Source organism: Lygodium microphyllum, chromosome 23, assembly GCF_053477565.2.
Source record: "Lygodium microphyllum isolate KBCC chromosome 23, Lygodium_microphyllum_v1.1.10, whole genome shotgun sequence".
NCBI classification, from domain to species: Eukaryota; Viridiplantae; Streptophyta; class Polypodiopsida; order Schizaeales; family Lygodiaceae; genus Lygodium; species Lygodium microphyllum.
The window spans coordinates 101,054,715-101,343,072 of NC_141157.1; the positions used below are offsets into that span (position 1 = coordinate 101,054,715).

A 288,358-nucleotide genomic window follows, 5' to 3' on the forward strand; every position below is an offset into this window, starting at 1 on the left:
AGAATATGTCTCGCATGATTTTGAGCAGTTTTGTGATGACAGGGGTATTAAGCGTCAGTTGACCGCCCCTTACACCCCACCCCAGAATGGTTTGGCTGAGCACATGAACAGGACTATTCAGGAGCGTGTGCGCTCTATGCTTAGCCATGCAGGCCTACCCCAGAGTTTTTGGGCTGAGGCATTTAGTACGGCAGTGCATGTCATAAACTGATCGCCTTCTAGTGGATTGGATTTCCAGGTTGCAGAGCAAGTTTGGGCTAGTAAGCCACCCTCTTATGTGCATCTCTGTGTCTTTGGATGTGAGGCATTCTGCCATGTGCCCAAGGACAAGAGGAGTAAATTGGATCTAAAGAGCATTAAATGCATATTCCTTGGCTATGGTGAGTCAGGAGAGATGGGCTATCGCCTATGGGATCCGCAGGCGCGGAAAATAGTACGCAGCCATGATGTCGTCTTCCATGAAGACAAGATGCACAGGCAGCCTGAGAAGGTGGTTGAGATCCGTAGAGTGATCTTTCAAGAGGAGCCTAGATCTCCAGCACAGCCAGTAGTACAGCCTGCAGCAGTTCCTCCACAGGGCCAGGGTGTTGGACAGGCAGTTAGACAGGCAGCAGAGCCTGCGGTGAGACGGTCTGCTAGAGACAGACGTCCACCTGACAGATTTCAGCCCTCTATGCATTATGTTTTGGTTAGAGATGCAGGAGAGCCTTTCACTTATGATGAGGCTATGCGCAGAGGTGACAGTCACTCCTGGGAGAGGGCTATGCAGTCTGAGATAGACTCCCTGCATAAGAATGAGACTTGGGATTTGGTTGCCTTGCCTAAGGGCAAGAAGGCTTTGCCATGCAAGTGGGTGTACAAGCTGAAAAGTACCCCTGGACACCCCAAGCCGGCATACAAGGCTAGATTGGTAGCAAAGGGTTTTAAGCAGGAACATAGTGTGGACTGTGATGAGATCTTCTCTCCTGTGGTTAAGATGACCATCCTGCGCTTAGTCTTGGCTTTGGTTGCATAGCTTGACTTAGATCTATATCAGATGGATGTCAAGACGGCTTTTCTACATGGGGACTTGCATGATGAGATCTATATGGATCAGCCTAAGGGCTTTGCAGAACTTGACAGGGAGCACCTAGTGTGCAAGTTGAAGAAGAGCTTTTATGGCTTGAAGCAGGCACCTAGGGAATGGTATCATAAGTTTGATGCCTTTATGCAATCACAGGGCTACAGCAGGAGTGCTATGGATCCGTGTCTTTACAGAAGAAAGTCCATGATGGCAGTTTCCTTATCTTGGTACTCTATGTTGATGATATGCTGATAGCAGGGAAAGCTCATGATGAGCTAGATGCTCTTAAATCTCAGCTGAAGAAGAGCTTTGAGATGAAGGATTTGGGACAGGCCTCACATATACTTGGAATGCGCATTAAGCGCGATAGGCATCAGGGGCTTTTGTATCTCTCACAGCGGGAGTACATTCATAAAGTCCTTGAGCGCTTCCGCATGCAGGACGTAAAGCCTATTGGCTGTCCATTACCTTCTTATGTGAAGGTATCACAGGTCGATTGTCCGCAGACAGATGAGCAGAGGGCCGAGATGGCCAAGATCCCTTATGCTTCAGCCGTGGGCAGTTTGATGTATGCCATGATAGCCACTCGTCTAGATATTGCGCATGCAGTTGGTGTTGTGGCACGCTATATGGCTACACCTAGCAGCAAACATTGGAATGCCGTGAAGGGTATCATGAGGTACCTGAAGGGCACAACAGATATGTGTATTTGCTATGGCAGCCAGGATACAGGGGTCGTGGGGTACACTGACTCCGATTATGCAGGACATGCAGATAGTAGGAAGTCCACTTCTGGCTATGTATTCACCTATGCTGGAGGGGCTGTCTCTTGGATGTCCAGGGTTCAGAAGTGTACGGCTTTGTCTACCACTGAGGCCGAGTATGTTGCAGCCACTGAGGCTTGCAAGAAGGCCATATGGCTAGGCCGTCTAGTTGCTGACCTTGGGATTGATGCTGTACCTACACTGCATTCGGATTCTATGAGTGCCATTCAGTTGGCTAAGAATCCGGTCTTCCATGCGAAGACAAAACACATTGAGGTGAGGTATCACTTCATACGTGGTGTCGTGGAGGACAAGTCTGTTGACCTTGTCAAGATCTCCACTGACGAGAATCCTGCAGATCTGCTCACGAAAAGCCTCACTATTGAGCGCTTTGCCTTCCTCGGGAGATTGATGGGCGTTGGATGAGATATTGCCTTTCCTCATCCCCTGTACCTATGTACATTTGTACTGTCTTTTCTTTTTTTCTTTTCTCTCTCACTAGGACAGATTCGCCTTTAAGTGGGAGGTTGTTGGGGGTAAAGGCGCCTCCGCCGTGCCGCCCCGTGTATTACTATACTGACAGTACCCGCCACTGCACACTGCAGGTGGCAAGCGCCCGTCACGTCACTTTATTCTTTATTCTTTTAGTGACAGTTTGAATAAAGGAAGGCCGGTCACACATTGTGACCGTTGGAGTTCCCATTTCTTGTCTCTCTCTTTCTTGCTCTTGCTCTCCCGCCATAGCTCGCGTGCAAGCTTCGATCCTTCTCACCTTTCATATCTGTAAACAGGTTGCAGATTACATGTACTGTTGAGCAATCAGTGAAAAAGGTTGCTTGGTGTATTACTGTGCACGTGTTGTGGAAGATTGCAGAAGACTAGCTTGCTGTGTTATATCCTTGTTTGCGATAATGGCAGAGAACAGCGGAAATCCCATTATTGAGAAGCTCGACAAGAACAACTATCCTTCATGGAAGTTCCGTGTGACGAACTTCCTCATTGGAAAGGGCCTTTATGAGTTTGTCTCAGGTGAAGAAAAGAAGCCAGAGCTGGGTATCCCTCCGACTACTGCAGATGAGTTAAAAGCATGGAAAGAGTGGAATGCGAAAGACAAAAAGGTGATGTACTGGCTACCTGCAGTAATTGATAATACTATGCTAGGACATATCAGGAATGTAGAAACTTCACATGCAGCTTGGACAATTTTTTAGAGCATGTTTTCAGTAAATACAAAGGCACGAAAGATTCAACTCAAGCAAGAGTTGAATGCCTTGAAGAAAGGAAAAATATCTGTCAATGAGTATGTGTTGAAGGTGAGGAGCATTGCAAATGCTTTAGCAGCGATTGATGCAATGCCGGATGATGATGATTTGGTTTCATCCACTCTGAGTGGCCTTAATAATGAGAAGGCATGGAAATCATTTGTTACTTCAGTATATGTATGGAAGCCATTTCCAGATTTTGATGAGCTGATCTCTCTCATGATTACTGAAGAGATCAATATGCAGGGTGATTCAACTGAAAGAAATGGTGAACGGGTCCAAGCATTTTACTCGAGTTCACGAAGGGGACATAGTAGATCCTCTTCAAGAGGTCGTGGTATGGGATGTTCTGGCGATAACTAGCAAAACAAGTTCAATCAATAGTTTGGTGAAATGCAAGTTTCTGGAGGCAGAGGAAACTTTAGAGGCAGGGGGAGCTCTAGAGGAAGAGGTGGATGGCAGAATAGAGGTTCTGAAAATTCTGCTATTGTTTGCCATTATTGTGGCAAAATAGGTCATATTGTAGCCCAATGTTATGCTAAGAAAGATGATATTCGTAGTGGTAAGTTGCAGCAAGGAAACTATGCATCGTCTTCACGATAGAATGAAGACAAAAATGAATGTCTGTTTGTTATGCAACATATGCTGAATGCTGTTATAGGAAAGGGAACACATGATGATGTTTGGTATGTTGATTCAGGTGCATCCAATCATATGACTAGCCATGCAGAATGGTTTGGAGAGATACAGGATTCGCAAAATGCAAGTTATGTGCAGAGAGGTGATGATTCATGCCACCCAATTTCACACATTGGAAAAGTTCCCTTGTCCTTGCATGATGGTAAGACAAAGAGTCTTTTAGATGTATTACATGTGCCATCTATTACAAAGAACTTGGTGTCAGTCAGTCAGATGGTAGAGCAAGGGCTGCAAGTTAGATTTAATGCAAAGGGCTGCTTTGTAGAAGACTTCAATGACAAGTGCAAGTTGGTTGCAAAGGGATGTAGAGTTGGACGTATGTTTACTCTGGATGCTGGAATTCCTACTATGAATGCTGCTTTGTATGCTAAAGAAAAAGGTGTTGTTGCAGATATTGAAATTTGGCACAAATGCATTGGACATGCAAATGTACAAAGGCTGAAATTAATGCAGTCCAAAGGGTTGGTTACAGGTTTGCTTACATTTAGAGTTGCAAAATTTCATAAGGTATGCGAAGCATGTCAGTTTGGTAAGCAGGCAAGACAACCCTTTTCACATGATAGAGATGTAAGCAGAAATATCCTTGATAATGTTCATACAGATATTTGGGGGCCTACACAAAATGTATCTCTTAGAGGCAGTTCATACTTTGTCACATTCATTGATGATTGTTCTAGAAAGCTGTGGGTATATTTTATGAAGGAAAAGAGTGAAGCATTTGAGCACTTTAGAACTTTCAAGGCTACAGTTGAAAGAGAAACGGGCTTGAAAGTAAAGTGCTTGAGGTCAGATGGAGGGGGAGAGTACCTCTCAAATGAGTTCAGTGATTTTTTGAGGTCTCATGGGATAAAGAAACAATTCACATGCAGGTATACCCCATAGCAAAATGGGGTTGCAGAAAGGAAAAACAGGCATATTGTAGAAGTTGCACGCGCCTTGACTGAAAAGAATATGCCTAAGCATTTTTGGTCTGAGGCTACTCATACAGCTGTTTATATTATGAACAGAACTCCCACAACTACAGTTCATGGGATGACTCATGAAGAATGCTTTATTGGCAAGAAGCCTGATGTATCGCACTTGAAGGTATTTGGCTGTGTTGCATATGTTCATGTGCCAAATGAGCTACGGAAGAAGCTTGATCCAAAGGCAGAAAAATGTGTCTTTATTGGATACTCATTAGATCAGAAAGGGTATCACTGTTATAACCCTGTCACATGTAAGTTCAGAGTGAGCAGGGATGTCATCTGTGATGAAATGAGTAGTTGGTATGCATCTAGTGGTGATGCATTGAATGATGATGATGATCATGACACTCATGTGCAGGCTGAAAAGCAAGAATCGCGGACTCTTAGTGGACCAGAGACATCATCTAGTAGTCCTTGGTCTGTGAGACTAAGGAATAGCTCTACATCTTCAGGTGCATCTAGTAGCACTTCAGGTAAAGACAAAGGAAAGAATAAAGTGCCAGATGGCATTGATGCAGCTCTTGATGGAGACTCCAGTGGCTCAGAGAGCTTGGATGATGTGCTTGGTATTCCTTTTGTCAGGACATCAGATGTACAGAGAGCTCATAATAATGTAAAGGATCCATTGAGTGATCCGGTGGTACGCAAATCTAGCAGGGTTAGATACCCTGTTAAAAGATTTGGTTTTGAAGGTTATGCAGCTCACCGTTATGTTTATATGGTGAAACTAGTTGAGGATGTTGAGCCCACTTGTTTTGAGGATGCTGTTGGTCATACTCATTGGGATGCAGCAATGGATAAGGAGATAGCTGCATTAGAGGCCAATAAGACTTGGGATCTAGTATCATTGCCGAAGGGCAAGAAAGCTATTGGATGTAAGTGGGTTTATAAGATTAAGCATAATATAGATGGTTCTATTAGTAGGTACAAAGCTAGGCTGGTTGCAAAAGGCGATGCCCAGACATATGGCATAGATTATGAAGAAACCTTCAGTCCAGTTGCTAGGATGGCAACTGTCAGATGTGTGATTGCTTTGGCAATAGCCAAAGGTTGGAGGTTGTAGCAAATAGATGTGAAGAATGCCTTCTTGCATGGTGATTTGCAGGAAGAAGTGTATATGGATCAGCCAGTAGGTTATGAAGATTTAGAGCATCCCACATATGTGTGCAGGTTGAAGAAGGTACTCAATGGGCTCAAACAAGCACCTAGAGCATGGTCTGACAAGATCAGAGAGTATCTTGTCAATATTGGCTTTTATAGTTCTGATGCTAATCACTCGCTTTATGTGAGAAAGGGAGATGCAGGTTTGGTCATCATAGTCATCTATGTGGATGACTTGATTATTACAGGTGATAGTGATAGTGGGATTCCTGAAGTCAAGGACTTTTTGAAGAAGAAGTTTGAGATGAAGGATCTAGGTGAGCTAAGGTACTTCCTTGGCATTGAGGTGATCAGATGTGATGATGGTATATGGCTGTCCCAAAGACAGTATGGCTTGGATATGTTATCCAAGTATGGTATGACAGCATGCAAACCACTTTCAGTCCCGTTGGAGCAAAATGTAAAGTTGAGTGCTGATGTTGGGGATGAGATAGAAGACCCTACTATGTTCAGGAGGATAGTGGGGAGTTTGATCTACATGACCATTACAAGGCCAGACTTGAGCTACGCTGTTGGTCTTGTGAGTCAATTTATGCAAGTACGTAGAAAGCCACGTTTGGATGTAGTCATACGCATATTGAGATATGTGAAGTCCACATTACATTATGGACTTTTCTATGAGGCAGGTACAGATGTACAGGTGTTTGGATACACAGATGCAGATTGGGCTAGTAGTATGTCTGATAGAAGATCTACCAGTGGATACATGTTCTCTCTTAGTAGTGTAGCAATTACTTGGAGCAGCAAAAAGCAATCTACAGTTGCTTTGTCGAGTACAGAGGCTGAGTATAGAGGTGCTACTGTTGCAGCATGTGAGGTAGTATGGCTGCAAAAGTTATTGGTTGATTTAGATGTGCAGGTGGAAGGTCCAGTTGTCATTTATTGTGACAACATGAGCAGTATACAGTTGGCTAGGAACCCTGTATTCCATGCCAGGATAAAACATATTGAGGTACACTACCACTTTGTGAGAGAGAAGGTACTAGCAGGTGAGTTTGACTTGGTGTATGTCAGCACACAGGATTAGATAGCTGACATCTTCACAAAGGCATTGGGTACAGAGAAGCTTCAAAAGTTTCGAAGCTTACTTGGAGTTGCAGATATGCAGTTGAGCTTGAGGGGGAGTGTTGAGATGACAAGCTCAACACATGCGGACATTAATGATGGACTGCCTGGTTAGATGGGTCCACACTTCTACACTTAGCACATCGGTGGTCATTATGACTCTCACATGGCCACTGACTCATTACTTATTATATTCAGGTAGTCACACCTATTTACATCTGGCATAGTTATAGTGCCAGTCGACTAGTGTAGTCGATTATGCATTGTTTGACATAGTAGGCCACTTTCCTTTATGTTGTATCTTATCTATACTTTGTGTACATTGAAAAGTGGGTGGAAGAAGAAGAAGAAGCTAGCAAGATAATGTTTTGTTCTCCATCTCTCTTCTTGTCTCTTGAGTGAGCTTCTCCTTGTGCATTCTATGTGTGTTTGGCACCGTAGCTCAAGCAACTTCTAACTTGATATTTATATATATGAGTTGAAGTCTTATTAAAAGTCAAAATGTTCATGTACTTATTCTCTTTTTGCCATGTTTGTTTCAATATTGATAATGAATGTTAGCAACTTATGTTATGATGACCAACATTGGACATTTTTCTTAGAATAAGAAAAGCCATTATGATTTGTAATATTTCCATCAGTTGTTGTAACTTCAACTATACACATGTAAATTCAAGTCTTTATAAAAGATCAATGTGTCTCATCCATGTGTCAAGATCATATTGCTATGTTCTTTTTACTATTGACAACAAGTATTAGTGACTTGTGTTAACATTAATGAAGATTCCAACATCCAACATTCTATATTAGGTTCATATCCTAAGATGCTAAGTAAGTAGCACTTCTTTTTGTATGCCTTCCCCTTTTTATACATTAACAGAGTTGTATTACCTCTCCACCATACAACATTCTATCAATTATTTGAATTCCCTCATTATATTTTATATTGATATTATTCAAATCAATGCACTTCCAATCTAATGTTGCCAAATAAAGTAGCTGATATAACATAATAGCTTACCAAAAGATGCACAAGAAGTGATAAAAAACAAAGCAACTACACAACCTCCCTCCAAAAACAATTCCCTTCTAGAAACAACTGCTAACTCCACCACATTTTCCCAAACTAGTCCATCTACCTATGCTTAGTTTCTATGTGTGCTCATTTGTTGATTTTCTATAAAGATGTGCCTAGAAGAGGATGCAAATAAGGTAGGCAATATATGCTTTTGTTTTGTGTGTGTGCAACATGCACGCATGTGTGTAGATTTTCATTGTTAGCAGCAATCAAGTTGCTATTTGCATGAAAGAATCAACTAGAGATTAAATACATGCATATACATGTAAACATATGCATATATATGTATATGCGTAGATATGAGCGTTATTTACAAATGTATATATCTACATATACATACATGTGCATGTGCATACATACCTAGAGACACACATACACACAACCCCACACACACATGCATGTATGCATAGAAAAGTTTCCTTTTTGTGATACATATATAAGTTTCATTACCTCTATACATGATTAATATTAGACATATTTATATATAAAAGGAAAAACTTCAAACTACTTATTTAGTTGGGTGAGAGTCCATATCTCATTATGGTTTTAATGTTTTTGACATTGACCTATACGAGTTCTTTTGTGAGCTATATCAAATAACATTAATTATTAGTTAGTCGTTGCAACAGGTCTTAACGAATGGCCAAGAAAGGTCCCCAATCGCTATAAATACTAAAAGAAAATAATAAATCACCTATGTAGCAGAGCTATTGAATAAGATCATGCCAATAATATAGTGAGATAAATTAGTTTACTAGACATAATAACATTACTAACAGAAAATTCTATTCTTCTATACCCCCCGTCCCCCAAACCCCTCCACCTTCTCCCTTATTTTTAGGCTTAGGAAGGGAAATTAATGGGGGCCTACCCCTTATGTATAGGTTTATATAATTTTTTTGGAAAAAATGCCCCCTTGCACTTACATGATTCTGTAAGTTATCCATGGTGAGTCCCACCTCACCTTTGAATTTTTCCATGTATCCATGCAACCCACATCTTTTCAACAATTCATTTACTCCTAGATCTTTGGCTACTACTTTGGCAAGGTTTGAATTTGCTAATATCTCAAGTGGCAACACCACACAATCTCCATTTTCAAGTTGTATTTTGCCTAGTCCTCTTTTGTGGAGGATAGCTAGGACTTGTTGATTTTCTCCTACATAACTTTCTCTTCTTCTCCTGTAACTTTAAAAAACCTAAGCATAGCACATGAAGGTGAGATGATTTTATCAATCAATTTGCCCTTGAATCCTACTAAGTGTTAGTTTTTAGATTTGATGAATCTTTTTGTGTTCAATGAATTGATTTTGATTTTTTGGTTTGTGCATCTTATGCATGTGCTAATTTATGCCTAATTTTGTGCATGTGCCTAATGAGTCCCTCCTCATGCCTAAATGAATGCAATACTTCCCAATATTGTGAAGGGTGTCTTGTGGATGTGGTGATTCTAAGGTGTGTGGGTGTTTTAGCTATGATGTGCATGTGCACTTATTTATATGACAATGATATGGTACAACACTACCTAGCAATCAATTATAGAAGTGAGGTTTATACTCAAATGCTACATAATGATCTATATCGTGTGGATGCATGTCAACATGCATAATTTAGATTAGGGCACTGGTTAGGAAATCATCGAAACCTATATCTACTAGCAATGTGAAGTTCTTCCTCACTGAGAATCCAGTCTAGACATGGGTGGAGCATGATGTTCTCCTCTAATGGTCTATTCTACATCAAGGCGAGTACCCTAGATGATGTAGGAGTGACATAGGTTAGGTCATATTTGTTAGAATTGATGGCACAATGCTATTCACCATTGGTCATTATTTGAAAGCCGAACCTTTCTCATTGTGGGCGTAAGATGAACCAATTTGCAAGAAATTGGACTTGGATTTGCAAGTTGATCCAAATCCATGAGATCCTCTAGTGTTGTTTCTACATAACTACATTTTGAAGGAGGTTAAGAGGCAACTTGTGAGAGATTTCTCTTGCAATATTTGAGTAGCAATTAGCTCTTCGGAAAACTGAGGGATGGTTGGTGAATATGAACTCAAATTCCACCTAGAAGCAAGATTGTAACCTCATACCCTTGGCCATACTTTCATCTAGGAAATTTAGGTATAATCTTTCTTAGCTACATGCAAACAAGATGAAGGTGTTATTGAGTTGTCTAATGCATGTGAGGACATCTTCATGTCTATTAATGGCCATATCAATAGCTACTTCTAGAATGAATGATCTCTTATAAGAGGGTTTTAGGCCTGGAGGTGAATCTAGCTCATAGGACTGATTTAGTTTATACGATTAGCTAAGTTGGATGGGGCATTTGGGTAAGCTTCAATTTGTGTGTTTTTAGGATTAGATGTACTAGGTGATTGCAAGTGGTTTTTAGTGGTTATTGTTGGAAGAAACATTGTCCTTTGGCGATTGTGCCTTGTTTCCATTTTCTATTTGAGATACCAAAATCTCCAAGGAATTGGACATTGCAAGGCACCTTGAAGGCCCAAGGGGTGCATCATGTCTCTTCCTACAACTCACAACCTTGTTAGTTGTTTTCTACTAAAGCTCTAAGCTTGGGTCTATGGTTGACATGTTTAACTATATCCAGGGCAAAGAGTATAGGTGTTGTAGCACACATTTTTTTTTTCTGTATATCAACTTAGAGTTAGCGATCATATTTTGGTAGTGTGTCACTTCTTTCTCGGATGTTCTCATGGTTTTGGCAATGGTTGGCATTGCAATTGAGAGGAGTCAACTATTGGTGATAGTATTATTATAACCTTGGTGGGAACTGATGGTGATTGTGAAGGCTTTGATGACCCTATCCATGAATTGCATGCATAATATCCATGTGCTCCTAATAGTGATTTTAAGACCCACTTAGTTTTGGTATGACTATAGTGTTGGCACCTTGGTCTTGATCATTGTGAAGTAGATTTTCGCACTTGCTTAATGCAAGGGTTGACCTCTATGCTTTTGTGTTTAGTTTTTGAAATCCACTTTTGATGGGTCATATATGGTTTAATCGTCTTGCTCTTGGATTCTTGCTAGCTTTCTTATGCTTCTAGTAGCGCATTGAGCAAAGTGTTACCCCCTCCTTAGGGGTTATACTCAATGAGGTTGTGTTGTCCATGGCATCACCTACTTCAAACAAGTAAGGATGCCCCTGCTAAAATCCATGATGATTTTTAAATTGGATAGTGCTAGATGAATTTGTTGCATGTCATAATCAACCATGCAATTGGCCTATCATTTGAATGGTTGGCCCAATGAAGCCTCTTTCCCACTCTTTTTGTGTTAGGTAGCACATAAAAAATAGTAGGAAAACTTTCAATCTCGATTATCAAAATCACTTGGCATTTTTTCTGACATGAAGTAATGTGTGCCCACATATGGATTTTGACTTTATCCATGGTAGGGATTGGTTGAGGACTAGGCCAATCATCATTTTTCATAATTTTGTAACCAGCACCCTCGTCAATTAGAGCATCTATTGCATGTTCTTTCTTTGCGATGAGTTTCACCCTAACATAAGTCAATGGTATAGGTTCATCATCCTTGGGGTCAATCTCTATGTTTTTACAATGCATATAGTGATCAATGGTAGCATCATTAGAGGTTCATGCAGTGGTGTGCTAGAATAATATTTCTTGATCCATCTATCAGTGAAAGAGCCAATTCCTTCTCCTTCAAGAGTCTTAAGCTCTACATTACTACACGGAAAGAGATGAGACCTTTGAATTTCATTTTCTATTTTGTAGCCTCTAATGGAGTAGAGCAATACTAAGTCACCCTTCTCAGAGTCAGTCTACCTCTGATGCACTTGTCAAACCATGCTTTTCGTCTAGCCTTCTCACAGATTAAGGCATGTGTTGCTAGTAGTCTCACTTTTGATAAACTTTTGAGTTTCGCTACTTGCTTGGTCTAAGCATATCTGCCATCCCATCATTCTTTCATAGCCACTCTCAAGCTCGGAACTAAAAATTCAATTGGCATTATGGCATCAATTCCATACATCAACTTAAATGGGTTTTTTCTAGTCAACCATCTTATAGGCCATGTGATATGCCCCCAAGACTATTGCAAGCTTATTGTCACAATCACTATACGAAAGGCTAAAACTATTTTGGTTAGTACATTGATCAAGATTTTGTTCATGGCTTCTGCTTGACCAATTGCCTAAGGATAATGAAGAGATGACTTTTAGTGAATGACCGTGAATGTGGACAATATATGAGCGATCACTTCATTGATAAATTATGTGATCTGGTTACTCATGATCTCAAGGGGACATCCAAATCTAGAGACTTACTCCCACAAGAACTTTGGTGTCATCCAAGCATTGTTATTTTGAGTGGCCCTAGCCTCAACCCACTTTGTTAAGTAATCAATTGTGACAATTATATATTTAGCATGTTGAGTACTACGTTGTAGGGCTTATAGGTCTAACCAAATCAACGCACTTCTCAAAAAGTTGTGAGCTATAAGTGGCGTAAGTTCCATTTTATCTTTTCACACAATCATCTTTGTGCATTTGAGTTCATCGCAATGTTTTATGAATTTTGCTACATCATAAAAGAGGGTGGACCACCATAACTAAGACTATAGGATTTTTCCCTAAAGTCCACTTTGCATTATGGAATTTTCTGAGACAAGTAAGGTATAGGGGTTTGGATACACAAATGCAAATTGGAATGGTAGATAGAAGATCTACCAGTGGATTCATGTTTTCCCTTGGCAGTGCAGTACTCACATGGAGTAGCAAAAATCAACCTATAGTTGCTTTATCAAGTACAAAGGTGTTGCTATGGCAGCATGTGAGGTGGTATGGTTGCAAAAGTTATTGGGCGATTTAGATGTGTAGGGAGATGGTCCACTTGTCATTCACTGTGACAACATGAGCAACATACAATTCCATCTTGGCCTATTGAGTACAATTGCTTGATGATGAACCAATAGGGTTATGCTTTAAGAATTAGGAGATGAAGCTGTGCCTTCTAGGCTAGGTGATTAGGTATTCCCTTTTCTAGTATCTCTATGATATTGTAAACCCAATGTAGAGTAAGATCTGCTTTATATAGATCCTTCTCTCCAAAGATCTTAAATAGATGTGCATTAGGAAAGTTGTCCATGATATTGTTTTCTACTAGTTCTCCATTAAGTATACCTGATAGATTATTAGCCATGTGGTATTGTATTTCTTTCCTTACACCTACTAAAAAATCAAATTCAAGTTGAAGCAATAACCATCACGCTATGTGTCCCATTGCACAAGGTTTGTTTACTAAGTAAAGCAAAGGCTAATGATCAACAATAACGGTAAACAACGTTGTTAACAAATAGTGGCAAAACTTTTTCATGGCAAACACCATTGCTAAACCCTCTCTCTCAATAGTGGAGTAGTTCATTTCCATATCCATGAGTTGTGACTGGCGAAGCTTAGTGTAGAATCTAAGTTGTGCTTTTTAGGTTGGCACAATAATGCTCCCATGACAAATTTTGAAGCATCAATGTGCACATTGAAGGTTATATTATAGTCTAGGGCTTGTAGAATTGGAGCTATTACTAGGGCCTTTTTTAATACCTGATAAACACACTAGCACTCCTAAATCCACTCAAACACAAGTGACAACTTGTTTTTGAGAAGATGCTCTATGATCAAGGATAGCTGATAAATGCTTATTTTGATACTTTCTACATCATAAAAGATTAATCATTTGCGAATTGTTTCATGGGACATATTTGATTACTTGAAGCATGACACGCTTCATGCTAAGGGTGGGGCCTATTCTATTGAGAATACTAACAACTTTGAGACCAAGGGTGCAACGAGAAAGAAAGAGGGGGGCTTCTATATATGGACTAGTTTTGTGAGGTTAAAATTGCCTTTTATAGAGCTTACTTCCTAGAATGTAAGCTTTGGGTTCTTATGGTATTTACATGCTAAAAAATGGTTATATTTGTTCAAGATCGACGAAATTCTAGAGAAGGAATATGCAGAACTTTTCAAGTTGAATTAAACCAGGTCAAAGAGAAGGAAATTCTGTGATCTCTCACACCGTAGTGATCCTCATGGAGAGTTTGTTGGAAAAAATGTTCTATTTAGCACATAAGAGGGGATGGACTTTCAAGAAAGTTTAATAAGCATGTTGAAAATGTCTTCACATTCTTGGATATTGCCAAAAGAATTTGTTTTAAATATAGGAATAAGAGGCCTCATCCACATTTGGATGACAAGGTAGAGTTTTTTCTATCATTCTTGATTTATCACATCAAAATTTTCAATATTGAATAATGCATTTTCTGAAGCATCAAAAGCCATCATCATTGCCATATGTGCCAAACAACAAGCAATCAAGATATCATTAACTGCAAGACCAAGAAAATAAACATTACTACAACCTGAGTGGCATCACAATTGCCTAATAATGGCTAATTCCACCTCCAAGGGACCCAAATTTTATGCCAAAATTATATTTTGGACATTCCTCAATGCCCCCTCTCAAAAAGTTGCATAAAAACAACCCTTTATATCTTCCAATATAACCAAATTTACGATTGCAATGTGAATGCAGGACAACGGAACTAGTTCACTGAAGCAATTGTTTAGATCTTTAACACTATGAAAATAGCTCCTACAAATAGCTCACAAAGTAACTAGTTCTGATCCTTGCAGTGTGAAAGTGATTTCTTGCCAAGTGATTCAAATTGAAAGTGATTTCTTGCCAAGTGATTCAAATTGAACTAGTCCCAATGCATTCAATGTATAAAACTATCTTTCAAATATCCAATGCTTATCCCAAGATCGAATGCACTTTGAAAAATCCAATGCACGCTAGCTATCAATGTAAGCATAGATTTGGAAAACTAGAGAAGTTTTGAACCACTTTAGAAAAGGAGCAAGTGTAAAAAAAGGGTTTGATGTATTAAGCTTGAAAGTCTTAATTAGGATAAGGCTTTAATAAAAAACCTTTTTATGAAAGAAATAGGCCGTGAGCTACTTCAAGCGGCATCAATCTATTGAGGCAAAAAAGTATATTTTTATGACAATAATTTTGGCAAGGATATTCTTAAGTAGCATGCAATTGAATTTGGGACTCCAATAAGGCAGTCAATGATCCATGACAAAAAAAAATTGAATCTCGTTCTCTTTCTTTGTCTATACTCAAGTCCCCTACTTATTGGCACAAGAAGCCCCTATGCTTAAAATTTAAGCTACCCCCTTGCGTTTGGGCACAAGCAAGCCCTCTGTTTAAGCTAGGCCCTACTTAACCTAAGCAACCCCTATGCTTGCATGCATCAAGTACATGAACAAATGGAACTATCTTTAATCCATCCATTATTTGATGTCCAAATACTCTTGAACCAAGCTATGATAGGCCCTAAATTGAGCCTCAATGGCTCCCTTAAGTGGAGTACCTATTTGACTTAAATGGAGAGCGTAGTAGACAAATCCGTGCCTCTTTCAAATCCAAGTAGCAAGTAGTTCTTACAATGAAGCTCAAATCCTTGATCCCATAATGAAATGGTAGTTCTTTTGAATCTAGATACAAGCACAAATGTTATAATAAAGCTCGAATCCTTGAGCTCCTCACTCCAATCATAGGCTCCCACCACAAATGTTGTTGTGATACTAAATGTTGAGAGGACATAATGGTGGGATGTTGAGCCAATGCAAAGAGAGAGAGAGAGAGAGAGAGAGAGAGAGAGAGAGAGAGAGAGAGAGAGAGAGAGAGAGAGAGAGAGAGAGAGAGAGAGAGAGAGAGAGTGCGTGAGTGCATGAGTGTGTGTGTGTGAGTGAGTGCACAATAAGTCTTTGGTGGGTACTAAGATACCCTTGTTCTTCATTATCTTCACTTACATATGAATGTACAATGTGTACTAGTACAAGAGGTGCCCACATGACCTTTAGCCATTGGCCTTTAGCCTAATAATGTAGTCTCTCACATTATATTGGATCACTCATGAAAGCCTGCATAGCTCTTCTTTGCTCTGAAAGATTCATTAGTTGACTTCCAATTTTGACAACTAAAGCTTGAATGTATATCATTCCCTTTTGAATGGCTTCGTACTTCTACTTTGTATTCTAGTTTATGTATTTCCTCCATGTTCTATTATAGGGTAAAAATAAGGGGCGACTTTTAGCCCAATGGTTACCTTTTGGAGTTATTTTCGATGTTTGTAACTTAAAAAGTAAAAAAATTTACATACAAAAATTGGATATTTTGACTTGAAATTCATCCCAAAATACTCAAAAATAAGGTATTCTAGTGACATTATCTAAACTCTTGGCCTCTCATTAGCAAAAGATTCACCCACCTATTAACACTCAAGAAATCATGGGGATCCCTTATTTTTACCCTACTCTATTGGTAATGATCATGATAAAAATATCAACTCAAGTGAAGCCCCTCATATACATCCTAGAAAATATGTTGTGAGGATATATATGATCTTTAGGTAATGCTCACAAATGTGTTCTTGCTCTTCCCATATCAACGACCATTCTAAGAACAGTTGATATTTTGCTAGCAAGACATCCAAGATCGACATGAATAGGCATAGAAGCAAGCAATCTCATTTGATTAGCAAGTTTCTTGTGGCATTCAATTATTGGTTGGTTTATTTTTTATGTTATCTCTTCTTCCATCTCCATGATAGCTCTTTTGATTAGCTTAGGCTTTAAGTTGAGTGGAGATTATGGTCAAAAAGAGCATATTCTGAGTGGATGAGCTTATTATACTCTTTATTACAAATCTTGTTTCACCCTTTTGAGTTGGTGGTTTCTCAAATTAGCAATGGTTTCTCTTGTGGATTGGCAACTAAATGCATTTCAAGCTTTGATTCTTCTTTTGATAGGCAAAAATTTGCATATCAACCTCTAATTTGTCTATTTTTTACTTCACAATTGTTTGGGCTCCAGGTTTAGGTCAAAGCTAGCTTTCTTTTTCCTTAATCTAAATGAAACTTAGGCTATGATCAGTGGAGGTGGGTATGTAGTGGTTTGGACAACCAGATCCATCAATTTCCCACATACTACCCTTGAGCATGCAGTGATAGCTTTGATTTTCTTTATTGGACTAAGAGAATTTCTACTCAATGGTTCTCCTTTTTCCTTTTGGGTCTTAACTTTAACACATCCTTGTTGTGGTCATTGCTAGGGTTGTCTTTGACCTTGAGGATGAATTCTTACCTTTTCCTTCAAAATAGGCAAGATTAACCTTACTAAAAGCTATGATTACCTTGGCATCGAGTTAGCTGAAGTGCACATGTTATGTTTCATAGTCAACATTGCATTAGGCCACATGATTGAAAGTTCCTCCAAGTAGGACTTACTCTTCCACATTTCTCAATTTGGAATCACATGCAACATGATTGACATGGTTTCTATTTCTATGGTAATAAGAATTTGGTGTTTTCAGATAGGAGGGAACATGGGGATCCTTAGTAGTATTTGATAATTGCATTTGTTGGTATATATTTGGATTGTTTGATCTTAGTTCGTGCATCATAGGTCAAGATGTTATAATCCAAAACATTCTCAATGAGAGCATTTGTATATGTTGGCAATGAGTTTGATGAATGTGTCAACCCCAAGGGGACATTTAATGTTCCCACCATTGATTGGCCTTGGACTAGCCTTAATTACTCAATTAATACCTAGTCCCACACTATCACCACTAAACATTTAGTGGCCCAATTAATGGCACACATATCCAAACTAACACTGAGTACCCACACATACCTATCTAGCATAAGTTTGTATAACTTTTCCCAATGTCACCCACTATTTACTTGTGTTACTTAGGTCATCACTACAACTTACACACGTGCACCACATGTGCACATCATAATAATGTCAAAGCTAAGCATTAAAAATGCATGTCCTCTTGACTGAAGTCCCCTGTGAAATTCTTGTAATCATCCAATTTGCAATGTAATGTGACAAAAGCAAAGCAATACTAAACTAGAAAAAGCATAGGTATCGTAGTCAAAGAACATTGGCCACTACTAATTGTAATATGGTATCGCCAAACTTATGTTGAAATTTTTCAACCAACATAACTAAGTTAGAACTAACCAAAACTGAATCATAATTTCTACCATAACCACATGTGATGCACCCATGAACTCTAAACCAAAAGTGTTTTGGCCAAACAACCATAGTAACAAACATAAACCAAGGTTGAACTATCAATGACATTTAATAACACTCTATTGTCCATAAAAACCAGTTGAATGCCACTAATTATTACTAATGATCATCAATATTTGATGTTCGAATGCAAATGTATAGTTTTAAAGCCATGGTAAAAATTATATCCATATGCATGCTAATTGCAATGACTAGTACACTGAATAGTAGCCTTATAGCAAACATACTATCAATAAATAATACCTTGGATGTATGCCCAATACATTTGAGATCCACTATATACATGAGCTATCCATCGCTAGAGGAGTGAAATGCAACCCCCCCTTGAGCATCAGGTAGTGCTCATGACCTCTTGTTGTGCTCAACCTCAAGGAGCTCGATCTAAAGTCAACTCTAGCTAAAGGGCATTGAGATAAAGTTGCAACAACTGAAAGTGGTTTGCCAAGTCACTCTCTTCCATTCATTTAACATCCATTAGTGGAGTAATTATGAAGCTTTCCCAAGTGTCTATTGGAAACTTTACCTTTGATCTTTCTCTCTTTATGTACCGAAATCTAATGGGGTACCAATATCTCATCCAGCTCTTCAATATCTGGCTAAATTTCAACAAATATATCCTCTGACACATCACAATGAAAAGGCCTCAACCTTCACTCCTTTACCACCCTCATTGTAGTCTCTTGCTTGCCCTTTTGGAGTTAAATTTTCATAAACTTGGGATTGCAAAAAAAGGGTGCATTTTTTGTATTATGCATTACCATACATGCCATTTTGTGCCCTAGATATCATGCCCATACTACCATACATGGGGTTTTGCATTCCACTTGCCATACCTGGACACATTGGGCCTTGCATTCCATGCATTGATTGTTGCATACCTTAAGGTATTGTACCATATATTCCCATATGCAAACCTTGACAAGCCATAGCATGGAATATCATACCACCACCAAAGTACCTTGAATAACCCAGATTTGCATGCATGCCTTCTTACTTCATTGGATTAGCAATACTAATATTGCCTTGCATTTGTGTGTCTTGCCCCATTGACACTAGTTGTTTCTCTCATCACTAACTTTTGGTGTATCTTCAATCTATCCTGGCTCTTCTTTGGGAATGTCTCGCTATACTTGAGACTCTAGAGGATGACATCTTCTTGTTGTCCTTGTTTGGAGAGTTCAAGAATCACATAAATTGAGGATCTTTGTGAATTGGGCAAATATGTTTGTTGTGCCCTATATCGAGCCATCGTATTATTCATCTCCTTGCTAGTCATCAATATCTTCTAGCGTAGAGGGACCCACTTCTTGCTCAAAACCCACATTTTTTTCTTGTTGCCCATGCTGTGATCCTATTCAAAGATCAGGCATTGCATTTCCCCCATTGGTTTGTGTACCCTCTAACTTTGAGGCATCATAATGACTTGAACCATTGTATGATGGTATGCTTGTTGTAATGCACTCAGCTAATCACAAGTTCAGTAACATGAAACTTCACAAAACCTAGATTTTCTTCTTGTTGTACATGTTATGAACTTGTTCCAAGATTAGGCATTGTGTTTTCCCTGTTGCTTTGTGTATCCTCAGACTTTGAGGCATCATCAAAACTTAAACCACTATATAATGACACACTATAATTCACTCAACCAATTATAATTTCAACAATATGCATTACAAAGTGTCTTGGGCCCCCCTATTCGAGGGAGTTTATGTATCCTAGCAATGGAACCATGAAACTAGTCCTCTTTCTCTAAAAGGGTGGTGGTAGCTTGATTTGACTCAAATTATAGTGAGCACTAGATACACAATTTTGAAAATACATGCTTTATCTCTTAATCTTATATAGCTAACACCTGATTAGCCCCAACAATAGGCACCTCGTGTGGTATTTCTTTATATTATATTGCTATAAGGTTGAAGTACACTAAGATATAGATTGATATCCTTCAATCTTCAATACACATGGCTATCATAAATGACCAAGGCATGATTTATTCCTTGATTCTACAAACATATGGGCTTAGTTTGGGGTCTTTAATCTCTTGTATTTGAGCCACAATATTTTGGGAATGGACTACTCCTCAAATCAGTTGTAAATTAATGCCTTCGGTTGCTACATTTACTTGGATCTTCAATAATTAAGCAAAGATCCTAGGGCGGCCATGGAAACCCCTTTCTGCTCTGTAAATCAGGGTCTTAGTAGTAATTTCTGCAATTTCTCTTCACCCCAAGTTGAAAATGGCTAAGAACTATTAGGGGGTTGTTAGAGGATGAGAGAGAAAGCTATAGAGACAAAAATGTCTCGATCTATTGTGCACAAGTACCTAAACCAAATATGATGTCACATGTGCTACTTTGAAGCCCCATGATGCTATTGCTTGCCCTTGTAGACAACCATCCTACTTTAGAGAGGCCAATTAAGGCATCACCTAACTAATGTTCCTTAGTCTATTGATGCTTGTAGTACAATGGAATCTTTTTTGGACTACTTCGAAATGCCCTAAGACTCCTCGTCTCTACTGTAATAGCACTCTTCCTATCTCTATCGACCTCCACATAGCTTAGAATAGCTACAATGACCCACAACTAGCCAACTCTCATCCATTTTGCATGGGTAATTTTGACAAGCAGTATCCTATTTTGCCACTTCACAGCCTTTAAAACTTAATTTTTAGCATTTGTTAATTAACTTTTGAAAAGTAATTAAATATTATTTTGATCATTCCCAAGAATTGGGTAGTTCTCTTTCACAATTAATGTGCTAAACCCCATGGGACATTTAATGGTCCCAACATTAATTGGCCTTGGACTAGAATTAATTAACTAATTAAATAATGCTAAGTTCCACACTATCACACCACTCGATATTTAATGGCCTAGTCCCAAACTGACACTGAGTACCCACAAGTACTCGTTGTTGGGGTAAAGGCACCTCGGCCTAGCCGCCACCGCCACTGCACACTGCAGGTGGCGGGCGCCCGTCACCATCACTTTATTCTTTATTCTTTTAGTGACAGTTTGAATAAAGGAAGGCCCGGTCACACATTGTGACTGTTGGAGTTCCCATTTCTTGTCTCTCTCTTTCTTGCTCTTGCTCTCCCGCCATAGCTCTCGAGTGCAAGCTTCGATCCTTCTCACCTTTCAACTGGTATCGGCTTCCCGACTCTTGAGCTTGGTTCGTGGCATTCTCAGCTTCCCATTGACTCCCCACTCACATTAGGTCTCCTTCCCAGTAGCCATATTCGACTCCTTCGAGCTCCCGTCACTCCCCGGCTTCTCGAGCACCTTCCCGACCCCTTTGGACATCCTCAAGGCATTCACACAGAGGTATTGCTTCTCTTTACAAGGTTTACCTTAGTTTTCAGATCTGGAAGAACACAGGGCAGCCATTACACTCCTAGCTCTCGTTTCATATGTGGGCTGCTCTCCCCTTGTTGGAGCTTATTTGAGGCCTTCCTTGGCTTTAATCGGACCGCTCCGAAGCTTGGCCACCATTTTTTGCAGCCCCAAGACCAGCATTTAGAGTTGGCGTAGTCACGCAGCCCTCCCATATGTGTCTTGAGCATTGACAGTCACAACAGCAACTCTCCCTCTCCTTTGGCACTTGATTTTGGCTCCTTTGGAGCCCTCGGCACTTGGCATTGAGCATTGACACTTGCATTTGACTTGGGTGATGTTTTGGGTCTGATTTGCACAGTCCCAGGACTATTTACAATAGCTCACAGACATTACACAACAGTGTTACACTGACATTTGATGCTACAGCTTGTTTGGCATTGTCATTTGATGCTCAGTTGGTCCCGTTTGATGCCCGGATGTTAGGGAAATGTATGCCTATTGTTTGGCAATGCCTATGCTTTTCGAGCTATGCTTCGGGCATATATGGTGATGTATTGACACTTGGGGCTCGGCATAGAGCTTGGTTTTGATTTGGGATTGTTGGTTGAGCTTGAGATCGCTTTGCAAAGCATTTGGATCCTCTGTCTTGGATGTACTTATGGCATGTATGTTGCTTATGTTTGACCGGTCTTGACATACTTAGCCTATGTCATTACTACATGCTAGTTACATTGTTTGGAGCCTATTGCTACTGGAGCTCGGTCTTGGCTTGACCTTGGATTCTTGGAGCTTACTTGAGCTATTTATTGGCTTGCCAGAGTTGTATCTTGGGATGTACTTGATGTCTTACATGCTTATGGATGCTACATACATATGCTTTACTGCCTACATGTCCGGGATGTACCATTGATGCTTGATCTTAGACACTTGTCACTGGTGCTTGTACATGATTTATTCGAGCTTTGTTACTTGATATTTACGACTTTTGTGCCAATGGAAACGTCTTTGGATGCTTGACAGCCATTGAGCAGGCGGTCTATGCTCTTTGAGCTTTTGAGACTATTTGGGATCTTTTACCCTTCAGGATGATGCATGGTTCATATGTCTTGGTTCCTTTGATGCTTATGAGCTGACTCTTTGCTTTGGGTCCCTCTCTTTGTGAGCTGACACCTACTTGTGTCAAGTCTTAGTAGTGGCAGGAACACTTTGCCCCATTGATTGGGGGGTGTGCCTACTCATTGGGAGATGTTTGTATGATATGTTTGGGTGTTGGATTCATGCTTATCGACTATCATATCCCTATGTTATACCCGCATGATGCCGGCTTTGGTATTGGCAGTATCTGATTGACCTGGGATCCGATTTTGGCACTGTTAGCTCTCATTTACTCAAATCTGTAATTTATTACAGCAAGAATATATGTATGAACTGACATGGATTTTTCATGCTAAAATATTTTGAAATGATGTACTTTCACTAGTACTTGGTGGGTAGCAGCTTTGGTTACACTTTTCTCGCCATTTTCTCTCGATTTTGGTGATTTTTTGGTCATTTTCTACAGTAAACAGCAAGCAGTTTTGAACTATCTACACTCTTCCAGCCTGCATTATGGCGAGTTCATCCACTGATCATGCTATTTTCAACATCACTAAGCTTGATGGTATGAATTACTCTTATTGGAAGAGCCAGATTTGGCAAGTGTTGGTGTAGAAATCGCAGATCAAACCATTGAGGCGGGTATCCGCTTGCAACTATGCTAGATGAGGAATGGCTTGAGCTTGATGAGTTATGCAAGTCCACTACTGTATTATCTCTCACAGAATAGGTTCATTACAATGTATTTGAGGAAGAACAGAGTGCATGGCAGTTGTGGGATAAAATCAAGAATCTCTATGACAAGAAAAGTCCAGCGAGTTAGATGTATTGGCTGAAGCAGCTTATGGATCTACGCATGAAGGAGAGTGTGACTATGTCTGCTCACTTGATTTAGTTCCATGCTATACTCAAGAACTTGACTTCGCAGGACATCACTTTTGTAGAGGATGTCACTCCTCTTTTCTTTCTTAGTACTCTTAATGAGTCATGGGATGTATTCCGCACTGCATTATGTGCCTCTACTACTACCTTGAAATTATCTGATGTTGAGAGTGCTCTTCTGCAGGAAGAGGTTAACCGTAAGAATTTGGATGCCTCTCGTGTGTCGCATGCTATGACAGTTAGAGGCAGGAATGATGGATATGGAAAGCATGGCAGTGGCAGTGGCCGTGGACGGGATTCTTAGAAATCTCGGTCCAAGTCTCGTGGGAAGTCACGTAGCAAATCTCGTGGCAGGAATGCAAATGTTACTTGTCACCATTGTGGGAAAAACGGCCATATTAGGTCACAATGCTATGAACTGTGCAATGAAAGGCGCAAAGATAGGGGGAAAGACAAAGTGCAAGATAAGTCTTTTGATCGTAGCATAGTGCTTGCAAAGTCCAATGTTAAAATTGAAGAGATCAATGTTATGCAGCCTGAGGATGTTGATGATGATGATTATATCCTTGCAGCTTCTTCTAGTGCTTCGCAGATGACAGAGATACACTCTATGTATGCACAGTGTATGCAGATGACAGAGATACACTCTATGTATACACTCTATGTTGATGATGATGATTATATCCTTGCAGCTTCTTCTAGTGCTTCGAAGATGATAGAGATACACTCTATGTATGCACAGTGTTGGCTCTTAGACTCAGGTGCATCCTTTCATGTGACACCTTGCTGAGAGTGGTTTCATTCATACCATATTGTTTCGGGTTCTGTGTGCTTGGGTGATGATAGCTCTCTTGATATTATGGGCATTGGTGATGTTAGGCTGCAATTTCCTTCTGGCAGTAGTTTTGTTATGCAGGATGTACATCATGTACCTACTTTGACATGCAGTCTCCTGTCAGCTAGACAGCTTGATGACGCAGGTTATCATGTATCTTTTGGAGACTCTGCATGGAAGATCACTCATGGTAGACTTGTGATTGCTAGAGGTGCCAAGGCTGGCAGCCTCTATCCCTTGATTGTATCCACTTCTTCCCTTGATCATGTTTTGTCTATGGGTTCTATCCCACATGTATCTCTTTGGCATGCCCGTTTGGGCCATATGTCTTTGAAGGGAATGAAAATGCTTTCTCGTTTGTAGTACTTACCGCCCCTCGATTATGCATGTTTTGATTCATGTGAGCATTGCCTTTATGGCAAGTAGACTAGGTCTATGCATAAGAAGTCTGGTAGGCCACGCATGAGTGAGCCCTTGGCATTGGTACATTCGGATGTCTGTAGGCCCATGCCTTATCAGTCTATGGGTGGTGCAAAGTATATTGTTACGTTCATAGATGATTTTTCACGGAAAGTTTGGGCTTATCCCATTAAGATAAAATCCGATGTCTTGGCTGTGTTTCAGAGATGGCTTGCATTGGTTGAGAACCAGTCTGGGTATAGGCTAAAATGCCTAAGGACAGATAATGGGGGTGAGTATGTCTCACGTGCTTTTGAGCAGTTATGTGATGAGAGGGGTATTAAGCGTCAGTTGACCGCCCCCTACACCCCCCCCAGAATGGTTTGGCTGAGCGGATGAATAGAACCATCCAGGAGCGTGTACGTAGTATGCTTAGCCACACATGCCTACCACAGAGCTTTTGGGCTGAGGCAATCAGTATAGCTGTACATGTCATAAACAGATCACCTTCTAGTGGTTTGGATTTGAGGCATTTTGCCATGTGCCCAGGGACAAGAGAAGTAAGCTGGATCCTAACAGTATCAAATGCATTTTCCTTGGTTATGGAGATGCACGCGAGATGGGTTACCGTCTCTGGGATCTGCAGGCACGGAAAGTCATCCGTAGTCATGATGTAGTCTTCCATGAATACAAGATGCATCGGCAGCTTGAGAGAGTTGTTGAGATCCGCAGAGTCATATTTCAAGAGGAGCCGAGAGCTCCTGCACAGCCAATTGGACATCCTACAGCTGCAGTAGATGCTCATGGTCAGGGTGTTGGATAGGCAGCTGGGCAGGCAGCAGAGCCTGCCGTGAGACAATCTACTAGAGACAGATGTCCACCTAATAGATTTCAGCCCTCAATGCATTATGTCTTGGTTATAGATGCATGAGAGCCTTTCGCTTATGATGAGGCTATGAGCAGGGGTGACAGTCACTCTTGGGAGAGGGTTATGCAGCCTGAGATAGACTCAATGCATAAGAATGACACTTGGGACTTGGTTTCCTTGCCTACGGGCAAGAAGGCTTTGCCATGCAAGTGGTTGTACAAGTTGAAAAGTACCCCTGGACACCCCAAGCCGGCATACAAGGCTAGATTGGTAGCAAAGGGTTTTAAGCATGAGCATGGTGTGGACTTTGATGAGGTCTTTTCTCCCGTGGTTAAGATGACCACCCTGCGCTTAGTCTTGGCTTTGGTTGCTCAGCTTGACTTGGATTTATACCAGATGAATGTCAAGATGGCTTTCTTACATGGGGACTTGCATGATGAGATTTATATGGAGCAGCCTAAGGGCTTTGCAGAACCTGGCAAGGAGCACCTAGTGTGCAAATTGAAGAAAAGTCTTTATGGCTTGAAATAGGCACCTAGAGAGTGGTATCATAAGTTTGATGCCTTTATGCAGTCACATGGCTACAACAGGAGTGTTATGGATCCGTGTCTTTACACGAAGAAAGCCCGTGATGGTTCTTTATTAATTTTGGTCCTATATGTGGATGATATGCTGATAGTAGGGAAAGCTCATGATGAGCTAGATGCTCTTAAGGCTCAGCTCAAGAAGAGCTTTGAGATGAAAGATCTGGAACATGCTGCTCACATACTTGGTATGCGCATTAGACGTGACAGGCATCAAGGACTCCTCTACTTGTCACAGAGGGAGTACATTCATAAAGTCCTTGAGCACTTCCGCATGCAGGACGTAAAGCCTATTGGCTGTCCATTGCCTTATTATGTGAAGGTATCACAGGCTGATTGTCCGTAGACAGATGATCAGAGGGCCGAGATGGCCAAAATTCCCTATGCATCCGCAGTGGGCAGTCTTATGTATGCCATGATAGCCACTCGTCCAGATATTGCATTTGCAGTTGGTGTTGTGGCACGCTATATGGCTACACCTGGCAAGAAGCATTGGGATACCGTGAAGGGTATCATGAGGTACCTGAAGGACACTGCAGATATGTGTATATGCTATGGCAGCTAGGATACATGAGTCGTGGGGTACACTGACTCTGATTATACAGGACATGCAGATAGTTGGATGTCCACTTCTGACTATGTATTCACATATATTGGAGGTGCTGTTTCTTGGATGTCTAGGGTGCAGAAATGCACGACCCTTTCTACTATAGAGGCCGAGTATGCTGCAGCCACTGAGGCTTGCAAGGAGGCCATTTGGTTGGGTCGTTTGGTTGCTGACCTTGGTATTGATGCTCTCCCTACACTGCATTCGGATTCTATGAGTGCTATTTAGTTAGTCAAGAATCCCGATCTTCCATGCGAAGACGAAACACATTGAGGTGAGGTATCACTTCATACGTGGTGTTGTTGAGGACAAGTCTGTTGATCTTGTCAAGATCTCGACTGACCAGAATCCTGTAGATCTGCTCATGAAAAGCCTCTCTACAGAGCGCTTTGCCTTCCTCAGGAGGTGATGGGCGTGGGATGAGATGACGTCTTTCCTCATCCTACATATGTACATGTTGTACTATCTTTTTCTTTTTCTTTTCACTCCTCACTAGGGTAGATTCGCCTTTAAGTGGGAGGTTGTTGGGGATAAAGACGCCTCCGCCTAGCTGCCCGTGTATTACTATACTAACAGCCACCACCACTGTACACTGTAGGTGGCGGGGGCCCGTCACCATCACTTTATTCTTTATTCTTTTAGTGACAGTTTGATTAAGGAAGGCTCGGTCACACATTGTGACTGTTGAAGTTCCCTTTTCTTATCTCTCTCTTTCTTGCTCTTGCTCTCCCGCCATAGCTCTCGAGTGCAAGCTTCGATCCTTCTCACCTTTCACTCTTTTGACATAACTTTGTACAACTTTTGTTAATGTTATCCATTGTTTACTTACTTAGACCATCATTGTGACTAAATTGACTTGCATTGCACATGTGTACCTCACATGTGCACATCTTAATAATGGCAAAGCTAAGCATTAAAAATACATGTCCTTGTGACATTATACCTACTTTGTATGATAGTAAAGGATAATGGCCTTGCAATTCAAATTACTAAGGTAATTAACAAGGAGGTATCAACATGAGGTTTATCTCTTAGGGTAAATTCAGCCTAGAGCTCAAAATAGGATCAATAATAGTTGGAGAAGACATCAAAGACCCAAGAGATGGCAACACCATATATTTGGTAGTGTTGCTAGTAGTAATCCATGCCATTTTTTACAATAGGCTAGTCCTAGACTATGCCCAAAATTGGGTCTTAAAAAAACTAGTTTAGTAAGGTAATAAGCAGGCAAATGCCAACACGATTTTATTCCTTGGGTAATTTCGAATTGTAGCATGAAACTAGGACCACTAGTCATTGAAGACGATAGTAAAGTCATAGGTGCCAATGTAATCAAGCCATGTTGCTCCTAGGATATTGTAGGCTTTTCGATTGCAACATGAGCATTACAAGAAATAAAAGGCTGAAGGAATTAATCCCTAAAGCCATCTAACTTTGGAGGTTCATTGATATCATGAATATGTAGAAACAATAGGAAGTATCCTAGACTGCTTATTATCGGTGGTAGGGGAGAATATGTCTTTACTTATTTACATCCTCAACAAGTTGGAAATGTTCATTTGGGATTTTGAAAGTTTATGTAGATAAAGTTATGCATTGTCACTATTGTAACATGCAATGATTGTTTGTGTTAGTGGCACACTGGTTGTTTCCTTATCCATGATGCAAGTTAACATGTTTGCAGATGCATAATAGAAGATACCCTCATGCACAGTAAACATGTGTGTGTGCGCATGCATGTGCACATGTGCATGCATGCATATGTGAACCTTAGCATCCCTCCCCCTACCTTGCAAAGCCCCCTCTTGAACCCTTGGAAAGAAAACTTAAGTACCCTGTCTTCCTAGAATCTATCCTAACATGCTAGCTCCCTTTAACCCTCATCCCATTTTCACACATGTATTACACATCACATATATGTGTGCACCTAAGGGTCCACTCTAATGTTCTTAGCTAGGTGATGGTAAGCACATAGACTAAGGAATATGTATTTCTTATAAGACAAGACTCTTGCATTCTATTAGATGGGTTTTAGACATGTTTGCCCAATTAGAGAGCAAGGAGTATGCAAGGAAGCATTCAAAAAGAGTCCCTCACCAAAAAGATGTGGGTAGGCTATCCCCCTTGAACAATGAAAATCTCACAATTTAAGATTTCAGCCAATGCTCTTGTGATTATGCGTCACATTTCTCACCACCCGACCAATCATCGCATCAAGAATGCTTCATCAATATACTTTAATTTGGATATTTTTCTGTTGCTATGACAGCATCACATCCATGTTTGTAGGGAGAGAAAGCACCTATGCTAATAGTTCAGAGACCGCCCTCAGTTTCGTATCAATCTTCATTTTATGAATCACAATCGATCCTTCGAAAGACATGAAGAGCTCCTTAAACTATGGACATGGTATTAAGAGTCTTTGATTTGATGCAATAGGTATTGCTATTACAAGATGCTGTCAACATCACCCCTATTGCTATTTTGAGAGATGCAATACAGGACGCAAGGACCCAACAATCAATATTAGAGTGCTTTGGCTGCTGGCAACTTTTTGTAAACAAATAAGCCCTATGGTTGCTAGTTAGATGTACTAAACTATAAGAAAAGGGTTAACCTTCTTGGCAAAAAGCTATGTAAATACCCATCCTTTTTTTCTTTTAGTTTTAATACAAATTGCAGTTTCCGCCAAAAAGAAAATAGGGATTTTCTAAACCGTAGGCTGCCTTTACATTAGAGCGTCTTTCGATACGATGGGACAATGTACGACATCCGAATGCGATTCTAAAATGTCGTTATGAGACCTCACATTGGAAAACCAGAAGTGCTTCGGAAATCGGATGCTCTTAGACTTGCTTTAGGATGACATTGAAACATCAGATTTGATAAAGAAGAGATGGCGTGGCCTGGACAAATCCCACAAATTCAGTTACAACAGCTGCAGCAGCAACAGCAACAGCTGCAACACCAGCAACAGCAGCAGCAGCAGCACCTCCTTTTCCAGCAACAGCAGCAGCAGCTTCTCATCCATCACCACCAGCAGCAGAGACAGCAGCAGCAGCAACAATTACAGCAACAGCAGCTGCTACTGCAACAGCAGCAGCAGCAGCAACAGCATCAGCATCAGCAGCAGCAGCAGCAGCAGCAGCAGCAACAGCAACAGCAACAGCAGCAGCAGCAGCAGCAGCATCAACAGCAGCATCAACAGCACCAGCAGCAGCCGATCGCTGCCTACTTCCATCTTCTTCCTGTGAGTTCGAGAAATCTTTATTTGAACCTGGGATCGATTTCTAAATGAAATAACTGCTTTCAATCTAACGGATGCTTAGGAAAACTTTGCATTATTTATTGTATTTGTATCACCAATTAGAAAATGGGACAATATCAAAAGTTCAAGAAGCAGACAACCTGTATCGTTCTTTTTGATTGAAAGTCATTAAATCGTTGATAAGTACAGAATGGATACTCCTTCACTGATGTTGTAATGGATGTCAAACAATCCTCTATTTTTCATGCTCTTGCAGCTGATAAACGCTTTGGCAGATGCTATTGAGAGAGGGGTCCGTGACCAACAAGTAGAAGAACTGGTAAGTATGCAGTTCTAGGTGTGAATATGGTTTCCATGGTGTGTTGGTGTTTGTTGTAGTGATATAATTTCACTCCAGGGTTAGTCAATATCATTTTCTGTCTGACCACGAGTGGTTTGTGTCTATTCTGGTACCAGTGTACATTTCATGGGTGTTAATATTTTTTTAAAGGCTGTTATTTGGTTGATTTAATGGGTAAATGGGCAGCTGATTTAGGGCTGGCCTATTTGTCTAGGGTGTCGTCTTTACGGTTATATATACTCCACTCCTCCACCCATTGTAGGGCTCAGCCACTCTACAGATAGTGTCAAGTGTTTCAACATGGGTATCATCAACATCCAAGGAGGTAGAAGCAATATGCCTTGAACTACTTGCTTCTTTCCTCCCTCTTTTAGCTCGAGATGAGGCCCTTCAGATTAGGTTGTAAGCACATCATAACTATAAACCAGTGCATGAAATGAAGGAGAATTTGGATATCCATGAGAATTTCAACCTTTCATGACATCCATACTAAGACATACCTTAATGGTGCTTTTGTGGGTGATCTGTCTACATGCTGGGCAACCTGTTTTGCTGCTGGTCTGAGCTGCTGTAACCTGTGCTTTCTGCTGTTGGAGCTTCTTCTCCCTTGTGTTAACCTTTTTTCCTGCTGTAGTATGCAGCTGTACCTTGCATTTATGTTGTTGTGCCTTTTGTGAAGGGTTGGGACTGCTTTGCCAAGGCTAACTGTGCCTGCTATTATTTCCTTCACTTGCATTTGTGGCCTGATTGTTCTTGTATGCTGGTAGAGTTTGAGTCTTTTGCTGATCTAGACTTAGCATACTTGTGTTTTGCTTTTTAGATGAAGAGAGGGTCCTGTGTGTTGGTTGTTGTGATCTCTCACAACACTTTCCCTGTGTTTTTTTGACTAAATAGTTAGTTACTAGTGCACTCTTGTGTTGTTCTGGCTGATTGACAACAAGTGTCCTAGGTATCTCCATCTCTCTATGATCCATTATCATCTTATGATCACATTATCTATTGTGATTGTTCTATCTAATTAGTTTGAGATTCTCTCATCATGGCCTTACCCTATTTTGAGGCTTCCTTTTCGGTCATGGAGGCTGCTTCGATTTTGATTCACACCTGAAGGGTCTTTACCTTCTACTTTGATCGTGTTTAGAGTTCTTAGATGCAATCCACATCTATGGTGCTTCTAGAGGCTTCTTTGGAGGATGATAGCATTTGACGAGCGTCATCAAGTTTTCTTGGTGGCTGCTTTTCAATGGCATTGGTGGCTACATTTCTATGCTACATAGATGAGATGGTTGGTGGTCATGCAGACCGAGCTACGGTGGTGATCATTGTAGAGAGGGTCAGTAGGTTCTTTGGTGGTATGGCTAGTTTTGTCTAGTTGATGGATAGATAGTTGCTACATCAACTCTTGGCCCTGCAAAAAGACTTGGATGGCAGTTCTGTGTAAGAGAGGAGAGGTGACTTCTACAACACGTCTACGCTAGAGACCAGTGCGTGGCGGGTTTGCACGTGAGAGTTGTGGCATTTTTTGATTTTCTCTACAATAACACTTATTCTTCTTTGGTGCATGTTTTGGCATAGAGCGGGGATACCCTTGTCCTATAGTAGTGGAGTGGCACTCATTATGTATCCTCAAGCTATAGAGATGTGATCATGAGAGGGAAAAGCTAGGACTTATTGATGCTTGCCATACATTCATATGATGTGGTGAACCTTGAAAGAGGTTTTCTACATGCATTAGATTATTTTGGCGGCTCAAATCCTGGAGCTAGTGTGACTTCTAAGTTCATGATGGGATGGTTTGAGAGCGAGTGGGATATTGCTCCTACTTTGTTTCAACATTGGGGGACCTCTTTGGCGAATGGCTGAAGGCAAGAAATCCATGCTCATGACGTGCTTTCTGTAGAGTTGTTTGTGATAGACAACAAGATTTGGCTATTTTCACTTTTTAGGATTAGGGTTCAAGTATGATCGACATTGATATTGGTGCCTCTACCTAGGTGCATCTAGGTTTTGGCCAGTGCTGTTAGAGTATAGTGAATGCGGAAGCGTATGGACAAGACTAAAAGTCAATGAACATGAGATAAAGGGAGAGAGAAAAGAGACAGAAGAACAGAGAAATCTGTAGTCAATGAATGCTAAAATGAAGAGGGCAGATGTACAAGGGCTGTCGGTGTATCTCCTCAAGCTAGATCTCTCCCACCAACTTGAAACGAACAAGTGAATAGGGCAGGCTGAAATGGCCAATAAATAGCCATGAAAAAATGGGAGAAATATGGGAGGTTGGCCAGCCAAATCTGGCTGACCGCTGCCAGATTTGGCCAACCTGCAAGATTTGGATGAATACCACTAAATCTGGTTGCGTGCATAGCTGCAATAAATGCAATGTACCCAGTGTGCCTACATGGCAGTTCAAAAGAATACCCAAACAACTGAGAGGAAATGCGCAAGTCCCTCTAAGAGAACTGACTGCACCAATTGTATCATGAGAAATGCTAGTCCAAGGGATGAATAATCTCTAACACTCCCTCTTAGATCCTGGACGCAGCATAAAGCTTAGGGGTTTGGAGTGTTGTTGGAGAACAACTTGAAGAAGCGCATTCATAAACAAATGTGCGCTAGATTATCCTCTGTTGTGCAGCAAACCACATCAATGGTCTCATGATTCATCCAAGATCTTCTCTCAAATGAAATGGTATTGAATCTCAATGTGCTTCGATCTAGCATGAAACACTGGGTTTCGTGCCAAGGCAATGCAACTCTCATTGTTGCAATGAAGGGTTGTAGGACATGGTTGAGGGCAACCAAAAGCTTTCCCAGTAATCTCTAAACCCACACTGACTCACGTGGTAGAAGACGCCACTTGATACTTTGTCTCTATGGAAGAAAGGGCAACAGTGGGTGCTTCTTGCTACTATATGAGATAACACACGTACCCAAAGTAAAGCAATATCGTGTCGTTGACCGCTGTTGGTCAATATCTTCGGCCCAATTTGAATCCGTCCAATCTGTAAGAACTACATGCGAAGCTCTTGTACTTGCTGGATAATGAATGCCAAGATTGGAGTTCCCACTTAGGAACTGTACGAGCAGGCCCAAGGGCCTTTTACCCCAACAACCTCCCACTAAAAGGCCAATGGGCCAGGGAGTGAAAAAAGAAAAGAAAAGAGACAGGTTGAGGAATCATGACATCTTACCCAACGCTCAATCGGAAAGCGAGCTGTGCAATCAATGCCATATTGCTGACGAGATCCATAAGCTGGGAGAGATAGCACGACTCTCATAATCCATCTGCAAGCATCTAGGCCTGGTACTAGCAGAATCCATAAACGTGTCAAGCATAGTAACAACATCCTCAATCCGTACCAAAGGGTAAGCCCAAACACGGTGGGTAGCATAATCCATGGTCACAATTTACGATGCTCCACCAAGTGACTGGGAAGGCATAGGTCCATATATTGCAACATGGACTAGATCTAGAGGAGCATGCCTCACACGATCGCCATAAGCCAAAGAGGCTCTGCACGGACCATGAGTACAATGAGGGCAAGTAGCATGGGGAAGAGCAGGCAATAAGCCCATATCACATAAAGCATCCGTCTCAGTGTGTCGTACATGGCCTGGGCGACAATGCCATAACAATGCATGTGGTATTTGTGTAACTGCAACCATAGAATCTCCCACATGAGAGACATGCACTACATAATCACTGCCATATCTAGCACCTCTGGCCAATACCAAGCAACCACGATGGATTTTTCATGAAGTATCCCCAAGAGAGAGAAAATATCTTGCACCATGCAATTGACTGATAGAGATCAGGCTCTTACTGAGTATAGGTATATGCAAGACATCACGGAGGATAAGAGAAGATCCATTTGGCAAAGCCAAGTGTATAACCCCTGTACCAATAACGTGACAATTCTGCTCAAGGCCCAAAGAAATACATCCATCAACCTCCCTGTAAGAAGAGAACCAAGCTCTATGCGGAGTAACATGACAAGATGCCATACTGTCTAAAAGTTAATCAAAGGTATAGACCGTATCACTGAGCAAGTAATCTGCAGGGTAACACGATGCCAGGAGTCTAGGCTCAGCTGCATCATCATGGGTAACTACATGCACCATACCACTATCAATAGTGGCCTCACCTACTATATCACTAACTCTGCTCTCACGTCTAGTGCGGTGCAATCTTTTCTACTCTCTAATCCACTTGAAGCATCACATGCCCTGTCTTTCCACAATGAAAGCAAACAGAACCTGTAAAACCTATAGAAGAGGACAATTGCTCTGTAATAGCATGAGTAGGGCTGTCCAATATATCCAAGGAGCTCAAAGAATCAGGGGAACTCTCATCAGAGAGAACAGGCTCATCAAGAGGACTATTTGCATGACTAGAAGAGCTAGAAGTCGTCATAGCATACTGCAAAGGGTACTCATCCAAACCAGAAGGGGAGAACACAAAGGCATCAACCACGGATGCAAAAGCTTTGACACGGACAAGCCTAGTAGACAAAAGTATGACATATCCAATCACTGTAGCTCGCAGCCATAAAAGCATAAACATGCCTCAGAGCCATAAATGCATAAGCATCCCCGAAACATAGAAGTATACATAACTTTGTAGTGTCTCATACCATATACTGACATACATGTCCAGCCAAGAACGGCAGGTGGCAAATAAACCTGCAGCAATCAAGCCCTAATAAAAGCCCAAATATCTGTGTAAAACCATCCAGGTAAGAGGCTCTGTAAAATACATAGCAGCAAACCATGTGCATACACGGATGGCCATAAAGATCAATTGCTCCCTGACATACATGGGCAATAGCAGCCCAAATAGCATAGATGCTATATAACAGAGAAGCAAGACGGCCATAATTGTAAATCCCAAGCACTATCCAAGTCCATTGATCAGTAAGTATTCTGTATATCAAATGCAAACGAGCAATCACAGCTCAATAGGCAACTGCCAAAACAAGGGAGCAGTCACTGCTCAATACCTGTAAGTGCATCCAAGTAATAGCCAAGATCCATAATCGGAGCATCAAATCCCATATAGCATCCAAGGTCGTAACGGAAAAAGCCAAGTCGTAACGGAAAAAGCTGAGTCAATGTCCAACTGCTCAAGGGAATACTCAAATGAATATCGAGACGAGCTCAAACAACTGCCATCCACAGCCAAAGCATAAAGCATTCACCAAGACATCATAACCCGTACTGGGTAGCCTAGGCATAAACCATGTCATAGATGAAATGCCAGCTGCAAAGAAGTGAGAGTGAAACCAAATCGAGCTCTAATCTCAGCTCAAAAGCATTCCGAAGCATAAACAAGACATGTGGCATAGTCCAAATATATCATGACATCATACCGAGTAGCCGGAAGCACCCCGTGACTAATAGGCATAACCCAACTATAGCATAAATAGCTCCAGCCCAGAAGTTTCCAGTAGCATATAATCTTTGTAAATTGAGCAAATCAGTGCTCAATCCAAGCTCAAATCCATAGGCAAACCATAGGCATACATTCCCGTATGTATAGGCACCAACCGGGCATAATCGGGCATCAAATGCTAAGACCTGTAAGCATAAAATTGAAGTAATAGGTGGCTGCCCTGTTTGGACAGATCTGGGACTGTTCAAAACAGTCAATGGCTGAGCTAAATCAGCTCCAAATGCGTCTCACATAAGAGGCATAACATCCATAAGTGATCCGGTATCAATAGACATTAGTAGAAGCATCACATAAGCCATAGGCATATAAATACATGCTGTCTCAGATCTGAAATCTGTTGCAGAATATTCTGTCATCAGAATTTGGCAAATCCGACATCACCATCGCATTTGGAGCGTGCCAAAATCCCAACTTAGACTCTTACCTTGCCTGAATCGGGTTCCGAATGCTCGAGATATGACAAAAAGAGTGATTTTTGAGCCATTTTTGCAAACATGCGCAAATAAAACGTGAGCATGCTGCTGTACTTGAGGGGCCAAATCAGGGTGGGTAGGGGATAAGCAAGAGCCCAATGAAGGCCTACAATAGGCTTGCACAAGCCTAGGACAAGTCCAAGCAAGAGGTGAAGAGAATAAGCTTCAATGATGGAAGCTATGGCTGCCTCTTTATGAAACCCTGTTGTTCATGTCAAAGAATGGCTGAGAACTGAGTGAGAAGCAAGCTCTCATACCTTGTGTAGATGCCGGGGAAGGCCGGGAAGCGCTTGCGAAGGACCTGCTTTGATACCAGTTGAAAGGGATGCAGGAGACGCGAGAGAGGAGCATACACAATGTAGGTGTTGTCAACAATGTTATGACAGACTTATTGCACTTTCATATATATATAAATAAAGAATATGGGTGGTCATTGTACACGGGCAGGCCCAAGGGCCTTTTACCCCAACACTCCATTTGTTGAAGTCTCTGGAATATCCACTAGGACTGACTCAACAGGTGAATCTAGTGGTGAAGCAATCTCCTCCTCCACCGAGGGTGGAGCCTTAATAGGCAAAGGCCTCGAGGGTAGTGGAGCAGGTGCCCAATTGTCACCTAGATCTCCAAGAACGGGATGCTCAACACCCCTCTTTGCAGCTCTCCATGAACTGAACATCGTGACTTGTGTATACCTCCCAGGAAGTAGGATCAGAAAGCATGTATCCTTGGGATTGCGAGCTATATCCCACAAATACTTGTCTCTTGGAAGCCGGCTCAAACCCCTCTCTCGTCTTCTTTGAGATGTGAACATAGGCATCACAGCCGAGCACCCTGAAGTAAGAGACATCCGACTTTTGTCCAAAATAAGCCTGAAAAGGGGTCATAGCAACCATGACCAAAGTAGGGCATTAATTAAGAATGTGGACTACAGTGGCCATTGCTTCGGCCCAAAGACATTGGGATGTTTGTCAATGCTTCATCATAGTATGCCCCATCTCAATCACATTGCGATTCTTCTGCTTCAATATGCCATTCTCCTGAGGGGTATTCATGTTGGCAAACTCTTGGTGAATGCCACGGTTTGCACAAAAACGAGTTAGCTCGTGGGAGATAAACTCTTCTCCCTTATCGGAATGTGGGGTCTTGAGTTTCCTACTAGACATGTTCTCTTTAAAGATCAACCAATTCTTAAAATGCTTCGGACTTTAAGGCCAAGAAATATGATGTCATATTGTTAAAATTATTAACAATCAGCATAAAATACAAACTCCCCTTAAGGAACTTTGTCCACATAGGTCCACATAAGTCTGTTGAAACAAGCTCCAAGGGCTCCTTAGCTTGTTGTGAAGCCTTGCTGGGAATAGCATTCCTATGCGGCTTGCCACAAATACAAGATACACATGGCGGGTGGCTCACCCCAATCTTTGGCAATCCATGTATCAGCTGCCCATGAGCGGCCTTGCGAAAATACTCGTAGTGGAGGTGGCTAAATTGAGTATGCCAAAGCTTGGTCTAGGTCTGTGAAGACAGAAGAAGAAAAGAAAAGGTAGAAGAAGACCACATCTTGTAGACTCCATTCTCCTCATATCCTGCACAAAGAACTTGTTGAGAAACACCATCAAGAACTCGGAAGGAGCCCTTATCAAACTTGATTGTCAGACCAAGAGCACAGATCTTATGCATTGCTAGAAGATGATACCCTTGCCCAGCATATAGAGCACCTTTGATGTGTGGGCACCACCTTGCCCATCCAGAATCAACTACATATCACCCTTGCCTTTGATGGGAACTGAATAATAGTTACCTATAAGGATTTGTCCATGCATCAAATGCATATGGGCAATCCCTTCTGAAGAAGGAGTCCTGTGGCGGGAAGCGTCATTGTCCACAATCCACTCATGAGACTGAGGGGCCATCATCACTGTATTAGTGGCCATCGGAGGAACATCCTCTACCACCAAATGGAGGAAGGCGGCCGATGGAGTAGCCATTGCTCTTGAGTCCTTTGTAGTCTTCTCCTTCTTGGCATCCTTCTTGTCCTTGTTGAGGCAATCTTTCTTCCTATGACGTGTCTTGCTACATATGTGATAAGTAGACTCCTTGGCTTTGTTCTGTTTGGACTTGTCCTTCTTGTTGTTGTTGTTGTTCCCCTTTTATTGGGAAGATTGCCTGGTCAAAGCCTCCGACTTGGGAGCGTTTTGACCTTTGAGTTGTTTCTCTTGGTCCAAGACCATAGGAACCAACTCCTCCCACTTAAGGATCTTTGTCCACCTCGATCAAGGTGGAGTAGAATGTAGTGAATCGGGGTGGTAACTGAGAAAGAAGAGTTATTGCCATGTCCTTTGAGGTAATCTCCTTCCTTGTGTTCTGGACTTGCATTTGCAATTGCTGAAGCTTATTGACATGTCTCGTATAGAAGAAGACTTGTTAGGACTCAAACTCCTTATTTGACTCTCTAGAGGCACCTGCTTCATCATGGTCATCCGATTGTACATTTGTTCAAGCTCTAGCCATATCTCTTGAGCCACGGTCAAGTGCTCGATGTGAGCAACGATGGCTGGAGTGCAAGAGAGAAAGATGAAACGATGGATGTGGGCATTCAATTTGTCCCAATGTGCTTGTATCTTCATGAACTTGGCTTTCTCATCTGCAGAAACCTTGGAGGCATCATAAGTTGTAGGACGTTCTATAGCCTCGGTCATAAGCTCCACCAAATCACAAGACTCCAAGATGGCAAGCATCATTACGTGCCAAGTGTAGTAATTCTCCTCATCAAGCTTTTGATTTGAAGGAAGAGCCAGCAACATTGGGACCTTACAGTCTATAATAGCCTGAAACTCTGCATCGATTTTGGTCAACTTTCTAAATGGAATGACTTGCACAAAAACAAGGGCAGCCCTCTCTGACCCCGCGGACAGTGATGGTGCCGGGTAGGGCTTCCTGCACTCGTCCTCAAACAGTTTCCTCCCTTGGAGGCGATGAAAACTCAAATCTTCAGCAAAAGCTAAAAAGGCAGCCTTTCCTCCTTCACGGATAGCAAGGACCTGCAAAAAACAGCAACTTCATTCCTTCTCCGCGCACAACTTGTTCACCGCAGCCTCCAAAGATTGAAACCTCAAATTTTTGTTGCAAAGAATCCTCCTGATCAAGTCTGCCCACAATCAATTAGCCTTTCTACATTACTCTGATACCATGTCAAAGTGCAGCGAATGTGGAAGCATATGGACAAGATTGAAGACAATGAACACGAGAGAGAGGGAGAGAGAAAAGAGATAGAACATAGAAATCTGCAATCAATGAATGCTAAAATGAAGAGGGCAGATGTACAATTGCTGTAGCCTGTCAGTGTATCTCCTCAAGCCGGATCTCTCCCACCAACCTGTAATGAAGAGGGCAGACTGAAATGGCCAATAACTAGCCATGAAAAAATGGGAGAGATATGGGAGGTCGGCCAGCCAAATTTGGTGCTCTGCTGCCAGATTTGACCGACCTGCCAAATCTAGCCAAATACTACTAATCTGGCTGCTTGCATAGCTGCAAATAAATGCAATGTACCCAACTGCCTACGTGGCATTGAACTGCCCACAAAACCTGCCCAGACACTGGTGACTGCTGAAAAGAATGCCCAAACAAGTGACATGAAATGTGCAAGTCCCTCAGAGAGAATTGACTGCACCAACTATATCCCGAGAGATGCTAGTCCAGGGGATGACTAATCTCTAACAAGTGCTGCCAGCTGGAGTATCCATGGTGCTTGTGGTATCATTGTCGTATTTACTATGATGTTCTGAGTTCTTCTGACAAGTCACTACTACGGTATGGGACATGGTGGTGGTCCGTTGTTGAAGGGGTTCTGTGATAAGCCACAATCCGCCAGGGATCAGAGGGAATAAACAAGATGGAAGGAAGATTCAAGAGAACCAAAAAAACTGTGTTTTACTCAGACATTGTAAAAGACTTTAAACACTATAGACTTGAATTACAAACACTCTTCTGATAGAAGCAAGAAACCCTGTATCAAAGTCCTGAGGAGTGCAGTCCTGTTCTGAATTTCCTACAACTTGATTCTGCTCTAACTTTTGCATATGAACCCAAAATGTACTTGTTAGGGTACTCAAATTGACCCTGGTCTGCAAGTCAATGTTAGCAAAATTACGAATATCATCTCATAATAGTTGAACAGTCCATTTTTCATAAATGTGCTGCTTTACACATGACAGACATGTCAGAGCTCCTAATGTCCTCGTCTGACTCAGACTGAGGCTCACAGGTAGGAGATGACAAGGCATGACGAATATGACTGCTAACACCCCCTCTCAGATCCTCGATGTGGCTGAAGGCCGAAGAGGAAATAGATCCTGGGGTGGCAAGAGGAATGCCAATGTCGATGAAGTCCGTCGATGTAGACTGCCGCTGAAGGAGCTCCTCACGATCCTGGGAATCCCCCTCTAAAACACTAGGGGCCAAGGAATCCACAGCCGCATCACCGAGATCGTCCCCCTCTGAAAGGGATGGGGGGTACGAGGGAACCACCGGAGGAGAAGGTGGGGGATGGGAAGAAATCTGTGGAATAGAAGGTGCACAAGCGGGAACGGGTGTAGCAATAGACTGCCTCGGAGGACCCTGCATCAAAGAAGGGGAATGGAGCCTGTAAAGCCCGCTCTCCTGCCAACCTGTAGATAAGACAGCTCCTGTAAGAGAATCCTCAATAACAACGGCATGCTCAGTGAAGATCACTCGTGTGCCAAGCCTCGTAAGGCCATAAACTGAGAGGAGGGGAAGGCCCAAATCCGGAACATGTAGGGCCTGTGAAAAGGAGCTCGAAGGTCGGTCGGTAAACAAAGGCAATGTGCCAACACCACTAATAGGCACCGATAAAATGTCACCAACAGTGACAACCCTCTGATGGACGGAGATCCTGTAACAAATCACCTCGGGGAGTCATATGACTCGAAGCACCATTGTCCACTAACCAAGGCTGTGCAGAAGACACTGCAGCCACTGGAAGAAGGATCCTCCTCCAAAGCATGGATATGAAGGAACACTGACTCATGGGTAACAGCTGGTGTAGAGGTAGAAGAAGGCTCCGATGTAGATCCATCCGTCGCGCCTGGACGAAGGTGAGGGTACTTTTTCCAGCATTTCTCCTCGGGATGTGTCCCTTTCCCATAGTGTGGGCACTTCTGTCTCTCTGAATCTGTGTCAGAGCCTGAAGAACTGTCCTTCTGCTTAGCCTTTGACTTCGTCTTCTTCTTCTTCTTCTGTCCTCCCGAACTTGCAACAAAGGCTCTAGTGGAGTCGGATCCACTAGCACTGACCTCTCTGAGGCACTCGTCATGCTCCAAGACAAGCGGGGATAGCTCCTCCCATAGAAGCTTCTCACGGGTCCTCGATGTAAGAAGGCTGGTGTAGAAGACATCAAACCGAGGCGATGGCAGCTGAGTCAAAAGAATCATAGCCATGTCTTCAGAAGATATCGTCCTACCGAGGGATGCAAGCTCATCCCTCATATCCTGTAATCTGTTGATGTGGTCCTTCATGGAAGGACTATCATCAATAGCGAGCATCCACAACTTCTTTTCGAGAGATATCCGGTGGGCAAACGTCTTCTGTTGATAGAGAGACGCGAGCTTTCTCCACACGTCCGCTGCAGTCTTCAACCTGTGAACATGAACAAGGACAGAATCCTGCAAACTCAGAAAGAGGAAAGATCGGGCTCTAGAATTGAGCCGATCCCATAAGGCTGCACGATCCATAGATGTCCCATCTGCGGGATCCACCTGAGGCCGGGGAATAGGAACAGAAACAAGCTCCCAAAGATCGAAGGAGTCCAAGATACACTCCACCTTGCAGGACCATAGAGAAAAGTTGGAGCCATCCAACCGGTCCTCTTTGGGCAGCTGAGGAAGTACGGGTACCTGTACAGGGGGTACCAAAGGCTGCATCGTCGGCCCACTGGAAGGGGATCGCCGAGATACATGAATAGAAGGGGGACGGGAAAGAGGAATAGACTCCGGACGACGGTCCTCGTGATAGAAATCACGCCTCCGTTCAGATGAGTGTCGAGACAAAAGCTCGTCATCTAAGTCATCAAAGCCCGTAAACTGATGAGAAGACATCTTTGATATCTGCAAACACCAAAACACAACAAGGGAAGGTTGCCGGTGCCGAAACACAAACACCAGAAGCTCTTGAGCTGGTCGCCTTGCACAGAACGCAAGGATGATGTCAAACGCAAATGCTAACGATGCAGTCACCACAGAAAAACAGCCTCCTGCCTCAAAACGCCAGTAAGGAAGATGTCGCCCAGCTGTTGGGGAGGCCGCCTGGCTGAAAACGCAAGCAGGAAGAGGTTGTTGATGACGTGGCAGCCACTGGAGAAGGCGCCAGCAGCAAACGCAAATATTTGGGACCTCCTGGAAGGACCGCCTTGGCTGTTGGGGATGACGCCAGCAGCAAACGCAAATAGATGACACCAAAACAGGCCGCCTTGATCAAGAAGATGGTGTAGAAGGTGTCGCCTCAGCTGTTGGAGACGTCTTGACCAGCAAACGCAAAGTTGTGGGTGTTCTCCCGCGTAAAACTCAGCTCCGTGTACTCTCCTTCGGCTCTGATACCATGTGAGAGTGTGCTGCGGAAGAGGGAATACGAACACGGAGGGAGAGAGAGAGAGAAAGCAGAAAATAAGGAAGAGAAATCTGCACTGATTGAAATGAATGCTGAATACAAACGGGAAGGCGGAAGGAGACTGATCAGTCCCTGCACGCAGCCCACAGCGTCAGTGAGGGCACCAGATCAGGCTGATGATGATGGCAGCACCACCATGGGGGAGAAGGAGTGTCGGAATCTGCAAGAAGACAAGTGATCAAGTGGGGAGGGGGGCTGCCTATAAATAGGCAACGGACAAACCCTAACCCTAACCCTAAAATGGGCGCAAACCCTAAAATGGGCGCAAACCCTAAAAATGCCCTAAAATGGGCGCCCCACAACAGTGACCAAAAAGTGGCCGGGCAGCCTGTGGCTGCCCACTAAAAGAGGCCAAAAAGAAATACACAACCTAAGATAGCCAGTCGAGAGTGACTAGCCTCCCCCATCATAACACATGACAGACATGTCAGAGCTCCTAATGTCCTCGTCTGACTCAGACTGAGGCTCACAGGTAGGAGATGACAAGGCATGACAAACATGACTGCTAACAAAATGCAGTCAATGTACCATCTTTGGTAGCAATATGAAAGATCTAAGTATTTGTGTGATCTGAAGGGCAAAAGGGTCTATAACCTAGTGTAGGATTTTGGGTATGTTTAGTTAGGGGTATGTGCTTCTTGGTGAAGCTTGAATATTGTTTTACCTATGATAGATGCAAATGGATGGAGGAGGGCGATCTGCCAGATCATCCTTAGTGATGCACTTTATCTTGATGTATTTTAGTTAGAGCCAACTTTGGATTGGGCTCTTTTAGGCTTAGTAGAACATAGAAGGTCGAGATTTCTGTGTGATGCTCAAGGGGGAGGTTGCATCTCCACTCTCTTAGTGATGGATAGCTGAGTTATCTAGTGGATCTCAAATGTACTTTTTTTGCATCCAGGGTATTGTATGCTATCGGTATTAGTGTACTAGTCATTGTGAGTTGGTATGCAGATGTGTATAGTTTGCACCTAGGTTGTGAAATTATACATTTGCAAGATTGTTGACATGTATAGAATATATGGAGTGCACATTTGGATGTGATGTACATTTGCACGGCATATATGGGATACATAGGTTTTATGCAATGTACATTTGCAGGTGATGCAAGAGAAGTGGATTTGGCTAAGTTATATATGGTTTGCAGTTGATGTATGCTTTACATGAGTATCATGTGGTACATCATTGCTATGAGGCACTGGTCATGCTTAGTTTATGCATTACAATGCCTTGGTGGTTAGAGCAATGTTAGGATTTAGCATGCAGATGCATCCCTTATGGTTCTAACAATGGTTATGATTCATGTATGTGGATCATAATTGGTTAAAGTAATCAGAATTTCAAGCATGCAAAGGGCATGAGCATGGTTAAGCAATAGGTGCACATACTGTTTGACTATGATGTCGACATCTATTCCTAGTAGTGGCAATGAATGCTTTTGACAAATTGTAGTGCAATTGAGGGTGATTGCAAGGATTTCAAGGTGGAGATCTGCCATCAGGAGGTGAATTTTTGATGCTTTGCTCAACATTTGATTTAGTTGTTAATCCAATGTGTTGCAATTTTCCAGCAATTGGTGATCGGCCTAGCCATAAGAGGTTGTCAAAGAGCTGCTCCTGCTAAATAGGAGGCCATTGGAGCTAAGTGACAATCTTTGTAGGTTGTCTGTTGAGCTAAAAATGCATTAGCTTCACTTAAACAACCCCAAAACATACTTAATTAAGGAAGAAACCTTGTTTATTTAAAAAGAAATGCGTTCCTAGAGAGTGTCTGTATCCCATAAGCATAAACCCACTTGGGAGGGCCTAGACTTTCTATAAATAGGTATGATGCCCTCCATTCAGCCCTAATCTGGTTTTTGCAGGTTTCAGGTGTTTTCAGCTTGCTGCCCACATCCCGTTTGCAGAGGACATCGCAGTCCAAGCTGTCCATTGCAGTCTTCACTCATCTGGTGCTTGTTTTCAGCCCTCTGTCATCAGTTTGCTGTTGTTTCCAGTCAGATGACTGCTGCTGTCCGTCATCCAACTGTCGTACAGCCTACCACGTCAGCATACTGCTGCGTTTGCAGACATCAATTGCCACCTTGCTTGCTGATTTTCTCTCTCCTCTCAGTTGTCGTTGCAGATTTTCTCTCTCCTCAGCATGCGTTTGCTGTGTTCTCTCTCCTGTAGCCTTTGCTGTTTTCTCTCTCTTGTAGCTTGCGTTTGCTGTTTTCTCTCTCCTGCAGCCTGCGTCCACTATTTTCTCTCCTCACTTGCGGTTTTAGTCTTTCTCTCTTCTACACTGCTGTTTGCATTAGATGCGGTCTTCCTTGACTGCATTTGTTGGTGTTCGACATTCGGAGGCTGCCTTGTTGCGATTCGAGATCCGTTCGGAGTATGACACTCTCCTGCTCATTACCCCTGCCCTGATCCTTAAGATACAGGAGTTTGAGGTATAGTATTCATTCACTGCATAGTGTGTTTGTTGCATGAGCATTGTATATTCAATAATCATATCACTTCATTCATTCTTTGTGTTCATTGTTTTTGAGTTACCCTAACCCTAATTGTGTTCTTCTATCAGTCAGTGCTTTGTCATATGGTGTTATTTGTGTTTTTGTGTTCGGGTATTTTCTTCACATTGTCTATAGATAGGGATAGCAAGTTTGGGCCAGAAGGGTGGGCGACTACATGTGGGCTTCCTGTTGATGGTGGGGTATAGTCAATCAGCCATTCATAGTAGGGCAGCATTAAATTTCAGCCAATTTTGGCGATGAAACGCTATAATTTCTCTCTCTTCAGCTTCCTCTTCATTCTCTTAGCCAATTCACAGCTCTCCTTAAGAGATTTCAGCCCAATTCAGCCCCAAGAGGGTACAATTGAAGAATTTCTACTGCTAAACGCTAATTTACAGCAAAAATTAGGGTATGGCAGCCACCCTGGGAAGAATGCTCAGAAATTGGGGCCTAGTATTTGAAATTCAACAGCTAAAATTTGGGGATCGCAAATAATTTCAAAAGGCCAGCCAACTAACATTAAGTTTGGGACAGAATTTGTCTTCCAAGGAGCAAATTGTAGGTCAATCCCCAAGTAAACCAAAGGGCAGAGTGATTTGAAGGCTTGTTGGTAGCTATGGATAGCAAGATGTATTGAAGATTGAAGGAGATCAAGCTGGATCTGTGTACTTTAACCTTTAGTAGTACATGTTGAAAAAATGCTGCAAGCGGTGCGAGTTTTGGGGCCAATTGGTTGTTTAGTGCCCAAGATTAAGAGGTAACATTTGTATTTTTAGTTTTTATGAATTTTGTGCTTGCTGTAATTAGTGCTTAATTAGGTTATTCACCACCCTATTCGAGAAGGAAGGACGATTTCATTGGGCAGTCGGAATGGAGTGTTGGGTTTGACTCACGCCTACGCTCATAGAGGAGTGTCAATGATCCGTAGTAGGATACTGGGGCACTTTTTACTCTCCTTACGAGAGGTTTTTTCCCCTTGTTATATTATTTTCTATTTTGCGTGTTTTTGTTATGCAACACTACTTGCTCGTGCAGTGCCACCTGCCTTTTGGTTTGCGCCACCGCCACCGCCCCTGTCCACCAAGCCCACTAGCATTCTCACGCTCCTCCAGGCCATTAGCATCCGGCCGCCAACATTGGAGGTAAAAGAGACATTTAATTATTTTTTATTGAGAAATCTGAATCACAGAGAGGGGCTTTTGTTCGAGGAGTGTGTTTCTGCTCCTGGATGCGTTTTCAGGCACACACACATTGCAGAAATTTCTTGGGATTTGGGTAAGAAAATTCGGGGCTTTTGGATGTTTAGTAGACATTGGCACATGTAGTTGAGATTCAGTGTGAAATAGACTGAAATTGTGCATTTTGGATAGCAAAATTTTGGGGCTTTTGCATTTGTTGTGCTGTTGAGCATTGTTGGTACATTGGACAGCATGTACATTGTGTGAAGGAAACTGCTAGGGTTTGCACTGAGGACACACAGAGTGTACGACCACGATAGAAACACAAAGAGATAGACACAAACACAGAGGGAAAAACTCAAACCCTAAACGCAAAACTCAAAACTCAAACACAAACAGAAGAAGGGAAAAAGAGAACACAACTCTGAAGTGAATGAATGCTGTAAATGAATGTAAGTGTACAGTGTGCTCAAGGGCAGAGCAATGTCGGAGTGTGACGTCCACTGAAGACGGATCCCAAGTCTGTGACCACCAGTCGGAGTGTAGGAGTGCTGAATAGTGAATGGCAGCAGGCTGGTCACCAAAACGCAGCAGTTTGGAGGCTAGAAACTGATAAACGCAACAATGTACCACCGATCGGAGGCTGGAAACTGTGCACAGTCTGTTGTAAACAGCAGGCTGAAACAGCGTGTGAGAGTGTCAGGGCCTGCAATGCTGAAAACGCAGGCTAGTTGACCCTGGAGATGATGGATAGCAGGCTGAACAACAGTGTGGGACAGTTTGGAGCAGTTGCCAACAGCTGAGAGTTGTTACCTACAGCAATGGACAGGCTGAAGATAATGCGGTTGCAGTCGATGATGGCTGGACAACAAATGGAGGCAGGTTGCAGGTTGCAAACTGGGTGCCAACAGCAGCAGAGGGTGTGTGGGCTGGTATAACCCGCAAACAAGGATGATGGCTGAATGGGGGCAGCTTGTAGATGTGGAAGGGCACCCCAAAAATTAGGGTTTCCACTAAACTCTCTCGAACCGCTCCCCGTTTTAGGGTTTTCACTGAACTCTCTCGAACCGCTCCCCGTTTTAGGGTTTTACTCTAAAAGAGCATTTTTAGTGTGTTTTGGGGCTATTTAAGAGGCTAATCAGCAAGTAATGTATATTTTAGCTCAACACATTGGCATTTGTTATCAAGTGTGACACAATTTTTGCTGATTACAACTTCGTGTATGCTATAATTTTTGGAAATTTGTAGATTTCCAAGTTGTTCCAACTTTGGTTCTTGCTATTCTGTTTTTTTGAAACAATGACATTTATCATGGCCAATCAAGGACAGAGTGATGTATCACCTGTATATCCAAAGAGGATAGATTGGACAGCAATAACTATTCTCTATGGTCCTTCATGTTGAAGAATGTGTTGATTGCAAAAAATCTTTGGGAGTATGTTAGTGGTGAAGAAATCTGTCTTGGAGTTGTGGCTCTTGTAACACTTCCTCAAGGAGGACGTGGTCAAAGGCGAGCTCTAGCTTAGCCATTTTCCCAAAGATCAGTTGCATAAAAGGCTTGAGACACATGGGATACCCAAGCATTGTCACTGATTGCATCGGTAGTTCAACGGTCCATAATTATGCATATACAGTCTGTTGCTTCTTCGCGAGAAGCATGGCTTACACTTGAGCAAATGTTTGTTGGAAAAAATGAGACATCTTTGAAAAAGGAGCTCGAGAATGTGAAGATGGATGAAGGTGATGCCATGCAGGATCATCTTAACAAAATTCAAGACTTGCATGAGCAGTTAATGAATGCAGATGAGTATTATTCTGATGCATAGATGATCTCCACTACTTTGAATTCCTTGCCACCCTCTTATTTGACCTTTTACACGGCCTTGAATCTCACCATGAGAATTTCTCTACAGCCACTTAACTTTCTTCAGTTGGTTAGTTTACTCCTAGAAGAAGAGCAAACAAGAAAGAACAATGGGGTGGATGTTGTAGCCTTTGAATAGGCTTTTATGGCGAGACAGAAGGGCAGGGGGAGTCGGTTTAGAAATGCTTTGCAGAGTTCTAGAAGTTCGAGTACTCCATAGAGTAACAAGAAGCAGGGGGGCATGCAAGCCAAGAAGGGCAAGTGCCATTATTGTAAAAAGCTAGGTCACTACATCACAGAATGTAAGAAGCGCATTGCCAAGGAAAAGAAGGAGTCAGACATGTTTGTTTTTGATGCACCTTCTACTACTACAGAGTCCGCGTCTTTTGCTGTTGACCATGACAACTGTTTTTACACTTGGAGTTATGATTTTTCTTGGGCTGATAGAGTGTTCAGCTCTATTGAGGATGCGGACACTTGGTTCTTTGATAGTGGTGCTTCTAAGCACATTACATCCTGCAGGGATTCGTTTTTCTTTGTTATTGTAGCTCCTGTTGGCAAATCTGTGCAATGTGCCAACAATGCATCTTACCCTGTTAGAGGTGTTGGGGAGATTGTCTTGAAAGCCATTGATGGCTTTACTCTTTGTTTACAGGATGCATAATATGTGCCAGGGATAAAGAAGAATTTGTTGTCCATTTCTTCTTTAGTGAAGTGTGGTATGCAAGTCACATTTAATGATGACAAATGCATGGTCAAGGATAAGGAATTCTTGACTTTGGTATCGACTGGCACATTTTGTCATGGACTCTATGACCTAGATGCTTATTTGATTGATCAGTCGGTTTATTTGGCATCTACTATTACTCTTGCTATGTCATAGGTAGAGTTATGACATGCTCGCATGGGGCATGCCAACTATGGTAGTTTGATGCTTATGCAGTGTACTCAGATGCTAGATGGTTTACCTCTATTGGAGAGACCTCTTGAGTATATTCATGAGGGATGCATTTTGGAAAAACTGCATCGATTATCTTTTCCTCGTGATGTTGCTTTTGAGGCAACAACCAAGTTACATATTGTGCATTTGGATGTATGTGGACCTATGTAGACAAAGTCATTGGGTGGATGCTATTATTTCGTCATCTTCATTGATAACTTTACTGGTTTTTGTTGGGTCTACTCATCGGTGAAAAAGTCAAGAGGTGTATGATGCATTTTTGGCTTTTGTTTTGCACTTGTGGAAAATCAATCTGGTTGCAGGATTAAGACTCTCCGTTCGGACCGAGGGGGGGAATACATGTCTTCTTTGCTGAATAATTTTTGTCACTCATGGAGATGGCCTAATGTATGCTGAAAGCTAAGAATCTGCCACATGGCTTTTGGATGGAAGTAGTTATGTGTGCTTATCATGTTTTTGAACAGGTGCCCTACCAAGGCATTAAAAAATGTCACGCCTTTTGAGGCTTGGAATAGCCGGAAACCTTCAGTTGGCCACTTTCATACTTTTGGATGTCTTGCATATGCTCATATTTCCGAAGTACTAAGAAAGAAGCTGGACAACAAGGCTGTTAAATGCTTTTTTGTAGGGTACGACAGTGAGAGCAAAGGATACAGACTGTATGACCCTGTTTCCAAGAAAGACTTTGGCGGTAGGGATGTGATTTTTGATGAAAAATCAGAATTATCTCTTGTTGGTTTTGACACATATTAGGCTGCAAATGGTCTGTTTGAAGGGTTGCTGCCCATCTCTTCTGATATATCTGGAGTTTCAGTAAATGAACAAAATGTTTAGTCAGCTGCTCCATTAAGCAATGCAGAAATTCAGCCTATGGCTGATCTGAATATTTAGCAAGATGCTGAATTTGAGGTTCATTAGGAGCATGTGCACAATCGGGAAGCTAGGCAAATGCCTAGGTGGTACTTGCAGACTATGAAAGATAGTCATTTGGATACTCCTGTTGCTGGTCGTACTAGAAGACAAGCACGTCTACATGATCATGCTAATACAATGGAGTTTGTTATGGCAGCACACACACTTGATGATGAGGAGCTTGATTGTTTTGATGATGCAGAACAGGGTGTGCATTGGATGGCAGCAATGCAAGCTGAATTTGATTCTATCATGAAGAATCAAACATGGGATCTAGTGACATTGCTTGTTGGAAAGAAAGCCGTTGGTACTAAGTGGGTTTGTAAGCTGAAAAATAAGTGGATGGATCCATTGATAAGTCAAAGCCAAGCTTGTGGCAAAAGGCTATGTGCAAAAGAAGGGCATTGATTGTGAGGAGACCTTTGCTCCTACATCCGATATGACTATCATTCGGTGTATGGTTGCTTTGGCTGTCCATTATGGTTGGATTGTGCACCAGCTTGATATTAAAATTGCATTTTTACATAGGGAAATACAGGAGGAAGTGTATGTTCAGCAGCCCATTGGTTTTGTAGTCAAGGGATCCGAACACTTGGTATGCAAGCTGAAAAAGGCTTGTATGGTTTGAAGTAAGCTTCACGAGCTTGGTATGCAAAATTTGATGCCTTTTTACTCAGCCAACGGTTCATCAACAGCCCATCAGAGTCTACTCTTTACGTATGCAAAGAGGAGGGATCCTTGCTGGTCATTTGTCTTTATGTAGATGATCTTTTGCTCACAGGGACACATGTCGATCAGATTTCAGCATTCAAGAGAAATATGCAGCAACCTTTTGAAATGTTAGATTTGGGGCCTTTGCATTAATTCAATTTATCCATGATGCTAGAGGCATTGGATTGTCACAGTCCAGATATATTGGTAAACTCCTTGAGAGGTTTGGCTTCTAGGATTGCAAGCAAGTTACCATACGTATGGAGATTGGACTCAAGCTGTCTTTGCATGATAAGAGTGATCTCTACTCATACATACGCTCCAGCAATTGGATATTGGATGTCTCATTTATTTATGCAACACAAGGCCTGATTTTAAGTTTGTAGATTTAGCCCTGAGCAAATATATGCACAATCCATGCATGTCACATTGGTTAGCTGTGAAGCATGTTTTTCATTACTTTGCAGGGTACTAGGACTCTTGGACTGCTTTATGCCAAGGGAGGACCATTGCAATTACATGCTTACAATGATTCAAATTGGGCTGGTGATTTTGATTCATGTCACTCTACAAGTCGAAACTGTTTCTTTCTTGGCTCATCTTGCATCTGTTGGCTTAGCAAGAAACAATCCATTGTTGCCACATGTCTTGTGAAGCTAAATACAAGGTAGCTTTCACTACCACATTTGATTGTGTATGGCTGAGATGTTTATTGGCTGATCTCGATGTATCTATCATGGAGCATACTCCTCTGTTTATTGACAGTCAGAGTGCCATTGCAGTGGCATGGTGCCTAGTGTTTCATGCACGCACGAAACACACAGAGATCCACTATCACTTTGGCAGAGAGAGGCTATATGCAGGAGATATCAGCCTTGTCTATCGTCCTATCACTAGCAATGTGGTAGACATCTTCACCAAAGCTCTTTCTCGCGACAAATTTGAAGCATTGTGCAATGCTTTAAATTTGATATCCTTTGGTGGATGATGCTTGTATGCTGGTCACTTTTCACTCCAAGGCGGTTTGTTGGGCACGCCTACGCTCACAGAGGAGTGTCAGTGATCCGCAATAGGACACGGGGGCACTTTTTACTTTCCTTATGGGAGGTTTTTTCCTCCAGTGATATTATTTTCTATTTTGCGTATTTATGTTACATAGTTCTGTAACTTACCGTACTTTACACATTTTGGGTGTGAATGCATCTTAACAGCCCTAAGGTCTAAGGGTTGTACTTTGTACTTTCACTTACACACTTGGGAATTACATTGTGTATCGTGCTGCATCTTCACTTTCACTCACTCTATTGTCTATTGTGTACTCTCAATTGAGAGCTTCCATCTCCGATCTCACGAGGGAAAGTCACAGTCTCATTATAGAAATTATACGCCACGTTCTTAGTATGAACACAACTAAAGTTATAAGTTGTGTCACCACTCTTAGAGTTAGAGTCAGTTAACTCTAGTTGAGTTAGAGCTAGGTCTATCTTAGATCTATCTTGTATCTTTCATTCTCATTCTTTCAGTTTAGCAAGTACACTCCACTTTTTTGCTTTAGCACACTCTCATTGTCTCTCTTTTCTCTCCTCCATAGCTGGTTGTAATTTTTCAACATTTGGTATCAGAGTAGTCTCTACGTCCAGATTCAGTTCAGCCACCATCAGTCGGTGCTGCCCCGCCTAAGGTCCTGTCATTGTCAGCTTGCTCTCTGCCCGAGTAAGAGGAGCTGTTTTTAGCACCGCCCCTTATTTTCTCACCTCTACTCGCCATATTCTCAACCTTGCCTGCGATTTTCTGCAAACCCTAAAAAGTGCAAAAACCCTTACTTTCAGATTTGGGGTTTTTTCAAAATTTCTGCAATTGCCCATCCATTTTGGCCATCTCTTTTGAAATCTCAGCTCTTGTTGCCCAAAATTTGGGGCTTTTGTCAATTTTTGCTCCCAAAGTTCAAATTGACAACCATTTGGAAGAAATTTGACAATTTCTTTGATATTCTTGTCAAAAATTTTGGGGCTTTTGCCCGATTTGCAGTCCCATGTGCGAATTTTCATTGGAAACGCTGACATTGCACAATTTCATCGACATTTGTGCAAGAAATTTGGGGCTTTTTGTCCTAGAGGTTTTGGCATGCATCTCGAGGCAGATTCCAGCTATTGTTCGCTGTTGGCATGCTCCTTGAGGTGGCATCATTGCAGAAATTCAAGTTGTAGGTTACAAATTTCTTCAATTTCTTTGAAATTTTGAAAGAACTCTGAGGCTTTTGTCTGACACGCATTCCAAGGCAGCAAGCAAGCGGTACAATAGCATTTGTGTGATAGTTGGGTACTTGTTGCATAATCCCGAGAGGATTTTTGGTATTTTGAGGAGTACAATCTATACTTTAGCAGAGAAGTATTTGGCTGCAGATTTTATCCATTATTGACAGCATGGCATATTAGGGGACTAATGTTCAGAGCAACATCCTTGGTGTTCTCACTCAGGAGGACAAACTTGATGGATCAAACTACTTGTTGTGGAGTTTTATGGTCCACAACCTTCTTGTAGTGAAGGACTTGTGGGATTATGTTATACGTGATTTGCAACGACCAAGAGGTCTTGCACCTCAAACACCTAAACGTAATGCTAGAGGATAGGCTGTTGGTGCTGTTGCCCCTTGTCCCCCTCCTACCGAGGATCAGAGGAGATGGGACTCAAAAGATGCATAGGCACTTTCTTTGATTGCCTTGTTAGTGAAAAGATCGATCATTCCACACATCCAGCCTTGTAAGATCTCAAAATCAGCATGGGACGTACTTGAGCATATGTTTGCAGCATGTAACGAGGCTAGAATATCTTATCTTTGTAGAGAGTTGGCCAATGTGAACATGGATGGTGATAACATGACAGATCACCTTACATACAGGATTTGCGTGCGCAACTACTCAATGTGGATGAAATCATTCAAGATGTTGAATTGGCAAACATTACATTGAACTCTCTTCCAGAGTTGTATCTTGGTTTCCACACCTCTTTGATGTTGTCTTTGCAGGGGGGGTAGCAGCCCCTTACATTTGTGGAGTTAGAAGGCCTCTTGTTGTAAGAGAAATAGACTCGGATTGCGTCCAAGAGATCTGGCTATGCTTTTCAAGTTCAAAGGCAAAGGAAAAGTCCAGCAAAATGCGAAAATTCAGCAAAAGGCTGATGTTGGACAGCCATCGAATAAGACTGTCCAAGACATATAAAAGTCTAAAAGAAGGAAAAATGTTATTATTGCAAGAAGCCAAGTCACTATATTGATGAATGCTGTAAGAGATTAGCCAAAGAGAAGAAAAAGGTATGCATTTGTGACTTGCAGTTTTGATTCTTCAATGGCTGATTCAGCATTTAATGCTGCTGAAACGCAGCAAACATGGTATTTTCATAGTGAAGCTTCAAAGCACATCTCTTCTAGGAAGTGTTTGTTTTCCTCTTTGTATATTGAATCCCTGCTGGGAAGTGTGTTACATGTGCGAACAACAACAATTATGATATTTGTGGCTTTAAAGTAGTCACTAATATTGTTGCAGATGGTTCTGACTTCATGCTTCTAGATGTCTTATTTGTGCCTGGCATTACAAAGAACTTGTTGTCTATCTCTGCTTTTAACAAGCATGGCTTTTAGGTCATCTTTGAGGATGACAAATGCATTGTTAGAGATAGGGAGATGGTGTTATGGGAGCACTAGAATGTGCTCGAGAGACTAGACTAGATGCAAGATTTATTACAAGAATTCTGATTACAAGATAATCCCACATAGGGGCACAAGGTATAATGATAACTTAACAAGAGACGGAAAATCCCATAACCGGGGATCATAGGTATAGAAAATAAGACTTGATAGGATATGAAGGATCCCACAATCCGGGACCCTAGGTATAGATACAAGATATCGGAATTACAAGATCTCCCTCGATGGGGATGAACAAGATATAAGACAGTACTAGACAAGATCTTGTACTACGAGATTACAAGGTGACAAGATAACAAGAGTATAATGGAAGACAAGACAAAACTAGATACCATGACTAGACAAGAACTAGAACTGGGACTCCAAGTTACTTACTTGGAGGTCTCGACTCCTTGAGCTCCCAAGACTGGCATTGGTAAGGCTGAGGAGCTCTAGAAGGTTCTATGATGACATGGCAAGGGTGGGTTTGCATGGTTGGCTCGAGGATATCTTGTTAAGGATGACATGAACAAAAATTAATCCATACACTTGATCATGGCATATTTGTGACATCACCCCCTCCTCTAGCGACGAGTTCTATGAGGAGCGGCTTGGTGGTTTGGTCCAAGTTTCATTGGATTCCTCTTGTGAAATTCTTTAACTTTGAGAGATGCTCTTTGGAGATATTTTGTAGGTTCCCAAGTGCGATCATTGATGTCATATCCTTTCCAGTGAACAAGGTATTTCAATCGACCTTGGGAGATCCTCGAGTCCAAGACGTGTTCGTCGACCTTTCTTCATGATCTTCAATTTGGACAGGTGGTGGGGGATTAGATTTCTCCTTCCTTAGTGGTGAGCCATGGTATGGCTCAAGCAAGGAAACATGGAAGGTTGGGTGGATCTTCATGGTGTTGGAGAGTTGGAGTCGATAAGCAATTGGGTTAATCTGGGCTATGATAGTGAAGGGCCCAAATCTGTGGTGGTCTAGCTTGGTGGAGGCCTTGTTGTTTGGAGGTTATGCCTAAGTAACCATACTTTATTACCGACTTTGCATGTTGGATGTTGGAGACGATGCTGGTCCGCATAGTGCTTGTATTGATTCTAAGCCTTTTGGATTTGTTGCTTGAGTTCCTGGTGTATATTTGCTAGGTGTTGATCCATCCTTGGATGTTGGCCAAAGTTTGCAAAGAAAGGAGTTTGCTTGGTAGATATATTGATACTATTATTATAAGCAAACTCTTCAAAGGGCAAGAGCTCAAACCAATCATTCTGATGGTAGTTGATGGTGCAGCGGAGATATTGTTCCAAGACTTGATTTACCCGTTTTGTTTGACCATTAGTCTGTGGATGATTGGCTGTGGATAACTTACTTGGATTCCAAGGAGGTTGCAAAGGCTCTTCCAAAAACTAGATATGAATTGTGAGCCTTGATCGTGATGATGTCGTTTGGGAGTCCATGTAATCTGAAAATGTATTTGAGGAAGAGTCTAGCGGTAGCTGTGCGTGTGCTGGTCTTGGTGGTAGGGATAAAATGTGCCATTTTTGTGAACTTATCTACCAGAACAAGAATAGAGCTATATTTGTTTGATTTGGGAAGATTTATTATGAAATCCATGGACAGAGAAGACCAGGGTCACGCTCGAATGGGCAAGGGTTGCAGGAGGCCATGTGGTTTGTGACAAGGTACCTTGGCCTTGTTGCAGGTATCACATGATTTTATATATTCCTTAACTTCTTTCCGCATTTGGGGCCATCAAAAATCTATTGAAATAAGCTCTAAGATCTTATTAACTCTAAAGTGTCTTGTTGTTAGGGTGTCATGGCGTTGTTGGAGTACTTGGAGTCTTGGATTTTTTGGAGGGATGTAAAGTAGATCCTTTTAGTATAACAATCCATTAGTTTCTTGAAACTCACAAACTTCATTTCCTTTTCCCTCTTGATTTTTTCTCTTGACATTGTTGGCCAAATCATCATGCGGTAGGGCTTCATGGATTGATTGGCAAGGTAGGGTCATCTTGGTGACAATTGGAGATGGCTGCTAGCTGGAGGTGCTCTGGCTTGAGTAGTGTTGCTTGTTGTTGATTAAAATCTGTATAGACGATAACTTTATGGGCTGTACTTCGAGATGATAAGCCAAGTATCACAGGCATCTACAATGACAAGGAGTTCTTTGTGGTGGATCTCATAGTTTATCTTTGGAGGGGAGAACTTCCTTGACTGGAATGCCACTGGATGCATATGACCATCATCTCCATGTTGAGACAAGATGGCTCCTAAGGCATAGTTTGATGCATTGGTCTCCAAGAAAAATGGCTTGGTAGGATCTAGGTGAACTAGGATTAGGGCAGTGGTGAAAGCGGTCTTAAGGGTCTGGAAGGCCTTCTCGGCTTCTAGGGTCCATGAGAACTTCGACTTTCCTGTGAGTCTGGTGAGTGGTGTGACTATCTTTGAGTAATCCTTGATAAATATCATATAGAAGTTGGCAAAGCCAAGGAAACATTGGACATCACAAGATACATGTGGGTATCTGCCAGTTAAGAATAGTCTCAATCTTCTTGGGGTCCATGAAGATTTCTCTCTGGGAGACATTGTACCCCAAGAATTTCACTTTTGTTTTGTATATAGTCCTTTTTCTTTGAGCTTTTCCAAAACTGATTTTACATGGTGCTCATGCTCCTTTGGATCTTTTGAGAATATCAAAATATCATCCAAGTATATCAAGGTAGGTTCAGTATGTACGTACGGATCGTTACCGTACGGTATGTACTGATCATACGTTTTGTGTACGTATGGAACATAAAAAACGTGATCATTTTTTTCATGTAAAATTTGGGGCCCAAAACGTGATGTGCCTAACGATTTTTGCATCGCTTGGTTGTTTGTGGATTTTCCTAGGCAAATTGAGACAAAAGCCCCAAATGTGTTCACTGTTTCAATGTTTGCAGGTTACGTGAGCTACAGGAGGCGCCAGCGTGCACAAACCAGGTATGTCTCGTCTCTCTCTGTCTCTCTCTCTCTCTCTGCGCTCTCTCTCTCTCTCTCTCTGTGGGCTCACATTCATGCATGCTGGAGCCTCTCTCTCTCTCTCTCTCTCTCTCTCTGGTAATGGACTCTCTTCTCTCTTTTTTTTTTTTCCGTAAAAGGTAATTGTATTAATTACGAAAAAAATATAAGATTACTTGATTACAAGATACATGACGACAATCTAAGCCATCATGTGAAGAGGTTCTAAGTACTACAAGTTACAATGTCATGGCAAAGACGCGGAGGAAATTGCCATATGCCAGGGACGTAAGTCCTCCCTAGAGAGCAAATCAGAATGGTGGAGAAGAGCTAACTGCCAATACAAGAGGCCCTTAAGCCTCGCAATATGCCGCTGAACATTATAGGCGGAGTCAAAAAGAAAAGCATTCCGAATGGTCCAGTTATGCCAACACAGCCCCAATATCGAAGAAAGTGATACATGAGCTTCATATGTGGCTGTGCCGGAGTGGGGTATTTGGGCTGGCCAAAAACCCAATCAAAGGGGCGCAGGGTGAAACCAACCACCCCTTGCCAAATAGCCGACAAAAATAACCAGACTTTCTTAGCGATGGGGCAAGAAATGAATCGGTGGCGGGCGGATTCCACAGTAGTGGTGCAAAAGAAACAGATGCCATTGGAGATTCGTCGCTTGGAAAGAGCTGAAGCAAGCGGAAGACCACCAATCATCACTCTCCAAAGAAAGACTTTATATTTAAAGGGTGTCTTGTTCAACCAGCCCTCCATCACAGTTGCCCTCCACCATGACCGGGATTTACGCAATCCCCATAAAGCATTTGCTTTAGTAACTAGCCATTGATGATCATTAATCAGAAGATGATAGACTTGGTTAGCAAAAGCTTTGCTTAAATTCAGCCGGCCTTGTAGGTCCCAATCCTGCCAGGGATGATCCGAAGCAAGGGCAGGAAAGGGTTGCCGGCTCTGGAGCACCCTCAAAAGCTGTTCCCATAAAGGCCTATATCCACGAGGGATCCTGAAAAGCCTCCTAGCTGTACGAAACGATATAAGCACATTGCGACTGGCAAGGGTGGCATCCGCAACCGAAGACAAGCCCAAACGTGCCATCCGGTTGAATTGTGGTCTAAGCTCTTGTTTACCTTCCCACGAAAGTAAACGCGAGACTGCCAGTAATTCCAATTGAAAGGAGTTAGTAGCTAAGCGATCCTTCGTTGGATGCCACTGAGCCTTCTGGAGGACGTGTTTCCAGGAACATACCAAATGAGTAAGTAGCGATGAAGAAGAACTGGAGAACCGCGAATCAGCATTAAGAACATGCCACCAAGAACTCCGGATTTGGGTATTGCCATGTAGAAGCCCATGACCCTCAAGGAAATAACTGGCTATATCGACCCACGGATGATGATCCGAGCACATGGCGCGGAAAAGAGACCAACAGAGTGCCTGCATGTGAGTTTGGGCATCTAAAATAGCTCCGCCACCCATGCGTTTGGGGGTGCACGCATGCGACCACGAGATCCAGGAAATGCCTGCATGCAATGAGTCCTTCTTCCATAGTATGAAGCGAATAGACTGAGTAAGAGCATTCAGAGTCGTAGTAGTCCAGGGCAACAATGGTAAGAAATATGTGAGCATTGGCAACATAATTGTCTGGGCTACTTTGAGGCGAACATGGAAGGGCCAGGCCTGAGACTTCCAATACATAAACTTAGCCACCATTTTCTGAGAAATCCACTGCAGAAGCTGTTTTGGGGGAACATCAACACCCAAAGGGTACCCAAGATGCCTGACAATGGAGTCACGAGGAACAACCAGACCCTGCCAGTCCAAGGACTGCAAATCCGACTCCGTGCAGCTTAGAATGGCTGATTTGAGCGCATTGATACGAAGGCCGGACGCTTGACCAAAGAGACCCCAAACATCCAATGCTTTTCGAAGGTTATCCTTGTCCGCACGCAAAATCATAAAGGTATCATCCGCCAGGGATTGGCTAATGAAGTGCTGTCCTGTAGGAAGCGACAGTCCGGCCAACTGAGAAGAGGCTGCCATATGAGATAACATGGAAAGAACTGGATGTGTCGCAAGGGCAAAGAATAGAGGGCTCAAAGGGCACCCCTGTCTGACAGAACGGGCAAGGACAAATGGCTCAGTAACACCTCCGTTCAGCATGACTCGCGAAGACGCCGCAGCGCTAATGGTGTAGATTAGACGAGACATCCGAGGACCAAAGCCCATAGCAGACATAAGTTCAGCAACGAAAGACTAGTCCAGATAGTCAAAACCCTTTTCCAGGTCCAGTTGAATCAGTACTACCTCCTGATTAGAATGCCTTGCATAATCAATTGCCAGTTGAGCATTCAATACATTGTGCAGAATATTTCGGCCCTTAATGAAACCATACTGGAGAGGGTGCACAAGGGGAGGGAGATGCTTATGGAGCCGATTCGCCATTACTTTGGAAAAGATTTTGTACATTGAACCCATCAAAGAAATTGGACGCCACTGTGTCAACTTAGATGGCGAAGGAACTTTTGGAAGCAGTTTAATAAGTCCTTCTCTCCATGAGGAAGGCATGATCCCCGTTTCCCACACCTGCTGAAACAAAGCTGCAATGGTTTCGCCAGTTGGGTAGCAAAAGCTTCAAAGAACTCATTGGTGAGACCATCCCAACCCGGACTTTTATCCTTGGGCAAGTGTAACAAGACGTCCATAACCTCTGCCTCACAAATATCTGACTCCATAGTAGCTTGCATGTCCTGCGGAAGCTGATTGTGGACCAGGTCATAAAAAACCGAACGGGCCTGAGTAATTTGGGCTGAAGGTGGAGAAGTGGAACCGAGAAGGTCGCGGAAATAATTCCTGCACATATGCACAATAGTCTGTGGATCCAGGATAAGGTGGCCTTCTGCATCCTCGAGTCTGGTCATATTCTCTCGAGCAGGAGAGGCGTGGAGAGCTCGAAAGAACTTATGGGTCTGACATGCACTATCTTGCAAAGTCTCTGTCAGATGTTGCAATTTGGCCTGCTGATATGATTTCAACTGGAATTCTTTAATAAGATCAGCCACCCGCATGGCCAGTGCGAGCAGAAATGCATCATCCGGAGTGTCCACCAGCAGAGAACGAACCAAAACCAGCAGGTCCTCCGCTGCCTGTCGACGCCGCCGACAAAGAGAGGCATGATAGATCCCATACTGCCGAGCAACCCGCTGCACATTAGAGAGCAATCTTTCAAATGACGCAGTGCCCTGAGAGGAAAAGTCCAAGAAGAATCTGTCAATCAATTGCGGCATATAGCCCTGAAAGATTGCATGCTTCAAGTAAGACGAGTTGAAACGCAAAGGGAGTCTCTCCAGAAATTGCTTGAAAGGTGCAATGGGTTGTGCAAGCAACTCGAGCTGCAGAGGGAAATGGTCCGACAAGGCATATTGCTGCAACACTTTTATTTCGAGCATCTCAGGAAGAAAATCATCATTCTGCATGATATATATACGGTCCAACCGCGACCATGTTGTTGCATACTGGGCAGAATGGAAAGTAAACCCTGTAAAAGACGGGTGTAGCCAGGACCAGAGATCTTGCTTAAGAACAGCAAGAGCCAACTCATGCCACATACGACTTTCCGGCGCATCCATTACCGAATGCTCCGATGTGGACTGGGAAGAATCAACACACATATTGAAATCCCCCATGAAGAAGCCCCGTCTGCCAAGTGACAAGGAGGTCTGCAAAGTCTGCCAAAGCTCCTGGCGAGATAACGAATCATTCGGAGCATAGAGGCCAAGTAACCATAAGATTTCCCCTTCGAATAAAATTTCGATCACCAAAAAGCGGCCATGAACATCATTTTTAATAAGAACAGGCTGATATTTGTCATGTACAATCATGAGCACACCCGAATAATGCATGGCCTGTGTTCCTGCATAGAACAAACGAAAGCCATGGCAATCCACAACTTTTCCGGCTTCACCATGACTCTTGTGCTCAACAGCGCACAGGACATCCCACTGATTCTCATACAATGCAGTCCACATGGCATGTTGCTTGTGTCGAGAACAAATTCCTCGCACATTCCACGTGGCTATTTTCATGTGTATTCAAAACAAAATCAGGTACGAGGCACAGCTTGCCTCGATTTGACTTTGTCGGCGAGAATGTCCAGGACTCCCTCGTCCAAGAAATCCGCCAACACCGCAAAAGAGTTCTGAGGACCAGATTTGGAAGTAGATGGCATATCTGCTGGCTTGGGGTTGGAACGGGGATAACGACGGTCCCACGGGGTAATGACGTTGCCTCTGGTATCAAAAGCCAACTTAGCAGGTGGACCCTTTGGACGATCCGAATACATTTTCCTGGCGGGCTGAGGACGGGGGGCAGAGGAAACCATAGCAGGAGCAGAGCGCTCGGAAGACAACATTTCCTTCCTGCGCATATATGTACGCATGGAATCTTGTGAGGTAGTAGGCACAGTATCCTCCATGCCAGCAACAACCTTGTTGCCTTTTTTTGCACGTACTTCAACCCAATCAGTGGCACGGGAATCCAGACCCGAAACCTGTTGTTTACCTTTGGCTAGAACTTGGGGCGGGTGGATAGTATCCAGCGACGGAGTATCACACACCATATCTTCCATGGGCAGCGCAACATGGCCAACATCTGAAGTGTGTTGCTGCTCCGGGCATTCGGCCATAAAATGCCCTAACTGTCCACAGGAAAAGCAATGTCCTGCAAAATTGCCCCATTTCAAACGAAAGTGAAACGGATGCATGCCGGAGCAATTGAGGCGTAACCAGGCAGGCCTTTTCCTTGCAGTGTCCCATAACATACACAAGCGGTTGCGATTCACAGCCCTGAGATTGGGAGGGACCAGAACCGTGCCCACAGCGGCCATAGCATCCTTCAATAGTGGCCAATAAACAGCCGGACAATTTTCCACTTCTACCCACACAGGGCATTCACGTTGCAGCAGGCGCTGAAAATCTGCCATCGGGCGCCATGGAACCACATGAACCAACCGGCGATAAAAAAACAAAGGCAGTTTAGACAGGAGAGCAGCACGGTGCGTCTCAGATTTCAACAGGACCTCAAAAAAACCTCGGGACCCAACAAAAATCTCTTCAACACATTCCCCTTGTAGCAGACTCTGCAGCCATTGGCGAATACGGGAAAGCAGCGGGATTCGACCAGTGAAGAAGAGTATCACAGCGCGATCATAAAACACCGAAAAGGAGCGTAGGACAGTTTTTGGGTCCACGGTGGCTTCCAGAACATCGTCAGGTGCAGAGTCAGAAAAGACTTCCTGGTTATGTTGAACATAGTCGCCAAGCAAAGTGTTGGCAAATTCCAGCAAATGCTCCCAGTCAACATCCTGAGAGTCCACAGAATCCGAAGCAACCTGCGCATAGGAACGATCTTGATGAACACCTATCTCTTCCGAGGTATGCTTGGTACGTTTACCCGCAGGCTGGATGTTAGGACCCGGGGGCATCTCTTCGGTGCACGGAACCATATCCTCAGGTTCCTCAGCATCAGAATCCGGGCCAAGTGCTGCCACTGTTTGGTCTATGAAATCCAAATCCAAACCAGCCATCGTGTAGCACGATCTGATCTCGAAGGAGGACTGACGCACAGTGCAGATCGCTGTCGGCTGAGTTAGAAATCTGCACCCCTGTAAGCTGGTTTCTCACACGGCGGAGGACGACCCTCTACTGTATCACAGAATTCTTTCTGTTATGCCAGAAACCTAGAAGAGGTGAATTCTGCAGTGCAGCCGCCTGAGTGGTGGGGCAGAGGGCGCGCAGGATGAGTCTCTCTCTCTCTCTCTCTCTCTTTCTCTCTCTCTCTCTCTCTAGGCAATGAGCACTCTAACCTTTGCAGAGACGCAGACACGCCCTGGCCATAACATGACGCTTTCTGTCGTTGTAAAAACAGGCGAGATTAGGGTTCGCAGCGCCTGTGCAGATCAGGAGGAGCACGATCAGAAGGACCGCAGGCCAGCAGGGTGGACAAATCTGGTGAGCGTCTGCAATGTGGCGCGAAGTAACGGCACAAGCAACGCGGCGTGAAGTAACGTGGCTAACGCAATGAGTCGCAGGTCCGTTCCAGGAGGGCGTGCGCAGGTCCAGGCGACAGCAGAGACGCGCAGGTCCAGATGATGGCTGGCGGCGGCAGCGACGCGCAGGTCCGGTCTCTCTCTCTCTCTCTCTCTCTCCGCCTCTCTCTCTCTCACCTCTTCCTCTCTCTAGTTGCCTCTCTTCTCTCTTTCTCTCTCTCTCTCTCTCTCGCACGTGCACGCGCACGCTCGCTCGCGTTGATTCTTGTGTACACGCGCACACATATTTACTGATGTTTTTCTCTCTTATCTTGCTCCAGGAGCCATCATGCCGAAACCAATCAATCCCAATTGGAAGTAGTATACCAATATACTCCATATCGTCAACACTCCCGGGCAAGCTAGTTCAGGTAGTCGCAGGTGGTCATGCAAATTCTGCAATTTCACATTGACCAGTACAGTTACGCGTGTGGTGAAGCATTTGACGGGCATCAATTGCACAAACAACTGTAGCTCGTGCAAGAAGGTGCCAAAAGCTGTCCGAGAGAAGTTGATTGCTGAGAACTTCCCAGTAATGGGGGCAGCAGCAAAAGGCCAAGGATCCCAGAAAACATAAGACGCCTTGCACGATGCTTTTATTGGGGAGTTTGGTGATCCTCCTATACAGGTGGAGGAGAGTTTTGTGTCTCAGCCCGTTGCCTCAGAGCAGCCATCTGCTAGTAGGAAGAGGGCTCGTGTCATGCAGGAGGAGGAGGAGGAGGAAGGTTCTAATGATGTGCATGTGCCTAGGCAAACCACCTTGCCTTCACGTGTGCATTCTCAGTCTTGGGCGAGAGAGCGTCAGAAGGTGCTAAGATGGAGATTGCTCGCACTCTCATTGAGTGCAACATCAGTTTCGATGTCTTAAGGACTGAGCAGTGGAAGAGGATGGTTAGGGCCATTGCCCAAGTGGGTGCTAGTACTACAGATTCATGGTGTGGGCTGGATTACAAAAAAATGTGCACCGCTGCACTTGACGAGCAAAAGGCCTTAATAGATAAGGCATTGGTCCCAATGAAAGCTGGCTGGCAGCAGTTTGGATGCACCATCATCTCTGATGGATGGAGTGATATACGCAGGCGGCACATCATAAATATACTTGTCTCCTCTTGTCTTGGTACTTACTTCTTGTGCGCTGTAGATGCAGGGAAGGTAGGAGAGAAGATTACAGGTGAGTTTATCTATGGGCATATTCGTACAGTGATCATGGAGATTGGTAAAGAGAATGTGGTCCAAGTTGTTACAGACAATGCATCTAACTGCAAGGCAATGGGAAAAATGGTGAAGGTGGAGTTTCCACACATTGTGTGGACTCCACGTGCAGCCCATTGTCTAGACTTGCTTATGGAGGATATAGGCAAACTACCTTGGGTGCAGGTGCAGCCCACAGTTTCAGATACTACTAGGATGACCACATTCTTTTGAAAGAAGCATCAGGCTTTAGCCATCTTTCGTAGCCATAGTAATCTAGATATTGTGCGGCCCTCCAAGACCAGATTTGCATACATGTTTTTGGTGTTGCAAAGGCTCTTCAAGCTTAGGGATCCACTTTTGCAGATAGTTGTGGACCCAAAGTGGAGGGATATGTCTCATGCACAAAAAGAGGCGACCAAAGCCATTCAAAGGCGTATCCTAGATGAGTTTTTTTGGACAGAGGTGTAGGATTTGGCAGTGGCTTTGCAACCCATGTATGTGATGCTATGAGTCATGGACATGGAGGGCTCCACATTGGGTCTGGTTTATCACCTCTTCATGCAGATGAAGAGCCATATCACAGCATGCCAAGCCTTGTCCCAGCAGCGGTAAGTACTAGATTTTGTTCTTGTACTTCTTTATAGCTGCTTGCATATGCTATTTACTTATTATTAAATTTTAATGCATAGGCTATATAGTACAGCACATGCATTGGCCTTGCAATGTGTCTAAACTTTGATGTTGCTGATTTTTGCAGTCAAGATGATATCTTGACTCTTGTAGAGAGTCGGTGGAAGTTTATGAGTCGTCCCATTCATGGGATGGCTGCTTTACTCCATCCTTTCTACAAGACCCCAGGCTTGTTCCATGAGCAGCATCTCATGAAACTGAAAGACAAGTTCATCGCACGTATCTTTGATGAGGAGGAGCAGCTTCAAATAGATGCAGAGATGTGCAACTTCATGAATAACTTGGGACCATCATTTTCACGGGCGGTGGCATTGTGTTCGGAGGCTACTAGTCTTCCTCTCACATGGTGGCAGAGTTATGGTCGGTAAGGTCTTCCACGTCTGACTAATTTGGCTCTACGTATCCTGTCACAGGTAACTCACTCTCTGTGCTCTCTCTCTCTCTCTCTCTTTCACTCTCTTAAGTGTAGCAATGGTAATTATCAAGCCAATGACACCTGCAAATGCAGGATTGCTCAGCGGGTGCTTGTGAGCGCAATTGGAGTGCTTATTCTTTGATTCATACAAAGATCCGGAATTGCCTTAGCACTTCTCAATTGGAGAAGTTAGTGTATTGCAGGGCCAATATGAGGCTTGTGTGCGCCTACCATGCCTTGGGGACACCCAAGCAGGTTCGAACTAGTAGCTATTTACATGTTTGAAATATTATATCTCTATATTAGTATTTAAAATTTACATTATTGTTCAATGTTAACAAATGTATGCTATGTTGCCATCTTGAACAGGCTGATCCCTCAAGTATAAAGCTGGTGGTTGATCCGAATCATCCGATCACAGATGAGGACCAGCATATTAGGGACGAGCAGGAGGAGATTTTGCGTATACTTCATAGAGAGATGGAGGAGGTGGATAGGCGTGTGACGAGGTCACGCGCACGTGCTTATAGCATTCCACTACGTGAGCAAGCTGCAAATCCAGAGAGTGCTCGACGGAAAGGCATTCGCAGAGGGAAGCTACCCATTCGGACTTCTCAGCGACGTGCGAATGAGGCAGTTCGTCTCATTCACACCGAGGAGGAGGAGGATCTAGGTGATGCAGTCCAGGCTACAGGCCTTGTGATGGTAGAGCCAGAGTTTGACGACGATGGCAATGTCGTGGCGGATGGAGACATGCTCTCTTCAACCTCATTATCGTCCTCTTTTGATCATGAGTTTTGCTAGAGCCTAAGCAGTGGACTGTGGGCACTAGTGACTACAGTCAGATCTAAAAATTTTGAATTTTCATATATTTTAGTTGGGTGTTTTTATTTATGACATATGTATGCTCTATTAGGAGCCATCTTGACTTGACATTTGTCACCTTGGTGGATTGTTCCTAACTTCCTTGTTAGCAATTGTACGTTGTTTGATGCAGTGTACTGTGTTATGTTTTGGCTCTTTATCATGTAGACTTCCTCAATGTTAGTTTGATAGTCTCAAATTTTAGTTTTCACTATTCAGTGTTATCCACGTGTTAAATGTTTAATGCTTAAAGGTTTCAATTGTGATGTGACATGGTCATAAGTACTAAGTAGGGAATGTATATATCTTTATGCTTAATGTACAGTGGGAAACACCCTAAAATATCCTCTTGTTTATTATTTTTTTACAAAGGTATGTATGGAACCACCTTGAAGTATATAACTACAAAATCATCTAGATGCTCTTGGAAGATACCATTCATCATATGTTGAAACACTGTAGGAGCATTGGTGAGACCGAATGGCATTCCTTATTTACTTATATAAATATTTTATTTTTCTTTTCTTTAGTTACTGTTGCTTTTTACCCCCAAAGTTCTCTTGGATTAAACCGAGATCTTTGCATGGCCAGAAGAGGCAGCCATTGGGACAAATTGGACTAATGGTTTGTTTGAGCCTTGGGATCGGATTTAATGGGCGCTGAAGAATAGAATGCCAGTGGTTTGGGATTGTGTGCTTAGCCACTGGAGATGGTGCAGGACAATGAGCCTGGCTAAGACAGAAGATGCACATGTGAGAATGCTCATGGAATAAAAGTCACCGTAACTGAGCCACATTACACTTTTTGATGTGGTTGCAATGATAAAAGTTGCTTAGAACAACTTGAGGAATGCAGGGGTCACCATCCCTAAAATTTAGGAAGTTACTATTTTTGGATCCTAGAATCTGTTCGCGTATCTTCATTTTTGCACAAGGATTAATTCTTTGTCTGTGCTGAGGTCAAATTTTGTACCGATCATGGAGAATTTTAGACCGGAAGGTTTAAACGGGAAAATTGTTACATGTATGCCATGTGTCACAATTTGGGCACAATTTCCCAAAAGAGAGAGAGAGCATTTAAAAAAAAAAACGTAATAGGCAGGAGGGGCAGATCTGAGAGTGAAGTTTTCAGGGGTTGAGGGCAGATTACTGCAAGTACATGAGCTATGGAGAGTACTTCTTCATCTCTGACTCATGTACGGAGGTAGAGCTTGCTCCCTTTGGTCAACTCTCTCTCTATTCCGAGAGGAAATGCTTTGCATGATGTGCTGATTCCATCGAATTTCTGTGTTTTCTTTGCTCTTGTGTTGAGGCAAGAGCCTCACTGTTCTAGTTCAGGAGCAGCTGATTGCTTCTCCAATGCAAGAACTAAAGAAAGTGATGACCATGCCACACGGGAACTGGGTTTTCAGCTCTGATTTAGTGCTGTTTTATTGCTGGAATGATGCCAAGGTCAAAGGATTTGTAGTCCAACTGGTATGGAACAGATTTGGAATGGAATAAGGCTGAGAACATGTCAAGAAAGAGGTGAAAAACAGTAAATACAGAGTTTTGCAGATTGCAATTCTGCAATTGAATTATTGAGTTATGCTCATAGAAAGTGTTTTCCTACTTGGAATGTTGTTCTGGATATGTTGTATTGTCATTATGCTGTTGAAATTTACTCAGAAAGGGATGTTGTTCTGGATATGCTGGATTGTCCTTATGCAGCTGAAATTTACTCAGAAAAGATGAGAGCCAACAGTTCATTGGCTTTGTACTTTGGAACATTTCATTTTTTTTGTAACCTTCCATCTTTTAATTGATAAAGAATTACTGAGAGGGGCGTCGGTCTTCGGGGCCAATCTGGTGTTGAGCGAGGGAGTCAGGTCTTTGTTTGTGTGTGTATATGAAAGGAACAGATATTAATTGAAGGGACTACCGCTTTATGTGAGTCATAGACCGGTTACACCATACCTTGTGCGGAAGGTTGTCTTCCATTTGTCTCCTTTGATCCGTACGAGATTGTAAGCCCCTCATAGATCAATCTCTTCTTGTTGAGTCCTCGATAATCCACACACATTCGAAGTGACCCATCTTTCTTTTTCACAAACAGAATTGAGGCTCTAGCAAGAGACTTCGAGTGCCTAATGAACCCCTTGGCTAAGTTCTCATTAATGTTCTTGTGTAGTTCAGATAGTTCATCAGGGGATAGCTTGTAGATGGGTCCAAAAGTTGGTCAAGTCCTCTTATGGAGTTCTATTGCACAATCATATGCTCTGTGTTTGGGCAAGAGATCTGCATTCTTTTTTTCAAAGACATCTTGGAATTCTTGATACTAGCTTGGTAGCTTGACTGACTCATCCTTACTAGATTCTTGAGCTAGTATATGATATATCATGTAGGTCGATTCTTGCTTGTTGTGTGCATAAAGGCTTTGGCTCCTAGATATATCGACTTTCCTTGATTTTCACGACGTGTAATCTTTTGCTTAACCCAATCAATTTCTGGGTTGTGTTTCTTTAGCCAAGGCATCCCGAGGATGATTAGATTTGTGGGATTGGATATGACATTAAAGCATACACAAGGTTTATGATTGCCAAGAGTTACCATGAGTGGTCGGGTGTCCTTGGTAATATCTTTAGATGCTAGAGGTCTTCCATCCACGACTTTAACTGTTATAGGATTGGTCTTTTGGAGTATAGAAATCTAATATCTATTCACAAAGCCATCATCAATGAAACATGGGGAGGCCTTGGAGTCGACTAGGGCTTTGAGGGAAAGGTTCTTTCTTGGCAGGATCATTTGGACTGTGATAAGGAAAGTTTCCATGGGTGTGGCTGGAATCAAGAGACCTTTCTTATATCAAGGTTCAGTTGTACGGTCTCATTTACAACCGGACATCCTCAGTTTCTTGCTCGAGGATGGTTGTAGCAATTGTTTTTAGGGTGACGTGTCCAGGGTTTCCACAATATAGGCATAGATGATTCTCTCTTTGTCTTTGCTTTTCTTGTGGGATCAAGGGCTGGAATTTGTATCTATTTGCATCGGTTCGGGCTTGGTTTCTTCTTTGATTGGGTCTCTGATTGGGGCTGGTTTCCTTTGGCGAGGCCTTAATTTTTCTTGCTTTTCTGGCTTCCTCTCGAACAATGTATTATCACATTGGATGGCTTGCATGATATAATCGTTGAGTGCTTTTGCCTCAGGTATAGCAAGCATGAGGTCCTTGATGTCATTCGAAGATCCCATTTGAATTTGCTAATAAAATACTCCTCATGCCAAGTGAGGTCATAGATTAGTTGTCTAATTCAGATGCATAAGAAGAGGTAGGGCAGTTACCTTGTCATAGCTTCCAAAGTTTTGTTTCTGCTACTCGACTAGTGTTTGCATCTCCAAATGTGGAAGTGAGCTCGCAAAGAAATGCCTCATAGAATGCCTCATAGTTATGAAGTATTGACATATTCTTTTCCACGATTGGGGCAAACCATGATAAAGCTTGACCACAAAGCAAAGTCCCAATGAATCCCACCTTGGAAGCATCATCTAGATACCTATCTAGTTGCATGCGGATATAGAGCTTTACTTGTTGCAGGAATCCCCTAAACTTCAAATGGTCACCATTGAACTTCTTTGGCATGCTGATCTTGGGTTCTCTTGTTGGGGGTTGATAGACACACGGAATCATCTGATCACTTCCTTTGTTGTTCTGCAAGTCTCGGATTTGGTCTTGCATCTCTTAAAGCGCAGGGCCTAGATGCATAAGGTGTTCTATTTGAAGTTGCGCTTGTCGTTCATTCAAGTCTTGAATTTGTTGTTGGAGGATTTGAAGGGAGGCCATGATTCTTTCAAGGGTCACCTCCATGGTGCTTAGTAAGGCTAGCAAGTAGTCTTGCCAAATTGTTATGGGAGCATAGTCTATTCTCGAGAGACTAGACTAGATGCAAGATTTGTTACAAGAAATCTGATTACAAGATAATTCCACATAGGGGCACAAGGTACAATGATAACTTAACAAGGTACGGAAAATCCCACAATCTGAGACCATAGGTATAGAGAACAGGACTCTATAGGATATGAAGGATCCCACAATCCAGGACTATAGGTATGGATACAAGATATCAGAATTACAAGATCTCCCTCGACGGGGATAAACAAGATACAAGACAATACTATACAAGATCTCGTATTGCGAGATTACAAGGTGACAAGACAACAGGAGTATAATGGAAGACAAGACAAGACTCGATACCATGACTAGGCAAGAACTAGAACTAGAACTTGAAGTTACTTATTTAGAGTGTTGGAAATAAAGGCTCACTGTTCCTTTTATGGTGTTCGGCTGTGAACGCACCCTTACACTCTTGTACTTTATATATTATCTAAACCTAAAGTGGTACACCTGTCATTGTACCAAATACTGATTGTGTCGTCTTTTCACTCCTGTTGCTCACTTTTTTCTACTCTTCTTTCTGCACTCTGTCTGCATAGCACTTAGTTTCGATCCTAGCTAGGCTATCAAATTGGTATCAGAGTAGGGTGTAGGCGAGCAGGTGACGGGTTGTGGGAGTAGATAGGTGAGTAGTTGACGAGTAGACACGCAACGTGTAGGACCGGTGGGAAACAAAGTGTGGTTGGGCATAGGTGGTAGGTCACAAGTAGACACACAATGCAGGTTCGTCGGGCAGAGACATGTAGCGCAGGTTCGTTGGGCATGTCGCAGGCAGCAGGTTCGTCGGGCATAGGCAGTGCAGGAGTCGGACCTGGTCGGTTGATCAGGCAGTGCAAGGTGGGCGACATGGAAGTAGGTTTGACTAGTGGGAGATAGGTCAATGCCAAGAGAGGCTTGCTTTCCTCTTCCTCAATTTTCTTTAATTTTTGCCATTTTTCATTCGCCCCTTGTCGTGCACAAGCACACCGTGAAATTTTGACCAAGAAAATTGGGGCTTTTTCCGTGGGGACTTCAATGCAGGACAAGACAATCTGACTCAAAATTGGCCGAGAAATTTTGGGGCTTTTCACATTTTGGTGGAATTTCTTCAATTTCATTGAAATTTGTGCACTGTAGACTCAAGAAAATTGGGGCTTTTGCAAAATCCCTTCAATTTGTGCAACAACTGTTTGGTATATGCACTTGGGTACATGGATTGATGCAATTTGGACGGATTTTCTTCTGAAAATTTGGGGCTTTTGATAAAAATTGTCAATTTCTGCCCGAGAATGCTTTTGGAGCAGAAATTGCAGTGAAATTTTGGGGATTTCACATGTAATTGGTGCCTTGGTCTCTAAATGTGTTAGTAATTGCTTGAGGAGTGCAGCAACAGACACTCTCTAATTCTGAAAATCTATTTGCAGATCTGAAATTTCTGCAATCTCGGAATTTTCATTGCTGGTTGGTACTTGCAGTGTATTGTGGTCACTTGTGTGACATTTTGGGCTTGCATTTGGTGACTTTTAAGTCAATTCAGTGCCGCAAATTATGGCTTGAAACAGTGATAGCAGCAATCTTTTGCACATCAAGAAGCTTGAGGGTGCACATAATTTTGCACTATGGCAAAAATAGTGCTACAATGTCTTGGTGCAGAGGAAACACGTGAAGCCCATCAAAACAAAGGGAATAAAACCAACAGACATGGAACAAGACGAATGGGATGACTTGGATGAACTTGCCCGCTCTACCATTGAGCTCTCAGTGTTAGACAACTTGCTCTTTAACATTGAGAAGTTGAATTCAGCATATGCAATGTGGCAAAGGCTTGAAGAATTGTATGCTCAGAAAAGTGCAGCCAACAAGGTTTATCGACTGAAAAACTTAATGGACTTTCGCATGAAAGAAGGTACAGCCATGTCGGTACATTTGAATGAGTTCAACTCAATTTTCAATCAGCTGATTGCGTTGGATTTCCATATTGACGATGAGTTCAAGTCTACTTTCTTGCTATGCACTTTAGCTGAAAGTTGAGATACTTTCAGGACAGCTTTGAGTAACTCAAATGCTCAGCTGTTATATTCTGATGTGAAGAGTTCTTTGTTGATGGAAAAACTCAACAGGCAAAATAATTCAGCAAACAAGTCTTCTAATGCATTGCACATGTAACCAGCCTTCCTTCCATGGATGGGTGGTAAATCATTGATTACAACTTAATTGGAGCAGCAAATAATTAATCCAAATCTGAAAATACAAATTTACCTAATTGATCTTGGAGAATGCACACCCAATTGGCCCCAAAATTGGTGCTCCTTTCGGTATTTCTTTAGCTTTATTGAAGAAGAAGTTGATTTACAATGGGATTCTCCCGATTCCCTTCGCAATCCAAACTCGCCTTGCTGTCCAAAGTGACCAGCAAGTCTGCAATCTATTTTGCCCCTTGATTCGGGCACTTAATTGGCCTACACCCACTTCATAGATGATGGAAATGCCCCAAATTCAATGGTTGGCTAGTCCTCCATCTGAATTTAGCTGAAATTCACATTCAGTCCTTTTGAATCCAAGTCTTGGAGCTTCCAATTTTTGGCACGCTTCTCGAGGCTGTTGCTAAACCCTAATTTTTGTTGCAAATTAGGATTTATAGCAGAGAAATCTGAGATTTCTCAGCCCCTAGTGATCTCAATGCTGTAATCTTTTGAGCAAGGCTATAGAAAGATTAAGAGATGAGAGAGAATGATGCGGAGAGAGAAAATTCAGACTTTCTTCGCGCAGAGCTGAAGAAAATCAGTCATTTATTGCTGTTGCCTTGTCTCAATAGCCTGTAGATGTTGTCACCTGTTGTTGATTGGTCTTCTCCTGCCCTTGGTTGCCTTAGAAGGTCCTCCAGATGCTGCAAATTAGACCAGCAGCATATTCTCTCTCTCTCTCTCTTACAAGCTGAATACACTAAAATTGCCTCTCTCCAGCCTCTAAAGACGTTTTTTAGTCTTGCATAGGCATTTTTGACAAGTGGCAGCCTTCCCAAATGGTTTTTCCAGCATTATCCATAATTAAATATTACTTTTCAGTCTTTAAATGTTGAAAATTAATCTAATAATTATTTCGGTGCCTTGAAAAATAATCTGATTGGCCAATAATTAAATTGGCTAGGAAACTTCAATTTTCGAGTTTCTTTGCGTCATCTTTGACCATCAGATTGGCGTTAGGTACCATTAAACGCTACTTCTCTAGTGTCACCAATAACTGACACTTATGGCCAAATAAATGAGCTAGGCCAACAATCGGCACCAAATACCACCACGTACCTATGTGGCATAACTTATAGCAACTTTTGCCCTTGACATCCCGTGATTTCCTCAGGTCTCGGGCTCGTAAATTTACTCTAACCCCAATTATACCTCACATGCGCAACATTTACTTAACCATGCAATTAAAAATTAATCCAAATGTTAAGTGAGGTTTCAAAAATACATGTCCTCATAACAGCCCTTCCCCTTGAAATCCTTGCAATTGTCCTTGATTGCACTACCAAATGTATCAAAAGCAAAGTACTACACTAGAATTTCCATAGGGCATCCTAGTCAATACAACATTGTGCACCGTTGTTCAACTATCCCATATGCCCAACATATGCTGAAATTTACCAGCCAATATAACATAACATAAGACTCACAAAGAATCTCAAAAACTTTGCTAGATTATCATGTGACATGTCCATTTCTCATGAGCTCAACTCATCTGGCAAAACCAAACCATAGCATACCATAACCAAGGATAAACCATGGCTAAAACATCAATGGCATCATAACATGTGCTGTTGTCCATGGAACTAGATTGAGACCATTGAAAACTGAGCATAATCTTATCATAAACTGATCACTTGTTGATTTGAGAATTGATCACAAACTCATTGCAAAAACTGACCAGCAATCAATGCAAAAACTGATCCAAAAAGTGACCATAAACGGTTCTCAAGCTGATAAAAAACTGAGTTGAATACCACTAAATATTAATGATCATATGCTGAAAACCAACATTCGATAATCATTAACTGATGCTACACCAAGCATAACCAATGCCATACCAAGCATAACTGATTACACATCGAGCATAACGGATGCAAATGTATAGTTTCAGAGCTGCAGTGAAAACCGTACCGATTTGCATACCAAACATAGTGACTAGCACATTGGATAGTGATCCCTTGGCAAACATACTGTTCAGCTATAGTACCCTGAATGTATGCTGAATACATTCGAGATCCACTACTTCTAGAGCTGTCCATTACTAAGGAGCGGAGGTGCTAGTTCCCTCACAAGCATCAGGTAATACTTTGGACCTCTGCTCTGTTGAACCTAATTGAGTCTGAACTAAAGTCGGCTCTAACTGGAAAGTATCAAGGTAAAGTTGCAACAACTGAGGATGGTCTGCCAAGTCATTCTCCTCCATCCATTTGACATCCGTTGGTGAATAATTTTGAAATTTCACCAAGTATCTCTTGGAAACTTTATCTTTGACCTTTCTTTCCTTACGTGCCAAAATCTGCTCAAGTACCAAAATCTCATCCAGTTTCTCAACCTCAAGCTGAATTTCAGCAGACATATCCTCTGGCACATCACCATGAAAAGGTCTAAGTAAGCTCACATGAAAAGCATTGTGTATCCGCCAGTGTGAAGGCAATTTCAGCCTAAAAAATGCATCACTGATCCTCTCCAACACTTGAAATGGCCCATAGTATCTCATAGACAGCTTTGGATACAATCACTCTTTGCCCTTCATCTTTTTCAGCCGTGCCTTTTCAAATCGCAGCAATACATAATCTCCCTCTGCAAAGTGCAAAGCACGCCTATGATGATCAGCTGCTCTCTTTTGCTTATCTTGTGATCTTTGAAGTGCATACTTAACCTTTTGATAAGCTGCATCCATGCTTTGCACATAGCGATCAAACTCAAAGATCTTATCTTTTGTGTGCAAAATAGGGGGTACTTTCTAACCACCCTCTATTCAGCTTCTTGTTTATTAGGACAGTTATGTGCTATATGCCCTTCCTATTCACAAATATAGTATTATTTGCAGCCATTAGCTCCCTACGTTGTGCATCACTTTTTCCACTCTTTCTCTGCGGTCTGTTCCTCTTTCCAGCCCTATTTTCAGATCCGCCCTGATTTTCAGCTTTATTTTTCAGATTTACCCTTTTTCTCAGCCTTTGCCTCTTTGACATGTGACTTGGCATCATCATCGTGGAATCATACATCCTTTCCACGCAGCAATGTGACGGCTATAGCAGCAGTTTCTATAAGCTGAGACATGTTGGAGACAATGGACTTAATGCAAAAATCCTGAATACCCTTTGGCAAACCACAAATATACTTCTCCACTTGCTCATGGAGGGGTACTGTGCGATAAGAAGTAACTGGCAGCAGTGCATCCCAAAACTTCTTATTATACTGATCCAAGTTCTTGCAATCTTTGGAATTCAACTAATTCCAAGCTGTCATAATGTCTACTTCAAAGGTACTTGTCAACCAATTCGAAGCAAACATTTGCTTGAACCGGACCCAAGTGGTAGGTGACTTCCCTTGAATAAGAAGTGTAGACCACCACTACAATGCATTTCCCTTCAAAAATGTGGCTGCCTTGTGTATCTTAGATGCCTCTATGAAGTTGCCTCTAGAATAGGTTGCATCAAACTGCTGAATAAAAACAAGTGCTTTCAGCCTATCTCGTGTACCACTGAAAGGCTCAAACTTCACGCTTTTGCCACCTTCATCATAGTACTTTAGCGGAGCTATGGGAGTTAAATGATCATAAATGGCTTGCTGCAAAAAGGGTGCATTGGTTGTATTTGCATAAAAACCAGCATATCTGAAGCATCTACATGACCGACACCAAATCCTTGTGCTCCAACAGTCCCTGGGGTTGCCAATACATATCCATATGTCCCGCTTTATGCCTCAAACATCATGCTTATGCTGCCATACATGGGATTAGGCATTTCACTTGCATTACCCGGATACATTACATTCTTGTATGCGGTGCCTGTCCAACCATGGCATGAAAAATGGTACCACCACTAAAGTATCCTTGCTGTCCCATGCTTGCATGTGCATAATTGCCTTGCTGCCCAGGTTTCCATGGATTGGCACTACCAAGTTGGCCATGCATTTGCACTTGCTGCTCCTCGGATACCAACTGTTTGTGCTCGTTAGGCATTTTGGGCTCTTCTAAAGAAGGCTTAGGCATTTCCTTCGGTTCTTGTGGCTGTCCTGAAGCTGTAGAAGGTGTCTTCTTCTCTTTGCCTTCGTTGTTCTCTTTTGGGGCATTCAAGAATCGAGTAAACTGGAGATCCTTTGCCAATTCAGCAAAAAGATTTGCTGTTGTACTACGCATTCGATCCTTGAAGCTATCATCAAATTCTTCAGCCCCTTGTTGGTCATCAACCTCTTTATGCATTGAAGTGCCAAATTTGGGTCATTTTCCACATTTTCAGCATGCTATCCATGCTGAGAACCATGCCCACCATTAGTCATTGCATTTTCCCCTTCACCACGTGGTTGACCAAGGAGTGATACATCCTCTCCACTTGATCCCGTATCACCATGTGAAGACATGCTGCTGTAATTTACTGCTGAGAAGAATTTCAGCAATAATGCAATAGTCCCAAGTTGCAATCAAGTACCACGGGCCCACCAATTCAAAGGATTTGATGGAATCCGGGCAGTGAAACCATGTAGCCAGCCTTTCTTCCATGGATGGGTGGTAAATCCCTGATTACAACTTAATTATAGCAACAAACAATTAATGCGAATATTAAAATACAAATTCACCTAATTGATCTTGGAGGAAAATACAAATTTACCTAATTGATCTTGGACAATGCACACCCGATTGGCCCCAAAATTGGCACCCCTTTCGGTATTTCTTTAGCTTTGTTAAAGAAGAAGTTGATTTACAAGGGGATTTTCCTAATCCCCTTCGCAATCCAAACTTCCCTTACTGTCCAAAGTGACCAGTAAGTTTGCGATCTATTTTGCCCTTGATTCGGGCACTTAATTGGCCTTCATCCACTTCATAGACGGTGGAAATGCCCCAAATTCAATGGCTGGCTAGTCCTCCACCTGAGTTTAGCTGAAATTTACCTTCAGTCATATTGAACCCAGGTCTTGGAGCTTCCAATTTTTGGCACACTTTCCGAGGCTGCTCTAAACTCTAATTTCTATTGTAAATTAGGGTTTACAGCAAAGAAATTGAGATTTCTCAGCCTCTAGTGATCTCAATGTTGCAATCTTTGGAGCAAGGCTATAGAAAGGCTGGGAGATGAGAGAGAATGTTGAGGAGAGAGAAAATTCAAACTTTCTTCGCGAAGAGCTAAAGAAAATCAATCATTTACTATTGCTACCCTGTCTCAACAGCCTATAGATGCTATCACTTACTGTTGATTGGTCTTTTCCTGCCCCTGGCTGCCCAGAAGGTCTTTCAATGGTTGCAAATCAGATCAGCAGTATCTCCTCCCTTTCTCTTGTAGGCTGAATACACAAAAAATGCCTCTCTCCAACCTCTAAAGACGTTTTTTAGTCTTGCATGGGCATTTTTGACAAGTGGCAACTTTCCCAAGTGGTTTTTCTAGCATTATCCGTAATTAAATATTAATTTTCAGTCTTTAAATGCTGAAAATTAATCTAATAATTATTTTGGTGCCCAGAAAAATAATCTGATTGGCCAATAATTAAATTGGCTAGGCAACTTTCATTCTCGAGTATCTCTGCATCATCTTTGACCATCAGATTGGCATTAGGTATCATTAAATGTCACTTCTCTAGTATTACCAACTGACACTTATGGCCGAATGAATGACCTAGGCCAACAATTGATACCAAATACCACCAAGTACATATACGGCATAACTTATAGCAACTTTTGCCTTTGACATCCCGTGATTTCCTCGGGTCCCGGACTCGTAAATTTACTCTAATCCCAGTTACACCTCACATGTGCAACATTTACTTAGACACGTGATAAAAAATTAATCCACATGCTAAGTGAGGTTTCAAAAATACATGTCCTCATGACAACACACTAGAGGCATGTTTTAGGAAAAAGGTAGTTCTAAAAATAAAGCACCCCCAGTAAGTCTTGTGGCAAAAATGTGGAGTGTTATCATTGTGGCAAGAAAGGGCACTACAAATGAGATTGTTTTCAATTGAAGAAAGAGAAAGGAAAAAACAAAAACATTGAAGATAACAAGCCTAAGAAAAAGGACAGCTATCCTGCAAAGAATAGTAGTGTGAAGATAGGAGAGATAAATGTAGTCACTCATGAGAATGATAGTGACGGTGATGTACTTATTGCTTCTTTGAGTGCACATGCGTTGATTGCAGATTATGAGGATGACATGCACACTTGGATACTTGATTCAGGTGCGTCTTTTGATGTTACACCACATCATGAGTGGTTTGTTGACTACAATGGTGGTGCATGTGGTTTTGTTCACTTAGGGGATAACTATGCATGTAAAATTGCAGGCATTGGCAGTGTGAAATTGGAATTTCAGCAAGGCTCCGTGTTTGTTTTGCATAATGTGAGACATGTACTTGAGCTCAAGAAGAGCTTGATAAGCACAGGGCAGTTAGATGATAAAGGCTATCACACCACCTTTGGGGATAGCAAATGGAAAATTTGTAAGGGCTCTCGCATTGTTGCCAAGGGCTCCAAAAGTGATACTTTGTATCCTTTGCATGTATCTAGTGTGCGTGACCATATAGTCACCATAACCGAGCAGCCAAGTGTTTCTTTGTAGCATAGCCAGTTGGGACACGAATCAAACTGAAAAGAAAGTACTTTCTCGCTTGGGTTATTTGCCGTCTTTTGAGGTATGCTGATTTTGAACAGTGTGATCATTGTATTTATGGTAAACATGCTCAAACATCACATAAAAATTCTCTTTCTCTAAAGTCTTCACCCTTAGAGTTGGTATATTCAAATGTATGTCAAATGCCAGGATTATCTCTTGGGGGGAAGAAGTATTTCATTACCTGGCACTTCTTGAAAATCAGACCAACAAGACATTAAAGTGTCTTCCCTTTGACAATGGTCGGGAATATGTGTCCCAAGCCTTTGAGGAGTTTTGTGACACCAAAGGGATTAAAAGGGAACTCACCGCTCCTCATAATCCATCCCAAAATGGTATTGCAAAGCGTATGAATAGGACCATTCAAGACAAGTTCCGTACAATGTTGTCACATGTTGCTTTACCTCATGGATTTTGGACAGAGGTTGTTATGACAACCGTACACTTGATTAATCGATCACCAAATAGGTCTTTGGGGGAGGGGGGGGGGGGGGGGGAAGTCCCCGAAGAAGCGTGGTCGGGCAAGCCAGCTTCATATGCTTACTTAAGAGTGTTTGGCTGTGAGGCCTTTGTGCACATTCACAAGGAAGAATGCAGTAAACTTGAGCCAAAGTCATGGAAATGTATTTTCCTAGGATATGGTGATGAAGGTGAGATGGGGTATCGATTATGGGATCCCGAGAAAAGAAAAGTAGTATGCAGAAATGATGCTATCTTTCAGGAAGATTGCATGCATAAACAGTTCGAAAAGACAGAGCAGGTCAGAAAGGTTGTATTCTGGGAGGATGTACCGATTGGACAGCAAAGAATGCCCCTTAGACAGCAGCAAATAACTGTTGTAAATCCCCCTGAAAATGCAGGGAATGATGCTGAAAATGATCAGTAAGATCTTACCCACCACAAATTCAACAAGAACAGATGCCTTTGGAACCAGCTGTACAACATATTGAATTTTCAGAACAGCAAGCTGTTAATGCAGATTTGTAGGTTGAACAACCACCAAATCTTGACCCTAGGATCCATAGGTTGACCAGAGTGCAAAGACAGCCAGATAGGTTTGTTGTTGGTGTCAATTATGGGGCTTCAGGATACCTGAAGTAGACAATACTAGTTAATTAGGTTTGTTCCTGGTGTCAATTATGGGGCACAGAGGATTTGTGTATCTGCTTTGGTAAGCAGAAGCCATCTGTTGTTGGGTTTACCGATGTAGACTATGCTGGCCATCCTGATTGCATGAAGTCTACTTCAAGATATGTGTTCACGTTCACGGGAGGAGCAATCTCTTGGATATCCAAGTTGCAAAAGTGTGTTGTGTTGTCTACTATAGAGGCATAGTATGTGACTGCCACTGAGGCATGCAAAGAGGCTTTATGGCTTTCACGTCTGGTGAGAGAGCTTGGTATTATAGATGTTCCTATCTATCCTCCATTGTGAGAGTCAGAGTGCTATCATGCTAGCATGGAATCGTGTCTTTCACGTAAAGACAAAGCATATATAGGTGAAGTATCATTTTATTAGGGATGTACTTGATAGCAAGAGCATTGAGCTTGTCAAGGTATATACAGATGATAACCTTGTAGACCTTCTCACGAAGGGTCTTCCAGTAGAGCAGTTTGCTCAATGCCACAAGATGATGGGGGTTGGAGAGTATATGTGTATTTCAGCTTTGTACATACATGGACTTAGCTTATTCTTTTCTCTACCTTTAGGCATATTGCCTTTAGGTGGGAGGTGGTTGGGAATAATGTCACGAGGACGTGAAAATTTGATGCTTTGCTTATGTTTAATTGACATTTGATTAAAGGATTAATCAAATGTGCAATTAAAAGATGCACGTGTTGCACATGTGAGGTGCAAGCTACTTTTTTTACAGTTGAAGGCCCAAGGACCCTGTGAAAAAGATGGGGTCAAAGGCAAAAGTTGTAACAAGTTACACTTGTTAGATTCTAGGTGAATTTTGGTGTCAGTTTGCCCCTAGGACCATTAATTGGCCATTAAGTGTCAGTGGGGTGACACTAGGGACTAGGCATTAATTAATGGATTAATGCTTGTCCAAGGGTCAATTAATGCATGGGACCACTTTGGGTTGCAAATGGCCTAGCCAATTAATTTTTGGATGGGCAAGGTCAATTTTCTGGGCATGGATTAAGGGTTGAATTAATATTCAGAATTAATTAATTATGAAAATTAATTAAATGGTTGGAAATTGCTGAAAATGGATTAAGAAAGTTGCCACTTGGCAAAACTTTCCCATGCAAGTAGGGGAAAGGCTAAATAGGGTTGAAGGGAGAGGGAAATCTCGTTTTTTCATTTTGGAGCTGTTGGGAAGAGGTGTTGGTGGACTATTGCTACCAGCTTTTGGGGCCATTTCCCAGCCATTGGAGACCATTTTGGTGATGGAGATTGCATATTCTTGACCTTGGGAAGCTGGCAATTGCTGCTGATGCACTTTCTCCTAAAGATCACAGTCTCTGATGCTCCTATTGTTGTTGGTGCATCCGTTTGGGGCTGGTACAGTAGGGCAGCAGCTGATTTTGATCAGTTCTTCGCGACAAATCTCAGAATTTTCTCTCTCTGCAGCATTCTCTAATCTCCTTCAGCCTATGCTCAGCTGTTAATAGAAATTAGGGTTTAGCAGACATCTTGGGATCCGTGCCAGTGATTGAAGGCTCAAGGGATTGAAATCAGTAGGTGATAATTGAAGATTATCAAGGGAATTCAGGAGTCAACCCATCCCAAATTGATTTGGGGCAGCATTTGGCCAGCCAAGGGTCAAATTGAAGAAGAAGTCCTGGGTGAATGAAGGGGCAAATGACCCAAAAGACTTGCTGGTCATTTATGACAGCAAGAGCAATTGGTTAGCAGGAGGAGATTGAAGAATCTCTAGTCGTACTCCTTCCAATTGAATGGAAGCTAAAGAAATACCGCAAGGGGCGCCAATTTTGGGGTCAACAGGGTGTCTACTGTCTAAGAATGTTATGGTAAAGTGTGTATTTCATTTTATGTGCATTTATTTATTGCTGTAATTAACTCTTAAATCAAGTTATCACCACCCATTCCAAGAAGGAAGGCTGGTTTCAAATAAAGGCTCAGCGTGCCTTTTACGGTGTTCGGGTGTGAACACATCCTTACACTCTTGTACTTTATATATTATCTAAACCTAAAGTGGTACACCCGTCATTGTACCAAATATTGATTGTGTGGTGCTCTCACTCTTGCTACTCACTCTTTTCTACTATTCTTTCTGCACTCAGTCTGCATAGCAGTCAGTCTCGATCCTAGCTAGGCTATCAAACTAGAGGTCTTGACTCCTTGAGCTCCCAAGACTAGCATTGGCAAGATTGAGGAGCTCTATGGTGAGCCCCTCCTTTTACAGGTGTTGGAGGGCGGCCAAGGATCTTCTAGAATGTTCTATGATGGCATCCTTGATGATGTAGGCGATGACATGGCATATCTTCTAGAAGGTTCTATGATGACATGGCAAGGGTGGGCTTGTATGGTTGGCTTGAGGATGTTCTGTTAAGGGTGCATTCGCATGGGGTGTGGATTCATATGGCATGAGCAAAAATTAATATGTAGACTTGATCATGGCATGTCCATGATAGATGGATTATGCACTCAAGCTGTCTGAGACCTTGTATAAGGGTTTGTTTTTGTTGGATACCTATGATGCATAGTCTCATGATGCTCTGGCAGCCACTACTCTATTGTTTGCTATGCAGAATGTAGAGCTATGGCATGCCCACTATGGACATATGAGTTTTGGGAGCTTGATGACCCTTTAGAGGTGTCATATGGTAGATACATTGCCTGTAGTGGAGACTCCACCTCCTCATGCATACGAGGGATGTATTTTGGGCAAGATGCACATATTTACCTTCAAATAGGATGGTGTAGTGCGTGCTGTCTGGAAATTGCAGCTTATTCACTCTGATGTTTGTGGTCCCATGAGGACACATGCACTTGGAGGTCATATTTTCTTTGCTACATTTATTGATGAGTACTCTCGGTATACATGGGTGTTTGGGCTGAAAGCAGAATCTAATGTGTTTATGCATTTTAAACATATTGTTGCAAAGCTTGAGGTTAAAACCTGCTTGAAAGTGTAGACACTTTGCATGGATAGGGGGGGGGGGGGGAGGGAGTACATGTCTCATGCTTTTGAGACATATTTGCTTGATTATGGCATTACGTATCAAGCCACTGTTAGAATGACTCCTCAGTAGAATGGTGTTACTAAAAGGAAGAATCGCACTCTTATGGGGATGACTCGTTGTATGCTCAAAAGCAAGAGATTGCCTTATAAATTTTGGTTAGAAGGTCTTTAGTGTGCAAATCATGTGTTGAATCATGTACCCACTAAGGCACTGAAGACTATCACCCCCTTTGAAGCTTGGCATGGCAAGAAACCCAAGGTTGACTACTTTTGGGTGTTTGGTTGCATAGCCTATGCACATATTCCGAAAGAGCTTCGTAGAAAGCGTGATGACAAGGTTGTAAAATGCATATTTATTGGCTACAGTTCGAAAAGCAAGGGCCATTGCTTGTATGACCCATGGACAAAGAAAGTTTTTGTCAGTATGGATGTCATATTTGCTGAAAATGCTGCATTTTCACATGATCAGTTTCAAATAGCAGCCACCCATGACATTGATGATGTCTTTGAGGGTCTCTTACCACTTTCTTTGGAGTCCGTACCTGCTGTGAATGGCCGGATAGACATAATATAGCAAGTTGTTGTTGCACCATATGCACCTAAATAGTAGGGTATTGATGATGGTTTGCCACATGTAGTGGAAGATGCAGTACGACATGAAAGTGCTGCTATAAATGTAGCAAAATTAGTCCCGAAATGGTTGTTACAAACTCTCCAGGAGAGTAACGTGAATGCTCCTTTAGCTCAATGCACTAGAAGGGCTGCTAGACATACAACACATAATGCAGGGGGAGCTCGTTTGGTTGATTTTACGGAAGTAGATGATGGTGATGAGCATGTATTTATAAGCTCGCTGTTGGATGATGATGCGCCTATTTCCTTGGACGAACCTTAGCAAGATGTGATGTGGATGTGCAAGGATCGAGATAGAGTGTAGATCAGGTATAGTGTAGAGTTCAGAGTAGAGAGAGTGAGCAGAAAGAGTGAGAGTACGACACACAAAGTGTTTGGTACAATGACTCGTACCACTTTAGGTTTTTGATTATATATATATAAGTACAAGTGTAAGGGTACGTGCACACCCGAACACTATAAAAGGCATGGTGAGCCTTTATTTCCAACAACCTCCTACCTAAAGGCAAGGTGCTCGAAGGTAGAGAAAAGAATCAACTAAGTCTATGTATGTACAAAGATGAAATACATATATACCATCCACTTGGATATCCAAGAGATTGCTCCCCCCGTGAACCTGAACACATATCTTGAAGTAGACTTCTTGCAATCAGGATGACCAGCATAGTTTGCATCCGTGAAGCAAACAACATATGATATCTGCTTACCAAAGTAGATACATAAATCCTTTGTGCCCTTAAGGTATCTCATGATAGGATATGCCATGTACTTGCTAACCACTCCCACCGCAAATGCAATGTCAGGTTGTGTAGCAACCATAGTGTACATCAAGCTACCAATAGCTGAAGCATAAGGTATCTTGGCCATTTCAGCCTTTCCATCATCAAATGTAGGGCTATCATCTGCACCAAGTTTCACATATGGAGGCAATGGTACACCAATGGCTCCCCCCCCCTCCACATTGAAACGCTACAAAACCTTAGTAACATACTCCTGCTGAGACCGATAGAGAAGACCCTTCGATCTGTCCTTGAGTATACACATGCCAAGAATGTGATTGGCCTCACCAAGTTCCATCATATCAAAGCTACTGTATAAACTTTGCTTCAAGGAGTCCAAGGTATGAACATCCTTGCCTGCAATTAGTATGTCATACACATACAAAACCAAGAGATTAGGCTGCCATCTGCTGCCTTCTTGATCTATAAGGAGTGATCAACTTGAGAGTGCGATGGAATCCCTAAGATTGCATAAATGTATGAAATTTATGATACCATTCTGGTGGTGCCTATTTCAGCCCGTACAAACTCTTGTTGAGTTTACATACCATGTGCTCTTTCCCCGTTGCAACAAAACCCTGAGGTTGATGCATATAGATCTCCTCATGTAGATCACCATGTAAGAAAGCTGTTTTACATTCATCTGTATGAGTTCCATATCTTCAGATGCAACCAAGCCCAAGATGGTTTGCAAAGTAGTCATTTTGACTACAAGAGAATATATTTCATCAAAATCAATTCCATGTTTTTGCTTGTACCCTTAAGCAACTGGTCGTGCAGGTACAAAGCATGGTTAGTAGCAAAAGGCTATGCATAGATAATGAAGGGACTTTTGCTGCTCCATCCCGTATGAGTAGGGTGAGATGTGTTATTGCTATGGCTGCAAATTATGGTTGGAAGGTACATCGGTTGGAGAGTAAGACAACATTCTTGAATGGGGATTTGCATAAGGATGTTTATGTGTGACAACCTCTAGGGTTTGTGGTTAAGGGGAAAGAGCACATGGTATGCAAGCTAAACAAAGCTCTTTATGGTCTCAAACAGGCTCCTCGTGCATGGTACTCTAAAATTGATGCATATTTGGCTAGCAAAGGGTTCAAAAACAGTCCAACTGCTCCCACTCTATATATTAAGAATGAAGGGGGGGGGGGGGGGACTTGCTGATTATCATTCTTTATGTAGATGACATGCTGGTCACAGAACCTTCGGAATAAAAAATTGCAGATTTCAAGGCTGAATTGAAACATTGATTTGCTATGTCAAATATGGGTTGTCTACAATATTATTTGGGGATTCAGTTCACCCAAAATCAGCATATTATCATCATGTCACAATCATAGTATGTGGATAAGTTGTTACATAGGTTTAATATGCAGGATTACAAACCTTTGTGCACTCCTATGGAGCCAGGCTTAAAGCTGTCTATGCATGATAGTGAAGAGATGTTTGATGTTGCAATTTACAGCCATTGTTGGCTGTCTTATTTATCTTTGCAACGCACGCCTTGACATTCTATATGCCATATCTCAGGTGAGCAGGTATATGCATAGCCCACGGATAATACATTGGCAAGTTGTTAAGCGGATCTTCAGATACTTGCAAGGTACTCAGTCATATGCATTATTATTTCCAACGGGGGGAGACTTGCAATTACAGGCTTATAGTGATTCAGATTGGGTCGGCGATGTAGACACTAGGCAGTCTACTAGTGGACATTGTTTCTTTTTGGGCCGTTCATGCATTTCATGGCTAAGCAAGAAACAACCTACAGTGGCAATCTCGTCTTGTGAGGCTGAGTACAGGGCAGCCTTCATGGCAACAATGGAATGTGTATGGTTGTGCAGATTGTTGTGACTGATCTATATTTACCATTGAAGGGTCCTACACCCATTCTTTTTGACAATCAAAGTGCTACTGCAGTGGCGCGAAATCCTATGTTTCATGCTCACACGAAACAGATTGAGGTGCATTACCATTATGTCAGAGAGAGATGCTATGCAGGAGAGATCAACTTGATGTATATTCCTGCACATGAAAATGTTGGAGATATTTTCACCAAGGCACTACCTCGTGAGAAGTTTGAGGCTTTTCGCAAGTCCTCAAACTTGCTACCCTTTGGTGGTTGATCATTTCTGTACTTTACTACATTGGCACTATAGGGGGGTATTAGAATTTGCCAATTCTATGGGCAGTGCCCAATGTTTTAGTCTTTAGTTCTTTTTCAGTTCTTAGTGTGAACACAACTAAAGTTATAAGTTGTGTCACCACTCTTAGAGTTAGAGTTAGAGTTAGTTAACTCTAGTTGAGTTAGAGCCAGGTCTATCTTTAGGCCTATCTTATACTTTTCATTCTCATTCTTTCAGCTCAACAAGTACACTCTACTCTTTTTCTTCAACACACTCTCATTCTCTCTTTTGTTTCCTCTATAGCTGGCTGCCATTTTCCAACACTTTGGAGGAAGGTCATTGGGGTTAGGTGGATCTATAGGACCAAATTTTAGGCTGATGACACCTTGGACGAGCACAAAGCCAAGCTTGTTACCAAGTGTTTTGCTCAGAACCGACTTAGACTATGTAGAGACCTTTGCCTCCGCAACCTGTATGTCTACCATTAGGTTGATTTTGGCATTGGTAGCTCATCATAGGTGGCATATTTATTAGATGGATGCCAAGTTTACGTTCTTGAATGGTGATCTTCAAGAGGAGATTTATGTGGAGCAGCCACTTGGTTTTCGTGTCCTAGAATCAAAGGATCATGTTTATTGCTTATGGAAGGCCCTCTATGGCTTGGAGCAAGCACCCTAACCTTGGTATCAACAGACCACTTCTTTCTTGACCACAGCTTCCGGTGGTTTGATTACGACCTCAACTTCTATTTTAGATTGTTTGATGATTGGCGACAAGATATGTCATTTTTCTTCAGTTTCCTTGCAAGTCATTTAAACCATTTGTTCTTGTAGGCATGTTGTACTTTGAATTTGTGTTCTAGTAATTAATACAATTACCTTTCATAGAGAGAGAGAGAGAGAGAGAGAGAGAGAGAGAGAGAGAGAGAGAGAGCTCAATGGTTTGAGATTTTTTAGGTGAATGAATTGGTAAACCGGTTTGAAAGATGCCAAGATGTGCTAAATAACCTTTCAACCACCTTAAATCCAACCATGGTAAGATGCAAGCCTTTTGATATTCTTTCATTATTTGAATTGCATTGTTTTTTTGTATTTGAATGTGGAGGGATATTTATTTACAAGTTTATCTTGTCAAATCTATTAACTATCAAATCTTTATTTATATATGTGGTCAACTATTACATTCTATCCATTAGTTCATAAGAACTTGTCCATCCTATGGTACCAAGACCTCGGCGCTTGCTTCAGCCCATAAAGAGCTTTCTTCAAGTGAAATACCTTGTCAATCCGGTTAGTGGAAGAAAAGTTGGGAGGTTGCTCCACATAGACTTCCTCCTCCAAATAACCATTCAGAAAGGCACTTTTGATGTCCATTTGATAGATTGGCCAATCATGGTGAGTGGCGAGTGCAACCAATAGATGAAAAGATGTCAACCGAGCAGTCGTGCCTTGTATTTGTCTAAAGTACCATCAGCTTGGTCCTAAAGATCCACTTCGTCTTGATGACCTTCTTGTGACTAGGATGATCCACTTCGGTCAATACTGTCTAGTTCCTTTTTCATGGTCTCATGCCATAGAGGGTCTTGAAGAGCCTCTTGCCAACTGTCTGGCTCAAAATGTGCAATGTAATCAGCTGTAAACAACGATGTATATGAAGCATGAGGGGCGAGCCGAGCAGACCTTCTAGGGCCCTTCGGAGTGAGATCCAGTGGAAGGATCCCCAAATCCCGCATGGTTTGTTGATACTAGTGAGGTAACATGTATCGTGGTTGGAGGCTTGGGAGCTTAAGTATTTGCAGGAAGATTAGAAGTGAGTAGTAGATCCGGCTTAGTAGGCATGATCTCAAATGATGTGAGTGAAGGGGAGGACGAAGAGTCCAGTGTAGAGGATTGTACGATGTCCCTCTTATCAAAGACGACATCCCTCCTAACGATCACCTTGTTCGTTCGAGGATCAAACAAATGATAGGCTTTCGCTTTAGAAGAATAGCTCACAAAAATCAAGAGATGAGCTCGAGGGGTGAGCTTTCCTATTTGATTTTCAAGAGGCTTGACTATCGAAAACTTTAAAGTTAGAAATAACAAGCCGAGAGCCAAAGAATCCTCATATAGAGTCTTTCTAGGGACCACTGAAACTAGCCTTCTTGGAAAGGGCGGTAACTTCCTAATTTAGTACTTAACTACAACAATCAACAAATGAATATAACTTTAAATGCACATATTACCTTAATAATCTTGGACATTGGACACCTTGTTGGCCCCAAAACTAGTGTCCCTTTCAGTATTTCTTTAACTTGATTGCTAACGGAATGAGTACAAGCTGAAATTCACAATCTTCTTTGCTATTCCAAAAAGCCTCTTTGTTGTAGCAATAATCAACAATCAATTCAGGCCAATTGCCCCTTGATTTTTCACCTAGGACTTGCACAAATGGAACCATCAATTGGACAAATGCTTCCCCAAATTACAATGAATGGGCTGGCATCTGAATTCCCTGACAATTACATAAATTTCAGGTACTCAATTCAGTGTGCAATGCCTTCACCAATTGGCATGGGTTCCGAGGTGGCTGTCAAACCCTAATTTCTGCAGAAATTTAGGATTTACAGCAGAGAGCTCTCTGTTGCCCACAAAATTTGGCTGAGATCTGGTTAAAATGACTGAGAAATGCTGAGATCTCTTGAGAATGGGTTGAACAAGGTGAGAGAAAGCAAAGATGAGAGAGAAATCTGATTTTCTTCGCAAGAAAACCCTAAATTTTGCGTGCTGCCTGCTCCAGCGTGTATTTAATACAGTTGCCTACTACCAAGCACCTCCAAAATGCTGTCACTCGATCAACAATTCTGTTGCTAGCCCCTAGAAGGTGACTCCTTGCTGTCCCTTCCTTGCTGAGGCCCCTAGATGGCTATCTTTTGCAGCAAGTTGTTGTTCTTTGATCAGAAAATGGACCAGCAGCTGTCTCTCTCTCTCTCTCTCTCTCTCTCTCCCCCCCAAGTTGTAAATTGATTGAATGGCTGAGACCCAACCCCCAAAAACGTTTTCTGTATGGGCATTTTTGCCAAGTAGTAGCCTTCTAAACCCATTTTTCAGCATTATCCAGCCATTTAATTAAAATTTTTAATTAAATAATCTTGGAAATTAATTTTAGCCCTTTTGACCTTGCCCAAAATTAAATGTGTCCATCGATAACTAAATTGGCTAGGCCATTTGCAACCTGGAGTGGCCCCCAATCTCTATTCATCCTTAGACTGGCATTAATTAATTAATTAATGCTAGTCCCTAGTGAACTAACCCCCAAAGCCTAGTTGGCATAACTTATCATAACTTTTGCCGTTGACATCCATTGCATCCTCGGGGTCCTTGGCCTGTTACCATGAAATAATTGCCATGTGCATCACATGTGCTAAACAAACTTGCACATTTGATCAATAACTTAGTCAAATATTATCAACAAGATTAAATTAGCTCAAAATTTCATGTCCTCATGATTTCCCAATTGCTGCAGTTGGGCATTGGTTGAGGATGTATACTGAAGTATTAACAGCATCGACCCAAAGGTGCTCAGGAAGCTCTGCTGCGAACAGCATAGAGTGTGTCATATTCAAGATAGTCTGGTTCCTACGCTCTACGACTTCATTTTGTGCATGGGAGTTGATAGAGGGGAGCTGGTGTGCAATGCCTTGCTCCTCTAGAAACTCACAAAAATCGTGGGAGGTAAGCTCACCACTAGAGTCATTCCTCATAGTATCCACACGATGACTAGTCTGGTTATGGATTAGCAATACCCAAGCACTGAAATAAGTAAAAGTATCAGACTTGTGCTTGAGGAAGTGCACCCACATGTATCTAGAGAAATCATCCACTATCCAAAAGAGGTACAATGCACCATTTAAGGTGGCAATGTATGTGGGATCACAAAGATCTACATTAATGAGCCTAAGGGCTTCCGCAGCTGGAGTGATAGATTACTGAGGAAAGGGTGTATTATGCTGCTTACCTAGTTGACATGCTTTACAGACCTCTTGAGATAGTTTTAGGTATAAAAGGCCCTCAACCATCCCCTGATGTGACAGCTCATAAAGAGAGTCGTAGCCAAGATGTCCTAAGTGAAAATGCCAAAGACACTTAGAGTTCGTGGGCTCTCGTATAGTAGCCAAAGCTTGGAAGCGATGGGACTCCGAATTATCGATAGTCGGCTCGGTAAGAAAGTGGGTCATGTGGTAAAGGCCATTAGGCTGTGTCTTGTTGCGAGCAATCACTAAACTAGTCTGAGAGTCTAGGACCTTGACTGTGGTTGGTGTGATGAAATCTGCTTGCCCCAACTGGCAAAGCTACTAAATAGACAACAAGTTCACCACAAGCTGGGGATGTGATAGACAAATGAAGCGAGATAGGAACCCAGGTCAGTGGAAAAATTGACGCGGCCTTAGGCTTGAATCGTGACTGAGGAGTTGTTTCCTACGCAGACACTCCCGGTTGTAGATGCTCGGGAAATAAGAATGTCCGCTCTAGGAGTCATGTGCTGGGTAGCTCCACTGTCCACAAGCCAAACAAGTACTCACGTGCTCGGTTGTGACGAGCAAGCCTGTAGGCACCTCATCAGGAGGCAACTCACAGATATGAACAAGATTCGCATTTGATGTCTCTAAGGAGATGATGTGGGCCTCGGCAGACCAATGAGACAAACCCTTTGGAGTTGAGTAGTTTGCCGACTGTGATGACGGACTGGTAGTAGTGTAGGTCTAGCCTCTCCACTACCCTTGCTAAGGGTTGCTATCACCCTGCTTTCCTTGTTGGGGTTTACCCGATTGGGGTGTGGGGGTTTGATTCTTAGATTTTGGCTATGTGCCTTTTGCCTTGGATCGACACTTGTCGTCATAATGGCTAGCCTTTTGACAAGGTTGACAATACCTATTCTTTTTAGGTACATTTTGCCATCCTGGTCTCTAAGGAGATGATGTGGGCCTCGGTAGACCAATTAGACAAACCCTCTGGAGTTGAGTAGTTCGCTGATTGTGATGACGGACTGGTGGTAGTGTGGGTCTAGTCTCTCCACTGCCCTTGCTGAGGGTTGCCACCACCTTGTTTCCCTTGTTGGGGTTTACTTGATTGGGGTGGCAAGGTCTAATTCTTAGATTTTGGTTGTGTGCCTCTTGTCTTAAATCGACACTCGTCGTCATAATGGCCAGCTTTTTGACAAGGCTGACAATACCTATTCTTTTTAGGTACATTCTGCCATCCTAGTCTCTAAGGAGACGATGTGGGCCTCGGCAAACCAATTAGACAAACCCTCTGGAGTTGAGTAGTTCACCGATTGTGATGATGGATTGGTAGCAGTGTGAGTCTAGCCTCTGCCCTTGTTGAGGGTTGCCACCACCTTGCTTCCCTTGTTGGGGTTTACCCGACTGGGGTGCGGGGGTCTAATTCTTAGATTTTGGCTGTGTATCTCTTACCTTAAATCGACACTCGTCGTCATAATGGCTAGCCTTTTGACAATGTTGACAATACTTGTTCTTTTTAGGTACATTCTGCCATCCTGGTTTAAGTGTGGATTGATTGTTTCCTTGGGATTCACTAGCTCTATTTTGATTTTCATTTTGATTTGAGTTTTGTGAGCCCTTGCCCTGCTGCTCCCTTTGAGAAGATGCAACAAGAGTCCCCTCTATCGAGGATGTGTTATGAAATTGATTGAATAACTGTGCGTAGTGCAACAGTTGACACTTAAACTCATAAAATGTGGGCATCTGAGGCTATGAAATCACTTGCTGCACAAAATGGAAATATTTTCTTGGTAGCTTGTTAAGAAATAGGGTAACCTGATCATTAGAGGACTTAGGAGTGTCAGAGTGAAGCAATGCGGAAGTGAATGACCTTGACAAAGAGCGAACAGAGAGAGAAGAGAGAGAGAGAGAAAGAGCCAGTGAAACACAGAAAATCTGTAGTGAAGAATGCCATATAAGGATGCAGAGAGAATATCTGCGTACGTCTCCGCCTTGAGGACTTCGATCTCAGTCATCCCTGAGTGCTGTCTCTGTCACCAGCAGGCTGAAATCTGTCAGATACAAGTATACAAGACTGTTGGAAACTCAGCCTTATAAAGGCTGAAAAGAATGCCTGAAAAATACCTGAAATAATCAAGTTGGCTGCATTTAATGCAGCCAACTGTAGTCGGATGGACAGTTAGACTACTGCCATGTGGCAAAACTGCCACATGGCATTGCTGATGTGGCAGGAGATGACTCTCAACACCCCCTCTGAGAGCCTGGACAAGGCAGCAGATGGAGGGATCTGGAATGTCGATGAAGTAAAGCCTGGGGAAGTGCCTTTCTAAACAAATCTGCAAGATTGTCTTCAGTCTTACAATACTCCACATCAGTGGTTGCATCCAAAAGCTTCTCCCTGATGAAGTGATACTGGATCTCTATGTGCTTCATCCGGACATGGAATACGGGTTTCTGTGCCAAGGCAATGCAACTCTCATTGTTGCACCACAAGATAGTAGGACAAGTTTGGGGGCAGCCAAGCTCCTCCAACAACCACCGAAGCCACACAGTCTCACATGTGGTAGAAGAGGCAGCCCGATACTCTACCTCGGTCGAAGATACGGCTACCGTGGGCTGCTTCTTGCTACTCCAAGAGAATAGCACTAGCACCCAAGGTAAAACAATTACTTGTAGTAGACCGCCTTTGATCCACATCGCCAGCCCAATGTGAATCACTCCAACATGCAAGAACAAGATCAGAAGCACCTATAGCTGGTGGATAGAAAATCTTGAGGTTGGATGAAACCGGCCTGTTCACTGGAAAGGGCGGTAGTGTACAACCAAAATATATAAATGCTTTCACCCAATTCACAGTCGCCCACTTTACCTGAACTTAAAGACACAGAACCAAGAAGAAATACAGGAAGCTAGAATGCTCTTGTTGCGACACAGACACCCTGTTGGCCCCTAAGTCAGGCGCCCCTTGCGGTATTTCTTTATTCATTAACAAAGGGATAATCCCACTATAACTTGCCTACAAGCTGTCCCTGTACAAAGTGGAGAAGGAAACACAGTTCCAACCCGATTTCGACAGCATAACGGCAGTACAACTTGACCTGGTCATTATCCCTACTCAATAGGTGCCTATAACTTGCCTACAAGCTGTCCCTGTACAAAGTGGAGAAGGAAACACAATTCCAACCCGATTTCGACAGCATAACGGCAGTACAACTTGACCTGGTCATTATCCCTAAACACACTCAATGAAGTGCCTGGTAAGAAATTCAGCACGCTGAATTTTCTGGTTTTTGTCTTTAAACTGCTCCAAAATACATGTATAGTGTCCCTGGAGCTTCCTTGAAGCTTCTGGAGCAAATAGACACCAAAAATGTCCAAAAACCTAAACCTACAAAAATATACAGCAGGCTGTAATTTCCTGTTTTGGGCCATGTTTTACCTGCCAATCACTTGTGTGCATAGCCAGCGGGCTCCCGCACCTTATGGACCACTTGCCCTTTGCATCCTGCGAGATTTCACGCGAGAAATCTCAGGAAAACAGCGTTTTCCACACAAGTATCTGCTTGGGAATGCAATTAGCAAACCCTGTACCTGTTCAAGAGGCTCTTGCCTCGGCAATTATGCATAAACCCACAACAGTGTACATGATCCATCTGATCAGCCCACAACACTGTACATAATCCATCTGCTCAGATAAGGAGAGAGTGACCTAGGAGGAGCAAGCTCAACCTCAGTACATGAGTCAGAGATGAAGAAGTACCCTCCATAGCTGATGTATTTGCAACAATCTGCCCTCAGCCCCATGAGTTCCATGCTCCAATTTGCCCCTCATGCATTGAAACTCGTTTTTGTGCTGCTCTCTCTCTCTTTTTTTTTTCGTAAAAGGTAATTGTATTAATTACGAAAAAAGTACAAGATTACATGATTACACGAGTACAAGAGGCACGAGGGCCGTAGGCCAACGTGTGGGAAATCCCCGGACTAGGGTACTAAAAAGTGCTCTCTCTCTCTCTCTCTCTCTCTCTCTCTCTTTTGGGAATTTATGCCCAAATTGTGACACATGGCATACATGTAACAATTTTCCTGTTTAAACCTTTCGGTCTAAAATTCTCTATGATCGGTGCAAAATTTGACCTCGGCACAGACCAGAGAATTAATCCTGGTGCAAAAACGAAGATAATGACGCGAACAGATTCTGGGGTCCAAAAATAGTAACTCCCTAAATTTTAGGAGCCGCTTCCATTGCATCCCCACTAGTCTTCTAACCATCTTTGTAGACTATGGCTACATCCAAATTTGCAATGTAGCTCAATTGAAAGTGAATTTCCACTGATGACCCCACATGGACTAATCTCTTCCAGATTTGTCCATCTTCACTTTGAACTAGTCTCTTCCAGGCTAGTTCTTCAACACACTTGTCCATATACACTTTCACAAGTCTCTTCTAGGCTTGTCAATCTACAGTGCCATCAGTCTCTTCCAGACTTGTATTGGACCTTAATTGTCCAGTCTTGACTCACTGGACATTCCTGTCCGTTTCACATACTGGCCATGCAACTCAGGCGTTTAGATTTCAAGAGGGATCCTTCCAAAAAAGAAAAACCGAATAAAGTAGTAATAAAGAAATCAGCAAAAAAGTAATAGTTGTCACAGTCTTGTGACATACCTCCCTCTTGAAATCGCTAACGTCCTCGTTTGCATGAATGTCATACATGCTTCCAGCTAACCCAGTGAACTTACACTTGTCACCACATGTACAACACATACATGCTATCGGTCAATATTGTGTACTGAACACACTGTTAACACATGTATGTTCTAACTGTGAAACATGGCAGACTATCATCATGTGACTCCACATCACTGTTTCCAGATATAGTGGCCGGTACATCACAATGATATCCCCATAGTGGCAGATTCTCATTTGATGACTCCACATCACCTTGACTAGAGATCTAGTGGCCGGTACATCAAAATGATATCCCCACTGAGTCAATTCACAGAACACATGCCCGATCGAGTAACCATTGTTACAACATGTATTCAATTCAATAGAAGTAAAAACTGTATTCTTGCAAGCAATACTTACTTCTTTAACACTGAGAAAACCATATGGACACAATAAGTGTTAACCTGTACAAAATCTGTTTCTGTACATAATTTCTTTCTTGAGCAATTGTCACTTTGACAATCTATTTCAGCTTTAGAGATACAAGGGGTCAAGGTAGGTTGCAAGCGAAATACTTGAAGGTAAAGTTCCAACACATTAGGTGACTCTGCAAGTTCACCTTCGTCCGTCCACTTAGCATCTATAGCTGGATAGTTCTTGAACTTAATCAAATACCTTCTAGCAACCTTGCCTTTCACTTTCCTTTCCTTGTGTGCCAGTACCTGTTCTGGAACCAGAATTTCATCAAGTTCCTCAACTTCAGGCTGTTCCTCAACTGGCATATCTTCTGGCACATTACCCACATAGGGCTAAGAAGACTTACATGGAAAGCATTATGAATCTTCCAATTGTCAGGCAATTTCAGCCTATAGCTGACATCATTAATCTTCTCTGTTACTTGAAAAGGCCCATAGTATCGCATACTAAGCTTAGCGAAAAGACTTTCCTTGCCTTTTCGCTTCTTTAAGGGTGCCTTTTCAACCCGCAACAGTACCCAATCACGAAGTGAAAATAACAATTCACGACGGTGATGATCAACAGCTTTGTTTTGCTTTGCCTGAGTCCTTTCAAGGGCATGCTTAACTTTCTGATACATTTCATCCATACTCTACACATACTGATCTGCGTGAAAGATCTTATTCTTTGTATGCAAAATGGGAGGAACCCTTTTACCACCTTCAACAATTTCAAAAGGGGCTTTGCCTGTTGATGAATGCACAGTGTTATTGTATGCATACTCAACCAAAGGCAAATACTGCTCCCACTTTGAGTGCTCTGACACATAGCACTTAAGCAGATCCAAGATAGTAGAATTTGCCTCTTTTGACTGTCCATCAGTCTGTGGATGAAATGACGATGAGAACTTAAGTGTTGTGCCCATGTTCTTAAATATGCCTCTCCAGAATAGACTTGTCATCCGTGGATCACGGTCACTGACAATAGACTATGGCATACCATGATACTTGAAGACATTGCATATAAACAAACGTGCCATCAGATCTGGTTTTATCTTCTTCCTGACAGGAATGAAATGAGCATGTTTGCTAAACCTGCAAATAATAGTCCATATTCCATCATTTCTTGTCTGTGTCCTTGGAAGATCAAAGATAAAATCCATAGCTATGCTTTCCCATGGTTTATCTGGAATAGGCAATGGCTGTAAAAGCCTTGGTGCTTTTTGCCTGTCAAACTTGACCTTCTGGCAAATCAAACACCGCTGCACAAAAGCATCCATGTCTCTTCTTAAAGTAGGCCAATAAAAGAATGTCTCTACTGCTTTGACTGTTGCATCAATACCACGATGCCCTGTATACGATGGAGAATGACTTTGTGTCATAACTTTCCGTCTCAATGGCGTAGTCACACATAGTCTACCGTGCATCAACATGAAACCATCCTTGAGAAGATAATGCTCATGATGTTGTCCATTGACAAGCTGATCAAAGATCCTTGCAAAATCTTCATCATCAGCATACTGTTCCTTCATATCATCAAGCTCATGATGATAAGGAATTGACACAGCTGAAATTTGTGGCTTCCTTGACAAAGCATCAGCCACAACATTCTTTTTGCCTTCCACATGCACAATCTGAAAATGGAACATTGATTGCCCAACGCATATGCTTTTCTGACAGCTTAGTTTGAGTTAAGAAATAACGCAATGTCTGATGATTTGTCTGGACAACAAAATCTGCCCCAAGTAGGTAGTGTTTCCAACTAGAAAGCGCATGATCATAGCCAACAATTCTTTCTCATAGACCTGCATAGTCTTCTCTGGCCCTTGCAAGATTCAGCTTTCATAAGCCACTACCCGGCCATCTTGCATTAGCACTGCACCAATGCTATTGCCACACGCATCACACTGAACAACAAATGACTTCCTAAGATCTGGCAGAATGATCATTGGACTAGAAGTCATCTTTTCTTTAAGAAGATTAAAAGCTGAAATCTCTTTCTGTGCCCATTGGAAAGAGACTCCTTTCTTCTGTAAAGCATGTAAAGGTGAAACAATCTCTGCAAAATTGCGAATGAACCTCTTGTAGTAAGAACACAAACCCAGGAAGCTTTTAACATCATGGACAGTCTTCAAATCTGGCCATGTTCTAATTGCTTCAACCTTAGCAGGATCCATTCGGACACCATCCTTTGACACTATTGTGCCCCAGGAATTGGATTTCGTCCAAGAAGAACTCACTCTTCTTGCCATTGATAAGCAACCTATTACTGCGAAGCTCATCAAAGACTGCTTTCAAGTGTTCTCTGTGCTCGTGTTCATTCTTTCAAAAGACAATCACGTCATCAAAGAATGTACCAACAAACTGCCTGTATGGACAAAAAATCATGTCCATCATTCGATTAAATGTAGCAGGAGCATTAGTAAGTCCAAATGGCATTACCTAGAACTCATAGAGACCAAACGTAGTTCTAAATGCAGTCTTATGCACATCCTCTCGCTTAATCCTGATCTGATGGTATCCACTCTTCAAATCTATCCTGCTGAAAATTGACGCTCCTTCCAAACGGTCAAGGATGTCGTCAATTCTTGGAATGGGGAACCTGTTCTTGATGGTACTCTTGTTCAATGCACGATAATCTATGCACATGCGCCAAGAGCCATCCTTCTTTTGCACTAAGAGCATTGGTGAGCAAAAGGGAGATGAACTTGGCTGAATCAGCCCTTTTTCTAACAGCTCATTCACCTAGCTCAATATCTCTTTCTGTTGGGCTGCACTAACCCTATACGGAGGTCTATTTGGTGGGCTACTACCTGGCACCAAATCTATCGCATGATCCTCAGACCTCTCTGGTGGCAACTGTGATGGTAATGAGTCAGAAAAACAATCACTGAATTGAGACAAGAAAGCAGACCTGTCTCTATCTAACATAGAGAAATTTGACTCATCATTATCCTTGACATCACGTGCAAAAATCAAGTACGCAGAAAGATGATTCTTTATTACAGATGTAATGGTAGAAGCCGATACAACAGGTACATACTCTCCTTTAAGCTTCACATCAAGCACATGAGTCTTTCCCCTATGTTCCAAAGTCAGTGTCTTGTTAAAGGCATCCAACGCACCATGCTTTCTGAACATCCATGGCATTCCCAACAAGACATCACAGCCTTCAAGTGGCATGATATAAAATTCTTCTGCATCAACACAAGACTGTATATGAAGACGTAGCTTTCCAAGAATGGGTGTCACAGACTCTGAGTGGCCAGGACATGCCAACCCTGCCTTTGCTGTGTAGCCCATCTCATCTGCTCTGATGCCCAAAGTAGAAGCCAACTCTGGTGAGATAAAGTTTGCCTTAGCTCCAGGATCAAAGAAAATGAGTACATGTTGATCCCTAACTTTACCCCAAGCTCTGCAAAGCTCATTAGCATCCGAGTGTGGCTTGTCTCCCAGCATATCTGGCACTAAACCTGCTGAAGGTTTGGGCTTCTTTCCTTTCCTGTCCTCTTTATCATCATCAGCTGGTCTCTTATTCTTGTCCGGACAATTAGACGCAATATGACCAGTCTGCTCACAGATAAAGCACTTTCTCTCAGCCATTAAAGCCTTTTTCTCTTCAAGAGACTTGCGGACAAAAGGCTTCTTCTGGTCCTTTGACTGCTGTTCAAAGAACTTGGCTGGCTTCTTCTTGAACTGCCAAGGTTTACGTGTGCTTTGAGAAAACTGAGAAACCTGTTTACCAAATGGCTTCTTTGCTGAAAATTTCTCAGATTTGTCCTGTTTAATGCTGCCCCCAAAACCACTTGACTGTCCCAGCAATAATGCATTTCCTGTGCTGGCATTCTCAATTAACTGAGTCAAAGTGGCGACCTTTGTCTTTGTACAATAATTCCGGAGTTCCTTGGGCAGCCCGCAGCAGTATTTCTCTATTTGCTCGGTCAATGGCACAACCCTTTAAGAAGTAACTGGAAGCAAAGCCTCCCAAAACTTCTTGTTATAATCTTCCAGATCCTTGCATTTAGATGCATCCAAATTGTGCCAAGCTGACATAACATAGATCTCAAATTCATTGGTTAATCAAGCAGAAGCAAATACTTGCTTAAAGTAAGTCCAAGTGGCAGGAGCGTGTCCTTGCATCAACAGTGTACTCCACCATTGACTAGCATTGTCCTTAAGAAAGATGGTAGCTTTCCGAACCTTAGAAGGCTCTGTAAAGTTCCCTCCTGCAAATGCGGCATCAAACTGCTGTAAGAAAGAGAGAGAGCCTTAGTCCTATCTTCAAATCCTCGAAAGATGTCAAACTGTACGGCTGCACCACCTTCCTTGTATGGCTTTGGCTTCTCATGAGCCATCAAAGGGTTCGTAGGATATGCCTGTAACATAGGAACACTAACAGGTGGCATGGAAGTTGCCGGACCACTGACTACAGGGCTTGTAGACACAATACTTGCTTGCTGATTTTGATAATCAGCCATACCAAAAGTGCCCTGTGGCATGCCAAAACTGCCCTGAACTCCCTGAAATCCAGGCTGCATGCCTATATTGCCATACATGGGGTTTGGCATAAAACCTTGTGTACCCCCAAACACTGTTCCTGGTACATAAATCTGGTTTCCAGGCGCATAACCAGCCATACTCTGAAATACAGATCCACCTCCAAAGTACCCAAGATGTACAGAGGTCGGTGGGAAAACTTGTGGTAAAGCTTGAAAATTGCTTCCCTGTCCATTTAAGCCAACATTTGGCTGTTGTAAAGTGGTGAGCTGAACTGGCAATGCCTGTGTAACTAGCGTATCCGCCACCTGTTCCTGGACAGTCGGAACGAATCTTGGAGTCTCCATTGACTCCGCAAGCTGCCTTGGTGTTTCCACTGAATCTGCAGCATGCTTACCCTTATCCTGGATCTCTACTGGATCTGAAATCTTTGCAGATTGGCCAACTTGCTGTAAAGGAAGAGAGGGTTGCAAAAATGCCAAAAACCTTGGATTCTGCATCACTTGAGTAAACATACTCACAGCAGCAACTAATTGAGTCTTGAAAATGTCTTCATCCATAGAAGAAGCCGTAAGAACTTGTGGCTCAACCATAACAGGAGGAGTAACAAACTGTGGAGGTCTAGAAGACTCTCCCACCTCATGAACAACAGGGATCTCCTATGATGAAGACGCTTCCTCTTTGGTGTCTTCCTTTCTATCAGCCGTAATGCACAATTTTGTGTCTACACCCAAACAGACCTTGGCTCACTCTTTAGGGAAAAAGTGATTCATGTCCCGGCAATGGAACCATGAAACCGGCCTGTTCACACTGGAAAGGGCGGTAGTGTACAACCAAAATATATAAATGCTTTCACCCAATTCATAGTCGCCCACTTTACTTGAACTTAAAGACACAGAACCAAGAAGAAATATAGGAAGCTAGAATGCTGCTGTTGCAACACAGACACCCTGTTGGCCCGGCCCAGGCGCCCCTTGCGGTATTTCTTTATTCATTAACAAAGGGATAATCCCACTATAACCTGCCTACAAGCTGTCCCTGTACAAAGTGGAGAAGGAAACACAGTTCCAACCTGATTTCGACAGCATAACGGCAGTACAACTTGACATGGTCATTATCCCTACTCAATAGGTGCCTCCATACACCTAAACACACTCAATGAAGTGCCTGGTAAGAAATTCAGCGCGCTGAATTTTCTGGTTTTTGTCTTTAAACTGCTCCAAAATACACGTACAGTGTCCCTGGAGCTTCCTTGAAGCTTTTGGAGCAAATAAACACCAAAAATGTCCAAAAACCTAAACCTGCAAAATATACAGCAGGCTGTAATTTCCTGTTTTGGGCCCTGTTTTACCTGCCAATCACTTGTGTGCATAGCCAACGGGCTCCCGCACCTTATGGGCCACTTGCCCTTTGAATCCTGCAAGATTTCACGCGAGAAATCTCAGGAAAACAGCGTTTTCCACACAAGTATCTGCTTGGGAATGCAATTAGCAAACCCTGTACCTGTTCAAGAGGCTCTTGCCTCGGCAATTATGCATAAACCCACAACATTGTACATGATCCATCTGATCAGCCCACAACACTGTACATAATCCATCTACTCAGATAAGGAGAGAGTGACCTAGGAGGAGCAAGCTCAACCTCAGTACATGAGCCAAAGATGAAGAAGTACCCTCCATAGCTGATGTGTTTGCAGCAATCTGCCCTCAGCCCCATGAGTTCCATGCTCCAATCTGCCCCTCATGCATTGAAACTCGTTTTTGTGCTGCTCTCTCTCTCTCTTTTGGGAATTTATGCCCAAATTGTGACACATGGCATACATGTAACAATTTTCCTGTTTAAACCTTTCGGTCTAAAATTCTCTATGATCGGTGCAAAAATTGACCTCGGCACAGACCAGAGAATTAATCCTCGTGCAAAAACGAAGATAATGACGTGAATAGATTCTGGGGTCCAAAAATAGTAACTCCCTAAATTTTGGGAGCTGCTTCCATTGCATCCCCACTAGTCTTCTGACCATCTTTGCAGATTATGGCTACATCCAAATTTGCAATGTAGCTCAATTGAAAGTGAATTTCCACTGATGATCCCACATGGACTAATCTCTTGCAGATTTGTCTATCTTCACTTTGAACTAGTCTCTTCCAGGCTAGTTCTTCAACACACTTGTCCATATATACTTTCACAAGTATCTTCCAGGCTTGTCAATCTACAGTGCCATCAGTCTCTTCCAGACTTGTACTGGATCTTAATTGTCCAGTCTTGACTCACTGGACATTCCTGTCCGTTTCACATACTGGCCATACAACTCAGGCGTTTAGATTTCAAGAGGGATCCTTCCAAAAAAGAAAAACCGAATAAAGTAGTAATAAAGAAATCAACAAAAAGGTAATAGTTGTCACAGTCTTGTGACATCGGAGGTCCCTCTTAGAAATTTAAGTATCGTTTGAGAAGCCTGCCAATGCACGTGTTGAGGTGCACTCATGAACCCATCAAGAGACCCACAACAAAACATAGATCTGTTGAGGAGCCAAATCAATGATCCAATTAGTTGATGATAGGAGTGAGTAGCATCCGCCAAAGGAGAATCTGTGTGTGAAGTAGCCTTCTAGTTAGGATCCATAGGAGTAGAAATGGACCGACAATCCTCTATCTCAAAAGTCACTAAGAGCTCCTGTACATATCTCTGTTGAGAGATGAAAATCCCCCTCTTGAGACTGATAAATCTCATGGCCCAAAAAGAAATGGAGAAGTTCTAAATCCGTCATCTCAAACTTCTGATGTAGGGCTGCCTTCGTCTCTTCGACCTTCAGGGTATGATCACTTGCAACAATCAAGTCATCAACATACAAAACAAACAATAGACGACCTCCCTCGGAAGTGTGCACATAAAGCTGCGGATCGGCCCTAGAGCGTCGATATCCCAACTTGGCGTGGAGAAACGAATCAATCTTCTCGTTTCAAGCAAGCGGAGCTTACTTCAGGCCATACAAGGCCTCCTTTAACCTGTAAACCTTCCCATTTGAGGAACCAAAGCCAGGAGGCTGCTCTACACAGATCTGCTCCTTTAAATCATCATTCAAGAAGGCCGACTTCACATCCAATTGAAAAATAGGCCATCTCCTATGACCAACCAAGGTAGGAACAACACGAATAGTCGCCATGCGAGATGTAGGGGCAATAGTATCATGGAAGTCACCTAGCCACTATGCAAAACCTTTAGCCACAAGGCCAGCCTTGTGCTTGTCCAACGAGCCATCACTAAGGTACTTGGTCTTGAAGACCCATTTGATACTAATCACCTTCTTATGAGAGGAACGAGGCACAAGGAACCAAGTGCCATTCCGCTCAATAGCCTCTAACTCGGCTTCCATCACCTTTTGCCAATGATCAGACTGTAAATCCTCCTTCAGTGTTGTAGGCTCTCTATGCTGCATAACACAGGACATCAAACAATAGTTAGAGCAAATGAGCTCCGTAGAATGTGCCTTGTGCCTTTGTGACCTCTGCGGTCCATCCTGTGGTTCCCACTCCTCAGGGACCCCCTCGATCCCTGAACCACGGAGTGTGTCACGAGCCCAGCGGCGCTCCCCATCTATTGAAGACTCGGGTATATTCACCGGCGGGATCTCCACTGGGGTAGCTTGTGGAAGAGAAGATTTAGAATGTGAAGAAGAATCTCCATCAAGAGGCTCTGGCTTCAAAGGAACTATCTTGGGAGCCCAACTCTCCCTTGGATCTCCAAGTACGGGGTACTCCTCACCCCCCTCTATGGTCGGAACTTCCACGAACTGCACATCTGGGCTCGTGGAGACATACCACTTTACGGGATCATACAAGCGATAACCTTGGGACTGGGAGCTATAGCCAACAAAGACCTGTCGTTGGGAAGCCGCCTCAAATTTGTCATGTTGCGTCTTCGGGATGTGCACATAGGCATCACATCCAAAGATCCTGAAATAAGAGACATCAGGCTTAGTCCCAAAGTAAGCCTCAAAAGGTGTCATCCTATGAGCGGCCGATGTGAGGGATCGATTTAGGATGTGAATTGCAGTAGCCACTGCCTTGGCCCATAGAAATTGAGGTGACTGGCGGTGCTCCATCATGGTGCGTGCCATATCGATCACACTTCCGTTCTTCCGCTCCAAAATGCCATTCTCTTTAGGAGTGTTGGTATTAGCAAACTCTTGGTGAATGCCTCCATCTGCACAAAAACGAGCAAACTCATTAGAAATAAATTCACCACCCTTGTTTGATCGCAAGGTCTTCAATCTCCGGCCTGATGAGTTCTCCTTGAAGAGAAGCCAATCCTTGAAGTGGGAGAAAGCCTCCGACTTCAGCGTCAAGTAGGCCCATGTCATCCTGATGTAGTCATCTATGATCAACATGAAGTACAAGCTCCCTTTCAAGGACTCATTCCTCATCGGGCTACAAAGATTCGTAGATACAAGCTTCATAGGTGAAGTAGACCGCCTCGAAGCTTTGTTGGGGATTGCATCCCTATGCTGCTTTCCACGAATGTAGGAGACACATGGCTGTTGGCTCATCACTATGTTCGGCAAACCTTGAACAAGCGAGCCTCGCGACGCCTTCCGAAGATACTCATAGTTCAGGTGGCCAAACCAAGCATGCCATAGCTCAGACTGTGTTTGAGAGGTAAGAGCTAAAGAAGACTTCAATTTGTAGATGCCATTCTCCTCATACTGCGAAGAGAGAACCTTACTCGATCCACGATCAAGAACTCAAATAACATCACTATCAAACTCCACCAAGAGACCAAGAGAACAAATCTTATGTACTGAAAGCAAATGATACCCTAAATCTAGCACATGCAACACCTCGGAATTGTGGGTACCACCATGTCCATGTGGAATCAACTGCATCTCACCCCATGCAGCAATAGACATAGAAGAGCCGTCTCCTATGAGAATCTTCCCACACGAGGGTCACAAATGGGCAATACTAACTATCGAAGGAGTCATGTGCCATGAGGCACCACTGTCCATGATCCACTCTCGAGCTTGGGGAGTTGTCATTGCAGCATCAGAAGTCTTTGGTGTAGAGTTCTCAATGATCGCTAAGTCTAGAAAAGCAGCTGATGAGGGTGCAGCCACTGCTCCAGAATCCTTCGCGTCCTTCTTCTTGTTGTCCTTGTCCTTGTTCGGGCAATCTTTCTTCCAATGGCCGGTCTTACCACAAATATGGCATGTCGATTCTTTCTCTTTGTTCTTCTTAGATTTATTGTCCTCCTTCTTCTTTTTGTCCTTTCCTTTCTTCTGAGAGGCTTGACCAATCAATGCCTTTGATTTGGAAGCATTTTGTCCCTTCAACTGTTCATCTTGGTCTAAGACCATAGGAACTAACTCTTACCAATGAAGAGTCGACTCTCGCGCTGAAGCAATAAGAGCAGAATAAAAGGTACCGAATTGTGGCGGCAACTAGGACAGTAAGGTGATCGTCATGTCTTCGGAGGAAATGGGCTTCCTCGCATTTTGAACCTGCATCTAAAGCTGTTGAAGCTTGTTGATGTGTTCCCGAAGCGAAGAAAACTTATTTACGAAGAGGGTCCGCATGTGCACCTCCAAAGCAACCCTCGTCATAAGGGTCATCCGGTTTTACGTCTGGTCAAGCTCCAACCATATCTCCTGAGCCACCGTCAAGTGCTCTATATGGGCTATCACGGCAGTTGTACAAGACAGAAAAAGAAAAGAACGAATCTTGGCATTCAGCTTGTCCCAATGAGACTGGGCCTTGGTCAACTCCGCACAAGCATTGGAAGAGAGTTTGGACTCATCCCTCACTAGGGGCCGGTTGATCTCCTCCATCACAAGCTCCGCCAAATCGTAAGACTCCAATATGGCCAACATCATCACACGCCAGATGCAGTAATTGTCGCCATCAAGTTTTTGATTTGTTGGAAGAGCCGGTAAGACAGCAGGCACCTTCTGATCCATGATCGCCTGGAACTCCACATCAGTCTCTATAGACATCTTCACTTGCAATGCTTGCACAAACGCAAAAGAAACCCCCTCTGACTATGAAAATGCAGCTTGCTAGGGCGATGAAAAGGTAAAATCTGCACTTGAAGGCCAAAAACACAGCCTTCTTCCTTCTCTAACAGCAGTAAAACAGCAGCAGCTTTAGCAAATCTTCTCTTTTCTCGCACGCCCACACTTGCCTCAGCCTTGTTCTGATGCGCAGCCTACCTGCTCGCACTTGAATGCTGAAAACACAACCTTGTGTTACGCTGAAAACTCCTCTTAAGATAGGTCCACCCTAGGTCGTCCAATGCTCTGATACCATGTCAGAGTGAAGCAATGCGGAAGCAAATGACCATGACAAAGAGTGAAGAGAGAGAGAAGAGAGAGAGAGAAAGAGACAGTGAAACACAGAAAATCTACAGTGAAGAATGTTGTATAAGGATGCAAAATTATACACGGGTGTAGAGAGAATATTTGCGTATGTCTCCGCCTTGATGAGGACCTCGATCCCCGTCAGCCCTGAGTGTTGTCTCTGTTATACCAGCAGGCTGAAATATGTCAGATACAAGTATACAAGACTATTGGAAACTTAGCCTTATAAAGGCTGAAAAGAATGCCTGAAAAATACTTGACATAATCAGGTCGGGTGCATTTAATGCAGCCAATTGTAGTTGCGGACAGTCCGATTGCTACTGCATGGCAAAATTGCTACGTGGCACTGCTGACGTGGCAGGAGATGACTCTCAACAAGGAGCCCCAGTGGTTGAGAACTCAGTGAGGAGATGCTGATACTCAGCTAACTTGACTTTCAAGTTATCCTTGTCTGTGATTTTGAACTTTTGGAGCTCATGATCCAAATTGAGCGACGGGTCCTATCGTGAGAAGCATAACGGTCAGTCAAGTGTGTCCAACGCTTGGATGCTAAGTCCAATTGTTGAAGCTGAGAGTGAAACTTAGGCACTAAGCCTTGTATAAGCTTGACAATAGCGGATGCGTTACGAGCCTTCCATGAGCGGATGACCTCGTATGGAACAAGTGCGGGATTAGGTTGGGGTTCCAACCCTTGCACTAAACCCCATAGGTTTTGAGAGTCTAAGATATGCCTTATCAAATTTGACCAAGTGGTGTAGTTGGACCTGTTGAAACAAGTCTTGTCATTAAATGCATGCTTGACAGATGAGGAACTAGAACCATGAGGTGTCTGTGAAGATGGATAGATGGAGGATAAGATGGTGGTGGTGGTGGTGGGGGTAAGAAATAGGAGGGGGTAAAGATGGATAGGTAGAAATAGATTGCTGATGTCCAATGAGTGTCGATTGTTGTGGAGGTATGGAAATGGCATATGATACCATAAGTGTAGGTGGAGGCATTGGGACACGATAGCCTTGCTTAAATGTCGGTTGAAACACTACAGAATGATTGGTTGGTCCACTAGGTAATGCCATAGAGGCAAACTACGATACCAAGCGATCCACACTCGAGTATGTCTGGGATGCACTCCCAGAGGGATAGCCTGAAAGTGTGTGTGAGGCCGAGTCTCCATCACAAGTACACCACCTGGAAACGGGTATGTAAAGGTCCTAAAGGCTATGCCTAAATGTGCAGAATCCCCCGATATGGTGTGTGGTAGTGGATAATGTGGTGCATTTAATGGAAGCAGAAAGGAAGGTGCAAGGGAAGATGAGGGAGGGATGGGTGAGAGCCCAAATAGATTTGTGATGGATGTTGTGGGAAACATCGTAGGTTCCTTTTGTCCATTAAATGCACTAGCTAAAGATGCACCTTCTCCATATTGACCATGAGAAATAAAATCATTTGAAGGAAAAGGAAGGGTAGGAATACTTACAAGTTCTTTTAGCTTCTTACCTAGTTTTGAGTTCATGAAGAAATATCTGTCTTCCTCATTAGTCACAAACAAAAGCTTGTTTCGAAGAGTCCCTTCTTAATGAGCATCTCCTGATCCAACAGAAAATACGGAATCAATTGGCATAGAATCTGAAATAATAGGATTCATACCTGGCATTGGAGAAAAGTATTGTGGGAGTGGTGTGCAATCCAAGCCAGGTTCCACTTGTGGATGACTGGTCCGTAGTGGAGATTTTGAAGGTCTTGCAAGATCATTAGTTCTGTGCATCAAATCTAAAGCAGTAAACTCAGGCTTACCTTCAACCTCTTGTTGAATCCTATGCATAAGGATGAGATCATTCTTAGCAACAGAAATTTGATATGGTCTGTGGTCTCCATGGTAGTCCGATGGTTCTCCACCCATGCTAGATCGGGTAGTAGCAAGCTAGGAGGCCCTCTCCCAATCGTTGCTGTCCATGTTTGGCTGTGGAGATTGGGGCGGAGTTGTGAATGTGTTCGAAGTCATCTGACCCTTGTGTTGTTCTTGCTTTCGCAAATGAGCTTTCCAATCAAAGGCCAAGGTTTCTCAATGAGTACCTAGCTTTGATACCATTTGAAGAAATGCTCTAAAGGCAAAAAAGTATGAAATCAATTGTATGACAAAGCACAGATTGATAAACTCAAAGCACAATTATTTTTAGTGTTAGGGTAACTTAGAGACAGTGAACACAATGAATAATAAAGTTAATGAATAATGAATATACAGTGCTCATGCTGCGAACACGCTATGCAGTGAATACTGAACCTTGAACTCTCGTATCTCTAGGACCAAGGGAGAGGTTATGAGTTGTAGAGTGTGTCTTACTCCGAACGGATCCTGAATCGCAGCAAAGGCAGTCTCCGAGTGTCGAACACTAGCAAATGCAACCAAGGGATGCTGGATTTGATGTAGACGGTAGTGGAGGAGAGAGATACAAAAAACGCAGGTACCTGAGGAGAGAGATTTGCACAACAGTTGTTAGGTGCAAACACAATAGACAGTGGTGAGCAAATGTTAGGGCGGCAGCTAGAAAACCAAAATGCAGCATTCAGAGGAGAGAGAAGATGAATGCGATAATTGCCAACTGGTGGTGACAGTATCTAGCTGATGGCGACAACTGCCAATTGTAGGCGATCGCACCCAACTGATGGCAACAGCTCCTGGAACCTGCCGATAGCTACAAACACGTGAGGAAGGTTGGAATCAGGTGCCAGATGGTAGCAGGTGGATGGTGGAAGCTTTGACTGCGATGTCCTCCACGAATAGGGTGTGGGCAGTAGAGTTATGGCTCTTGAAACCTGCAAAAAGGAGATTTAGGGAGAGTGGTGGTATGCATGCATATTTATAGAAAGTTTGGGGCACTCAAATTAGGGTTTTGCATGTGGGACACAGTAACACTTTAGGATTGCGTTTCTTTTTTAAAATAAGAGGTTTTCTTCATTAATTAAGCATGTTTTGGGGTTGTTTAAGTCAAGCTAATGGATTTTTAGCTCAACACCTTGGTTTGAGTTAGACAAGGATAATAGGAGTTTTGACATTGTGATTCCCTGCCATTTTATGTGTTTTAGACACTTCCAGCGGAGATGACACCAATACATTTTGTTTTTAGCATAGTGACCATTTTGGTTAGTTGGCGGGCTGACCTAGGCATGTTTTGGGCTTGGCCAATTGGTATGCTAGCTGTGGCCTTAGTTTGCCTATTTATAGGCAGCTTGTCCCCCCTCTCTCATCTATCCATCATTCAACCAATCCTCCTGGTTCTTCTCTTGTCCCCTTGCTTTTGTTCGGCACCCACACGGACGCTCTATGCTGCATATTTGGGATGGTAGTTGCAACCTTGTATCATTCAGTCTTCTCGTCAGTTTTGCCTTCGTGAGAGCCGGAGTCGACGAAGAGGAGCTGCTGTCCACATCTGCACCAGCTGGGCAACATCAATAGGAGTTGATAACCCTGTGTTTTTTGTAGTGACCAGGACAACTCGTTTTCAGCCTAATAGAAGCTGCGTTTTGCAGGGACAGACATCTACCAGCCCGTATTTTCAGCCAGGCTCTCATTATTCTGCTGCTTTTTTAACCTGGGGCTGATGTAACAGCCAGATACCCTTATTCCCTGCTGGGCAGTGTCATCCTTGTTTTGATGTCATCATTTCAGGCTGCCAGACTGTTTCCTGCAGGTCTATGTGGTTTCAGGCCCTTCTAAGCAGTGGATATAGGCTGTGTTTTCAGGTTGCAGCCCTGTTTCACACTTGGTTTGCTGTTTGGCACTCTCTCTTGGCATTGCTTAGCCCCTTCCATCTTGTATACTCCTGTAAAGACATGCTAGAGATTGCACTGAGGAAACACAGCTTGTACGACCAAGACTGAAACACAAAGGCTCAGACAGAGACAAGCAAAACTCAAACCCTAAATGCAAAATGCGAAAACTAAAAACTCAAACCTAAAGACAAACACAAAGAGAAGAAACTCTGAATCAAATGAATGCTGTAAATGAATGTAAGAGTGTGTAGAATGCCCAAAGGCAGAGCAATGTAGTGTTGGAGAGTGATGTCCACTGGAGACGGATCCCAAGTGTTGTGACCACGAGTCAGAGTGTGGGAAACACCAAACGATGATCAATAGAGTGTCATGGAACTAAGGCGACAATAGGAGAGTTGTTGGCTGATGTCAAGGGCTTGCTGGACAACAAAAACGTAGGTATTGCAGTAGTTGCCTAATGGGAGAGATGGCAGCAGCTTGCCGCCTGGCACTGGATGCTGAAAACACAGGCTGATCAGGTGCTATGATGACGTTGCAGTCGATGATGGTTGGATAGCAGATGAAAGGTGGTTGATGGTTAAAATCTGCATGGTAGAGTGAGAAACCTGAACAAAAGGAAGCAGTCTATTCATAGATCTTAAAGGGTGCCCCAAAAAATTAGGGTTTTGGGGGACCATTGAAACTCTCTCGAATTGCACACCAAATTTGCGTTTTTCATTAATTAAATGTGTTTTGGGGCTGTTTAAAAATGCTTATCAGCTGTAAAGCATGTTTTGGCTTAATACTGTCAGAGATCATAGCCTGTTTCAGGCAGGCAGCAGCAGGCAGCAGCTGCACAGTCCAGCTGCACAGTCGGACTGTGCAGTCGGACTGCCACGTGGCAGTCCGACTGCCTGCAGCTGATTTTTATCAGGCTGCGCCTTATTTTGGCGCCCCATCCTAGGCAGATTTTCGCCTATTTATTGCTGACGTTTTCAGCAGTCTGGCATTCATTCTCTGTCGCAGATTACAGACCGGTGCCGTGCAGATCTCTGTCTCTGTTCGCAGATTTCTGACAGCAGACAGTGCAGACTGCAGCAGACTTCGAGCTGGACAGCAGGTCGCATCGTCGAGGTGGAGACACTCAGTCCAGCGCACTGCGCCCGTGTATATCTTTGTATTCAGCATTCTTTATACAGCAGATCTTCAGTGTACACTGTCTCTTTCTCTCCCTTCTCTCTCTGCGTTCTCTCTCTCTCAGTCCTACGCTTCCGCACCGCTGCACTCTGACATGGTATCAGAGCAGTGTTTGAGGGCTGACTGAGCGCAGAATCAACCTGAAGAGGAGTTTCCATCGCGACACAAATTTGCGTTTTTTGCGTTTAAGGGCAGACAGGAGGGCTGCGCCTTGGAACAAGGCTGAAACGAGTGTGGGCGCACAGGAAAGGAGTACAGGTGGTGGATTTGCTGCTGTTTACTGCTGTTTGTCGCGGAGAAAGTTTGAGTTTTCAAACTAAAAGTGCAGGTTTTGCTTTTTCATCGCCTCCGGCGGGTGAAGGAGCTTCGGGACGCTGAAGAGCCTTAGCAGGCTGAGTCTACTCAGTCAGAGGGGGCTGCTTTTGCGTTTGAGAAGGCATTGCAGGTAAAGATGTCTACAGAGATGGACTTGGAGTTCCAGGCGATTATGGACCGGAAGGTGCCTGTCCTACCGGCTCTTCCTACAGATCAGAAGCTCGACGGCGACAACTACCGCATTTGGCGCGTTATGATGTTGGCCATTCTGGAGTCCTATGATTTGGCGGAGTTGGTACAGGAAGATATTGACCGGCCCTCGGTAAGAGATGAGTCCAAACTCTCTTCCGATGCTCGTACGGAGTTGGCCAGGGCCCAGTCTCATTGGGACAAACTGAATGCCAGGATTCGATCATTTCTCTTTCTATCATGCACTACAGCCGTGATCGCTCACATCGAGCACTTGACGGTGGCTCGTGAGATATGGCTGGAGCTTGATCAAATGTACAATCGGATGACCCTGATGAAGAGGGTTTCTTTGGAGGTTCAGATGCGGACCTTGTCCGTCAATAAGTCTTCTTCGCTAAGGGAACACATTAACAAGCTACGGCAGCTACAGATGCAGGTTCAGAATGCGGGGAAGCCGATCTCCTCCGAAGACATGGCGATTACACTCTTGTCCCAGTTGCCGCCACGATTCGGTACATTTTACTCTGCCCTTATTGCTTCAGGGCGCGAGTCTACTCTTCGATGGGAGGAGTTGGTTCCTATGGTCTTGGACCAAGAGGAACAGTTAAAGGGACAGAATGCTTCCAAGACGGAGGCGTTGACAGGTCAAGCCTCTCAGAAGAAGGGGAAGGACCAAAAGAAGAAGAAGGGGGATAACAAGTCCAAGAAGGACAAGGAGAAAGACAAGGACAAAGACTCCACATGCCATATTTGTGGAAAGACTGGCCATTGGAAGAAGGATTGCCCTGACAAAGACTCGAAGGACACCAAGAAGAAGGACACCAAGGATTCTGGAGCGGTGGCTGCACCCTCATCAGCTGCATTTCTATATTTAGTTGTCATTGAGGACGCTTCTCCGAATGCTTCTGATGCTGCGATGGCGGCTTCCCAATCTCGAGAGTGGATTATTGATAGTGGTGCCTCACGGCACATGACTCCTTCATCAGATGGTGTTGCCCAGCTGCGACCTTCGCGTGGGCAGGTTCTCATTGGAGACAGCTCTTCTGTTTCTATTGCAGGTCGGGGTAAGATGCAGCTTATTCCGGATGGACGAGGTGGCACCCATACTTCAGAGGTTTTGCATGTACCAGGATTGGGGTACCATCTCCTTTCAGTCCATAAGATTTGTTCCCTTGGTCTTCTGGTGGAGTTTGACAGTTCTACAGTGCGAGTCCTCGTTCGTGAGTCGAGGAAGGTTCTATCATGTGGATATGAGGAGAACGGCATTTACAAACTGAAGTCTTCCACTGCCCTCTCTACTCTTCTTCTTACCTCACAGTCACAGTCTGAATTATGGCATGCTAGGTTTGGTCACCTGAACTATGACTATCTTCGGAAGGCGTCACGGGGACAGCTTGTTCGAGGGTTGCCGGATATAGTGGTGAGCCAGCAGCCATGTGTCTCCTGCATAAAGGGGAAGCAGCATAGGGATGCCATTCCCCACACCGCTTCGCGGCGGTCTACTTCACCGATGGAGTTAGTATCTACGGATCTATGTGGCCCTATGAGGAATGAGTCCCTGCGTGGGAGCTCGTACTTCATGCTGATCGTGGATGACTATAGCAGGATGACATGGGCCTACTTTTTGGCACTAAAATCAGAAGCTTTCTCGCACTTCAAGGATTGGCTTCTCTTTGAGGAGAACCGATCAGGCCGGAAGTTGAAGACCTTGCGATCCGACAAGGGAGGTGAATTTGTCTCTAATGAATTTGCTCGGTTTTGTGCAGATAGAGGAGTTCACCAGGAGTTTGCCAATACGAATACTCCACAAGAAAATGGTATTCTCGAACGGAAGAACCGCAGTGTGATCGAGATGGCGCGCACCATGATGGAGCACCGACAGACCCCCCAGGTTCTGTGGGCTGAGGCTGTGGCTACTGCAGTCCACATCCTTAATCGATCTCCTACTTCGGCCGTGGAAGGGATGACTCCATTTGAGGCGTATTTTGGGTCGAAGCCAGATGTTTCTTACTTTCGGGTCTTTGGGTGTGATGCCTATGTTCACATTCCCAAAGGTCACCGTGACAAATTCGAAGCGGCTTCCCGCAAACAGGTATTTGTTGGCTACAGCTCCCAGTCCCAAGGCTACCGACTCTTTGATCCCGTCAAGCGGGATGTATATACTAGCCGTGATGTGCGGTTTGTGGAGGTTCCGGCTTCTTCAACGGGGGAGGAGCATCCCGTTCTTGGAGATCCAGGGGAGAGTTTGGCTCCTTCTACAGTTCCACTGGAGCCTGTGCCGTTTGATTATGATTCTGTTTCTGACACAGAGTCTACTGTTCCACCGGATCCTTCTGAGGAGTTACCACCGGTGGACATTCCAGAGTCTTCTACTGATGGAGAACGTCGAGGGGAGGTTTGGCCTCCTCCTCGCTGGGCCCGTGACACACTCCGTGATTCAGGGATCGAGGGGGTTCCTGAGGAGTGGGGACCGCAGGATGGTCTGCGGCGGTCACGGCGGCACCAGGCGCATTCTTCGGAGCTTGTTTGCTCCAATTATTGTTTGATGTCCCGAGTTATGCAGGATCGAGAGCCCACCTCCGTGAAGGAGGCTTTACAGTCCGCCCCATGGAAGAAAGCTATGGAAGCTGAGTTGGAGGCTATTGAGAGGAATGGCACTTGGTCACTTGTGCCACGCCCCCCGAAGAAGAAGGTGATTGGAGTCAAGTGGGTCTTCAAGACCAAATATCTCAGTGATGGTACTTTGGATAAGCACAAGGCTCGCCTTGTTGCTAAGGGTTTTGCCCAGCGCCCAGGGATTGACTGTCATGACACCTTTGCCCCTACAGCTCGTATGGCAACCATTAGAGCTGTTCTTGCTTTGGCTGGCCATAGGAGATGGCCTGTTTATCAGCTGGATGTGAAGTCGGCCTTCCTGAATGGTGATTTGAAGGAGGAGATCTACGTTGAGCAGCCTCCTGGCTTTGGTTCTTCCGATGGGAAAGTCTACAGGTTGAAGAAGGCCCTGTATGGTCTCAAGCAGGCCCCGCGAGCTTGGAACGAGAAGATTGATTCGTTCCTCCAGACTCAGTTGGGATTTCGGCGGTCCAAGGCCGATCCGCAGCTGTATGTTCACACTTCCGAGGATGGTTGTGTGCTGTTTGTATTATATGTTGATGATTTGATTGTCACAGGTGATGATGCACAGCAGGTCCAGGAGACAAAGTCAGCTTTACATCGGACGTTCGAGATGACGGATTTGGGGCTACTCCATTTCTTTTTAGGACATGAGATTTTTCAGTCTCAGAGGGGGATCTTTCTCTCCCAACAGAGATATGTACAGGAGCTCTTGGTGTCTTTTGAGATGGATGATTGTCGGGCCCTCTCTACTCCTATGGATCCGAACTGGAAGGCCACTTCCCACTCAGCTTCTCCTTTGGCGGATGCTTCCCGCTATCGACAGTTGATAGGGTCTTTGATTTGGCTTCTCAACACCAGGGTTGATCTATGTTTTGCTGTTGGGCTCTTGGCAGGGTTCATGAGTGAACCTAAGACGGTGCATTGGCAGGCTGCTCAGAGGATACTTCGGTATCTGAGGGGGACGTCTGATTTGGGGATTCATTACCCCGCAGGGATAGATGGGTCAGATCTTGTACTTGCAGGTTGGAGCGACTCGGATTGGGCCGGTGACGTGGACCACAGGCGGTCTACAACAGGTTACTGCTTTACTTTGGGTGCAGGTGTTATTTCTTGGAGTAGCAAGAAGCAGCCCACGGTAGCCCTTTCGTCTACTGAGGCGGAGTATCGGGCCGCGTCTTCCACCACATGCGAGGTTGTGTGGCTTCGGAGACTGTTGGAGGAGCTTGGGTGCCCCCAGACTCATCCTACATTGCTGCGATGTGACAATGAGAGTTGCATTGCCTTGGCGAGGAATCCTGTTTTTCATGCCCGGACGAAGCACATTGAGATCCAGTACCACTTCATCCGAGAAAAGCTTTTGGATGAGACCATCACTGTGGAGTATTGCAAGACGGAGGATAATCTTGCGGATTTGTTTACGAAGGCGCTTCCTCAGGCTTCTGCCCTGTCCAGGCTCTGAGAGGGGGTGTCAGAGATCATAGCCTGTTTCAGGCAGGCAGCAGCAGGCAGCAGCTGCACAGTCCAGCTGCACAGTCGGACTGTGCAGTCGGACTGCCACGTGGCAGTCCGACTGCCTGCAGCTGATTTTTATCAGGCTGCGCCTTATTTTGGCGCCCCATCCTAGGCAGATTTTCGCCTATTTATTGCTGACGTTTTCAGCAGTCTGGCATTCATTCTCTGTCGCAGATTACAGACCGGTGCCGTGCAGATCTCTGTCTCTGTTCGCAGATTTCTGACAGCAGACAGTGCAGACTGCAGCAGACTTCGAGGTGGACAGCAGGTCGCATCGTCGAGGTGGAGACACTCAGTCCAGCGCACTGCGCCCGTGTATATCTTTGTATTCAGCATTCTTTATACAGCAGATCTTCAGTGTACACTGTCTCTTTCTCTCCCTTCTCTCTCTGCGTTCTCTCTCTCTCAGTCCTACGCTTCCGCACCGCTGCACTCTGACAAATACCCCCTCTTAGGCCCAAAACAAAGCCTAAAAGGGAAGGGCTGCAAATTTTATCCCAAGGTATCCCATCCCAAAGCTGGCAAGGCATCAGCCTAAGGGTGCACGTTGGTTGCTAGTGGCCTACCAAGACGACAGAGGCGATGGTTATTTTACCAAGGGAGTCCAAGTAGGCATCCTAGAGAGGACAGAATATGGGACAAAGGGTGCTCGTCGGTTGCTCAGTGGCCTACCAAGCCGTACAAAGGTGGATAGAATCACATTGAACTTTTTTCTGTTTTTTATTTTGGTGGTGAAAAGTTAATTGTAGGGGTGGCGGCTGATTAAGTAACAGTGGCCCAGAAGACAGGAGTAGGGATAGTACACCCAACACATTACAAAACAGTACAAGTTTATCCAACAATTCAAGGATGTCGATGACAAGGGAAAGGTGATGAAGTATCATGTGAAGAAGAATGGTGGTGTAATTCGCCGGTGGAAACAACTAAGTATCCGTCCAATGGTGCTTTACACAATGGGATGCATAGTATGCTACATACTAAAGAATGCTCATGCAGTAGGTGCCACTTGAACAGTGTTCCTCATGGGAAAATTATTTACTTTCTCAAGTGCCCTAGTACAAAGATGATGAAATCATGCAATGCATAGGTGAAAGTACAACAGGGAGCAAAGGTCGATGTGGAAGACGAGTGTCGAAATGTGTTAAATAACAAGAAGGGTAGGAACCCCCTATCAACTTGGATGTCGATGTCGAAGAAGAAAGAGGAGCTTGAGAATGTTGGTTTGCATGTGGTGTTGAGAACCATGTGGAGGAAGATGATGAAGCATCCCTACTGGAAAAGCAAGGATAAAAGTCACTGCCATGATAGCATCAAGAGAGATGCTGCACGATTTGCTACGGGAGGGGAAGCCTCCATGCTGGTAGAGGAGCAAAACTCCAAGTAGATGGAACCATGAAAGAAACAACATGCATCTTCTTTCTCTAGCTTAGGAAGGACTAGTGCAAGCCTGCATATTAGCCCAACATGGAAATACAAAACCTTGCAAAAGAGATAAAAAAATTTGCAAGCACAGAGGTGAGTAGTTAGATGCTCCAAAAACAAAGTTGAAAATAAATGAAAGCAAAGCTAAGTGTAATGCAATGAGTGTGTAAATATGCAACAGAAGTCTAAAAAGAGAAATGCTAAGTGTGTGGCTCCCATTGTATACAACGAGGTGGGGAAGTGGTCTTGGAAGGTATAGTGGATGTCACAGGAATGGATGCGTAAAGTGCAATAGGTGAATCACTAGTAGCAGACCAATTAGCCAATCCTTCAGGAGTAGTGAAGGAGATAGACTGCTGAGACTGTCCATGTGCCACATATTGAGTAGCCGCTGGGGCAGATGGAGTAGATGGTGTAGCAATGGGAGGTGTTGTCCCAATGCACTGGCCAGCCAAAGTGGAGGTAGTTGCATCAATCTGCTGTGGTTTTTTAGGAGGAAGACCTTGGGCCTTGGTATGACACTCCTTGTCGACATGGCCCACCAATCTTTGGCAATGTATACAAAACCTATTTTTCTTAGGAATTTGCCTTCGCATCTTGCGAGTTTTTATCATTGTTGATTTTTCCTCCCCAAGAAGAAGTAGCCAACCCTCGCCTCTCTGAATGGATGTGTGTGAAGGACTTCTTGCGGACTTCATCATGCTGACTCATGTAATGCAAGAACTGACACTCGAACTCGTAGAAGGTCAGTAATCTAGGTAGTGAGATAATGTGCTAGATAAAATGGAAGTATTTGTCGGGCAACTTGTTCAAGAAGAACGTGACCTACTGACCTTACGGAGCTAGTAGTGGCAAACTCAGCGAGTAACCGCCAATATTTGGCCAACTTGACTTTCAAATCATTTCCTTTCTTAATGGAAAACTCTTGAAGCTTAAAATCGAGATTGATACGTCAAGTACCTCGAGCCACATAGTGGTCAATGAGAAGACTCCAACACTCAAATGTGAGGGGAAAATTCTGTAATTGAGAGTGGAACTCAGGAAGCAACCCCTACATTAACTCAACATTGGCTATGGCATTGCGGGCTCTCCATTGACGGATGTGATCACGGTGAGTTAATCGAGGGTTCAGTATAGACTTGGTACTAACGACGAGGTCTCAGAGTCCTTGAGTTTCAAGCACTCATCGAATGAAGTTTGACCAAGTGGTGAAATTCGACCCGTTAAAACATGTCTTATTTGTGAAGGCATTCTTGGCCATTGTAATAGGAGTGATAATGCTAGGAGATGGAGGTGTGTAATGCGGGTAGGGTGGATAGGGGAGATAGGGTGGAGAAGCGGAGTACACTTGGGAAGGAATCCAAGACTGCCCACCATGCATATGAGAAATGTGCATAGCGGATCCAAATGTGGGCAAGGGCAGACTGGGTAGGGGCTTGGTAACTACCTGAGGAGCCCATGGTGGAGAGATAGGGACGCAAGGAGCAGAGGATGGAAATCCCTGCGTACGAGTGACCTAAGGGATGTGTTACGGTAGTACATAAGCAGAGGATGGATATCCTTGCGTCTGAAAGGTCGTGTAGGGGGTTTGTGAGTATCTAGGGATAGTGAGGGGGATTTCCATTACAATCATCCTAGAGTGGAAGTGGTAAAGTGGGGTTATGTGAAAGGTACAAACGATGCACTGAGAGGTGGAGTGAACGGAGGGTAGGTAGATGGTGGAATGGAGAATGAGAAGGTATTGGGAGCAGAGATGGAAGATCCAACCCCTAGTGTGCTTTGAGCAGAAGTGGAATGTAATCCAAGATTTTGGAATGAGGATGTGAGTAGATTAGAATGTGAAGAAGATAGTGGTGGGATGGGAGGGAGTTGAAATGTGGTTTATTTGCTTAAATGAAATAGATGTTAGAGATATACTTGATGAAGGGTATTTGCTTTGAGAACCTCCTCCTACGAAAGTTAACATACTGAAAATCATTTGGATCTTGCACAACAAAAGAAGAAACAAGAGAGGGTTTTGGCTAATACGACTCAAAAGGGTTATACGAACTTGACATAAGGCCTGGCTGAGATAAAGGAGATGGATCACTAGAGGCGTCAAATGTTGTGGTCCCTCCAAGATTAGAGAGACGGCCAGTCTTACCAATCGGTCCAGACGGAGTAGTAGCACTCGTTGGAGGATTGTAAACCGAACTATATGTGATGCACAAGTACTCCTCAAACTCTTCATCTGTAAGATGAACAAACCAAGAAGAAGAAGATGGTAAAGGTGAAGGTATGTCTACCTTCTCCTTGAGACAATAATGCCTTCTTAGAGCCTCGAAGCGTGGTAGGGTGTCATAGGATTTGAAGAAGGTATTTGAGACATTATGAGTCAGAATCGAGTCACCTGTGAGTCTAGCACAATGATTAGCCTCCACAATCACCGCAGGATACTCTTTAGAAGAGCATTGGCGTTGATACCATGTGAAGATATGCTAGGGTTTGCACGGAGGAAACACAGCATGTATGACCAAGATTGAAACACAAAGATTCAGACACACAGACAATCAAAACTCAAACCCTAAATGCAAAACGCAAAACATAAAATGCAAAAACTCAAAACTCAAACACAGAGAGAAGAAACTTTGAAGTGAATGAATGCTGTAAATGAATGTAAGAGTGCATAGAATGCCAAGGGTAGAGCAATGTAGTGTTGGAGAGTGATGTCCACCAGAGATGGATCCCAAGTGCTGTGACCACCAATGGAGTCGGAATGTAGGAAGCACCAAAGGCTGATCAGGAGAGTGTCAAGGAATTAAGGCGACAACAAGAGAGGTATTTGCTGATGTAGACGGCTTGTTGGACAATAAAGACACAGGTATTGCAACAGTCACTTGGTAGGAGAGATGGCAATAGCTTGTCACCTAGCACCAGATGCTGAAAACGTAGGCTGATTAGGCGCTATGATGACATAGCAGATGGAGACCTCCAAACAACAAGGCGATGGTTGAAAACAAGTCGCCTAGGGCTGGATAGTGATGGGTTGTAGTCGATGATGGTTGGACAACAGATCGTAGAGTGAGAAATCTACACAAAAGGATCATGCTACGCTCGTCTATTTATAGATGTTGAAGGGTGACCAAAAAAACTAGGGTTTTGGGGGACCACTGAAACTCTATGAACTGCGCACCAAATATGTGTTTTTCATTAATAAAGCATGTTTTGGGGCTATTTAAAAATGCTAATCAGCTATAAAGCGTATTTTAGCTTAACAACTCCTTGACTTTCTTTGCTGCACATCAATTTTTGTTGTATAGTAGACCTAGGGGCCCCAAACAGGGAGAGGACATTAACTTTCCAAGTGCTTTTACCTGGAGTAGCAGTCTTTTCTTGTGTTTTTCTTGCAAATTACTTGAAGAACATCTATGGTAGGCTAGTATGACCAGGGGGATGATTGTCATGAGACCGTGAAGACTAGTATTCACAAAGCCAACACCTTGAGATTCATCGTTCAGATTGTTGAGATTGACATAGTGATCATGACATGGATCGTAGGACAATCCGTAACCAAGTTCTTCCTGATCACCATCTTATCATTCTCTCCCTTATTAATCTTTTGGGGCTACCAGCTCCTGATTGATGATTGTGGTACCCCTTGTAGGTGCGTGCCTTACCCTCTATTCCCACCTCTAAAAAGTTGGGTGGGATATTGTGAACTTTGTAGCTTTATGGGATCGGCTCAATGCTAGGGCCCATTTTCTTCTCTTTTTAAGTTGTGTAGATTCTGTGCTTGTGCATGTAAGATGTATTTGCACCACTGCAAAGGTTTGGAAGAGATTGGTGAAACAACCTTCCTTCCGTGGAGGGGTGGTAATATCTTGATTATAACTTAATTACAGCAAGCAATAACTAATGAAATCTTGAAACACAAACATATACTAGTCAATCGTGGACAATGAACACCTTGTTGACTCCAAAACTAGCACTCATTTTGGTATTTCTTCATCTTTAATTGCAATTGAATTCAAATACAATGGGATTCCTTCAATCCTCTATGCAATCCAAAAGTCCCTTGCTGTCAAATTTCAATAATTGCCAGCAAGTCTTCAAATTGATTTGCCCCTTGATTTACTCGGGCAATTGACCTTCACCGACTCCTTGGGAAATGAAAATTGCCCCAAATTTAAATGTTGGCTGTTCCCTCACTTGAATTTTACTGATAATTAATCCACAGCCCTGATTATTCAAGTCTTGAGACTTCAAGCTTGTTGTACGCTTCTTGATGTTGCTGTCAAACCCTAATTTTTGTTGTAAACTAAAGTTTATAGAGCTAGGGTTAATAGCAGAGAAAAATACAATTTCTCAACCTCCAAGATTAGATTGTTGAGATCTTCGAAGCAAGGCTGGTGGGAAATGGCTAGAAAATGAAAGAGAATGATGAATGGAGAGAAAATTCAGACTTCCATCGCGAGAAAATGGAAGAAATCAGATGTTGCCATGTCTAGATAGCCATGAAAGTTGTCCCCATGGATGGAACCACCGAATATGATGTTTGTTTGGCTGAAACAACCCTCAAACTATTGTCATCTAGTGCTCTAGTTTCTTGAGGGCATGGCACCACCCCGCGGAGGGTCTCTTGCTAGGTGGAAATGGCTTGTCAATTGTTGTAGTAGTTATGGCAGCCTTCTTTGTGTCTCTCTCAGCTTGCACAAGGCTGGAATGACCCTCTCTCTCTCTCTCTCTCTCTCTCTCTCTCTCTCTCTAGCCGGCCTTTTTTACTCTTGAGCATTGCGATGCTTTATACTTTCACATTGTTGCAATTCCAACTTAACCAATATACAACATTGCATCTAGTTTACTAGCCCCTCATGTGTACCTGACATGCTAGGAGCACAAAATGCATTAGGAAACATTATTGTTTGCATACTTTGGACCATTGCATTGTGACTGTGCATAAGAATTTGCATACTAGCAACCATGCCAAGATACACTTTCCCATACATTGCATGCATTACTAGCTGCATTTTTTCTCATGACCAGCACTATGTGGAGCGTTTGCATGACCAGCATTAATACTATGAGTCCCAAACATAGTGGGCTGCATATATGCATTGTGATCTTGAGCCAACAATTAAATTGGCTAGGTGAATCTATTACCAAAAAATAATATGACTAGCCAATAATTAAATTGGCTAGGTAAATTTATTATCCAAGTGATCTTGAGCACTCATTAGGTTGGAGCTGGCATTAATTAATTAGTTAATGCAAATACCCTAGTGACACTAATGGCTAATTAAATGTTTTAGGTCAAGTTTTGATACCCGAGTACCACCTAGTATGGGTTAGGCATAACTTATTACAACTTTTACCTTTGGTACCAATTGATATCTTAGGGTCCTAGGTCCCACATTGTAAAATAATTAACTTACACCTCACTTGTGCAAGTCACATTTGCACATTTGATTAACTTTTAATCAGATGCTAAGCAAAGTATTAACATTTCATGTCCTCGTGACAAATCTGGCCTAGGTGGTATTGCTAAAAGAGCTCGATATTAGAAGAAGCTCATGCAACAAAACAATGGACTTCATGAAACTCAAAGCTGCGTAAAGTTGGCTTGGACGGGCATCGGGACCTGTGACATGAGGTAAAGGCTATGAAGTTGGTGCATTTGGAGCAGTGACTAATCTGGTGGTCTCATCAATGATTTCAATTGCTTTCTTGGTAAATAATAACTTGATCCAATTCCACATCGAGATATGGAGCACAAAATATATTCTCTACTGTTGTGAGATTTAGGTCAATGTCAATGAGAGCCAAAGCAATGCTTTGAATCTTTGCAATGAATTGTTACTAATTGGAACACCTCGAGTTCCAAGATTTTGTGAGATGGATGTAGGGACCGATTAGGCACGAAGATCGAGGCAGACAGTTGTTACACGCAATGAGAGAGACAGAGAGAGTGCGAGAGAGAGAAGAGTAGAGAGTGAGCACGTCTTTAGGTACAATGACGAGTATACCACTTTAGGTTATATATATATAAGTACAATGTGTTAAGGGTGTGTTTACACCCGCGCATATATAAAAGGCACGATAGCTCTTTATTCCCAATAACCTCCCACCTAAAGGCAATGTGCCTTAAGAGGAGAAAAGAATTAACTAAGTCTAGGTATGTACAAAGCTGAAATAAATATATCTATCCAACTTCCATCATCTGTCGGCAATGAGCAAACCGCTCTACTGGAAGACCCTTCGTGAGAAGGTCTACACGGTTATAATTTGTATGCACTTTGACAAGCTTAATGCTCTTGCTGTCAAGTACATCTCTAATGAAGTGGTACTCCATCTGTATGTACTTTGTCTTTGCATGAAAGACAGGATTCCGTGCTAGCATGATAGCACTTTGACTATCACAATGGAGAACAGGTAACTCTGAGATGCCAAGCTCTCCCACCAGACGTGAAAGCCATAAAGCCTCCTTGCATGCCTCAGTGGCAGCCATATACTCTGCCTCTGTAGTAGACAATGCAACACACTTTTGTAGCTTGGAGATCCAAGAGATTGCTCCTCTTGTGAAAGTAAACACATACCCAGAAGTGGACTTCTTGCAGTCCGCATGACCAGCATAGTCTGCATCTGTAAAGCCAACAACAGATGCCTTCTGCTTTCCAAAGCAGATGCACAACTCCTTTGTGCCTTTAAGGTATCTCATAATACCTTTCACTGCATTCCAATGCTTCTTGCCAGGGGTTGCCATGTATCTGCTAACCACTCCCACTGCAAAGGCAATGTCAGGACGTGTAGCAACCATAGCATACATCAAACTGCCAACAGCTGAAGCATATGGTATGTTGGCCATTTCAGCCTTCTCATCATCAAATGTAGGGCTGTCCTCTGCACTAAGTTTCACATATGGAGGCAATGGAACCCCAATTGTTTTCCCCCCCTCCATATTGAAACGCTGCAAAACTTTGGAGATGTACTCCTGCTGAGATATATAGAGTAAGCCTTTCGATCTATCTCCGAGTATTCGCATATCAAGAATGTGATTTGCATTACCAAGATCCTTCATGTCAAAGCTGCCATGAAGACTTTGCTTCAATGAATCCAAGGCATGAGTATCCCTGCTAGCAATTAGCATGTCATCAACATACAAAACCAAGATAATCAGGCTGCCATCTGCTGCCTTCTTGGTGTACAAGCAGTGATCCACTTGACTTCTATGAAAACCTTGGGATTGCATGAATGTATCAAACTTATGATACCATTCTCTTGGTGCTTGTTTCAGCCCATACAAACTCCTTTTGAGTTTACATATCATTTTTTCTTTCCCTTGTTCAACAAACCCTTCAGGTTGTTGCATATATATGTCTTCATGCATATCACGATGTAGAAAGACACTCTTTACATCCATCTGTATGAGCTCCATATCCTCAACTGCAACCAAGCCCAAAATGGTTCTCAATGTAGTCATCTTGACTACAAGAGAGAAAATCTCATCAAAGTCAATTCCATGCTCCTGCTTGTACCTCTTTGCAACCAATCTTGCTTTGTACTTTGGTGAGGAACCAGAAGTGACCTTCATCTTGTAAACCCATTTGCATGGAAGGGTTCTTTGCCCTTTAGGCAACTGCATCAAATCCCAAGTGCCATTTTTTTCAAGAGATTCCATGTTCTTGCACATGTAACGGCTCATTTTCATGGGCAATAGCTGGCTGATCATTTCCAGCATCATTTCCTGCATTTACAGGTTCATTTATAGCAGGTATTTGTTGCTGTACAGCGGGCACATTTTGCTGCCCAAAAGGTATTTTTTCTCGGAATACAACCCTACGGACCTCCTCAGTCTTTTTGGGCTGTTTGTGCATGCGATCTTCACGGAAGATAACGTCATTGCTGTGTACTACTTTCCTTTTCTCGGGATCCCACAATTTATACCCCATTTTACCCTTGTCACCATATCCTAAGAAAATGCATTTACATGACTTTGGCTCAAGTTTGCTGCGTTTTTCTTTTACGAATGTGCACAAAAGCCTGGCAGCCAAACTCTTTCAGATGAGCATATGAAGGTGGCTTGCCCGACCACGCTTCTTGGGGAACTCCCCCCTCCCTCCAAGGACCTGTTTGGTGACCGATTAATTAAGTGAACATCTATCATAACAGCCTCTGCTAAAAAACCATGGGTTAATTCAGCATGAGACAGCATCGTATGGACCTTATCCTGTATGGTTTGATTCATACGCTCTGCAACTCCATTTTGGGGTGGATTATGAGAGACAATGAGCTCCCTCTTTATCCCTTTGCTGTCACAAAATGCCTGAAAGGCCTTGGACACATATTCCCCACCATTGTCAGAGCGAAGACACTTAAGTGTCTTATCTGTCTGATTTTCAGCCAATGCCAAGAATTTTTTAAACTTGTCAAGCACTTCATCCTTGCTACGAATAGGGTAAACCTATACTTTCCGTATAGCATCATCGACAACGGTGACAAAATATTTCTTTCCCCCTAAAGATAGTCTTAGCATTTGACATACATCTGAATGCACTAACTCTAGAGGAGAAGATTTCAAAAAAAGAGACTTTTTATGTGATGTCTGTGCATGTTTGCCATAAATGCAACGATCACAATGCTCAAAATCAGCATAACGATGACAAGGCAAGTAACCCAAACAAGAAAGCACTTTCATCCCTGTTTGACTCATGTGTCCCAACCGGCCATGCCACAAAGAAACGCTTGGCTGCTCGGTCATGGCAGCAACATGGTCACGCATACTAGATACATGAAGTGGATACAAAGTATCACTCTTGCAACCTCTGGCAATAACCCTAGATCCCTTACAGATCTTCCATTTTCCATCACCAAAGGTGGTATGAAAACCATCATCATCTAGCTACCCTGTGCTAATCAAGCTCTTCTTGAGCTGAGATACATGCCGTACATGCTGAAGTGTAAAGACAGAGCCATGCTGAAACTGTAATTGCACACTGTCAATATTTGCAATCTCACATGCATAGTTGTCCCAAAGATGGACAATACCATGTCGATCCCCTCTACAGGCGGAAAACCACTCATGATGAGGGGTGACATGAAAGGAAGTACCTGAATCAAGAATCCAGGTATGCATGTCATCATCTGTATCTGTAAGTAAAGCATGTGCACCAAAGTGTGAAGAGACAAAGAGTACCTCACTCCCACTGTCACTGTCATGAGTGACTACATTCATCTCTTCAATTTTTACACTGCTCTTCTTAGGCTGGCTGCCCTTCTTCTCTTCCTTGCTATCATCTGTCTTCTTGCCTTTTCCTCTCTTTTCTTTCATTTGTAGCAGTCACGTTTAAAGTGACCCTTCTTTCCACAATGATGGCATTCAACATCTTTGCCACGTGATTTACTGTGTCCCTTGCCATCATATTTGCCCTTTTGCTATGATCTGCCCCTAGTATGCAAAGCATTGGAAGACTCACTGGATGCATTGTTCTGCCGATTCATCTCTTCCATAAGTAGAGCACTCTCTACATCAGCATACAAAAGGATTATATTAGAATTGCTCATAGCAGTCCTGAATGTATCCCAACTCTCTGGTAGAGTGCAAAGCAAGAAAGTAGCCTTAAATTCCTCATCAATCATGAACTTCAAGGCAACGAGCTGGCTGAAAATGGAGTTAAACTCACTCAAGTGAGTAGACATTGCTGTACCTTCTTTCATACGCAAATTCATAAGCTTTTTCAGCCAATACACTTTACTTGCAGCACTCTTCTGTGCATACAATTCTTCCAATCTAGTCCATATAGCATATGCAGAATCCAAGCCTTCAATGTTGAACAGCAAGGCATCAGAAATCGATAGCTCTATGGTTGAGCGTGCAAGCTCATTCAACTCATCCCAATCATCTTGATCCATGTCCGCGGGCTTTGCCCCTTTGATTTTGATCGGCTTTGCCTGCTTCTTTTGTAACAGGATATTGTAGCACTGCTTTTGCCAAACTGCAAAATTGTGCGCGCCTTCTAGCTTCTTTATGTGCATCAGATTATTGTTGTCATTGCTGCCAGCCATGATTTTCAGCCCAAATGTGACAAAAAAACCAGCAAATGCAGGCCCAAACTGTCACCCAAGTGACCAAGGTACAAACAAGTACCAATCAGCAATAAATGACCATGTAGAAGTACAGATTTCAGATCTGTAATTAAATTTTCAGAAGCGCCAAACCAAGTGCTACAGCATTATCCAACTCATTACAGCTGTTCCAAGGGCATGTGTATCACATTACATGAGAAATCCCAAAATTTCAGCTGCAATTTCTGTTGTACATGTACCCACGGGCATAAAATTTGACACGAACGGTCAAAAGCCCCAAAATTTTGTGCTCAAAGCGTCAAACACACATCTGCATTTCCTCTGTCATGCATAGGACAGCCCAATTTTGCCAAAATAGAATAATTTCAGCAAAACCCCCAAATTTTACCAAGTGTTGATGTCCAAATTGCGCGGAATTCAACCTGCATGTATATAAAATGACCAAATGCTGCACAAATTTTGCTTAAACTGCAAAAGCCCCAAATTGCACGGGGTCCAATGTGCCTCGATGTCGAGAAATTGGGTTAATTTCAGCCCAATTTCGCATGTACATTCAAAGCCCCAAATGTTGGGGATAAAATGTGCACGGACTTTGCAATTTCTGAGTCAGATTGTCAAGTTCTGCATTAAGATCCCCAAATTCAAGAAAAACCCCAAATATCTGGGCCTAAATCTGCCCAAAATCTTGACTGTGCCTACGTGCACGAACGCCCGTTAGTGAGCAAAGGACTTGTTTGTAGGAGACCTTTGAAAAAATTAAAATTTTGCAAAGGGAAAATGACGGATTTGTTCCCGTTGACCAGTTGCAGTTGTCGTGACCTATCGTCTGCAAAGTTGCCGCCGCCCGCTGGTCACACTCGTCAGCGCCCGCCTACTGGTCCCGTCCGGTCCGCTGCAGTCGTTGTCAGCAGCTGCAGTTGTCATGTACAGGTCGCTCGTCGCCCTCTGAACCGTGCAACGTCTGTCGTCAGCATTGCCAGGTTATCACACTTGCTCCCTGTTCTGGTCACTGCCCGCTGGTCTTCAACTTGACGTTGGTTCCCTAATCAGCTGGACTGCCCAGTTGCCACACACGCCAGTTTCTTTTTTAGCACGACCTTAGCTGCACAGGCCTTTTGCTTGACGACCTATTCAATGGCTACCTGCACGACCTGTCCACTGTTGCTTGTCGAGTCCACCTGAGACTCCTGCAACACCTGAATTGTCTCTTGTCCGCTCTGATACCAGTTTGTAGGGACCGATTAGGCACGGAGATCGAGGCAAACAGTCGTTACGCGCAGTGAGAGAGATAGAGAGTACAAGAGAGAGAAGAGTAGAGAGTGAGCAGGTTTTTAGGTACAATGACGAGTGTACCACTTTAGGTTTTTAGATAGATATATATATATGAAAGTACAATGTGCTAAGGGTGTGTTCACAACCGTGCACATATAAAAGGCACGATGGCCCTTTATTCCCAACAATGGAGATACTAGGGCTTGGTGTCATATGATGGAGGGTGGGGCGGGCCTCTCTGGTTCACAGTGGGATCAACCATTAGCTCCTAGATAGAGACTATTGACTCGCCATAAGACTTATGAAGTGAGGCAAAGTATGCCTCAGATCCAAAGTCTTGGGTCCAATGGACCACTCAGATCAGCCAAAATTGCCAAGAATACAAGGAATTTTGAGAGAGAGAGAGAGAGAGAGAGAGAGAGAGAGAGAGAGAGAGAGAGAAAGAGTGTGTGAGAGTGAGTCTACCCCTATGCATGAGTAAGCACCTCCCTTGTGTATGTATTTAGTGTATTGCAATATCTTTTGTTCTCAAAATAGGTTATTGCACCCACTTTATTGTCCTTTGTATGAATGACAATAATTTACTAATATCTTGATAAAATCCTAAAATCTAAGTTATATCTTGGTCATAGTTGTCAGGTACGAAAAGTACGGTACGATAAAATACGGTACTAAATAGTACCTTAAGATTTTATAAGGTACGGTACGATATTAGTACGAAAAAAAAAAGTTAACTTCATTATTTTGAACTATAGATGATAGAACAGGTGTTTAAAGTCTAAATAGCAATGCTATTGGAGTATATAAGATGAATACTTGAGGGTAACACGCCAAAACCTATATGGCATATGCCGCATACGCAACATGCGCTACAACTTAAGAGTACATACATAGGAGTGGATACATCATACATGAATGATCATACAAATAAGAGGCATGTATGCTTGAGAGAGAGAGAGAGAGAGAGAGAGAGAGAGAGAGAGAGAGATGAAATGACATGATGCTTTATTAACTTCTACAAGAGGCCAAAATGACCTGTGAGACCAACAGTTACCAAACAAACCACCAAAGGTTTTGGCGAAAGATTTATGAATTTTGTTATGGTTTTGTTTGGCATTGCTAAGACTAAAGTAGCTACCAATGGTACATTCACTAATTCGTGCACTCTCAGAAGGTACATTAGGCCAAGCTATCCTCTGGCCTAGTTTTATTAGCAATGTGTACTAATGCTTTGGGTTGGGTGGTGCAAAATGAGCTGTGAACAAAGGTAAAATCAATAGGATTAAGCTACTTGATGATTCTCAAATGGTGCTGAATTTAGTTATTGATGACACTAACATATTGTGAAAAATGATGGGACATCAATTAGAAACGTATGGAACTGCTTGAATACCTTATGTATGGCCTTTGGCTCTAGGATAAATCATAACAAAACATGTATGAGGAGTCTAATCAAGCTTCCACCCCCTTTCTTGGTTGATTGATCAAGGCTACAAAATCACCACCACAACAACAGTCAACAACCCAAACCACCACCAACAACAACCACCACGTCAAAAAAAAAAAAAAAGAGGAAAAAAAAGTGATTTTTTTGGTACGAATTCGTGCGGTACGGTACGGTACGAACCATATAGTACGAACCAGTTCGTACTACGTATGAGGGCAACTATGATCTTGGTTTAACAAAATAAATGCCTAACCATAAGGCTATCAAATGAAGGTCACAAAAATATCAAAACAGTCTTGTATAAGGGCTCTCATAAATAATACATTGCATAATGGTAATATCCAAAATAGTATTAGCGTGCACCAAGCACTCGGTAAATATAAAAGTCATGAAATCTTTGTCTCTCCGATCACTAAGAATTTGCTCACCAAAGACACAAAACACATCAAATTCTGGGCTATCCGCCTACTGCAATTTGACCGGTGCTACATGTTTACACGTGCAACGGATCGCTATTATGCAATGAATAAATAGAATAAAAATCCACAATAAATCCAATAATTAAAGCCACTAATTTTCAATCAAAATAAAACTAAATTGATTTTCATAACATTGGCTGAGGGATGGTCCATACGCTACATTATCAATGGGTCTCCATTATTAGTTGTGGGAATTGGGGGAGGTCTTAGGTAGGGTTGAGGTTGGGTAAGATGTGGTGCTTTTGACCAAGGAAAGGCAATGTTGCTGCCTTGTGGTGGGATGAAGGTCCGATTGGTTTTTGGAGTGTTGGATTGGTTATTCTTTTGTTGTCTAGACTTGACACCACATTCCTCATTGAAGTGGCCTGACATTCGGTAGCATGTAACAGTGGTTCCTTTTAGGAATATATTGTCATTTGGCCTCATAGATGAAATAATAATAGATTCTCATGTGGGTGGCTGGGGGTAAAGGTCAGTGCAGATACATTTGATGATACTATTCCTCTTGGTCCTTGGGTCTCGAAAGGACGGTCATAATAGCTGTGATGGTGATGATTGCTTTGTTAGTGGTGGTGATAATCGTTCCAATGATGGAGCAGAGTATGCACTTCTCTTTATGATGGGTGAGAGTGGAGACATCAAATACATGCTCTTGTCAACTCACAAATGGTAGCTCAAATAACAAGAGCACCTTGCTTTAATGCCAGAGGACAAGTGGGCTAATCAAGTGGACTAAGAAGAAACTCCTCGAATAACAAATCACTGCTCACACTTTATATGGCAAGTTCATCTAGTTCTAATACTCTTGGTAGCTCAAATGACAAGAGCACGTGTGTCTAATATCATGTGCTATAGAATGAAGATGGTAATGAAATAACAGGTACAATGGACCTGTATTGAGATATAAGAGCAGATACAATGCAGCACAAGGAGTGTTGGTGTAGATGCAAACTGCTGTAGAAAACTGGATGGCAGGGGGAGGCTTGACGTGGAGGGGAGTAGTAGGGTCACACAAAGGCTAGGGATGCTTGAGGAGGTAGTCTGGGATGACTTTATCTTTGATATTTGTCCTTCAACGAATCCCTCACACCTATCTCCAATGATCAAGTTGTACTAGTTCCATTTTATAGCAATTAGGCCTGCTTGTGAAGGTTGATTCAAACAACCTCAGTGCAGGAGTTTCAAATGATCTAGATTGAGAAGCTGGTTTTGTTGCCTTCTGTCCGTCAGTTGGGTCAAAGCATTTACAGCATGACCTATTAAAGAATCACTCTGGCACTTGGGCAATCGTTCCTGTTGCTTTTATGGAACCCCTTCCCGCATGGTCGAATAATCACCCTTCAGTGCCAACTTTATCAAATTGAGGGAGGTGTTTATTGTACTTTTCGTAAAGGGTGTATGGGTTTTCATGTCTTCCGATGTTTCCTAACAATAATAGAAAGCATTACCCAAAACTGTTCTGGGCTCGTCCTAATTATGTCAGTTTTTGATTTTTTCATTGCTATGTGGAAAGGAGTGGTATGGTCAAATGTATTGACTTGTAGGATAGCTTTTAGCTTATTAGTCTCTGTCTAGAGAATTATTGCATCATTGTAAAGAGTCTTGTGCCTATGTGAAATTATGTTGTTGGTAATATAAATTAGTGCAAGTTTAATTGGTAAATTCTTCTGAGCTGAAGGCTGCTTAAGGTAGGTCGTATTATGAATGGGATATAGCTTAGATATTTTGTATTGTCTCTTTCAGACTTTACAGTCACAGAAGCAGAAGCTTGATGAGTTTGAGAATCAGCTCAATCATCGCAGGTTCTCTTTTATTTTTAGAAACAAAATTGTGTATTTATACCAAATGTTCTTGGACTTTTAAAACTCCACATAAAGAGCTGTCTGTGTCTATCTTAAATTAGTATATTTATCTCTATATACTGTTCTTGTAAAAATGTAAAAATGGTTCCATGCTACAGGGAGCTTATGAACAAGTACAAACAAATGGTGGAAAAGGCAACAGGTTCAACTGGTTGATCACAAAGTCACACATGTTACATTACTGGCTGGAACAGCAGGCTGGGTCTTATTCATGTACACATGTTTAAGCTGGTTTGGAGGGTCACTTTTAATATTGAAAGCTAGAATCAGCACTAAAACTACTAATTCACCACTGTTTGTGTGGTTCCTTCTACATGCCCATTTTATTTAGTTTTTTGAAATGGACACAAAGATGGAGTCCAAATAGCTATGATGTTGATGGTCTGAACAAATGAACAGGCTCTTGGTAGTGCCAACCATCTTTCAATATTCCAAGGCTTCAGGGTTGCAGAAAAGAAGAGAGCTTTTTGAAGATCACTCAGCTATAATATAAATGGGAGGAAAGGGCCTGCCTCTATTCTGCAGTGGAGAGTTGGGGGGATGTTCAAGTTGTTCATCTGTAAGCCAAGGATGGGAGCACATCGTCATTTAAAAATAGGATGTTGGAACAGCATACTGCCCTTAGCATTCCAGTCCGACCTGCACATACATGTTGCTGTATTGTGTAAGTTATGAATCACATAAAAGACATCTTCGAGATACCTTGCATTTATCTCAGGGACAGTAAAGATATTGTCTTATCGGCAAGTGATGGGCTAGGTGATGGCTCCTTTATTATTAGAATCCCAAGCAAATCACAAGAAATCTTAGACTAATTCCCACTTGAATTCCCACATTGTGAATTACGACGACCTTATTTTGCAAGGGAGGAACCCCATACCTAGCTAGGTGTGGTTGGGGGCTGCCAGCCCTCACTCTGAGCAGAAGCACATGATGGTGAATACCATAGGGAGAAACAAAGGAAAAGATCCCCTTTTCCACATGGGAAAATATAAAAAATTCTCGTGAAGCTTTAGGAGCAATGAAGACGAAAGAAACCATCTGCATGACACAAGGTTGGCTTTTTGTCTTATGCTTGTATGTTGGATTTTGTGTTATGCATTGCCAAAACTCCATGTTATATGGATCTCCTGTGGTGGAGATACAGAAACCTAGGAAATCAGTTTATCTCCGATCAATTTCTTCTGATTTACATTATCTTTGTCTTACATCCGTGTATGCGGGTAACTATCTCAGAACAAGTCTATTTTATCATGGCAATGTATTTGTACCTTGCCATTAGAAGTTATTCCTCTACATGCCCTTATGCCTTATCCAGTTAGAAAATCCCCTCTTTGTACTGTACTGTCTTCCTGAATTCAGAAACTTTAGAATTGAAGGAATCTATTCGTGGGTTTGTTCTCGATTGTCGTACAACCAGTTTTGCTTTACTTAATCTATTCTTCTTCTACTATATTCAACTAAACCAATGTAGCTATCATACACCTCGGTTTTTACTCCTTTTGGGCCTTAATAGGTTGGTCTCTGAAATTGACGAAGGATTTGCTCATGATATGAGAAATCTTATGCGAAAGTTAAGCAATTAGCATATGCGAAGGCAAAATCATAGGAAGAGTTGTCCTTGCAACACTGGAGTGTTGTTCAAGTTCATCTAAGGCAGAATGTAATGCTCCTACTAATACGTAATTAAATAGAAATTGTAGTTATATTAGTGCAAAATGTAGTACCTCATGATGGACAAAGCTCTCTTTACAAGCCTCAAATCTCAGTGGTTTACTCAACTCTTCTAGATTTCTTATCAAACTATTATGCAAGTGATATGAACTCTCAAGATTGATTATGTATGACGAAAGCTTGAGCAATTGCAAAGCAACCGTACTACCTAGCGTGATGGTACCTATCCATACTACCTACCATGATGACTATGTACTCGATTTGTTAATACCCTTAATAGAGTTTGAGAAGGAGACTTCTATTTACTATATTGAGGTTTGGGCATTGGAGTTGGGGGGATGTCAAAGAGTTATAGAGCTAGAGATTTGTTTAGTCACTTTCTTGCAAGTGATATGGGAGGACTAGTTGTTGGTCCCAACACACACACACACACAAGGGGACGGCCAAAGCATTCGATCGTATTCATGGTTATGGTGTTTTGGTAACCTCTTATTAAAACAAATATGTTTTTCTACAAGTATCCCTAATATGTAGGAGAATGTTTCAATAAGTTGATTTTTGAATCATTTAGAAGTTGTCCATGTTCTCTTTGTTTGTGTGCGTCTTACCCCCCTATTAGACTAAGATCTTAGAATATCATTGAGGGATCATTTTGTAGATGACAGTAGACTATGCTTGGAAACCTTATAGAATGTAAGCATAAGCATATTTAGTTGTTTCCATTTTCATTCGTCTTGACTTGAGACAACATGGTTAGATGTTATCATTACTTTTTCTCAAAGGTATTGTGGTTTTTCTAGGGTTTCTTTGTTTCCGCAAATCTATCTTGTTTCTATCTTCTTAGAGTGAGTTTGTTTTTATCTCTTCCTTTCTGTTTTATTTATTTTTCTCTCTTCTCTTGATGGAGCCTAGGTGTGTGTGGTGTGTGTGTGTGTGTGTAGACTCCATGTGAAACTAGATTTGTGTGAGAGGCATTTGCTATATTTTGATGTGCTTTTGTGTTTCTTATTTTCCTTTTTGTATTGTTTTGTATCTTTATCTCTCCATGTGATTTTGGGTTTCTACAAGCAAAGGGAGAGTCCAAATGGAGTTAATAGAGGGAAGTTGGGGTTGTTCCTATTTGCTTATGTATCACAAGATTGGTTGGTTTGTGTACTTGAGGGCACCTGCAAGGCTTATAGATTTCGAGGGCATGTGGAGTCTTGTAGATCAACATTCACATTTGAAGGAAGCATTTTGCAAAGCAATTCAAGTTCTTTTGTCCTATTTATGTGATTGCATGTAGGTTTATGGTGGTGATTGAAATTGAGATTCTTCTCTTTATTTCTGTGACTGTTTGAAATTGTATGTAGCCTCTTTTCTCTATTTTAGTATCAGGACTTGGCTGGATGGAAAAGTTAAGAAAGAAATAAGGAAATTTTATTTTTCCTAATTGGGAAACTTTGGCTTTGTTTGGGATTTGTGCTTATGAAAATAATGAGATACAAGTGGAGATTTTTTGATATTGTTAGGGTTTCTAGAAAAAATGTTGCAATGTCTTTCTAGTTGTTTTCTTAGAGCCACACTATGCCTAGGTTATTAACTTGACTTGGAGTGGTCAAGGCGCATAAGTTATGTGGCCACACTTAAGAAATTAAATATTGATCAAATGGTTTGTAGTGAGGAGATGCTAGTGTACTTTCTTATTTTCTTGATACCTTTATACGTCGGTTTTGTTAGCGAACATGAAATGATGTCCACAATGCCTCTCCAAGTTGCCATTTAGTCCCCCCCCCCTCCTCTCTGTCTCTCTCTCTTTGTGCCCAACAACATAATGTTGTCATTGTAGACAATCCATCGCAGAAACTCTCTCTGAGTATTAATAGCACTCATACAACCTCTCTCTCTCTCTCTCTCTCTCTCTCTCTCCAATACATGAGAGGAATCTTCTCTCTCCCTCTCTTTCTCCCCTCCCTAGCTGCATTCTAATTGATCCTTACCTTATCATCACACAACCAACATTCCAAAACCATTTGTAATGGACAACCTTTCCCTCTTTTCTCTCAACTTTCATGACTCTTCTAGTGATGTGGCAATGCAATCAATTGAGGTTGATCCACATGTTTCATCTAGGCTGTGAACTACAAGCTTCATGCTTCTAACATTGTTGCAAACCTCGTTGACCATGCTATTTGTTCTTGGGTGAGCTCTTGAGATATGTATCCACAATGCAAACTCCTCAAAAGAAGAAGATAACGATGCAAACTCCTTAGAAGGTGATAGCGATGATGATGAGGCCTTTGTTTTGCAACAACTAACTTCTTTGTGATCTTACGTTGTAGGTGTTGCTAAACACCGTCGCTTACAACAACCTCGTGTCTTGGTATGTGTAGCCAATATAATCAATCAATTGGTGAAATCATTGTGTTCGTGCATGTGAATATCACTAAATTTTGAGAGGTTTTTTGCCTTGCATTGGCTTTCTGCGAGTTAGTATGTTCCCTAGTTCTCAATAACTTGTGGCAAGGGTGAATTCTTGTGTATATGCAAAATGTACATGCAAAAGCATTTGGTATGTGTTGTATAGACATCTCAAGAATTTTGGATATGGATGCTCAATGGTTTCTAAAATTGTTGTCGGCTTCTTATCATCCTTAAGCAAAAATGGTGACATTTACTATAGTGGCATCAAACAAAATCCAAGTTGATCAAGGTGAAGAAAAGGTTCCAATGTCTCCATTCACTTCCTAACTGTTGTGGAGCCATCAATGCCACACATTTGAAGCTGGACTTGCCTCCCCTTGAAAGCAGTGTTGATTGGTTGCACTATGACTACCATAGCATGATTGTACAAGGAATTGTGGATGCTTGTATGCACTTTCTTAATGTTAACATTGGATGGTCTTGTTCTGTTCATGACACTAGTGTTGTGAAACTCCACTTTCTTCAAGCTTTGCCATAGCCAAAGCGGAGTGATCGATGCTTCTTGTGAATTTGGGGATCTATGTATTAGAGAGTTCATTGTTGGTGATGGAGGTTGACCTCCTCTTCCATGGTTGATAACACCTTTTCAATGTGAGGAGTTCACTACCACGATGACAAATGCAACTACAACTACATGTAATCCTCCACAAGGATCATGGTGGAGCATGCTTTGGTAGGTGAAGCGATCTTGGCTTTACCTTGGTAAGACCATTCAAAATTATAACTTGCGCTCATTGCCCAAAATTGTAAATGCTTGTTGAATTCTTCACAATATATTTATAGACCATGATAGAGGAGGTGGACACCATTGAGTAGGTAGATCTAAATGATCTTCTAGTTTACAATCCCCATTTGCACTACTTTGGGATGATGAGATCTTCATGGAGACCTAGCATAAGGAGGAATAGTTAGCTAGAAACAACTTGATGGATGTATGCCAACCTTGTAAGGAAAGATAATTACTTTTAAAAGAGATTCCAATGCGCATGTGCATTGATGGTGGATGAATCAGGTGTCCACATTAATGTTATTTTGTGTTTCTTGGCTTTAAAGCTTTGATCTTAGTGCGCTTCTTGTTTATTATCACAAATGCAAATGGTTCCTACCCTTCCATGTCACAAGTATCGAATTTAAATTATTAATTTCCTTTAAATCTCAATAATGTAGCACTTGCATCCCACATACTCCTCTTACCTAATTATATATTACATAGATTGCCATCTTCCTTATAACCAAATCACTTGCAATTTATCTATACAACCAAAGTACTTGAATATTCGAATTGCAATTGCAAAATTCTATTGTATTGTATGTTCTACAAACATGTGTGTGAATGTATACAATAACATATGGTCACACATAAAAGTCGTTTGCCCGAATCCGGTGTCTATAAATGTTATGGGTTTTCACACACAAGATCTTTTTCACTTCCCTTTGACGTTTGGGGAAGGTGAGAGTGTCAATCTATCAATGTTCCGCCAACCCCTGTCAAACCAGTTAATACATGTAAAAGCAAAAGCATGAAGAGTCTAGTTTTTGGAAAACATTGTTCATAACTATTGAAGCCAAGTTGGAGTTGTTAAGAGTAGTCACATAATGGTTCATTTCCAACATGCAAACAATTGAGAAACTAAGAGGCAACAATAAATAATTTCATTGCGTGACTAAAAAGGATAGAACTATAACTCCATATTTAGAATTCTGAAAATACAATGGGGTGATCGCCATCCCAAGGCCATCCACTCAAGGAAAACCATGTGTGATGCTCTCCAATATAATTTTGTTGACTGCATCAAAGAACGATGATGAAAACATCAAATGCATGCATGCGATGTCATCAAGTGAATGATAAGAGAACCTAATGATTCAATGTGATCTCTATGTAGGAAAAAAACATAATTGATGGGGCTGCTTATATGGAATGTGCTTATAATGTGACATCAAAAGTGTATGCTCACGAAGCACCTACTCCATAAATATGTTAAAAAATAGACCATTCTGCATCATTAAAAAAGTGTCTGAAGTTCTTTAAAGATTTCAATAACGCAGCTTCTTTACCTCCATAAACCCTAAATCACAAAACATTGCCATTGACTTAAATTACATGTGCAAAAATATGAAATGACACTTGCAAAACATGGTAGAGAAACCCTAACTAGCAATAGATCTATTACTAAAATCTAATTTCCAATGTAGGGAAGGTTGAAGCAAGATCATCTCGAAGTTAAACACAAAGAGAGAGAGAGAGAGAGAGAGAGAGAGAGAGAGAGAGAGAGAGAGAGAGAGAGAGAGAGAGAGAGAGAGAGAGAGAGAGTATGGTAGAGATAACAATCATCTACAAGAATCCTTGCATTACGATCAATCGATTTCAACATTAAAACTTTTTTCTAACCTAGTGTAGCATTCGGATGAAAGTGTAAATGGGTTTAACTGAAACCCAAGATCCATAAACACACCAAGACAACATGGAAAACTATGCAAATTGAATTACATGGGGGGTTTCCTATGGGTCAGATGAAGATGTGTGCGAGCTCTCTTCCTCTTCCTCCTAGATGTAGTGGTGGTAGAAGATCTACCCCATTAAACATAGGGAAATTTGCATGAACATGTGAGATCCACAAGGGATTTACTATCTGAAATTCACATATCCATTTCAATACATAAAAACATGCATGCATGCAATCCCTAATTTCTAAGCGTGCACATGCCATAGCTCAAAGAACAATTTATGTTATAAAGGTAGGATCTTCAAAGGCAGTCATGGAATCAAACATCAGGTTTGTGTAGACGATTGGGATGCATGTAGCTCGCATGTCTCTGATCCCTCTCACTCACTCACTCTCTCTCTCTCTCTCTCTCTCTCTCTCTCTCTCTCTCTCTCTCTCTCTCTCTCTCTCTCTCTCTCTCTCTCTCTCTCTCTCTCTCTCTCTCTCTCTCTCTCTCTCTCTCTCTCTCTCTCTCTCATTCGCTAGCTCAGGGGGAGGTGGATATCTTGCTTGTGCTTGAACATTGTCTCTTTGTTAGCATGGATTTGAGATTTATCACAAATAATCTTTTTCCTCCTCAGTATATTTTGAGCAATTCATGATAATTGTTAGAGACTTTGGTAGCTATCTTTGCATAGGATTTTGAGGTATTTGCACTTGATCCATTGTCCACGTTCCTTTTTCTATTGTGTTTTTCGTTTCTTTATTTTTCATTTTCTTACCAAAGAATATTGTTCTTTTGGTATTCTCTTTCCATATATATTGCATGCTAATGGGATTAAGTGATGCCTTTTATGCTTCCTTTGGTTTTGGATGTTTTTTGTGGTTCGATGGAGTTTATATGGTTATTGATTTAATGCTCATGGATTCTCTTGTGCTTTTGGTGATTTTAAATGGTCCTTTCTCTTTTGTTATGAGGTTGCATAATGTGCTCATGAATAAAGTTTCTATAGATGCATCATCTCAACTTGCAGTTTTGGAATGATCTATTGTTTTGTACACTTTTTGAAAATCCCTATCAATGCATTGTAGGTTTCCAAGAAAGAGTTGAGAGTTTTTTATGTGCTCGTGTTCATTATGGCTTTCATAATAAAATTCCAACATAATAAAATCTATATGATGGGATCCATAAGTTGATTGTTTTGGAAAACATGTTTGTTGAGGAGGCTAACAAACCTGAAAGTTATGTGTTGGGACTAATAGATTTATGTACCTCTACAGTTATGTCTATAAAGGTCCATAAATTATTATACGCTTGGAATGGAGATGTGATTCCATTGTTACTTTGATTGGAAGTAGCTTTCGCATCTTCACCTTGATTAGAAGTACCTTGACCTTGATAAGAAGCAGCCATGGCCTAAAATAGTGCAATTGAAGATAAAAGATTATATGTATATAATGCCAAAACAAATTGTTGACAACTCAAGGACCACAACTCCCTAATGTGCATATGCATAGGGTTAAACATTGTTTTTATCCAATACTTCATAGGTCCCATAGCATCACCTTGACTAGGATCAATCATCACCTCAGTTACTTGCCTTTTGGCCACGAAAACCACCTCAACATACTTTTGGGGTTCGAAATACACTTGGGAGCAACTTTAGGACAATTATTGAGAAGCAATGACAATGTGTATATAGAGAACACAAAAATGGAAGCCAATAGCCATCACCATAACTGCATCTATGATCACCTTGAGTATACAATTTGGGGCCTAAAATCTTGCTAATTCTGGATTTGGAGTTGCGAATTGGAAGGATCACATACGGAGAACATCATTTGGACATTGCTAGTCAAACTTGAGTTTCTTGAGATCAAACAGACTAGTCAAGGCTTGTATGCATTTATTACCTCAATTGATGCCAACATCACCTTGACTGGAATACTTCCATGGATTTAGCTCCAATATATTGGCCCCATCATCAGATCACCTCAACTAATTATACCATACATAAATCCACTCAAGGTAGTCTTCACCTTGATTTTTTCATTTCCACTCAAGATGATCATCACCTAGATTACACTCCTCACCTCCATTGAAGCTAGTTCTCACCTTGAGTGATCTTCACCTTGACAAACATCCACATCTAGTCAAGGAGGTCTTCATCTTGACTAGATCCCTTCATCTCCACTATATTCCATCACCTTGAATTCACCACATTCACTTAAGGTAATCATAACCCATATCTCCCTCTTTCCCTTGGCTAGCATTCATCACCTTTATTGGATCTACTCAAGGGAAACCTCATTTAGCTTGCATCTACTACCTTGACTAAGCTATATCCACTCAAGCTAATCATCACCTTGATTAACTTTCATCACTCGGATCGGATCATCACTACTCAAGGTGAACACATATCAATTCCACTCAAGGTGGTCATTTCCTTGACCACATCTCTGCAACCATTTGGAACATGGAAACTCATCCCTAACAACTAGTAGCTCATCACCTCCACTCAAAGTGGTCATCACCTTGGCTAGATTGCATCTTTACTCAAAGTTAACCACTCAATCTAATTCATATCACCTTTATTGGACACTTTCCATTGAAGGTAATCCCTCATCATTGCTTCTTCATCACCTTTATTACATCCAAATACCTTTGTAACCTCACAATTATTGCATAGATTGCATTCTATGCCATACGAAAGGTGAGCACTAGCACATACAAGAAATCAATAACATTTGAAAGGTGTTCAAAAGGTTAAATATTAACTCTGTTAGCTCAAAATGTGGATAAAACAAATGTCAGTTGTAGTGCACAAAAATGAGAAGGCCTAATGGAATAGGACAAGACCTAGTCTTCACTCTACATGCAAGAGAGGCATCCATCACTTGAAATCGAATATAACTGTGCCCAATAGGTGTAAAAGACCATGTCAACCACTTTTTGGATCACCTTTATTCTAGTGAATACAGTAAGCCATGGACTCTGGAAACAACAAACATGACCTACATCACCCTCATTGACTTGGATAGTGTCTATAATCACCTTGATTGACCTATAGATCACCTCTTCTAAAGCACATAGGATGATTGCATGTTAGCAGATTTACCTATAAGAAGTAAATTCCATCGCACAAGGCTAGATCACTTAGTTTGCAAGATAGCTTAAAGCCCGAGTCTCCGAATTTGTCTCTAAAATCCAAAGGGAGTGTTTGACCCAGCATTCCTAGACAATCTATACTATCTCTAGTACTAGCTCATATATTCAAACCACTTAGATTAACTTAATCTAGTGCAAGAGACAGATTTTGCATCATGTTGAGTGGTTTTCATGAAGTTTTGGGGTTGCGAGACATTTCAAGATCTATTTCATGCAATTTTCTCTATTCTCTATATAGAGTGCTTTATTTCTAGTGTTGATATTGAGTAGATTAGACTAAAGATAGTACAAAGCCACCACACTAGACCCTTGAGCATACACAATTTGACGTTGTCATGGAACAATCTCCAAAAGTCAATTCGATTGTCCGAATTGAGTGCTATTTGAATTAGAGCAAGTGCAATGTGCTTAGCCAAAGGACAACAAAACCAATAGATATCACTTATCAACTTCACCTCTTATTAAAATTACTCCCATATACTCGTCCCCCTTGCAAAAGAAAGATTCAAAACTTCCTAGGTTTGCAAGAGTTGGAAGGGTAGTGATCTAGTTGTGTGTAAGATTCCATTTATAATGGTTGATCTATTTGCATACTAAGTTACTTGGGATTAGTTTTGTACAATATTAATTGGTTAGATTTTAAGGCATCAAGCAAGTATAAAATTGGGGGTTATATTTTAAGTTTGTCAAGGTATCTAAGTCAAATGACCTTTTGGAAATTGTGCAAAGATAAAAAGTGATATTGCACAATAAGGAAGATCCTTCAAAACAACTAGTGAGCTTCAATTCTTCTTCAATTAGGATTTTGTCTAAGAGTGGATGATGTTGCAACTCTAGTAGTGAACTGATGCTCTGTGCAATTCTTCTTTGATTTGTGTCTTATCTAAGAGTGAATGGGATTGCAACTTTAGTGTCATGTTCCATGTAAGCGTTATGGACCTAAGAGGTGGTCTCACTATGTGTAGGGTTGTCTTAAATTTTACTCATGGTTTGGCACTACTAAGCTATTGTCATAAGGTGACTACCACTACAAGTGATCTCAACCCTAGTGCATGCCATTTCTTGATGAAATTTCTTGGCGAGTTGCATTTTTGTTAAAGCTTGTCAACTTTTGATTGCTCTTTGATTTTTGTGACTGATGTGTATGATGGAATCAATTGTTACAGTTGCACTTGCTTTTCAAGCAAGTTCTTTGAGAATTCCTCTTGCATCGTAATGCTTTTGTGGAACAAATGCTCAATTTCCTCCCATGTAGGGGGCTATTGGGAAATGAAGTTGACCGTGTCCTTATAGGCAAGACCATTGCAAAAACCTTGGCAAAGGTTCCAGATCTGGAGTCGAATTGGATGAAGAATTCTATATTTGTGAATTTTGTGTGCTTAGATATATTTATAGCCTTCTTGTAAATTTATTGGCAATTGTGATTGTCTTTGAGGCATACAAGAGGTAGATGCTTGGTACTACTACTTAGGAGGAGGATTTCTTTTAAGACCTCTAGAGTCTATTGGATCTCTTTTGATTTTGCTTTGCTTCACTGGTGGATATGTTTAGGAGTGGTTGGGAAGTCATTGATTTGAAATTCAGGGTCTGAAGTGTCTTATTCTTAGAAATCTGCATCTTAAGTATGACACATTCCTTTGTAATACTGGATCATCTCTATTTATTGGCCAAAGAAGAGAGTGGCATCCTCTAGTTTGTAAATTGTGATAGGCCTTGTAGGGTGATTATTTTGTTTTGTGATCTCATAGAGAGCTTAGAAAATATAGAGTTGGTTTTGACAATGTGACTAGATAGTTGTTGTGCATTCTTCATGTTGCCTTCACTTTTCCTTTAAGGTCAGTGTTTCCTTTAAGCTAATGTTGTTGTGGTTTTCATGTTTTTGGGGACTTGGTTTGTCGAAGGTTTTTTAATTGCACATGACTGTGTTTTGTAAGTGGTTTGGTTGATGGTTTTGGCATATTATGGAACCCAAAGATAGCAACATCCTTGATAGTATCCTTGCATAGGCTTTGGATATCCATGAGAGTGATGTGTGAGGCTTTCTTAGGTTCCTTGGTTGCCCAAGGAGATCTTGTGGGTCTTGTTGACATTTGATATCAAAGTCTAGGTCTTTGTGAGCATTCATGAGCTACCTTCTTCATAAATGTATAGGAAGATTGGTCTTCACTTTTTGAGATTTGGTTAGCTGTGGAATCTCAAACTTAGTGCCTATGCCTCTAGACTCTAGAATCCCTCCTTTTTACATTGGTGGAGTATCAAAGGCCTTTTTTTTTGTTTAGGCATAAGTACTTTGAGATTGGGGACTACTTGTGGGCTCGTATCTTATTTGTTCACGATCTAAAACTTTTATGTATTCCAACGATTCGAACTTTGATTTTACTTTGACCATCCCCTTACCTTTCTAATACAATATCCCAATCAATGTTATTGTGTTTTGAGTTTTTGTCACTCTCATCTTTCGTCAATGCATCTTTTGGATCATTTTTTTCTTTACTATCTATATCCTAACTCCTCATTAACAATATGAATATGAAGAGGTCATTATGGTAGTTGAAGGAATTTCTTTAATTTCAATGGTATTAGCGATACATGTGATACCTTGCATTACATTTCAAAGAACTATTTTCAAATGAGTATCAAGATTTCATATAGACTTTTCCACTTCTCAATGCATGAGGGAGAGATCTTGAATGCATTAATGAATGCAAAAGAAAGCAGGAGATGTCAAACTAAAACATCTAGTTACATATATCCATCAAAAGCTCAATGTTGTCTCACAAGCTAATTTAGATAAAAACCCACAATGGGCAATTCACATACAAAATAACTTCTTTTAATCATCCTATAAAGGCATGCATTGTAGCAATGTGCACTCTTAATAATTGATAAGAGCTTAAGTTGGGTTCATCAAAAGCTTGTTTGAGGTCTTCTTCTAACGCTTTGCTAAACATCTTTGTAGCACAAATATGATTTTAAAGTGGCCTCCTATGTTGGCCAATTTTTGAAAATGACACAAACAAATGTTCTTTTAAGTTAACTTGCCCATTCCTTTGTTCACTAGCATTGCATTATTGAAAAAGAATATCAAAATTTAGAATTACAAATTCTAAACAAATTGTAAATTTTTGCTAATGTTAATTATTAAATACCTTATACAATCACAATGAAAGCATGGTATTCTCTAATTAAACGTTAGACCAAATTGGATCATCTCTTTAAATATCTTAATCAGGTGCCATGTTCATTGGTGTGAGAAGCTCTTTCAAACTTCTTCTCATGAATAATCTAACACCCATCAAGCTCGAGTGGAAACTTGAGAACACTTTGACATTCTTCAAGTGGTACCTCAAAAGTTGGACATCAAAGTAATATTGTGCGGCTTCGAGTCACATATAATGTGATTATATATTTTGGATGCCACTTCATGTTTATATGAAAGGTACATATCTACAATGTGATTATATCTTTTGGATGCCACTTCATGTTTATATGAAGGATACATGTCTACAAGATGGGATGCAAAGCAAAAGGCTAGGTGTTGTGGGACTATGTACACATGGGTCCCATCTCTAGAGCTAACTTCCCCATTTATTGAATACCTAGTGACATACATCCAAAAGTTTAAGCCCATTTAAGTGAGACACAATCAATGTAATTGACATTGTAATCGCTCCACTCTATGTAAGGTAGAGTACTTTTTCCATCTAACCCAAATGCACCACTTTTGAAATAATGGTCCTTGGAACTTCTTAAAGGGGCTAATCCGCTTTTGTGGCTCATAAGTGTAGGTGCTATTGAAAATGATTTGAGGTAGCAATAGTATGTGTTAGTATATATATCATGATGATAACACCAAAACATTTAGCCTTTTTTGTTCATATAACTTTAACTATTGTGTGATGCTTAGTATAGCAACATTAACTTATTTTAATGTTGAAGTAACTAAAGTTTATAATAATGTGTAATCCAATTATTATACCTTGTAATTAGATGCCATTCCCAAAATTGTACATCTTCAAGACTATAAATAAATTTCAGATGCCATTCCCAAAGCACATCTTCAAGATTATAAATACATTTCATTTTATAGATGCTTATGATGACATTTCAAATGTAGCCCCTTGGATTTTTTGAAGACTAAATATTCTTTTTCCTTGGTTCTTCAAGAAGCAATACATCAATTCATATAAGATTACTTTTAGCAATAAGATTTGCTAAATTTTCTAATAATTAAACATTAGGGTTTACAATTTTATTAGGCTCAATAAGAACTTTTTGAAAGGGGATTCACCACACTTCTAAAAAGTCATAGAAAACACACTACAGTTCACCAAAAAGCCTAAGAATATTAAAATCTACTTGGTCCACCTTAGTCTATTAATGATGTGATTTCTTAAATATATTTTAATTATTTGATTAAATTTGTGTGAATTCAAAGGTTTTAGGTTACAAAAGGGGGTTTTCAATTTCACTTTGAAAATCACTCGATATGTTTTCAAGGAAAGAGGGTCATTTTATTACCTCTCATAACATGTAACCCCTTAAACACTTGTGATACATGGATTCTTATATCACTTCCATTTTTTAAGTAAGAGAAAATTAAACTATAAAAGAGGTTACCTTTCTAAGAACATATGATCTACTAAAGTTAAAGTTTAATACTCAAACTTTCCTAAAGGATTGAGTCATTAATCCCATCCAAGCAAATGTAAGAGATCCTCAAAGAGGACATCATTGGGATTTGTTGAAATATGATTTGAGTATTGAAAGGAAAATAACAAATTGAAAGAATTAGACAAGGGTAAGTTTTACAACTTATAAAATCACATACTTGAGTTTTCATTTACTTGAGGCTCCACTTGAGCTCTTATTTTTGGAGTAAGGCTTCTACAAGATTGGGCAAAAGAAAATTCCATTAACCAATAAATGATGAGTTTTGAGGAGCTAAAGTATCTTGTGGACCATTATCATTTAACCTAGCTCTTGCCCTTTTTGCTCCTTCTTGAGCAAAACCTCTTTTTTTTAGGCCTCATTTGATCATGCAACTTGAAGGCTAGGTTTTGCTCCTTCTTGAGCAAAACCTCTTTTAGGCCTCATTTGATCATGCAACTTGAAGGCTAGGTTATAATAGTAATAATGATTAGATAAGAGAGATATTGTACAGTCGTTAAATTGGCAAACACTTGGAAATGGCAGGTAGCCAACAAGACTTCATTATGGGAGCAATTCTTAAAGAGCGTCTAAAGTAGAAATGAAGTTGTCCACATATTTCTAAGGAATTAGGGACCATGCAATATTGTGATGGCCTATAAGAGAGCATTGACTATATTTCCATTCTATAAAGTATTATGTAACCATTGATCTATGGCTCCTTGTTCCTATACAACAATTTGTAGAATGGAAATAAGATGACCAAAGCTCTCTTGTCACGATTGAGGGACTTCAGGGTAGAAGTAATTGTTGTGTCCTATTTTAAAGGACTGCCTCTACTAATGTTGTCAAGGATATGCCTATAAGAAACCATCTACATGATGTATATTCAAAGTTATAAAAAAAACTCCATTCCTTACATGGATTAAGGCAATAAAAAGTTCACTTTTTCTTAATGAACTTACACCTTTTTTTCTCTCAAATTAATCCCCTTTTGTAAATGTAATCCTCCACATTTATTAAAATTTTGTTAAATGACTATCCCATTTGTTTTGATTGCATGTGGTACACCTACATTTTTAAAGGTGCACCCCCAAAGATAATGTCCAACATGTTGGATTAATCTTGTCTCTTATAGTAGGCACTTGGTTTTGGTGATTAAGCCTCCCCTATACTCACATAGCCTATAAATCACATTGGATAATATAGGCTATTGAATTACAGTGGATAAGTCTCAATTAATTTGTGTTATTAGTGTCAATAAATTTAATGCATTTGTAAAACTCATCTCACATTATTTAAGTTGATAACAATGTAAAACAAATGTCATTCACTCAAAAATCTTTACATTGATGACTTGATATTTGTAGACCCCTAAGACAATGGTATATGTATAAAAGAAAAGTGTAGAGTGTCTTGTACACTTTACTCTTGACTATCAACTTCATGTGTGGAAGCAATAATGCATCATTCTAATCAAAACATGATTCTCACCAAAATGATAATTTGTACATGCTCAAAAAAGATAACGTTACTTTGGTGCATAAATCATGTATGGAAATGATTGCTTTAGTTGTAATGCAAATATATACATACTCTTCCTATTTTTGTATTTTGAAATGAAGTTCTTCATGATACATTCATTATGAATCTTAAAATTGTAATGTATTATCATAACATTAATTCGATGCATACATGTGGGTATCGAGATGATCATAGCACTTTATAGTTGTATATGCAAGTATATGAATGGCTCTCTCTAATTATTTATTTTGAGCTAAAATTCCTCATGCTAGACATCACAAAATCTAAAATGGTAATGTCTTATGAGTCAAATGGGACAAATTACCCAATATCCCTAATAGAATTGCACAACAAGAATACATAGGTGCTTGTTTTATTATAATGCCAAGTTGTGTGACATGGCCTTTTTTGACCTATTGATATTGAAATTGATAGTCACAACTCTTCTAGTTGTAAATAGTCAAGAACTCTTAAAAAGGCAATGAATGCAAGTAGTCATGATTTCGTGGTCTCTTGGAAAAGGCCATGAATGCAACAATCATGATTTTGTGGCTTTCTTCCAAAGGTTGTCTCATAAGTCAAGAGGCAAGCAGTAAATAAAAATTGAATGTGTGACAGCATGGATTAGATTGCCACGTATCTCACATGAGCTTGGTGCCTTTTATGCATTATGTTATAAACATTTGGTCATTTCATTATAGGGCATTCCCATAAACTTTAGTCTTCAAGAAATAAACATATGCATAGACAGCTTGCTAAAGCTCAATGCTACGTAAGAAAGGTCTCTATTTGTCCTGATTCATCACAAGAAGAGGCAATCGAATAGAAAGGTGTCGATTACGTCCACATCACTTATATTGTTCTTTGAAGAGCAGCTTTATGTTAGCAAGGGGGGTTGGAATGCAAGTGGTTTGAGCATATGGATGTGTACACGGAAGGAGCGAGGGAGTTCAAACCTTAGATTAATCCCTTGAGGTATCTTTCAAAGCTAATGTCTCTTTCAAAGCTAATGTCTTTATGGGGAAGGGAAAGAGGGACATGTGCTTGAAAAGGAGTTGTGTGTGTGTGTGTGTCTATCTAAGGTAGAGTGGAGAACGACCTTATAAAGGAAGGGGGTGTGTGGAAAAGCAAGAATTATGTAGTGCATCTCACCCGGAGAAGAGAAGAGGAGATGATGAGAGAGAGAGAGAGAGGTGATTAAGGGAAGGGGTTTCATAAGACGAGCAAATAGAAGGGAGGCGATTAAGAGAGGTGGTTAGGAGGGTTGATTGGCGATCTGTGAGGTGTGGGGCGAGTAGAGCTTGATTAGTGATGCGATTAGTGTGGGATTAGGGGAGGATGAAGGGGAAGAGATGGGGGTTGGTGTGCGTGGGGCTGCTGATCGCAACGGTGATTGTGTGCTCTCGAGTGAGCCTCCAGCAGCAGCAGCATCAGCAGCAGCATGGCGGCTCCTCTCGCCTTCTCAAGTCTTGTAAGTATCCATCGCCTCTCCCATCCCAACCTTCTAAGTATTCACATGCTTCCCCTCTTCATTCATTTGGGTGTTCCTCTATCCTCATCCTACTACTCTCAAGTGCCTCTCCCAATAATATGCTTGCCTTGCTTTGCTTACATGATTGTGTGCCTCCTCCATTTTGTGTATACATTATTCTGATGAACACTATCTGTTCCTTCAATCATGCCTCAATGAATTTTCTATCTTTTCATTAAGCTATGTCAAGTACCACCCATTGATTCTTTTGTGTTTGTTTTGGGGTTGTAGGGGCACCGTTACAAGCTCCATCTGATGACTTTTGCCTCTACCAATGCTTCAAATGCTGCTCATCGCATAACCCTACATGTGAAGCTCATCCTTGTTCATGTTCATGCTCTGGCTTACCACCTAGTTAGGCCTACAAATGTCATTTTTAAAGGGTTCTTCACATTAGGATAGTTATTCTCCAAGCTCAAATTTCTACTACATCTAGGTTGAGTAGGAAGTAAGCGATATTGTATACTTATTAACCAATCCCCAAATATTTTTCACCATTCTTTAAGTAAGAAAATAAACTCATTTAAGACTTTTGTTCAAATATTGCTCAGGGCAAAGAATTGCATATCTTGTAAGTAGTTCTATAAGAAAAAGCAACATGTTGCAAATAATATGGCATAAGCGACTTCTAGAAGTGACAAGTTGTTGATGGATTAAACTGATGTTTGTGGTATGCCCACATTCGCATGAGTCGTGGAGGACAAGTGGGTGGTATCGAGTAGTTGGCAAAGGTTAAGAGGATGATAGAATCCAATGGTAGGGCGGGTCTTGTATGGTGGTGGGCTCAATGGCAAGTGGCTTCCTCATATAAGTGGGTAGTAGCTGTAGTTGTGACCCATGATGATAACTTTGATGCAAGCAAGGGTTTAGTTCTAAACCCATTGACACGTGTGCATTTTGCTCCACTAATAGTTCCTTATTTAGACAATCTATCAGAGATGGTGAAAAGAAACCACCACATGGGCTTTTTTAGAACTTACTGAGATTGCAAAGTGGCTAGATGGTCGAACTTCATCATAATGAGGGTGCCATGGGCTTGACTAGAACTCTGACAAGATAGCTCAAAGATGCCAAAACTTGTTTGTAAGAGCTCAAATTGGCTAGATCCTTTTATATTAACAAGATTAAAGAAATGAGGAGTAAAGTGACTACACTTTTGGTGAGCATTGAGGCCCTTCATATTGACTTTCAATGTAGAGGCTTTATTGATGATCTAAGTGCTATTTAAAGAGAGTTTGACATGAGACGAATGCATGCAATATGAAGTGGTCCCATTTGGAATTTGTGCTGCATGTGGATTGGCAATGTTTGATGAGAAGCAATGTTTGATGACGATGCACTAGGTATGTTCATGCTACCTTGTAGGCATGCATATCACCAATATTGTTTTTCTCATCTAGTTGAGAGCATGAGCAAGTGCATGGAGCCTAGGTGTAGCCAAGATATCTCTCAACACATCAAGTCTCTAAGGTTATTTGACAATTGGGTATCGTCAAATGAGTGCATTAAGAGAAGCACTCATTAAAACTTGTATCGTTGTCATGGCTTGTTGTTGTACCAAGGATATGAACTACTAAGATTTTTCTAGGATAGGATTGAGGTTGTTTTCATTATAGTTGGTAACTAGTTGTTACAGTGGCAACTAACTAGTGGCTATTAGAGTGTATTAGTACCAGTAATGCATGTATGGCTATAAAAAATTTATTATTGGAATGAACTGCCACCAAAATGTGTACCATGTGGTGGGTACCAATATATTTGGTAGCTAACAATGTAATTGATAGCTACAAGAAAAAGTATACTAGTAGTTCTCAGTACCACTGGTATTTACCAGTGTTAGTATCATTGATAGCTATCTACAAGTACAAGTGTATTGGTTACTATCAATTTATATAATAGCTACCTTATAGCTACCAATTATACTAGTAGCTAAAATTTACATTGAAATGACCTACAACAAGTAGCTCTTCTTTATATTGGCATTTACCAAGTAATTGTTTTGAAATCACCTACAACTAGAAGCTACCTCATTGTTACTCAGTCATACTAGCAGTTAGAATGGTAATAATACAATAGGAATAAGTACAAGTGTACAGGTAGCTACCTATTATAGTACAATTGATAGCAACTAGTATAAATGGATAGCTATCAATCCAACTAGTGGTCATGCTTTGGTAGCTACAAGCTATAATACAATTGCTAGCAACAAAGGTAGCTATCAATAGAATTGGTAGCTACCTAGTAGGTATTGGTTATACTGTCAATATAGCTAGTAGCTATGTTGGTAGCTCTATTAGGTAGCCATCTATTATATTATTGTTGATAACTATAAGTACAACTATACTAGTAGTTGTTAGTAGGTATGGTAGCTACTAGTTATGATTCGATTGATAATAACAAATATGTGTATATTGGCAGCCATCAATACAACCAATAACTAGCTTTTATAGTACAACCGATAGCAACTAGTATAAGCAATTAGTAGCTATCAATATGACTACTGGCTATGCATGCTAGCTACTAGCTATAGTATAATTAATAAGTAGTACATGTGTACTAGTAAATGTTAGTGCAATTGGTAGTTACCTTGTAGGTACTAGTTATATTGTGAATACAATTGGCATTTATACAACCTGTATAACCAATTGATAACAACAAGTATAAGTATACTAGTAGCTACCAGTACAATTAGTAGCTACCTAGTAGGTGCTAGTTATATTGCTAGTATAGTTGATATCTATGCAATTGGTACAACCAGTAGTTGCTAGTATACTTCTAGCCACCCATACAACTTGTATGTACTAGTGTAAATGGAAGCTATCAATATAAGTTATAGTCACCACTTACACTAGGAGCCAATAAATATACTAGTAGCCACCAATTGTACTGGTAACTACTAGTGGTACTGGGGTCTACTAGTCTGCTAGAATATTAGGAATGTACTAGTTGTGATCTATCAATAGACTATTTGTAGAATGATCAACGTTTAAATATATTATCACTTCCTTTTAGACTACACACTAAAAGAAGAGAAACCATTCACAAATTTAGAGTCTAGAAATGGTCATGTCTACCTACTTGAAATAATAGCCATTTCTATTTGAAGTAGCAAGTATTATATACATTCATGCTTAATGTATTGTTTCTTATGCCATGGAACACGACAACCCATAAGTACTCTCAAGCTTGAAGATTGGTAACATCCATTTGTTTAGGATATAATCACTATTAATTACTGTTTATAGACTTATTTCATAAATATCATATGATTTGGCATCCTTACTCACACAGGTAGATGCAAATGAAGAATTAGAAAATGTGGGAGAAGGCCAAGATGAAGTGATTTTCAAAGACACAAACATAGAAATGGCCACACTAAAGAGCCCTTCCCTTAGCTAAGCATTTGGATTGTCAAAGAGATTGAGAAAAAAAGCAAGAAAGAAGTATGAAGACCTAGATGTAGCTACCAACTTGATTGAAGTCACTTGAAATATGAGAGCTACCACCACTATTAGAGCTAAAAGAAATTTGACTCCATGATCATTATGTTGTAAGTTATAGTCTAGCTTTATTGAATCAACGAGTGGTCACTTTGCAAGCATTTGATGCCTTGTATTGCTCTTTATTTGCAAACTCTTCTTTACAATGAGAGTCTAATTGTCTTTTCAATTCTTTGTGCAAAATATTATAAGTATGACTGTTGTGATATCTAAATTTTCATCTCAACTTAATATTTTGCACCCTAAAGATCTATCATACAACCTCAAAGCCATCTAAAACAAACTCACAGGATCCTACTAAACTAGATAAGCACACAAGAGAACTTTTGGACAATTTCCAAACCAATGGGGAGACTCAAAATCATCTAGAACAAACTCATGGGACCTATTAAACCTAGAAAAGCACATAAGAGAACATTTGGCCGAATTCCAAACCAATGGGGAGCTAAAAACCAAACTCAAGGTGAGAGGTTTGTTATTTTCTCCTCTAGGTCATCTTCTTTGGTTCGAAATAGCAAAGTTCAAACCCAAACATAGCTACTAGCCTCATAGAACATGGGTTCACTAGCTTGCCCTTTTCGTTTAGCCCCTACTAACACCAATATTCGGTCACCCTTTTTGTACTTCGTGAAGTGCTTTGGCAGGTCATGGGATTTCTTCTACCATTCAACTTCTAAAGACTTTGACTGCTTCGTTTTCTCCTCCCTTAGCCTTCTGCACCTCAGGTGGATTGGAAGGTCCCCCTAGGTGTGTCAGGTCCTAGTTGGTTTCTTCGCGTATTATCGCATATGCCTATAGACAAGACTCTAGTGATGTGCTTCTAAAATAAGAACACTTAGTAACACAATCGACTTAATAAATGTGGTAGTTTCACCTTTGAGGATCAGTTGATGAACTTTAGGGTGCAGGACCTTTAAAAGTTCACATGCACATTGAAGAGCGACAACTTGTACATGTGACATCTGAACCATGTGGCACTATTGAGGACATGGAAAATGATGGCCTACAAATGTATGCTATTAATGAACATATAAGCCCGAGGCCTTAAGGAAAGCTTTGTTAAGCTTATGGCAATGCCCATATTGACATTATAAAACATACAATTCCAATTGCCCAAAAAGTTTCTCTAATTATTTTATAGAATTAGAATTATAATTGTGTCTAACTTTTATGAAATATGTTATCTATCTTACTACTATATTATTTTGGTTGTAGGTTCGGAAAGCCCTCTAGAGGGCTCCTCAAACCTACAATCTTTTCTAGACCTCTCTTTTTTAATTAAAACCCCCTCCCCTCCCCTCCCCTTTCTCTCATGTGTAATCTCTCCTTTTCTCTTCCTTCTCCCCTTTTTAATTAAAAGCCTCTCTCTCTCTCTCTCTCTCTCTCTCTCTCTCTCTCTCTCTCTCTCTCTCTCTCTCTCTCTCTCTCTCTCTCTCTCTCTCTCTCTCTCTCTGTGTGTGTGTGTGTGTGTGTGTGTGTGTGTTAGGTTAAACTTTTTAATATAAACTTTTCTCTTAATTAAGCATTTTTAAATGTTTTCTTTTAATTTAAAGAAGGAGAGAGAGATAGAGCAAGAGAGAAGAAAAAGAAGAAGGATAAAAACAGAAGAAGAAGAAGAAGAAAGAGAAAAAGACGGAGGGGGGCAAGAGGAAACATAATAGTCTTGTTTTAATTAAACATTTTTCTTCCTGCCCCCTCCTCCCTCTCTCTCACTCATGTGTAGGACCTAGGCTCTCTCTCTCTCTCTCTCTCTCTCTCTCTCTCTCTCTCTCTCTCTCTCTCTCTCTCTCTCTCTCTCTCTGATTTAGATTAAACTTTTTAATTTAAAATTTTCTTTTAATTAATTTTTTTTATATAGTTTTTCACACACTTTGAGAGGGAGATAGAAGAAGAAGAAGAAGAAAGAGAAAAAGACGGAGAGAGGGAGGGAAAGAGAAAAGAGAATAGTCTTTTTTAAATTAAAATTTTTTTGATATAGTTTTTGACTTAGAGAGAGAGATAGAGAGGAAATATATAATTTTAAAGAGAGAGAAAATATGGGGAGAAAGGGAAAGAAAAAATAGAGAGAATAGTCTTTTTTTATTAAAAAGTTTTCTTCCTTCCCCCTCCTCCCTCCCTCTCTCATGTGTGGGGCCTAGGTTCTCTCTCTCTCTCTCTCTCTCTCTCTCTCTCTCTCTCTCTCTCTCTCTCTCTCTCTCTCTCTCTCTCTCTCTCTCTCTCTCTCTCTCTCTCTCTGTTTTTACCCTGGTCATAACACCATAGACCATTTGGTTGCTTTATGTGTGCTTATGGATGAAAGTCAACTTGAGGGAGCAACCTTGTATTGCTATTTTGTGGATTTTAAGAAGGTTTTTGACACAGTACAAGAGTTGTCTTATGGCAACAAATGCAAGAATTAGGGGTCCTAAATGATCTATGCATGGGAATTTACAAGATATATCAACGAGTGGTATGCTGCCTCAGAGATCGCAACGAGCTGTCACAAGTATTTGAGAGTAATATGGGAGTCAAACAAGGTTGCCCGCTCTCCCCTACATTATTTGGTTTAAGCATTGATAAGCTAGACGAAATACTTCTCATGGCTATGAATGAAGAGGAAGCCAAAATCCTGCATATTGGTATGTTTGCCATCTTGCTCCTACTTTATGCAGATGATATGGTCTTCATCACATATACTGGGGAACGTATGTAGTAGTTCATGGGGATTCTTGAATGGTTTTGTCAAGATAGCGGTTTGACGGTGAATATATAAACAACAAAGCTAATGGTTATGCACATCAAGTAATCAAAGACCCCACCGAAAGTACATTACGCATGGGACAGTCTATAGAGATAGTATCTACTTTCAAATACTTGGGGATTGAGATACCTGCAGACCACAAATGGCATACATGTGTGGAACAACGATTAGCGGAAGGAAAAATAAAGCTTTATCACTTTGAAAATGACTGCAGCCATATAGATACTAAATACTGGAAAATATGATGTATAATTTTTAATGCATATGTTCTACATACGGTATTATATGGAGTGTGTGTGTGTGTGTTGGGGGGGGGGGGGGGGGGGGGTGTGGGGGGGGGGGGAGGGGGGCATCTCCTCATCTGCATGGAATGACATTGAGAAGCTGCAAAAAGATTTTATTCATAGACATTTGGGCATCAAAAGCACCACACCGTATGTACTTATGCATTTGGAAACTGGTCGTCGGCCAATTGCAGTACATGTTATGATCCGATACTAAGATATGCCACCCGAGTACATCAAATGGATGACAGTAGGCTCCCCAAATGGGCATGGGATGCTAGCACATGCCTATAGAAAACGTTGTCATAGCGCGTAGGGTTAAAAGTCACCACAGGGGTTTGGCAAGAGAAGAATGTATGGGGGTTCAAGAGCTTAGACTCCGGAGATGGTAGAGATAAGAGAAGGGTTGAAAGTTTCAAGCCAAGTTCTTGAAGATGAGAGACATCAATGTGAAGGTAGATTCAGGGAGAGGAGTAGACGGAAAGAAGGGGTTTGAAAAAATTGAAGATGTAGAAGAATACTCCTAAAAAGAATTAGAAAATATAGAAGAATACTAACAGAGATGAAGCGTATCAGTTTCTTTCAGCATTATGAGAAGATATAACTCTAATAGACAAAAATGTGTATAAAATAATACCTTCCTCTATGTTGCTCAAATTACCAATCTGATGCTTCCATTGGCTCCAAAAGGGGATAAAATATTAGCACGTTTGGCTAGAATTCTGCCAAATCACTCCTTCATCTCCCACTTCGGAGTGCTATTCACTGCTTGAAAACAGCGATCACACGTCGCGCGATTTCACCAATCTCTCTTTTTACATAAAATCATCTCAAATTAGCTGAAAGCTACATGCTTTCTTTTACATGTCATCCTAATCTAGAAGTTGTCTATAGTTTTATGGATTTCTAAAGAGATAATATCTAAAATATCAAAAATTGGCTGAAACTTGCCCAAAAATCTAATATTTTTGAACCATGGACACTAACACTAATGTCTAAAATGGCATTGGCTCTCTAAATCAATAAGAAAGCCACACTCTAGATTATTTTTTTTAAACACGGTGTGCACGTAGCGGCACGACATCCACCCCCTCCTAACTTGCACATCCTCTAGCATCATGTGCCAAAGTCTTACGGATCTGCAGTGTTAGAAGAAGTATCTTCTGCCATGTCAATATCTTCATCTTCTACCTCTTCGTCTTCCTCTATGTCTTCATGCTCTTGACTTATATCCAAGTCTTCTAACTCATATGTTGAACTTTCTCTTCGTTTGAAGAGCTCGATTTTTTTTCCAGCTATGGGTATCTTCATGCTTGTTCCATCCAATTCAGCCAATGAATATGTGGCATTGTCATGAATGACCTTTACCACATACGGGCCAAACCAACACTTTACCATCTTCCTAAAAGCATTGTATTGATTATCTAGGCTACTGTCATAGACAAGCACCCAGTCATTTTTTTGAATTGCTCCTGGCCAAATTCGGTCTCGCTTATCAAATCTTGTTTTGTTCTTTAGGCTTGCTATCTTTAGCTTCTCAATAGCTGCTTGAACATCTTCAGGCCTTCTTTCTAGCTGCCATAGGCACAAAGTCAGCAACTCTTCTCTACTGATGCCTTCCTCCCAAGATAGAAGACTCCATGTGAGAATAGATTCTTCAATTGGCATAATTGGTTGTTGTCCATGCATAAGTTCAGCTGGCAAATAACTAGTCATTGTACTGTGAGTAGTCCGGTCAGCCCATAATGCAAAAGGTAGCATTTTAGGCCATTCTTTGATCTTTCCTCTACAAGACTTTGCTAGAGTTTTGAGAATAGGCTGGTGCCCTCTCTCACTTTTCCCATTGCCTTCATGGTTGGTTGATGTTAAATCCAACTTAATACCCAATTGAGCAAAGAAGTTGCGTGCCTCATCAGCATCCAACTCTCCTCTATCTGCAGTTACTTTACCCACTCAACCATATCTGCAAAACACATCTTCAAGCAAAAAATGACAAACAGCTTGAGTAGACTTGGTTGTTAAGGCTTTGCCTTCAACTTGATTGGTTAGACCCTCTCTTGCAAGCACTAAATATCGCATATTCCATATTCCTGTAGGCATGGTTACAAGATCAATAACCCATCTATAATGTATAGTCAAGGGATAAGTCAGTTGTAACCCATCTCGATGCTTGACCATAGAATACAAACACAATATTAGTGAGTTTGGGAATCTCCCAATTCCCATTTTTTGAATACTAAAAAGGTAGCACCCGGATAACATGCCCATAAGTTTCTCAAACTATATGATGTGACCTATCATTGGAAAGCTCTTGTAAAATGGAATTTATTGAGCTATAGAGTGCTCGATTTGGAGTTATATTTTTCAAGTTATGACAAATCCAAAGATTTGACCACGTGTCCCAAACTTATGGGAAATTCCCATATTCCCCAATATGGTGTTTACATCTAACACACATAACAGGTTTCAACAAAATGTGTTATGTCCCTATACATGTTTTTCCACCAATATTTTTCTTTGACTTTGCTAAAGGTTCCCCATATTCCTCTATGGCCAGCCCACAGGCTTTCATGAAATTCCTTCATTACCTGTTGTTGCAATCTTTTGTTACCTAAAACTCGGTCAGGCACTCCTTTCTTCTTCTTTGTGTGCTTCCATAGATGCCCTTCGTCAAGAAAAAAGACATAAGATTTCTTCTTAATATGCTTGGACTCTTCATTAGTCCAAGACTCCTCCTTCTTCATTGTGCTCAAATATTGGCTGATCTTTAGTCAATCTTCTTCATAATCTTCTTCAAGGAAATGAACTAGAACTTGAGCAATGCAATGAGCATGCTGGCTTCTAGTTAACCACCCTTCTTCCATAGATAAATCTTTGATCTTTGTTGCTATATGCTGATTTACAGCAATACCTTTTCTTGTTCTTACTATATTTAATGCTATACCATTAAAAATATCAGCTTCACCTGCAAGATTCAGCTTTGGGTTTGTATATGTAGTAACTAAAAATGTACTTTCAGCAGCCATGGAATGAAATTCAACAAGTACAGATTCTTCAGCTTCATCTTCTTCCATAAGATCTTCTTCATTGTCATATGTTGCACATGATAGCATGTCAGTAACTGGATTCGCATTTCCTGCAATATGCTTTAATTCGGGGTTGAGAGATTTAATATATGCAATCCATCTTAGCATAGCAATGTCGAGTATAGAGCAGTTGGCAATCATGCCCAAGAGTGGAAGACAATCAGCTTCTACCACTATGGAAGCACTTATAAAGTATTCACAATCACACTTTAATGCTATTACAACTCCCTACAATTTCCTTTTTACTTGTGCATACCTTCTTTAACGTTCATTGAGAACCTTTGCTCCAAAATGAATTGCATACCACTTACCTTCAAGGTCTTCTTGGCCAATAGCCCATCCTATCCCAATGGGACTTGTATCCACAATAAGGATGATGGGTTGACCATTTGAATAATCAGCCCTTTTGAGAGTGGGGGCTGAAATTAACTTCTTTAGTTTGCGTATAGTGAGAGTATGCTCTTTCCCCCAAGAGAATATTTGGCCTTTTCTTAATAATTGATAGAGATTTTCAGCTACATGAGCAAAATGCGGTATCCATATGAGATAGAATATACATGCAGCAAGAAATCTTCTCACATTTGAAATATTTGTGCATTTTTCTTGCATTCTACTGATGACATCTATCTTAATTCGTGAAGGTTTATGTCCATAGGGGCCACATAGATGTCCAACCACTAGGACTTTTTCTACTCCAAAAATCGACTTAGCTCCAAAAAGGGTGAGATGTACCTCTTCTAGGCAAGCCTTGTCAAAATCCCATCACAATCATGAATATGGTTAACTACAAATGTCCTACAGCCATCTTCGTCAAGCTCCTCATTCTTTTCATTGACTTCACATCCCTTGATAGGTACATCATCAAGAAATGAAAAAGTTGTGGAATAAAGTCCCTTAAGACTTTGTGCATGGCATTTATCATATGGGCTACGAAGTTTGTTGCACCTTGTGGTAGAGTGCACATGCAGACCAATCCAAGAGGTGTTTTCATTGTGGTAATGTCTGGGCTTTCTAATGAAAGCTAAAATTGATCATATCCTGAATACAGGTCGCCCATAGAATAAATTGCTCTAACTGCAAAAGCTTCAGCAAACTCGTCAACAATTGGACCCGAACCAACATTTCAGATTGTGACACGATTAACAAGTTGTAGATCTTGGATTAATTGTAAAGATCCATTTTTCTTGGGTACTGTAAACCATCGATTTGAGTAAGGTGCTGAGGAAGGTTCTAAAAACTTCATTCTGATCTCCTCATTTAGAAGTTCCAATAATTTGGGCAAATGCGCCCTTGGAACGAGAATGGGCTTGAGGTTCCAAGGCACATGTGGGACCGTAAAAATGACCATAGGAGCCACAATATTTGGATCCATACATCCTATTTCACTTGATTGAAATGCAAAATCTTTTCCATGTTTCATTAGCATTTGCATAAAAGAGTGTTTTTCAACCGACAAAAGGAAAGAATTTTCACCTATTTTGAGCTATTTTATACTTTCAGATATGAACTTTTTACCAATGTTGGAAGGATCACGAAGATTTGGCTAATTTGCTACCCTATCAGCCATCCCTTCACTTTCAGGAGAGGCAGTGGGATTGCCACAGGCTTGACTTTCTTATCCACCATCTTGTATTTTGTCTCCACTTGCACTTCAACCTTATTGACTAAACCAATGACTTCCTACTCAACAAATTCTTGAATTGTTTGATAAAAATTCAATGCACATACTTCTATGGACTGATTCTCAGCCTAATTTTCTATATGAACAACTACATATATTTTAGTCAATGTGTCAATAATAATCAACCCCAAAAAAATGCCCAAAATATCTTCATTTTCAGCCATCATGTCATAAGTTTTCAAGTCCCTTTTTATAAGACATAAAAAATTTCTTTCATCTTTAGTCATGGCTAGAAGAGACTTATAATAACCCATACTATTGGTTGTATATACATACAGATTTGCTAGAGACACAGTTTTTGTAGCATAAGGAGGTCCAATCTTTTTACATGATGTATTGTCATAGCCTCCTTTTATAGCAGTGCAGCCCAAAAACCCTTGAATTCTCGGGCATTAGAAAACACAGGATAATCACGCAGTCGATCTTTGTTTCAATGATGGTTAACACACACAGTAACAAATTGGACAGCTCGTCCATTATCCTTGCTTCGGATTCGAGCATAGGAAGAACCATCATCAAGAGCTTTTATTTCCAAGCGAGCTTCAGAAATATAAGGTTACCCAAGAATGATAGGGTAACTACAAGAGTCTTAAACAAAAAAGTGAAAATTGTCTTTTATGTCTCCAATAGTTACCTGCACATTAGGACATGCAGCATATAACTCTCCAAAAGAGTTATTTGCAGCTCTCATTCACCAACCTGGATCAACATCTATGGGCCATCCGCTGCTTTCATAGAGACTCCTTGCCATGACGTTTATCTCAGAACCATGGTCTAAGAGTGCAATACATGGTGTTTCTTTTTCTCCAATTTTGACGATTGTCTCTGTTGTTGCTCTTGCCCAATGTGTACGGGAGTAGTGGCTACTTGGAATGAACCAAGCATCTTCCTCCTCATGCATATGCTGTAGACAACCATCTTTTTGAGAGGTGGGCTGGCCAACTAGTTTGGACCAACCGACCATTACATTTTCAGCTTTCACTTCTTTAATTTTTGTATTCACTCTTTCTTTATCTTCAGCTTCAATTGTTGCAATTAATTCTTTAACTGCTTCAAGATGAATTCCTTGTAAAGTCAGCTTCTCTTCATCCTACACAAAAACTCGAAGAACTTGCAAAAAAGCATGCACTATTTTTTCAGCTTTATCGCCAACATATTGTCTTTTCCTTTTGATTACATTCATAATTACATCATGGAATTCACGTTTGGAAATTCCAAGAATTTTGCCTAAGGTGAATTCAATTTTGCTTTCTAGAATTCGTTCTTCTAGGACTCGTTTGAGATCGGTTTGCAAATTCTATGTCAGATTGCAATTTGTAGCATGGCTGCTTGCCTTTCTTCTTTCCTTTGGTCTTCTTTATTTGTGGCGCATCTTCCATCTCTTGATCTGTGGTTATATTTTCAACAAGCTTTGGTTGTTCAGGCATTCTTCTAATTACCCATTTCAGAGGGCTAGAAGAGGAATGCCCTAGTTTATCTTCTCTTCTTCTATTTTCTTCAATCAAGACTTCTTTATGATTGATGTTAGCCAAATGTGCAAAGGCGGGAAAAGAATCTACTGGTTTTCCAACCAGTTATTCCTCGAATGCACTGATTGGCATTAGCCAAATCTTCTTTGGCTGCTTTACCACGTTCCATTTGATCTAGTGCCTGTATCCATACTTTAGATTGCACATTAGCTTTACATGCTTTCAAATTTGATTTAGTTGGCTCAATTTTCAGTCCATAGGTAGCTGCATCAATTATTGCATAGGCATTCTTTACAGCTAAACCTTCTAATCTTTTCTTCATTCCACCATTGCCAAAATTTGGCTCCAGTGGAACACCAGTTTTAGTTGCATGATTTTTTTATCTTTCCAAAAGATGAGCTTCTATGCTTCAGCCTCACGGAAGGTAGAACAATCCCTCTTGTCATGTTGTTGGCTATCACACCAAATATAGCGCCTCTTAACGCCTTCTCTCATGGGTCTTTGAGTTTATGAACATCCTCATTCTTCAACTTTGACATCCAACTTCTCCGCCTTGGAACTAATTTCTTAAGATTCAGATGAAGGTCACGTATGCTTTTAATGAGTTCATCCATGACATCATTTTTAGAGAACAAAAGAAGAAAGAGTTGCTTGATTAGTCAAAGGAATAGGGGATTTTAAAGGTGGAACAAGCTCCATCAATGGAGTTGTTGAAGTTGAAGTAGAACCCAATCTTAGTCGCATCCGCTCTCTTCGAGCAATTATGTTAATTGCATCAGTAACACCTATCCATGCAGTCTTGACTCCTGATTCGGAGGTAGCACCTTCTAGGCGATCAGCAAGCTTCTTTTGCAGAAGGGGATCTGCAGCCTTAAGGAATAATTCAATCTTCTGACCTCCCATACTTTGTTGGTCTTCAGCATCAAGTTGTCCAAATTTACTTTCAAACTCATGGTATAAAGCTATTGCAGCTAAACCTTTGTTGGATTTCTCAACCCAATCAGTGAAACTTTTCTTCATCATTAGGCCAAAGTCTTCTAAGAAGAATTTTTCGCGTAGGGCTTTTTTGAATGCAACCCAATCCACATCTTACTGAAAAAGACCATGGATTCTTTCTTAAAGACTGTGCTTGGCTAGTTTGGCAAAATAGCGACTCCATGCATGTTGCAGTACACCAAAGAAGAGAATTTTCTCAACATACAAGCAAATAAAAATAGAGGCATTTTGACCATTAAATTGTTTTAATCCCCGCCCAACTTTCTCTAGGGCCTTGATAGCTATTGAAGCAATCTTCTCTTCATCTTGCCTTTATTGTTGTTATTGTAACATTTGGATTATTTGTTGTTGAGTCTATTACAGTATGCACACCAGTTATTGTAGAGTATCTCTTGAAGAATCCCCCCATCTTGGAGTTCTCTTACACCGACCTTCATGTCAGGTTCACTAATGTCGCAACGCATAGGGTAGAAGGCACCACAGGGGTTTGGCAAGAGAAGAATGTATTGGGGTTCAAGATCTTAGACTCCAGAGATGGTAGAGATAAGAGAAGGGTTGAAAGTTTCAAGCCAAGTTCTTGAAGATGAGAGACAGCAGGGTAAAGGTAGATTCAGGAAGAGGAGTAGACGGAAGAGAAGGGGTTCAAAGATATTGAATACGTAGAAGAATACTCCCAAAAAGAATTAGAAAATGTAAAAGAACACTAATAGAGATGAAGCTTGTCAGTTTCTTTCAGCATTATGAGAAGATATAACTCTAATAGACAAAAATGTGTATAAAATAATACCTTCTTCTATGTTGCTCAAATCACCAATCTGATGCTTCCATTGGCTCCGAAAGAGGGGTAAAATACCAGCACACCTGGCTAGAATTCTGCTAGATCACTCCTTCATCTTCCACTTTGGAGTATTGTTCACTGCCTGAAAACAATGATCTCACGTCGCGCGATTTCACCGATCTCTCTTTTTACATAAAATCCTCTCAAATTAGCTGAAAGCTACATGCTTTCTTTTACATATCATCCTAATCTAGAATTTTTCTATAGTTTTATGGATTTTTACAAGAGATAATATCAAAAATTGACTAAAACTTGTCTAAAAATCTAATATTTTTGAACCATGGACACTAACACTAATGTCTAAAATGGCATTGGCTCTCTAAATCAATAAGAAAGCCACACTCTAGATTTTTTGTTTTACACGGTGTGTGCGTAGCTGCATGAAAACTTGGAAAAGTAAAGTGCTTTCAACAAGATGGGTGATGGATATGCGAAAATGGTTTAAAGGGTGGGTAGTAGATAGATATCTAGATATGGCATCCAAAGATATATGCATGGAAACATTTCAATTAGACCTCTTACGAGCATATCAAGAAAAACATCAAAGCAAAGGAGCAAATGGCAAACTTGCTTATTACAATATGCATATCTATCCTTCATGTTGGGAATCCTACATCCAAGCAAAGGCACACACGCAGCCATACATAGCCAACCCGCTCTCAGTGGTATTTAGGCAGAGTATTGCACGACTTCGAACTCGATCACACACTTTATTGATCGAGACAGGTGCATGGAGTGGGCAGGCAAGAGAGACAAGGTTATGCAAGCTATGTGGGGACTACAGAGTGTAGAATCAGAGGAGCACATGATTATGACATGCCCAGCATATGCACACATATGGGCTGACTTTGATATCCCTTTAGAGGGGCCACTTCAGCAGTTTTTGACCACTACTCCTATATCAAAGTTAGGGGCTCTCATCACCCGCATGTTACGCTTTCGGGAAAACCACGCTGCATAGATCGTTCTTTCACTGTAGCTACCCCTTTCCTACCATGGGGAAGGAGAATCATTGTATATATGGACACCTATGGTTGCATATACTCATATTCATGTAAGAAATGAATGCCTCAGTCATTGCATGATTTAGGCAAAGAGCCTCTATCAAACCACATTGCTATGATATACATTATGCTTGTCATATGCAAATTGATGTACTAAGCATGCATAGATTTAACAACCGCCCAGATTTAGGAGAAGATACTACTTGACTAATCTACCTATCCTGCTCTTTCACAGGACAATGAGTACTTGAGCATCCAAACATTAACAAGTCCATGTAAACCCCCTTCAGGGTTACAAGACATGTTTCTTTCTTCCCAAATAAAACCCTAAGTGGTACACCTATATAAATATCTCCTACGTGCCAATGTGAGAAAAGTAAACCTCTTTTGCTTCTTTCTCTTGAGAGGATACATAAGCAATCAACACCTACTTGCGACACACATGTGCTAGTAACAGTCATGGATTCTAGCAAGGTAATCCATAATATGAGCAAACCTGGATGAAAACTGAAGCTGGTTGTGGACACCTACAAAACACAACATTATGGCTAATTCTAATTGGGTGTTGTTGTATGGATGCATGTACTGGACTTGCCTCTTACTCCTATTGTGGCATTCCATGTCGGGATTCCTCATGTAACTTGCAAATGGTAATTAAACATTAGTTGTAATATAAGTTACCATATTTTTAAATTTATGGATTGATGGAGCAACCATCTCATTTGGCAAAGCGTTATTATTATTATTATCATCCTTGTTGCAAAAAATCGATTAATTTCCTTGAAAATATTTAATCAACTGCAAAAATAATATTATGCAAGGTTATCAACTTTATAAGTTATAAGTTATATTTTTTCCAATGTAATGTTTCATGTTAATAGAGAAGCTATATGGACTTATCTTCTTACCTTACACATCCTTGCACAGTCTCTTTTTCCCTTCTTTTCTCTCTTAAGTGCTTATTATGAACTCTTTAGGAACTAGAGTTACCACACACACACACACACGCACACACACACACACACAAGTACATGCACATACAACTTATATTTGCTTCTCCTATATACATTTACACACTACTTGATTGAGATATAAATATATAACATATACATACATGCACATACAACTTATATTTGCTTCTCCTATATACATTTACACACTACTTGATTGAGATATAAATATATAACATATACATACATGCACATAGGCACACATATTCTTTTAAATTATCTTAGCATATGTCTCTTTTTTGTTAGGTGGGCACTATGCTAACATATGTACAATTAGAGGTCCTCACCTTAAAACCCCCCCCCCCCCCCCTCTCTCCCTCCACACACACACACACACAAAATTCAAAAATGAATAAATCTCATCATATAATTAGGCTTCCAACCTTACGTAGATTGAATTGGAAGTGTCAAAGGTTGAGGGCTGATTGAGAATCATAAATTTAGCTCTCAAAATTGGTTTGTGCAATCAAGTGCATACAATGAAAATTGAGCCAAGATAATTGAAGTACAAAGGCTTGATATCAAAGAAGTTATTGTTGATGAAATTGTGCTTGTCATCGAAAACTTGAGTTTTTGCTGGAAAAAAGTGTAGCTTGATTGCTATTGAATTATAAGTTGTATCTTTGAAGCTTATTGAGGCTCTAGAGTAGCCTTATATCTTTGATATTCTTGCTTTTGAGCTCTTCAAGGGATGTATATACTTTGTTGGTGTCTTTTTCAAGTCCTTCTTGCATTGATATCTAGTTTATCATATATTCACTTAATGATGCCTTCAAAGAAACATGTAATTGCTTCTAGTTTGATGAATTTGAAAATTTTTTACTACAAGTTGAGATCCCCACCAATTCGACTTCTATTGGTTTGTAACTCATACATTTGTGCATCTAATTTCCCCCTCCTTCCCCCCTCCTACATAATTAATGTTGCAATGCTTCCTAGCATCATAACAGTAATACTCTTGTCGATGTATGTATTTTCCTTCTTGTTAGAAAACGATGTAATTGCAAGTACAATTGTTTGTTTCCTTAAATGAATGTGTTGGAGTATGATAAACTCTCATTAGACCTTGGAATAAGTTGTTTGTAGAGTTGTGGATACTAATGAAACAAGGCATAGACATAAAGAAGTTCTAGCATCATTGTGCTAGAAATGATATATAGAAAATCATGTCTCCTATCATGTCTTTACTTATTCTACTTGCAAAATGCAACTCTTCTCCTATGATCAAGCAAAGGGTGGTGTAGGGGTTGCTCATATAGATTAAATTTTCATACCACCGCAAGTGTTCACAACAAGAAATGGGAGCTACATACATTGGATTGTTCATGGAATTCCATATGGAGCTACATACATTGGATTGTTCATGGAATTCCATATAGCTCATCTTTTTTTGTCAATCATTGGTCATTAGTTGACTTCCAATTTTGGGACGAAACATGAACAAAATATCTTTTTTTTTTCCAAATTGTTTTGTCATTCTACTTTTCATTCTAAATGTTATCCATGCATTGTTGGAAATACTTAGTATGAAATGAAGGAATCTAGAAAAGCTTCTCAACTAAGGTTTTGGAAATGTGTATCATGGGCTCATCCATAACTATTAGGTAACCTGTGCAGATTTAGTCTTGCTCTTCTTATATTAATGGGCATTCTAGGAGCTTCTTGTGCTCATCTGCCAACATGATGATGTCACTTGAGTGTATGTGTGAGTAAGTAATGTGAATGTGTTGCCAAGTTACTTGAAGTATTTTGTTGCCAAACAGTTCTCCTTTTAATCTCTCTCTTTATCTCTTTAATAGATCTAGCTTAATTTATGCCTTTAAGCTCATTGGAGGTTTTGGTCGAGAGATATATTGATGGTGCTCTTTGACTCAAATCTTGTATCTCTTTGTATTAAGGTACTAGGGGTGTGTTCCTTGATTGAATCAATCAACTTGGCCACAATCGAAGCTTGTGACTATTTGGATTTCACTTTGGATTGGGGAGTAATAGTTACTTTTTCAATGGATTTAGCAATCAAGTAACACTTCTTACTCAAATTCTTGGATTGATTGGAAGTGATCTTGAACTTAGAGGTCTTGGATGTGATGGTGGCAATGCTCCTAGTAGGTAGTGCTTGTTGGTCTTTTGGGGCTTGCTTTTCTTTCCCTTTAGGATCGAGTTTTAGGTTTGGGTACTGGTGTGGGGTTGCTATTGTTGTATTTTTGTTTTTCATTTCAATAATGAAGTCCCTTTTGATTTGGACAATTGTGGACATTTGGATAGGTTCCCAACTATCTTAGGTTTTTTATTATATATGTTAGATGGATCGATGGATTTCATTTTAATATTTGCCATTTTGGATCAAAATGTAATGCTAGAATATTGTTGTTTTGGTTCATGCTTTCAAGGAGAAATCTATTTGGATGCCTTTGGGTTTCCTTATGGATTAGTAAATGTCTCAAGTTGCTATGCTTTGATATTTGATTTGGTTGTCTTCTTTTAATGATCTATCACTTTCTTTTTGGGTTATTTTGACTCTTTGATCAACTTGGCTCTTGGATTGGATTCTCATTTAGGTGTAGTTTTGTTTTTTATGTATATGGATGGAGCTTTGGCGATGGTTGAAGGAGGATTCTAGTTCCTTTTCCTTTAGAAATTGGTTTATATATACCCTAGTTGATTGCAATTTCAATACACAATTTTTTCTTTTTGGGTGGTGCACACCTCTCCCTTTTCCATGTCCTAGTAGCATGATTGGGATCGGAGGATAGTCTATAAGGACTACATTACCCTCTTCATTTTCTATTTGACAGAAGGACTCATGTACTCCTCATCATTTTGTTCTTCAATAAGTTTCACAGGGGGATTGCTAGGAGGATATGATATGATTGACCATGAGGGTTTTGAATTGAAGGATTAATATTGGCTCTTGTCATGTACTCCTCATCATATTGTTCTTCAATAAGTTACATAGGGGGATTGCTAGGAGGATATGATATGATTGACCATGAGGGTTTTGAATTGAAGGATTCAGATTGGCGCTTGGAATGGTTGGGGTCCCTCATTAGGTGGAACTAACAATGCTAAGTGAGGGGTTCTTTGATAAGAAGAGTCACTAATGTTTGTTGGAATCCAATATTTGCATGTGGAGTAGGGTATAGGAGCCTTGCAAGAGCTTAGTAGTGAGTAGAATTATGGCCACAATGGCTATAATTGGAGCACACTTGAGTGGGTCTAGGATGCTTTGAAGGCAAGTGAGTTATGTGTTGCATTGAACTCTCTGCCACTACTTCAACTTGATTGTTGGGATTCTTGTGTTCCTATTTCCTTTGTCTTTACTTTCCTCTTTGATGAGGTTATCTATTCTTATTGCCTTATTATGTACATAATCTATGTTAGATCTATCTGCAATAAGTCTATAAATTTATAGAGCTTCTATATCGCATTAAGCTATATTAATCAAAATGTGTATTTATAGTACCCACATGGATAAACTCTCAAGTAGTATAAAATATACGAACACAAGACTAACACATACTAAAACTTTGACAATGATCTTATGAGTATATATATACTTGGTTTAAGGCCTTGATGACTGCAATTGATTTCCTCAAGGGCGGTTGCATGGTTGGTGACATTGGCAAGGAGATTATGACAATGGGTGTGATGGAGGCTTGAGCCAAAATTGGTTTCCTTGAGGGTGATTGTGTGGTTGGCAATGCTTGCAAGGAGGTTGTGACAATGGGTATGATGGAGACTTTGTATTGGTACAACTTTTTGCAAAAATAAAAAACCCCTTGAAATGAAACAAAGTAGATAGGAGTTGTGTGCTAATATGCATGTGTGGTTGTTTTGTTCATGTTTCTATAGCCTAGGAATATTGGTTGTGTAGTACTCTAGGTATGTTTGCTATCATTTTGGTTTGGTTTTTTCATTACATATGTGGTGGTTTGTTGGTCAAAAATGTGTTTATCGTGTTTAGAAATATTAGAATGTTGGAACTTCATCAAGTTATCAAACATTTAAATTTTCTAAACCTTTGACTTGCACACTACAAGAATCATTTTACATTTATTGATTCGTTGCACGTGAGTGACATCTCCCTAGATCTCATCCACTTCCATGCCAAGGGTTTAGTAAGACCCACTAATGCATTGTTGCCATGAGAACTTGCATGGCATGAGGCCCCTTGTAACTATATACGATTTAGATGTACACATACTTAAGAGAGCACCTTTCAATGCATGCACATGTGGGATATTTTTCCACTCACATTAGAAACCTTGGATTGAGAGAATGAGGTGGTTGGGTGAGGCTCATGAAGAACACCAGTAGTTGTGAGATTGGGCATACCCTTTTGGCCAACATCATACAACCATCTTTTCATCATGAGCATGTGAGATATGGGATGAAGGAAATAGAGATTATTCCTTTTTCTTTTTGAGAGGTGAGGATTGAGCATAAAAGACTTACATTTTAATCAATGAACTTTGTGTTTGCATCTTGCATTAAGACTTCACAACATTGTAGTGTAGGCTAGGTACTATTCCATTAAGTGCAACCATAGTTACACAAGTAGCATTGGCTGTTTGAACTACATGGTGTTGATCCTCAAATTGCACATCTTCAATTGCATGAGTGATTGACCATGTGGCCTGATTTCTCCATCCTCTTTTAGGTAGAACTTCCATACTCAAATGTTTATACTAACACCACAATAGACACACTTAATGAATTGTTTCCTACCTTGCACACACAATATCAGTGACAAATCCATGCTTATGATTACTCTAACAATATGGTGTCACAATAAAGAAAAAAACTCCCTTTTTATATCCACACACACAAAAAAAAAAAGAATTTTTGGGCAATTGGGATCGTACGTTTTCCACCATACTTTTATATATAGTATATCAAAAGGAAAAGGAAATATCTACATCATCTACTATTGATCTAATGTCAATATGGCCATTCCCATAAGCTTAACAAAGCATCCTAAAGGCTTTCTATACAAAGCTCCTACAAAGTACCTTGAATACAGCATCTTTCCCTTTGGCAATGCTATGGCAAGATGCCATTCTTTTCGAAAGATTTAAATCTTAGATGCCTCAAATATAATTCCAAAGCTTGATTGGTTTTCCTATTCAAATCTCCCAAATCCCGAAGAACACCACCTATTAGGGAATTTTGTTGTGGAATCATGTTTAGTCATTTCTTTGTATTCTTTGATCTAATGATTGAGCCTAGTTAGTATTTCAATGAGCTAGTTATCAAATGATTGAATTTGTTTGTATTTCACCTAAGAAGTGGGAAGCTATAAGACTCTTTGGTTTGGGTTGACATCTAAGGATCTATGGGGAGGGATCAGTTCATACTTGTAATGGCTAGATGAGCTAGTTGCTTCCAATAAGTTGGAAGTCTAGGACTAGTTGACCTAGTTGGTTATAGCAAGTTGTACTTGTAGTGACCCAATGACCTAGTTGCTTGTATGGCCTCCTACATTAACAAGGGATACTTTTATGCTAAGAAATAAGCAATGCTCTAGAGATCTTCACAAATGTTATTTAGTAAGATTATTCTTTAAAAAAAGTGCAATTAATTATATAAAGATAGCAATGCTAAATAACTTATGTGAAGAACCTAATATAATTCTACAAGAAAAACATTTAGGCCAAGTAGGATCATATATTTTCCACCATTCTAATTTGGGTCTATGGGTCATATGGGAAATTTTTGTTAAATAATTCTAACTCTTTGCTATATATTTTATAAAATTACATGGTTGAAGGCAGTCTATAATTTTAAGTAAATTTTTAATGCATGTGGGTATTAATTATAATGTCTTAGTGGTTTTAAAGATCATACAATATCTAAAATTATTTTTCTTCTTTTTTTCTTTCATATTCTAATGCGTAGTAAAATGTGTGCCATAGAGGGTATACCAGATATTGGATGCAACTTAATGATAATACTCAATACAAGGCATAAGTTTAAACAAGGTTTGAGATGAGTATGTATGAAGGGTATGTAATGAGCCAAGAAAAGATGGTGTAAACCTTTTGTATTAAGTAGGGCATTAACATTCCATAGCCATTATAAGTCTTGCTATCTCTTGAGAGTTTCTCATTTTGGCAACGTGCGTGCGTGTGTGTGTGTGTGTGTGTGTCTGAAGAGAATACAAGGGATCCAATCCTAGGATCCCTTGAAAAGCATTTGCATATTTCCAAAGATAGCAATGTATGTAATCACTAGGTCTTTTAAGGTTGGGCCCATGCCAAAGAATAGTATTGTAATATGAGATCTCACACCACGATGCATGTAATCACTAGGTCTCTTAAGGCTATGCTCATGCCAAAAAATAGTATTGTAATTTGAGATCTTACGATTGACAATATGAAAGAGGTCTTCTTGACCATCAAATGTAATTGAAAAATATCTATAAGGACAAAATATATATAAGTAGATGAAATTCATGAGTGTAAAGCAATATATCCAAGAAAAGAAATATTACAATAAAGACTTATAATTACACAAGAATACATTATGCATATCATGGAAGTAGGCTTCAAATCCTTTGCAATGTATACATGTTATAGTATTGTAGCAAGATCACCATCTTCAACCTCCTTGAACCCAAGCAATGTACCTTTTGAATGATTCTTCGATACATTATGATGTCTTACTTGATGAGGGCATCTTGCCCTTGGTTGCATAAAGACCCAAGAACCTTTCTGGAAGGTTTCTACTATACATTTTCCATGCTCTTCCTCTATGTTAAAGATATATATAGCATTGATATAATCTTGAGGACATTGTTGATGATGTACAAATGCCATCAAAATAACATCATAAAAAAGAAGCGTGTAGTTCTTGGGAGGAAGAAAAGAGGGACCTGATTTTAAGAAAGGCACGAATGGTGGCTTTGGAGCATCAAAGAACAAAGGTGACTATTTGGGTATGGCTATGGCTATGGAAGGAAGGATGTAGTGGAAAATTTTGATAGATGGATTTGTGAAGTGGGGAGAGAGCCTACGCCAAAAGAAAAGGTAATTCTTAGAGAGATACATTAAAAATATTTTCTTTAACTATACATAACATTAATTTATTTTCGTTCTCTTTTTTAAAGAGGCCTTTGGGAAAGGAGAAGAAACACTCACTTTTTGCCCCCTCTTTTGGGGACCTTGTGGGGCTCATCTAACATGTGGGCCATGTTGTTAGAGATAGAAGTGGAGGGAGGGGGAGGGGGAGAGGGAGAGGGAGAGGGAGAGGAAGGGGTAAAAGTGGAGGTAGGGGAATAAGCCTACTTATGGCAGGTGGATAAAATGTGCACCCCACCCCCTCCCATTTGTCCACTTCAAATCTCTTGCTACCAAGAAATTCATTAACTATGTTACAATAAAGGGCTCTTTTTGAGTCCATATTTCCCCTAATAGTTGAAGCTTGTATCCATTCCAAAATAGAATATTATATCTTGGACTCACAATTTCTAATCCACAAATAGATAAAGCTCTATTGAAATTTAATTATAATGTTCCTTAAACTCTAGTCTCTCACTATTCTAACCTTGTTGTCCCATAGCCTCAAGCACTCTTGAATTGGTCCAATTTGAGTATTTGATTTGGTTCCACATCCTGAACTTAGTAGGTTTCAATTGAATGTTTCCCACAATGAAGTGAACTCAAGGCTAAGTAGGTCACTAATATTAAGAGGCTCTAAGTGGGTGAATTTAAGTGTGCTCCTAGGTGTATGTAAGTGTGTCATGACTAAGTATTGTGTGTCAACTAGATTGGGTCTAACTAAATCTAAATAGGTGGTCCTCTTGAAGAGAGTAGGGAAAATCTAAGAAGGCCAATGCATCATGATGCTGGCCAACTAAGTGGTAGAGTCATGAGTCAAAGGCACATGGTGTTTGTGATGGCTAGTAGCAGCAATCATAGCCTAGATGGAAAACGCTCGTGGTGGCCCAAGAAGATCAAGTCGACTCGTGATGATAAATCAAGTCAACTAATTATTACATCAAATTAAGTTTCCTCTGCAACGCATTATGGAATAGAGTCAAGTCAACTTCTGCACAACTTTCTTTGGTAGGAAAAGGGGGATGGGAAGGTTGAGTCATAGCAAGCTAGAGTCGTGTGAGCATGTGGCTAGTGGAATAGTACTCAAGTGGCTTCTCGAATTGGTGAGCATGTCAAGGAGATGTGTCACATGAGTTGACTTCAATTGGTGTCTAAATCTGGTTCACGAGCCGAGCTACATTATCAAGTGGATTTGTAATGGTGTAATGCTAAAGGGAAGATTGGCACCTTAAACCTGATAGTGTCAAGCCTATCATGCAGGATAAACACAGAGATAATCTTCCTCCCACTAGCTTGGTGATAAAATCAACAAAAAAATTAGGTGTCTTATTTTGTGATCATCTACCCACTAGGGAAGTGTGGCTACTAATGTGGTCACTTTGTTACAAGGGCATGCTTTTGGCTTAGGGAGTGTTGGGGGTAAAGGTGATTGTGACTAGTTGCTCGTGTATTAGTTACACTAACAATACCCACATCGTGTATTAGTTACCCGCATACATATACGCTATAGATAGGTGGCAAGCACCCATCATTGTCACTTCATTCTTTATTCTTTCAGTGACATTTGAATAACCGGCCACACACTGTGATTGTTGGAGTTCCCACATCTTGTGTCTCTCTCTCTCTCTTGCTCTTGCTCCTTCCATAGCTCTTACTTCCACTTAAGGGCTCACCCCCTTCAACTAGTATGAAATCCATTGCACCAGTATTGAGGAGCTAGCTTGTGGAGTATACTTGCACTTCACAGGTTTCATTAGTAGCCACAACCTCTCACCACTTGATGTTTGTATTGATCATCAACACTCCTCAGGACCTCTTGAGGCTTAATCTAGGACTTTGTTGGAGGCCATTGATCATTTTTTTGAGCCCTATTGTGAGCATCAAAGGCAACATCAACATCACGCCATTTTGTGCTTGTTTTTAGGCTAGCCAGGGTAGCACAATTTCTCCAGCATGTCCTCCTCATTGGCAACTCATTGAGCACTTGAAACCACTCATGGATGCTTAGCATTAAGTCTTGGCATTTCTATAGCACTTGCATTAAGGTTGAGCTCATACCTCAGCTCCATTGACTGGTGTGAGAAACAGGGCAGCACCATGTCTTCATCCTTCATGCTCATTGATGAAGGTCATATGATGACTATTCATGCCTATATGATGCTATCATGTTTGGGGATGCTACGTTATTGAGTGAGATGATTTTGGCCCTGGTTTGAGCCTCCATTTTCTCAATTTTACAGAGATTCTACTTGCTAGAGTACATAGGGCTGCATACTCTTTTATCAAGGATCTTGTATGCATATTGCTATTGGATGGTTCCCGAGCACTTTGGGTGCTACACTGGGATATACCATTGATATTACATGCTTGGTTATGCTCTTTACATGCTCTTGAGTTGAGATTGGAGCTTTGACTCTTGACATTGGATGTCATTCACTCTTACGTATGGTCATTTGATGCTACAGTAAGAGCTTTGCAAGTTACTTGGGTCGAATGCTCCAGAATATATACTACTTGGATCTTGGATGTATGGATGCCTTCCACATGATGTTTTGAGCTTTGTTTGCTCATCTCGAATTCAACTTTTGCTCCAGTGGGAGCTGTTACTTGACACTTGGATGTTATATTGAGCATTTGGTTATGTAGTTGAGCTTGAGGGTCTTACAATGAGACCATGAGACCTAGTGACATTTACATGCCCTCGCCATGCTTTATGTACACAATTGATGCTTAGTGGGATGATCTGACATTGCTTTTGGACTGGCACCTATCTTTGTCATCATGCTACAGTTAGTGTTGTATGCATCTTGGTTTGCTATATATTGAGCTTTTGTTATAGTACTCAGTTTGTTGTGCCTTTGGTTGGTCTCTTATATTACTCATGAGACCTACTCTATGCATGATGGTTATGCCTATGGGATGTATCTTAGTCTAACACATTGATCCTTTGACAATTCTCGATGCGAGTCAAATATTCACCCATTTCTAGTTGTAGCTATTCCGTGGCAATTGCAAACCCTCTTTCGCATTGATTCCTTACTGTTGTACTCCATTTTCAACATGTTGTAATTGCATTTACTCCATTTTCAACATGCTATAATTACAATTTATTGCACTACTTATGCAGGTAGCCACCTCCATCTAATAGTCTTTTGCATTGAGTTTGTGGATAGCTCACTACTTCATCAATACCCCCCTTGTTTTCAGCTTGATCTGGTAGAGGTTTTGGGGTTGATTTGCATGTGACTATAGTAGTCTATTTTTCCCTTTTGTGCATTTGCTTGGTCTTAGTATGGCTGATGGTTCCAATGATAGTGCTATCTTTAATATTGACAAGTTGGATGCACCAAGTATAACTATTGGAAGACCTAAATCTAGTAAGTTCTAGTACAAAAAATGTAAGTTAAGCCTTTGAAACATGGAGGTGTCAAGCCCGAACATATTGATGCAAAGGATTGGGCTGAATTGCATGAGCTACATAAGTTCACCATCATTTTGTCCCTCTCTAAGAAGGTGCTCTATAATGTTGTCTCTGATGGGCAATCCGCATGGGACTTATGGGATAAGATTCGCAATGTGTATGACAAGCAGAGTCCCACTTCTCAGATGTATTGGCTGAAGTAACTCATGGACCTTTACATGAAGGAGGGCAACTCCATGTCAACCCAATTAAATGAGTTGCATTCTATTCTCAGTCATTTGTCTTCGCAAGGGATTGAATTCTTCTCGATGCCAATCGAATATTCACTCACTTATAGTTGCAACTATTCCCTGGCAGTTGCAAACCCTCTTTAGCATTGATTCATTACTATTTTACTCCATTTTCAACATGCTATAATTGCAATTTATTGCACTACTTATGCAAGCAGCCACCTCCATGTGACAGTCTTTTGCATTGAGTTTGTGGATAGCTCACTACTTCGTCAGTATCCCTTGTTTTCAACTTGATCTGGTAGAGGTTTTGGGGTTGATTTGCATGTGATTATAGCTGTCTATTTTTCCATTTTGTGCATTTTCTTGGTCTCAGTATGGTTGGTGGTTCCAATGATAGGGCTATCTTTTATATTGACAAGTTGGATGGCACCAACTACAGCTATTGAAAGACACAAATCTAATAAGTTTTAATATAAAAAATGCAAGTTAAGCCTTTGAAACATGAGGGTGTCCAATAGCCCGAACATATTGATGCAAAGGATTGGGCTGAATTGGACAAGGTACATAAGTCCATTGTCCTTCTCTAAGTAGGTGCTCTATAATGTTGTCTCTAATGGGAAATCTGCATGGGACTTATGGAATAAGATTCACAATGTGTATGACAAGTAGAGTCCGGCTTCTCAAATGTATTGGCTGAAGTAACTCATGGACCTTCGCATGACGGAGGGTGCTTCCATGTCAACTCACTTAAATGAGTTTCATTCTATTCTTAGCCATTTTTCTTTAGAGGGGATTGAATTCAAGGGTAATCTTCGCCCTTTGTTCCTCTTGGTTACACTGCTTGAATCATAGGATACATTTCGTACTGCTATGTACATAAATATGTCTACTCGTGGGCTAAAGTTACAATATGTAGAGGGTGCACTCTTGAATGAAGAGGTTAATAGAAAAAATGTTGATACAATTTGGTGGTGATGTCCAGTTGGTTCAAATAGCACGTTTACTCTCCATGATGTAAGTCATATATCAACTCTCATGAAGAGCCTTATCTTTGCTTACACTTTGGGTGATGCAGGTTATGTTTTTCTTTTGGTGATTTCTCATGGAATATTACTGTGAGAATCTTGTCATTGCACATGGTGCTAAGTCCAATACTCCCTACCCCTTGCTTGTATATGGGTCAGCTGACCATGTTTTGGCAATGAATGCAATTCCACATGTATCTCTTTGGCATCGTCGCCTTGGGCATGTATCCTTGAAAGGAATGAAAATGCTTACTCATTTGCAATATCTTTTGCCCCTTGTGATATGGTAGACAAACCCGTAATACGCATAAAAAATCTGGTATGACATACATGGGTGAGCCTTTGGCTCTTGTTCATTCGGATATATGTGGTCCCATGCACTGTAAGTCATTAGCTAGCACAAAGTATTTGGTTGCCTTCATTCATGACTATACACATAAGGTTTGGATATCTCCTATTAAGTAGAAATCAAAAGTCTTGGCTACCTTTCAGCATTGGCTTGCTTTGGTTAAGAACTAGTATGGGTATATGCCAAAATGCCTAAGGTTAAATAATGGGGGTGATTATGTCTCTAAATCCTTTGAGCAGTTTTGTGATAAGATCGGTATTGAGCATCAATTGACCACCCCGTACACCCCACCCCAGAATGGTATGGTTGAGCGCATGAATAGGACAATTCAGAAGTGAGTCCGCAATATGCTTAGCCAAGCAGGCTTACCATAACATTTTTGCGCTGAGGCATTTACTACTAGAGTACACTTGATAAATCAATCCCCATGTACTGCTCTTGACTATTAGGTTGCAAAGGAGATATGGTATGGAAAACCTCCTTCATATGCTCATTTGCATGTCTTTAGTGTTGTGAGGCTTTCTACTATGTTCCTAAGGACAAGTGCAATAAGCTAAATCCTAAGTCTAAGAAATACATCTTTCTTGGTTATGGGAATGCAGGTGAGATGGGCTATTGCCTACGGTATCCGTAGGCTCTAAAGATTATCCGCATCCATTATGTTGTTTTCCATGGGGAGAAAATGCATAAGCAGCTTGAGCATGTCATTGAGGTACGCAAGGTGATATTTTAGGAGAAGCCTCTTACTACTATATAGCCAGCTAGATAGCTTGCAGCAGCAACAGCTAATGCTCCAGTGGCCTAAGTCCCTAATGCTCCACAGGATGTACAAGCCCCATAGCCTATTTTGAGGCAGTCTACTACAGATAGATGACAGCCTGCGCGGTTTGAGACCTCTATGGATTATGTTATGGTAACAAATGCTGGTAAGCTTCTTACTTCTAATGAGGCCATGAGCAGAGGTGATAGTCACTCTTGCGAGAAGGCCATGTAGTCAAAGCATGACTCATTACAGAAAAATCATACGTGGGATTTGGTTCCTTTGCCTAGTGGAAAGCGTGCTTTGCCGTGTAAGTAGGTGTACAAGTTAAAAAGTACCCTTGGATGCCCCAAGCCAGCATACAAGGCTAGATTGGTTGTTAAGGGTTTCAAGTAGGAGCATGGTGTGGACTTTGATGAAGTCTTTTCTCCTGTCATGAAGAGGATTACCCTACACTTGGTACTAGTTTTGGTTGCTCAGCTTGACTTGGATCTTTATCATATGGATGTGAAGATGGATTTTCTTCATGGAGACTTGCATGATGAGGTTTACATGGAGTCGTCTAAGGACTTTGCAGAACCTAGTAGGAACCACCTAGTATGCAAATTACAAAAGAGCCTTTATGTCCTTAAGCAAGCACCTAGGGAATGGTACCACAAGTTTGATGCTTTTATGCATTCATAGGAATGTTCTCGTAGTGATATGGATTTATGTTTATACACGAAGAAGGCTCATGATGGCTACCTTATGATTTTGATCCTCTATATGAATGATATGCTAATTGCAGGGAGTGCTCATGATAAGCTCGATACCTTGAAAGGTCAGCTCAAGAAAAGCTTTGAGATGAAGGACATGGAATAGGCCTCACATATTCTTGGTATATACATTGTGTGTGTTATTTCTCTAAGAGATTCCTTTACTTGTCATAGAAGTACATCCAGAAGATCCTTGAACAGTTTCATCTGCAAGATGTTAAGCCTATTGAATGTCCTTTACCTTCTCATGTGAAGGTTAGTCAGCGAGCCGATTGTCCACAATCTGATGAGTAGAAGGTCGAGATGGGCAAGATCCCTTATGCATCCACAATGGATATTATATATGCCATGATAGCCACTCGCCCTAACATAGCATTTGCAATGGAAGTTGTGGCATGCTATATGGCTACACCTAGTGTACGGCATTGGGATACAAGAGTCGTGAGGATACAGCATTGGAATACAAGATTTGTGCATCTGTTATGATGGCTAAGATATAGAAGTCGCGGGGAACTAACTCTAATTATGCAAGACATGCAGACAATAGGAAGTTCACCTCTAGCTATATATCTTCACCTTGCTAGAGGTGTTGCTTCTTGGATGTCCACGGCACAGAAATGAATTGTCTTATCTATTGCAAATGTAGAGTATGTTGCAGCTACTAAGACTTGCACAGAGGCTCTCTAGTTAGGCCATTTAGTGGCAGACCTTGGAGATATCTACGCTGCATTTGGATTCTATGAGTGTTATTCAATTGGCCGAGAATATGATCTTCAATGTGAAGATGAAGCACATTGAGTGTGTTATCACTTTATTCAAGAGGTCATTAAGTCTATTGAGGTGTCAAGATCTCAAATGATCAAAATCCTACAAATCTACTTATTAAAAGTTTCTCAATGAATCATTTTGCATTTCTTAGGAAGTTGATGGGCATTGGATGAGATTACGTCTTTCCTCATCCTATTGTACTTATGTACATTTGTACCTTATTACTTTTTGTCTTGTTCTCTCCTCACTAGCGGCACATTCGCCTTTAAGTGGGAGGTTGTTGGGGATAAAGGCACATGTGATGCCTAACCGCCTATGTATTAGCTACACTAACAATACCCGCACAAACAGTGTATTAGGTACCCACACACATATACATTGCAAGTAGAGAGCGCCCATCACTATCACTTCATTCTTTATTCTTTCAGTGAAATTTGAATAAAGGGAAGACCAATCACACATTGCGAATGTTGGAGTTCCCACATATTCTCTCTCTCTCTCTCTCTCTCTCTCTCTCTCTCTCTCTCTCTCTCTCTCTCTCTCTCTCTCTCTCTCTCTCTCTCTCTCCCCACTATGGCTCTTGCTTCCGCTTCGTGCTTCCACTTCAAGGCTCACTCCCTTCACAAAGGTGCACATGACCTCATGACTAGATTGGCTCTTGACTAGCATGACTAGTCATGAAGCATCAACCATTTCTTGCTCATATGGTGAATTAGCTCTCATTGAGGCACATTTTAAAAACACTCATTAGAAGAAACAAATTTCATAAACTAAGTCTTCAAATCAATTGTATAGTTTAGGTTTGGTCTAGTGATCATCAAATAGACAAGTTTGTTCACAATTTGTCTATACTTAGTGATGTCTTTGTGCACTAAGCTTAGCATTAACAATCAAAGGCATTGAAATTAACTTACAATCAACCATACCATATTTTTTCAATATATCCAAAGCATGTTGTCTCCATGATAAACTAAGTCTTCAAATCAATTGTATAGTTTAGGTTTTGCCTACTGATCATCAAATAGACAAGTTTGTTCACAATTTGTCTATACCTAGTGATGTCTTTGTGCACTAAGCTTAACATTAACAATCAAAGGCATTGAAATTGACTTACAATCAACCATACCATATTTTTTCAATATATCCAAAGCATGTTGTCTCCATGATAACCATATTCCTAAATTCTTCATTTCAAACTTGGCGCTGAAAAGACCCTTTACATGATCAATCTCTACCTCATTATTATCCACAATAATCAAGTCATCTATCTATATAGTAATATTCATAATACATATATCACTCTCATGTATATGAAGTGAGTAATTTGCATTTGCTCTACAAAACCCAATGCTAATAAGTTATTCTACAATCCTATCATACCATGCCTTAAGTACTTACTTGAACACATATAAGGCCTTATGAAGCTTATGTGTATAATCAAGATAGCTCTCATTTACAAAATTATGTGACTGCTCCAAATAAATTTATTCTTGCAACTTCCCATGTAACAAGGTATTTTTAAAATCCATCTAATACATGATCCAACCCTCTAATGTAGCCACTACTATGAAAATCATCATGGTAGCTATTTTAGATATTGCATAAAAAGTCTCCACATAACCAATGCCATGAGTTTGTACATTCCCTTTGACAATCAAACTTGCCATATAGCACTCAATAGGTCCATCATCAAACTTATGCTTCACCTTGTAAATCCATTTGCAACAGCCAATAGCTTTCTTACCTTCAGGTTAAGGCACCAAATCCCATGTGTCATTTGCATTAAGTGTAGTTACTTTTTCATCTATAGCATAATACCAATGCTTATTATCCATTGCATCCTCAAAACCAGTGGGCTCTACATCTTACACAAATTTATATGCATTGTAATGACCTACATAGCTATCATATGTCAATCATTGCATTGGCTTTTTCACTCTAATTAACTACATAGACTTAGATCACTACTAGGTATCTTAGTATCATCTTGTGTCTTCCTCACACCAAATATCCTAATAGCTAGAATTTCAAACTTTTCATTCAAACTCTAGTCAAAAAGAAAAACTTGATGATACATTAATCATAATGAAAGGGTTTCTAACCTTCTCCTTGCCTTTTCTTAACATCTATGCTATATGCGATATACTTGGTGGAGTGACCTAATAAGGAGATTCAACATACCCATGACTAGGAAACTCATATGCCCCACTCAATGTTTATGATAGCAACTAACATGTTTTCTACACATCCACATCCTCAATGCACATCAATCCCAATTTTATCCTGCACATTACTATAAGACAACATCCTTGCTGACTCTCAACTAGCATATAATAAGGTTATAATACTAAACTATGAGAACATTTAGTCTAGTTGTAAAAATAGCTACAACTAAATTAATTACTACATTAGCTTCAATTTATAGATAGAATCTATATTAGATGGATGTTAAGACTGCATTCTTAAATGTCACATTGGAAGAGGACATGTACATGGGGCAACCATAAAACTATATATACCCAAAGTACCTCCATTATGTATGCAAGCTAAAGACAACTTTGTATGAATTGAAGCAAGCACCTACAGGTTGGTGCAAAAGGATAAGTAGGTTTCTATACACCATGGGTTTTTAGTAGAGTATGCATGATTATTTGAGGTGAAATTCACTTTATGGTTGCTATTTACACACATCCCGAGGCAACATTATACCGAATCATAATGTTGTAAGTATAAAATCTATTCTATTTCTCAAAATTTGTTGAGAAAATTTAAGGATTTTGTTTAGCAGGCATCCCAAGTAACGCACATGTATAACAACATTTACTTTCTATTTGGACCAGATCTAGTAGAGAAATTTTAAAAATTTTAGTGATTTTTGACATTACATTGCTAGAATTTGTATTTGGCATCCATTCCAAGGCAAGAATGATGAAACAACAATAGATTGTTGTGTATTACATATTTGGTACTGTTTTATGTATTCTTGGCATGCATTTCAAGACACTCGACAATTTTGGACAATTTTAATGCATGTATATCCCGTGTTGGAATTTCAATACTCGTGAATGTATATTTTGCACTTTAAGTTAGAAGTGATTGGTTATAGTTTGTGCATTTATTGCAGTAATGTCTTAGCAACATCACAATGACCATAACAACATTTTAGGTGTCCTCACTCAAGAGGACACCTTGTGAAGTTTTATGGTATGCAATCTACTTGTTGCAAATGGTCTTTGGGATATTGTGATTGGCGACTCGGCATGAGGTTTTGCATCTCAAACACCTGAGAGAGGGGCTAGAGAACATTAAGTTTCCCCTATTGTTGTCCATGTTCCTCCTACAAAAATAGAAGAAATGGGATTCTAAGGATACACAAGCTTTATCTTCAATTTCTCTTTCAATGAAGAGAGTAATTATCCCTCATATCCAATTATGCAAGACCTCAAGCAAGCTTGGGATATCCTGGAACAAATGTTTATAGCACTCAATGAAGCCAATTTCTCTTATTTGAGAATAGAATTGGCTAATGCACATATGGATGAAGGTGACTCTATGATAAAACACGTCACCTACATTTAGGAGTTAAGAGAGTAGTTTTTGAATATCGAGGAGGTGCTAACAAATGATGAGATATAAACATCACTTTGAACTCTCTTCCAGAGTCTTGCCTTGGATTTTACACTTCGTTGAATTTGTCTTTGAGGAGGGCACAACATCCCCTCACATTCATCGAGTTAACAAGCCTCAACTGACTAGGAAGAAAGCTACTATGCATTTAAGTGATGTAGCGTGCTTTCCAAATGCAAAGACAAAGGAAAAGGAAAGCAACTAGTAAAAAATCAATCAAGAGCTTACATGAGATAGCCATCTGGTAGCAAGGTTGTTGTCTTATAGTAATGTGCAGGATAAAATTGGGATTGATGTGCATTGAGGATGTGGATGTGTAGAAAACATGTTAGTTGCTATCATAAACATTGAGTGGGCATAACTCTAGTTTGGCTACTCATGAGACATTTGACATTTGGTCTTTAAAAGAGGATACTACGATCAACTTTTTTGAGGAGGATTATGCATATTTCACATGCAATTATGATAGTTATATGGCTAATTCTGCAATTGATGCTGTTGAAATGTAGCATCCATGGTACTTTGATAATGGAACATCCAAGTACATCACTTGGCGAAAGTGTCTATTTACATCTGTGCATTCAACCCCTACATGAAAGAGAGTTATATATGCAAATAACTCTAGCTATGATATTTATGGCATTAATTCAATGTTTGGATGTATTATTTGTACCTAGGATTACAAAAAATCTATTATCAATTTTAGTATTCTATAGAGAACAATTTCAAGTCATCTTTGAGGGTGAGAAGTGCATTATGAGAGACAAAGAGCTTGATTATGCTCTTTCCTTGTCATGCACTTTTTATGAAGGCCTTTTCTTGTTGAACACATATGAGAGATATGATGCTTTGGTAGTTAGCACACTTATGACCACTATACACAAGGCAAAGCTATAGCATGTCTATTATGATCACATGAGTTTTGGCAATCTAAAGATACTTCAACATTATCAGATCGTAGATGTCTTATCTTCTATTTGAGAACCCAGCTCCCCATGCATATGAGGGATGTATTTTGGTAAAGATGTATCATTTTGCCTTCAAAAAGGATGATGCAGTGCATATTGTTTGTAAGTTGTAACTTATACACTGATGTATATGATCCCATGCAAACACTAGCTCTTGGGGATCATCTATATTTTGTTACCTTCATATATGGCTTACTCTTGATATACATAGTTGTATCATCTTAAGGAAAAATCTAATCTATTTATGCACTCTAAACACTTGATTGCAAATCTAGAGGGTAAAACATATTTAGAATTCAAATACTTCATACAAATAGAGAGGGAGAATACATGTCTCATGCATTTGAGGCATTTTTGCTTAACAATGGTCTCACACATCATGCCACTATGAGGGTGACTCCTCAATAGAATGCTGTCATTGAAAGTAAAAAACTAGATGCATATTGAAATCTAAGGGATTGCCGTATAAATTTTGGCTTGGAAACCTTCAATGTGCCAATCATGTGCATAATCATGTACCTACAAAGGCACTTACAAACATCACTTCTTTTGAAGCTTGGCATAAGAGAAAACCAAAGATTGACTACTTTCACATATTTGGATACATATCCTATGCTCATGTACCAAATGGCTTTGTGGAGAGCTCGATCATTAGGCATTAAAATGTACTTTTATTGGCTATAGTTCAAAAAGCAAGGGCTATCGATTATATGATCCATGCATTCACAAAGTTTTTGTTAATATAAATGTTATCTATGATAAAAATGCAATATCTTTACATAATCAATTTGAAATGCCAACCACACATGATTGAGGTGGTATTTTTTAATATCTTTTATCACTTACTTTAGGATCCAAGCTTATTACAAATATTTGAACTCATGTATTATAGTAAGATGTTACTACTTCACATGTCTCAAACAACCATTAATTGAAGTGGAACATACAATTAAGTAAGAAAGAGTTGATGTAAATGCAGAAAAAACCAATCCCTAGATTGCTATTATAAACTCTCCAAGAGAGTAAAATTTATGCTCCCTTACCTCAACACATTAGAAGGGCTTCCAAATAGACACCATATGATGTAGATGAAACACATTTGATTGATATTATGGAAGTAGACTCCCTTTCATGAGCATACATTTATGAGCTTAGTGATAAATGATGATGAATCAACTTCTTTTTATGAGAGAACATTATAAACATTGGTTACAAGCCATGCCTAAAGAGTTGGACTCTATTGCGACTAACTGTACTTTTGAGTTGCCTCTAGCGAAAAAGCTATTTGTACCAAATGGATTTTTTTACTCAAGTACAAAGCTAATTGTACTATTGACATGTATAAGACATGTTTGATTACAAAAGGCTATGCTTAAAAGAAAGGCATAAATTATGAGGAGACATTTACTCCTACATCCTGCACAAGTACAATGAGATGTATTATTACTATGGTTGCACAATATGATTGAAAAGTCCATCAATTAGACATAAAGACAACATTCTTAAATGGTGACCTTCATGAGGATATCTTATATTTTGCAACCTTCCATGTTTTGTAGTAAAAGAAAAAAAAACACTTGATTTATAAGTTGCATAAGGTTTTTTATGGTTTAAAATAGGCTCCCTATGCATGGTACTCAAAATTAATGCTTATTTACTCAATCTTGGATTCAAAAATAGTCCAATTGCTTTCACTCTCTATATTAAGAATAAAAGGAGAGAACTTGCTAGTTATCATTCTCTATATAGATTATATGCTACTCAACGAACTTAGGACGAAATAGACTGCTTATACTATTATTTGGGGATCCATTTCACCCAAATCGACATGGCATCATATCACATACACAATATGTGAACAAGCTCTTGTATAGCTTCAACATGCAAGACTATTAAGCCTATGAGCACTTTGATAGAACCAAGTCTGAAGCTATCTATACATGATGGTAGTGTGAAGCATGGTATTCCAATCTACAATCAAGCTGTTGGTCGTCTTATTTACCTTTGCAAAGCCCACCCTAACATATAGCTTGCAATATCTTAAGTGAGCAAGTTTATGCACAATCCCTGAATAATATATTTGCAAGCTATCAAGTGAATGTTTTGTTACTTGCAAGAAACTCAAACATATACGATATTTTTTCCCAATGAAAAAAACTCGTAGCTACAAGCTTATAGTGAATCAAATTTGACCAAAGACTCAAACACTTTACAATCTACTAGTGGATATTGTTTATTTTTGGGCCATTCGTGCATTTCATAGCTTAGTAAAAAACAACCTTGCTACCTCATCTTGTGGTGCTGAATACAAGGCAACCTTCACAACAACATTTAAATGTGTATGGCCACACAAATTACTAGCTAATCTACAAGTTCTATTGGAGGGTCCTACACCATTCTCTCGGACAATCAAGAGTGCTATTACAGTAGCGCGAAATCTTATGTTACATTGAGATTCACTACCACCATGTCAAAGAGAAATTAGCTTGATGTATGTTCCCACACAAAAAACGGTTGCAACCATTTTCACAGAGGCTTTACCATGTGAAGTTTAAAGCTTTCGACACGTCCTTGAACTTATTATCCTTCAATGACTAATAATCCTTGTACTTCATCACATATACATTGCAGGAGGGTCTTAGAATTTGTCAATTCTGAGCCATGCCCAATGTAATGTGTGGTGTGGACACTTGTTAAAGTGTCGAAGTATAGTGTGTCTAGGACTTTAAAAGTAGTAACACTAGACTCTAGAGACATTAACTCCAATTGAGTTAGGGATAGGTCTAACTTACTTAAGATCTATTGTACTTCATTTCTATCATTCTAATACTTGCATATTTTGAGTGTGGGATTGATGCCCAATCTTGCTCATTATCTTGTGTTCATGCTCTCTCTCTCTCTCTCTCTCTCTCTCCATTTCCAATATATAGCTTACAATCTCAATCTGTGTTGGAATAGTTCCTTTATAGCTAGCTCCTAATCAATTTACCATATTATGCTTGCCATATCCCTTGTGGAATTCATACCTTGATTTTATTAAGGGATGGGATGAGAGTTGTATTTTATGTTATCTTGTATATTTTATTTGAAGTAGCTTGATGGTCTTTATGGTTTATGTGTGTGGAGATCAATTCTGGGTTTGATAGGTTGGGTTGCCCTATCCCATGGTCGCTAATGAGAGGTAGATTCAAAGGCATACTTTTCAAGAATTTTGGACAATTTTAGATAGATTCACAAGGCGTTTGTGGACACAAATGAAGATTTTAGGCTCCAAAGTGGTTATAGTCCAAAGCAATCAAGACACAAGAGAAAATTTAAGCATTTTGAAGTTTTAGAAGTAGTGAAGTGCCAACTTGATTCTATAAATAATAAAGAAGTATCAAGCCATCACTTAGGCATTAATTCCATGCGCTTGGAATGAAATTTAAGGTTACGAGACCTTAATTTATATGGGAATGTGGAGTGGGCAATCAAGGAGGCAAAAAAGGCTTTAAAACCATGCGAGCATGCCCAATTTGAAGAGGCACTTATGATAGGCCTCAAAGGGGTGCTTTTTCTTGATATTTTTAGTCATTTGAAAGAGAGAATGAAAAAAAAGTGAGAAAAAAATGAAAATTTCATGATACTGGATTTTTTATGATTGTTTCGTACGAGATCCTCATCATTTCTTGTGTGTGATGGATGAAATGACGTCCCCCTCACCATCCTTTAAAACTGAAAGTCTAATTTCACACAGTGCATGGAAAAGAGCACCACACACACAAGAGTGAACGTAAATTGAGGATTGTTTGTAAATAAGAAGAAACATACTCAAACTTAATAAATAGAACAAACCCACCAATAGGAGACAACCCTCAAACCTAGGTGGATGATCAAGAATCCCAACTCATAGGACCAAGTGAGAGATGCAACATGGAAAGCCAGACACATAGAAGGATCGGCACCATTGGAAACGTGACACTGCCCAACTTGATCAACCTCATCAACAACTTGGTGAAGCAAGAGACCGCATATATGAAACCAGTACAAACTGTAGAAACGAAGAGCTCAGCCTGGGGGATTTACCAATTGAAATCCAGCTGATAGTGAATAAATATGATGTACAAACCAGGCTAGACCACTATGGCAAACCGTCAGAAGACATCATAGCGAACCTCGAAGAGGAAAGAAAACTAGCGTAGAAAGCTTTTCAAAGCATAGGGACATACAACCAAAAGCAACAAACTAGGAGATTGCAGTAGGACAAAGAAATATGAGAGGTCCACCCTAGCAAATAGAAATCAAATAGAACCAAACGTAGAGAAGTAAAGAGAGCTAAAGGTAGATTTAATGCTGAGCGATAATAGACAACACCTCAGCAGAACAAAGCACGATAGCACTAGCAACATCATTACTTGCAGGATTAGAAGTTACCTAGGGCTCAAAGAGTCAATCGAAAATCCCCACAGTTGCAAAATAGCTAGACAAATACCAGCCAAGCAATGACCCAAATAGTTTTGTAGAGCAATTCAAGCACATCTGCGAGGCTAACAGCCTCGCCGATCTCGCTCAGCGCTCACAAGCTTTCGGCCTATGCTTGGGCGATCGGGGTAGGACATTGTACACAAGCTTAGATGCTACAAAGTGCAACAATATCAATAACCTCAAGAGTCTCTTTACTAAGATATTCTCGAAGGCTAGGTGCTCAGATAATCTTATAGTGCAGCTGATGAATGTCAAGAAGAGGAACAAAGAGGACATCAGGGACTATGTTACTCACATGTAAAGTCTATATAAGAGAATCACAACTAATGAATGACCCACTGAGAGAGTGGTGTCCACCATGTTTATCAATCGAATATGCAGTGAGAAACTCTACAAGGCCCTGGCAAGAGGCAACTTAAGCTTGCAAAGAGACGCACTAGCTAGGGTCATTAAGTGTAGTATGGATATACTTGGATCATACATCATTGTGACTGAATTGGAATGATTTCTAAGCAATAGTGGCTGTAAGGGTAAAATCTGATCAAGAGAAATTTTCATTACCTCCTTACCCAGTCACCTTCATAGGAACATTTCATCAAAGAAAGATCATGTCCCCATTATTGCACTTGTGAAGCAATGTATGATGCTTTTGAATGGCTAAAAGCTATGGCATGTAAATACTCACAGAACAGGAATATGAAATAAAATGCCCATCAACAGCCATACAAGTTAGCCAAAGAGCGTTGAGAAAGTCTATACAAAGAAGAAAAAAACTTCTCAACATTTCTTTAACTCCACCATAGAACAAGTATAGACCTGCAGAAACCATGGAATTGGTTTTACAGCATCATTTGCAGTTTCGCTACCTCCACCTCCATCAGAAAACCAGAACCAAGTGTTAGGCTTGCCCTGCCCTCAAAGGTGGTGATGCAAAGAGCTTTCTGACTACCTGCACCTTCACATCAACCCCAACTCGATCATGCAAGCTCAGTCCATGAATCTGATGATGAGGCCACAATAACTTTTAACAAATTTGACCTGTTTTGCAATGCAAATCAATTACCTGTGATTTGTTTCAATAGGACTGATAGAGACCTAGGAGCCCTTTCTCTCTTTCTTGTATCCTTTTCTTGGCTGCCTCTCTGGCTGCAAGAGCTGCAATTTCCTCTTTAGAAAGAGACTCTGCTTTGACCTCTCGTTTTCTTTTTCCCACATCCAAAGATGATGCTACCCCCTTGCGTGGCACAGCTTTTAGTTGAGAAGGCTGAAGCACTGGACCAGGTGGTTTGACACTTGATTCTGGTGGTACTCTGTTTAAAGGTGGCTTATCAGTGGACTCGGATCCTGAACCTGATGCAGATTCTTTGGATGCTCTAAAAGCCTCCTCTTGCGTTGTCCATTTCCCTGTCCGCGTGAGCTTCTACTGTCAGAATCCTAAAAAAGAAGGAATTCAAACAAATCACCGATGACAAAAATCATATCATCTGCCAAATACCAAGGAGCTCGCTATAATAGAGCCCAGAATTGGGATCATAGTAGTATCCAGTGGCTGAATTGAAATAATAGCCTGTTGCCTCATCATATGACCACTCCCCTGTTCACAAAACATAAGAGTTCCTTATGAATAAGTAGCTTGCTCAAAAGAGCCCCAGATAAAGCAGTCCTCTAGCTTATCATTATGATTGCTTTCTTAACTGCCAAAAACTGCTGACAACAACAGTAGATATCAATTCAAATTGATGCTTGAAAAAAAACAAAAGCCTAACTTCTGTTCACATTACCTGAATCAGACCTTAAAGAACCAGCTCGCACTGATGTGTTTGGAGCTCCTGCTGAAGTGGCAGGTGCAATAGATGGTTCTAACCTCTTACTAGCCGCTAGATCTTTCTCATAGCTGCGCTTTGCTTGCTGTCCATAAAAATACGATTACATGATCATTAACTGGGGCCTTGTTTAATGTCGTATTATTTTTCATCAGCTTACTCACTATAAGACTGCATCAATATGTTACAGTTAACATCATTTTACAAAAATTGTAAATTTCTAGGGGAAAAGACACCAACATGGCCACATATATGCATACACACAATCCCATAGACACCTCATTAACTTACTTAGCTGCTTCCAAAGACTGGGTTCCAATCATGGATGTGGCTGCAGCCTCAAGTACAATTTTTCACATCCTCTTTGAGATACACTTCAGTTTTGAGAGCTATTTTGATCTCCGCTGATCTTTGCTCCCATCAGGTGCCATCAACCTTCAATGCGTAGGATAAACCCACCCACCCCATTATTATCAACCTAAATGCACAGTTTAACCTTACCCATCTTTTAACTCTGTGCCAAGCCTTGATCCTATCGGGCACAATCATTTAGAATGCATATTGTAACCTTATCACATTTTTATCTGTGCTGCTTCAGGGCACATTCTAGCCCTACCTACAATCAGCTGTACACACTTTCTCATGAATTAGGCTGGGCAAACATGTAGTACAGTGGAAAATAAGATTGCTAGAAATTTGTGATACTAAAAGTGTAATCAATGGACTAGATTGCCTTCTACATGATGAGCTTGCCTTGTTTTCTTAACCGTCTCAGGAGACATAAATGCAACTATTTCTAGCTCTTAATACTCATTACTTCTTAATAACAATTATTGTCGTATGAATCTTCCTATCAAACTCACAAAAAGGAGAATCATATAAAGCACCTGAGAGAGACATTACCGCTTCAATACGGGCAAAATCCTTCAATGCCTGCTGCCTCTCCTTCTCTTTTGCTGCATTTTCCTTCCGTATAGCAGCTAGCTTTTTTGCAACATTGTCTTTGTGTTTTTGCCCAAACTCATGAGTCCGTATACTTGCAGGATTATTTGCTATATAAATTTTGCAAAACTCACACCATTTGTTTCCTTGACTAACCCAATACTGCAAACAGTGAAAAAAAAACAGTCTTAGAGGGCTTGCTGTCAAGCAGTTAGGTGCCAATACAATAAGCCATGCCTCATCAAAATCATTATTGGACAGGAGAAAACCAAAGTAATTCTCTTTTTTTTTAATGTCACAAAAGACTATTGGACAACCCAAAAGGCACAGGAAGCAAACGTGCCTTCGCAACATATTGTCGCAATTATAGTCTCATACACATTGATAGAACACTTGACAAGAACATGCAAAGTTGAATGTGGGCAGTATGGACATTGAAATTCCTTTTTAACATCAAAGTAATCACAACTGCCCACATTCAAGTCCTCCATGGGATTTGTTAAACAAAGCACAATCACAAGAGCAAACAAGCCCCAAGCATGTTAATACACAATCGCATTTGCATCTACATATCTTTTGCTCTTCAATCCTCAAACTATTGTTAGCATAGGGCAGTGATGGAGGCTGTAACCTAAATAAAGCAGCATCTTTAATGGCAGTGAACCAAAAGAAAGCTCTTGTATAGTATCCCATGTTGAGCCAAAAAAGCATTACAAATTGATTAGCACTTTAAAACAACCCCAAAACATGTAAATTACCAAAAGTTTCATTAAATGGTGCACAGTCCTAGAGTGTTTCTATGTCCCACAGTAAAACCCTAATTTGAGAGAATCCTTCTACATCTATAAATACATATGCTGCCCACCATTCAACCCATCCTTGTGTGCAGGTTTCTTACTCCTAACAGCGAATTTCAGCCATCAACCACCTATCATCTACTGTCCAGCCCCTAATGACTACAACTCGACATCTTCTTGCACTTGGTGCCCAGTTTACTGCTGCTGCCTACTATCAAGAGGTCCCCATACAACAACGTATACAGTCTTGCTGCATGGACAGTTGTTTCCTCTTCTCCAAAACTTGCCCTACTTGCATTTGCATTTGCAATAGCCATGCAACAGGCTGCCCACCAAATGATATTACAGCTGCTAAGTGTTAGAATTTGCCAATTCTATGGGCAGTGCCCAATGATTTAGTCTTTAATTCTTTTTCACTTCTTAGTGTGAACACAACTAAAGTTATAAGTTCTGTCACCACTCTTAGACTTAGGGTTAGAGTCAATTAACTCTAGTTGAGTTAGAGCTAGGTCTATCTTAGACCTATCTTGCACACTCTACTCTTTTGCTTCAGCACACTCTCATTGTCTCTCTTTTCTCTCCTCCATAGTTGGTTGTCATTTTCCAACATTTGGTATTAGAGCAAGGTTCTACGAGCAGATTCAATTCAGCCACCGTCAACTGGTGCCACCCCACCTAAAGTCTTGTTGTTATCAACCAACTCTATGCCCGAGGAAGAGAAGGATGACCTATTGTTATTTTCAGCCTGCACGCAGCCCTACACACAGTCCCATACACAGCCTGCACGCAGCCCGAGGAGCTACTGTTTTGGAGGAGCTACTGTTTTGGAGGAGCTTCTACTGTTTTCAACTCTACCCCTTATTTTCTCACCTCTGCCCGCCATATTCTTAGTCCTGCCTACAATTTTCTGCAAAACCTAACAAGTGCAAAAACTCTAAATTTCAAATTTGGGGTTTTTCGAAATTTCTACAATTTCTCAACCATTTTGGTCATCTCTTTCCGAATCTCAGCTCATGCCGCCCAAAATTTGGGGCTTTTGTCGATTTTCACTCCCAGAGTTCAAATTGACAACTCAAAGAAATTTCACAATTTCTTTGACATTGCCCCCAAAAATTTTGGGGCTTTTGCCTGATTTGCAGTCCCACATGCGAATCTTCATTGGAAACGTCGACATTGCACAATTTCATCGACATTTACGCAAGATTTGGGGCTTTTTGTCCTAGAGGCTCTGACACACATCACGAGGAAAATTCCAACTGTTATTCCCTGTTGGCATACACCCCGAGGTAACATTACTATAGAAATTCACGCTATAAGGTACAAATTTCTTCAATTTCTTTGAAATTTTAGAAAGAAATTTGGGGCTTTTTCCCGACATGCATTCCAAGGCACAAACAAGTGGTACGACAACATTTAATTACTGTTACAATCAAATTGAGTAGAACGTTTTGAAAAAATTCAGTAAATTTTGGTAAGAATCAGCATTAGGTTGCTGTAATTTGTACTTTTGAGGTTACGAATTACACAGCAAGTGTGGTACAGCAGTGCATTGCTGTTATTGCTTGGCTAAGTGCTGATTTGGGTCAAATTGGACACACGTTGGCATCTATGTGACAATTTGGTACTTGTTGCATAATCCAATGGGATTTTTGGTACTACAATGCATACTTCAGTAGAGAAGTATTTGGATGCAGATTTTTGTCCATTACTAACAGCATGGCACGTCAGGGAACTAATGATCAGAGCAACATCCTTGGTATCCTCACTCGAGAGGATTAACTTGATGGATCGAACTACCCGTTGTGGAATTTTATGGTCCACAACCTTCTTGTAGCGAAAGACTTTTGGAACTATGTTACAAGTGATTTGCAGCAACTAGGAGGTCTTGCACCTCAAACACCTCATTGTAATGCTAGAAGACAAGCTACTGGTGTTGCTGCCCCTCCTACCGAGGATCAGAGGAGAAGGGACTCAAAAGATACACAAGCAGTTTCTTTGATTGCCTTATCAGTGAAAAGATCAATCATTCCACACATCCGGTCTTGTAAGACCTCAAAATCAGCATGCGATGTACTTGAACATATATTTGCAGCATGTAACAAGGCCAAAACATCTTCTCCGTAGAGATTTGGCCAATGTGAACATGGATGAGGGTGATAGCATGACAGATCACCTTACTCACATACAAGATTGCACGAGCAGCTACTCAATATGTGGATGAAATCATTCAGGATGCTAAATTGGTAAACATCTTACTAAACTCTCTTCCAAAGTCGTATCTTAGTTTCCACCTCTTTGATATTGTCTTTGTTTGGGGTTTTTGGTTGGGGACTGGTGCTGCGAGGGGTGGGGGGGAGCCTTACATTTGTGGAGTTGAAAGACCTCTTGTTGCAAGAGAAATAGACTCGGAAGAATGTTGCATTGCATTTAAAAGATGTGGCTATACTTTCCAAGTTCAAAGCCAAAGGAAAAGTTAAGTAAAATGCAAAAAATCAGCAAAAAGGTAACGTTGGACAACCATCGAATAAGGTTGTCCAAGACATAGAAAAGGCTAAAAAAAAGGGGAACTGCCATTATTGCAAAAAGCCAAGTCACTATACCCATAACATTGGTGATGTCTTTGAGGATCTCTTGCCACTTTCTTTGGAGTCCGTGCCTGCTGCAAATGGTTGGACAGACGTAATACAGCAAGCTATTGATACACTATATGCACTTGAACAGCAGGATATTGATTATGGTTTGCCATACGCAGTGGAAGATGCAGCATAGCATGAAAGGGCTACTGTAAATGCAACAAAAACAGTCCTCAGATGGCTGTTACAAACTCTCCAAGAGAGTAAAATGGATGCTCCTTTAGCTCAATGCACTAGAAGGACTGCTAGATATGTAGCATATGATGCAAAGGGAGCCCATTTAGCTGATTTTACAGAAGTAGATGATGGTAATGAGCATGTATTTATGGGCTCATTGTTGGATGATGATGAGCCTACTTCCTTGAACGAAGCTCAACAAGATATACATTGGATGCAGGCCATGCAGGATGAGTTAGACTCTATTGCCACTAACTCTACAAGGAATCTTGTGAACTTACCACTTTGCAAAAAGACTATTGACACAAAATGGGTTTTTAAACTCAAACACAAGGCTGATGATACCATTGACACGTACAAAGCACGTTTGGTAGCAAAAGGCTATGCACAAAAGAAAGGCATAGATTATGAAGAGACTTTTGCAGCTACATCCCATATGAGTACGGTGAGATGTGTAATTGCTATGGCTGCAAATTATGGTTGAAAGGTACATCAATTGGACATTAAGACAGCATTTTTGAATGGGGATTTGCATGAGGATGTTTATGTATCACAATTTCAAGGGTTTGTGGTTAAGGGGAAAAAGCACATGGTATGCAAGCTAAACAAAGCTCTTTATGGTCTCAAATATGCTCCTCGTGAATGGTACTCTAAAATTGATGCATATTTGGCCAACAATAGGTTCAAAAACAGTCCAACTTCTCGCACTCTATACATTAAGAATGAAGAGGGAGACTTGCTGATTATCATTCTTTATGTAGATGACATGCTGGTCACTGGATCTTCAATAGCAAAAATTGCAGATTTCAAGGTTGAATTAAAGCATGCATTTGCTAGGTCAAATATGTGCTGTCTACACTATTATTTGGGGATTCAGTTCACCCAAAATCAGCATGGTATCATCATGTCGCGGTCATAGTATGTGGATAAGCTGTTACATAGGTTTAATATGCAAGATTGCAAACCTATGTGCAATCCTATGGAGCCACGCATAAAGTTGTCTATGCATGATGGTGAAGAGATGTCTAATGTTGCAATTTACAGACATGTTGGTTGTCCTATTTATCTTTGCAACACACGGCCTGACATTCAATATACAGTATCTTAAGTGAGCACGTATATCCATAGCCCACGGACTATACATTGGCAAGCTATAAAGTGGATCTTTAGATACTTACAAGGTACTCAGTCATATGCATTATTATTTCCCGGGGGGAGACTTGCAATTACAGGCTTACAATGATTCAGATTGAGCTGGTGATGCATACACAAGGCAATCTACTAGTGGACACTGTTTCTTTCTGGGATGTTCATACATTTCATGGCCAAGTAAGAAACAACCTATAGTGGCTACCTCGTCATGTGAAGCTGAGTACAGGGCAACCTTCACGACAACAATGGAATGTGTATGGTTGTGTAGATTGTTGACTGATCTACATTTACCATTGGAGGGTCCTACACCCATTCTTTCTAACACTAACAGTGCTATTGCAATGGCACGAAACCCTGTGTTTCATACTCGCACGAAACATATTGAGGTACATTACCATTATGTCACAGAGAGACACTACGCAGAAGAGATCAGCTTAATGTATGTTCCTACACAAGAAAATGTTGCAAACATTTTCACCAAGGCACTACCTCGTGAGAAGTTTGAGGCTTTTCGCAAGTCCTTAAACTTGCTACCCTTTGGTGATTGGTCATTCTTGTACTTCACCACATTGGCATTGCAAGGGGGTGTTAGAATTTGCCGATTCTATGGATAGTGTCTTTAGTTCTTTTTCAATTCTTAGTGTGAACATAACTAAAGTTACAAATTCTCTCACCACTCTTAGAGTTAGAGTTCGAGTCAGTTAACTCTAGTTGAGTTAGAGCTAGGTCTATCTTAGACTATCTTGTACCTTTTATTTTCATTCTTTTAATTCAGCAAGTACACTCTACTATTTTGCTTCAGCTCACTCTCATTGTTTCTCTTTTCTCTCCTCCATAGTTGGCTGTCATTTTTGGACACTAAGGCCTACCTTAGCATGAAAGGTATCAATGTTAAAAAAGTCTAAGAAAGGTAACACATCACCAATCATTCAAGGATCCACCTATAGTACGGGGAAGTTTCGAAAACAGGAAAAAACGGAGTTTCGGAGTTTCAACCAAATTTTGGAAACAAAGAAACGATGTTTTGGATTGTACACTAAAATAAATACGGTATTATGTGGGTATGTAAATATATCAATACCTACAACAACATATACCTAAAAATCATATAAAACTTTGAGGCTTCAGGTCATATGATTGAAATCATGATTCATTACACGTCACGACTCATGAGTGAAGATTCAAGAGTCAAGACTCGATGGTTGAAACTTAAGACAGCTTAACACAATTAAGACTCAATTTTCAAAACTTAAGGCAACAAAATGAATTATAATTTATGACTCCTGAGTCATCTATGATCTAAAGAGCAGTGAAGATTGACTTCAAGAACAATGGAGATTGACATCAAGAACAACGGAAGAAAAATCAAAATGCATAATAAGTAAAATCAAGATACAATAATACATATAACTATGTCATGTGAGTAATCTATCAAAACTCTGAAGTCCAGTGAGCACTAAGCATTGTGTACTAGTCTCTAGACTCTAGTAGCTACTGAGTAATAAGTGGCCTTGGTCAACTCCACACGAGTATTGGAAGAGAGTTTGGACTCATCTCGCACCAAAGGCCAGTTAATCACCTCCATCACAAGCTCTACCAAATCATAAGACTCCAGAATGGCCAATATCATCACGCGCCAAATGCGGTAATTGTCACCATCCAACTTCTGATCTGATGGAAGAGCTGGTAGGACAAGCACATTCCTGTCTATAATCGCTTGGAACTCCAAGTCAATTTCTGTAGACATGTTCACCTACGATGCTTGCACAAACGCAAAAGCAGCCCCCTCTAACTGTGAAAACGCAACCTGTTAGGGCTCTTTGCTCTGCATCCTGAATCTTCTTCAGCTGCTGAAGGCAATGAAAAGGTAAAATCTACAGTGAAAGGCCTAAAACACAGCCTTCCTCCCCTTCAAACAGCAACAACCTCCAACGAATTCACCAATTGGACTCCTTTCCCGCACGCCCACACTCGCTCTAGCCTTGTTCCAATGCGCAGCCCTCTCGCTCGCCCTTGAATGCTAGAAATGCAGCCTTGTGTTGCGCTGAAATCTCCTCTTCAGGTAGGTTCTTCAATCAGTCCAGTCCGTCTTCACCACTCTGATACCATGTCAGAGTGCAGCAATGCAAAAGCATGGGACCAAGACTAAGAGAGAGAGTGAATACAAAGAGGAGAGAGAGAGAGAGAGAGGAGACAGTGAAACGCAGAAAATCTGCAATGTAGAATGCTGTATAGGAATGCAGAAATATACAAGGGTGTAGAGAGAATATTTGCATATGTCTCCGTCTTAAGGACCTCAATCTCCATCAACGTGATGTCTGTCACCAACAAGCTGTCTCTGTCAAATGCGAGTGAACAGAGTGTGCTGGAGGACTACTATAAATAGCAGAAAAATACCACGAAAAATAGCCACAATCAAGTCGGTTGCATTTAATGCAGTCGACTGCTGACGTGGCTCCTGCGCTACGACTGCTGACGTGGCACTAGCCGTATTGCTCTACAACACTGTTGTCCAGGGAATGATATCTGTAACACAATTAGCACTACAAATGACTACCACAATAGGGTAAGGAGCTTAAGCTCTTTGAAGATTTCATTACCGAGAAGGCTCTTGAGACAAATGGTATTACAACTATGAAGGCCTATCTCAACATGAAAGGTATCAATGTTATTGATGCAATGAAGTTTATAAAAGGTAACATATCACCTATCATTGGAGGATCCACCCAAGCGGTACATGGCTAGTCAATGTCCTAATAAGGCAAAGAAGGAAAACCAGCCCCAAAAGATACCTCAAGCAAATGCTATACCTAAGAAATCCTTGCAATACGATGAAACTCCGTCGGAGAAAAGGAAGCTTTTTACGGTTTGGGATAAGATTGCTGATTAAACTGTTCTCATTCACTTTAATACAAAGGCTACATATCATTATATCCATCCTCAGATTGTTGAAGCTCTACATCTACCAAAGAAGAGGTTTGAAATACCAAAAATGTTAGGTGTTGCTTTTCAAGAAATGGAGTCTGAAGTTACTCCTATTCTTGGGAAACTACGAATTGAGATAGAAGATTATGTAGATCATGAGAGTTTTGTCATGGGATATCTGTTAGCAGAGTATTTGTCAGCTCATGTGTGAGTCTGAGCTTGATCTGGGCTGGGCATTTTTATTCGGTATTTTAGGTTTTTTTCTGGTGTGGCATTTTATGCCAATGGAGCATTTTTATGCACCAGTCGGCCAGCATTAATGCTATCCGACCAGCATTATTGCTCCCCACTTTTTCAGCCTATTTATACTCAGTGCTCCTCCTCAATCAGTATCATCATCATCATCTTCACCATCTGCAGACTCTGTGGAGAGAGAGGAGCCAATGCCAGTGCCAGTGCCCACGCAGCCAGTGACTCACTGTTGTATGCGACTGTCTCGTATTCAGATATATGGATTCCATTTCCCGTGCATACATCTGAGTTCTCATCTGTATCGTGTTCTTTTCTTTTCTCTTTTTGTCTTGTGTTTCAGCAGTTTATTTCAGCACATGTTTATGCTTCCACCGCTGCTCCACTTCTGACATGGTACCAGATTTCAGGATCTGTGCTTCTGCTATGTTTTCTTGCTGATTTCAGGACTGTTTTGTACCCCTACTGATCAGACGACTGCTGTCGCAGCCAAGCGACCTGTTTTGGGGCTGTTTTCAGCCTGCGCTTTTTGCAGTTTTGCCATCGCCTGTTGCCTATGCACCTTCTACTGCCTGCGTTTTTCATCTGCAGCTGCTGGCGACAGTTTTCTACCTGTTTTTCTCCAGTTTACAGCCTGCATTTTGCTGATTCAGCATCTCTCGTGGCTGGGTGACTGCTACTTCATGCCGTTTTTGCTGTTTTTGGCAGTTTTTGACTGATTTTTTGACTTTCTGCAGTAGATTTTGTCTTCTATTGATTAGATTTTGGGTTATATTGCATGTGAACTCTCATTTTCTGCAGTCTGTGCTTGTGTTTTGGCTATGTTTCCTCTCTAAATTCCATCTCTTCTCTACTTCTCTTCTTATCCTCTCCATATGGCTCCTCCGTGCACTTCCACTGATGATAAGTTACATGGACCTGATTATCTCACATGGAGTGCTATCATGAAAGCTTGGTTTGTGCAGAAGCGGTTATGGTACATCGTCTGTGGAGCTATTCCTCGACCTCTCCGTCCTTTTCCTCTTCCTGAAGACTTTGATGAGGACAACCATGAGGAAGCGGTGCTCACATGGGACTCAGACGATGCCCGTGCTTACTCGGCGTTGCTTCGGTGTATTTCTAAAGCAGTCTTACCGGCGGTTACCTCCTATAGGACATCTCCTGAAGTATGGCAGAAGTTGCAGCAGATGTACGAGGCACCTTCCACCATGCGGGCAATCACACTTTATGGCCAGCTCCTGCAGATGAAGTTTGAGCCGAAAGATACTATTCAGTCTTTTCTTCTTCATGTTACGCAGGTACAGGACCAGCTTCGGCACATGCAATCTGCTCTTCCCGAGGCGCATCTCGTCGGGACGGTCCTCTACAAGCTCCCCCCGGAGTTTGATGGAGTGGCCAATGCTTTGCGGCGCAGACATCATCGACTCCTGTCAGTTTTACACATATGACCTCGATGCTTCTTGAGCATGAGACAGCCTTGAGATTACAGGGGCGACTTCCGGCACATTATGGAGGCGAGGCTTATGTAACTTTAGAGAGGGGTGACGGGAAAAAGTCGAAGGCCCAATGTTACCACTGTGGCAAGAAGAGACATTTGCGGAAGGACTGCAAGAAGATAGCAGCTTCCAAGAAGGAGCAAAAGAAGAAGCGGGCTGTTGACTCTACCGATGAGTTCTTTCCTTCATCAGACTCCGACTCAAATCCTCTGACCAAGGTGAAGTCCAAGGCGCGGAAGGGATCCTCTTCTTCGGATCGCGGGAAGGGCTTGGTGGCCCCTTCCTCGGCTGCTTTCTAGTGGTGGTGATGAGGTCATCCCTCACGACTCTCTTGTGCCAGAGAGGGAGTGTGAGCGGGTGTTCAGATGGGGCAGCCGCGCCACAGGTGCACAGGTTCCAGAGAGGGACGTCCCTGACGCATCGACTTCAGTCTGGCGGAATTTAATCCTGGAGCTGGGATTGACATCCAGGTTCATAATGAGCTGGTTATCTGACAGAGAGCGGGAGGCTTTCGTCTGGAGCTCATATGAGGAGACACTTTGGCGGTCTGGCCAAAGGCGGGGAATCCATGGTCACCTATGTTCAGCGGCATTTTTGACAGGATGGTCTTGTATACTACTGCGAGACATTGGTAACGGTCACAGAGACATGCTATGATCTTCTCTATTTTCAGGTGTTTGGTACGATCGACCTCGACATCAGGTTCTCTCTGAGGCACCTTGGTGGTGGCTTGATCACCCACTGCTTGGGTATCCATGGTTCTACTTGGTGGTTCTATGTTCTATAGTTTCTGATCCCTTTTCATTGTACTATTGTATTGTATCAGATCACCCATGATCTGAGAGAGGGTGTTAGTAGAGTATTTGTCAGCTCATGTGTGAGTATGAGCTTGATCTGGGCTGGGCATTTTTATTCGGTATTTAAGGTTTTTTTTCTGGTGTGGCATTTTATGCCAGTGGAGCATTTTTATGCACCAGTCGGCCAGCATTAATGCTGTCCGACCAGCAATATTGCTCCCCACTTTTTCAGCCTATTTATACTCAGTGCTCCTCCTCAGTCAGTGTCATCATCATCATCTTCACCATCTGCAGACTCTGTGGAGAGAGAGAAGCCAGTGCCAGTGCCAGGGCCAGTGCCAGTGCCAGTGCCAATGCCAGGGCCAGTGCCCACGCAGCCAGTGACTCACTGTTGTATGCGACTGTCTCGTATTCAGATATATGGATTCCATTTCCTGTGCATACATCTGAGTTCTCATCTGTATCGTGTTTTTTTCTTTTCTCTTTTTGTCTTGTGTTTCAGCAGTTTATTTCAGCACATGTTTATGCTTCCGCCGCTGCTCCACTTCTAACAATATCTTGGTCATTGTAATGTTGTATTAGAAATACCTTGGCATAGAAGAATAGGTCCAACCATTGATTGGAATCAAAATAAATTTAGATTCTCTTTTAAGGGTAAAAATGTATCTTTTGATATAGGTGGAAGGAAACTCTATTCCCATCTTATCCCATGTACAAATTTGAAAAGCAATAAAAAAGTCTATTTTCTTGTACTTAATTTTTGTCAAAGATTCTAATAAAAAGTCTAGAATTGAAGAGTCCATCTCAAATATAAACGAGGACTTTATGAGTTTCTTGAAAAAGTATGATGATCATTTTGCAACACTTTATCTAACGAGTTACCACCAAAGAGGCCAACAGATCATCACATTGATCTCACACTTGAGAGCTCACCTCCAAATAGGCCACCCTATCGTGTGAGTTCAACAGAACAAGAGATTATGAAGCAAGTGAATGAGCTCTTGGAGAAGGGTCTAATAAGACCCAATTCCTCACCTTTTTACTCTCCAATCCTGTTAGTATTAAAAAAAAGATGGATCTTGGCGCATGTGTGTGAACTACAGGGCCCTCAACAAAATTACAATTCATAATAGGTTTCCCATTATAAGAATTGATGATATCTTCGATAGATTGGATGGATCCAAAGTCTTCAACCGAATTGACTTAAAGAGTGGCTACCATTAGATAAAGATTGCTTCTCAAGATATTTATAAAATAGCATTTGAGACAACTTTTGGTTTGTATGAGTTTCTTGCAACCTTTAATAAAATGATGAAAAGAATCTTTAGAGCAAATTGAAAGTTTAAATATACTTTCTTTGATGATATTTTAGTTCATTCAAAAGATAAAGAAAAGCATAAGCAATACTTGAAAATTGATACTTTCTTTGATGATATTTTAGTTCATTCAAAAGATAAAGAAAAGCATAAGCAATACTTGAAAATTGTGTTTTAAGAACTCTGCAAATACAAACTTTTATGTGAATGGCAAAAAGAGTGAATTTTTCCTAGAAAAGATTTACTACTTGGGCCATATTGTATCCTAAGATGGGATTCGGATAGATCTAGAAAAAAACAAGGCTATTATAGAATAGGTAGGATTGACAAGTGTTCATGAAGTTTGAAGTTTCTTGGAATTATACTCTTATTACAAGAGATTCATTAAATGGTTTGCAATGGATACTGGACCATTGCATGATTTAATCATGAAAACAGTGGCATTCTGATAGACCAAGTTAGAGAAGGAAGCTTTTGAAGCTCTAAAGTTCTATATTAGCAAAGGACTTGTTTTTGTCGAAACCTTTCTTTGCGAAATGTGATGCTTCAAGAGACTACATTGGTGCAGTCTTAAACCAAGAAAGGCATATAGTTACTTATATAAGCAGAAGGTTACAAAATGCAAAAAAGAATGCTACTACCTATGAAAAGGAGTTAATGGCCATCATTCATGCTTTAAAAGATTGGAGACACTATCTTTTAGGTGGAGAATTTCTCATCAAGGCGAACCATGACAATTTTAGGCATTTTCTCAACCAACCAAAGATTTCTAAAAAGCATATTCAATGGGCCAATTATTTAACTCAATTTAACTTTTAAATACTGCATATTTCTAGAAAGCAAAACAATATAGCTAATGCCCTGTCAAGAAGACCTTAGATTCATGTAGTGTCCATGATTCATCATACAAATTTTACTAGTATGAGAAACATGTATGCTTTTGATGAAGATTTTAAAATCATCTAAAAGAGTTTACAACTTGGTAAAAAAACAAACTGTTATATTATCAAAGATGGATTTTTTTAAATGGAGAATAAGTTATGTATTAAAGATTTTAGACCTAAAGTAAAGGAAGAATGTCATGTGACTCTTTACATGGCTCATTCTAGTATTTTGGCCATAACAAAGGCACTTGAAATATATTCCTTTCGGCTAAGTCTTCGACGAGACATTGAACAATTTATCAAAGAATAACTTGTGTACCAAAAGATTAAGTTTGATCACCAAAAGCCTGCAGGACTTTTGCAACCATTACTAATTCCAAGCCAACCTTGGAAAAGCATTGCTATGGATTTTATTTTTGGCTTGCCAAAATCAGCAAACGGTAATGATTGTTAGCCAGTGTCATTTCCTGGACAGTCAACCAGCGTAGGACAGCATACAAGATGCCACGTCAGCAGTGTACGTCAACAAGCAAGATGCCACATCAGCAGAGCTGTGCAGTCGGCTGCATTACCTGGTGCTGGGAATTTCTATTTTTTCGGCTATTTATAGTCGACTTTGTGGACACTTTAGCATTCATATTTTCAGGTTCTGATCTTGAGATCTGTTGGCTGAGACAGACTGTGCTCGGGCTAACAGAGATCGAGGTCATCAAGTCGGAGACATATGTTGATATTTCCTCTACGCCCTTGTGTATTTTTGCACTCTTATACAGCATACTACACGGCAGATTTTTTGCATTTACACTGTCTCCTTTTCTCTCTCTCTCTCTCTCTCTTCTCTCTGTGTTCACTCTCTCTCAGTTTGTCCTACGCTTCCACATCGCTGCACTCTGACATGGTATCACAGCGGTGAAGATGGACTGACTGAGGGCTGAACCTATCTGAAGAGGAGATTTCAGCGCGACACAAGGCTACGTTTCCAAGATTCGAGGGCGAGCGGGAGGGCTGCGCATCGGATCAAGGCTGAAGCGAGAATGGGCGTGCGGGAAAGAAGTCTAATCGGTGAATTTACTGCAGGTTATTGCTGTTCGAAGGGGAGGAAGGCTGCGTTTGAGGCCTTCCATTGCAGATTTTACCTTTTCATCACCTCCGGTGGCTGAAAAAGGTTTGGGCAGCGGAGGTACCAGCCCTAGAAGGCTGCGTTTTCACAATCATATGGGGCTGCTTTTGCGTTTGAGCAGGTATTGCAGGTTAACATGTCTACATAGACTGATTTGGAGTTCCAAGCGATCATGGACAGGAAGGTGCTTATCCTAACGGCTCTTCCATCAGATCAAAAGCTTGATGGTGACAATTACCGCATCTGGCGGGTGATGATGTTGGCCATTTTGGAGTCTTATGATTTGGCGGAACTGGTGATGGAGGAGATTAACAGGCCCTCGGTGAGGGATGAGTCCAAACTCTCTTCCAATGCTCGTGAGGAGTTGACCAAGGCCCAGTCTCATTGGGACAAACTAAATGCCAAGATTCGATCTTTTCTGTTTCTGTCTTACACCGCAGTCGTTGAAGTGAGTGATGTGCTGCGGAGATGCAATGTCCGGCGATGAAATGTCAGGTAAAGAGCAAAACACGTGAGCAACAGCAGCGAGTGAGAGCGAGAGATGCAAGATGTTCTTAGGTACAATTGGAGTGTGTACCACTTTAGGTTTTTAGATAGATATATATGAAAGTACAAGTGTGCTAAGGGTGCGTTCACACCCGTGCACATATAAAAGGCACGATGGCCCTTTATTCCCAACAACCTCCCACCTAAAGGCAATGTGCCTTAAGAGGAGAAAAGAATCAGCTAAGTCTAAGTATGTACAAAGCTGAAATACATATATCTATCCAACTCCCATCATCTGTCGGCAATGAGCAAACCGCTCTGCTGGAAGACCCTTCGTGAGAAGATCTGCAGGATTATCATCTGTATGCACTTTGACAAGCTCAATGCTCTTGCTGTCAAGTACATCTCTGATGAAGTGATACGTCACCTGTATGTGCTTCGTCTTTGCATGAAAGACGGGATTCCGTGCTAGCATGATAGCACTCTGACTATCACAATGAAGAACGGGTAACTCTGTAATGCCAAGATCTCCCACCAGACATGAAAGCCATAAAGCCTCTTTGCATGCCTCAGTAGCAGCCACATACTCTGCCTCTGTAGTAGACAATGCAACACACTTCTGTAGCCTGGAGATCCAAGAGACTGCTCCTCCTGTGAAGGTAAACACATACCCAGAAGTGGACTTTCTACAGTCCGCATGACCAGCATAGTCTGCATCCGTAAAGCCAACGACAGATGCTTTCTGCTTTCCAAAGCAGATGCACAAATCACTTGTGCCTTTGAGGTATCTCATAATACCTTTCACTGCTTTCCAATGCTTTTTGCCAGGGTTTGCCATATATCTGCTAACCACTCCCACTGCAAAGGCAATGTCAGGACGTGTAGCAACCATAGCATACATCAAGCTGCCAACAGCTGAAGCATATGGAATCTTGGCCATTTCAGCCTTCTCATCATCAGATGTAGAGCTGTCCTCTGCACTGAGTTTCACATATGGAGGCAATGGAACACCAATTGGTTTCCCCCCCTCCATATTGAAATGTTGCAAAACCTTAGAGACATACTCCTGTTGAGATAGAAAGAGTAATCCTTTGGACCTATCTCTGAGTATTCGCATGCCAAGAATGTGATTTGCATCACCAAGATCCTTCATATCAAAGCTGCCATGAAGACTTTGCTTCAACGAATCCAAGGCATGAGTATCCCTGCCAGTAATCAGCATGTCATCAACATACAGAACCAAGATAATTAGGCTGCCATCTGCGGCCTTCTTGGTGTACAAGCAGTGATCCACTTGACTTCTTTGAAAACCTTGAGACTGCATAAATGTATCAAACTTATGATACCATTCTCTTGGTGCTTGCTTCAGCCCATACAAACTCCGTTTGAGCTTACATACCATCTTCTCTTTGCCTTTAGCCACAAACCCTTCAGGCTGCTGCATATATATGTCTTCATGCAGATCACCATGTAAAAATGCAGTCTTTACATCCATCTGTATGAGCTCCATATCTTCAGCTGCAACCAAGCCCAAAATGGTTATCAATGTAGTCATTTTGACTACAGGAGAGAAGATCTCATCAAAATCAACTCCATGTTCCTGCTTGTACCCCTTAGCAACCAATCTGGCTTTGTACTTTGGCGAGGAACCAGAAGTGACCTTCATCTTATAAACCCATTTGCATGGAAGCGTTTTCTGCCCTTTAGGCAACTGCACCAAGTCCCAAGTGCCGTTTTTCTCAAGAGATTCCATCTCTGACAGCATGGCTTTATACCATTTCTTGCTGTCCTGTCTGTCCATTGCTTCCTTGAAGCATGACGGCTCACCACAGTCAGTGATCATGACATAATCAGCCACATTATTTGCACCAGGAACAAATCTGTCGGGCTGTCTAGTAGCCCTAGACGATCTCCTAACCCAATGATCATTGTTTGCTGGCTGTTCAGCCTGCATATTATCATTTACAGCTTGCTGTCCTGGCATTTCAGCCTGCAAATCAACATTAACAGCTTGCTGTCCTGGCTGTTCCTGCACATTTAGTGGCTCATCATTATGGGCAATGGCTGGCTGATCATTTCCAGCATCATTTTCTGCATTCGCAGGTTCATTTACAGCAGGTATTTGCTGCTGTACAGCGGGCACATTTTGCTGTCCAAAAGGTACTTCTTCCCAGAATACAACCCTACGAACCTCCTCAGTCTTTTCGGGCTGTTTATGCATGCGACCTTCCCGGAAGATAACATCATTGCTGCGCACTGTTTTCCTTTTCACGGGATCCCACAATCTATACCCCATTTCACCCTCGTCACCATATCCTAGGAATATGCATTTACAGGACTTTGGCTCAAGTTTGCTGCGGTCTTCCTTACGAATGTGCACAAAAGCCTCGCAGCCAAACACTCGTAAATGAGCATAAGAAGGTGGCTTGCCCGACCACGCTTCCTGAGGGACTCCCCCCCCCAAAGACCTGTTTGGTGACCGATTGATCAAGTGAACGGCTGTCATAACAGCCTCTGCCAAAAAACCATGGGGTAATGCAGCATGAGACAGCATAGTACGGACTTTATCCTGTATAGTCCTGTTCATACGCTCTGCAACTCCATTCTGGGGTGGATTATGAGGGGCAGTGAGCTCCCTTTTTATCCCTTTGCTGTCACAAAATGCCTGAAAGGCCTTGGACACATTCCCCACCATTGTCAGAGCGAAGACACTTAAGTGTCTTATCAGTCTGATTTTCAACCAATGCCAAGAAGTTTTTAAACTTGTCAAGTACTTCATCCTTGCTACGAATGGGGTAAACCCATACCTTCCTTGTAGCATCATCGACAAAGGTGACAAAGTACTTCTTCCCCCCCAAAGACAATCCTGGCATCTGACATACATCTGAATGTACTAACTCTAGAGGTGAAGATTTCAAAGAAAGAGATTTCTTATGAGATGTCTGCGCATGCTTACCATAGACACAATGATCACAATGCTCAAAATCAGCATAACGGAGACAAGGCAAGTAACCCAAACGAGAAAGAACTTTCATTCCTGTTTGACTCATGTGTCCTAACCGGCCATGCCACAAAGAAACACTTGGCTGCTCGGTTACTGCGACAACATGGTCACGCACACTAGATACATGAAGAGGATACAGAGTATCACTCTTTGAACCCCTGGCAATGACTCTAGATCCTGTACTGATCTTCCATTTTCCATCGCCAAATGTGGTATGATAACCATCATCATCTAGCTGCCCAGTACTGATTAAGCTCTTCTTGAGCTCAGGTACATGACGAACATTCTGAAGAGTAAAGACAGAACCATGCTGAAACTGAAGCTGCACACTGCCAATGCCTGCAATATCACATGTTGAGTTGTCCCCGAGATGGACAACACCATGTCGACCGCCTATATAATCGGAAAACCAATCTCTGTAAGGGGTGACATGAAAGGAGGCACCCGAATCTAAAATCCAGGTATGCATGTCATCAGCCGAATCGGCGACCAATGCATGGGCATCAAAACATGAAGACACGAAGAGTACATCGTTCCCACTGTCACTGTCCTGAGTGACTACATTCACCTCTTCGATCTTGACGCTGCTCTTCTTGGGTTGGCTCTCTTTCTTCTCTTCCTTGCTGTCCTCTGTCTTCTTGCCTTTCCCTTTCTCTTTCTTCCACTTGTAACAGTCACGTTTGAAGTGACCTTTCTTGCCACAGTGGTGGCATTCCACATTCTTGCCGCGAGACATGCTGCGACCCTTGCCATCAGATTTTCTCTTCTGCTGTGATCTGCCCCTGGTATGCAAGGCACTAGACGACTTACTTGATGCATTATTTTGCCTATTTATCTCTTCCATAAGCAAAGAGCTTTCCACGTCAGAATACATAAGCATAGCATTCGAGTTACTCAAGGCAGTCCTGAATGTATCCCAACTCTCTGGTAGAGTGCAAAGCAGAAAGGTAGCTTTAAACTCGTCATCAATGACAAACTTCAAAGCAACCAGCTGGCTGAAAATTGAGTTGAATTCACTCAAATGATTTGACATAGCAGTTCCTTCTTTCATCCGCAAATCCATAAGCTTTTTTAGCCAATACACCTTACTAGCTGCACTCTTCTAAGCATACAATTCCTCCAGTCTAGTCCAAATGGCATAGGCAGTGTCCAAACCCTCTATGTTAAACAGCAGAGCATCAGAGACAGATAGCTCAATGGTCGAGCGTGCAAGCTCGTTCAACTCATCCCAGTCATCTTGTTCCACATCTGCGGGCTTTACCCCTTTGGCCTTGATCGGCTTAGCCTGCTTCTTCTGCAACAGGATATTGTAGCATTGCTTTTGCCACACTGCAAAATTATGTGCACCCTCAAGTTTCTTGATGTGCATAAGATGGCTGCTATCGCTGCTGCCAGCCATGATTTTCAGTCCAAAATATGACCACAAATTCAGCAAATGCAGGCCCAAACTGTCAAACAAGTGACCAAGGTACAAACAAGTACCAACCAGCAATAAGTACCAGTTAAAAGCAGAAATTTCAGATCTGCAAATCAATTTTCAGAAGCACCAAATGTTGTGCTACAGCACTCCACAACTGATGACAGCTGTTCCAAGGACAAATACATCACATTACATGAGAAGTCCCAAATTTTAGCTGCAATTTCTGCTGTGCATGCACCCACGGGCATAAAATTTGACCCACACGGTCAAAAGCCCCAAAGTTTTGTGCTCAAAACATCAACCATACATCTGCATTGTCTCTGACATGCATAGAATAGACCAATTTTGCCAAAATGAAGCAATTTCAGCAAAACCCCCAAATTTTTCAAGTGTCGGGCGTCCAAATTGCATGAAATTAAACCCGCATGTACATAAAATGACCAAGTTGCGCACAAATTTTGCTCAAACAGCAAAAGCTCAAATTGCACGGGGTCCAATGTGCATCAATGTCAAGAAATTGGGTCAATTTCAGCCCAATTTTAACATGTACATGAAAAGCCCCAAATTTCGGAGGCAAAATGTCACAAATTCCTGCAATTTCTGAGACAGAATCTCACTGTGTGTCTTGCTCGTGTCAAATCCGGACAAATCCCCAAATTTGTGGCTCAAATCTGCCCAAAACACAGAACTGTGCTTACACGCGCAAACTCCCGTCAGTGGGCAAAGGGGGCAGCTTGCAGTAAACCTTTGAAAATTAAAAAATTTTGCAAGAGAAATTTGACGAAAACTGTCCCGTAACGTGACGACTGCTGCGTTTTGACCTGCCGCCAGCGTTTTGACCTGCCGCCAGCTGCACGTGGCCTGGAAAGTCACGAACTGACCTGGCGTGACCTGCGTGACCAGCGCCTGTGCAAAACACGTCACTTCTGACCTGCGCCTGACCTGCACGCTGCCTGGAACTGCACGCCTGACTGCACACTGTCCAAGAACAGTGACGAGCTGACCAGAAAATGACTGACTGACCTGCACGCAACCTGGGAAAAGTCGCCTGGCTGAAAAACGTGACCTGTGAACTGCGAGAAGCACGAACACCTTAACCGAAGCTCTGCACGGACTGCGAGAAGCGCGAACACCTTAGCCGAAGCTCTGATACCAGTTTGAAGTGAGTGATGCGCTGCGGAGATGCAATGTCCGGCGATGAAATGTCAGGTAAAGAGCAAAACACGTGAGCAACAGCAACGAGTGAGAGTGAGAGATGCAAGATGTTCTTAGGTACAATTGGAGTGTGTACCACTTTAGGTTTTTAGATAGATATATATGAAAGTACAAGTGTGCTAAGGGTGCGTTCACACCCGTGCACATATAAAAGGCACGATGGCCCTTTATTCCCAACAGTCGTGATAGCTCACATCGAGCACTTGACGATGGCTCGTGAGATATGGCTAGAGCTCGACCAGATGTACAACCGGATGATCCTGATGAAGAGGGTTTCTTTGGAGGTGCAGATGCGGACTTTGTCCGTAAATAAGTCTTCTTCACATCGGGAACACATCAACAAGCTTCGACAACTTCAGATACAGGTTCAAAATGCGGGCAAGCCTATTTCCTCCAAAGACATGGCAATCAGTTTACTATTCCAGTTGCTGCCACGATTCGGTACTTTTTATTCCGCTCTTATTGCATCAAGGCAAGAGTCAACTCTTCGGTGGGAAGAGTTGGTTCCTATGGTATTGGACCAGGAGGAACAATTGAAGGGACAAAATGCTTCCAAATCGGAGGCATTGGTTGGTCAAGCCTCTCAGAAGAAGGGGAAGGACCAAAAGAAAAAGGAGGAGAACAACAACTCCAAGAAAGACAAGGAGAAGGAATCGACTTGCAATATTTGTGGAAAGACCGGTCATTGGAAGAAGGATTGCCCCGACAAAGACAAGAAGGATACCAAGAAGAAGGACACGAAGGACTCTGGAGGGGTGGCTGCACCCTCATCAGCTGCTTATCTACACTTAGCAGTCACTAAGGACTCTACACCAAAGACTTCTGATGCTGCGATGACAGCTCCCCAAGCTCGAGAGTGGATTGTGGACAGTGGTGCCTCACGGCACATGACCCCTTCCATTGGTGTTGCCCATTTGGGACCTTCGCGTGAGCAGATTCTCATTGGAGACAGCTCTTCTGTGTCTATTGCTGCACGAGGTGAGATGCAGCTTATTCTCGATGGACGTAGTGGTACCCATACCTCTGAGATGTTGCATGTGCCAGGATTGGGATATCATTTACTTTCGATTCATAAGATTTATGCTCTTGGCCTCTTGGTGGAGTTTGACAGTGATACTGTTCGAGTCCTTGATCGTGGATCAAGGAAGATTCTCTCTGCAGGGTATGAGGAGAATGGCATCTACAAATCGAAGTCTTCTTCAGCTCTTGCTTCTCTTCTTCTTACTTCTCAGACACAATCCGAGCTATGGCATGCTTAGTTTGGCCACCTGAACTACTAGTATCTTCGGAAGGCATCGCGAGGGTCGTTTATCCGAGGCTTGCTGGACATAGTAGTGAGCTATCAACTATGTATCTCCTATATACGTGGGAAACTACATCGGAATGCGATTCTCAACAAAGCTTTTAGGTGGTCTACTTCACCCATGGAGCTTGTATCTACAGATCTTTGTGGCTCGATGAAAACCAAGTCCCTGAAGGGGAGCTTGTACTTCATCTTGATCATAGATGAATACAGCAGGATGACTTGGGCCTATTTCTTGACTTTGAAGTCGGAAGCTCTCTCTCATTTCAAGGATTGGCTTCTCTTTGAGGAGAATCGTTCTGGCCGACAACTGAAGACCTTGCGTTCAGACAAGGGAGGTGAATTTATATCTAATGAGTTTGCTCGTTTTTGTACAGACAGAGGCATTCACCAGGAGTTTGCTAACACCAACACTCCCTAAGAGAATGGCATTTTGGAGCGGAAGAACCAAAGTGTAATCGAGATGGCACGCACCATGATGGAGCACCGACAGACACCTCAATTTCTGTGGGCCGAGGCAATGGCTACCGCAATTCACATTCTTAATCGATCTCCCACTTCGGCCATTGACAGGATGACACCTTTTAAGGCTTACTTCGGGACTAAGCCTGATGTCTCTTATTTCAGGATCTTTGGGTGTGACCCTTATGTGCACATTCTGAAGACACAGCGTGATAAGTTCGAGGCAGCTTCCCGACGACAAGTTTTTGTTGGCTATAGCTCCCAGTCCCAAGGTTATCGTTTGTTTAATCCCGTTAAGCGGGATGTCTACACGAGCCGAGATGTGCGGTTCGTGGAAGTTCCGGCCACAGAGGGGAGTAAGGAGCACTCCGTCCTTGGAGATCCAAGGGAGAATTGGGCTCCTGAGACAGCTCCTTTGGAGCCAGAGCCTCTTGATGGAAATTTTTCTTCTGATTCAGAGTCTTCTCTTCCACTGGCCACCCCCGAGGAGCTTCCGCTGGTGGATGTTCCTGAGTCTTCCGCAGATAGAGAGCGATGGGGAGAGGTTCGTCCTCCTCCTCGTTGGGCCCATGACACACTCCGAGATTCAGGGATCGAGGGGGTTCCTGAGGAATGGGAACTGCATGATGGACTGCGGAGATCAAGAGAACCCAGGCATATTCTTTGGAGCTTGTCTGCTCCAACTATTGTTTGTTGACCCGTGTTATGCAAGATCGATAGCCCACTTCAGTAAAGGAGGCTTTGCAGTTTGATCATTGGCAGAAGGCCATGGAAGCCGAGTTGGAGGCTATTGAGAGGAATGGCACTTGGTCTTGTGCCTCGTCCCTCTCACAAGAAGGTGATTGGTGTCAAGTGGGTCTTCAAGACCAAGTACCTTAGCGATGGTTCTTTGGACAAGCACAAGGCTCGCCTTGTTGCTAAAGGTTTTGCTCAACACCCCCAGGCATTGATTTCCATGATACTTTTGCCCCCACTGCTCGTATGGCGACTATTCGCGTTGTTCTTGCCTTGGCTGGCCATAGGCGATGGCCTGTCTCTCAGTTGGATGCAAAGTTAGCCTTTTTGAATGGTGACTTGCAAGAGGAGATCTATGTTGAGCAACCTCCTGGCTTTGGATCCTCGGATGGAAAAGTTTACAGGTTGAAGAAGGCCTTGTATGGCCTCAAGCAGGCTCCGCGTGCATGGAACGAGAAGATTGACTCGTTTCTTCAATGGAAGTTGGGATATCGGCGCTCCAAGGTTGGTCCGCAACTTTATGTGAACACTTCCGAGGTTGGTCATGTATTGTTTGTGTTGTATGTTGATGATTTGATTTTAACAGGGGATCATGTACAGAAGGTTCGAGAGACCAAGACAACTTTACATCAGGCATTCGAGATGACGGATTTGGGGCTTCTTCATTTTTTCTTGGGTCACGAGATTTATCAATCTCAGAGGGGGATTTTCATCTCTCAGCAGAGGTACATTCAGAAGCTCTTGGTGACTTTTGAGATGGAGACTTGTCGGCCCATTACTACTCCTATGGATCTGAATTGGAAGGCCACTTCGCACTCTAATTCTCCCGTGATGGATACTTCACACTACCGTCAGTTGATTGGATCCTTGATTTGGCTTCTCAACACTCGTGTTGATCTTTGTTTTGTTGTGGGTCTTTTGGCAAGGTTTATGACGGAACCCAAACAGGTACATTGGCAAGCTGCCCTGCGGATTTTTCAATATTTGAGGAGAACTTGTGACTTAGGGATTTCTTATCCCGCAAGTTCAGATGCTTCAGATCTGGTTCTTGCAGGTTGGAGTGACTCAGATTGGGTTGGCGATGTGGACCACCAACGGTCTACTACAGGCTACTGTTTTACCTTCGGTACAGGTGTTATCTCTTGGGGTAGCAAGAAGTAGCCCACGGCAGCCCTTTCTTCTACGGAGGCAGAGTATCGGGCTGCGTCTTCCACCACATGTGAGGTTATGTAGCTTCGAAGATTGTTGGAGGAGCTTGGATGCTGTCAGCCTCGTCCTACTCTTCTGCGATGCGACAATAAGAGTTGCATTGCCTTGGTACAGAATCCTGTATTCCATGCCCGCACGAAGCACATTGAAATCCAGTATCACTTCATTTGGGAGAAGCTTTTGGATGAAACCATTGATGTGGAGTATCGCAAGACGGAGGATAATCTTGCAGATTTGTTCACGAAGACGCTTTCCCAAGTTTTTCTTCGGCAACATTCCCGATCCCTCAATCTTTTGACCCGTCCAGGATCTGAGAGGGGAGTGTTAGCCAGTGTCATTTCCTGGACAGTACGCCAACGTAGGGCAGCAGGCAAGATGCCACGTTAGCAGCGTACGGCAGCAGGCAGGATGCCACGTCAACAGCATATGGCAGCATGCAAGATGCCACGTCAGCAGCGTACGACAGCAAGCAAGATGCCACATCAGCAAGGTTATGCAATCAACCAGTTTTTCTACAATCAGCTGCATTAAATAATGCAGCCGACTTGGTGCTGGAAATTCCTATTTTTTCGGCTATTTATAGTAGTCGGCTTTGTGAACACTCTAGCATTCATCTTTTCAAATTCTGATCTTGAGATCTTTTGACTGAGACAGACTGTGCTTGGGCTGACCGAGATCGAGATCATCATGTCGGAGACATACGCAGATATTTCTTCTGTCCCCTTGTATATTTCTGCACTCTTATACAGCATACTACACCGCAAATTTTCTGTGTTTACACTGTCTCCTTTTCTCTCTCTCTTCTCTCTGTGTTCACTCTCTCTCAGTCTTTGTCCTACGCTTCCCCATCGCTGCACTCTGGCAATGATGGCATATGGACTATTATTGACATGTTTAGCAAATAGGTTCATTTTATTCCAATCAAGAAAACTATCAAGTCTCAACATATGGCTAGAATATTTATTCAACAAATCTTTAAGTATCATGGTTTACCACAATCCATCGTAGGTGATAGAGATCCATGAACCACTAGTCTCTTTTAGCGAGCTCTTTTTGAAAATTTGGATACAAAGCTTACATTTTCTTTTTCTTATCATCCTCAAACAGATGGTCAAAGTGAGATAGACAATCTCACAATATTGGATATGTTGAAGTATTATTGCCATGAAGCCAACCAACAATGGAAAAAGTATTTGCCTTTGATAGAATACATCTATAACAACACAGTTCATACTTCTACAAAGTATAGCACCATTTGAGATCATATATGGAAAACCACTCTTATTACCTATTCTCAAAACCAAGGAAAATATATTTTATGTCAATGAGTTCGTACATGATATGGATACACATTTCGCCCAAGTTAGAGGAGCTATTCAAAGATCTTAACAAAAACAAAAGAAAGCAGCAAATAAGCATCGAAGGCAATTGATTTTACAAAAAAATGATTGGGTTTGTCTGAAATTTAACAAAGCTCGTCTAAGAAGCTCTAACAAGTCTTCATCCCAAGTCACTAAGCTCGTAGCAAGAAATTATGGGTCATTTCAAATTACTTAAAAGATTAATGATGTTTGTTATAGGTTACAACTTTCAGAGCATTAGAGAATTCACAATACTTTTCATATCCATCTTCTGAAGCCTTATCAAGAGCCTTTATCATTGGAACATATAATAGAGAATCCACCTGAAGTAGATGAACAAGAGAAGATACTTCAACCAAAGCAAATAGTCTTCCACATGATCAAGAAACGAGAAATAAATATTTCTAGAAAAATTATTTTAAAATACTCTCATTTAGATTCTAAATGGATACTAGAAGAGTATGTTAAAGACTATCCATAAATACTTACAACTTATGAAAAAACTATAGAATCAAAAATACTTAAAGCAATGACTTGAGAAGAAGATGGATTTCAAAAGGGAGGGATATAACAAGCGTTTTGTATATCAATTGTTACCGAGACATATTGGCTCAATGATTCTAAATGACTCCTAAAATTTAGAATGTTTTTGAAAGTTAATCAAATGGAAATTCTATTCAAGTCAAATGCTCTAGAATTTCGCAATGAATACTTTTGTCTTCAACAACTATCTTAAATTATTAACCATTTAAGATATTTTAAAGAAGAAGATTTGAAAGCTTCTTTCTCTAGAAAAGTAATATATGACATCTAGAAAAGGACATGTGTCATTTTGAAGAGACAAGTATTCCTACACTTATCATTTTCAATAAACACTTATCATTTATAATCTCTACTTTTCACTTTTAAGCATCCAAACCTCATACATATATATTGAAGATCTCTCTCTTTATTTGGAATAAACTCTCATACTAAAATTTCAACCAAATGCTTTGTATTCTACTATATTTCTCTGATCCAATAACCACTTTCTACTTTGTTTGATATAATCCAAGCACTAAAAAAGAAAATTAGCTTACTGCGCAAATTTGCAAAAATTAGGATTCCAAAATTCTAATTTTCAAGATTATAGTGAATCAGTCATTTTATATATGGTTCAAGCACTTGGTGCCCATGGTTTTGTTTCCATAAATTCTTATAAAGAGGGAGGGGCCGGTTCCTCTCTCAACGTGGTGCCGACTCTCTCTCTCTCTCTCTCTCTCTCTTTCTCTCTCTCTCTCTCTCTCTTCTAATTTTCATAGTAATAATTGATCAAATTGATTAAGTTCAAAGTATTGTCATTCTCATGTTTTTTCTCATGCTTACAAGGCAGCAACTGTTTTTCAATGTTTTTCACAATGAAACTATAAAATTTCTCTCTCTACAGTATTATCTCTCATTCCCTAGCCATCTCTCAAATTATCTCAACAAAATCCATTCATTTGAGTCATCAGAGGTGGAGATATTAGAAAAACTCTAGTGTAAATCCTAATTTACAACAAAAATTAGGATTTGACAGCCACCTCAAAATGCATGCTCAGAATTGAGAGCCTAGGACTTCAATTCCAATAACTAAAATTGAGAGATTTCTAGTAGATTCAAAAGGCTAGCAAGCCAACATCAGATTTCGGGCTAAATTTGTCTTTCAAGGAACAGGGTGAAGACCAATCCTCGAGCAAACCAAGAGGCAAATTGGTTTGGAGACTTGCTGGTCATTTATGCAACAAGGATCAAAGGATCTCAGGTATACTCCATCCATTTGCGATAAAAGTTAAAAAAATACCGCAAGGGGCACGAATTTTGGGGCCAAGAGGCTATCCATTGTCCAAGATTAAAGTGGTAAAGTGTGCATTTTTTATTTATCTAAATTTTATACTTGCTGTAATTACTATTAAATCATGTTGGTACCATCCTCTCCGACAAGAAAGCTTGGTTTCACTAGATGCTACTTTTGAAGCAATAGAATGTCAAGTTACTCCAATCTTTGGGAGAGGTGTAACAAAGAAGGCTTTCTGAAAGAGTCTTGGGTTGTTGACAACCAAGTTAATGGTTGCAAGTATGAACATGACGCAGCATGTTCAAAGACTTGTGATCTAATCTCTTGGAAGAAACAGGTTGCAAGCCTGCTTGTGTTTCTTGTACAAGGCTGTTTCTATCTTTCTTTGTCTGAAGATCTAGAGTAGTTTAAAGCGCTCTTGTAATCTCAGTTCTGTGACAGTTTTCTGCTGATTTGTGTCTTTCAAACATTTGGGAAAGAGAAATGTAACACCACAAGGGGCCTCAACATTTGGGGTCAATCGGAACTAGTGTTAATTGCAGTAGCATTCTAGCTCCCCTATGCTCTTGATTTAGAGCAGAGTTGGCATTCAGCCCACCTGAAAAGCATTTATATGCATATAATACTGCGTTACATATATCACTGCACGGAACAAAACTCGTTGCAATTATCCAATGATACACTACTATAGCCATAAATTTGGCGAAATGGTCCCTTTCCTTCACCATAGTAGGAGCCAAAAACATCGCATAACTGTAAATCTTAGCTCAATCATGGGACAAATTTGCGGTGATGAGTCTGTTTGCACGCCATTTTGCAGCAAAGGGCTGCAGAGTGAGTCCTTCTATACATATAGCAGTGTGATGCCGCACACTGCACTTGCCGGGTGTCTCTAAGTTTGGCATCAGGGTCAAATCATTATTCCTCTTTCGAATCGTCTGTTTCTTATGGTGTAATTGTGCGAGAGCCTGACGTTATGTGTCCCTGACTCAACGCAATGTGTGTCACGACAGTATTAAAATAAGAGAGGGGAAAGGTCTGTGTGTGTGTGTGTGTGTGTGTGTGTGAGAGAGAGAGAGAGAGAGACCTCTGTCATGTTTGCAGAGCAATCGGTTCCAGCGTCGCTTGGTTATGGAGACGGTCTTCTTCCTCCTACTGTTGGAGCTCGATCGTACTCCCTCCCCCTCGATTGCAGCCTTCTCCTTCAAATGTCCAAATTGTAGTTCAAAGGAATTAGGCTAGTCCCAAATTTTAGCAATCCTTTAGAATGTTGAAATTGTATTTCAAAGGCTTGTGTCCCCTTCCATGATTTATTTCTACAATTTCAAATGTTATCTCGTGTTTAGATTTAACAATTGCAAACTTCAGCTTTGAGAATTACAAAACTTTAGTATGTAGATCATGCGAAAACATCATGATAGTAAATTTGCATGGAAACTTTAGATTCTTGCAACACACCATAACTTTAACTTAGGAGTTGTTTTAGTGTTGGTGAAAAATAGAAACCGATTTGGCCTGCTTTCTAGTTTTCAAATTAGATTTAGGGTCACATTAGTTGGTTTCCAAATGCATTTTTATGCTAGAAAAATCGTGCCTTTCTGGTCCCACCAATGAATCCATTTTCTGATAGGAAAGTTGTGCCCTTTGACCACAAATACTAGGGGAGGAGGCAAGCCCCAATGTGACTTTCAGGTTACTTTTGTTTGAGAAGCTTGTCATGAGGGTGTTTCTAGAAGAATACCAATTTTTCCCAAAAAGCTAGAAGCTAGCCCATGCACCTCGGAATAGTTTCTCATTCTGGGTGAAAATTTTCAAAATTGACATCTAAATACTAACTAATGGGGATAGCCCATTCAAATACCTCACATCACAAGAGGTGCTTCTCATTTTGAAACTAGATCTACATTCACAATCATTGCACACAAGGATTCTTTCTTGTAGCACATTGACAACTCGTCATTTCTCTCACATTCACATTACTTGTTTTTGGTTTTTTGTTGCTCTTCTTCTTTTTTTTCAATCTATTTTCTTGCATTGTATTTCTTCAATCTCTTTTCCCTTCATCATGAGCATTGCAACAAATTACATCTTTCATACCACCCTCAATGCTTCTCCCATCCTCGCATCTCTTGATGCCTGTCATGGATGCCAAAGCATTGCTTTGGCACACTTCACTCAAGGGGACTCCACCTTCTTTCTCCTGTTACAAGCCTTATTCGCCTTACTCACCATTGCATGTGGAGCATATGGCTTGTGTGTCTACATCTTGGTTCAAACCAATCATATAGCTTGCTATAAACTACTAATGAAGACAAAGATGAAGCTCAATTACTCCTTACGTCTTTTTTCTAGTGTAAATGGGCTACTTCGGGGCTAGAAAGTACTATTGACTACTTCCAAACAATTCGTTCCAACAATGGTATGTGTATCCAAGATCCTCCATTATGTGGTGAAATCATTATGTGATATATGTTCATGTTTCTAAAAAAAGGTTACATTAACTTTTCAAGACATCTCTTGCTCTATTTCTAAAAGTGACAAACTTGGTTCAATATGACTTATGACAACTTTGCACTACACTTTCTTAGCATCGAGTTGCCTCCCCATCTCTTCTTTGTGGAGAGAAAAGTTGTAGTGGCCATCTTATGGTTTTCAACAAGCACACAATAGCTTTATATATATAGTTGAGCACTTTGGATGTGATTGTACCATTGCAGGCAATCGAGAGCTCAACCCAAACTATGCCTCAACCTACCTCTCACATAGCCAACTCAAACTCTTGCTGTAAACACACACACACACACACACACTCTCTCTCTCTCTCTCTCTCTCTCTCTCTCTCTCTCTCTCTCTCTCTCTCTCTCTCTCTCTCTCTCTCTCTCTCTCTCTCTCTCTCTCTCTCTCTCTCTCTCTCTCTCTCTCTCTCTCTCTCTCTTTCTCTCTCTCTCTCTCTCTCATGAAAAGAAGGAAAGAAGATTCATGGGGTGTAATAAACACACTTAACTTACCTCACTATTGTTGTAGTCCAAATGGAGGAGAAGGTATTGCTAGTCTCACAATCCAAGCGTGGCTCCTCTCTATTAGTTGCCATATTTCTCTTGAGTTGTGTATTGTCACTACTCCATTGCCAATAGAAGAATAGAGAAAATAGAGGAGGAGAAAAAGAGAAGGATGGAGAATGGAGGTCCTCCTCTACAATCCCTCGCTCACAATATACCTCACTCTCTCTGTCACTCTCATGCTATCACTAAGATGGGAGAGAAGAAGAAGAAGAAGAAGAAGAAGAAGAAGAAGAAGAAGAAGAAGAAGAAGAAGATGATGATGATGATGATGATGATGATGATGATGATGATGATGATGATGATGATGATGATAAGTAGATTCATCTCTATGAGTCCCTCTTCCTTCTCTCACACACCTCACACACTCTCTTTCTCACTCAAGCTATAGTGAAGCAAGTAAGAAGATAGTGATAGAAAATAATAGCCTCTCAAAAGTTTGCGCACAAGAACAAGCTCTCTATTCATTTTAACACATTGTATATATTGGTTTTTTTGTTTTTTTTTTAATCGTGCACCCTCTAATATGTGGTCCATCTCTTGTCCATTTAGAATGAACTTTCTTTAAACTAGGCCTTCATGGCTTACTTGTGGAATATTGAAATGCATGCACAAAGTTTTCATATTCAGTATTTAGGGTATTTTGTGCACATGCAAGTGTGCTAGACATTTTAGTTTCATCCATAGGTTCTTATTTTTTATAGGAGAGTGAGCCTAATGTTTGGATATTATAATATACATTTGTGAGAGTTTTATAACTTACTTCAAAACATAGTGGATTCGACTTTAGAATGGAAAAATGAATAGAGATACAACTTTAAGAGATGCCAAGGCATTAAACATCTTAAAATTTTGCTCTATTTTTAAAAAGGCCTAGCTGTAGTCTCTTCTTGCTATTTCCACTTCTTATCCATCACTTTACTATGTTCTAGTAATTGCTTTTTATGGCAATTGCTATTTCTAGTAGCTTTTGAAAATGATGCTTCTAGTAACTCCATGCTCTCAGTAGCTTCCTTTCCACTTTTGAACTTTTGCAACTGCTATATCTAGTAGTTGCCATTTTTGGTAGTTCTTAAATTAGATTAGGTTAACATTTTCCCCCCTCTAAGATAAGTACCAATCCCTTCCCTTGGTAGTCATTGACATCAAAGGTTGCATGTTGTAGCATACACCATGGATGTGAAATGTTAGCATTAGAGTTGTAAGATTACGGGAGGATCACATGGTATTGTTGATGTTGAAGATTAATATTGTTAGTTGTGAGAAATGCAACAAGCCTTATTCTTTGATGGAAGTTGAATGGTTGATAGGTTATCAAGGTAACAAGGATTGTAAGCCTCATAGTTATTGGTATGCCTAATTGGTGGTCCATCCTTTTTGCATGGCACTTGAATGGCTACAATGAATGGATTGCAAGGTGCGGAAGGTTGAAGGCTCATCGTATAAGAAGACATGATCACTTGAGGTCCTCGATAAACTTTCGCACCCACAATTAAGATCTCACATACATTCACTTCCTAAAGGGGGGTGCTAGCCTTCTTTTCTCTTGCACATGACATATTATGTTGGGTTGGAAGATGGGTCAAACTCAAGGAAAGCCTAGAGTGATGTTAAACACTTGAGGGTTCAAATCCTTGGATAAGTTTTGTGCAAATATGATCTGAGTGCACATGCTTACATCAATCTCAGTACTTCTCCAAGTAGACATATAGGTGAAGAACTTGAGCTTTTGTTGCAATAATTTGTAGCTCCTCTTGTGACAATTGGCTATTGGTGAGGTAGAATTCAAGGCATGTTTCTTCTTGAAGAAGATAGGATATGAGCAACTAATGTCTCTCTAGTTTATTCTTGAATTGTTGAGGCTATTTGGGACTTCCCCCTCCTAGCCTTTTTTGTATCTTGACATCATCAAGAGGCACTTCTCTTTGTTAATATTCTTAACCTGCAATTACGTAATAAAACCTTGAGAGCAACATATAATTGGTTCAAGGTGGATAACTTAAAGGCTTATGCATTTCCTCTTTGTCTTTTAAATGCATTTGACTATGCAATGATTTTTTAATTTAAAAATGAGTTTCTTCATATGAATGAAAGATTTAGTTGTTTATTTATGTACAAGGTTGAGACTTTTGTAAGGCTTCAAAATCCACCAATCATTGAAGTTGAAATTAATGTGAAAGTTTGTTATGGACTCCAAATTACTTCGTCGGTATGCTAACATGATCACATACATGATTACATTTAGGCATGTTGAAGCAAATAACAACATGAAGTCTTTCTTCACAGTTGGGACCTTGTCATGTAGGGGATGGTGATGTAGCTTTGATGGCGTGTACAAATTACATCTTAGAGCTATTACTCTAAGGCAAGTGGGTGCATAGCAGCTAGGATTTTATTGATAACTATTTTATTACTCGATGTTGGCTACCTTTGTAATGTCCCTATTATGTGAGTTTTGCTAATAAAACAACATGAAATCTTGAAACAATTAACTTCACGCGTAAAAGGTGTTGATTAAGTGGTTCCATTATAGAAATGTAAATTTACAACACATTTGCACATTTACACGTTGTTAAACATTGGGGTAACTAATAAAACTTATATTGTGCAATTAAAACATGGAAAAAACTAAAAAAATAAAATAGGATATTTGATCTTAAAAGCACATGAAACCAATTTTGTAGATGCATTTGTCTCAAAAAATAAGTCATCTCATGATTTTACAGCACTTTAATCCGAAACCATGATGAGCACATTATGCTAATCCCACAAGAAAAAGGAGAAATCTGCTTTCTATGCAATAAAAAATGCGAGAAATAAGAGAAATAGAGTGGGAAAAGAAAATACTAAATTGTTTTTGGAAAAAATAGAAAAGGATGAAAACTAATTTGCTTTTTTAGTGAATACATGACTCACAAAGCTGGACATAAAACAACTTTACCTTTTAAGGAGGAAAAATAAAATTTAAAGAAAAGATAGGAAGAGCATGTTGTGCTCCCCCTCTCCCCTCAAAACATCTATTGGAACTTCCTCGAGGCAAAAGCACACATCCATCTGTGGTTCAAAGCATGCCAAGACTCCTGGAGTTATGCAACTTGGAACCAAATAGGATTCTAATGGTGTGCTCCATTCCTAGTGATATGATGGATGTGAGAAAAAGCATCATCATTTCTAAAAATTTGCACCTATTTGTCACTCTCTTTCTCTCCTCCAACACAAAAATCTTATGTTACTCTCTCTTTTAAGTATTTTCATGGCTAGACAATCTCTAACTAGACCTTGTTTCAATGACAGACCATTTGAATGTGATTGGGGCAACCAAACAACATTTGAACAAGCTATAAAAATTTGAGCATGTTATTGTAGCCCTACTTTGCCTTGTGCAATAATGGAGCAACATTTGAAACTCATTTCCTTGCATACATGCAAAAGCCATCCCAAAGACTAGTTTCTACGATCCCAAGGTGACATAAAGAGATAGTGCATGAACTTGCCATCAACAAATCTTTAGTGAAAGCTAAGGTACACTTGAGTTTTAAGTAGAACCTGAGGAAGGTGAAAGCTTCACAACCCGAACAAAAGTGGTGATCATGCATTAACCTGAGGTTGTAGTAATTTCATGTAATGATGATTGACCAACAAATGTTAGGGTACGTTATGAATCAAAAAATCTCCATTACATTTCACTTTAAAATCCATGATTCTCTCTTTGAAATTCATACGAGTCATGTGCACATCAAATGGGTGAAAAAGCAAACTTGAGATGTTTAGAAAAGCATGTTAAAAAAATAGGATATTGGCTTTAAAAACTGTGACCAGCTAAGGGTTAGCTTAATAAAAGGTTAAATATCCCAAAATTAACTTTAGACGTCACTTCGCTTCTTAGGAATGAAAAATGGGATTTAAAGTAAGGGTAAGTTCATGCATGACAAGGTCTTTCGATAATTAAATTATGCTTTTTGGTTGTGGTATGATTACATTGGGATTAGATTATGTTGAGTTTATCTTACCTTGAATCCATACTTGTCATAGAAAAACAAAAAAGAGGATATATTTGTAAAGACTTTTGGGATCGCTACATGAATGAGTCTTTAGGATACTAAAAAAGCTCATATTGTAGGGTGAAGGTCTTACACTCTTGCGAGAGTGATAGATGTTTTATTTTGTTTGATCACTCGAGTATCTAATGGAGCACTCATGATGTAGGATACCCATGCATAAGAGCTTAGTGGGGGTCTGAGCTCCTAAATCCCCTATGAACATGGAAAGAGTACGATCACATATGGCTTGACCTTATGGGTTTGGAAGGTCCCATCCTAGGTAGGACAATTTTAGCCACTCTTGTAGGAGTGATGATTTTGTAATAAAGTTTTCGATTAATGTGTTATTGTTATCCGAAGTGTTTGCTTGCTCATGTGCTTAAAGGTCATATTAATTAGCCTTGTGACAATGGAAAGAGTATGATCACATGCAACTTGACCTTGCAGGGTGTTGGGGGTAAAGGTGCCTTTGCCTAGTCGCCCATGTATTCTACAATAACAGTACCCATCACTGCACAGTGCAGGTGGCGGGTGCCCATCACTGCCACTTTATTCTTTATTCTTTTAGTGACAGTTTGAATAAAGGAAGGCCCGGTCACACATTGTGACTGTTGGAGTTTCCATTTTGTGTCTCTCTCTTTCTTGCTCTTGCTCTCCCACCATAGCTCTTCCAAGAAATCTTCGATCCTTTTCACCTTTCAACTGGTATCAAAGCATGGATTCATGACTACTTGAGCTTGGTTCGTGGTGTCTTCAACTTTCTATTGAATCCTTATACTCATTGGGTCTCCTTCTCGGCAGCCATAGCCGGCTCTCTTGAGCTCTCGTCACTCCCCGGCTTCCCGAGCACCTACCCGGCCCCTTTGGGCATCCTCAGGGCATTCCAACAAAGGTATTCATTCATCTTCTTTAGGGTTTCATGCTGGTTATAGGTCTACAAATCTGAGTAGAAGAAGAACCCAACACCATTATATCTTTTGCCTCCATATCTTGACATAGGCCTTGGTGGGGCACCTTAGGCTTGTTGTGTGCCTTCTTTGGCACACCCTTGAGCTTCCTATCACCCTGACTAGCACAAAAACGTAAGCAACAACCCCAAGTAGATCAGTGTGAATTTGCGCCAGTTTATGGCAGTCCTTGGACAACTCATCCCAGTCATTGTGGCAGCTTCATTTGGGCACTATACACTGGTTTATGCTTAGCATTTGATCTGAGCCTTGGCATTGAGCATTGATGTGATTTACTTCTGGTTTGGGACTATTATACATAGTTTACAAGCAGTCCATTAGCATTGCATGGATGGACCACTTTGGCATTGACATTGGTTGCCCGATTGGTCTAGAATGCTCCCCGAATGCTAGGGGAATGTATGCATTTGATGTGAGATGCTTTTGGGGCTGAATTTTCTCAGCCATTGACTATTTTACATAGTCCATAGGCAGCCCAAAATAGGGCAACCCCCTGTCATTACATTTTATGCTTATGCTACATGGTCATTTGATGCCCGATTGGTGCCTATACATATGGGAAAGTATGCCTATGGTTTTGAGCTTGGATTGAGCCACTATTTGCTCAATTTTGGACATTTATTTGCTGCTGGAATATTCAGGGCTGAAGCTCATTAGCTTATGTTGGATATGTCTATTGGAGATGTATACATTGATGTAATGACTCTCAGGGATCGACAGAGAGCTTGGATTTGCTCTCGAATCATTGGTTGAGCTTGAGCTCTCTTCGCATAGCATTTGGATCTCCATCTTTGATGTACTTATGGCATGTGCTTTGCTTATGTTTGATCGGTCTTGACATGCTTGGCTTAACATCTCTATACATGCTAGTTACATTATCTTGGAGTTAATTGCTACTATGGCTTACTTGGGCTTTTGGCTATTTCTTAGCTTGCTAGAGTTACACTTTGGATGTACTTGATGTTTATGGATGCTATGTACAGATGCTGCACATCCTATATGCTCATGATGTCTTATTGATGCTTGATCTTGGATCTTTTGTCATTGGTGCTATAATATGCCCTTGTTGAGCTTCCGTGCTTGATATTTATAGCTTTTGTGTCAGTGGGAACGTCTTTGGATGCTGGACAGATATTGAGTAGGCGGTTTATGCTACCTTGAGCATTCGGACACTTGAGATTGGGATCTTCACTTGGATGTTGCATGGTTGATATGCCGTGGTTCTCATAGATGTACTTGGGCTAATTTGGGCTTTGCACTCCTTGAGCACACACCTATTTGTATTAGGTCTTGCCAGTATTGTGTACACTTTGCCCTATTACACAAGGGGTGTGCCAGCTTACTGACGGATTCATTTGACATGCTTGGGTACTTGCTCGATGTCTGTATAACCGTCACATGCTGATTTATGCCCGCTTGATACTAGTTATGCTTTGACAGTGGTTGACTTGGTGCATTCATTTTGCTTACAGTTTGCTCTCATTGTACCTGGCTATAAATTATTACAACAAGCAGTTATGCATGGACTGTGATGTATTTTTCATGTTGAATCATCATGATTTTATGTAGTTTTGATGGTACTTGGTGGGCAGCATCATTAGCTATCAGTTCATGGTCATTTTGCCTTGGTTTTGGTGGTATTTTGGTTGTTTACAATAAGCAGTTTTGAGCTTTCTACATTGTTTTGGCCTGCAGTATGGCATCTTCTTCCACTAACAATGCTATCTTCAACTAAGCTTGATGGTATGAATTATGCCTATTGGAAGAGCCAAGTTTGGCAAGTATTGATGCAGAAATGGCAAATAAAACCACTAAGGTTGCATAGAGAGCAGCCTGAAACTATGATTGATGACGAATGGATGGAGCTTGATGAGTTATGCAAGTCCACCCTCATATTGTCTCTCACTAAACATGCGCATTACAATGTGGATAAGGAAGCACAAAGTGCTTGGCAACTTTGGGATAAGATCAAGAACCTCTATGATAAGAAAAGTTAGCCAGTCAGATGTATTGGCTGAAGCAACTTATGGACCTACGCATGAAGGAGAATATGACAATATTTGCTCATTTGAGCCAGTTCCATGATATTCTCAAGAACTTGACTTCGCAGGGCATTATCTTCAACGATGAGGTTACTCCATTGTTTTTGCTTGGGACTCTAAAAGTGAGTCATGTGATGTATTCCACATTGCCTTATGTGCTCCTGCTACTACTTTGAACTTGCATGATGTACGGAGTGCACTTTTGTAGGAAGAGATCAACTGTAAGAACTTGGATGCCTCTCGTGTGTCACATGCTTTGACTGTTAGAGGCAAAGATGGTAATGAAAATAATGACCATGGGAATGGCCGTGGCAGAGACTCGCAAAAGTCTAGGTCTAAGTCACGTAGTAAGTCACACAGCAAGTCTCATGGGAGAAATCTAATGTGGCATGTCACCATTGCGGCAAGAAGGGTCATATATGCCCACAATGTCATGAATTGTGCAATGAGAAGCGCAAAGAGAAGGGGAAAGACAAAGTACATGAAAAGTCCTTTGATTGCGGCATTGTGCCTACAAAATCCAGTGTGAAAATCAAGGAGATAAATGTCATGTAGATTGATGACTCCGATGGGGAGTACGTACTTGCAGCTCGTTCTTGTGATGATATGTTGTTGATCGAGGTTCACTCTATGTATGCACAGTGCTAGCTTTTGGATTTTGGTGCTTCATTTCATGTTACACCATGCCATGAGTGGTTTCACTCCACCGCACTGTCTCTAGTTCAATTCGCTTGGGTGATGATAGGTCACTTGCTATTGTTGGCATAAGGGATGTACGACTGCATTTCTCTACTGGCAATACTTTACTGTTACAGGATGTACATCATGTACTTGTGCTTACATGCAGTCTTATGTCAGCAGGGCTGCTTGATGATGTTGGGTTTTGAGTCTCTTTTGGAAATTTTGCCTGGACAAACACACGTGGTAGACTTATGCTTGCTAGAGGTGCCAAGGCTGGCAGCCTCTATCCTCTTGTAATTGAAGGATCCTCTGTTGATCATGTTTTGTTTATGGGTTCCATCCCACATGTATCTCTTTGGCATGCCCGTTTGGGCCATATGTCCTTGAAGGGAATGAAAATGCTTTTTGGTTTTTGCAATACTTACCGTCCCTTGACTATGCATGTTTTAATTCATGTGAGCACTGTCTTTATGGCAGGTAGACTAGGAATATGCATAAGAGGTCTGGTAAAACATGCATGAGTGAGCTCTTGGCATTGGTACATTCGGATGTTTGTGGGCCCATGCCCTGTCAGTCTATGGGTGGTGCAAAGTATTTTGTGATGTTTATTGACGATTTTTCACGTAAAGTCTATGCCCTGTCAGTCTGTGGGTGGTGCAAGGTATTTTATGATGTTTATTAACGATTTTTCACGTAAAGTTTGGGCTTATCCCATTAAGCTTAAATAAAATGTCTTGGACGTGTTTCAGAGATGACTTGCATTGGTTGAGAACCAGACTGGGCATAGGCTAAAATGTCTTAGGACTAATAATGGGGGAGAATATGTGTCATGTGCCTTTGAGCAGCTATCTAACAAGAGGGGTATTAAGCGTCAATCGACTGCCCCCTATATCCCACCATAGAATGGTTTGGCTGAGCAGATAAATAGAACCATCTAGGAGTGTGTATGTAGTATGCTTAGCCATGCAGGCCTACCATAGAGCTTTTGGGCTGAGGCAGTCAGTATAGCTGTGCATATCATAAATAGATCACCTTCTAGTGGTTTGGAATTTCGGGTTGCAAAGGAGTATGGACTGGGAAACCTCCATCTTATGCGCATCTATGTGTCTTTGGATGTGAGGCATTCTGCCATGTGCCCAATCTTAAAAGTTTCAAATGCATTTTCCTTGGCTATGGATCTCTTATGCATTAGCCATGGGCAATTTGATGTATGCCATGATAGCCACTCATCCAGATATTGTCTTTGCAGTTGGTGTTGTGGTGCGCTTTATGGCTACACCTGGCAAGAAGCATTGGGATGCCGTGAAGGGTATCATGAGATACTTGAAGGGTACATCAGATATGTGTATTTGCTATGGCAGCCATGATATAGGAGTTGTGGGGTATACAGACTCTAATTATGCAGGACATGCAGATAGTAGGAAGTCAACTTTTGGCTATGTATTCATCTATGATGGAGATGTTGTCTCTTAGATTTCCAAGGTTCAGAAGTGTACGGCTCTCTCTATTGTTGAGGCCAAATATATTGTAGCCACTGAGGCTTGCAAGGAGGACATATGGTTGGGCCATTTGGTTCATAACCTTGGGATTGATTCTATGCCCATGTTGCATTTATATTTTATGAGTGTTATTCAACTAGCAAAGAATCCGGTCTTCCATGCGAATACAAAACACATTGAGGTGAGGTATCACTTTATATGTGGGGTCGTGGAGGACAAGTCTGTTGACCTTGTCAAGATCTCCACTAATGAAAATCTTGCAGATCTGCTCACGAAAAGTCTCACTACTGAGCGCTTTGCCTTCCTTAGGAGAGTGATGGGCGTTGGATGAGATTACATTTTTTCCTCATCATATTGTACATGTGTACATTGTACTATTTTTTTTTTTTCACTCCTCACTAGGGCAGATTCGCCTTTAACTGGGAGATTGTTGGGGTGAAGGCGCCTTCGCCTAGTCGCCCATGTATTACTACACTGACAGTACCCGCACTGCACACTGCAGGTGGTGGGCACTCGTCACCCTCGCTTTATTCTTTATTCTTTTAGTGATAGTTTGAATAAAGGAAGGCCCCGTCACACATTGTGACTATTGGAGTTCCCATTTTGTGTCTCTCTCTTTCTTGCTCTTGCTCTCCCACCATAGCTCTTCCAAGCAAGCTTCAATCCTTCTCAAAGATCCCATCCTTGGCAAGATAGTTTTCGCAACTCTTGCAAGAGTGATGATTTTTAAATAAACTTTTGAATCAATATGTTCTTATTGTGCAAACAGTTTTTCCATGTGCTTAAAGGTTATATTGATGAGTGTAAGGAATTAATAAAAGGAAGCATTTTTCATATGTTCACACAATGCCGTAGTATGCATTACTTAATCAAATAACTAAATTAAATCCATCGAGAAGAATGAGAGGCATTGGTCCCCTAACCACTAAGAGCTTATGGCTAGATGGGTCCAATAAGGTGGGCAACTTTCCTAAGGGGAGAATGGATGGAATTGCACATGGACTTTGGTTGACTACTAGAGGACTCCTTTGGGTGCTAGAGGAGGCACCTCATAATGTAATCCTATGCTTATGCCACTTGCTCAAGAAAGGCATGTTAGACTATGAATTTTGTTTTGGATCTCTAATGTCCTCCTCAGATATCACCATTGTGATATTGATATATGGGAAAGAGGCATAGGGGTCTAGCTTATGGCTCAACTAAAGATTCATGGAGCTATTTTTGGATTGAGGTAGACTTAAGATAGATGTGTTTGTGCTCTTCTTAGGTCATAGTCCAAAGAGATTTCTAGTGTATTGAGGATATTGTCAAGCTCTATGAAACACTAGACTTGGTTTTATTAAAACTTTTGATGCTTGCTTTGCCATTGCACAAAGCAATATTCTTTTATGCTTAAGATTAGCTAGTTTAGGCTTTGAAGTGCTTACTTTGATATGTCTGATCCTTTACTTGTAGGAATGTTTTTGTTTGCTACTTTAGAGGTACTTTTGTCAAGTTTCACGTTTCTTGTTTAGTGATTGGACATTGTTTTGTAGTAGCTGGGGGCTATTTGCTAGTCTTGACCCACACTTGGTAGCATTACAATCTCATGTTCATCAAAAGCTTCAATTGCAAAGATCATAGTAGATGTGAACCATTGTGGTGGATCATGGGTTATCATGTTGGCAATTTCGTTGTCCATTGCTAGAATTGTGGCCTATGTAATACTAGCATCAAGTAGGGGTTACTATTATTATGTGGCATTAGAAGGAATCTATGATGCATTGTTCCCTTGTGAAAGAGGTAGTAATGGTTAGGGCTATTGTCATCTTGGATCCTTAGCTACACACTTCTTGGGTGCCATTGCTTGCTCACTACTCATTGCCCAAATCGGTGATTGCATTCTTATTACTTGAGAAGTATCCTCGAATTGCTATTGTGGATCTACTTGATATTGATAACAATGGTAGTCACGAGGGTCCCCAAGATCTAATTGCTTAGTTGGAGGGGAGGGGGAGACATGATTAAATAAAGAGTGGAAATGAGGCGTGTTGAGAGGGAAGTAAAAGTGGGATGTGAGGTTGAAGATATGGAGTGCAAAAGGGTTGACAGAAAGAGAAGCACACAATAGCATTTTGGTGGGTACAATGAATGGTACCGTTGTTCTTTGTTACCTCCACTTATACATGACTACTCAATGTGTACTTATACAAAGTGTCCTCACCTAACTATTGGCATTGGCATTTACCCCAACAACCTCCCACTTAAAATCCAATGTGTTTTTATGTGAGCATAAGAAGAAAGTGAAGATACTATCCAATGCCTATCAACACTTTGTAGTGTGCAAAATGCTTGGAAGGTAGACTCTTCATGAGCAGGTCCGTAGGATTATCATCCATATGGATCAAAGCAAGCTCAATGTGCCTTCTCCTCAAGCACCTCCCTAATAAAGTGATACTTCACCTTAGACATGGAAGATAAAGTCCCATGCCAATTGAATGACACTATGACTATCACAATGCAATGTAACCACCTCTCCTACAACATCTAATCTCCCCTTAGATGAGTAAACCATATAGCTTCCTTGCAAACCTTAGATTGCTCCACCTATGAAAGTAGAGTATACACTCCCTACAAAATGAATATCTATATATGTAATAATAAATGCATTATTCATTTCAAAGCATATAAGCATAGCTCTATTGCCATTCAAGTATCTCATGATACTCTTTACTACCTCCCAATGCTTCTTGCTAGGGTTTGTTATATACATGCTAACCATTCCCAGTACATAGGTAATGTTGACATATACTAACCATGGTGTACATCAAGCTACCAATCACAAGTGCATAAGGAACCTTGGTCATTTTAACCTTCTACTAACCATTCCCACTGCATAGATAATGCCTAGACATATAGCAACCATGGTATACATCAAGCTACCAATCACAAATCCATAAGGAATCTTGGTCATTTTAGCCTTTTGCTCATTTGACTTCGGGTTATCTTCTTGGATAAGTTTCAAATATGGAGGCAATGGAAAATTGATTGCCTTTCCTCTCTCCTAAAATGCTCCAATACCTTCCCAATGTATTCCTTTAAAGACAACTACAATATATTGTTGTCTCTATCCCACATAATGCACATGTTAAGAATGTGACCAACATTTCTCAAGCCCTTCATATCAAATGTTTCATGCAACCCTTTTTTTAGTGCATCCACATTCGTGACTAGCTTCTAAGCAATCAATATGTCATCCACATAGAGAATCAAAAGCATAAGGCTACCACCCATAGGCTTCCTAGTGTATACATAGTAATTACTCTAACTTGTGTAGTGCACCCTTGAGACCACATAAAGGCATCAAATCTATGATACCATTCCCTAGGAGCCTCTTTTAGACCGTGTAAACACGTCTATAGCTTACATACCATTTTTTTCATTGCCTTCCACAACAAAACCTTTAGGCTACTATCTATAAATTGTTATCGTGTAAATCTCCATACTAGAAAGCTACCTTTATATCCATCTGAACAAGCTCCATGTTTTCCTTGGCAACCAATGCAAGTAACATATGAAGGATGGTCATCTAGAATATTGGCGAGAAGATCTCATCAAAGTCAAATTTCTTCTCTTACTTGAATCCCTTGGCCACTAACTTTGCCTTGTACTTAGCCAATGCATCAGATGGAGATACCTTCAACTTATAGAGCCACTTGCAAGGAAATATATATTTATCCTTGGCAAAGGAACTAACTCCTAAGGAGCATTTTTCATCAACAAATCCATCTCTGATTGCATAGCCTTCTTCCACTTGTGACTCTCATTCCTAATCATAGCATCAGCATAACAAGAAGGCTCACCACAATTTGTAACTATGACATAGTCTAGAGACAGAATATATCTATTTGGTAGTCCATAAATGCTCGTAGAGTGTTATAAAACTAGCTCAATAGGAGCATATGGCTATTCCACTTTTCCATCCTATAAAAGATGAGGCTATTCATGTGCTTGTGGCACTTACATCTTAACATTAGTTTTCTATCTAAGCCCTACATCATGTCTGATAGGCTGTATGTACTACTCATACAATGGCTATCCATCCTCCTAGAATACTATCCTATAGATCTCAAGTGTTGTAATGGGATACCTATGTACCTCATCCTCATTAAAGTTGCCATCATGGTTGTGCACTACTGTCTTAGACTCACAATACCATAAGTAATAGCCCATTTCTCCTAAGTCCCTATATCTAAGAAAAATACACTTCTTGGACTTAGGGTCAAGCTTACTTCACTTGTTCCTAGGTATATGCATATGTACTTCATAGGAAAAGCAACATAAGTAATCACCACTAGACCTCTCTCAAAAATATAACTCCTTTGGAATTCTACCATCTAATGGCTTATTACTAGGAGAATAGTTGATCAAATATATTATTGTCTTCATAGCTTCAACCCAAAACCCAATAATGAGAACAATGTTAGAGATCATACTATGGGTGCTTTTATAAATGATTCTGTTAATCTTCTTAGTCATACCATTTTGAGGATGATTATTATGAGCTATCAATTGCCTTTTGATACAATGGCTTGCATAAAAGTTCATAAAGGCACGAGAAGTATATTCACCACCATTGTTAGTTAACTACTCAACCTTTTTGCTTGATTGATTCTCTATAAATGCCAATAACTTTTGGAATGCATCTAACATGGTACTCTTCTTTTACAAAGAGGGTAAGCCCAAACTTTCTTGATAGCAATATCTATGAAAGTGATAAAATCTGAAGCTTCAACTAGTAAGACCGTAGGCACATATCCACACAAATCACTATGAACCAAATCCAAGCACTTTGATCTTCTAGTACCATCATCTCTCTCTTATGAAATAATTTTGTTTGTTTATAAAAAATACTCTAATCACAAAAACCATGGAAGATAATTCAAAACATAGAGCTTTTATTCTATTAAGTGGCATGTACTCCAAATGGTGACACCATAAAGAAATTGGTAAGACCGTTCAGTGACAGCTATACCATGGCCTTTAACCCTAGAAACATGCAAAATGATACAAAGTACGAGATTTATAAGCTTTGGTAAGAACAAGGGATCCTTTGTAAATTTTCCATACATAATCTCCAAAAAACACATTGTAATAAGGATCATTAAGTTGTCCAATACAAATCAAACTCTTGGTCAAGTTTGGAACATGTCGTATATTTTGTGCGACAAAACAAGATCCATTAGGCAATGATAGATGTATATCCTCTATATCAATATTGCCACATACATAGTTATTACCAAGGATCCTCGCCTTTAAGCATCATAAGTAATGAATCACTATCTATGCAGAGTGATATGGAATTATGCTCCTAAGTCCAAAATCCAATTCTGTGATATGCCATTATCCATGGCAAACCAAGATTTCTCTTAATATTAGAACTTGTAAAGTCACTCTCGTTTTCCTCAAATTGGAACAAGATTTGACTAGCATTCTTAGGTCATAAGATCTTTCATTCTAGTTTGTTTTAGCCTTTGCTTGTAGTACTCCTAATTTTGTGCGAGGGGTTTTGTCCCTTTGTGCAAGATTTTAAATGTTAGTCAATTTTATAAGTACGAGCCCTTATAGTCTCCTTCATACTATGCTATATAGCACAGGTTGGTTTTATGCATATTTTCCTCTATATATACAACTTTTGCATCAAGTACAATCAATGGCCATGGTTGGTAACAATGATATATTATGTATGTTGGCTATTGAGGACAAGTTGGATGGAACTAACTATTCATTGTGTGCTTACATGATGTGTCATATATTGATAGCAAAAGGGTTTTAGAACATTGTACAAATCCTTTATGTCAAAGGTTTTGTGCAATATTTTTTTTAGTGCATCCACATCCATGATTGACTTCCTAGCAATCAATATGTCATCCACATAGAGAACTAAAAATCATAAGGCTACTATCCCTAGCATTTCTAGTATGTAAGTACCAGTTAGTCTCACCTTTAGGGTACCCCTAAGACTATATAAAGGCATCAAGAACTTATGATACCATTTTTTAGTAGCATTGTTACAATTTGCCAATGTAATTTTAGATATGCCTTGGCAACTAATCCTAATATTGATTATGACATGCATTTGATGCATATTCAACATGAAGGTAAAAGTATTTTTCTTGAAGGACTAATAGACACTAAGTTATACCCATTAATTAGTCACATTCAAGCAAAGCATGCTATTCAAAAATAATTTAAAGATTTTTTTGTATTAATTAATGAAGTCAAAGTTGCTAACTCTAAGTTAACCATAAGATATCAAAATTCTATTAATAATTTTTTTGATTGTTTTTCTTTTGCTTTGCCTTTTCAAATTCCTCCCTCATGAACCAAGGATCATAGAGCTTCTTTTGCTCACGACATGCAAGTCTCGCATCCGATTTGTGCAACACTATCAAAAGAAGAAAGATGGGATGTTGAGGCTTTGCATTGATTATCATAGATTGAATCAAGCAACCAATAACAAAAAATATACCATCCCATGAATTAATGTTTCTTTTTTATAGATTGCAGGGGAAAAAAATATTCTCAAAATTTATTTATTTAATATCAAGATACTATCGAATGAGAATAAAAGATGAGGATATCCCAAAGACTACCTTCAATACTAGATATGGCCATTTTGAGTTCACAATTATTTCTTTTGTCTAAGTAATGCTCTAGCTATTTTCTACAAATTAATGCATGGCAGTTTTAGGCCTTAACTTGAGGAATGTATTCTTGTATCCTTTAATGACATCTTAGATTATTCTAAAGAAGAAGAAGAAGAAGACCATCTAGACCACCTTCGATTTATCCTTGAAACCTTGAAAATGAATAAACTCTATGCAAAATGGAGGAGATGTGACATTTTTAAAAAGAAGATCGAGTACCTACTCTGTGGGCTCTTGAATCCTAGCTATACTTCAACATCGCTTGTCCACCCCAAACTGATGAGGAAATTGAAAGAATCAATCAAATTTTGGAGGATATTTTGAGAATTTATTATAGCAAGGAACCAAAAAGGTGGTTTGAATATCTTTAATTGGTGGGGTACGGCTATAATGCCTCATTTTAACAAAGTTTCAAGATGACACCATTTCAAGCCATCAAGACATAAAGGTGACCCAAGACCTAGCAAAAGACTTGCCTGGACCCAAAGAGGATAGATCAAATCTTTAAGGAAGGCAACATAATCTTTCTAAGGGTTCAACCCAAGAAATGTCCATTATCTCTTAGAAAGTTCAAGAAGCTTAGTCCTAGATATTGTGGGATGTACAAAATCATAAAATGCCTTGGGACACATACTTATAGGATAGCCCTACTTCCTTATCTAAAGATTAATAATGTGTTTTTTCCTTTAAGCTTACTGAAATCTTGTGTCTCCAATCTTGAACATGCCCTCGATGATGAACAAATTGTAATGCCAACTCAAGGAATCCTTGAGGTCCAGCTAGAGAGAATCTTGGAAATAAGGAAAAAGCCTTTAAGAAACAACACCTTATGAGAATACCTAGTCCAATGGAAGAATTTCTTGGAAGAAGATAAAGCGTGAATAGAGGAATCCTTTCTCTCAAGAGATCACCGCAAGTTTCTCTCGAGATGAGGATATCTTGATTTCTCTAAGGCAAAGAGAATATAATATATCCAACATTTCCTACCAATCATGTGTGATTGTTCCTTATTCGAATATGTAACATCAAGTTACATTTATATACCTTCATATAGGCTACTCAATTTCTTACTTAAGTAGCTTAAAATATCTTATTACAACTTAATTATGATTTTTTAAAATTTAATTAACTTTTTCCATTTACATTAATTGTATTTATATTTATTTTCTAATAATAAATTTTTAGATTTGTTATCAATTTTAAAAAATATATTAATATTTTAAATAATTATTATAGAATATTTTAATTAATTAATATTTTCTCTAATTAATAAAAATTATTCTTAAATATTTGAGAAATTTAAAAAGTTTAAAATGCCACAGATATTCGTCGAATATGTCATATTTAATTTTGATTTTTAGTTAATTTTTAAATACTTATCACTTGGTTCTTTTATTAGCAAAAGAAAAAGAAAAAAGCACACACACATATAAATATATGTGAGTGTAGACAAAATAGAAATAAAAAATAAATAAAAATTGAAAAAAAAGGGATTTAACAAAGGGTTAAGGGAGGGATTTCCCATAAAGGGTGTGCATTGTGTGGTGGTCCCTACCCCCAAAAGTCAAAATGTTCCTCCCTTTGGACACCCTCTAATAAAAATACAAAAAAAGGATGCATTTTCCTTTTTTTCAAGGAACTTTCTAAAAAAGAAGATAACCTTACTAATTGCCCCCCTCAAATTCCTCAGGGAAAAAAGGAGAGAAAAGTTTACCTTACTCTAAAAGGCTTTTATTCTTCCTAAAGCTTATATAAACAAAAATTCCCCCTTATGAAACCAAAGAAATCTCCCTTTGATTAATCAAACAAATAAATGAAAATCTTTTTTTTTAAAAGTTTAAAGGAATTATATCTCTTTACAAGTCATCTCATTGTTGAGAGGAGAATAATCCTCAGAGTGTGCATGTAAGAGTGAGAGTAAAAGAGAGAGAAAAAAGAGGCAAGAGAATTTACATGTCGAGGAAATAGTGGTTGTTCGCATGCCGACACCTTGCTTGTGAACTTCTTCTTTATAATGCCTTTTCTTGACTACCATGCCCCCATGTAAGTGTAATGATGTTGCAAGACATTCATCAAACCAAAATGCCAAAAATATGGCTCTTGATACAATGCATGCTTAGTATTCTATTTCTAAAAGCTCTTAAGTAATTAATAATAGTCAAAATTAATTGTAAAAACCTTCTTAATTAGAAATGTGACTTATCATCTCTTTTATAATTTTCAACTATTGTTGTGTCCATTAAATTGTTAAATCATAGTGAAAAATATGTGAAAATGTATTGCAAGATAATAATTTAAGATTAAAAAACTTATATAAATAGTGTAATATTATAATTTATTAATTTAAAAAATAAAACGTGACTTAGGTAAATAGAATAAATTATAGTTAGTTAAATTTGTAAGAAATATGTAGAAAAATAATGAAAATTTATATTTTTACTGTATAAGTTATCAAAAATTTCTAAAAATTTATTTGTGAAATGATTAGACTCTTAGATTGGATTTTTGTTTGCAATACCATTATATGGTCAATAAAAATTAGTATTTTTGTAGCCTTAGCCTAGAAATCATGTTGAAGAAGCAATTTCTTTATAAATTATGCAAGTCACACTTACATTTTTTGTAGTTGATAAAAAATTGTAAGTTATTTTTTTTGCATTTCCCAAGTAGATAAAAAATCAATCGAGATATCTTAGCGTCGATAATATGCGTTCACATGCATAAAGTTTAAACTTGAGTCCTGAGTTGATTATTATTATTTGGATAGAGTTACTAAAATTCCTTTGGAAAGCTGATCTTACTTCTTGTTTGGAAAGAATAGTTTGTTTAATTATCTTTGCTTGACTAATTTTGGTTGCAATAGATCTTGAAAAATCTTCTGATGACGTCTGTGCCTTTGATAGTCGACGGATATGATTGAGGTGTTGTGCCATCCTGAGGGCCACGCCTAGGATACTCTTCACCCAAAGTTGTAAATAAAAATGTTTGAGGTGGCCTAGCATTGCTTAGGTATGTATGGTTGTTTGTATAGGATGATTTTCCCTTGTGGCCAAGTGAGAACTAGTGGGGCTTGGTTATTGGTTGTAATCTCAAACTTGGTCCTATGATAGGAAAGGAGACCTATACAAGCCTAGAGTGGTTTAGCATTGGAAGGTGTAACATGCATATCTAATGAGTATCAATAACACATATTTTATTAGCCCATCAAGAAAAAATCAAGATTATTGCCATCCAGAACTCCTTAGAATAACCGAACATTCATACTTAAACTATTTGAGTCTACCTGGCAAGGAAAACTTTGCCTCAACCCCACAAGGATTGACATGGCAAAGGAGACAAAATATTATAGGCTCCTATCAACCCTTTAGCGTCAACTTTTGAGGTGATTGCATTGCTATCATTTCTCAAGCCGAAGCAATCCATTGTTGCACTTGGTTCAAAGAGAATGAGAAACAAGGGGGAGTGATACACGTCGACACCTCTACCCATAAGGTATAGTCTTAACTTTGATTCCCTAAAATGATACTGGTTGGGTTCTAAAATGACACACTAGGATACCTTTGCCTAATTTGACGTTTGAGTTATGATGGAAGGCATGGAAGGCTCTTGGCTAACCAAGATCACCCTGCCATTGGAAAGACATGACAACAATTCACTTCTCTTAAATAATTTCTTTAATTTTCTAACTAGTCTAGCATAACTTAGTTAGACATATAGAAATCAACTTCATTAATTAACCCTTTAAAATAGTATTCATTTGTTAATTTAGGCAGAAACATGAATACAATAAAAATAGGTCAAGTATCAAGACCTTCCAAGAGATCCATTCAGACTCATAGTGAAGGGAGAAGCCTGAGTGCGAGCATGAGCAAGCGAAAGCAACAGACTCATAGTGAAGGGAGAAGCCCAAGTGAGAGCATGATGTCGCAGTGGATAGGGTCCAAGAGATCCATTCAGACTCATAGTGAAGGGAGAAGCCTGAGTGCGAACACGAGCAAGCGAAAGCAACAGACTCATAGTGAAGGGAGAAGCCCAAGTGAGAGCATGATGTCGCAGTGGATAGGGTTGAAGGTCACCACAGGGGTTTGGCAAGAATACTGGACAAGATAGATGGAGATGTGTCTTCAAGAGATAAGTAGATTAAAGGTTCAAGAGGTGCATCATGGTTGATCGCATGGGTTTGAGAGAGAAGAGTGTATGGGGGTTCAAGAGCTTAGACTCTGAAGATTGTAGAGATAAGAGAAGGGTTGAAGGTTTCAAGCCAAGTTCTTGAAGATGTTGATAGAGTTTCCAACTACATGTTCTTAGCAAAGATCACAAGATTATTATCTCATAAGTTCTAACTCAAATCAAGCTTGTTTTCTTGATTGTAAGAGCAATCACTAATTATAAAATCAAGTACAATATGATGTCATGTATCATAACAACTCTGCATCCCATCATTCATACATGATGCCATAGCATGAATCAACTTTGCATGATTACATTCAATGTAGATTGTTAGGGACAAAAGCTTATGAGTCAATTACAAGGCTTGTAGGGGAAAGAGACTTCTTCAAGAGAGCTTCAAATTGAGTTCCTGATAAGGATAAGTTACCATAGCCAAGAAATAATAGAAAAAGCTCTTGTTAATTCAACTCAAAGCATCTATGAATGATCTACAAACATTGCCCTGCCATAGAGGCACATAACACTTGCATATTTTGACAAGATGTCTTCTGTAGAGTAAGAAATGAATTAAAGGAACATTGTTGTAGCTAATTCTCTGAATATGGTTGAAGATAGCAGCCCCAAATTAGCCCAAATATCTTTCGGAATTCACCTCTGTTGGATAGCATAAACTTCCCCTAACACGGTGTCAGAGCGTTTGGTGTCGAGAGTCCACCATGAGGGTAATAGATAGCAAGGTGAAGGTAGATTCAGGGAGAGGAGTAGACAGAAGAGAAGGGGTTCGAAGAAATTGAAGATGTAGAAAAATACTCCCAAAAAGAATTAGAAAATGTAGAAGAATACTAACAGAGATAAAGCCTATCAGTTTCTTTCAGCATTATGAGAAGATATAACTCTAATAGACAACAATGCGTATAAAATAATACCTTCCTCTATGCTGCTTATATCGCCAATCTGATGCTTCCATTGGCTCCGAAAGGGGGTTAAAATACTAGGACACTTGGCTAGAATTCAGCCAGATCACTCCTTCTTCATCTCCCACTTTGGAGTGCTGTTCACTGCTTGAAAACAACGATTGCGTGTCGCACAATTTTTTCAATCTCTCTTTTTACATAAAATCCTCTCAAATTGGTTGAAAGCTACATGATTTCTTTTACATGTCATCCTAATCTAGAAGTTGTCTATAGTTTTGTGGATTTTTACAAGAGATAATTTCTAAAAGATAAAAAATTGACTAAAACTTGTCCAAAATTTTAATATTCTTGAACCATGGACACTAACACTAATGTCTAAAATGGCATTGGCTCTCTAAATCAATAAGAAAGCCACACTCTAGTTTTTTTTTACACGGTGTGCGCGTAGCGCCACGACATCCACCCCCTCCTAACCTGCACATCCTCTGGCATGTGCCAAAGTCTTACGAATCTGCAGTGTTAGAAGAAGTATATTCTTCTGCCATGTCAATATCTTCATCTTGTGCCTCTTCTTCTTCCTCTATGTCTTCATGCTCTTGAATTATATCCAAGTCTTCTAACTGATATGTTGAACTTTCTCTTCGTTTGAAGAGCTTGATTCTTTTTCCAGCCATGGGTATCTTCATGCCTTGTTCCATCCAATTCAGCCAATGAATATGTGACATTGCCATGAACGACCTTTACCACATATGGGCCAAACCAATGCTTTACCATCTTCCTAGAAGCACTGTATTGATTGTCTAGGCTGCTGTCATAGTAAAGAACCCAGTCATTTTCTTGAATTGCTCTTGGCCAAAGTCGATGTCACTTATCAAATCTTCTTTTGTTCTTTAGTCTTGATTTCTTTAGCTTCTCAATAGCTGCTTGAACATCTTCAGGCCTTTTTTCTAGCTACCATATTTGCTAGGGCTTTGAGAATAGGCTGGTGCCCTCTCTCACTTTTCCCATTGCCTTCAGGGTTGTAGGCTGATGTTAAAGCTAACTTAATACCCAATTGAGCAAAGAAGTTGCATGCCTCATCAGCATCCAATTCTCCTCTATCTGCAGTTACTTTACCCACACAACCATATCTACAAAACACTTCTTCAAGCAAAAAATGACAAACAACTTGAGTGGTTTTGGTTGTTAAGGCTTTGCCTTCAACTTGATTGGTTAGATCCTCTCTTGCAAGCACTAAATACCACATATTCCATATCCCTGTAGGCATGGTTATAAGATTAATAACCCATCTATAATGTATAGACAAGAGATAAGTCAGTTGTAACCCATCTCGATGCTTGACCATAGAATACATCTAACACACATAACAGGTTTCAACAAAATGTGTTATGTTCCGATACATGTTTTGCCACCAATATTTTCCTTTGACTTTACTAAAGGTTCCCCATATGCCTCTATGGCTAGCCCACAGGCTTTCATGAAATTCCTTCATTACCTGTTGTTGCAATCTTTTGTTACCTAAAACTTGGACAAGTGCTCATTTCTTCTTCTTTGCATGCTTCCATAGATTCCCTTCTTTAAGAAAAAATCCATAAGGTTTTCTCTTAATATGCTTGAACTCTTCATCAGTCCAAGACTCCTCCTTCTTCATTGTGCTCAAATATTGGCCAATCTTCAGCAATCTTCTTCAAGGAAATAAACTGGAACTTGAGCAATGCAATGAGCATGCTGGCTTTTAGTTTGACACCCTTCTTCCATAGATAAATCTTTGATCTTTCTTGTTGTATGCTGATTTATAGTAGTACCTTTTCTTGTTCTTACTGTACTTAATGCTATATCATTAAAAAGATCAGCTTCACTTGCAAGATTCAGCTTTGGATTTGTATATGCAGCAACTGAAAAGGTACTTTCAACGGCCATGGAATGAAATTCAACAAGTATAGATTATTTAGCTTCATCTTCTTCCATCAGCTCTTTTTTATTGTCATATCTTGCACATGATAGCATGTCAGCAACAGGATTCGCCTTTCCTGCAATATGCTTTAATTCGGGGTTGAGAGATTTAATAAATGCAATCCATCTTAGCATAGCAATGTTAGGTGTAGAGCAGTTGGCAATCATGCCCAAGAGTGGAAGATAATCACTTTCTACCACTACGGGAGCACTTATAAAGTATTCACAATCACACTTCAATGCTGTTACAACTCTCCACAATTTCCTTTTTACTTGTGCATACCTTCTTTGATGTTCATTGAGAACCTTTGCTCCAAAACGAATTGCATACCTGTTACCTTCAAGGTCTTCTTGGCCAACAACCTATCCTATCCGAATGGGACTTGTATCCACAATAAGGATGATGGGTTGACCATTTGAATAATTAGCCCTTTTGAGAGTGGGTGCTAAAATTAACAACTTTTTTAGTTTGTATACAGTGAGAGTATGCTCTTCCCTCCAAGAGAATCTTTGACATTTTCTTAATAATTGATAAAGATTTTCGGTGACATGAGCAAAATGTGGTATCCATATGAGATAGAATACACATGCGCCAAGAAATCTTGTCACCTCCGAGATATTTGTGCATTTTTCTTGCATTCTGCTGATGGCATCTATCTTGATTGGTGAAGGTTTACGTCCATAGGGGCCACACAGATGTCCGACCACTAGGACTTCTTCTACTCCAAAAATCGACTTAGCTCCAAAAAGGGTAAGATGTACCTCTTCTAGCCTTGTCAAAATCGTGTCACAATCATGAATATGGTTAACTACAAATGTCTTGCAACCATCTTTGTCAAGCTTCTCATTCTTTTCATTGGCTTCACATCCCTTGATAGGTACATAATCAAGAAATGGAAGAGTAAGTTATGGAATAAAGTTCCTCAAGACTTTGTGCATGGCATTCATCATATGGGCTATGAAGTTTGTTGCACCTTGTGGTGGAGTGCACATGCCGACCAATCCAAGAGGTGTCTTCATTGTGGTAATGTCTTGGCTTTCTAATGAAAGTTGAAATTGGTCATATCTTGAATATAGGTCACCCATAGAATAAATTGCTCTACTTGCGAAAGCTTCAGCAAACTCATCAACAATGGACTTGAACCACCATTTCAAATTGTGACACAATTAATAGGCTGTAGATCTTGAATGAATCATAAAGATCCATTTTTCTTGAGTATGGTAAACCATCAATTTGAGTAAGGTGCTGAAGAAGGTTCTAAAATCTTCATTCTAATCTTTTCATTTAGAAGTTCCAATAATTTGGGCAAATATGCCCTTGGAATGGGAATGGGCTTGAGGTTCCAAGGCACATGTGGGGCCGTAAAAATGACCATAGGAGCCACAATATTTGGATCCACACAGCCTATTTCACTTGGTTGAAATGCAAAAGCTTTTCCATATTTCATTAGCATTTGCATAAAAGAGTGTTTTTTAGTTGATGAAAGGAAAGAATTTTCACCTATATTAAGCTCTTTTATACTTTCATGTGTGAACTTGTAACCAATGTTGAAAGGATCATGAAGACTTGGTTGATTTGCTGCCCTATCAGCCAGCCCTTCACTTTCAGGAGGCAGTGGGACTGCCATAGGATTGACTTTCTTATCCACCGTCTTGTATTTTGTCTCCACTTGCGCTTCAGCCTTGTTGAGTAAACCAATATCTTTATGCTCAACAAATTCTTGAATTGTTTCATAAAAATCCAATATACATACTTCTATGTATTGATTTTTAGCCTAATTTTCTGTATGAGCAGCTGCATATATTTCAACCAATGTGTCAGTAGTAATCAATCCTAAAAAAATGCTCGAAATATCTTCATTTTCAGCCATCATGTCATAAGTTTTCAACACCCTGTTTAGATGACATAAATATTTTCTTTCAACTTTAGTTATGGTTGGAAGAGACTTATAATAGCCCATACTATTGGCTGTACATACATACATATTTGCTAGAGACACAGTTTATGTAGCATAAGGAGGTTTGATCTTCTTACATAATACACTGCCATAGCCTCCTTTTATAGCAGTGCAACCCGAAAACCCTTGAATTCTTGGGCATTAGGAGGCACAAGATAATCACGTAGTCGATCTCTCTTTCGATGATGGCTAATACACAGTAAGAAATTGGACAGCTCGTTCATTATCCTTGCTTCAGATTTGAGCATAGGAAGAACCATCATCAAGAGCTTTTGTTTCCAAGTGGGCTTCAGAAATGTAAGGTTTCCCAAGAATGATAGGGTAACTACAAGAGTCTTGAACAAAAAAGTGAAAATTGTCTTTTATGTCTCCAATAGTTACCTACAAATTAGGATATGTAGCATATAACTCTCTAGAAGAGTTGTTTGCAACTCTCATTCACCAACTTGGATCAACATCTATGAGCCATCCGCCACTTTCATAGAGACTCCTTGCCATGACGTTTATCTCCGAGCCATGGTCTAAGATTGCAATACATGGTGTTTCTTTTCTCCAATTTTGACAATTGTCTTTGTTGTTGCTCTTGCCCAATGCGTATGAGAGTAGTGACTGCTTGGAATGAATCGAGCCTCTTCCTCCTCATGCATGTGCGATAGATGGCCTTCTTTTTTAGAGGTGGGTTGCCCAACTGGTTTGGACCAGTCAACCATTACATTTTCACATTTCACTTCTTTAATGCTTTCTTTATCTTCAGCTTCAATTGCTGCAATTAATTCTTTAATTGCTTCAAGGTGAATTCCTTGTGAAGTCAGCTTCTCTTCATCCTGCACAAAAACTCGAAGAACTTGCAAAAAAGCATACACTGTTTCTTCAGCTTCATCAGCAACATATTGTCTTTTCCTTTTGATTACATTAATAATTACATCATGGAATTCACATTTGGCAATTCCAAGAATTTTGCCTAAGGTGAATTCAATTTTGCTTCCTAGAATTTGTTCTTCTAGGACTCGTTTGAGATCGATTGCAGATTCTATGTCAGACTACAATTTGTAGCCTAGCTACTTGCCTTTCTTCTTTCATTCAGTCTTCTCTGTTTGTGGCGCATCTTCCATCTCTTTATCTGGGCCTATATTTTTAGCAAGCTTTGGTTGTTAAGGCATTCTTCTAGTTACTCGCTTCGGAGGGCCAAAAGAGGAAGGCCCTAGTTCATCTTCTCTTCTTCTCTTTTCTTCAATCAAGACTTCTTTATGATTGATGTCAGCCAAATGTGCAAAGGCAGAAAAAGAATCTGCCAGTTCTTTTCAAGCAGTTATATACATTGACTAGTGTTAGTCAAATCATCTTTGGCTACTTTGTCATGTTCCATTTGATCTAATGCCTGCATCCATACTTTAGATTGCACATTAGCTTTACATGCTTTCAAATTTGATTTAGTTGGTTTAATTTACAGCCCATAGGTAGCTGCATCAATTGCTGTGTGGGCATTCTTTATAGTTAAATCTTCTAACCTTTTCTTCATTCCACGATTGCCAAAATTTGGCTCCAATGGAAGACTAGTTTCAGTTGCGTGAATTTTTTCATCTTTCCAAAAGACGAGCTTCTGTGCTTCAGCCTCATGGAAGGCAGAACACTCCCTCTTGTCATATTGTTGGCTGTCGCACCAAATACAATGCCTCTTAAAGCCTTGTCTCATGGGTCTTTGAGTTGATGATTGTCCTCATTCCTCAACTTTGACATCCAGCTTCTCCACCTTGGAACTAATTTCTGTAAGATCCAGATGAAGATCTCACATTTTTGAATGCAACCCAATCTGCATCTCGCTGAAAAAGACCATGGATTCTTTCTTTAAGACCATGCTTGGCTAGTCTGGCAAAATAGCGACTCCATGCATGTTGCGGTACACCAAAGAAGAGCATTTTCTCAACATACAAGTGAATGAAAATAGAGACATTTGTCCATTAAATTGATTTAATTCCTGCCCAACTTCCTCTAGGGCCTTGATAGCTGGGGAATCAATCTTCTCTTTGTCTTGCCTTTGTTGTTGTTATTGTAACATTTGGATTTGTTGTTGCTGAGTCTGCTGTAGTATGCGCACCAACTATTGTAGAGTATCTCCTGAACAATCCCCCATCTTGGAGTTCTCTTGCACCGACCTTCACGTCAAGTTCACCAATGTCGCAGCGCATAGGGTTGAAGGTCATCACAGGGGTTTGGCAAGAATACTAGACAAGATAAATGGAGATGTGTCTTCAAGAGATAAGTAGATTACAATGAATGTTTAAAGGTTCAAGAGGTACATCACGGTCAATCACATGGGTTTGAGAGAGAAGAGTGTATGGGGGTTCAAGAGCTTAGACTCCGGAGATGGTAGAGATAAGAAAAGGGTTAAAGGTTTCAAGCCAAGTTCTTGAAGATGCTGATAGAGCTTCCAACTGCATGTTCTTAGCAAAGATTATAAGAGTATTATCTCATAAGTTCTAACTCAAATCAAGCTTGTTTTCTTGACTGTAAGAGCAATCACTAATTATAAAATCAAGTACAATATACTATCATGTATCATAAACAACTTTGCATCCCATCATTCATACATGATGCCATAGCATGAATCAACTTTGCATGATTACATTCAATGTAGATTGTTAGGGACAAAAGCTTATGAGTCAATTACAGGGCTTGTAGGGGAAAGAGACTCACTTCAAGAGAGCTTCAAATTGAGTTCCTGATATGGATAAGTTACCACAGCCAAGAAATAAGAGAAAAAGCTCTTGTTAATTCAACTCAAAGCATCTATGAATTATCTACAAACATTGCCCTGCCATAGAGGCACATAATACTTGCATATTTTGACAAGATGTCTTCTGTAGAGTAAGAAATGAATTAAAAGAACATTGATGTAGCTAATTCTCCAAATATGGCTGAAGATATTAGCCCCAAATTAGCCCAAATATATTTCGGAATTCACCTCTGTTGGTTAACATAAACTTCCCCTAACACGGTGTCAGAGCGTTTGTTGTCGAGAGTCCACCATGAGGGTAAGAAATAGCAAGGTGAAGGTAGATTCATGGAGAGATGTAGACAGAAGAGAAGGGGTTCGAAGAAATTGAAGACGTAGAATAATACTCCCAAAAAGAATTAGAAAATGTAGAAGAATACTAACATAGATAAAGCCTGTCAGTTTCTTTCAGCATTATGAGAAGATATAACTCTAATAGATAAAAATGTGTATGAAATAATACATTCCTCTATGTTGCTCAGATCGCCAATTTGATGCTTCCATTGGCTTTGAAAGGGGGGTAAAATACTAGGCCACTTGACCAGAATTCAGCTAGATCACTCCTTCTTCATCTCCCACTTTGGAGTGTTGTTTACTGCTTGCGTCGCGTGATTTTGTCAATCTCTCTTTTTACATAAAATCCTCTCAAATTGGCTGAAAGCTAAATGCTTTCTTTTACATGTCATCCTAATCTAGAAGTTGTCTACAGTCTTGTGGATTTTTACAAGAGATAATATCTAAAATATCAAAAATTGACTAAAACTTGTCCAAAAATTTAATATTTTTAAACCATGGACACTAACACTAATGTCTAAAATGGCATTGGCTCTCTAAATCAATAAGAAAGCCACACTCTTGATTTTTTTTACACGGTGTGCATGTAACACCACGACAACAAGCAAGCGAAAGCAGCTAGACTCATAATGAAGGGAGAAGCCCAGTGAGAGCACAAGCATTGAGACCTTCTAGGAGATCCACATGGACTCATAGTAGTGAAGGGGAGAAGCCTTTGTGAGAGCTTTAGCAGATGGAGAAAGAGAGCAAGAGAGAGAGAGAGAGTCAAGATGTAGAAACTCCAAAAAAATCACAATATGTAACCTTCCTTCCTTATTCTATTAGTCATTTTTGAAAGAATGAAGAATGAAGTGATAGTGATGGGTGCTAACCACATGTAGTGTACAGGTGTGAGGGTACTGTTAGTGTAGTGAATACATGGGCAGTCCCATGTATGATTTTTTTGCAATGAGTCATACTGTAACTATATGGTCCTCTCTTAGGAGTGATTATTATCTCTGAGCATGGCCTCATTATAGGTAAGAGGCTTACCAATATCTGTCACCATAACATAATCCATAGAGGGCACAAAATAATCAACCTGACATCTACTTCTAGTAGACAACCTTAAAATAGTGAAGGGAGTGAGCCTTGAAGTGGAAACACAGAGTGGAAGCAAGAGCTATGGTGGAATGAGAGAGAGAGAGAGAGAGAGAGAGAGAGAGAGAGAGAGAGAGAGAGAGAGAGAGAGAGAGAGAGAGAGAGAGAGAGAGAGAGAGAGAGAGAGAATGTGGGAGCTCCAACCATCATCATGTATAACCGGCCTTCCCTTTATTCAAATGTCATTGAAAGAATAAAGAATGAAGTGATAGTGATGGGCGCCCATCATCTGTAGTGTACATGTGTGCAAGTATGCGGGTACTATCACTAATACACGGGTAGCTAGGCATAGGTACCTTTACCCCCAACAACTTCTCATTCAAAGGAAAATGTGCCCCTAGTCAGGAGAGAATGAGAAAAAAAGTGATAAAGTACAAATGCACATAAGTACATTAGGATGAGGAAAGACGTCATCTTGACCAACACCCATCAACTTCCTAAGGAAGATAAAGCACTTTGTTGAGGGACTTTTAGTGAGTAGATCTACAGGATTTTGGTCAGTTGAGACCTTGATAAGCTCAATGGGCTTGTCCTCAACGAACTTCAAATAAAGTGGTAACACACCTCAATGTGCTTTGTCTTCGCATGGAAGACTAGATTCTTGGCCAACTGAATAGCACTCATAAAATCCGAATGTAGAAGGGATTACATCAGTAATGCCAATGTCTACCACCAGATGGCCTAGCTAGAGAACATCCTTGCAAGTCTCAGTGGTTGCAACATACTCTGCCTTCGTAGCAGATAGGGTCGTGCATTTCTGCACCATGGATATCCAAGAATCAGCACCTCTAGCAAAAGTAAAAACATAGCCAAAGGTGGATTTCCTACTAACTACATGTCGTGCATAATCAAAGCCAATGTATCCTACAACTCTTGTATCCTAGCCACCATAACATATACACACAGTTGTTGTGCCCTTCACGTACCTCATGATACCCTTGAAGGCATCCCAATGCCATCTGCTAGGTGTAGCCATATAGCGTGCCACAAATCCCACTACAAATTCTATGTCAAGGTGAATGGCTATCATGGCATACATCAAACTACCCACTGTGGATGCATAAGGAATCTTGGCCATCTTGGCCTTATGCTCATTAGACTATAGACAATCGACTTGACTAACCTTTGTATGATAAGATAAAGGGTAGCTAATAGGCTTAACATCCTATAGATAAAATTACTCAAGGACCTTCTAGATGTACTTCTTTTATGACAAGTAAAGGAGCCCCTTAGAGTGATCCTGTGTAATGCTCATCCCAAGAATATGTGAGGCATGTCCCATGTCCTTTATCTCAAAGCTCTTCTTGAGCTAACCTTTCAAGGCATCTAACTCATCATGAGCACTCCCAACAATCAACATATCATCCACATAGAGGATCAAAATCATAAGACTGCCATCACAAGCCTTCTTCGTGCATAAATATGGATCCATATCACTATGAGAATATCCATGTGAATGCATAAAGGCATCAAACTTATGATACCATTTCCTAGATGCTTACTTAAGGCCATAAAGACTCTTTCACAATCTGCACACTAGGTAGTCCTTGCCATGTTTTGTAAAGCCCTTAGGCTACTCCATGTAAATCTCAACATGCAAATTCCCATGAAGAAAATCCATCTTGACATCCATTTGATAAAGATCTAATTCAAGTTGAGCAACCAAAGTCAGTACCAACCATAGGGTAGTCATCTTTACAACGGGAGAAAAGACTTCATTAAAGTTCACACCATGTTCCTGCTTGAAGGCCTCACTAATCAATCGGGCCTTGTATCCCAACTTGGGGCATTTAGGGGTACTTTTCAACTTATACACCCACTTGTATGGCAAAGCATGCTTGCCACTAGGCAAAGAAACCAAATCCTAGGTATGATTTTTTTGCAGTGAGCCACACTCTGACTGCATGGCCCTCTCCCAAGAGTGACTATCACCTCTATGCATGGCCTCATCATAAATACGAGGCTTACTAACATCTATCACCATAACATAAGCCATAGAGGGCTCAAATCGCATAGATTGTCATCTATCTCTAGTAGATATTGGCTGTGGGGCATGTATATCCTGTGGAGCATCAAGGACCTAAGGGCCATGGGGACATCAACTACTACTGTTATAAGCTGTCGAGCTCGTTGTATAGTAGTAGGAGGATCCTCCTGAAATATCACCCTATGTACCTCAACAACATGCTCAGGCTACTTATGCATTTTCTTCTCATGGAAAACAACTTCATGGCTGTAGATAACCTTTTGAGCATGTGGATCCCATAGGCGATAGCCCATCTCACCTGCATGCCATAACCAAGAAAGATACATTTCCTAGACTTAGGATCCAACTTGTTATGCTTGTCCTTAGAAACATGGTAGAATACATGACAATCGAAGACATGCAAATGAGTATATGAGGGAGGTTTTCCATACCTTACCTCTTCTACAACCTAATAGTCAAGAGCAATACATGGGAACCGATTTATCCGCTAAGCATATTGTGAACTCACTCCTGAATTATCCTATTCATGTGCTCATCCATACCATTTTGGGGCAGGGTGTATTGGGTAGTCAATTAACACTTAACACCCCTCTTGTTAGAAAACTTCTTAAAGGTCTTAGAGACATACCCGCATTATCTAACCTTAAGCATTTTAGCCTATACCTAAACTGGTTCTCAACCAAAGCAAGCCAAAGTTGAAATGTAGCCAAAACTTTCGATTTCTGCTTAATAGGATATGCCCACACCTTATGTGTATATTCATCAATAAAAGTAATGAAATACTTTACATCACCTAGCGACTTGCAGGACATGGGACCTCATACATCTGAATGAATAAGAGCCAAAGGCTCACCCATGCATGTCATATCAAACTTTTTATGCATGTTGTGTGTCTGCCAGCCATATGAAGAATGATCATAAGACTTAAAACATTTATATTCAAGGGGTGAAAGATACTGTAAACGAGTAAATATTTTCATTCCTTTCAAGGACATGTGCCCAAGGGGATGATGCCAAAGAGATACATGTGGAACTACATCCACTGCCAATATATGGTCAATTGACCTGGATACAAGCAAGGGGTAGAGAGTATTGGACTTACCACCACGTGCAATGACAAGATTTCCACGAGTAATCTTCCATGAGGAATCAAAAGAAACTACATAACTTGCATCATCCAAAGTTGTTGGGGGTAAAGGCGCCTCGGCCTAGCCGCCCGTGTATTACTACACTAACAGTCACTACCACTGCACACTATAGGTGGTGGACGCTCGTCACTGTCACTTTATTCTTTATTCTTTTAGTGACAATTTGAATAAAGGAAGGCCCGATCACATATTGTGACTGTTGGGGCTCCCATTTCTTGTCTCTCTCTTTCTTGCTCTTGCTCTCCTGGCTCTCGAGTGCAAGCTTCGATCCTTCTCACCTTTCAACTGGTATCAAAGCTCGACTTGCTAACTCTTGAGCTTGGTTCATGGCATTCTCAGCTTCCCATCGACTCCCCATTCGCATTGGGTCTCCTTCCCGGCAGGCATATCCGACTCCTTCGAGCTCCCGTGACTCCCCGGCTTCCCGAGCACCTTCCCGGCCCCTATGGGTACCCTCAAGGCATTCACACATAGGTATTGCTTCACTCTTTACAGGGTTTATCTCAGTTTTCAGCCCTCTTGAAACAGGGCATCCATTACACTCCTAGCTCTCATTTCATATGTGGACTACTCTCCCCTTGCTGGAGCTTGTTTGAGGCCTTCATTGGCTTTAACTAGACCCCTCCAAAGCTTGGCCACCATTTTTTGCAGCCCCAGGACCAGCATTTACAGTTGGCACAATCACGCAACCCTCCCATATGTGTCTTCAGCATTGACAGTCACAACAGTAGCTCTCCTCCTCCATTGGCACCTGGAAAGGCTCCATTTCGGGCATATGAACATGCTTTGATGCTTGGTTTTGATGGTTGATGTGTTGGCATAGCATTTGGACTGATTTAACACTGTTTTGGGACTGTCATAACAGTCCACATGCAGTTTATGACTGTGTTATATTGACATTTGATGCTACAACTTGTTTGGCATTGTCATTTGATGCCCAGTTGGTCCCGTTTGATGCCCAGATGTTAGGGGAATGTATGCCTATTGTTTGGAAACCATTTGGAGCTAATTTTGGTGCTGAAATTCTCAGTTTTAAACAGTAAATCACTGTTGTACATAGTTGGGCTGAAGTCATTTTACTCATATATGCTTATGCCTATGCTTTTCGGGCTATCTTTCGGGCATATATGGTGATGTATTGACACTTGGGGCTCGACATAGAGCTTGGTTTTGATTCGGGATCATTGGTTGAGCTTGAGCTCGCTTTGCAAAGCATTTGGATGCTCCATCTTGGATGTACTTATGGCATGTTGCTTATGTTTGACCAATCTTGACATGCTTAGCCTATGCCATTACTACATGCTAGTTACATTGTTTGGAGCCTATTGCTATTGGAGCTCGGTCTTGGCTTGACCTTCGATTCCCGGAGCTTACTTGAGCTATTTATTGGCTTGCCAGAGTTGTATCTTGGGATGTACTTGATGTCTTACATGCTTATGGATGCTACATACGGATGCTCTACCGCCTACATGTCTAGGATGTACTATTGATGCTTGATCTTGGACACTTGTCATTGGTGCTTGTGCATACTTTGTTCGAGCTTTGTTGCTTGATATTTACGGCTTTTGTGCCAGTGGGAGCGTCTTTGGATGCTTGACAGCCATTGAGCAGGCGGTCTATGCTCTTTGAGCTTTTGAGACTATTTGGGATCTTTTACCCTTCAGGATGATGCATGGTTTATATGTCTTGGTTCCTCTGATGCTTATGAGCTGACTCTTTGCTTTGGGTCCCTCTCTTTGTGAGCTGACACCTACTTGTGTCAAGTCTTGGTAGTGGTAGGAACACATTGCCCCGTTGACTGGGGGGTGTGCCTACTCACTGACAGATGTTTATATGACATGTTGGGTGTTGGATTCAAGCTTATTGACTGTCATATGTCTATGTTATGCCCGCATGATGCCGGCTTTGGTCTTGGCAGTATCTGATTGACCTAGGATCCGATTTTGGCACTGTTAGCTCTCATTTACTGAATTCTGTAATTTTTTACAACAAGCATATATGTATGGACTGACATGGATTTTTCATGCTGAAATATTTTGAAATGATGTACTTTCACTAGTACTTGGTGGACAGCAGCTTTGGTTACACTTTTCTCGCCATTTTCTCTCGATTTTTGTGATTTTTTGGTCATTTTCTACAGTAAACAGCAAGCAGTTTTTGAACTGTCTACAGTCTTCCAGCTTGCATTATGGCGAGTTCGTCCACCGAACATGCTATTTTCAACATGACTAAGCTTGATGGTATAAATTACTCTTATTGGAAGAGCCAAATTTGGCAAGTGTTGGCGCAGAAATCGCAGATCAAACCCTTGAGGTTGAGCGGGCATCCGCCTTGCAACTATGCCAGATGAGGAATGGCTTGAGCTTGATGAGTTATGTAAATCCACTATTGTATTATCTCTCACAGAACAAGTTCATTACAATGTCTTTGAGGAAGAACAGAGTGCATGGGAGTTGTGGGATAAAATCAAGAATCTCTATGACAAGAAAAGTCGAGCGAGTCAGATGTATTGGCTGAAGCAGCTTATGAATCTACGCATGAAGGAGAAGTGACCATGTCTGCTCACTTGAGCCAGTTCCATGCTATACTCAAGAACTTGACTTCGTAGGACATCACTTTTGCAGAGGATGTCACTCCTCTTTTCTTGCTTGGTACTCTTAATGAGTCATGGGATGTATTCCGCACTGCATTATGTGCCTCTACTGCTACCTTGAAATTATCTGATGTTGAGAGTGCTCTTCTGCAGGAAGAGGTTAACCATAAGAATTTGGATGCCTCTCGTGTGTCATATGCTATGATAGTTAGAGGCAGGAATGATGGATATGGAAAGCATGGCAGTGGGCGTGGACGGGATTCTCAGAAATCTCGGTCCAAGTCTCATGGGAAGTCACGTAGCAAATCCCGTGGCAAGAATGCAGATGTTACTTATCACCATTGTGGGAAAAAGGGCCATATTAGGCCACAATGCCATGAATTGCGCAATGAAAGGCGCAAAGATAAGGGGAAATACAAAGTGTAGGATAAGTCTTTTGATCGCAGCATAGTGCTTGCAAAGTCCAATGTTAAAATTGAAGAGATCAATGTTATGCAGTCTGAGGATGTTGATGATGATGATTATATCCTTGCAGCTTCTTCTAGTGCTTCGCGTGCAAATGACAGAGATACACTCTATGTACGCACAATGTTGGCTCTTGGACTCAGGTGAGTCCTTTCATGTGACACCTTGCCGAGAGTGGTTTCATTCATACCGTACTATTTCGGGTTCTGTGCGCTTGGGTGATGATAGCTCTCTTGATATTGTGGGCATTGGTGATGTTAGGCTGCAGTTTCCTTCTGGCAGTAGTTTTGTTATGCAGGATGTATGTCATGTACCTGCTTTTACATGCAGTCTCATGTCAGCTGGATAGCTTGATGACATAGGTTATCATGTATCTTTTGGAGACTCTGCATGGAAGATCACTCGCAGACTTGTGATTGCGAGAGGTGCCAAGGCTGGCGGCCTCTATCCCTTGATTGTATCAGCTTCTTCCCTTGATCATGTTTTGTCTGTGGGTTCTATCCCACATGTATCTCTTTGGCATGCCCGTTTGGGCCATATGTCTTTGAAGGGAATAAAAATGCTTTTTGGTTTGCAGTACTTACCGCCCCTTGATTATGCATGTTTTGATTCATGTGAGCATTGTCTTTATGGCAAGCAGACTAGGTATATGCATAAAAAATTTGGTAGGCCACGCATGAGTGAGCCCTTGGCATTGGTACATTCGGATGTTTGTGGGCCCATGCCTTGTCAGTCTATGGGTGGTGCCAAGTATTTTGTTACTTTCATAGATGATTTTTCACGGAAAGTTTGGGCTTATCCCATTAAGATAAAATCTGATGTCTTGGCTATGTTTCAGAGATGGCTTGCATTGGTTGAGAACCAGTTTGGGTATAGGCTAAAATGCCTAAGGACAGATAATGGGGGTGAGTATGTCTCACATTCTTTTGAGTAGTTATGTGATGAGAGGGGTATTAAGCGTCAGTTGACCGCCCCCTACATCCCCCCCATAATGGTTTGGCTGAGCGGATGAATAGAACCCTCCAGGAGCGTGTACGTAGTATGCTTAGCCACGCAGGCTACCACAGAGCTTTTGGGCAGAGGCAGTTAGTACAGATGTGAATATCATAAATAGATCACCTTCTAATGGTTTGGATTTCCAGGTTGTCGAGGTGGTATGGATTGGAAAACCTCCCTCTTATGCGCATCTCTGTGTCTTTGGATATGAGGCATTTTGCCATGTGCCCAGGGAGAAGAGAAGTAAGCTGGATCCTAAGAGTGTCGAATGCATTTTTCCTTGGTTATGGGGATGCAGGCGAGATGGGCTACCGTCTCTGGGATCCGCAGGCGCGGAAAGTCATCCGCAGTCATGATGTAGTCTTCCATGAAGACAAGATGCATAGGCAACCTGAGAGAGTTGTTGAGATCCGCAGGGTCATATTTCAGGAGGAGCGGAGAGCTCCCGCATAGCCAGTAGGACAGCTTACATTTGCAACAGATGCTCATGGTCAGGGTATTGGACAAGCAGCTGGGCAGGCAGTAGAGCCTGCCGTGAGACGGTCTACTAGAGATAGACGTCTACCTGATAGATTTCAGCCCTTGATGCATTATGTCTTAGTTACAGATGTAGGAGAGCCTTTCACTTATGATGAGGCTATGCGCAGGGTTGACAGTCACTCCTGGGAGAGGGCTATGCAGTCTGAGATAGACTCCTTGCATAAGAATGACACTTGGGATTTGGTTTCCTTGCCTACGGGCAAGAAGGCTTTGCCATGCAAGTGGGTGTACAAGCTGAAAAGTACCCCTAGACACCCCAAGCCGGCATACAAGGCTAGATTGGTTGCAAAGGGTTTTAAGTAGGAGCATGGTGTGGACTTTGATGAGATCTTTTCTCCAGTGGTTAAGATGACCACCCTGCGCTTAGTCTTGGCTTTGATTGCTCAGCTTGACTTGGATTTATACCAGATGGATGTCAAGACAGCTTTCTTACATGGGGACTTGCATGATGAGATTTATATGGAGCAGCCTAAGGGCTTTGCAGAACCTGGCAAGGAGCACCTAGTGTGAAAATTGAAGAAAAGTCTTTATGGCTTGAAACAAGCACCTAGGGAGTGGTATCATAAGTTTGATGCCTTTATGTAGTCACAAGGCTACAATAGGAGTGCTATGGATCCGTGTCTTTACAAAAGAAAGCCCGTGATGGTTCTTTATTGATTTTGGTCCTCTATGTGGATGATATGTTGATAGCAGGGAAAGCTCATGATGAGCTAGATGCTCTTAAGGCTCAGCTCAAGAAGAGCTTTGAGATGAAAGATCTAGGACAGGCCACTCACATACTTGGTATGCGCATTAGACGCGATCGACATCAAGAACTCCTCTACTTGTCACAAAGGGAGTACATTCATAAAGCCCTTGAGAACTTCCGCATGCAGGACGTAAAGTCTATTAGCTGTCCATTGCTTTCTTATGTGAAGGTATCACAAGTTGATTATTCGCAGACAGATGAGCAGAGGGCCGAGATGGCCAAGATTCCCTATGCATCTGCACTGGGTAGTCTTATGTATGCCATGATAGCCACTTGTCCAGATATTGCCTTTGCAGTTGGTATTGTGGCACGCTATATGGCTACACCTGGCAAGAATCATTGGGATGCCGTGAAGGGTATCATGAGGTACCTAAAGGGCACTGCAGATATGTGCATATGCTATGGCAGCCAGGATACAGGAGTCGCGGGGTACACTGACTCTGATTATGCAGGACATGCAGATAGTAGGAAGTCCACTTCCGGCTATGTATTCACATATGCTGGAGGTGTTGTTTCTTGGATGTCCAGGGTGCAAAAATGCACGGCCCTTTCTACTACAGAGGCCGAGTATGTTGCAGCCACTGAGTCTTGCAAGGAGGCCATTTGGTTGTTGACCTTGGTATTGATGCTATGCCTACACTACATTCAGATTCTATGAGTGCTATTCAGTTAGCCAAGAATCCGGTCTTCCATGAGAAGACGAAACAGATTGAGGTGAGGTATCACTTCATACGTGGGGTCGTTGAGGACAAATCTGTTGATCTTGTCAAGATCTCAATTGACCAGAATCCTGTAAATCTTCTCATGAAAAGCCTCTCTACAGAATGCTTTGCCTTCCTCAGGAGATTGATGGACGTGGGATGAGATGACGTTTTTCCTCATCCAGTTGTACATTTGTACATGTCGTACTGTCTTTTCCTTTTTATTTTCACTCCTCACTAGGGCAGATTCGCCTTTAAGTGGGAGATTGTTGGGGGTAAAGGCGCCTCGGCCTAGCCGCCTGTGTATTACTACACTGACAATCACCGCCACTGCACACTGCAGGTGGCGGGCGCCCGTCACCATCACTTTATTATTTATTCTTTTAGTGACAGTTTGAATAAAGGAAGGCCCAGTCACACATTGCGACTATTGGGGTTCCCATTTCTTGTCTCTCTCTTTCTTGCTTTTGCTCTCCTGCCATAGCTCTCGAGTGTAAGCTTCGATCCTTCTCACCTTTAAAAAGTACTAGCAGATATAAGACTCTTCGTGAGAGCCAATACACATACATCATAAAGAGTAAATATGCAACTTGAATGAAATTACAACTGGACATCACCAATACTAGCTATCTCAAGTGTCAAGTCATTTCGCAAACTAACAGATCGAGTCAAACTGTGATAGGAGTAAAAACACTCTCTATGAGAGGTGTCAAATGAAAGGAAGCCCAAAATGGCAGATTGAGTCAAACTGTGATAGGAGTAAAAGCACTCTCTATGAGAGGTGTCAAATGAAAGAAGGCCCTTGAATCTATCAGCCCCAATACTAAGTATATCCTAACAAAGCATTAGTCAACTATGTATCAAGAGAAGAAGCTGCAAGTCATTACCCAAACTGACAGATCGAGTCAAACTGTGATAGGAGTAAAAGCACTCTCTATGAGAGGTGTCAAATGAAAGGAAGCCCTTGAATCTATCAGCCAATACTAAGTATATCCTAACAAAGCATCAATCAACTATGTATCAAGAGAAGAAGCTGCAAGTATGAAACCATCATCAAAATCAGTTTGCATAACATTAATTTCTTTAATCTTAACACTAGACTTGCTAGGGACAAAGCTGCGATCATCACTTTTGTCTTGTACTTTACCCTTGCCCTTTTCTTTGCACTTGTCCTTGCACATCTTATGACAATGTGACCGAATATGCCATGCTTTTCCACAATAATGACAAGTCAATGAGGACTAATGGCCACATGACTCACTGTGAGACTATTTATGTGACTGAGAGCAAGACTGTTGAGAGCCTCTCCCACAATGAGCATTATCACCCCTACCATTATTGCCTCTAATTGTTAGAGCATGAGAGGTGTGGAAAGCATCAACATTCTTTTTGTTAACCTCTTTAGTTAAGAGTGCATCCTCTACATCTTGCGATTATAACCCATCAGTAGATACGTTGGCACACATAGCAGTATGAAAGGTATCCCATGATTGAGGCAGTGTAACTAAGAGGAACAAGGGAAGAAAGGCACCCTTGAATTCAATCCCCTGTGAAGACAAATGACTGATAATGAAATGAAACTCATTTAAGTGAGCAAACATAAAAGTGTCCTCCTTCATGCAAAGGTCCATGAGTTGCTTTAGCCAATGCATCTGAGAAGCAAGGCTCTGCTTGTCATAGTCATTGCGAATCTTTTTTCATAATTTCATGTGGACTGCCCATTAGAGACAACATTATAGAGCACGTGCTTAGAGAGGAATAATATGATGGTGGACCTACATAGCTCATCTAATTCAGCCCAATCCTTTGCATTAATAAGTTTGGGATTAACACCCTTATGTTTCAAAGGCCTAACCCACATTTTCTACATTAAAACTTGCTAGATTTGGGCCTTCTAGTTGTAGTTGGTGCCATCCTGTTAATATTAAGGATAGCACTATCACTCAAGCCACTATCCATAATGAAGGCAAATAAGTGCATAAATTGTCAAAGAAGGCTGTTGTAATTACTACAAATAGCCCTAAAACCACTGCCAGATCAAGTTGAAAATAAGGCGTAATGACCGAGTAGTGAACTATCGACAAACTCAATGCAAAGAACTGTCAACAAGTGAAGGTGATTGCTCACATAAACAATGTAGTAAACTGCAATTACAACATGCTGAAGCTGAAGTACATCAATAAGAAATCAATGTGAAAGAGGGACGATCACTAATATAAGACAAACTGCAATTGCCAAGGAATAGCTCCAATTAGTAGTGAGTGGATATGTGACTGCACCAAGAACTATCAAAGGATCAGTGTGTCAAATTGAGATACATGTCATAGGCATAACCATCATGTATAGAGTGGGTCTCAAGAGTAACAAAAGAGACCAATTGAAGGCACAATGGACTGAACAATGTAATGGAAGCTCAATGCATAACCAACCAATATGCTTACATCACTGATAACATTGTGTCAGAGATATGTGCCAGCCCAAGAGGAGTGTCTGATTAGGCCACTAAGCATCAATTGTGTACATAAAGCATGACAAGAGCATGTACATGTCACTAGGTCCCATGGTCTCACTGAAAGATCCTCATGCCAACAAATCACCCTAATGTTGCAGCTAGTTCTACTAGTGCTAATGATTGCTATTGAGTACTCGATGAAGCTTAAACAAGGTTTTTCCAGCTCTTGAACAAAGCTCAAGTGGAGGGAGCAGCCGAGGAAGAAGCGGGAGAAAGATTCATACCTTGAGAAGAAGAGGACTAAACTACCATGGAACATTCAAGGTAAAGCTTTTCTTGGGTTGAAGTGAACTGAAGAGAAGAGGTCCTCAATCTAGTGCAATGGCTCTGATACCACTTGAAGGGAGTGAGCCCTGAAGTGGAAGCATGGAGCGGAAGCAAGAGCTATGGTGAGAGAGAGAGAGAGAGAGAGAGAGAGAGAGAGAGAGAGAGAGAGAGAGAGAGAGAGAGAGAGAGAGAGAGAGAGAGAGAGAGAGAGAGAGAGAGAGAGAGAGAGAGATATATATATATACACACACACACACACACAATGTGGGAAATCCAACCATCACCATGTATGACTAGTTTTCCCCTTATTCAAATGTCACTGAAAGAATAAAGAATGAAGTGACAGTGATGGGGGACCTGTCACCTGCAATGTATAAGTGTGCAGGTATGCGGGTACTGTCAGTGTAACTAATACATAGGTGGCTAGGCACATGCACCTTTACCCCCAACAAACAGACTATGGAGCCTACATATCCTATCTAATATCATGGTCTTGGGCCACTGGAGCATCAACTACTATAGGCTGTCTAGTTGGTGGATGGTAAAAGGAGGCTCCACTTGAAATATCACCTTGCATACCTCAATGACCTGCTTAGGCTACTTATGCATTTTCTCCTCATGGAAAACAACATCATGGTCGCAAATGACCTTCCAAGCCTACGGATCCCATAGGTGATAGCTCACCTCACTTGTATTTCCATAACCAAGAAAGATGCATTTCACGGATTTAGGATACAACTTATTGTGCTTGTCCTTGGGAACATGGTAGAAAGCCTCATAATCAAATGTACGCAAATGAGCATATGATGGAGATTTTCTAGACTACACCTCCTTGGCAACCTAATAGACAAAAGTAATGCACGGGGATTGATTAATCAAATGTACAGTAGTAGTAACTATCTCACTCCAAAGCATTGTGGTAAGCCTACTTGGCTAAGCATACTACGGAATTTCTCTTAATTTGTCCTATTCATGTGCTCAGAGATACCATTCTGGTGTGGGGCATACAAGGTGGTCAATTGATTCTTAATGCCTTTCTCGTCACAAAATTGCTCAAAGGCTTTCGACACATACTCACCCCCATTGTCAAATTATAGGCATTTTAGCCTATACCCAGACTAGTTCTCAACCAAAGTAAGAAAACACTAAAATGTACCTAATACTTTCAATTTTTGCTTTATGGGGTATGCCTAGACCTTATGTGGGCAATCACAAATGAAAGTAGCAAAATATTTTGCACCATCTAATGACTTGCAGGGCATAGGTTCAGAAACATCAAGAAAAAGAAGAGCCAAAGGCTCACCCATGTGCGTAATGCCAGACTTTTTATGAAAATTATGTATCTATTTACCATAAAGACAATGATCACAAGAATCAAAACATCTATAGTCAAGGGGTGGATGGTATTACAAAATGGACAAGAATTTTCATTCCCTTTAATGACATATGTCCAAGGCAACGATGCCATAATGATACATGTGGGATTGTAGCCACCACTGCTAAAACATGGTCAATAGACCTAGATATAAGTAAGGGATAAAGAATACCAAACTTAGCACCTTGTGCTATGATAAGATTTCCATAGGTAATCTTCCATAAGGAATCGCCAAAAGATACAAAGCAACCTGCATCATCCAATTGTCTAGCAGAGAGTAGGCTTTTGGTTAAAGCTAGAATATGGTGCACATCATGCAAGGTAAATATACTGCCTGAAGCAAACTGCAATTGAACATATCCAATAGCAACAATATATAATGCCATAGGTCATTACCCAATCTGACAAATCTTGTCATGCTACGATAGGATTGAAATCACTCTCGATGAGGGGCAACATGAAATGAATCCCCTGAATCAATCAGCCAACAATGAACATAAGTGGATGAGGTATTAGTCAATTGCAAAACATCAAGAGAAAAAGCTACAAGTATGTAATCATCATCAAAATTAGTCTACACGACATTAATCCCTTCAATCTTGACATTGTACTTGCTAGGGACAATTATGTGATCATCATTCTTTTCGTGTACTTTTCTCTTTCCCTTTTCCTTGCACTTGTCACTACACATTTTATAGTACTATGGCCAAATATGACCCTACTTCCTACAATAGTGACAAGTCAATGAGGACTTGTGACCATGGGACTTACTATGAGATAGGCCACACGACTAAGAACTAGACTTTTGAGAGTCTCTCCTACAATGGTCATTACTCCTCTTAGCATTATTACCTTTGACAGTCAAAGTATAAGAGGTACGGGAAGCATCAACATTCTTTTTATTAACCTCTTCATTCAATAATGCACCTTCTACATCCTGCAATTTCAAACCATCCTTAGGCATATTAGCACACATGGCAATGTGAAGAGTGTCCCATGACTCGGGAAGTGTTACAAGCAAGAACAAGGGGGGAAGATTATCCTTAAACTCAATGCCTTGCAAAGTCAACTAGCTGAAAATCAAGTGAAACTCATTCAAGTGCGTGGACACATTAGTCCCTTTCTTCATGCAAAATTCCATGAGTTGTTTCAACCAATATATTTGTAAAGCAGGACTTTGCTTGTTAGAGATATCTTAGATCTTCTCCCATAACTTCCAAGTGGTCTGCTCTTTAGAGACAAGATTGTAAAACACCTACTTAGAGAGTGATTGAAACAATTGTAGAGTTGTGTAACTCATCCAATTCAGCCTAATCCTTTGCATCAAAATATTCAAGCTTTACACCCTCATGTCTTAATGGCTTAATTTGCAATTTCTACACCAAAACTTGCCACATCTATGCCTTCCAATAGTTGTAAATAGTGCCAAATACAACAATGTGATTTGATCCAATAGCCATCATGCCAAGAAATGAAAGCATAGAACAAGAAGATAGACTATTGTAAATTATTGCAAATCATCCCCAAAATGATAGTTAACACAAGGGTGAAATAAGAGAAACTGTCAAAATAGCGAGCTGTCCACTAACTGCAACCAATCAATTGTCAAGACAAAGTGTATGCTCTCATAAACACGGCTAAAAACTACAATTACAACATGTTGAAATAAATACAATAGTAAATCCAAAACCAGGTGTGGGCCAATTAATAAAAGACCAACCTCCCATTGCCAATAATATCTAGGAAAACAACCAGGATATGTAGAAACAAATAATAGTGAAGATGCATACAACCCGTATCGAGATCTATCACACCTCAATGTGTCAATGAACCATACATTTAGTAGGTAGAGAGATCGTGCATGTAGTAAATCTCAGGAAGAATAAAAGAGAACTGCCAAATTCACAACTGACTAAGCAAGAGTAACAAAGCTCAATATATACCCAAGCACTGTGTATACATCACTGAGATCACACTGACAAAGATAGGTTCCGGATTCAAATCATAAATCAAGTCGACCCATTGAAGAGTAACTACATCAGATAAGCATCTAGAGGGCATGTATGCAACTCAATGAGTCCCACTATCTCAATAAAAGAAGCTTAAATGTACAATTGTATAAACCCAAAGCTTTGCTCAAATACAATGTATCCAAATGGCTCAAGTGACTCCATTGGAACAAAACCGAATGACAGTAAGCAAGAAAAGCTCAATAGATCATATACATGACATCTGAGCATCCAAGATACATGAAGCATAAGTTGAGCACATAAAACTCAATAAAATCTTATATTATGTAAGCCACTAAACCATCCAAGGCATGTAACTACAACCAAGATGAATGCCACCAAGCTCAAAATTGAGGCTCAAAAGTTCTCAAGATCATATCCAAGCATGTAGCTCAATGCTAAGCACTAATACATCCCAATGAGTACCTGGAAAGCATCAAGTAGCAATAAGCATAGCATGAGTCAATGAGCATACATAAAGCTCTCAAAGTGGCTTAATGGTTGTCCTATTTGATCAGAGCATGCTATCCTTCTTAAACAGTGAATGGCTAAAGCATTCAAGCTCAAAACCAATGCTCCAAGATGAGTACCAATGCTGAGGAGGAAATCAAGCAATGCCTGCCGACTACCCAAGTGCTAGAGAAGCCACAAGAGGGCTACCAATGCCTACAATATATGACAAAAGACTAGGCCTAAAACATGCACAAATAATGCCACTTGTTCTGATGGTGAAGGTGCTATTGTTGCACACTATAAAGCACTTGATGATACTCTATCAAGCTTGGGAAAGGCCCTGAAGCAAGCTTAAACACCTGGGAACAAGCTGAGGTCAAATGGTTACCTCTTTAAACTTGAGCCATGGTTGCCATGAATGTGAATTGTAGGGATTTAATATGGGTTTGAAGTGTCACTGATGAAGTTCCTCGAACCAATGCTCTAATACCAGTTGAATGGAGAAGCCCAAGTGAGAGCACGAGCAAGCAGAAGCAACAAAGGTGAGAGCTATGGGGGATGGAGCAAGAGAGAGAGAGAGACTCAAGATGTGGAAACTCCAAAATAATCACAATGTGTGATTGGCCTTAGCTTTTCTATTAGTCACTAAAAGAATAAAGAATGAAGTGACAATAATGGATTCTCGCCAGTTGTAGTGTACAGATGTGCAAGTATTGTTAGTGTAGTGAATATATGTGAGGCGTAGGCACATGTGCCTTTATCCCCAACATAGGGGGATAGGCTAGTCCTACCATGCTCAAGGAATTGCATCAAAAGCCCCCTATCTCCTTGGCACCTCCTAGCCTATAATGAGTCCCTATGGAGAGACCTCTCATATCCGATGCCAGTCCTAGCAATCCGGAGTGGTAAACTGGCTCCCTTGGTATAGAATCAATACAACTATGCTAGGGGGAGGACTAGTGCATTCAACCATAAGTTTGACTTGTATTTAGGTATTTCTTTTTAGGAAACATAAGCATTTTAAACCTTCTTTTTGATGCAACAAGTAGTGTGACAAGTGCTCTTGTGCATAAGTCCCCATTTATGCCTTGAGTTTACAAATACAAGTTCCATGGGTTTAATTCATGTACAAATACAAGTTCCATGGGTTTAATTCATGATTTTAGGTCTTATGCTAGGTTGACTTACTTTAGGCCACAATGATGCATGTATTCGAGCATTGATGGCTTATCCCTAGAAGATTAACCACATTATTTTTAGTGAGGTACTTGGTAAACATCCACTCTAGTGAATTTGGGCTAATATCTTTCTTAATTCTCTTTACAAGATAGTTAGGTTATAGACTTAAACTTCATATAATGAATTCTCTAAACACATTGTTCATTGCTAGTGTAAAAACATCCAACTCGTTTAAGGATTCCTATGCAAGGATTACATGCCATCATAGGAGGTAATTCTAATTGAATTTTTTCCTGAGAATCTCGTATTGATCCTTCTACCCAACATTGCAGGTATCCACAAGGATCCTGGACTGTCTAGTAGTTGTAATTTTTAGATTATTGATGTTATTTATCTAGATTTACCTATCATCATTTTGACAAGATCAATTTGAAATAAGAAGAAACAATCTAGAATTGGGGTTACAAAATGGAGGCATCACTTACGCACACTACCTCATGTCCAACTCTAGTGTTTCTTTGCTTTGGGGCCATCTTGTCCCGGTTTGCTTCTAGCTTTCTTCTCTTTAGTTTTTGCTAGACTTGTATCCTCGAACTGAGGTTCATTGAAGTATAGAAACAAGTTTGAGGAAATTATAGGTAGAATTTGAGAGAGAAGTTTGATTTGAGGGTTAAATGTTTGGTAGCAAGATGAAGAAAAATATGATGGATTTTTTGTTAGGAGGACAAGTTGAAAGAATTGGAAAATTTGGGTTTAAGAAGAGAGAGCTTCTAACTTACGAGAGTAGGCTTAATGACAATGTGAGAAGGAAATACGATGGGTATAAGGATGGAATATGAACTTGGAGTGATTGAAGCAATATGTGACAAAGGGGTTTTGTTGAAGGAGAATGTGACAAAGGCTTCTTGAACACGAACCAAGAACATGACCCTCTCTCTTCTCACTCACTCTCTCACTATCTTACCTTTATTTCCATCTCCTTTAATTATCTCTCCCTTTTACTAGTTCTCTTACTCATTGTCACACACACACGCGCACACACACACACACACACACACACACTCTCTCTCTCTCTCTCTCTCTCTCTCTCTCTCTCTCTCTCTCTAACTATCTCTCTTTCTTACTAGCTTTGTGTGTGTGTGTGTGTGTGTGTGTGTGTGTGTGTGTGTGTGTGTGTGTGTGTGTGTGTGTGTGTGTGTGTGTGTGTGTGTGTGTGTGTGTGTGTGTGTGTGTGTGTGTGTGTGTGTGTGTGTGTGTGTGTGTGTGTGTGTGTGTGTGTGTGTGTGTGTGTGTGTGTGTGTGTGTGTGTGTGTGTGTGTGTGTGTGTGTGTGTGTGTGTGTGTGTGTGTGTGTGTGTGTGTGTGTGTGTGTGTGTGTGTGTGTGTGTGTGTGCGCGCTAGCACAACTATCATCAAAACAATAGCCCCCAATATTAGCCTAAGCTACTAAGGCTTACATAGCTAGTGGATAGCTCGATGATCCCTCTCCCCTTCACCCAACAGATTTTGCTGGTTTGCATGCAACTTTACAAAGGTCTATTTGTTGTTGACTTGATCACCATGCTTTTTGGGATGGTTGTATTTTTCATTTTTGGAGTGGTGTGATGATGATGTATGTGAGGGATGACATTTCGATTGAGGATGGGATGGTGACATTGATGATGACGATGACCCAGATTCAAGCTTCAGGCTTTTATTTTTCTAAGGTCATTATAGAAGGACAGGGTGGTAACCCGGATTTGGGTTGGTTTGCTCTTTGGAGGCGTTGTAATTATGCTAATAATATAAATTACCATGTTTTCTAAAAAAATCATTTTTGTGTTTGTATTTAAAAGACGTCAATGAATCTCGTATACAGATTAATTAAGAAAGCTGTTTTTATGTCTTGTAGCACGAGTAGTATGCTTGCTTAGATAACTAAAATATGCAAGAGTTACTCCTCGACTTACCTCTCTCATGAGATTTCCCCCTCGTATGCTTGCTTAGATAACTAAAATATGCAAGAGTTACTCCTTGACTTACCTCTCTCATGAGATTTCCCCCTAGTATTCCAACTTTTTTTCACAATGAGTGCACAAGACCTCTTTGAACCTACATTGTTCTCTCTATTCACCTCATCAGTGAGAGCAAACTACTCTCAACATTAGCACTCATAAAACCACTTGCAAGTGTAGAGTCACTAATGGATTTCCTGAAAGTATTCCAACTCTCAAGCAAGGTGATTGAGAAGAATATAGTCTTAATTGAATCATAAAGAGTGATCTTTTGTGATGTTAATTGGCTGATAGTAGTATTTGATATGGTTGGTTATAGACGCCCCCTTCTTTATGCAGGGATCAATGAATTTTTGGAACAAATAAACTTGTGAAGCAACGCTTTCTTTCTCATACAGGTCACCAAGATTCTTCTAGACACCAAATGCACCATCCACTGTGCCTTTATATGAAACTAAATGGACTATGAGAGTGTCAACATGATAGTGAAATGCACCAACTCATCCATTTCTTTCCATCTACATCCATACTCTTAGGCTTAACATCATTGCATTTGATTAGCTTTACTTTCTTCAAAATTTTAATTTCAAAGGTAGATAAAGAAATCATAATAGTTACAATATGTCTTACACACTAAATACCAATATATATCCAACTGCAACTCTAAAGGAGAGCAAACATGACTGCAATTTGTGTGCCCCACAAAATGAAACAATGACTAAAATAGGATTGCATACCAACAAGCAACCAAGATACAGTCAAGTGCAAGACTAAAAACTACAAAACCAAGTGCTCACCCACAATGGCAAAAACAATGTGAAAATAGCTTGAGAACTTCACCACATAAAATCTTTTTGCGATTGCTTTTTGGACTTTCCCAGCTATTAATTAAACCCATTAGATAAAATATGGACTCAAGAGGGTCTCGTAAGGGTGAGATTAAAAAGATAATTACTTTTTCTAGTCCAAAGAGATTGGTGGGTCTAGAAGTATGATGAGATCCATAATTGGTTTTCTTTTGAGAGCTAATGGTTTTGATTTAAAAACACAAAAAGGATATCATGGAGTCTTATGACTTGTGTAAAGGTGGCCAACAACAAATTGCTCTTACCTTGGTGGTAAGAGGTGGAAGGAATGGCCATAAATAAATAATTAAAAATTATGGGTTCATGCTATCACATGGCGGCTATTGGTTCAACCGCACCCATAGAACTCCCAAAAACTACTTTTTATATAAAAATAGGTTTTAAAATCTCAAATGCCAAGATTGTATTAGGCCACTTGCTAAAAAAGTACTGAATTTGGGCATTTAAGAATGTGGAAAACCACTCATCTTTTCAATAAAATCACTTTGTCTCCTCCTAAATTGAATAAAATGTGCACACCACCCCCTCTCCTATCGATCCACCTTAAATCTCTTGTGATTAGAAGAGAGAATAAAGGCTAAGCTAAAGGGCTCTTTTGGAATCCATATTTTCCCAAATGAAAACAACCTCCAATATACATGTATATTGTTTCTATAATGTAAAAACAATTTTAGCTCAATTAACCTTAATCCAAAGGTTACATAAATGGTTTTTGGAATCAAACTAATGTCCTATAGTTTTTAGAAGACTAAAAATGTGATAAGAATGGGAGAATAGCCCAATGCCTCAAAATCATCAAAATAGGTTGTTTTCATCATAAGCAACCTTTTGGAGCATCCAAATAAGTGGCAAAATCCATAGGCATGACTATTTCGGCAAATCATCAAGTCTCTCTATCTTTCCTTTTCTCTATTATATAGATTATAGTAGGTCCCCTTGCTTAAAGGCCCTCCTTACACCCTCCTACTTAGGCCTTGTGATTTTGGCAAGGAGGCCCCTTGTTTCCAAATGACAAGTTTTACCTTGCTTAAGAAGGCCATATGTTTGCACACATTAAAAGCATGTATCAAAACCTCTTCCTAAGCATCCAAAAAGCAAACTTTTCTCCTTCAATTCTAGCTACTAATGGTTGCCCAAATGCAACCAAATTGAGCTATGGAAGCTCTGAAATCGAGCCTCAATGGATCATCAAGTGGGAGCATGTAATCGACCTATAGAGCTCAGTGATGAGGATAGTACCTTTATCAATATACAGACAATTAGTACAAATGTCAAAAAATAAGCTAGAATCTTCAATCTTCATGATAAAGCTTCACTCTTTGCATCCTTGCTCCAAGGACGAGCTCCCATGAACATTGCTCTGATACCAATTGAGAGGAAAGTAATGGTGGGGTGCGAGGTAGAAGCTATAGAGTGCAAGAGGGTTGAGAGAGAGAGAAGCATAGGAGAGTTTTGTGGGCACAATGAATGGTATCCTTCTTTTTTGTTATCTTCACTTGTATACGATTGTATAGTGTGTACTTGTACATGGGTGCCTACCCAACCATTGGCCATTGGCCTTTACCTTTACACAACCAATAACTACCGATTCTTTAGTAATTTTGTTACCTACCACCACCCCAACTACCAAGTACCAAGCAACACTCCTCATTGACCAATACCAAGCCTTCCCCAAGGACAATGATTTGATGTCCCCAACATTCCACGTCTTTAGTGCACATATTGAAGCATGCTACCTATGACAGTAAGTGCCATGGGACTAGCATTTGTTGGGGTGGGGGGGGGGGGGGGCGCGTAATGTTAACTGCAAGTAGTGACAAGTATGCAAGTCAAGCACGTGCACAACATGTTGGAACTAATTCGAGAAGGATTATATTTTTCATATCACATTGTATTATTTTAAGTATTGTTATCCACAAAAGCACCACAACTTCAAATTGTGTGCAATTCGTAAAATAAATTGGAGTTGATACGAAGATCTATAACGATGAGAGGTTTCAGGCACTCATATTCTATTCACCTTTAATGGGACCAACCTAATTAACATAAGATATAGGCATGCATTAAAGAGGACCGAGTAAGAGCCTAAAAAGTGGGAAGGGCACTTAACTTATGGAGGGAACCTTGAATCCCAAACCCACATATAAAAGCTAAAAAGTGAATAGAAGAGCTCATTTTTCAGTGTGCAAATTTAAGAGCTCCCTTCTTCTCGCTGCCATTCTATTCTCTTGGGCATCACATTGAGAGAAAGGGATACTGGGAGTGTAAGAGTAAGGAAGTGAGTAAGGGATGTGGAGAGTGAAGCTTCTCTCTTGCCTTGTATTCTTCTCTTCCTCCCCTTTTTCTTCTATAACCTGGAGAGTGAGAGGTGGAGTTGAGGTTGAGGCTATTAAAGAATCTCATAATTCATTTGACATTACAGTTACACTAAGTTAAAATTTGCAAGAATCCTTGGATTTTTCAAGTGAGGGGCTCGTTAAGAGGTGCCTTTCTTATGGAAGGGCTTTTCCAAAATTATGCCCTTTGACAATGGCCTATTCTTTACTCACTTTCTCATATTTGTTTATGACACGATAAAATATATGAACTTAGTGTGACATTTGATTAATTACTTTAATCATAAAAATATAGAAGTGACTTGGGCTTTGAAATTAGTGCTAAACTTTCAAATCAAGACTTGAACTTTGCACCTTTAAAGCCTTAAGGGATAATGTTTCATAGAAATCAATGTGTGTGTGTGTTGATATTTTTAAAACATTGCCATTTTGTAGCAGGCTTAGAAAAAAGGATCCACAAAGGCAAAATTTTCCTTACCCTTCGATAACAAGGTTTTCCTATAATGTCAAATATGTTAAATAATAATTGGCTATGACTGGGATTGCCCAAAACCTTAGTTGCATTTAGAGAGATGCTTTTAGGTTGGTTTGAGCACACACATACTCTTCTTCAAAACCCTAAAAATAGCTAAACAATCTTGTTTACATAACTTGTCCATATCATTTACAAGAAATCCTCATTTCCCTTCTCATGACTACTTTATTTTATTTTCCCAGCGATATTTAAAGAGATAACATTCCATAGCTTCAAGGATTCTTCATTGAGAGTTCCTATAATAAGGTTGAAAAAAGTTTTGCCTTCTCTTGAAGGTTTGCAAAAGAAAAACCCCTAAAGACTAAGCATTAGAGCATTTTCCCATGGTGCATGAAATGGTCAAAATGTCAAAATAGGAGCTTCACACCATGCATTTTGTCACACTCCCCCAAATTCAGGGGCAACCTTGTGTGTTTTGAAACTTTTGCCAAAAGGCCAAAAGTTTGAAATATACAGGGTTTGTTTCTTCATTATAATTGCTTCATTTATTTATTTTTATACCGTGAAATGCATCTCTTCTCGTGGGAAAGAGACTTGATAGGTTTGGGCATAGTTTTTGAATATTTCGATCCATTTCAGTGCATGTGCAGTGTTCACGAAAAACATTTTTAGTAGCGGATACAAAAACCTTTAACTCAAAATATTGGAGGGAGTTTTGAATTAAATTACATCTATTTTCTATTTTAAAAAAATTTCAAAGGTTCAAAGTTTTGAACATATTGTTTAAATTTTTGAAATTTTTTAAAGAAATTTTGTAAGCATTACGCATGTTGTAAAACTCTAGGTCGGAAAATCCTCTTATGAATCTATACTACATTATTATTTTGGTTGGAGGTTCGGGAAATACCCGAACCTCCATTTTTCTCCCGAACCTCCACTTTTTTTCCAAGCCTCTACTTTTCTCTCGAACCTCCAACCAAAATTTGAATTGCATGCGCATGAAAAATTTGAATTGCATGCAATGGTGGCTTTAATGCCCCCCACGTCTTCCCCTCCTCCCTCTCTCATGATGAGGATGATACATGATCAAGGTTTACGAGCTGCCTTCGATTCTTCATTGTTCATTGTTTGTGCAGGTTGGATCGTGCGTTGAGGCTTTGAAGCGTTGAGATCGCGCGCAAGGAGAAGGTACTCTCTCTCTCTCTCTCTCTCTCTCTCTCTCTCTATCTCTCTCTCTCTCTCTCTCTCTCTCTCTCTCTCTCTCTCTCTCTCTCTCTCTCTCTCTCTCAGTCGTTGGCTCCCCCCCCACCAAGTCGATGCCCGATGCCATTCGCCTTTGCCTTCGGAAACGCCTTCGCCTTCGCCTTGGCGAAATCTGCCCCCCCCTCCCCCCCAAAATCCGCCGCCCCGTCCCCCCCCTCTGGCGAAATCCGCCCCCCCCCCCCCCCCTCGCGCCGCTGACGGGTTTACCCCCCCCCCCCTCGGGCCGCCTGGGCACGCGGCCCTCCCAGTTCCCCCGCCCGCCCCCCCCCCCCCCCCCCCCCCCCCGCGCGGGCGGCAGTTATTGTTAGTTTATTAGTTAGTTTATTAGTTAGTTTTTTATTAGTTATTATTAGTTAGTTTATTAGTTATTATTAGTCTATTAGTTTATTAGTTATTATTAGTTTATTTAGTTAAGATTAGTTTTGTTATTAATTAATATTGTGTTATATTAATATGTAGATGTTAATGTTTATTATTAGTTTTGTTATTAATTAATGTTGTGTTATGTTAATATGTAGATGTTAATGTTAATATTATTATTATTATTATGTTGTTTTATGTTATGTTATTGTTTATGGTAATGTTAATGTTACTTTTATTATTATTATTATGTTGTTTTATGTTATGTTATTGTTTATGTTAATGTTAATGTTTTTGTTTTATGTTATGTTATTGTTTATGTTAAATGTTAATTTTATTATTATTATTATGTTGTTTTATGTTATGTTAGTGTTTTATGTTATGTTTATGTTATTGTTGTTATGTTAATAATGTTGTTTATGTTATTGTTGTAAATGTTATGTTGATTGATAGTTGTGAATGTTATGTTAATGTTTTTTATGTTATGTTATGTTATTATTGTTATTGTTAATTAATTGTTATGTTAATGTTAATGTCTTCTATCCAATTATTATGTTGTGTTATGTTATGTTTATGTTTATGTTGTGTTATTATTGTTAATGTTATGTTATGTTTATGTTTATGTTATGTTATTGTTGTGTTATGTTATGTTTATGTTTATGTTATGTTATTGTTGTGTTATGTTAATGTTAATTTTATTAGTTAATGTTAATGTTTATGTTATGTTAATGTTAATGTTTAATGTTTGTTTATTTGATGATTTGATGTTATGTTATCTATTTATTAGATTATTAGTTATTTATTTATTAGTTATTATTATTAGATAGATTATGATTATGATTATTATTATTTATATTTATTAATGTTAATGTTAATTAATGTTAATGTTGTGTTATTATTGTTAATGTTATGTTATGTTTATGTTTATGTTATGTTAATGTTAAATTTATTAGTTAATGTTAATGTTAATGTTTATGTTATGTTAATGTTAATGTTTAATGTTTGTTTATTTGATGATTTGATGTTATGTTATCTATTTATTAGATTATTAGTTATTTATTTATTAGTTATTATTATTAAATAGATTATGATTATTTTTTTTAAATGTTATGTTGTTAAATTTATTAGTTAATGTTTATGTTTATGTTATGTTAATGTTAATGTTTAATGTTTGTTTATTTGATGATTTGATGTTATGTTATCTATTTATTAGATTATTAGTTATTTATTTATTAGTTATTATTATTAGATAGATTATGATGATGATGATGATTATTATTATTATTATGTTATGTTGTTAAATTTATTAGTTAATGTTTATGTTGTGTTATGTTATGTTTATGTTTATGTTGTGTTATTATTGTTAATGTTATGTTATATTTATGTTTATGTTATGTTATTGTTGTGTTATGTTATGTTTATGTTTATGTTATGTTATTGTTGTGTTATGTTAATGTTAATTTTATTAGTTAATGTTAATGTTTATGTTATGTTAATGTTAATGTTTAATGTTTGTTTATTTGATGATTTGATGTTATGTTATCTATTTATTAGATTATTAGTTATTTATTTATTAGTTATTATTATTAGATAGATTATGATTATTATTATTATTATTTATATTTATTAATGTTAATGTTAATTAATGTTAATGTTGTGTTATTATTGTTAATGTTATGTTATGTTTATGTTTATGTTTATGTTATGTTATTGTTGTGTTATGTTAATGTTAAATTTATTAGTTAATGTTTATGTTAATGTTAATGTTAATGTTAATATTAATGTTTGTTTATTTGATGATTTGATGTTATGTTATCTATTTATTAGATTATTAGTTATTTATTTATTAGTTATTATTATTAGATAGATTATGATTATTATTATTATTATTATTTTTATGTTATGTTGTTAAATTTATTAGTTAATGTTTATGTTTATGTTATGTTAATGTTAATGTTTAATAATGTTTAATGTTTGTTTATTTGATGATTTGATGTTATGTTATCTATTTATTAGATTATTAGTTATTTATTTATTAGTTATTATTATTAGATAGATTATGATTATTATTTTTATTTTTATGTTATGTTGTTTATGTTTATGTTGTGTTATTATTGTTAATGTTATGTTATGTTTATGTTTATGTTATGTTATTGTTGTGTTATGTTAATGTAGATTTTATTAGTTAATGTTAATGTTAGGCATGTTTGTTTATTTGATGATTTGATGTTATGTTATCTATTTATTAGATTATTAGTTATTTATTTATTAGTTATTATTATTAGATAGATTATGATTATTATTATTATAATTATAATAAAATACTCATAAATAATTATGAAATGAAATTATGAATGATGAATGATGAATGATGAATGATGATTATTATGATATGATATGATTATTTTATTTTATTATGTTTATTATTATCTAACTAGCTAATTAGTTTTATTATTGGTTTATCTAAGTAATTTATTTTTTAGATTTGTTTATTGTTGTTTGACTAACTAATTAGTTAGTTTTATTGTTAGTTTATTGTTATCTATCTAATTAGTTTATTAGTTTATAGTTTTTTATAGTTTATTTATTGTTATCTAATTAGTTTATTAATGTTATGTTAATGTTAATAGTTATGTTAACATCTATCTATCTAATTATTATGTTATGTTATGTTATGTTTATGTTTATGTTATGTTATGTTAATGTTGATGTTGATGTTGATTGATGTTATTAGTTAATGTTTAATGTTTATAAGTTTAAGTTTATGAATATGATGATTATGATTATGACTATTTTATTATGTTTATTGTTATTTTTTAGATTTAGATTAGTTTATTAGTTTATTGATGTTATGTTAATGTTAATAATGTTAATGTTAATGTTAATGTTAATGTTAATGTTAATACTTATGTTAATATCTATCTAATTATTATGTTATGTTATGTTTATGTTTATGTTAGTTATTATTGTTAATGTTATGTTATGTTTATGTTATGTTATGTTAATGTTGATGTTGAGTTGATGTTATCAGTTAATGTTTAATAATTTTAATTTATGAGTTGATGTTTATAAGTTTAAGTTTATGAAAATGATGATTATGATTATGACTATTTTATTATGTTTATTGTTATCTAACTAACTAATTATATAGTTTTATTAGTTTATCTCATGATTAGTTTATTTTTTAGATTTTTTAGATTTTTAGATATTAGTTTAATGTGTTGATTATTAATTAGTGTGTTGATTATTAACCAATGATTTTAATGTGTTGGTTATTAATTAATAATAACAATAACAACATAACGACAATAACATAACATAACATTAACATAATTAGTTTCTTAGTTTACTAATTAGTTTATTGGTTTATTTATTGTTATCTAAATAGTTTATTGTTATCTTTATCTAATCTAACTATCTAACTAATAACTAATTAGTTTTATCAGTTTATTGTTATCTAACTAATTAGTTAGTTTTATTAGTTTATTGTTATCTATCTAATCTAATTAGTTTGTTTATTTGTTTATTACATAGATAGATAGATATTAGATTAGATAAACTAATAAACTACTATTAGATAGATATTAGATTAGATAGATAAACTAATAAAACTAATCTAAATAATAAAATAATATCTTAGTCTTAGTTTATTTATTGGTTTACTAATTAGTTTATTAGTTTGATAATTAGTTTATTGGTTTATTTATTGTTATCTATTTAGTTTATTGTTATCTTTATCTAATCTAATTATCTAACTAACTAATTATCTAACAACAATAACATAACATAACATTAACACAATTAGTTTCTTAGTTTACTAATTAGTTTATTTGTTTATTTATTGTTATCTAAATAGTTTATTGTTATCTTTATCTAATTATCTAATCTAACTATTTAACTAACTAATTAGTTTTATCAGTTTATTGTTATCTAACTAATTAGTTTTATTAGTTTATTGTTATCTATCTATCTAATCTAATTAGTTTGTTTATTTGTTTATAGATATTAGATTAGATAAACTAATAAACTACTATTAGATATTAGATTAGATAGATAAACTAATAAAACTAATCTAAATAATAAAATAAATAATAAAATAATATCTTAGTTTATTTATTAGTTTACTAATTAGTTTATTAGTTTGATAATTAGTTTATTGGTTTATTTATTGTTATCTAATTAGTTTATTGTTATCTTTATCTAATCTAATTATATCTAACTAACTAATTAGTTTTATCAGTTTATTGTTATCTTATTAGTTTATCGTTATCTAACTAATTAGTTTTATTAGTTTATTGTTATCTATCTATCTATCTAATCTTTACTAAATATTAGATAGATAGATAGATATTAGGTTCTATCTAATCTAATTAGTTAGTTAGTTAGTTTATTTATTAGTTTACTAATTAGTTTATTAGTTTGATAATTAGTTTATTGGTTTATTTATTGTTATCTAATTAGTTTATTGTTATCTTTATCTAATCTAATTATATCTAACTAACTAATTAGTTTTATCAGTTTATTGTTATCTTATTAGTTTATCGTTATCTAACTAATTAGTTTTATTAGTTTATTGTTATCTATCTATCTATCTAATCTTTACTAAATATTAGATAGATAGATAGATATTAGGTTCTATCTAATCTAATTAGTTAGTTAGTTTGTTTATTATTTATTAGATAGATAGATAGATTAGTTTATTGTTATCTATCTAATCTAATTAGTTTGTTTATTTGTTTATTAGATTAGATAGATAGATAGATTATTACTAAATATTAGATAGATAGATAGATATTAGATTAGATAAACTAATAAACTACTATTAGATATTAGTTATCTATCTAATCTGATTAGTTTGTTTATTTGTTTATTAGATAGATAGATAGATTACTAAATATTAGATAGATAGATAGATATTAGATTAGATAAATAATAAACTAATAAACTACTATTAGAATTAGATATTAGATTAGATAGATAAACTAATAAAACTAATCTAAATAATAAAATAAATAATAAGATAATATCTTAGTTTATTTATTGGTTTACTAATTAGTTTATTAGTTTGATAATTAGTTTATTGGTTTATTTAGTGTTATCTAATTAGTTTATTGTTATCTATCTATCTATCTAATCTAATTAGTTTGTTTGTTTGTTTATTAGATAGATAGATAGATTACTAAATATTAGATAGATAGATAGATAGATATTAGATTCTATCTAATCTAATTAGTTAGTTAGTTAGTTATCTATCTAATTTGATTAGTTTGTTTATTTGTTTATTAGATAGATAGATAGATTACTAAATATATTAGATAGATAGATATTAGATTAGATAAACTAATAAATAAACTACTATTAGATATTAGATATTAGATTAGATAGATAAACTAATAAAACTAATCTAAATAATAAAATAAATAATAAAATAATATCTTAGTTTATTTATTGGTTTACTAATTAGTTTATTAGTTTGATAATTAGTTTATTGGTTTATTTATTGTTATCTACATTAGTTTATTGTTATTATCTTTATCTAATCTAACTAATTAGTTTTATCAGTTTATTGTTATCTAATTAGATTATTGTTATCTAACTAATTAGTTTTATTAGTTAGTTAGTTAGTTTGTTTGTTTATCAGATAGATTTATTAGTTAGTTAGTTAGTTAGTTTGTTTATTAGATAGATTACTAAATATTGTTATCTAACTAATTAGTTTTATTAGTTTATTGTTATCTAATCTAATTAGTTAGTTAGTTTGTTTATTAGATAGATATATAGATTACTAAATATTAGATTAGATAGATATTAGATTAGATTAGATAAACTAATAAACTACTGTTAGAAAGAATTAGATATTAGATTAGATAGATAAACTAATAAAACTAATCTGAATAATAATAATAATATAATATAAATAATAAAATAATATCTATATCTAATTAGTTTATATTTATATTTATATTTATTATTGTTATCTAACTAACTAATTAGTTTTATTTTATTATTATTATTGGTTTTAATATATATCTAGATCTAGATAATAATAAAAATAAAATCTAAATAAAAATAATAGTAAAAATATAATATATGATTAGATTTAGTTTGTATTTTAGTTTTAGTTATTAATATTTATTTATGATTTATGATTATGATATGATTATTTTTTATCTAATTAGTTTATATGATGATGATGATGATGATGATGATGATGAGTTTTAGTTATTAATATTTATTTATGATTTATGATTATGATATGATTATTTTTTATCTAATTAGTTTATATGATGATGATGATGATGATTCATGATGATGATTATGATATGATTATTTTTTATAAACAAATAAAATCAGTTTATATGATGATGATATGATTATTTATGATTATTTTTTATTTTTTATCTAATTAGTTTAGATGAATATGATGATGACGATGATGATGATGATGACTAATTAGTTTATATTGTTCATTTTATGTAATATCTAATCTAATATCTAATCAGTTTATATCTAACTAATTAGTTTATTGGTTTATATGATGATGATGATGATGATGATGATGATAATGATATGGTGATGATGTTTAGATTAGTTAGATGTTAAGGGTTATTGTTGTTATTATTATTATTTATTTAGATTTAGATTTTATTTAGATATTATTAGTTTATTATTGTTTGGATATTATTAGTTTATCTAATTAATTATAATATATATATATAAATAATAATAATAATAATGATAATGATGATGATGATGATGATGATTATTATTATTATTGTTGTATTGTTTATTAGTTTATTTATTGTTAGTTTATAATTTGTAATTTATTGTGGTCTTATTTTATTTAGATTTAGATTAGACAAGATAAACGTTTTAGGATATGTGGGTAAAACTATCCTTTGTCTCATTGATTGCAATTCGTAGGGCATTATTCAAGTTAGAAAGTTATTGTTAATTATATTACTATTTACTTATTCGTGGTCGTGACTTTCATTGTTGAGAGATACAACTGTCCTTCAGATCAACTCATTGCGATCTGTGGGGTTGGCATGGATGTGGTAGCCCTTCATGGCATTAAAAATTCGTTATTGACGTTTTTAAACTTAGGAGATTGTTTAGTGTGTGAATTATAATTTCATTGGCAGGGGTGGGGTATGATTTTCTAAGAAAGGATATTAGTTGGTGTGCACCGTGCAATGTTAGGTGCACCACCTAAAATACCAACTCATTGGTCATTGTGGCGTTGGCTTTGATCCTTGACTTTTCTCATTATAAAATGGATACATCCATTGTGACAAAAAGCCTAATGTCTCAATTAGGAAGCCATGAGAATTTGCTTGAAATCTAATCCAAATGCATCTTGAAGACCCACTTGAGTCCTGTGTGGGATAAATCTAATGTCAATCTAATGTCATCTACGATCTTTCACTGTTTGAGCATTGGAAGTTAATGCACGTATGTTTAAATTTAATGCATTGGAAGTTAATCTAATGTCATCTAGGATCTTCCATTGTTTTTAATTTTTAAGATAAGATAAGAATAGTTGATATGCACTTGGATGTTGACGTATGTGTTTTGCGCAGCATGGAGGAAAAAAATGCGTCTGTAGCAAATGTTGTGCAGTGCGCTCCCAGTGTGCAAATGAATGTGTGCAAAGGGAAAGAGGTTATAAGGAGGAAAGCAATTCGTCGTGCACTTAGGCATGTTGGAGGATATGAAAGTTCTGTTAGTTTTTTGAGATTCATTCATCGCTTCGATGGCCTTGAGAAGCAAGTAAAGGCACTGTTTCGACGTCAAAGGGCTTCGATTTCTCTTGGTGAAAGCATTGATAGCCGTCTACAGAGGATTGAGAGAATTTTGGAGGAGAAATACGAAGGGAACCTTTGTGATGGGGTGAGGATACATGATGAGTTGGAAGAAATCAAGGGTTACATGGGCGAGATATATGAGCATGTCCGAAAGTATTGGCCACGTATTGGATCCTTGGATGATCATGATGAGAAGATGAAAGATCTTATTGACAGTGCTGGTCGTATAGAGGATGGCGTATGTGAGTTAATTGCTCACAAGAATGAAAATGTTTCCCTTGATGTGCAGCTTACTTCTTTGAAAGTTTCCCTTAATAGGTTTTCGGCAATGTTAACCCAGATGAATCACCGTGTGGGTTCATTCCCTTTCACTCGAGAGCATTGCCCTTGATATGCAATTTGCTTCTTTCAAAGTTTATCTGGATAGGTTTTTGACAATGTTAACTTGGATGAGTCGCCGCTGCATAAGAACATCCTTGAAAACCTCCATTTTGAAAAACATTGTCTATCTCTTTCAAATTGAAAATTGCTACATACTTGATATATATAATCTTTGTAAGACTTTTTAAATGAGTTGTGTAAAGACTTTTTAAATTGATGAAAACCTCCATTTTAATAAACATTGTCTATCTCTTCTAAATTATTAAGATTTTTTTATTTTTGATCTCAGTTTGATAGTTTAGATTTTCATATTTTCACCTTGGTATTCATCTTTGGATCTTTAACACATTCGAGCCTTTGCCAAGATCTATGTATGGATCTAAACGAATGAACATCCATTAGTAGGGCTTGCACACACACAGAGAGAGAGAGAGAGAGAGAGAGAGAGAGAGAGAGAGAGAGAGAGAGAGAGAGAGAGAGAGAGAGAGAGAGAGAGAGAGAGAGAGAGAGAGAGAGAGAGAGAGAGAGAGAGGAGAGGAGGTAAGACATGGCTATATATTTGGTGAGTGTCATGTGTACATGTGGATGAATGGACATCCATTGAAGAGGAGAATCATTAATTGGATTTTGGTGAGCACTGTGTATGTGTGTACCCATGCATGATTATTTACACGTGTTCGTGTATGACTGTTCTTTTGTCTTGGAGTCCAACACACTTTCAATTTAGGGTTTTCAGTTGGAAATGTGTTTGTCTTCAATGGCTTTGAGATTTGAGATTTGAGGTTTCTATGTTGGGACTCTTATACTCTATTGAAAGTTTCGTGCAGTCGTCATGGAACAAAGCAAAGCTATGGACGATGTTCCAGACATAGTGCATTCGACTCCATTGAATGCAATTGATTTGGTTGAATCAAAGAAAACAACGACAACATCATCTCTTCGACGCTTGCCTGCTTGGAACCGTTCGCATGGGTATGGGAGATAGTTGTTATTCTAATAATTGTATTTTCACCAAGCTATTTTGTTCTTTTTTGGAAGATAGTCATTTGTGTATTTTGTTGCAGCCAAAATGTGGAGTTTAATAGAGTGAATAAAGTTAATGTGCGAAAGATGAAAGAAGTGGCGAGGCAACAGGGAGGCCATGTTAGTAAATTCACAAGGACATCAACGATCCAAAGAAACACAAAGGCTGCTTCAAGTTCTTTGGAGTTTAAAAGCCTCGAGACCAAGATGGATGAGTTGATGGAATTGCAGACGAGTTTATCCACACGTGTCGATCATGCACTTGCTATTTACTCTGCAGAGTTGCATGAACACGCTAAGGGTTTATATGGTGTTGTGTGCGAGACAAAGCACACCCAGAGTGTTCTTCAACAAGTGTCGAGTGGTTTGGGCGGTGAAGTAAGAGAACTTTCAGCAATTGTCTCTGAGACAAGTAGGTTGATGAATTTGTTGTTGAATGATATGTGGGCATCGTTTTGGGGGCATGGAGATGATCGTGAGCCTATGATTTGCCAGAGGGGTTGTCGACTACCGTTTTTGCAGTTCCAAATGAATGTTAATAGGTTCAATGCCTTGCTACAACAATTGAGTCGTCAAATGAACGGTCCCAATTGAGGAGGATTTGCTTGGCTGAGGCTTATGATCTATTATCGTCTCGCTTATATCTTGCTTGGAAGTGCTTGGACCAATATATTTTTTGTAATGATGTGTGCTTCCTTTTTGTGAAGCTTATATTGGTTTTAATGTAACGATGTGATATTCTCTCTCTCTCTCTGTATGGTTTTAATGTAAGAATTCTATGGTCTAATTGTAATATTCTCTCTCTCTCTCTCCAGTATTTGGTTTAATTTATTGGTTCGATTTATTGATCTATATCTATAGTAGTTTATTTATAGATATAATTATTATGTCTTGCAATCTAGAGAGAAACTTCATTGGTTTTTGCTATGTAGTACGTATCAAAGAGTAATATTTTCTGAAAAATATGTTTCAATGTCTAGGAACTTGCTATGTATCATAATAAGATTGTGTATTTTTTCTCTTTTCAAGAGTTTGTAAATATTAAGTACATTTTTATTTTTAAGTATATTGTCTCTTTCTTGAGGTTTGATCTATAGAAATACTTATTATGTCTTGCAATCTATAGAGAATAGTTCATTGATTTAAAAATCCTAACGCTTTATAGTTTATTGCGCATTCATGTTGAAGAGTAATGTTTGGGTTTGAGTTATAGGTTGGGGGATCATGCGTCGGTTGTATATAGCTTTTTTTTTTCTTTGGGTTAGATATATCTAATTGTATAGAATATATAAAAATATATGATGATTCTAATTTTGACTATCGTTGTTCCTTGCACGTAGGAGGATTGTGATGATTTAAATTGTCGTAGTATTTTTTGGATTATGTGATTCGAGATTGATTTTGCTTTTAAGTTTTTTTGAAAATATACTATTCCCAATCAAGACTCTCCTTGAAATAATGCATGTTTTCTCTTGATGTGCAGGCTCTGTGAGAATCCAAATAATATGGGATTAAATAATCAGAGAACTAGCAGGGATTATGTGTTGCGTATTCATAGGCATAGACTCAACTCTACACGATATAGACGACGACAAATTGCTAGGCTTAGGGCTCAAATGGCAAGACATGACCGGAGGGGGTATAAAGAGATGTGTTCTACTATAGTTGAGTGCCGGAACGTTTTGCAAGGAGGGGCTCTAAATCATGATAGCTTGATTCGTGAGAGACTTCACAGCTTGATTGTGCAGCAATTTGCTAATGATTATAATTGTGATGTTGAAAATCACCAGAACTTAGGAAATGCTGTGATTAATGAGTCACGTGTCAATAATGTACCGACCTTTAGTGCTCGAAATGGAGGTTTTTGCTCCATTTTACATGCTTTGCCTGCAATGGATATTCATCCTGCAACTACAATATTGCTATTTCAAGACCCGATTGTGCATTCCATGGGGAGTCTTTCTGAGATGTGTGAGCGATGTTCGGCTAAATTGTGGAGATGTGAGGCTCAAGTGCAGGGGTCAGTTTTGTTCGGTAAACATTGTTGTCGAAATGGAAAAGTAATGTTGCCACAGTTGCAATATCCACCACAACTATTGCATGATTTGTTGCATGGTATGCATCCTCAAAGCAGAGTATTTAAAAATAATATACGAGCATATAATAGTGCTCTTGCATTTGTGTCACTTGGTGCCAATGTTGATGAGCTTTTGCCTGTTGTGGGAAATTCTTATACCTTTAGAGTGCATGGCTCTAT

The 288,358-nt window shown here is 40.2% G+C and overlaps 2 protein-coding genes, 1 long non-coding RNA gene and 2 pseudogenes across 7 annotated transcripts; 3 read left to right on the forward strand and 2 right to left on the reverse strand.

The window, feature by feature from the left end:
- The first annotated feature begins 29,545 nt into the window (after window positions 1-29,545).
- LOC148016532 (uncharacterized) lies at window positions 29,546-135,441 on the forward strand. Of its 3 annotated transcripts, XM_087664629.1 has the most exons (5): window positions 29,549-30,080; window positions 30,355-30,417; window positions 88,511-88,588; window positions 133,530-133,588; window positions 133,747-135,420. In XM_087664629.1, exons 1-5 carry the CDS (start codon window positions 29,727-29,729, stop codon window positions 133,802-133,804), a joined length of 612 nt encoding a protein of 203 aa, XP_087520755.1. In that variant the 5' UTR covers window positions 29,549-29,726; the 3' UTR covers window positions 133,805-135,420. The 3 variants fall into 3 exon arrangements, with proteins under 3 accessions (XP_087520756.1, XP_087520754.1, XP_087520755.1); XM_087664630.1 differs by lacking the exon at window positions 88,511-88,588 and having other exon boundaries at window positions 29,546-30,080; window positions 133,747-135,441; XM_087664628.1 differs by lacking the exon at window positions 133,530-133,588 and having other exon boundaries at window positions 29,546-30,080; window positions 133,747-135,439.
- Window positions 64,236-66,918, forward strand: LOC148016533 (uncharacterized; annotated as a pseudogene).
- On the reverse strand, window positions 93,566-101,705 carry LOC148016534 (uncharacterized; annotated as a pseudogene).
- Window positions 135,442-150,714: 15,273 nt separating the features above from the next.
- LOC148016535 (uncharacterized) lies at window positions 150,715-154,754 on the forward strand. 2 transcript variants are annotated; one of them, XR_015688085.1, is made up of 3 exons: window positions 150,715-151,025; window positions 151,317-151,394; window positions 154,377-154,754. It is a non-coding gene; the product is annotated as an uncharacterized LOC148016535 (long non-coding RNA). The 2 variants fall into 2 exon arrangements; XR_015688086.1 differs by lacking the exon at window positions 151,317-151,394.
- A 37,014-nt stretch (window positions 154,755-191,768) lies between these two features.
- On the reverse strand, window positions 191,769-221,687 carry LOC148016536 (C2H2 and C2HC zinc fingers superfamily protein). 2 transcript variants are annotated; one of them, XM_087664000.1, is made up of 6 exons: window positions 221,531-221,687; window positions 193,848-194,048; window positions 192,903-193,029; window positions 192,617-192,715; window positions 192,185-192,525; window positions 191,769-192,070 (listed from the first exon to the last, which is right to left on the reverse strand). In XM_087664000.1, the coding sequence occupies exons 1-5, from the start codon at window positions 221,537-221,539 to the stop codon at window positions 192,197-192,199; spliced, it is 765 nt and encodes a 254-aa protein (XP_087520126.1). In that variant the 5' UTR covers window positions 221,540-221,687; the 3' UTR covers window positions 191,769-192,070; window positions 192,185-192,196. The 2 variants fall into 2 exon arrangements, with proteins under 2 accessions (XP_087520126.1, XP_087520125.1); XM_087663999.1 differs by having other exon boundaries at window positions 191,769-192,076.
- Window positions 221,688-288,358: the final 66,671 nt, after the last annotated feature.

Bases quoted from the DNA above. Each gene is read 5' to 3' on its own strand.
- LOC148016532 (XM_087664628.1), top strand. From the start codon at position 29,727: ATGGCGTGGCCTGGACAAATCCCACAAATTCAGTTACAACAGCTGCAG. The intron at 30,418-88,510 runs GTAAGTATGCAG...GAGATTTTTTAG, and splicing joins ACCAACAAGTAGAAGAACTG to GTGAATGAATTGGTAAACCG. The intron at 88,589-133,746 runs GTAAGATGCAAG...TCCATGCTACAG, and splicing joins CCACCTTAAATCCAACCATG to GGAGCTTATGAACAAGTACA.
- LOC148016536 (XM_087664000.1), bottom strand. The intron at 192,716-192,902 runs GTAATGTGAACA...TTTTGTGAACAG, and splicing joins TTCTTTAAGGTCTGATTCAG to GGGAGTGGTCATATGATGAG. The intron at 192,526-192,616 runs GTATTTGGCAGA...TCACGCGGACAG, and splicing joins CTATTATAGCGAGCTCCTTG to GGAAATGGACAACGCAAGAG.